The 211,095-nt window shown below is 46.4% G+C and overlaps 61 protein-coding genes across 66 annotated transcripts; 37 read left to right on the top strand and 24 right to left on the bottom strand.

The window, feature by feature from the left end:
* Nucleotides 1-1,066: 1,066 nt before the first annotated feature.
* Nucleotides 1,067-4,743, bottom strand: DFL_000785 (uncharacterized protein; the record flags this gene model as incomplete). Its single annotated transcript, XM_067637496.1, has 3 exons — nt 1,067-4,398; nt 4,547-4,636; nt 4,734-4,743. The coding sequence occupies 3 exons, from the start codon at nt 4,741-4,743 to the stop codon at nt 1,067-1,069; spliced, it is 3,432 nt and encodes a 1,143-aa protein (XP_067495336.1).
* A 555-nt stretch (nt 4,744-5,298) lies between these two features.
* DFL_000786 (uncharacterized protein) lies at nt 5,299-7,272 on the top strand (the record flags this gene model as incomplete). The annotated part of the gene is made up of 4 exons (XM_067637507.1): nt 5,299-5,492; nt 5,555-6,536; nt 6,588-6,682; nt 6,735-7,272. 4 exons carry the CDS (start codon nt 5,299-5,301, stop codon nt 7,270-7,272), a joined length of 1,809 nt encoding a protein of 602 aa, XP_067495337.1.
* Nucleotides 7,273-7,622: 350 nt separating this feature from the next.
* DFL_000787 (uncharacterized protein) lies at nt 7,623-8,933 on the top strand (the record flags this gene model as incomplete). Its single annotated transcript, XM_067637518.1, has 7 exons — nt 7,623-7,676; nt 7,774-7,819; nt 7,879-7,929; nt 8,004-8,510; nt 8,596-8,659; nt 8,726-8,833; nt 8,909-8,933. 7 exons carry the CDS (start codon nt 7,623-7,625, stop codon nt 8,931-8,933), a joined length of 855 nt encoding a protein of 284 aa, XP_067495338.1.
* A 316-nt stretch (nt 8,934-9,249) lies between these two features.
* On the bottom strand, nt 9,250-9,950 carry DFL_000788 (uncharacterized protein; the record flags this gene model as incomplete). The annotated part of the gene is made up of 3 exons (XM_067637528.1): nt 9,250-9,259; nt 9,330-9,446; nt 9,538-9,950. 3 exons carry the CDS (start codon nt 9,948-9,950, stop codon nt 9,250-9,252), a joined length of 540 nt encoding a protein of 179 aa, XP_067495339.1.
* A 1,902-nt stretch (nt 9,951-11,852) lies between these two features.
* DFL_000789 (uncharacterized protein) lies at nt 11,853-12,942 on the top strand (the record flags this gene model as incomplete). The annotated part of the gene is made up of 3 exons (XM_067637539.1): nt 11,853-11,930; nt 12,019-12,389; nt 12,459-12,942. 3 exons carry the CDS (start codon nt 11,853-11,855, stop codon nt 12,940-12,942), a joined length of 933 nt encoding a protein of 310 aa, XP_067495340.1.
* A 1,434-nt stretch (nt 12,943-14,376) lies between these two features.
* Nucleotides 14,377-15,573, top strand: DFL_000790 (uncharacterized protein; the record flags this gene model as incomplete). The annotated part of the gene is made up of 1 exon (XM_067637552.1): nt 14,377-15,573. One exon carries the CDS (start codon nt 14,377-14,379, stop codon nt 15,571-15,573), a length of 1,197 nt encoding a protein of 398 aa, XP_067495341.1.
* Nucleotides 15,574-16,006: 433 nt separating this feature from the next.
* On the bottom strand, nt 16,007-17,800 carry DFL_000791 (uncharacterized protein; the record flags this gene model as incomplete). Of its 2 annotated transcripts, XM_067637564.1 has the most annotated exons (2): nt 16,513-16,531; nt 16,581-17,800. In XM_067637564.1, 2 exons carry the CDS (start codon nt 17,798-17,800, stop codon nt 16,513-16,515), a joined length of 1,239 nt encoding a protein of 412 aa, XP_067495343.1. The 2 variants fall into 2 exon arrangements, with proteins under 2 accessions (XP_067495342.1, XP_067495343.1); XM_067637563.1 differs by having other exon boundaries at nt 16,007-17,800.
* A 1,607-nt stretch (nt 17,801-19,407) lies between these two features.
* DFL_000792 (uncharacterized protein) lies at nt 19,408-21,827 on the top strand (the record flags this gene model as incomplete). Its single annotated transcript, XM_067637575.1, has 8 exons — nt 19,408-20,322; nt 20,380-20,505; nt 20,564-20,694; nt 20,773-20,959; nt 21,032-21,112; nt 21,187-21,244; nt 21,313-21,404; nt 21,480-21,827. The coding sequence occupies 8 exons, from the start codon at nt 19,408-19,410 to the stop codon at nt 21,825-21,827; spliced, it is 1,938 nt and encodes a 645-aa protein (XP_067495344.1).
* A 1,762-nt stretch (nt 21,828-23,589) lies between these two features.
* DFL_000793 (uncharacterized protein) lies at nt 23,590-27,107 on the bottom strand (the record flags this gene model as incomplete). Its single annotated transcript, XM_067637586.1, has 7 exons — nt 23,590-24,609; nt 24,662-24,859; nt 24,916-25,386; nt 25,442-25,663; nt 25,742-26,200; nt 26,258-26,524; nt 26,595-27,107. The coding sequence occupies 7 exons, from the start codon at nt 27,105-27,107 to the stop codon at nt 23,590-23,592; spliced, it is 3,150 nt and encodes a 1,049-aa protein (XP_067495345.1).
* A 6,892-nt stretch (nt 27,108-33,999) lies between these two features.
* DFL_000794 (uncharacterized protein) lies at nt 34,000-36,841 on the bottom strand (the record flags this gene model as incomplete). The annotated part of the gene is made up of 2 exons (XM_067637599.1): nt 34,000-35,484; nt 35,555-36,841. 2 exons carry the CDS (start codon nt 36,839-36,841, stop codon nt 34,000-34,002), a joined length of 2,772 nt encoding a protein of 923 aa, XP_067495346.1.
* A 1,031-nt stretch (nt 36,842-37,872) lies between these two features.
* Nucleotides 37,873-39,830, bottom strand: DFL_000795 (uncharacterized protein; the record flags this gene model as incomplete). The annotated part of the gene is made up of 2 exons (XM_067637610.1): nt 37,873-39,159; nt 39,258-39,830. The coding sequence occupies 2 exons, from the start codon at nt 39,828-39,830 to the stop codon at nt 37,873-37,875; spliced, it is 1,860 nt and encodes a 619-aa protein (XP_067495347.1).
* A 2,645-nt stretch (nt 39,831-42,475) lies between these two features.
* Nucleotides 42,476-43,374, top strand: DFL_000796 (uncharacterized protein; the record flags this gene model as incomplete). Its single annotated transcript, XM_067637621.1, has 2 exons — nt 42,476-42,622; nt 42,697-43,374. The coding sequence occupies 2 exons, from the start codon at nt 42,476-42,478 to the stop codon at nt 43,372-43,374; spliced, it is 825 nt and encodes a 274-aa protein (XP_067495348.1).
* Nucleotides 43,375-44,080: 706 nt separating this feature from the next.
* Nucleotides 44,081-44,623, bottom strand: DFL_000797 (uncharacterized protein; the record flags this gene model as incomplete). Its single annotated transcript, XM_067637632.1, has 2 exons — nt 44,081-44,514; nt 44,590-44,623. The coding sequence occupies 2 exons, from the start codon at nt 44,621-44,623 to the stop codon at nt 44,081-44,083; spliced, it is 468 nt and encodes a 155-aa protein (XP_067495349.1).
* A 1,384-nt stretch (nt 44,624-46,007) lies between these two features.
* DFL_000798 (uncharacterized protein) lies at nt 46,008-46,337 on the bottom strand (the record flags this gene model as incomplete). Its single annotated transcript, XM_067637644.1, has 1 exon — nt 46,008-46,337. The coding sequence occupies one exon, from the start codon at nt 46,335-46,337 to the stop codon at nt 46,008-46,010; it is 330 nt and encodes a 109-aa protein (XP_067495350.1).
* A 240-nt stretch (nt 46,338-46,577) lies between these two features.
* On the top strand, nt 46,578-50,758 carry DFL_000799 (uncharacterized protein; the record flags this gene model as incomplete). Its single annotated transcript, XM_067637657.1, has 8 exons — nt 46,578-46,661; nt 46,794-48,744; nt 48,804-48,928; nt 48,995-49,131; nt 49,197-49,963; nt 50,033-50,341; nt 50,412-50,517; nt 50,572-50,758. The coding sequence occupies 8 exons, from the start codon at nt 46,578-46,580 to the stop codon at nt 50,756-50,758; spliced, it is 3,666 nt and encodes a 1,221-aa protein (XP_067495351.1).
* Nucleotides 50,759-52,137: 1,379 nt separating this feature from the next.
* Nucleotides 52,138-55,719, bottom strand: DFL_000800 (uncharacterized protein; the record flags this gene model as incomplete). Its single annotated transcript, XM_067637670.1, has 16 exons — nt 52,138-52,334; nt 52,393-52,547; nt 52,618-52,655; nt 52,723-52,740; nt 52,802-53,044; nt 53,146-53,400; nt 53,465-53,970; nt 54,033-54,256; nt 54,310-54,475; nt 54,537-54,908; nt 54,973-55,050; nt 55,109-55,212; nt 55,279-55,340; nt 55,404-55,439; nt 55,493-55,505; nt 55,559-55,719. 16 exons carry the CDS (start codon nt 55,717-55,719, stop codon nt 52,138-52,140), a joined length of 2,628 nt encoding a protein of 875 aa, XP_067495352.1.
* A 13,404-nt stretch (nt 55,720-69,123) lies between these two features.
* DFL_000801 (uncharacterized protein) lies at nt 69,124-70,598 on the top strand (the record flags this gene model as incomplete). The annotated part of the gene is made up of 7 exons (XM_067637680.1): nt 69,124-69,250; nt 69,349-69,533; nt 69,601-69,761; nt 69,832-69,960; nt 70,017-70,146; nt 70,207-70,445; nt 70,499-70,598. 7 exons carry the CDS (start codon nt 69,124-69,126, stop codon nt 70,596-70,598), a joined length of 1,071 nt encoding a protein of 356 aa, XP_067495353.1.
* Nucleotides 70,599-72,859: 2,261 nt separating this feature from the next.
* On the top strand, nt 72,860-73,407 carry DFL_000802 (uncharacterized protein; the record flags this gene model as incomplete). The annotated part of the gene is made up of 2 exons (XM_067637693.1): nt 72,860-72,899; nt 72,977-73,407. 2 exons carry the CDS (start codon nt 72,860-72,862, stop codon nt 73,405-73,407), a joined length of 471 nt encoding a protein of 156 aa, XP_067495354.1.
* Nucleotides 73,408-73,786: 379 nt separating this feature from the next.
* DFL_000803 (uncharacterized protein) lies at nt 73,787-75,078 on the bottom strand (the record flags this gene model as incomplete). Its single annotated transcript, XM_067637704.1, has 2 exons — nt 73,787-74,686; nt 74,764-75,078. The coding sequence occupies 2 exons, from the start codon at nt 75,076-75,078 to the stop codon at nt 73,787-73,789; spliced, it is 1,215 nt and encodes a 404-aa protein (XP_067495355.1).
* A 2,454-nt stretch (nt 75,079-77,532) lies between these two features.
* Nucleotides 77,533-79,692, top strand: DFL_000804 (uncharacterized protein; the record flags this gene model as incomplete). 2 transcript variants are annotated; one of them, XM_067637715.1, is made up of 4 exons in its annotated part: nt 77,533-77,570; nt 77,808-77,824; nt 77,880-77,940; nt 78,021-79,692. In XM_067637715.1, the coding sequence occupies 4 exons, from the start codon at nt 77,533-77,535 to the stop codon at nt 79,690-79,692; spliced, it is 1,788 nt and encodes a 595-aa protein (XP_067495356.1). The 2 variants fall into 2 exon arrangements, with proteins under 2 accessions (XP_067495356.1, XP_067495357.1); XM_067637716.1 differs by having other exon boundaries at nt 77,883-77,940.
* Nucleotides 79,693-81,146: 1,454 nt separating this feature from the next.
* On the top strand, nt 81,147-82,062 carry DFL_000805 (uncharacterized protein; the record flags this gene model as incomplete). Its single annotated transcript, XM_067637728.1, has 4 exons — nt 81,147-81,233; nt 81,322-81,379; nt 81,451-81,855; nt 81,926-82,062. 4 exons carry the CDS (start codon nt 81,147-81,149, stop codon nt 82,060-82,062), a joined length of 687 nt encoding a protein of 228 aa, XP_067495358.1.
* Nucleotides 82,063-85,904: 3,842 nt separating this feature from the next.
* DFL_000806 (uncharacterized protein) lies at nt 85,905-88,707 on the top strand (the record flags this gene model as incomplete). The annotated part of the gene is made up of 11 exons (XM_067637739.1): nt 85,905-85,935; nt 86,696-86,744; nt 86,881-87,063; nt 87,246-87,293; nt 87,370-87,499; nt 87,577-87,620; nt 87,688-87,787; nt 87,859-88,215; nt 88,271-88,349; nt 88,403-88,608; nt 88,675-88,707. 11 exons carry the CDS (start codon nt 85,905-85,907, stop codon nt 88,705-88,707), a joined length of 1,260 nt encoding a protein of 419 aa, XP_067495359.1.
* A 2,434-nt stretch (nt 88,708-91,141) lies between these two features.
* DFL_000807 (uncharacterized protein) lies at nt 91,142-94,249 on the top strand (the record flags this gene model as incomplete). Of its 2 annotated transcripts, none has more annotated exons than XM_067637751.1 (10): nt 91,142-91,206; nt 91,327-91,680; nt 91,765-91,792; nt 91,861-91,930; nt 91,993-92,288; nt 92,352-92,489; nt 92,548-92,911; nt 92,976-93,060; nt 93,146-93,429; nt 93,510-94,249. In XM_067637751.1, the coding sequence occupies 10 exons, from the start codon at nt 91,142-91,144 to the stop codon at nt 94,247-94,249; spliced, it is 2,424 nt and encodes an 807-aa protein (XP_067495361.1). The 2 variants fall into 2 exon arrangements, with proteins under 2 accessions (XP_067495361.1, XP_067495360.1); XM_067637750.1 differs by having other exon boundaries at nt 91,861-91,915; nt 91,981-92,288.
* A 1,598-nt stretch (nt 94,250-95,847) lies between these two features.
* DFL_000808 (uncharacterized protein) lies at nt 95,848-98,368 on the bottom strand (the record flags this gene model as incomplete). Its single annotated transcript, XM_067637763.1, has 5 exons — nt 95,848-95,910; nt 95,975-96,116; nt 96,178-97,013; nt 97,075-97,793; nt 97,846-98,368. The coding sequence occupies 5 exons, from the start codon at nt 98,366-98,368 to the stop codon at nt 95,848-95,850; spliced, it is 2,283 nt and encodes a 760-aa protein (XP_067495362.1).
* Nucleotides 98,369-102,270: 3,902 nt separating this feature from the next.
* On the top strand, nt 102,271-103,595 carry DFL_000809 (uncharacterized protein; the record flags this gene model as incomplete). Its single annotated transcript, XM_067637774.1, has 3 exons — nt 102,271-102,496; nt 102,629-103,261; nt 103,321-103,595. The coding sequence occupies 3 exons, from the start codon at nt 102,271-102,273 to the stop codon at nt 103,593-103,595; spliced, it is 1,134 nt and encodes a 377-aa protein (XP_067495363.1).
* Nucleotides 103,596-104,516: 921 nt separating this feature from the next.
* Nucleotides 104,517-105,260, top strand: DFL_000810 (uncharacterized protein; the record flags this gene model as incomplete). The annotated part of the gene is made up of 2 exons (XM_067637785.1): nt 104,517-104,961; nt 105,214-105,260. The coding sequence occupies 2 exons, from the start codon at nt 104,517-104,519 to the stop codon at nt 105,258-105,260; spliced, it is 492 nt and encodes a 163-aa protein (XP_067495364.1).
* A 168-nt stretch (nt 105,261-105,428) lies between these two features.
* On the top strand, nt 105,429-108,130 carry DFL_000811 (uncharacterized protein; the record flags this gene model as incomplete). The annotated part of the gene is made up of 7 exons (XM_067637796.1): nt 105,429-105,475; nt 105,546-105,615; nt 105,675-105,691; nt 105,764-106,091; nt 106,157-106,298; nt 106,354-107,873; nt 107,942-108,130. The coding sequence occupies 7 exons, from the start codon at nt 105,429-105,431 to the stop codon at nt 108,128-108,130; spliced, it is 2,313 nt and encodes a 770-aa protein (XP_067495365.1).
* Nucleotides 108,131-109,078: 948 nt separating this feature from the next.
* DFL_000812 (uncharacterized protein) lies at nt 109,079-110,753 on the top strand (the record flags this gene model as incomplete). The annotated part of the gene is made up of 7 exons (XM_067637807.1): nt 109,079-109,162; nt 109,308-109,376; nt 109,468-109,554; nt 109,621-110,161; nt 110,248-110,287; nt 110,351-110,674; nt 110,744-110,753. The coding sequence occupies 7 exons, from the start codon at nt 109,079-109,081 to the stop codon at nt 110,751-110,753; spliced, it is 1,155 nt and encodes a 384-aa protein (XP_067495366.1).
* A 756-nt stretch (nt 110,754-111,509) lies between these two features.
* DFL_000813 (uncharacterized protein) lies at nt 111,510-112,553 on the top strand (the record flags this gene model as incomplete). The annotated part of the gene is made up of 1 exon (XM_067637821.1): nt 111,510-112,553. One exon carries the CDS (start codon nt 111,510-111,512, stop codon nt 112,551-112,553), a length of 1,044 nt encoding a protein of 347 aa, XP_067495367.1.
* Nucleotides 112,554-113,055: 502 nt separating this feature from the next.
* On the bottom strand, nt 113,056-113,865 carry DFL_000814 (uncharacterized protein; the record flags this gene model as incomplete). The annotated part of the gene is made up of 1 exon (XM_067637833.1): nt 113,056-113,865. The coding sequence occupies one exon, from the start codon at nt 113,863-113,865 to the stop codon at nt 113,056-113,058; it is 810 nt and encodes a 269-aa protein (XP_067495368.1).
* Nucleotides 113,866-120,433: 6,568 nt separating this feature from the next.
* DFL_000815 (uncharacterized protein) lies at nt 120,434-122,461 on the top strand (the record flags this gene model as incomplete). Its single annotated transcript, XM_067637844.1, has 1 exon — nt 120,434-122,461. The coding sequence occupies one exon, from the start codon at nt 120,434-120,436 to the stop codon at nt 122,459-122,461; it is 2,028 nt and encodes a 675-aa protein (XP_067495369.1).
* Nucleotides 122,462-124,433: 1,972 nt separating this feature from the next.
* Nucleotides 124,434-126,806, top strand: DFL_000816 (uncharacterized protein; the record flags this gene model as incomplete). The annotated part of the gene is made up of 2 exons (XM_067637855.1): nt 124,434-125,581; nt 125,642-126,806. The coding sequence occupies 2 exons, from the start codon at nt 124,434-124,436 to the stop codon at nt 126,804-126,806; spliced, it is 2,313 nt and encodes a 770-aa protein (XP_067495370.1).
* A 443-nt stretch (nt 126,807-127,249) lies between these two features.
* On the top strand, nt 127,250-130,633 carry DFL_000817 (uncharacterized protein; the record flags this gene model as incomplete). The annotated part of the gene is made up of 6 exons (XM_067637866.1): nt 127,250-127,688; nt 127,750-128,446; nt 128,500-128,618; nt 128,675-129,804; nt 129,861-129,977; nt 130,034-130,633. 6 exons carry the CDS (start codon nt 127,250-127,252, stop codon nt 130,631-130,633), a joined length of 3,102 nt encoding a protein of 1,033 aa, XP_067495371.1.
* Nucleotides 130,634-130,669: 36 nt separating this feature from the next.
* Nucleotides 130,670-131,098, top strand: DFL_000818 (uncharacterized protein; the record flags this gene model as incomplete). Its single annotated transcript, XM_067637877.1, has 1 exon — nt 130,670-131,098. One exon carries the CDS (start codon nt 130,670-130,672, stop codon nt 131,096-131,098), a length of 429 nt encoding a protein of 142 aa, XP_067495372.1.
* A 773-nt stretch (nt 131,099-131,871) lies between these two features.
* DFL_000819 (uncharacterized protein) lies at nt 131,872-132,717 on the top strand (the record flags this gene model as incomplete). Its single annotated transcript, XM_067637888.1, has 3 exons — nt 131,872-131,940; nt 132,003-132,429; nt 132,506-132,717. The coding sequence occupies 3 exons, from the start codon at nt 131,872-131,874 to the stop codon at nt 132,715-132,717; spliced, it is 708 nt and encodes a 235-aa protein (XP_067495373.1).
* A 445-nt stretch (nt 132,718-133,162) lies between these two features.
* DFL_000820 (uncharacterized protein) lies at nt 133,163-134,695 on the bottom strand (the record flags this gene model as incomplete). Its single annotated transcript, XM_067637900.1, has 1 exon — nt 133,163-134,695. The coding sequence occupies one exon, from the start codon at nt 134,693-134,695 to the stop codon at nt 133,163-133,165; it is 1,533 nt and encodes a 510-aa protein (XP_067495374.1).
* Nucleotides 134,696-135,082: 387 nt separating this feature from the next.
* On the bottom strand, nt 135,083-136,472 carry DFL_000821 (uncharacterized protein; the record flags this gene model as incomplete). Its single annotated transcript, XM_067637910.1, has 2 exons — nt 135,083-136,205; nt 136,297-136,472. 2 exons carry the CDS (start codon nt 136,470-136,472, stop codon nt 135,083-135,085), a joined length of 1,299 nt encoding a protein of 432 aa, XP_067495375.1.
* A 2,621-nt stretch (nt 136,473-139,093) lies between these two features.
* DFL_000822 (uncharacterized protein) lies at nt 139,094-139,637 on the top strand (the record flags this gene model as incomplete). Its single annotated transcript, XM_067637921.1, has 2 exons — nt 139,094-139,154; nt 139,210-139,637. 2 exons carry the CDS (start codon nt 139,094-139,096, stop codon nt 139,635-139,637), a joined length of 489 nt encoding a protein of 162 aa, XP_067495376.1.
* A 1,861-nt stretch (nt 139,638-141,498) lies between these two features.
* Nucleotides 141,499-142,779, top strand: DFL_000823 (uncharacterized protein; the record flags this gene model as incomplete). The annotated part of the gene is made up of 3 exons (XM_067637935.1): nt 141,499-141,713; nt 141,777-142,022; nt 142,101-142,779. 3 exons carry the CDS (start codon nt 141,499-141,501, stop codon nt 142,777-142,779), a joined length of 1,140 nt encoding a protein of 379 aa, XP_067495377.1.
* A 648-nt stretch (nt 142,780-143,427) lies between these two features.
* On the top strand, nt 143,428-145,932 carry DFL_000824 (uncharacterized protein; the record flags this gene model as incomplete). Its single annotated transcript, XM_067637946.1, has 5 exons — nt 143,428-143,480; nt 144,161-144,440; nt 144,537-144,850; nt 144,915-145,431; nt 145,492-145,932. 5 exons carry the CDS (start codon nt 143,428-143,430, stop codon nt 145,930-145,932), a joined length of 1,605 nt encoding a protein of 534 aa, XP_067495378.1.
* Nucleotides 145,933-146,794: 862 nt separating this feature from the next.
* On the top strand, nt 146,795-147,376 carry DFL_000825 (uncharacterized protein; the record flags this gene model as incomplete). Its single annotated transcript, XM_067637959.1, has 2 exons — nt 146,795-147,125; nt 147,213-147,376. 2 exons carry the CDS (start codon nt 146,795-146,797, stop codon nt 147,374-147,376), a joined length of 495 nt encoding a protein of 164 aa, XP_067495379.1.
* Nucleotides 147,377-147,544: 168 nt separating this feature from the next.
* On the top strand, nt 147,545-148,380 carry DFL_000826 (uncharacterized protein; the record flags this gene model as incomplete). Its single annotated transcript, XM_067637970.1, has 2 exons — nt 147,545-147,591; nt 147,672-148,380. 2 exons carry the CDS (start codon nt 147,545-147,547, stop codon nt 148,378-148,380), a joined length of 756 nt encoding a protein of 251 aa, XP_067495380.1.
* Nucleotides 148,381-151,986: 3,606 nt separating this feature from the next.
* Nucleotides 151,987-153,272, bottom strand: DFL_000827 (mitochondrial 37S ribosomal protein uS4m; the record flags this gene model as incomplete). Its single annotated transcript, XM_067637981.1, has 3 exons — nt 151,987-152,589; nt 152,661-153,131; nt 153,237-153,272. 3 exons carry the CDS (start codon nt 153,270-153,272, stop codon nt 151,987-151,989), a joined length of 1,110 nt encoding a protein of 369 aa, XP_067495381.1.
* Nucleotides 153,273-154,496: 1,224 nt separating this feature from the next.
* DFL_000828 (uncharacterized protein) lies at nt 154,497-156,459 on the bottom strand (the record flags this gene model as incomplete). Its single annotated transcript, XM_067637992.1, has 5 exons — nt 154,497-154,661; nt 154,718-154,881; nt 154,946-155,910; nt 156,070-156,220; nt 156,297-156,459. The coding sequence occupies 5 exons, from the start codon at nt 156,457-156,459 to the stop codon at nt 154,497-154,499; spliced, it is 1,608 nt and encodes a 535-aa protein (XP_067495382.1).
* A 2,464-nt stretch (nt 156,460-158,923) lies between these two features.
* On the bottom strand, nt 158,924-161,863 carry DFL_000829 (uncharacterized protein; the record flags this gene model as incomplete). Its single annotated transcript, XM_067638003.1, has 5 exons — nt 158,924-158,960; nt 159,027-161,174; nt 161,246-161,385; nt 161,451-161,603; nt 161,705-161,863. 5 exons carry the CDS (start codon nt 161,861-161,863, stop codon nt 158,924-158,926), a joined length of 2,637 nt encoding a protein of 878 aa, XP_067495383.1.
* Nucleotides 161,864-163,703: 1,840 nt separating this feature from the next.
* DFL_000830 (uncharacterized protein) lies at nt 163,704-164,576 on the top strand (the record flags this gene model as incomplete). The annotated part of the gene is made up of 1 exon (XM_067638015.1): nt 163,704-164,576. The coding sequence occupies one exon, from the start codon at nt 163,704-163,706 to the stop codon at nt 164,574-164,576; it is 873 nt and encodes a 290-aa protein (XP_067495384.1).
* An 804-nt stretch (nt 164,577-165,380) lies between these two features.
* Nucleotides 165,381-166,133, top strand: DFL_000831 (uncharacterized protein; the record flags this gene model as incomplete). Its single annotated transcript, XM_067638026.1, has 1 exon — nt 165,381-166,133. One exon carries the CDS (start codon nt 165,381-165,383, stop codon nt 166,131-166,133), a length of 753 nt encoding a protein of 250 aa, XP_067495385.1.
* An 854-nt stretch (nt 166,134-166,987) lies between these two features.
* On the top strand, nt 166,988-168,334 carry DFL_000832 (uncharacterized protein; the record flags this gene model as incomplete). The annotated part of the gene is made up of 4 exons (XM_067638037.1): nt 166,988-167,288; nt 167,357-167,452; nt 167,519-167,922; nt 168,005-168,334. The coding sequence occupies 4 exons, from the start codon at nt 166,988-166,990 to the stop codon at nt 168,332-168,334; spliced, it is 1,131 nt and encodes a 376-aa protein (XP_067495386.1).
* An 886-nt stretch (nt 168,335-169,220) lies between these two features.
* On the bottom strand, nt 169,221-169,925 carry DFL_000833 (uncharacterized protein; the record flags this gene model as incomplete). Its single annotated transcript, XM_067638048.1, has 1 exon — nt 169,221-169,925. One exon carries the CDS (start codon nt 169,923-169,925, stop codon nt 169,221-169,223), a length of 705 nt encoding a protein of 234 aa, XP_067495387.1.
* Nucleotides 169,926-172,042: 2,117 nt separating this feature from the next.
* DFL_000834 (uncharacterized protein) lies at nt 172,043-172,553 on the bottom strand (the record flags this gene model as incomplete). Its single annotated transcript, XM_067638059.1, has 2 exons — nt 172,043-172,326; nt 172,406-172,553. 2 exons carry the CDS (start codon nt 172,551-172,553, stop codon nt 172,043-172,045), a joined length of 432 nt encoding a protein of 143 aa, XP_067495388.1.
* A 3,335-nt stretch (nt 172,554-175,888) lies between these two features.
* On the bottom strand, nt 175,889-179,170 carry DFL_000835 (uncharacterized protein; the record flags this gene model as incomplete). Its single annotated transcript, XM_067638070.1, has 8 exons — nt 175,889-177,452; nt 177,502-177,680; nt 177,734-178,175; nt 178,230-178,310; nt 178,363-178,487; nt 178,543-178,716; nt 178,772-178,992; nt 179,059-179,170. The coding sequence occupies 8 exons, from the start codon at nt 179,168-179,170 to the stop codon at nt 175,889-175,891; spliced, it is 2,898 nt and encodes a 965-aa protein (XP_067495389.1).
* A 403-nt stretch (nt 179,171-179,573) lies between these two features.
* DFL_000836 (uncharacterized protein) lies at nt 179,574-180,808 on the top strand (the record flags this gene model as incomplete). Its single annotated transcript, XM_067638081.1, has 4 exons — nt 179,574-179,751; nt 179,823-179,959; nt 180,020-180,302; nt 180,363-180,808. The coding sequence occupies 4 exons, from the start codon at nt 179,574-179,576 to the stop codon at nt 180,806-180,808; spliced, it is 1,044 nt and encodes a 347-aa protein (XP_067495390.1).
* An 883-nt stretch (nt 180,809-181,691) lies between these two features.
* DFL_000837 (uncharacterized protein) lies at nt 181,692-183,946 on the top strand (the record flags this gene model as incomplete). The annotated part of the gene is made up of 4 exons (XM_067638092.1): nt 181,692-181,808; nt 181,977-182,016; nt 182,095-183,760; nt 183,820-183,946. 4 exons carry the CDS (start codon nt 181,692-181,694, stop codon nt 183,944-183,946), a joined length of 1,950 nt encoding a protein of 649 aa, XP_067495391.1.
* Nucleotides 183,947-185,529: 1,583 nt separating this feature from the next.
* On the top strand, nt 185,530-187,291 carry DFL_000838 (uncharacterized protein; the record flags this gene model as incomplete). The annotated part of the gene is made up of 2 exons (XM_067638103.1): nt 185,530-185,665; nt 185,754-187,291. 2 exons carry the CDS (start codon nt 185,530-185,532, stop codon nt 187,289-187,291), a joined length of 1,674 nt encoding a protein of 557 aa, XP_067495392.1.
* A 670-nt stretch (nt 187,292-187,961) lies between these two features.
* DFL_000839 (uncharacterized protein) lies at nt 187,962-190,848 on the top strand (the record flags this gene model as incomplete). Its single annotated transcript, XM_067638114.1, has 4 exons — nt 187,962-188,785; nt 188,844-189,335; nt 189,389-190,355; nt 190,417-190,848. 4 exons carry the CDS (start codon nt 187,962-187,964, stop codon nt 190,846-190,848), a joined length of 2,715 nt encoding a protein of 904 aa, XP_067495393.1.
* A 303-nt stretch (nt 190,849-191,151) lies between these two features.
* On the bottom strand, nt 191,152-192,897 carry DFL_000840 (uncharacterized protein; the record flags this gene model as incomplete). Its single annotated transcript, XM_067638127.1, has 5 exons — nt 191,152-191,543; nt 191,603-192,205; nt 192,282-192,519; nt 192,594-192,719; nt 192,811-192,897. 5 exons carry the CDS (start codon nt 192,895-192,897, stop codon nt 191,152-191,154), a joined length of 1,446 nt encoding a protein of 481 aa, XP_067495394.1.
* Nucleotides 192,898-194,030: 1,133 nt separating this feature from the next.
* On the bottom strand, nt 194,031-195,484 carry DFL_000841 (uncharacterized protein; the record flags this gene model as incomplete). Its single annotated transcript, XM_067638138.1, has 2 exons — nt 194,031-194,359; nt 194,416-195,484. The coding sequence occupies 2 exons, from the start codon at nt 195,482-195,484 to the stop codon at nt 194,031-194,033; spliced, it is 1,398 nt and encodes a 465-aa protein (XP_067495395.1).
* Nucleotides 195,485-197,916: 2,432 nt separating this feature from the next.
* Nucleotides 197,917-201,651, top strand: DFL_000842 (uncharacterized protein; the record flags this gene model as incomplete). The annotated part of the gene is made up of 8 exons (XM_067638150.1): nt 197,917-197,931; nt 198,010-198,120; nt 198,202-198,255; nt 198,340-198,912; nt 199,280-199,423; nt 199,642-200,824; nt 200,890-200,952; nt 201,008-201,651. The coding sequence occupies 8 exons, from the start codon at nt 197,917-197,919 to the stop codon at nt 201,649-201,651; spliced, it is 2,787 nt and encodes a 928-aa protein (XP_067495396.1).
* A 1,690-nt stretch (nt 201,652-203,341) lies between these two features.
* On the top strand, nt 203,342-203,638 carry DFL_000843 (uncharacterized protein; the record flags this gene model as incomplete). The annotated part of the gene is made up of 1 exon (XM_067638162.1): nt 203,342-203,638. The coding sequence occupies one exon, from the start codon at nt 203,342-203,344 to the stop codon at nt 203,636-203,638; it is 297 nt and encodes a 98-aa protein (XP_067495397.1).
* Nucleotides 203,639-203,989: 351 nt separating this feature from the next.
* DFL_000844 (uncharacterized protein) lies at nt 203,990-205,096 on the bottom strand (the record flags this gene model as incomplete). Of its 3 annotated transcripts, none has more annotated exons than XM_067638174.1 (2): nt 204,573-204,589; nt 204,649-205,096. In XM_067638174.1, the coding sequence occupies 2 exons, from the start codon at nt 205,094-205,096 to the stop codon at nt 204,573-204,575; spliced, it is 465 nt and encodes a 154-aa protein (XP_067495399.1). The 3 variants fall into 3 exon arrangements, with proteins under 3 accessions (XP_067495398.1, XP_067495399.1, XP_067495400.1); XM_067638175.1 differs by lacking the exon at nt 204,573-204,589 and having other exon boundaries at nt 204,831-204,848; nt 204,908-205,096; XM_067638173.1 differs by having other exon boundaries at nt 203,990-205,096.
* Nucleotides 205,097-205,928: 832 nt separating this feature from the next.
* Nucleotides 205,929-206,332, bottom strand: DFL_000845 (uncharacterized protein; the record flags this gene model as incomplete). Its single annotated transcript, XM_067638187.1, has 2 exons — nt 205,929-206,176; nt 206,248-206,332. 2 exons carry the CDS (start codon nt 206,330-206,332, stop codon nt 205,929-205,931), a joined length of 333 nt encoding a protein of 110 aa, XP_067495401.1.
* Between the last annotated feature and the right edge of the window lie 4,763 nt (nt 206,333-211,095).

The following is a 211,095-nucleotide window of genomic DNA, read 5'->3' on the forward strand; positions in this document are numbered from 1 at the left end:
ACGCTTTAGACGAAAATAGCATTGCGGAGCAATTACTTAGAAGCCACTGACTAGGAAGATATCGGGGCGCGTTCTGTCGATTGAAAGTAGACTACGTACGATCACATATGAGTCTTCACAATCATAGAATACGATGGCTAGTAACCGTTAACCTGGATGATCGATGAGGATGGATTTGAAACTCGACGCGACGATGGGTAATACGTAATAATGTAGTGCTGGTACCTTCTGACTCAGGTACTCTTAAACGCGCTTGGAGGTGGTGTATCTCTGCAGGTCGACATCGATTAGTCGAGTGGTCTTAGTACGGGATGTATCGTATCTAAGCATCTTTTAATTTGTCCCCGTTTTGGTTTCCTGCTTTTCTTTCACTTTCCTCTCTCTCTGTTCTCTCCGTTTCTTCCTGTTCTTCTTCCTCCTCCTATTCTTCTTCCCATCCTTTTTCATATCCCTCCTCTTTGTCCGCCGATAATAATGAAACCCTGCTGCCCGTGCTTATAAATGTATCTAATCGTTTTCATAATCTAGTTCCAATGGTACGCGCGAATTTATGAATGCTGTTTTTTTAAAAAAAAAAGACAAGGAAATCTAGAATCCAGATACTGTGCATTCTATCGCATTCCGTGGGAAACTTTTATGCAATCATCCAATTGCCAATCTCATAAACAGATAACCTCTATAGCATTAACAGTACAGAATGCGCAGGTATCAAACGAACCATTCGTTCGTTCGTCTACATAAACTATTGATTCTTTCCTATCTCAAGATTAACGTACAGTTCCACCCGGCTAAATACTCAAACATGGACAGGCTACCAAACTGAACCTTAGTTCTAGATATCTAGATAATTACCTCGAAATATGCCATTTTATCAACTCTGGTCGAAGACCAATATATACAATTTAATGGCTAGCCGGACGCAAGGCGACTCTCAAGTCACCCTACTCTCCACACCCTCGTTCTGTTCATCCGAACCAGCCAGGAGGCCCCTAAGCAGCGCTCCGGGTTTGCAAAAGTATGTACAAGTAATAGTTAATAATATTTCACAAAAAGGAAGGCGAAAATCCTAGTCCTCAGGGTCAAACTCCATCTCCCCAAATGGAAACTCAAACGTCGACTTCGCCGAACCTCTAAGATACCGTTCCTTTTGCACCTTAAACGGCGCTAAGGCATAGTCACGCGTAATCTTGAGTTTATCAACCTTTGGCCGTCTAGCAATTTCTGCGAAGTCAAGGATCTTCGCGTGAACCTCATCGGTCTGTGCTTTGAGACCTCTCTTGTTTCGGGCGTTGCATATCTTCCACATGACTGGACATGTTGTTGCGATCTTTTTGGCCAAGGCTCTTGCCTTTTCGGCTTTTTCGGTACCGCTTCGGGTTAAATTGAATAGATTGTTTAGTTGGCCTCCTAGGATATCGATCGTATGAAGATGCGGATGTTGTGCATGTTTCGCCCAACCGATAAAACCGAATCGCTGCTGGGCTCTGATTCTGTAATGTATCCCAGTATCTTTGACCAGCTGGCTTTCACCCAGCCGAAACGCCTGTTCGAGATCCCCAGACCTTGCGGCCAAAACGATGAGAGAATTCCAATTGCCACCGTCGAGCTCGAACCCCCACGTAATGATCTCTTGCATCATTTTTCCAATTTCTTCGACGGTGATGGCATCGGTCTCTGGGCCGACTACTTCCAACGAATCGATCGCTGCCTTGAGCATGATATCAAATGCAGGACACATTTCCCTCTTTTTGACCGTCACAACATTGGATCCAGTGCTGATTTGAGTTAGTGGCCGTCCGCGGCGTTGTGCTTCTCTGTACATCAGTCGCCAGATCTCGCGAAGGCCTGTCCAATTCCTTTCTCTTTGGGATGCGTGTAGCAGCTTTAGATACATGTTCATGGTGGGCTTGGTGCCTTTGAGAGAGGAAATCTTGAGGAAATGTTGGTATGTTTTGCGGACAGAGTCATAGTCTTCTTTGTAAATGTAGGCTGAAAGGAGTGGAGTGAAAATATAAGTTGGAACGGCGCTCTTGACAGGACTGAAACTCGTGGGATCGAACCCCGAAAACCTTTCGATTGCCAGACGGGATATTTCCTCTGCAGAGCTGAGATCAACGTTGCCCGTGAACTTCGCTAGTTCTTGTGCTTCAAAGATAGACGCGAGGAGAAGCATGGACTGTGCGCTGAAATTCGGCTCGACCCCGTTTTCCATCATTGTCTTGTAAATGGCAAAAACCTCGGAATATTTTCGTCTGCGCAGGAAGCCTTGCATGAGGGTGGCGTAGGGTACAGGACCTGTTTGGATGTTCTGCGTCTGTAAGAGGTCCAACATTTGTCTGGCTTTTTGGAGGTTCTCCCGATGCTGCGTTTGAGTAAGTGCACGCATCATGATAGCATAACTATGAAAATTGAAGGGGACCCCCCTCTCCTGCATTTCCTTAAAGATCCTATTCACGTTGCGAAGCTCTTTCTTGTTGGCATGAGCACTCATCAACATGTTGTACATGTGGGTCATGGGAATTCCCATTTCCTGTCGGTAAATGAAATTGATTATCTTCCAAGCCAGAGAGCGAGCTCCGCCATTGACGTGCGACCAAACGACCATGTTCCACATAGTGACAGTCGGCGTCATCTTCTTGCAAGCCGCTCTGAAGAGAAGGTCCACATTTTCGAAATCGCCTCGAGCTGCACAGACGTACATCATCGAACCGTATGTACCCGAGTTTGGCTCGAATCCGAGCTCTAGGATCACATTGAGGTAATCCATCGCACTTTCCATATCCTCTGCCTGAGAAAATCCTCTCAAAAGAATATTGTAGCACTCGAGATTAGGCTTGAGATTTAGTAAAGGCATGGCCTCAAGCTTTTCAACTGCAGTGGCAACTTCACCTCGTTCAACATATCCTCTGAGTATATGGCCATAGTCGTCTGCGGTAGGGGCGAATCGGCTAGAGAATTGCTTATACAGCTCCTCAACGATATTTACTTCTCCCCGCTTGGCGAAAACGTCCATCATTTGTCGGTAGGCTTTAATGGTTGGGTGAGTGTGATGCTTAAACCAGTCATCGAAGACCATTTGCATTGCTTTAAAGTCCCCAGCCGCTATGGATGCTAGCAGGATCCGGTAGAGTAGTATGTTGGATGGACGAGCTTTGGGGGAAAGCCGGTACTCGGAATACTGTTTGATAACCTCTTCATGGTTCTCTAAGTATGGCGTACCGAGAATATTATATTCCAGGTCCTTCTCATCTGGAGTGTACCATGCCTTTGATCCCAACAACTTATTGATCCGTTCGATGTCCGCCTTGGTGAATACAGCACCCCCGCCTTGCGCAAAGTCCTTCTTCACACCGACGAACAGCCAGATTGCGAAATCGCGGTTCAACATATCGTTGTTAAGTAGGTTTTCTACCCAGGTGGCATATCTGTTCATAAAATCGGCGATCGAGGTGACAATAAGTTGCGGCCGAACTTGTTCAAACCGTGGAACAGCTCGAAGTTCAATTTCTGTATTTGATGGATTTTTGCGTTCAGGAAGTTCTTGTTGTAGAAGTTGCCAACAACGAATAGCTCGATCCCAGCTATCATGGTTGACACAGTAGGAAATAAACTCTTCAAATCCGACTTGGGTACTGCCAATTCTTTGTTCAACCAGTTTTGAAAGAGCAATGTAGGCAGGGTCGACTTGGTCCAGGAAAAGGTATGCGTGTATAAGAGTCTTCCAATCCATCTCCCGGCGGTTTTCGGGAGACAGGCCCTCAATAAATATAATAAGTCTTTCATGATCGACTTTCCGTTTGCTGTTAACTAGGTACCCAAACAAAAGTCGTCTTCTCTGCGAATTTGGCCCCAGTACAAGCGCTGGTTCTTCTGGGGCTCCCTCCTCCCTAGAATACCACGCCCACGCCCGGTCGAATGACTCCTCCGAGAGGTCGAAATCCTCAGGGTTTAGGGTCTGGAGCGATCTGACTTTCTTTTCGGAAGGCATAAATTTATCCCTCGAATTCCTCTTCCGCCTGTCTAAAAACCCTTCTGCCATCCCAGATTGACCATACTCCCACTCATCATCCTGCCTCGCAGCCAACTCGGCTCTAATCTTAGCCTCACGTTTCGCCTTTGAAGAATCGCCAACGAAGGAGCTATAGGACCGAGGAAGGTACGCATTTCGATTGCTGGGAGCCCTCGAGCTTCTCCTGACCGAGAGCCGCTGAAGAAGTGCTATAGCGTGCGGTGGATATAAGAAGTCGAGGCCGAAGGCAGATATGGTGAATTGGTCTGACGAGGGGGGTCTTGGAGGGACCGGTAGCAGCGAATTGAACTTCGAGATTCGATCCACATGTCCAGACAAAGCCAATGATATCGACCTGACTTTGCTAAACAATATGTCCTGGAAGCTTTCTGACCCTTCATAATTATCAGTGGGCCGTCCCAATAGCGATTCTCCTCCATGGATCCAAAAAGCGGAATGAAGCATCCGACTGGATGATATGCTCGCTGTCCGAACATTGGAGCGAGTACAGCCTCGATGGTTTAGGCGAACAGCTACCCGTTCGAGCATGCCCCGTCTCAGCGGCCCTACTTCTCGCCGTCGTGTTCTCGAGGACCTCTTCTATGAGCGTGGTTGGGACTGTGGGTGCTGGATTAAGAATTTTTTTCGGTTAGTAATTCCTTCAAAGAAACAAGAGATGTTCAAGTTCGATATAAATTCGGCCAGTCTGTCTGCACATACGCACCAGAAAACATATCCTTATCTCGACGAGAATGGTAAGTGATGGGGAAGCAATAGTGCCCGCAGTGTCGACATTGACATTCGATTCACCACCCGCCTATCGGCATGCCAATACAATACGGCTTCCTCCCGAAAGATATCACAATTCAGATAAGTATATGGTAGTAATATTGGTCGCCGATTCCACCCCTCTGATTCGCGGGCCGTAACCAATTGTCGGGAGAGGTATTCTTGGTATTATTGTTTTTTTTGCGCCAGCCAACGTCGAATTTGAAAGCGAGTGGGAGGTTCCAGGCCAAGACCTGTAAATTTTTGGAAGTTGAAGAAACACGCCACTTTTTGAGATTTTGTAGACTACATATGCAGCCACCGCCACACTTTCACCCCACGACACCACAACCTGCACGCACACCGGCACCAAGCTTCGAATTCGGCCACATCGCCAACATCCCACCTTCCATCGCGATCGCACACGACACCGTTGAAGCTCGTCAGGGGTATCACCTTACTAAGGGTGAAATTATTGATACCGTCACTGGATTCGAATTGATGCGTGTACGATCATCAAGATGGATATCACAACCACCGTTCTAAAGCTCCGCTCTGATCCCCTCCTCCTCGGCGACTACAATGCCTACCGAGCGCTTTGTTCTCGCAGGATCTCAAAGTTAAGACGAAATTTATACGGCAAATCGGCTAGTCGGTCCCGGAAATATGTCACGAAGGCTGCTATCACGCCCCAGAACATTGCTGAAAATACCAAGTCCGTAGTGCTATCCCGGTCGACCTCTTGTAGCTCCGAGATAGCTAACCTTGATAGCATAGATATGCACACCTTCTTGTCTACTCCACTGAAAGAGCATGGGCTTTTGCAATGTACATGAAATCCGATTCTGGAGCTTCAGCTCTATCAGGTCCGACACGCAGCCACATTATCACCCGTTTCAACAAGGCCTACAAATATGCTTCCCAACTTCTCGCACTACTCCAAGATCCGGAGAGTAACGCTAGCCAAAACGACATACTTGAGGCTAAAGCTTATGCGGACTCTATTGCTGGTGCAATTGCCTTCGAGAAGAGGCACTGGGAGAAAGCTCTTGCGTACCTGTCGACCGCGAGGATCATTTATCTCGCTCTCTCCGCTGCCGTTCGAGGGGATACTTTCAAGGAAATTTTGAATAGCAACATCGACGCTGGTGTTCGCTACAGCTCGTATCAGTTGCGTCTACCTAGAAATCAGGATATTGATACGATTAGCCGCCAACATTTCCCAAAAGACGACGAGAAACTACTCAGCGCCGTCACCGCACTAGACGTAGATATTTTAAAAGAGCCCGAGGAAGAGGAGCATGTTGCTGCCGGCTCTTCAGCAAAACCAACTGCGGTCAAATCGATAACGTGGAGAACTCGTACTGCGCCAGTTGAAGACGCAGATGTTGCACTTGCTCTAGGGAGTGTAGTTGCGGCCGAAAAGAATCTTGAATCATACCTTGATGAACACAAGGCAGATTCTGGAAAGTCCAGAGCGGACCAGTTTGACGAGATTTTGGCAGCATGGCAAGAGTCTGCGGATGTCATCAAGAAAACAATCGATGATGCCCTCAATGATGGAGCGAGCGCTGGCGACGAGAGAATCCAGGCCCTGCAGATTATTTATACCTACGTAAATTACAACCTCATTTCATGGAGAATTCGGAGAAACAGTGTCATGGCTACGGGTGTCTGGGATGACAAGAAAGAGAAAGATGGACCCGGCGCTGTTGCTGGTTTTAAAGAAGAAGTTGCGCTTTGGGATGCTATACTACAGGTGCGTTATCTTAATATTTTGTGGTTCATCTTAGCTGACTGTCTTCTCAAGGACTTGGAACAAGCCACAGAACTTCCTGGTGTCGCGGCAGACGAGGAATTCGGCAACGAACTCGAGATGAAACGCCACTACTATCTTGCCCTCAAGTATGTTATCAAGACCCTATGTTTTCTAGAGCATTACTAACCCCTTGGGCAGATGTTCAGCAATCGCCGCCTCGCACGCCAATATTGGCAACCGACTGAATGCTCTGGCTCTCTACCACCGTGCATCTGAAAGCATCAACACCGCAATCTCACTTTCACCACAAATAAAATCTACCTCCAGCGATCCATTCTCCATCCCATCTGAGAAGGTCAACATCCTCGCCACGGAATTGAAAGCCAATGTTCAACGCTACCATGCGCTTGCTGAAATGGATCGTCTAACCCAGCAATCCGCCACCCTCGCCCAAAAGCTAGCAGTCAAAAAACCACTTATTGAAAGTCTAGGTGTATACCCGGAGGCTGGTGTCGATTTCACGAATCTGATTGAATTCCCACCGAAGGTTAAGCCGGTACCCGTTAAGCCTATTTTCTTCGATATCGCATGGAATTACATTGAATATCCGGGCTTGGAGAAAGAAGTCGCCCCGGTTGTCAATGAGCCAGCTGCTACAACTCCGATGGAAGTCGACGATGCGAAGAAGGACGAAGCTGCTCCGCAGAACCGGGGTTGGTTTCGATGGGGGAGATAATGTGACCGGGTGGCCATTGATATCGTTTGCATGTACATGTACATAAATACATTTCTATTGCATCCTAAGGAATGATAATAAAGCCGACCTTTTGTCCAATCCAATTTATTTCCTTTAGACCCAAACCACGGCCAATTTTAATATAATTCGTAGGATTAGGGAGTCAATAACCGAGCTCGAAGTGATGCTTGGTGGCTTCGCGTTGCATGACGACGCCTGTCGATGTCTTGGCTCGACAGTATAAGCGCAACCTGTCCAACTTGGAACCTCACCAGCTTCAACATCTCGACATCCCAGCTTAGGCCCCCCCGCGAAACGATTGAACGACACCAAATACCCGATCGCTCAGCATGTCCAGGCCGTCCGGAGCCGGCTACGATGTAGTTGTTGAGGTGGATGATGAAGTTCGCTCTTCCTCCCCGCGCAAGAGCCTCGAATAGGTGGCATCCCCATAAGATCCAAGGAATCGGATAGCTAAGACCGCGGCGACGATTGAAACAGGGCGATTTAGGCCATACTGATCTCGAGACTGGTCTCGATTTTCAAGGTACGGTATGGATACTCTACTATCATGGTCATACAAGGCTAACAGGTATCTCGTGACAGACTTCGGCCACAACGACCCTCCCACCGGCAAGATCCCATCAGACCAATCACGTACTGCATCGTCTTCAATTTGATAAACCCCCGCCTATATGTACCCGATATAACTAACCTTAACTTCCTACCAGGAGGTTTCTTTTCCACCGGCGGCGGCGCATCCTCCTCATCCCGCACAGCCGGCGAGAATGCCACCAACCCCACGGGCAAACGCTACCTATGGAGCCTCTCCTTCTACGCCCAATTCTTCAATGTCGACACCTCCGAAGTCCTCCGCCGCTGCTTCGCCGCTTTATTTCCCAAATCCAACTTCTTGGACGTCTTGGAAGGCAATCCGGACCTTTACGGTCCCGTCTGGATCGCTTCCACGGTCGTGTTGATGCTTTTTCTTACCTCTACTCTCGCAAGTTATTTTGCAAAGGTCAAGGGTAGCGATGGGTTTAATTACAATTTTACGAATTTGACGGGAGCGGCTGGGCTGGTTTACGGGTATACGGCGTTGGTGCCTGTTGCGCTGTGGGGGGTGTTGAAGTGGTATGGAAGTGATTCGGCGAATTTGTTGGAGTGTCTGAGTCTGTATGGGTATGCGAATGTGATTTGGGTACCCGTGAGCATTGCTAGCGTTAGTCCGATTCAGAGTATGTATTACCCTTCGGTCTTCGTTTGTTCCAAGACATCGTTTGGTTGTGTGAGGGATGCGACAAGCTAATTTTGGGTGTGTAGTTCTTAACTGGGTCTTTTGCGCGGTTGGATTGGGAATCTCGGCAACCTTTTTGTTTAGGAATTTGTAAGCTTCTTTCCTACCAAAGGTTTTACGAAGAAATGATGGTGCTGACGGGGAGTTCTTGCTCAGGTACCCTGTGATCAGTGGGATTGATGCACAAACATCGAAGATAGTGCTCATTGTCATGTTGGTTTTACACGGCGGGTTCGCCTTAGCGATCAAAATATTGTTCTTCGCGTAAGTTGATACGATATCCCTCTAGCTCACAAGGGAAGAAATCTATATCGTTATGAGCTAACAGACGTGCTTTAGACACACATCATTGAAGCCGTTATAAGAAGGAGCCTGGATATTTTTTAAAAGTTACTATGGTACCGGTCGTGAGCAAGCAGGGAGATAAATGGGACCCTGCGCACGGGATTTATGGATCGTGCGATTGGACAATTGGCGCAGGTTGGCTGGTTCCCGAGAGTGGACTTTTGATGGAATGTTCAATGTACTTTTATCAAATTTTCTTGTCCTGTCAAGCTGGAACTATCAAAAAATCCTCCCATTTAACGTTCTTAAAATTGTAATGATCAATCACCACCATGATAGCTATGTATACACGCTTCGCTAGAGTTACTTTTTAAGATCACCTTTTTAATTTTATTTTATGAGATTCTAATCGCCGGGCCAATTTTGTTAGGTGTGAGACTTTTCAATAGGATATACTCGGGGATGTAGACCGTACCTTTCAATCAAATGCAAGCCAGAAGCTGTCTCAACGATACCGCTCATCTCGCCGGGTTTGAGTCCAAAGGCAGCATCCTCGAATTCCTTCTGCATATCACCTCTTCCAAAGTATCCCCTATATGTGACAACAGTGGTGCATCAGTATCCCACTCCCATACGCGTAGCGACTTTACTCAAACGTGACAAGAGGAGACGGAGGGACATACAAATCACCGCCCTTCCTAGCACTAGAACAATCACTTTCCGTCTTCGCCAGTTCCGCGAGCGTGACACCACCTCCTCTGATCCTCTGTTCGTGCCCTTGAAGGATAGCTCTAGCCTCCTCTTTGGATCTCGTAATTTCCGCGTCCTTCCAGCTGGATGGTCTTCGGCTTCCCTCGTGTTTGACGAGTAAATGCGCAGCTCTGATTTTTTCTCCCTGAGATTTGGAATTTTGGTCGCCACTGCCTCCGGAAGAAGAGGAGAACTTTGTGGCCATGTAGGTTTTAAGCTTGTCGGAGTCGGTTCCCGGGGGGGATTCCCAGCGCGATTCTTGGGTTTGAGGGTTGAAGTAGTAGGGGATTCCGCGGGATTTGGAGACGCGGATTTCCCAGTTTGGGGGGAGGCCGGTTTCTGACATTGTTTTTATTTTATCTTATTTTCCGTAGATTGGAGGGGTTTTAATGTTGAAGTTGATGTTAACGTTGAAGTTGAAGTGGGGGAAGGGACCGGATGAGGTTGAAGATGTTTCCATGGATGTTGGTCGGTTGGGCTCCCAGCCAATGACATTGCCCCGAGCCAACTGGTTACCCAGCGCGGGTCTAGCTCCACAGCTTCCACGGCGATGACTATACTTCGAAAAAATGGCATTTGTCTGAAAGAAACCGTCGGCCCTTTTTAATTTCGATACCATATTATATATCACTACGATGTACTAGTCATTACCAAAGCACGAAGCACGAAGCCGTGTCGACGTCTAAAATCAAACATCACCAACAAAACGCATGGCTCCGTCGCCCAATACTATATCGAAGGTATCTTTGCAGATGATCCTCTAGATGAAATAATAGCAAGCCGACCTCACCGGAAGCCCATGCACGGAGGATTTAGTTTGAGTTTGCAAATAAACCACCGAATGTCCATAATTAATCGATCGACCTAGCGCCTATCATAAACGAAGTTTAGACGTTGAGAATTATAACATAAAAATCACGATACTAGCCTAGATACCATAAATACTTGTTTAAAAGGATAGCCCCGAGTATGAGGCATCTATATGTATGTATAAGAAGTTATATAGGAATGAATTTATAGTCCGCCGTCGGAGAAGGACAAAACTCGACCACCGAAAGACTACAATTAATTGTCAATTTTAAATAATATTTTATAGCAAGTTAGACTGAGAGTACTGCACTTCAACAGTGGATATACGGTATATGCGCACGTGCATCCTCAAAAGCAAACAAGCAGAAACCCCTCGGTCAGCTCAGGCTAATTAATGCAATATCCAACCCGACAGCTTGTGATCAAATTCGACCATGACATTATAACATTGGTCGGTGAAATTTCGATCCAGGTGGGATAATATTGATAACTCACCCCGCATTGTGCATTATTGCATCCTAACATACGGAGTATATTTTTATTTAAGAGAATCGCCTCGCGCCTTGAAAATCAGACGCTCATACGAACATTACAGTTGTGAGCGCAAGGTGTGGACGAAAGTACTGCGGGCCCCAGCTTTTATCGATAAGCCTCCAAGCAAAGAGTGGGATATATGTAAGTTTGCAGGGATGCCGGTTGGAGACAAGCGCCGACAAGCGAAAAGAAAATTTTGTCATTCTGCGCCTCAACCACGACATGTGTACATGTACAGAGGCATCCATATACAAAGAAAAAAAGACCTAGGGAATGCTAACTAGAATCGTGCTCAAGATCGCAAGATTATAATTTTTTGCCCGCTCTGTCCCTGTTCGGAGCCCAGTGGATACGAGGCAGGTCCAAGCCGAGGTGAAATACCTCATAGATGCTGTGTATGGTGCGAAACTTCGTGATGTGGTATTTTGTGTGGTGACATTTTGCATTGTCGAATTTGTGTGTGATTCACCGCAGAAGCTTGTCTTCTTTATCTTCCAACGTACTTCAACCAAACCACCTTCTCTCCCTCTCCAACATCACCACCACCATCACCACAGCCACTGGCCACAGCTCTCACTCGGACCTCCGATACACCGAGCTCCTACCGTCTTGATACCCGTCTCTCTATTTTAAAAGGCTTCATCCTAGCTTCCCATTCCTTCTAAGCCAGTTGCTGTCTTCGAGAGTCGCCCATCTTTCTCTTCATCGACACCATCATCTCGTCCACTCATCTTTCCCCACCGCCATCCATCACTAAATCTAGACCAATTCTCCGACCGTCTTAGCTTAACCATTCGTATTCAAGTGACGAAGTGACCATCATCAGGAAAGCTTCCCCACCAGCTTCACGTCCGACCACCCCGCTTCTACGATCCTCCCCATATTCAACTCAAAAACCGCCAACATGTCGTTAACAAACTGTCGATACTACGAGGAAAAGTATCCTGAAGTGGATAGTTATGTCATGGTCAATGTTAAGCAGGTTCGTTCACACACGCTTACAAGCTCCCCGCTCCCGTCAAGCTCTATCAAACAGAATATCATTACCGACACACCACGAAAACCACCAGATTGCCGAGATGGGAGCCTACGTAAAACTTCTCGAGTACGATAATATCGACGGCATGATCTTACTCTCCGAGCTCTCTCGCCGTCGTATCCGTTCCATCCAGAAACTCATTCGCGTTGGACGTAATGAAGTCGTTGTGGTTCTCAGAGTCGACAAGGAGAAGGGATACATCGATCTCAGCAAGCGACGTGTCAGTGCCGAAGATGTCGTTAAATGTGAGGAACGTTTCAACAAATCCAAGATGGTACACTCCATCCTCAGACACGTTGCAGAGAAGACAAAGATTCCATTGGAGGACCTTTACAGCTCGATATCTTGGCCTTTGATGAAGAAGTTCGGCCATACCGTCGATGCTTTCAAGTACTCTATCACGTATGTTACCCGGAATCACTACTATAAAGAGTTGGCTTTGTCAATCTAACCTATATTGCGCTCTTCAAGAAACCCCGATATGTGGGACGAGATCACTTTCCCAAATGAAGCCGTCAAGGAGGAGCTTATGACCTACATTGGAAAGCGTCTGACCCCACAACCAACCAAGGTTCGTGCCGACGTCGAAGTCACATGCTTCGGATACGATGGCATCGATGCTATCAAGGACGCCCTCCGCGCCGCAGAGGCCAAGCAGACTGCCGAAACCCCAGTCAAAGTCAAGCTTGTTTCTCCACCACTCTACGTCCTCACTTCCCAGTGTTTGTCGAAAGAATCCGGAATCGCCGTCCTCGAATCTGCGATCCAAGCCATCGATGAGAGCATCAAGGCCGCCGGAGGCGTTTGCGCCATCAAGATGGCTCCGAAGGCAGTCACGGAGAGCGATGATGCTGAGCTCAAGAAACTCATGGAGGAGAAGGCGCTCGAGAACATGGAGGTTTCTGGTGACGAGTCGGAAGGTGAAGTTGGCGATGTTGCGGGAACTGATGAGTAGAACCCTTCAGAACCTGACGCTGAGCTAGCCACCAACGGCGAGCCCGATGCCCCAGGTGCCGACGCCCCTAATACTCCTCGTACTAGTTTTCTATCAACTCCCAAGAAACAGAGAAAGGAGGTTTCGGGAGAAAGGAAGGACAAGGCCGACGCCGAGGGTAATCCCGGGGTGTTTTGATCAATATTGCACTGGGCTTTTCCTATTGCTATTGAACTAGACCAGGCTCTATCTTGTTTCTTCTACTATTTTGGGGGGGTGTTATCTTTTTTTTTGCAACGTTCTTCCACCTTTCTATCCTTATCGTTGTTTTTTTACGACATAACGATTCCCGCACAAAAGTTCTTTACTGTTTTTCTGCTCCCGCACAGGTACAGGCACAAGAACGGTGTTGAATGTATTTAACCTCTTCTCTTTTGTTTCTCCTTGAGATTAAAAGAATGGGTGTATGCTTCCGCTTTTTCCTCCCACTTTTTTTTTCCTTTGGAAATATTCCAAAGTATTCGTCAATGGTTTCAGCTATTCCCTTGTGTTCTTTTTCTTCTATGTGTGTATAGGCATTTTCGGATACCGATGTCATGAGTTTCCTATGTATGATGAGGGCTATTCTCGTGAACGAGATGGTCCATGCATTTCTTATAAGACATCCCGAAAACTTTAGCTATTTTGTGTGATTTCTTCCTCACAAGATGACCTACGGTTGAGGAGGAAACAATCGGCATCCTATCCTCACGCAGGTGTCTAGTAGGTTGATGCCAGCTGCGCCTGCTATACATACACCGTCGCGAGCAGCTCAAACCGAACCCCAGCATCATCGGTATCGACATTACTCACGAAGCTTGGCCAGCTTAATAATCTTTAACGGCTTTTAACTGCTTGACATCAACTGTAGCTGCACTACATAAGCATCCCCCCCAAAAAATTAAAAATGGGTTTGCGAGGTGCTGCGCTTGGCATCAAGGTCACGACGATATTCTGATATCCCAAAACAGAAAAAAAGACCCGCCCTTCTAACGCCACCGTGCATCCAGCCAATCATAGCAATCCCTTTTCTAGACCCAAGAACTTCTCCAAAAAGCTTCCCTGCAGCCCTCGTAGGCAGATATGGATAAGGGACTGCGGCTGAGTCGGCCGAGGGTAACGCTCGAGCTCTTCACGGCGCACAATGCGCCCTACGGGCTTGCGCATGCATGATAATTGATCCAGTGCCAGCAGCTTCGCTCTTGCCCATTATTATTGCTCAAAGCTCTGATTTCTCTGACATTTCCTTCCCGTTTTCATACCTTTTCCATTTGCATTCTCCTTCTTTTCTAGAATCAAGTCGATTCCTCTTTCGTATCCAAAATCAAATCCCATGAAATGCAGCGTCTAAACCCCAGTCTCCAATCTATGCGCCTGTGATCCAATAAACCCCCACGCGCTAACGCCCGGTTCCACATGTACTACACACCTTACAACCCCGAATCCAACACCCCCAACACGGCAAGCTTAAACAGCAATAGCAGCCATTCAATGTCCAACTCCGGTTACATCACAGACCTCAAAACCGGAGCCGCCGCCGAAGTAATACTCCCCATCCTCGCCACCTTTGGTATCTTCCTTCGCTTCTACATCCGCATAAAAAACTCCATCTCCATAAAATGGGATGATTACTTTATCCTGCTATCTCTTCCATTAACATGGGCACTCTGGGCCATATGGGTCTATATCACCGTTACAATCGTCCCTGCCACAATATCAACGTTACCGTTAGACCAACTGTCTAAATTTCTACTGTGGCTATGGATTCATGATCTCTGCAACGTACTTGCGGTGATGTTGATCAAAATCTCAATCGTACTATTTTACTCACGCGCCTTCGCAACGACACAAAAGGCCAAATACTGGCTTTCCGGAATATTCCTACTCAGTATCCTCCAATTCATCATGCGAATAGTCAACATCTTCGTCAGCTGTTTTCCCTTAAAAGATACCTGGGAAAATCCCTGGAACTGCCCATCACCCGAAAACGGCGGGATAGATTATCTCCACAAATTAACAATAGTAACGGAGGTATTCGGATTATTCACGGAGTTTATGTTGTTGCTCTACCCATTCCCGTTCGTTTGGAAGTCACATCTGGCAACATCGAAAAAGTTGGCGTTGTGCATTGTTTTCTTCACGGGGTTTGTAACTTGTGCGACGCAAGCGGTGAGGATTTATGTGTTGGAGATGTATCTTTACCATCCCTCGGATTTGGGGACAGATGTTACGGCACCTAGTTTGGTGCTTTGTGCGCTGTTTGAGACGGGATTGGGGACTTTTGTGGTTTGTGTGGTGGCGATTTGGGGCCCTGTTAGGGAGTATTTTAGGGGGGTTGTGGGGAAAGTTAAGAAGGTTGGAGTACGAGATACTCTGCCGACGGAGGAAAAAAGGAGATCGGGGAGGCACAGTAAGACTATAGTGCCGATAATTTCTACGGGAGGGACTATGACTACGGGGACATCGACGTTGGTGGGTGTGGATAAGAGAGGGGAAGTGGGGAGCCCGATCGTGAGTGAGAGGTCGGGGTTGATGACGCCATTTTCTACGGAGGATGGAGAGGAAGTGGAACCTTGGGGGAGGAATATAGCTGGGATGTCGAGGATATCTTGAGATTCTTTGTTGTATATTTTTGAGTAGACATGTAATATGCAATGCATAGCGACTGGCGTTTAGTTTGGAGTTGGTTTAAAGGGGCGGATACAGGTACGTTATATTTGACATGGTTTAGTATATATATACCTAAGTACTTTTAGTATTAAAGAATAAGGCCGCCCTACATATGACCTAAATACCGTAATTATAATACTCTAGAGACATCCTCTGAAGTTATATGAGCTCTTTTGAAATATATGAACAATGCAGGTTGCCGTTGTATTTCACGCCCGCGCCCTTCGAGCCCCGTAAACTTGTTGGTGCGTGGTGTTTGCCCCGGAGACTAGGCTGGACGTAGTCTCGTGGGGTTTATAACTACGTAAGTAAATATCTACTCAGATAGTTGTTGAGTATCCCAATCCTCCCTCTTCCCAAAACTGAACACAAACTCCTAATCATCCATATACCCATTCATATCCCACAACCTCCTCCTCGCCCTCTCTACTTCCTCCCTCCCACCTTCCTTCTCCAACTTCTCAAACCCCTTGGTAATTAATTCCCACTGCCTATACCTCCTCTCCCCCCACTGTTCATCCTTCGACCTCTCCACATCCTCCTCTCTAGTCCTTAAATGCCATCCATTAACATCATCACAAAGTTGAATCTTAAAACCCGTCTCTTCATTATATTCCTCCCACGGATCTTTCCCATTCGCAAATGCAATCCACAACCTTGCTATCCCCTCCGACTGCCGTTGGTAAAAATTGTTTCGGTGGGTAGGATATCGTTCTCGGAATGTCATGAACTGATAAAACATTTCAACAAAGTGATGACCTGGAACGAAGGAGAACGGCGATCCGGGCCATAGATTCGGTAGGTTGAATTGATATCTAAACACCTTTCGTCTCTTCTCATCCTCACCAGCCTGGGTGCCATAATAAGCCTTTGATAGCCCATCTACCATCTGAGCCGTAGGCTGTTGAAAAAATAAATCTCCAACCAGGTACATCAACCTGACAAAAAACTTTACCTGGTCCGTCCATACCTCCTCATCAGGTTCGATATCATAACTTTCCAAGATCTTTGTCCCAATTTCCACTCCAAACACCGTTTTAAACATCTCCACAAATTTATTATGTTTTGCATGCACCAGCCCATCTTTAAATATGTATCCTTCCCAGAAGTCGTCGCCAACGATGACACCATCAATCCACTCCCTCTTCGCCGTCAACTCCACATGATTCGAATGAACCGGCACCACACCTTCCAGCTTTTTAAAGAACGTCCCTTCATTTCCATAATAAGCTTCCATAACCGCCCCTCCGATACTGATGAACTCCTTCCAAAGCCGTTCTTGCGGTATGTTCCTTAATACCTCCAACCTCTCCTCTTTACTCCCACCCGTTTCCCCCCCTACGCTCGTCAACAACTTGTCATATATCCCATTAACCTCCTCCCACTTCAACGTCCGGCCAAAAGTCGCAATATTCCCACTCTGCATCGCACACCTGGAAAACAATGGTTCATCCGCCAATAAATGTAACGCAATACTTATACTCCCCGCCGACTCCCCAAACACCGTAATCCTATCCTCATCACCACCGAACCCTCCGATGAACTTCTTGATCCACAGAAGAGCTTTTCTCTGGTCGAAAAGTCCTTGATTAAAAATATCTTCATCACCGTTTTCAATTGCTTCGTCCAATAAATCTTGACTTGCGAGACCGGCGAATGCGCCTAGACGGTATCCGATTGAGACTAATATCGTGGGAGTGGAGGAATCGGTGATGGAGAAGGATGCTAGCCGGATTGTTTCATGCATTGATGAAATGTGACCTGCGCCTTCGGTGAAGCTGCCGCCGTGGAGGTATACTAACACAGGAAGCTTTTGGAGATGATTAAGTTGTTCTAATGACCCGGATGAAACTATATCTAGTTGGGACTTTATAGCGGAGATAGTAAGGGTTAAACATTTGAATTCGTCATATTGGCGGGGAAGCTCTCCGGGGAGGTCGGAGGGGTCATGGGGACGACCGGGACAGGCGAAACCGTATTCTGTGAATTGGCGGTGAGGACGGTGGTCGAAAGTTTCGGGGATCGTAGAGAGGGACTGGGAGGGACAAAAACGGGCAGGGATGGTGGCGTAGGGGATTGAGCGGAAGTGGACGACCGAGTCGTTTTCGACGAGACGGCCGGTGAGGGGGCCTAGGACGGGGTGGGGGAGTGTATAGGTTTCGTATGACATTTTGGGTGACAATGAAGATATATCGATATATTATATGAGCGGACGTCTATACTTCTGTGAAGTAAAGGAAATAGTGAATTGAGACTTAATCAATTGAATGAATTTGCGAAGATATCACACAGTCCATGGTGCGCTGGGGTAATGTACGTTTCGGACCCATATTGGCCCGACAGGCGAACGTGGGGCGGTCGTCAGCGTGCATCTGTAGATAGTATATTTATCCGGGGATACCTTGCTAGGCCTGTCGGTTTATTATCAATCTACCTTCTTCATTTGACAGTTTATATAATCGATCATTGTCACAAAAGAAATACAATTAAAGCATCGAGTTTCGATCAATAACGACGGTGTAGATTCTAGTGAAATGTGCCTCCGGACCAAGTGAAATGTTAGTTACAACTTAACTTGGTAGATGCAAGGATCCAATCCAGACCCCTTGTCGAAATATTTATAAAAAAATCGGACATGCAGGTTTTGCCGTTTTTGTAATATAATACGATCCCTGGTATTCCTAAAGATCCTGTACAACGTATTTATGCATGTACCTCCCGGATGTCTCAGGCTTCAAAGATAACCTAGATAAGTAGTTGACCCAAGGCCATGTTACACAGATCTTCCACAAACAGATATCTCAGCGCCTATATTAACATTAAAGGAAATAGGCCCGAGGGTTACCTCTAACTAACCCAACCAGCCTCTAAATATACCTACCGAAACGCTGAGCTCGTGGGTCAAGGACGCCTAGGACAAGGGGGTTTAAATCTGTAAATTAAATAGATAGCCTTAGCCTAACCTTGTTACACAAATATTACCAACATGAAGCAAATCTCACTGGTCGACTACCGACCCTCCTTCACACCCAGCGGATTGGCTGTCCGATAGTCGAGATCTCTTTTTCTCCAATCCCTGCTGGTCCAATCGTGACATGGGGCTGGGCATACGTCAACACTTTTGGACGCGATGCCGTGCATGCATTTGCATTCCTCTCCCAAAAAAAAGTGACCGTGGTTTTTGATTTCGTAAACTCCGTGCGGGGGTAACCCATTGAAGCTTTCGGCTGAAAAGCTTGCTGCGGCCTTGGTCAGCTGTCAATGAGCTGAAAAGTGAGAATCTTGAGACGATGAAGGTTCTGTCTGTCTCGCTCTGGGGATTTCCGGATTTTAATCCCCCGTCCCAGCCACTTCTAGCTAAGCTCTGAATCTTATCTTCCCCTCCCTCCTCCTTTCAAACTCTCCGCGGGCTGATCGTGTCATCCCGTTCGTCTTCCTCTAGTCCGTATTTCTGAATTCCATTCCTCAACAGAGAAGACTTTGATGGTTAACATTGACAGTCGACGTCAAATCCAAGATTGTGGTTAACTTGCATTACTTCTTAAAGGGGAACACAGCTGTGCAACCATCAACCAACCTCAACCTAACTGTAACCTCCTCAGAGCAGAAAATACTATTAACCAATACCCGGTCTTGGAAATTTCGAAAAGAAGATATCAAACCGAACGAACCCAGTCTTTCAAATGCCAAAGTAACATAAAAACCTAACCATCCCGGAGCGCCCCCCTTCCAAAACCAAAAGAACAAAGAATTGAATCCAAATCCCCAAAAGCCAAAATGGTGGACATGCACAAACTGATCTATGGCGTACCCCGTCACTACCACCGCAGCTATACCCCCCGCCGCCATACCCTGCCCAATCGGCGTCGGACAACCCACCACAATGCACTAGAAGAACAACCCACGGGCATCGATGCCAAAACCGTAACCCTGGTTGCCATGCGCATCAAATACCTCGTCGAAGAAACCGTCCCCTGCGAACTGGCTGAAGACCAAATCACCAAACCCCATTCCTCAATCATCACCAACAATGTCATCGAATTAGCCCGGAACGCCGGAGGAGACGAGAATAAATCATGTGTTATATATTGTCTTCTCGTCTGCCTTGAATGGTTCCGCTGGCAATCTAAAAAAGAGCTTTACGACGCAGATCTAGGACAGTTGCGTGCTGTGGCTTGTCAGATACTTGCGAAGAGAATCATCGAATCGACTGATGACCAGGATTACCTCTTCCAAGAACTCCTCGTCAAACGATTCAGTCATCTACAGAACAGTGAGACAACGGATCCTATGAGCGCTGTCGAAAGGGCCGTGGATCTCCATGCCTTGGAGGTTATCGGTTCCTCGGGCTATCAGAAGTGTATAAAATACCTCTGGAACGGTTGGATGATCCAAGACGAATTCGACCCTACGCAGTTCGTATTCTATGATAAACTCACATCGGTGAATTACTGGAATCACGTACACCCGGACCGACTTAAAGCCCCGGCATACCAAAATGCATTCCAAATGCTTGTTTCGTTCATCTATTTGGGATTGTATACCATTGCTATCAACACCGTGAACCCAGATGGAGATATTGATATCGTTGAAGGGATTCTGTATATCTTCACTCTAGGGTTTATCTTCGACGAGGCTTCGAAGTTTTGGAAGGTCGGACGATGGTATCTCGGATTTTGGAACGTCTTCAATGTAAGATTCATTCAAAACATTTTTCATCATTTGGAATAATTCCTAACACGGAGTTAGTGTGTTCTTTACGCTCTTATGACCACATCCTTTGTCTTCCGCTGTATAGCTCTCTCGGAACCCGTTGATACACCGGAGAGGATAAAGTTCAACACCATGAGCTATAATTTTATTGCATTCTCCGCCGTAAGTACTCTATCATAAGAGTCCATTATCGATCTCAGCTGAACATTTCACTATCTAGCCCCTGTTCTGGTGCCGAGTCCTCCTCTACTTGGATTCATTCCGCATATTCGGTGCCATGCTCGTAATCCTAAAACAAATGTTCCAAGAAACCTTCATCTTCTTCTCTTTACTTATCATAATCATGGTCGGGTAAGTTCTACCCCTCAATTACAACCTCTCTTTTTAAAAAAGAATCAGATGTTAATATATCCAAAAACTATCATATAGATTCCTCCAAGCCTTCATAGGCCTCGACAACACCGACGCAGAGGAAGCACCCGCAATGACCGGCTTCATCTTCCGCTCAATGACAAATGCCATCCTACAATCTCCCGAATTCGAGAGCTTTGATAAATTTTCTCCGCCGTTTGGGATGATTCTATACTATATCTTCACATTCGTTATCATGGTCTTGGTATGTTGTAATATTTAACATCTTGGGCCTAAAGTGTATTTTCTAACGGTGTTCCCTATCCGGATATTCTAGCTGCTTAACATCCTTATTGCACTATTCAACAGTGCTTACGAAGATATTACCGGTAATGCAACTGATGAATTTATGGCTTTGGTATGAACGCCCTCCATCATTCCACTTCCCAGCAACTTTTAAATTCAGTACTAACCGCAATATTCATCTACTAGTTTGCCCAAAAGACCATGCAATTCGTCCGTGCCCCAGACGAAAATGTCTTTTTACCCCGTAAGTTCACAAATCTCTCTGAATAGCTGTAACAAAGAAATAGTAAATTAACACTTCCGGGCCCAAAGCATTCAATCTAATCGAAGTATTCTTCCTCATCCTCCCCTTCGAATGGTGGATGGATCGTAAGCTATATGCAAAACTCAATGACCGAGTTCTCGTAAGCCCCTCCTACCTATCCATATATACCACCTCCCCAAAATGTCACAAACCGTTCCTAACGAAACCAAAACAGAGCGTCTGCTACCTCCCTCTCCTCTTCATCTCCGCATTAGTTGACACCCGCAACGCCCGGCGAATTACCCACAACCGCGCCCATAACCAACCAGACGATGACGAATGCGAAGAATGGGAAGAACTCGACAACCACGCCGACTTTGAAAATTCAGATTGGAAGGAAAAGGTCAAGAATGCGGTTCCAAATGTAGAGGAAGATGTGAGTACGCAGGAGATTAAGAGGGTTAGAAAGGAGTTGCAGGATTTAGTGGATAAGATTGAGAAAGCCGGGTTGTTGAAGGTTGAGGTTGAGGATTTGCTGAAGGAGGATACGCCGGAGGCTATTAAGGCGCCTGATGCTGAGTAGGCGGGAATATTGATAGGTGAAAGAATGGGGGTGTGTGGAGTCATGAGGACCGGCGTGGGTACATACAGCAGAATGATATGGCTAGGAACAGTCTTTCTCTTTTTCATATCTTTTTATCTTAGCGTCTACGTACTTCCTTTTTCTTACAACTTGTCAATTTACCCTTCTGAACTTATAGTCATAGCGAAAGCACACCCTTATCCCTATTTACAAAGTACACAGAAAAACCAAGCAGTATTAGCTCAATAAAATCCAACGTCGATGCCACATTAAGCCAGCCAGCCAGAGCCTGGCATATAAACATCACCTCTAATCACAAGTTCTTCGTACGATATCACACACAACAGCCAAGTGTCACTACCTGACTAAATCCCTTCAATACGTGATTAAAATCTCCTCGTAATCATATTTATTTCTCACATAAAAAGTCTATATTCATAGCATGCATGTGCAAGCAAGCTACACACGAAAGATATCTGGATTCTCCCGATAGGAATAATTCATCGATTTAACCCCAACTTCGATATGATCAATCTATATATACTTAAGCAAGGAAATACCCCTCGTTCGAATTCTCTATCCTTCTGGATCCATGGCCATAAAACCCTAACTAACTACCCTCTAGCCCCTCCCCAACCACTCCCAAACTCCGTAGCCAGCGCAAACAAAGATACTAAATTTTTTATTTTTTATTTTTTCCGTTCTTTTTCATAGCAGGCGACTTCATTGCACACAATCCTTTACCGTTTCCATATATATAACCGTAAAAGAAAAAAAAGGAGGGTAAAAGAATGAGGGGGAGGGAAGGAGCAGCGAATAAGTTAGTATAAAAGTGAAAAGAAATGACCTGTTTATATCATTCACAAAGATCCCGTTGATATAATAGTATAACAAAGATAATGTGGGTACAGGTTATCAAGGAGTTTTTTTTATGTAATATAGTGGTAGGTTTCCATTTCTGTTCATCCAGTCTGTGCAAAAATTTTAGGAGAGTTTTGCTTCATGCCAGTCGCCATAACTAAATTTGGGGTATGGGTATAGAGCGTTTAAAAAAAAAAAAAAAAAAAAAAAAAAAAATTTGAAAACTTAAAAGAAGGAAAAGGTATATATATGAAACTGGAAAATAATAGTAGAAAAGCAAAGAGGGAATCAAATAAAGTATGACGAGTCTGACAAGATGGTATCCGCTAGTCTCGAAAGGGAAAAAAGGAAATATAAACGTGGAACCTTGTGGAGAAAGGGGCTACTCCAAGAACACTAATAATCGTGTTTATGGGTCGCGGGCGTCCTCTATTTGGTTAAAAGGGCCTGGAATATGTTAGAGCGTTTCGCTTCGTTTTCCTGTTATTGTACACCCAGTGGGAAAAGAGCCGTAAAAGCTAATTCCGACAAAGAAGGTGGGGTATATGTGAGAGGAGGATGTAATGCAACAGGCTCGAACAGTGTAGAGATAAGGCAGGACGCGACATGTATGATATTCATAACAAAAAAAAGAAATGATTTCAGGGTATCGTTGATGTTTGGAGTGAGCTCGAGACCGTTCGTTAAAAATAAAGAATATGACAAAAAAAAGCTAAATGAGATCCTAGAACTCCATTAGAAAGTCAAAAATGAATCGGACTTTTATGGTGGTTGTCTTTTCAATGCGTTATTGAATGAGGAATGCGACGTCAGGGTACCGGTTAATGAAAAAAAGGATATCGTCGTTGTCATCGCATCATTCGTTTGGTTATATCAAAAAAAAATTGGAAATTATTGGTGCTTAGGGAACCAAGTATTGGCCATTGTGGCGCTTCTCGAATATCGGGAAGTGTCCCCAAACTTTTCGGCTGTCTGCATCAGGATAGGCGACACCAGGGGGGACTGTGTTACTAATCATCGACCAAGAATCACTAATCCCACTGATGTTGCTCCCGGCGGTGCTCGGTCTCGATCTAGGGACGTCCCTCGGAGGCTGCATCGACCCAATTGGTCCGATGGGAGCTTGGAGGCCATTTTCTCCAGAATTGCGCTTGATCCCGTTCATGGAATATGGGTGGCCAATGGGCTCTGATCGTGGGTTGGTACCAACAGCTCGGCTGAACGGAACCGGAGACGGGTCGAGGTCGGCGGTTGAGTCACTGTACATTGAGGTCCGTTCGCCGGCGGTCCCCTTAAGAATACCGGGTTGTCGAAGGTAATCTGGCAACTCGTTCACAAGACGCTCTCGTTGTTCATCAGACAGGCTCGTGCGTGGTTTCGCCTTCATAGCATCCCAAGCATGGTGCAAGGATCCACCAATACCTTGCATACCGTTTTCGGGTGCTTTGGGGCCTGGGCTATCAGAGAGGGACATCCCACCGAACAGTTTCTCCATCGGAAGCGGGAGGGATGTTGTAGACGAGTTATTAGGTTCGTCCCCGCTTCCCTTGGGTGTGGGGGCAGTTGGGAAGAGCTTGTTGTTGAAGTATGGAAGCGAATCTTCAAATGAATCGGACTGCGGTCGGACAGGCAATCCTTGGAAGTCGGGCATAATGCCATTAGAAATAAGGAAGTCCTTGAACAAGTCGATGGCAACGTCACGTGAAGCTCTGTTGTCTCGAGTATAAGTAAATTGTATCTGGCAGATCCCTTTTGCCGAATTTTGAGAAAGGCGTTTCGGGCGGAGTATTGTTTCAACTAAGACACCGTACTGCATCTTGAAGCGGTCGACCACGTTATGTTTGAAATCGGTAGACGATAAGGCTTCTTGAAGCTTTTCAGAAGTCGTCATGTCGATTGTGTGGGTTTCGGGGACATGTGCCTAGCCGCTAATCAGTATGGTATCACGCTACGCCGGGAAATGATCTGCGTACCAAAAGTTCATGGATAGCATGTGGGACCTGCCATTCAGGTCCACTAACAGTGACGACGTCACTAGCTGTTTCCGTGCCCGGAAATCGGATCTTGCAAGACCACTTTTTCTCAATCCCTATCAGCAAGTCGGTTTGGGCGATCAGAGTACGGTGGTAGAGTCTTGGGATGACAACTGTCTCCTCGACGTATTCCGAATCCTAATTGTGCTGTCAGTAATTTCAGCCTACGATAAGGCCATTTATAGAACACTTACAACTTGCTGAACCATAGCGTTTATCTCCTGCTTCACAAGTTCCAAGCTCGCAGCGTTTCTAGCCGGGGTTCGGCAAATAACGTTGTCCACAGCAATTTCCTCGGTATCTCGTCCGCCCCCTGAATCCCTATCCATGGCATTTGAGAATTTGACAAATACCGAGTACTTTCGCATGATGCTTTGGATATGCTGTCCGCCAATGCCGATAATTCGCTTGTGATAACGGTCAGGGATGTAGAATGAAATATCGGCCGGCAACTCCTGCTCAACAAGCTCCAGTCCCAACATGCTGGCCTGAAAGTCCACTCCAATCACATCGATGTAAAAGTCGAATTCGTTGAAAGGCTCAAACAAGATCTGAACATCAGCTTGGCCCATAATCTTGTTGATTTTCCCATTCTTCTTCCCGCTAACGAATTCCTTATGCTCGTTGGCGACTTGAACTTTGACTCTGATCTGAGAGCGGTTTTCCTGTATTCGATTAGGTAAAGATAACCCACCGCGACAGCAATACTAGACCACATACCTTGACGAATCTGATATCTGAGATAATCTTTAATGCAAGTTTGACCGCATCATCAGAGCCATAGATCTCGAATGCAAATTTACTAAATGCTATATCGGCTCCGCTAAAAACGCAGATATCCGTAAGAAGCCTCTGGACCTCCTGTGGCAGGAGTGGTCGCATAGATGAGAGAGCAGTCTCGTTAAGAAGGACCCAGCAGGAGGCATTGTAGTATTGGTGTGACTATATCTTGTTAGCAACTTATGAAAAATCAAAAAAAAAATCAAAAAAAAAAAAAGGAATAGCGGATAAGAGCCTTACGATATTGAGAATGGCCTTGATAGTCCGATCCAAAGGTGGAATGTCTGGCGCCTGGATACGCATCATTGACCTTCCAGCTCCGAGAGAAGGGAATTGAACAAATGACCCATTTTCAGCCATCACCTTCTTTACCACATCCAAACGTTCAAGAATGATAAAGTCAATCTTGTTCATCGATAACGAAACATCCTTAACGTAGAGTTTGCAATTCGATACTAGCTCGCTGATCATCCTCGCCGCTTGTTTGATCATTTCGGGTTGCCCTGTGATGAATATGATGTCCGGATGCCGGGGTGTAGCTTTAGGAGGCTTATAGCCGTATACCCCCGGGAACGCAGTAGGGAGGTAGATGTTCGTTTTTGTGACGGCTTCGACATGCTGGATATCCTTACGGCCACGACCACACATCAAACTTTGCAAAGATAGTTCAAGGAATATCGAGTCCACATGAAGACCAAGCTAGAGAAAATCAGTTGGCAAACGCGTAAATCATATATTCCTTCACGAAGGACTCACCATATCATCAATCATCACCAGAACCCTAATCTTGGCGCATTCGACGCTCTCGACATCACCATATATCAAGATCTTCAGCCGTGTGTCTTGGCTGGTGTCACTACCACCAGTACGTACGGAAACACCTTTGGTTGGCTCCGGATGCACAACAAAGATATCCACGCCGCAGTAGTCAGATATCCTCTCCAGCTGCTGAGCAGCATCAGCTCTGAACCTTTCATCTTCACCGATTACTTGATCAACGTCAATATCAACGGTAGCACATTTCTTCGATGGAAAAGTTAGTAAAATTCGAAAAACAAATCAAACTATACGAGCGAGTCGGGGAAGAACATACGAGCTTCGGGGGGATACTTTCCAATAGAATCCCCCGTGTCCTCAAGACAACATCTGGATCACCGTATAACGAGATCGTAGTAACGGGTAGACGCCTAGGTTTCCCGATAACCTGCTTCGGTTCATTGATTTGAGCACTAGCGACAACGTGCTCGGGTCCATCACTCAACGACTTGCATAGCCTCTTAAGGTTGTCTAATGTCTGACGATGGTATGGTAGCATGTAAGGCGGAAGGTTCGCCGGATCGGAGCCAGTCGGATGCAGCCATTTCTCCTTGGAACCGGGAGTTGCGAAGGCTATCCTCGTGGGATCAGGGCCGGTGAGAGACGGAGTTTCGACGCAAAATGAGAAGCTCAAATTCTCGGTTATTCCTGAACCGCCTTTACCACCAACAGGGTCGAGGTTTCGGAGGGAAGATGATAGCGGGACTTGGATGGTGCCAGTATGCGCAACCGGCCGGGTTAGCGGGTAATCGTAACGTCCTTGCATGGAGACTTGGCCGTGTCTTTCCATGCTATGATGTAGGGTGTGTATATCGACCGCCTAAATCGAGCTTAAGCGGAGAAGTGGAGAAGGTAGCAGGATTGATACAACACGGAGGTGTCAAAGTGTAAGGAAGATGTTATCGAAGGGCATTGACGCTGAGAGGGACAAGATGGACGAGTTAGCAGAAGAGAAGCGGTGCAGAAAAAAACGAATTGGTTGAGGCGAGTGGTGGGAATTTGGTTGGTGGTTGTTTTAAAGCTTTGATCTCCAAAGGATGGTTTGTGAAAAGCAAGAAAATCTCGGTAGCTTAACCCAGCCCAGCCCAGCCCGTCAAAGCAGCAGCAGTAGCAGCGGTGCACCACAACAAATCGAAACGAAACCACGAAAGTCAACAGCTGAACGAAGGGACCGGGCGATGAAGTGTCGAGAAGACGAGCGAGCGAGTGTATGTACTGGAGTATATGCCGAAAGGGGAAAGTTAACTTTTCCTCGAAGCTCCCGTCTGTCGAGATTCTAAGTTCGGGGTATCAAAAATTAAAATAACAAAAAATTACAAAAAAAAAAAAAAAAGTAGTGGAAGGGTACTAGTAAAATCTCTGCGGTACGTTAGCCCAAGAGAAGAACCGCAGCGAAGCGTAGCACAACCGGCCGAAATAATCTAGTGGAGTAAAAGGTTTGGAACTATGCAAGAACGGGACACAGAATAGAAACAATGAACGTCCTGGCCGGTGATGCTTTTTCTTAATTATTATTTCCTTCAATCGATTTTTTTTTAAAAAAAAAAGCAGGGGAGGATTATTGGATATCCAGCTGCAACCGAGATGGAGGAACAAGAGGGAAAAGTGGATGACAGAGGTAGGTCCAACTCGGAAGTGGCAGAACGGGGAATAGTCCGAGATGGCAGCCCCGAATATGTATGCCAGTAGCTAATTATTACCAGCCCCAGCAGAGATACTCGTCAGGTTGGCTTGGTTTGGTTGGTGGAGGTTTCAACGAAGAAGAAGAAGAAAAAACAAATAAATCTGCTGGGTGGTAGAGAGGGAGAGAGCAAAAGGTCCGGCACTCTGCTGCTTTCCTTGCAGACACTGCCAAGATTTGAAACCAACCTTGGGATCCTGGTGAAGACAGGCACGGCTTCAAAGAGCAACAGTCGGGCCAGGTTCTCAATGGCGATATGAATATGGGGAAAGTGCGGGTGTAACTAAAACACGGAGGGTAAGATCCAGAGGGACGTCGGGGAAGCTTGTGAACGAGTTCTCTCTAGGTCGAAACGTTCAATGGAGATAGTATTAATCGAAAAAATGGGAATTCAAAAGGGAAAGCCTTCGGTCCGGACCAGGCAAAGTACAATATTATGAGTAGGAATCGTGTCAAGATTCCGTAGAAACAAGCCAGAGTAAAGGAACCTGAAAGCGGAGATGCTGCAATTGACTGGGATACGCAGCCTAAGCCTGCTACATGTACATGACCTCTTAAGCTTCTCTCAAGAGTGCCGATCAAAGGGAAGCAAGTGCGGACTGTAGAAATAGAAATGTAAATACCTGTAAGAGAGGAAACAAGCTAGACCCTGGACGTAGCTTTCGATCCACAAGACAAGGCCGTATCGTTTCGTTCTTGGTGGGCCTCTTATCAACGGGTAGGCTCTCGATGGTGTATCAAAAACAAAACAAAAAAAAAAACGTTGAAGGGCGGGATCTCGGGAAAACGTCGCTAGCTAGGACAAGCAAAGCGGAAGTTGGAAGCGAGTGGATAGAGTGTTAATATCGAAGGATGAAAGCCGGATAGACGAATATATACTATAGATCTATCCTCTTCTCTTTGTTTTTTATTATTATGCGTGTGTCTGCAGTCTGTGTGTGTGAATTGGCAGTTGTGTTTTAATCCGGCTGCGGTGATGCGATGCTGTCCGATGCTGGCGAGATAGGCCGGGCAAGCCTCTCCCTCTCAATTAATAATGGCGGACGCAGGTGTAAAAGGCCCCGTTTCCCTTGAGATTTTAGTCTAGGAGAAGAAAAGTCGCGAGTCCACGCTATTAGAGATCCATTTCGATTGTTTCTGCTTTGAAATAAGATGTAATGGTTTTCTTCTGGGCTTAATTGATTCGAACTGTGTGTGAGGTTAACGTTGCTTCTGAAATTTCAAACCGAATCCCTAAGATATTATATTAATATTGCCGTGCAATTCAAAGAGAAAGAAGGAAATATGTGGAGGAATAATATGGGCTTTTAATGGAGATTCAAACGGTCTGACAGGGAAAGTATGTCAAACCCAAGATACAATAAATAATGGATGAAGCAAAATGCACTTTTCCTTCTCGGTCGAACCGCTCTGCACCCAAGAAAATGCGTGGGCAAGAGCATGGCTCCGATTTAAAGTGTGCACACCTGAAAGATAGGGCAGAGAATGAGGACTAAGGTATGTAATGTAGCAATGTGGGACCTTGGGATCTGGTCATGGTAACTTGGACTTGCTTAGTCCGTCCCCGAGCAGTCAAAGTACCAGAGATACCTGCAAAGCGCCTGGAAAGGTGCATGAAGACAGGCAATTACCCCAGCAGCACAACAGCAGGCTAACCGACCAGAGGAGTGATGTGGAGGTGCATCTGCAGGAAGCGAAAACAGCGAGCAAGGGAGGTCGAGTTCAGCACATACGAGAGCGGGGGTGGACTGGATCCAATTCAATTGGACCTCAACATGCAGAGAAAGGAAGACAGACGAGGGAAGAAAGAATAAGGCTTTCGATGCGAGGGTACTACAGTATGCAGATGAAACCAGAAACCCCACATTTTGAAGCCAGGAATGGGGATTTCAGCAAAATGCCAGAAGTTAAGTTAACTCGGCACTCGCTCTGCAATCACAATCTGCACCGGAGGAACCGGTACTTTCTTACCTAAAACTTCGGGTTGCCGAACGGACGTTCGAACCGGAGGCGGCTGCGAAGTTACGGAACCGTCAAGAGAAGGTGGTTTTGTTGGATGTCAGGGTACTAGATCTAGATCTAGATTCTCTATTAGGTAGAGAGGTATGTATTCTTCACCAAAATTCGTATAGGAGTGACATGCATATACATCAAAATCACGATTAGAAACGAGAATATAAGAGGAACAGTTCACGGCTCTACAGAAATCACCGCCCAGGGCCAGGTGTATCATGACGACAAGCGAGCTACACGATGCTGACATTCGCCTCATCACCTCTGTAAGTAAATCCATCCCACAGATCACTCTCGCTCGAGCCTCCCCACACGTCAACACTAAGTGGCACTCCCAGCCAACCGCAATCACAGTTGGCGTCCGTCTAACTAGAAATCACAGGCCGGAGGTATTGATATTGCCCGTGTGAAATGCAAACGATCCATTGCAAAGGAAACGACGATATCCATAATGACGCCCCTGTCAACAAGACGGTCTATCACAGTCCATCTTCCGCACTCTCTCTAAAAGGGTACTGCCAAGACCGAATCGAACGGGGAATATGCATGCACGCAAGCAAACAAGCAATAAAAAAATAAAAAATAAAAAATAAAAAAGACTACATAGCACATCCAACTTCAAGGGCGAACCTAAACTGTCATCATCCAACGAAAGAAGTAGTTTTTCAGTTTAACTTACCGAGTGTCCCGAGACATCAAGAGCAGAAGCAAACTCTAATACGAGTACATACAACGCAGAGGGTGCAGTTCTTTGGGGGGCTTCTATCTTCGAGGATTCCTCCAGCATGAACACCCCCCTGCAAGGCCGAACATACGTACGACATGATGCTCTCTCTGCCTTGGACGGCTTCAGTATCGCTAAACCCGCGACATTGCAGATTGCAGTTCGCCTCCGGAAAGCGACATCCGCTTACATGCCTTTTGCATATGCACACCATGCAGGAACCCCCGTTTACGGCATACCGAAATCTAACGCCCATTTCCAACTAGCATTTTATTATACCTCAACTCTTAGGGAAAAAACGTAAAAATGGCTCCTCTACCTCTCTTAGCACGGCCGGTGCTACCACCAAGTTTTATTCAAGCCACCTATGCGTCTTTCGTAAGTAAGTAATGTACAAATCGGATCATCACCGCCTTACCAGGTTTTAAGACATCGTCTATCCCAGACATTGCAGATGCAAAAAAGAAACTCCTCGAGAGACCGTTTTCCATCAAGTTTATTTAGGAAGGCACGATATCCAACCCACTTGCTTGATTCGCAGGCCGCAAAAAAAAACTCTAAGTCCTGCAGCCGCCTCTGCCTTTTATGTCCTCGTACTAAAAAATTAGGAAAAAAACGAAAAATGAAAGACCAGGCAACTGAAATCCGGAGATACAAGACATATTTCCTCCTCTACACAGGACATTGACTATTCTTCACTCTAACTAATGACTCCATTCAAACCCAACTACAACGTTACCAACTATACCCCGCAAAGCAGGACCATCAATTCCATTTCCCCATTAACCGAAAGAGATAAAAAGAACCCTGAGTTCGCTTTCAAAAAAAAAAAAAGGTAAATCCCGTCTCCTCGATGGTCCGTCCGGGTAAAAGCTCCTTTAGCTCCTGCATTACACAAAAAGGCTAAAAAAGAAAATACAAAAAAAAAGAAAACTAAAAAAACTAAAATGCAACAATCAAATTCAGCGGGAAGCCTATCTCAACGTCCATTCATGCCTTCCCTTGTCAAACATGTCAACATCCCTTCTTAAGACCATGCCCTTGTCGTTCGCTCTTTGTCAACCCAAGGAAGTCGAGTCAGATCATGATCATGATCGTGACCTTTTCTTCTAGTATTTGCCACCCAAAAATTTTTTGTGTAATTGCGCGGGGATTCTAGCCGTTGCTGCCTTTCCGTTTTTTCCTTCCTACTTGTAATTCTTTCGAATTATAACTCTTTCCCTTTCCTCCCCTTGCGCCTTTTATCCTCATAAGCAAGTAGGTAGTGACCAACCGTACAATAGTAGACGCACTAGTATACTTTAACCAACACAGCCATCTATCGATACCTACATCCCCAATTCCCTCGCTCCAACAGAAATCAGGAACCCACTTATCTGCATAAGGCTGGTAGTCAGTTATATTCTCCCGTCCCTTTTCAAATTGCCATAAACTGGTTATGGTACTTCTTTCTAGATCTCCTTGTGTCTCCTTCCCAAACCCGCTATATCGCGCGAATGATAGACAGTTCCAATTAGATCCTAGCTCAGACGTCACAGCGGGAGGAATATCCCAGCAGTAGATACGTATATGCGCCTATTATGCATAAGATCTACCCACTCTTTCCCCCTTGCATTTAATACGTATACTGCGCATACTAACACGCACCGACTTACCCATTTTTCTTCTTTTCCTCTTTTTCTTTTAGGTACTTTAGCTGCCCGCTACTATATAGTTTAGCTTTAAGCTATCCACGCCATCGAATGTGTAAAGTCAATACAGTTTACCCTAGCGGTAAATGGGTCCGGGATCTTTTAGTCGTAGTTTCATTGGAAAAAATAAAGGTTTACAAGGAGTAGATATCAATGCATCTGGGAGCCATATTCTGCCAAATACAAAGCTCTTATTGGTTTTAAATTTTTTTTATTCACAACTGGCAAAATACCGGTCTCGTACCTAGCTTTTCACTAGATACGAGACCGAAAATATCTATAGAAAAGAAAATCTAGAATCCGAACCCTTTTGCAAAAAATTCTTCTCCGAACTCTTCGATCCCGCATTGGAAGGTCCTAACACCTCGAAAAAAAAAGCCACTAGGTATAGCACTAATCACCAAGATTTAAGCATACAGCCCTTGCTAAACAAAAAACAAAGAAGAAGAATAAACTGAGACTTTAAATCCGTCATACCAAACTATATGACATCAAGCCTCGGTAGAAACCAAGCCCGCGCTATATAAGCAAGTAGGTACAGTAGGTTGCATGTACGCAAAGCAGGTAGCAGAAAAACCAAAAACCCCAAACTTCAGAAATTTATACCACGTTTCCCACCCCTCCAGGCTATTGGCTCGCTTCCCATCGGAACATCGAATTCATCTGTATCGGGTTATCACAGGACTCCCCTAGTTCCCCTTTGTCTCAGACATTATTCTCGAGGCTACCCTATTTCTAGAAGCGCGACAACTATAGTACTAGCCAGACACCATCCGTGGCCGAAACCTCGTAATTTTGATTACTTGGTGTCACGAGCTCAAATTTTCATTCAATCCTTCGATCGAAAAATTTAAACACAGAGCTCCCTTCTGTAATAAACCCTAGGCAATGAACCAGATATAACCAATATACTACCGTAATATGCCTATCGATATCCTCGAGCGAATTCTACCCCATGCATTGGTCGGTTTGAAAGATATCCATATCGCTGCGCATGTGAGCGACTGCATGCGATATTTATCTCGGAATTTCATGGAACCTCTTATCTGGACTATTACTATCCTTTCGGGTATATATAGAGCCTACGAGGGAAGAAAGGGCGAAGGGAACCTCCCCTATCACAAAAAGTATGGTAAACGGACGAATATGGTTTCAAATTATTGATAGGAAGGAGAAACTTTTCTTGGTTATGATGAATGGTAAAATGAGTACAAAAACGTAGAAGGCTTCGCGCAAGTAACAATGGATTCGAGGCTAGTGACAACGCTAAAGAAACGAATTCCAAAAGCATGCATGAAACATCCGCTTTTTGTATGGAAGAGCATCGCTTCGAAGTTGTGAGAGCAAGGGGACCACATGCTACAGCGATTTGATCGCTGGGTGGTGCACTGGTGCTCTTTCCCCATCCCGCTCGGCTGAAGCTGAAATCTAGATGGGAGAAAAACACTATTTTATTACAAGTCAAAGGAAGAAAGGGGCAGACACGGGAAACATATTTCGCAAAATGAAGAAAGAAAGAACAATGGAAGGTAATATGCTTCCATACGAAGCCTCACGTTGATGGCCAAAAAGTTTAGGCATACCTAACCCCACCTGGCGCCGGGGGCGCCATTCCTCGCTCCCTTCCATATGGCAATCGTCCATCCTCTACATCTCTCGGTGCACTCATTAGCGGGTTCCCCGCACCGTACTCCCGTTCTCTATAAACTCGTTCTCTTTCTTCTTCCCTCACCGCGGGCGGGGCCATCGCATATTCCCTAGCATACCCATCCCTCATTGGCTGTGGAAGAGGGGCTGGTGGGTGATGATGGTGCCCGGATGATGCCATTGGAGGGGGGGGCGCGTACTCTCTTGCGTACTCCCTGCCATATCCGCGATCATAGGGGCCGTAGTCGTAGTCTCGTTCTCTATACACTCGGTCACTCATCATGACGTCAGGGTCATCAACGTACCTGCGCATTGGTGGGGGAGGATGAGATGGTGCCGGTGGCCCATGTGGGTGGGCTGGTGGAGGTGCATGTGGAGCAGAGTATCCGGGAGACCTGGGCCTGTATGGTCTTCCCTCGGGATCATTTGGGTCGACGTAGACAACCCTGGTTACGTAAACCGGGACACGTTCTCGAATGATCACTGGTCTGCTGTAAGGGTCACCGTAGGCATCATATTGGACCATAGGACGGGGGTATGGTGCATAGTCAGCATAATGAGGCGCGTCCGCGGCTCGAACAAGAGCTCTATCTGCTCGCGACTCTTCGACTGGTTCTGCAGGTGCAGCACTCGCCCTCGGAGTAGGGCGTTCTCTAGGTGGCGAGAGCGATCTACTAGAGCGTCTAGGACGCACGGTAGGCATTCTGCCGGCAGCTCTGGGCGAGGGCGAGCGGCCTCTAGGGGCCCTCTGGAGCTCTTCATCCTCATACCTGTATTGTGGTCGTGAGGCCCTTGGCGGCGGCGGTGGTGGTGGAGACCCAGGACGGCGAGCAGGGTACGGGTAATACGGATCATGGTATGCAGCCTGATAGACATATTCCTGAGCGTATCCACGTCCCTCCGGCAGATATACCCTTCGAGGAGACGCCGGACGAGGATCGCGAGGTGGTGGATATCCATATTCTGCTTCATACGGGCCACGGGGATACCCCATCATATGAGGTGGGGGAGGATAAGGTTCACGGTAGCGGAAATAGCCTGGTTGCTGTTTAGCATATCTGTCTTGTGGCGGAACACCGTAACGTGCTCCCTTCCCAGGGGACAATGGCTCAAGAGTTGGCGATCCTCGAGGAATTGTAACAGCAGGTGAAAGAGGTGGAGCTTCTCGTTTGGCAGGTTGTGGAGATGATTTCTTGTCCGTGGTTTGCTGTTGCTTTGGGGCGTCCTTAGGGTTAGCTCGTTTCTTTGGATCTGTGGCAGCTTCGTCCCCTTCGTCGAGATCTGCGGGCTTATAGTCATAGGTACGGTTGGGTCCCGTAGCCTCGGTGGGACGAGCAGGTGGTGGTGCAGCAAAGCCCGGCCCCTTGTTCGTGGGTGGTTCGTCATACGGTGGTGAACTAGACCTCCGTTTCTAAATATTCACAAGGATCAGCTTTACCCACCGTTCCGTATTAGTATATTGTGTGGGGAAATGGGAAGACCTTGAAATCGAGGCCTCGGTTATCACGACCCTGCCATCGATCGCCACCTCGTTCTCGCTCTCTCTCCCGCTCTCGTTCAAGCTGGCGATCTCTCTCACGTTCTCGTCGTTCTTCTTTGGTTGTGTTATGGTTATTGTTCATTGCAGTCTTGCGCAAGGGCTCTGCTCCGCGCTTGTCACCGTACTGCCGATGGTCTCGCTGGGGCCGCCCTTGAAACCCTGGCTTCTCATCGTCACGTCTGTCAGTGTTGGCAGGGAATGTCGGTGCTATTGGAGACAAAGCTGGGCCGCTATTGTTGCGATTCTTGTCCTGTTGCGGTTGTTTGCCTGCGTTCTGCTTTGCTCCGGGTACGGGTTTTGGTGGGAGTGTAGCGGCGTATTCCTGTGCCTTTTTCAAGCCTGCTTGTAGGTCAGTAGCAGCAGAGGAGACAGGCTTTGCCTGAGATGCCTGATTGTTTCCGTTTTGGTGAGCCTGTTGCTGTTTATTGTTTCCAACAGCCTCACGTTCTTTCTTTTCAGGATTTCGAGTATCTACTACTAGCGGTTTGTCTACGACCATGGGCTCAGGCTGCGGCTGGGTTTGATTAGTTGAAGGGATTGACTGAGGCAGTGGCTGCCCCGGCAAAGCTTGACCTGGCAGCAAGTGCGGAACAGGTAGCAACGGGAATCCGGGTGGCAATTCAAACGGATTCTGTGATGGCGGAACACCCAACATGGAGAGATGTTGCGCGAATGCATTCATATCCTCCGGGTTGCCCTGCATTCGGTTCTGCCCAGGAGGCATCATCCACTGTTGATTGGGATCCCATTGAGGTTGGTTCGGCGGCAGCTGTTGCTGCTGCTGCTGCTGCTGTTGCTGTGGTAGTCTCTGCCCCTGCTGTTGACGTCCGAGGTCTCTCTGGTCATTCCCGTTTTGATGAGGGGCGGCATCTTTCCCAGATACGGTGATCACAGCTCGTCCGCCGTTCGGTTCGCTTTTTGAGGAGCCGGTGAAAACAGGGATCGGTCGAGCCGCGGTATCGATCGTATTGTTCGGAGTAGGAAAGACGGATGAGACGGCTCCGTTCTGTTTCCCGTTCAATGCAGCCGGTTGGCTGCTCTTCGGGTTGTTTGAATTAGAACCGTCAACGCCCGCAGCTGCTATATTCTTGGGTCTGACGTTTGGATGTTGTCCGGAACGAACAGTGTCGCGTAACAGCACTAGTTTCTCAAGGGATGCTCTTTCTTCATCCTTTGATAGTTGGATGTTAGCAGACTGGGATGGTGGCATGCCTGTCATAGCAGCCATTGCTGTTGAGAAAGCAGAAAGAAATCCAGCGAATTTGAGGATACACGATGCGCGATGACGATGTTAGTAGTCAATGATGAGAGCGATGGCTAATGACAGCTTGTTAAATGCAGCTAGCCGAATTGTGTCGAGGGAAACTCCTGAGCCTGCACTTGCACTTGCACTCGCGCAGGGAAGGGGTTTGTTTGGTTAGAAGCAAAAATTATGGGGCTGATAGCCCCAAATCGGGTAGTGAAGATGGTCAGTACTACAAAACGCAGAGCAACAATCGATGCGTGCAATTACAAGCGTGCGAGAAACAAGTGAACATTTAAGGGGATTTTCTTCTACCTGGATTTCAGTTGATGGCGCCCAAGTATAAGATGAGGTAAGGGCTACCCTCGATTGAAGGGTAGCGAGGGTAAGTTGGTGATGATGATGGTGATGGTGGTGGTGATGAGTGAGGTAAATGAAGGAAGGTTGTGGCAGTAAAGTGCAGAACAGCGGAGAGATTTTTGAATGTCCGCCCCACTCCTCAACGCAATATATTGAATCACCATGGATGCCTGTCTACACCAGTCAACAGCCATATATAAGTACGTCCTAAGTAAACAAGTATATGATATGAAGCTTAGATTGAGATTAAGTATTATATAGTGTTACGGTGTATTGTCATTTGCGTGCTCAAGTATACATCATAGGTTATATTATATTCCTCATTCAATCGAATCGCCCCCTCTGAAGCAGCAGTCAAATGGCTGCACCGCTCTGGCTCAAATACACAAAAAAAAAAAGAAGACCTTGTCAAAGCAGCTGAATTATACTCCAGGATATTCCAAATAGCACTCAAATCAACCATATCGGTATCAATAACAGACGCAACCAAAGGAATTCATAACCTGGGTATAGAATAAAGAGGGGGAAAAAGGAACCCAAATAAAAATATAACGAAAAAAAAGGAGCATACTTACAAAATCGAAAGCGGGAGGGGTATTTCTAACTACTCGCATCTTGCTGGCTTACCAGAATGAGAATCAGATACTCCAATGCATTCAACCACTCAGCATGGGGCTGGGTGCAACCGGTGCTGCCGCTGGCTTATCAGTAGTACCAGAGGTATACTGCCAATGCGCCGCCGCATCCGCCCTCTCTGCCGCACTAAGCATCTCCTCCATCGTCTTGACCCTCTTGACCCGTGCGGTATGGTCGTTGGCCCTCCCCTGCTGCGGCGTCCTGCTCGACGGGTTTATGCCATTGACCTCCCTCCTAAGCTCATGATCCGTATCCGGCTCACCATACTCTTGGTTTTTCCGCTGTCTATCCAGCTCCTTATCCAGCTCGTCATCCTCTTCCACCAGCCGAACCTCTTCATCGTCAACAGTTGTGCTGGCTGCCGTTTCCATGAAAGAATCACCTTCCCGGTCGGTAGGGCCTCCATTCCAGACCTGCTGTATCAGCTGGCTTTGGAATTGTGGTTGATGCGTTGAAACCGCGGATCTAGACGCCGGCCTTGATCCCCTATGCTGGGAATGACCTGGCGAAGACAGGAACATCAGAGACTCTACAGCGTCTTGCTCCATCGTCAGAGTATTCGTCCTGACAGGGGTACAGGGACGAACAGCTGCCGAAGCATTCGGCTGAGAAGACAACGGTTCCTCGGCAAGGCTAAGGATATCCGTTGGAGCGGAGGATATATTTGACACGGAGCTCATATTACTGAACGTCTTTGGCAACGATGGCGGTGGGTGCCTCCCTCGGCGAACCGGTAAGGTGTGAGACCCGCTAGGCGACCGAGCATGGTGACGAATCGGAGCTGCTGGTGCCAAATGGCGACCCGGAGACATTTGGAACCTCGCAGCGAAGGAGTCCAATGCTTGGTTTGAATTCTGTCCACTTCCTCGTATGTTTGAGGGTAGTGGGGAAGGAGGTGGCTTCACCCAGTAATTGGGGTCTTGGTGTGAACTTATGTTCGCAGCAGGAGCCAGAAACATGGCAGACGGATCGCTAGTGGTCCGAGAATGGCGACCTACACGGCTGTGAGGGGCACGAGGGCTCGCCGGGACCGGGGAAGGCATCAACGATATCCCCAATCCACCGGAATAACTGTCAACTGAGGTTTGACGTTTCAGAGGTTGGCTTGTAGCACCGGTCTGAGCAGAGCCGATCGTAGCCGGTGGGATCAACGGCGTGTTCGAAGCGGTTATGGAGGGAGACTGTGAGAGTCTATTCTGCCGCTTCTCGACGATATAATTCTCCACCTGATCGAAGCTCTGCCCTTGAAGACCGTTCTGCATCTTGATCATCGCATATGACAACCTTGAGCGCAGCTGGGTCGATAGCTATGCGAATTAACACCTGATTAGCATGTACACCGGGCTGAATGTTATCAAAACGGTAACATCCGAGGTACAGTATGGCCTGCGAAATGGGATAATACCTCGCCTATCCGCTCTCGGCCGTTTCGAGGAGATGAAGTAGCAGGTTGGTACGGCGTGGCAGGGAGCGACGTGCTGGGTGCCTTGATAGCACCAGAAGCAGTTCGCTTGTTCCCAATGTTGGGATGCGGCGGCGTAGCAGCTACGACCGGTGAGATGACCATTTCATCAGACGGTGTCTTCCTCTCGTTCGGGGGGGTGGTGGTGTCCCTTTGGTTATTATTATCATCATGCTTGCCGACGGGTATGGCCAATGGCGGGGCCACCGCCTTCAGACCAGCACCGATACCAGTCTCAGTACCACTCGACGACCGCTTCTCAGCGTCAAATCCACCGACGTCTTTGGAAATTCCGACAACCTCATTTTCCCGGGCGGGCGGCACCGGGCTGGAGGAGTCCTGTACAGGGTCGTTGGGGTTTGACGCGTGAAGAGCCTGGGTTTTGGCGTGATGGGCCAATGCCTCGCGAGCGAGTTGAGTTGCCTCCGCCAACAGCTCGATGGGAGTTGAAGATGCCTCCACGACGGTGGGTTCCTCGTGTTTATCCGCAGCTGCCGGGGCGGACTTCGCCTCCATGGTTTTCTTACTCGGGCAGTACTATCGACACTATCAGTTTCTGGTGTTGCTTTTGCTCCGTCCGGGCAGACAAAAGGTGGTCGTTCGGAGGGTTTTGAATGCTCGAAAGGAAAGCGGAACGTTCGAAACACACCGCAGGCGGATACCAGTAGTGTTTTCTTGTGAACTCGATCGAGTCGACTGAAACAGATATAAACAAATAAACCAGAGATTATCAATCAAGCCTCTAGCCCGTAAGTTAAGTACCAACAATATAATGTATATCGATTTGAAGGGGAAGTTCGAATATTCTCGCTCGACCGTACTAATTAATTAATTCCTGGGACAGGACTGAAGAAAAAATTGAGTCAAGCAAGCCGTGTTATTTTTCGTCTAGCGGTTTCCACCCGCCGGCCGTGTGTGCGAAAAAAAAAAGTCTCGCTCGCTCGCTGGGTGGGACCAGGGAGTACTCCTCGTCCTCGTGTCCTGAGCAGACCCTGTCGGTGTGGATGATATTGCTGGCAGAGACGGGAGACCAGTGGAGAAGGACTTCAAAATGCATATGAACTTCAAAGCAATCGGCCGTTACAAAGTTTATAAAATGCCCGGATGATATTACGATACGATTCCGTTTTTTGTTTAAGCCCGAGGACGCGGTCCGACACGTTTTCCAGCCAGCCAGAGACATATGGTTAATTAACGGCTGGAGACTGCACCTACGAGCTACGAATCACGCTGGCAGAAAGCAACGGTGGTCGCCTCCCCTGTGACGCCAGTGCTAGCTTTATTCTCTGACTGGCAGTCAGAACTTCGATTCGCGAGCTCGTCGACGGCACCATTTTCCGACAAGGGCGGACGGCCCAGGTTTTAGCTCCAAGCCAGTTGGCGGCTTGAGGGACTTAATCGGAAACCGATAGGTATCGTCAATTGGATTAGGTTGCAAAACTCAATCGCGGTTTTACAGTTACGAAACTTTAGAATTTCTCGATTTCTTCGAGAGGAGGGTTCATTGCAGCCAGAGCTCTCTCCGTCAAGGTAGACAGCAAGCAACCGCATGTGCTTGCCCGTCCCTACATACGACCGCCAAGGAAACGAACCATGCATCAAGAAGAAACTCAGCACACCGCCTACTCACGTGCTGGCGTGCTGCAACCACCTCGCCAGCCAAGAGGTCAGGATGATAACGCACGAATGACGACTTTATTGCGCCGAAATACCCCAATCGAAACAACAATCGATGCGCAAATTTGCACAAAACGTTAGAAAACACTCGCGTACTCGCCAAGGAGACCTTCATTGCTGTAGCATCTTGCCTGATGTGTATTTTGAGCAGTTTCGAAGCGGAAAGACTCCACAAAGTAGACCAACTCAACCGTGCAGGAGTACAAAAGCGTATTTCTGTCGACATGTGGTCATGTGACCTCGAATTGCTGATTCGATCTGATCTTCAAAAGGTCATCCAACATACTGCGTACAACCGTGGGTCCAAACGCCTTTGGAATGTGGTTAACGTTATCACGATTTTGATCCATTAGATGACATAAGCTGGAGCCATCCTCTCGGGTCGGATACCGCACCCAAAACCTCACCTCTACATCGAAGTGGCGAATGAACATGCACCTGCATATTTCACGTTAGGACCGACCCTCCAAAATGCCCGTGCATGCGCATGTGGCCTCTATAGCCTCTAGAGAAATCCGTTTTCTCGAGATGTTGCTTATTTCGAAATATAAATCCCAATGACAAGTACCACTTGTGACCCAGAATGTCGGCGAGTATTTTACTCCTTACATTGCCTCCTCGGCTCCCTGAAATGACGATCTGCTGGTTTCGTACACTACTGCCAAGCAACCCACACTCGCCTTGCTGGCTAGACTACTGTCGAAATTAATCGAGTTGGTTCCTCGGGCCATGTTGTATAACACCAATCGAAATGTGGAGGTGTAGACCCAAATAAAGGCTCTGCTACATTTAAATCCAACGAATGGGTAGCTCCTAGCCCTTATACCATGATTCCCTATCGTTATGCTCCCTCGTCTCCGTCATCGACTTTAGTTATCTCGCCCACAATCTCACCCTAATCGCAACCTTCTATCAATATATTTCATAACAGATACTATCCTATTTCCAATAATTTAGTCCGGCCCCCATATCGGCGAATTATAATTCTCAAAATGCATTAGGTCTGGGGAGGACTATGTGGGATTAGCCTGAGAAATTCCATCCTACCTTCTGTCCAGGTGGCGGTCCATTCCACAAAATAGTTAGCCGTATACGTATATTGTATACCGTATTCATGCTGGCGGTGCCGGCTAGCCTCGAGTCTCCTTCTTGGTTTACCTCGTGTTGCAATGTTGTATTTTGCAACCCCAGCTCTTAAGCTATTAGGATATATTTCCGAAGGGCGACGGAGATTTAAATCGCGATCTCTCGTTTCGATATTTCCATGGGATTTTAGATTTGTAAGAAAGTACCATCAAGTTATATGTTATTTAATCAAAATCTGTTCAAGATATATGTACACCTCAAAAGTTCCGTAGAAATCTACCCTACCATTCGACATGCCGCCGCGGGCGTGTTGCTAGCTTCCGCTTTCGCAATCCTATAAACAGCTTGAGCTCCGAATCTCTAACGGACATCACCAGCGCCATCCTCCACATCCCACCATGACATCTGCCGCAGATCCACTCTCCCTCATCCCCACCTTCCCAGACGAAGACCCCTCAACATACCCACCAATCCAACCGGGCGGTTCTCTAATCCTCGCCTGGCAGGTCCGTAACAAACGAGTTCTCCTCGTCGGCGGCGGAAATGTATGTGCCCGTAAACATAAACCTCACCAACCCACTTCATACAACCGTTCTAATCATATTGACATAAATAATAGGTAGCAGCCACCCGCCTCGTCCACCTCCTTAACGCCGATGCATTAATAACCCTCATCTGCCCTCCCACGGGCCTCCACCCCGAAACCGCCTATCGTCTCAGAACCCACGCCTCCCAAATAACCTACATACCTCGCCACTTCGAACCCACCGACCTCACCACCATCTCATCCATCTCCCTCGTCCTGACCGCAATCGACGATCCAGTCGCCTCAACCGAGATCTATACGCTTTGTAAAACCCTAAAGTTACCAGTAAACGTAGCCGACGTCCCCCCGGAATGCGACTTCTACTTCGGAAGCGTCCATCGAGACGGTCCGTTACAAATCATGGTATCAACTGGCGGTAACGGACCTAAACTCGCCGCTATCATACGTAGAAAAGTGGCGGATTCGTTGCCGAAGGAGACGGCTGAGGCTATTGTGAAGGTTGGGGAGTTGAGGAAGATGTTGAGGGGGATTGCACCGGGGAAGGAGGAGGGGGTGAAGAGGATGGAGTGGATGAGTAGGGTTTGTGAAGCTTGGGGGTTTGAGGAGTTGGCGGGGATGACGGTGGGGGATATGAAAGTTTTGTTGGAGGGGTATAAAGATGAGGTTGTGAAGGGGTACAAGGAGGTGAAGTTGGTGGGGAGTGTGAGGAGCGGAGAGGAGGAAGATGATAAACGGGAAGAGAATTCTTAATTTGGTGGAGTATACGGGATGGGTGCTGTTCTGCGGAGCATAACTATATCGTATTGCGAGATTTGCCTATATGGGTTATACATGAAATGGTGGCGGTGGTGACGGCATATGGATGCATATCCGTCATATATTATATTACATCTCATCGGACTCCGCATTTTACCCTGCCGGATGATGCAGTGGATTTAAACGCCACGGGTTGCACTGGAGGCGGTGCAAGGTGTTATAGTATATGTGCGACTGATGTGGAACGGCAGAACCGAAAAATATTAAATGTGATATTAGAATGCTGCAATGCGAGCGATGCTGTACACATAACACATATATTGCATGGACATGTGCAATTTAGGCTGGCAGCACGATGCAGGGAGACTTCCATACCTGGGATTTTCTCTATACGTATTCTTGTAAATTCCTTTTTTAAAGGAAAGCACCGAACAAGTTTAAATCAGGGGTGAGAAAGGTCATTTGAGTCCGATTCATCGTCTACGAAATATTCACAAACGTTTAACCCGCGTGGTCAAGGTTAAGCCTGTGGCGCCGTCTGTCTACGGCGAAATACCAAGAATGCGCGTTGGATGGATCAAATCCACACTTTAACTTAAAAAAATTCATGAACTCAAAATCGAAGCTGTCAAAGAACAGAAACAAGACGCAGGCAAGAATCGCGTAATCACCGTAGCCGGGTAAAGGTTTTTTTCCTTTCTCAGCCAGCCTTTTTGTTCTTGAGATTTTCAGGGACGCGGGAAGAAGGAAAACTGGGGAAGGGGTTTGAGTCTCGGCGACTCTTAGCGTGATTGAGGTCCCTGAAAAAGATGAGACGGTCGATACGCCAGATAGATTGCCATTTTCTTTCTTCTTCTAAATACAATGGTACCTTCGAAGGGGCCGGGGGAGAACCTCGTGATAATGATTCGTCTGTATGCGAGCGGCGCCATGAGTGTATATCGTAGACGTGATATGATATAGCTATAGCCCAGGCAAGGTCGCAGAAAGTGCCGCACTTTGATCTTGGGTCTCTGAGCTTCCTAAAATATCCAAATCCTGTGATATGTGCTGTGACGACCAGAACGGCTGGGCCTGGCTGGTATTTAATTGGATTTGAGGTCTCAAGGGTTCGTTGACGACCTAGCTTTTCGTCTGAAGCAAGGGGTCCAAACGTTCGTTAGAATTATCTCGACATCTCTTTCATTGCTACCTCATAGTAATACATACCCATACCCATGTCCATGCCCATGCCCATGCTCATGTATGTATAGATGTATGTGAAAATGTATTTTATTTGTATCCGCGCGAGAGGAAGCTGGAGAGAATGGCTCTAGCTCCGGATTTCTCATGCGGGTAGAAGTCACAATTGAAATATTCGACGGTAGGTAATCCAGGAGACGAATGATATATCACAGGCACCAGCACCTGCAGCATGCATGTCGGTATGTTGTGGCAATATAGTTTAGCGATTCAAATCAATCTCGTGAAGCCAGGGACAGGGACCACAAGTACCAGCCTCTCGTCTTCTACTTCTCGTCGTGCATCAAATATTCTGGGTGCATTGGTTGGCCTCCCGAGGGCGCTATAGAGGAAAATAAGCCCCTGGACCAGTACTACTTGATGTTCGTGTGTCCGGCGGATACGAGAGGTATGTAGTTGGAGCTATAAAGCTGTGATTTGAAGTTTGGACAGAAGTCTAACGCCGAAAAAGCAAAGACTGTCTATATTCCATCTACAGACACAGACAGACTCGGAGTCGGATACACAGCTACACAAGGAAGCTTTGAGTTCTCTTCCTCTCGCTCTCACTCTCATCCTCACTCTCTACCTATATCATCTCTCTTTTATATTATATTATTTCTTTCTACATCTTCTGCAGCTGTCCCTTCTGCCGATATTCTGTTATACTGACTTACCCAAGTTACTTGCTGCTTGCTTGCTCTCCTGGACGGCTGCTCTGGTAGCTCCCCTGGCCCATGTCCTGGTCATATCATTCGGCTACATTATCCTGAAGTACCGAGCCACCCGCTGTCTGACTTTTTTTTTTTCTCGCTCGATCGATTGGGGTTAGCAGGGAACCCCACACGCCCTCCGAACAGAGAGGAAGGAAAGATTGAGAGAAAGAAGCTCTTGCCTCCACTTGCCGCGAAGTACCAACTGCGAATCCACAGATACACCTCTGGTTACCTCGATAGGTAGCTCTTGAGGTACATACTGAGGTACTTACATACACACACCTCTGGAGTGGTAGTGGTAGTGCAGTGTTGGCGGTATTGGTCTCGGTTCCTGGCCCTGTCAAGCGTGGTTTCGATTCGGCCATTCGATTCTATATATATACTACCTATATACTGGATCAAGTATAGAAGTAACTGCTTGAGAAGCATAGGTAGATACACCGTACTCCTGAGATTATCTTCGAGTTCCGGGTGCATCATTATATACCATCTCAAGATCCAAGATCCAAGATCAAGAAGAGGAATAGCAGGGTGCGTGCTCTGCGTGTGGTTGGTTTCATCCTGTCAGTACAAAGCACAGGACTGCATTCTCACGCTCTCACTCCTCCCTGCCCTGCCTGGCTGCCCTGCTCACCGCTAACGAACCCCTTCTTTTCAGCCAACCACCACCTTCCTCCATCTTTCCTCACGCTACCAACCAACCATCCTCTCCTCCTCTCTCGTCACCATCCGTCTCGACTTGACCATCGTAGACACCGTCCTACCCACTAAACCCGTGTCGTCGTCGTCTTCCGTCGTCATCAATCTAACCTGATCCGCTCGTTCCATCCGGTGCCATCCAACTTGCCACTTTCGGCCGTCGCACCGCTCACAACTGGCTTTCCATGCTGGTGTTGCTCGTTCCCCTTCCAATCCACCGTTTAAGGAGCCATAGCAGTCCAAATCTGGAGCTCTCAGCTGGTTCTTTCCCCCGTCTCTTTCAGCTTCGCCGGAACTGCTCTCCCTATCGGTAATTGGCATTCCAGGCCGAGTACCCCGTCGCAACACCTCTAATACCCACTCCTGGACCATATCTCTGGGTTTCACGACCGTTCCATCAATTATCAGCTACCATCGACGAGTACACCACCCCCTCTCTTTCTCGACCTCCTTCCACACGCCTCTTGGTTTTCGGATAGCATCCTTCGGCCAGCCTGCGACTGGCATTCGAAGTCCGGCCGGAATCCTTTCTAGTTTGGAACTACAGCCGACACCTCCAAGATGATGGAGTCACCGGGATACCCACCTGGTTCGCCTCTCGATGTCATTGATGATTCTGCATTCCCATGCAAAGGTTGTGGCGAGGTGTGTATCTATTCAATAGATCGATTTTGAGCTACCCTGGCTGTTTTTTTATATGCCACCGAGTCGTTAAAGCACTCGGGTTGGGGATGCTTGAGAGCTCCGTGCTGACGAACAATTTTTTATGATTTACAGGTCCTCGAAGAGGGAAAAGCCTTCGAACTCGCGGGGAATAGATGGCACATCGACTGCTTTCGCTGCAATACCTGTGGCACACTACTGGACTCCGATGCCAACCTCCTCTTGCTCGGCGACGGTTCGCTCATCTGCAACAATTGTACATACAGCTGCAATGCCTGCGGGAATAAGATCGAGGATCTGGCCATCCTCACCGGTGACCAGGCTTTTTGCGCCGGGTGCTTTAGATGTAGGAATTGCAAGCGCAAGATAGAAAATTTGCGATATGCAAGAACTTCTCAAGGCATCTTTTGCATGAGCTGTCACGAAAGTCTGATGGCCAGGCGGCGGAAAAAAACTAGGACCCAACCAAAAGTCAGCAGTAACCAGTCATTGGCTCTGGATAAGGCCCTGCCAATGCCTCCACCGGTTGACACAGATTCAGACTCTCCGACGCATAAACCTCCGCCGCCGCAGCAGAGGTTAGGGCCACCGCCACGGCCTCCTAGGCCCGAGGCTTCTCGAGCTGGATCTTCAGGAACCACGAGCCGGACCCGTGGCGATGCTTCACCGAACTCTGCTCATTCGCCCATGGCAACCACTCCACGACATTCACCTTACCCCGTCCATTCACCTCCACCCCATCAGAATGAATTCCAGTTTTCGAAATCTACAACCTCTAGTAATTCTAATAGTAATCCCAACAAGGCTAAATCGCGCCAGTCCATGTACTCCCTCGTCTCGGAAGACAATTCGGAGCTTCTTTCAAACAGCGATCATCGCGCATCATACTTCCCGCTTCTGCTAGATGAGGGTCCACCCCCGCCGATCCCGTCAAGTGTTACTAGAAACGACACTTACGCACCACGCACGATTCCGCCCACGCAATCAGTGGAGATTCCACCTCCTCAACACTCTCAATCCTCTCCTGATGATTCTACCCAAGAAAAAAGTGCAAAACGAGCTGCCGACAATGAAGCGAACAGATTACGTGAAGAACAGCAACGCAAAGAACGGGAGAGATGGGAGCTTGAGAAGGCAGAAGCTAGGAAGCGGGAAGCTGAAGCTGAACGACAGCGTGAGCTTGAAATCGAGAAGGAACGAGGACGGTTGGAGAACTTGGAGCGTGAGCGACAGAAACAGCGCGACCAGAGCCGACAAACCAGGGAAAGGGAGGACTCGAAGGCTGCAGATACGGAACGACCGAATGAGACCCGTAAGGAGGGAGTTATTTTGGACCAGATCATGCTATCCCCGCAGAACTTTACAACCGATGTGGTTTCTTCCTCTATTCCACCAGCTCCGACCAGGCCAGCTCCAAAGACCGACAATATTGTTCCATCTCACGCTCGTAAACCCACAAATCCTTCGGAAAGCTTCAAACTGCAAGAAGTCCCGAGAACTAAGAGAGCTACCCCTAAGCTGCCGAGTGACGGGGAAGAAGAGTCTCCAACTGGGGAAATCGAAATTCCAATCTCGTTTGCTCCAGAAACTCGAAAGGACTCTCTGGGCGCTCCTGTTCCCGCGCCTTCGACGATCAAGACTTCAACCTCTCACCATGAGTTCGTTCCATCCCACCAGTCCTCAGTATCTCGAAAGACCAACTCGGAAACCGAGATCGAGGCAACCAACAGTGGGCTCAGCAACTACGCCTCGTCTGTTACTAGTATTAACCAGACATCTCCAGGTGGCCACAAGAAAGCGCAACCTTCGTCTTCGTCGTCGATTGCACCAGTTCGCCCCATGCCGGCTCGTCCAGCCACAAGCCACGGAGCTGGCGGCTCGGGTTCGTTTGATTTGCTCAATGGATCATCGCCAGTTCTTCCACTACTCAAGAACGAACTCAACTTTGAGGAAGAAATAGGCAAGATTTTCAGCCCCGCAAGCGATTTGGGGTCACCGGCTATGCGAAGGACCTCTAGGTCTGTTGGGCATGGACGGAGCCGCAGTGATATGGCCGGGCGGAGCAGTACGTTTAACACATACATCCACCCCTTTATTGTTTGATTAAGCTAACAAAAAGTATAGGCATGCTTTCTCCAGATCTCCCTGATGTTCTTATTGACTCGAATGCCAAGGAAGAGAATTTGGTTTTGAAGAACGCTCTACGACGGTCGACCCAACAACTTGTGGAGCTTGAGTCCAAGTTGAACGTGAGTAACCAATTTTTAATAAAAAGAATTCAAAAATGAATGTTTTGGACTAATTTATCGGTTCAGACATCCGTCGAGATTAAGGAGAGCCTCGAGAACGACATCAAAGAGAAGCGAACGACCGTTGCTTCCTTGGAGGCTGACAAAGAAATGGCTATGATTGAGCTTTCAGTGTTGAGAGAGAGATTGGCTGATGTTGACGTGTAAGTTTCAAGGCACCCGATACTAACAAGGAACCCCATATCTAACGATTTTGTGATATATATAGAAAATCCATCAACTTTGATGAATTTGTTGCAACTACACTGCAAGAAATCGCTGGCCGCATAAACGCTCTGAAAGAATCCCACAAGGAGGAACTGGAAGGCTTAATAGGCAAGAAGAATGATGCGATGGAAGAGACAGCCACCGCTATCCGTCTTCGCGATCAAGCTATCCAGGAAACCGAACAGCTCAACCTCAAGAACGCACAGCTAGCCGATTTGAACAACGAGCTAACCAGACGTATTCAAGGCAACTTCATGAAGAATAAAGCTGCTTTCCCGAATGTATCTGCCCCGGTTGCTCTGCCTAACGGAACTGGCGTCTATGGCGCAGGTTCGGACAACCAAACTGCCCTTTCACAGACCGGATCGACTGCTACAATTACTACTAGTATTATTAGTGAAAGCACAACGCTCCACGAGGAGGGCGCCGCAGTTGTCGCAGCTCCACATGTTGTCAACATCAGGAAACCTGGTGCCCCTGCTAAAAAGTTCAATTGGAAGAAAGGCGGCGCGGCTGTCGGCAAGGGAATTGGAAAGACTTTCAACAGGGTTTTCGCATCCGACCAGAACGACCATCACGATGCCCCAATGACTCTGCAATCCCAACCATTCAGCAGCACTGCTTATGGACCACCTGTTCATACGGTTGACTCCCCCGGGCTTAAGGTGAACGGGGCAGATTACAACCAACAGTATGGAACACAGCGCGGTGGCCTTCTCAAGAAACTCAAGGGTGGCAACCAATCGAGCCACGAAAAAGAGATTGCAGGTATGTCGCCCAACAGTAACCTTTGCATGCATGAAATTATACATGATCCTAACGAAAGTTTCCGCATAGTGCCATTGTTGGGTTCAGAGTTGGAAGCCCGTGTTGCCTATGAAGGCAGACGGATCCCGCAGATCATCACCAAGTGTCTCGCTGAAGTTGAGAACCGAGGTCTCGACTATGAAGGTATTTACCGAAAGGGTGGTGGTGCTTCACAAGTTCGTATGATCCAAGAGTCATTTGAGCGTGGTGAGGAAATGGATTTAGAGAATCCAGATGTGGATATTACAGCCGTTACCAGCGTCTTGAAACAATACTTCCGTAAATTACCAACCCCATTGATTACATATACTATCTACGACCGTATGGTGGAATCAGTTAGTAAGTATTCCTACAATTGTGGTCTTATTTTGGTTCCGCTGGGACGAATGGGCTAATTTGTGACATTTAGAAATCGCCGATGTTGAGCAGCGCAAGGAAGCTGTCAAAGATCTTATCAACGAGTTGCCGTCGCTTAATCGAGACATCCTTTTCTTCATCATTAACCATCTTACTAAGTACGTCATTTATCTTAGGTGCGGGTTAAGACAAATATGCTAATGATTTTATAGGGTGGCTGGATTCCAACAAGAAAACTTGATGAACGCACGAAATCTCGCTGTGGTCTTCGCACCTTCGCTGATGCGCGACCAGACCGGAGAACTCGAGCTGCGTGACACACACGCCAAGAATGAGGCTATCCAATTTATAATTGAGAACGCGAAGCCGATCTTCGCAGGTGTCAACCTCGTCTCATAATCTAGACCTTCCTAATCCACGATATTGGGGATTTTGATTTGACGTCCTACACTTGGTTTTGTGCTATCATCATCATTACTTTTTCCGACTTTCGACTCTTGACAAAATTTGAATCTTTCCAGGCCCTGACATGACAAAATATCGCAGCCCTATGATTTCACAATTTCACATGCGATCGATTACACCTGGTCGCCCTTGGATGCGACTACAACAACTCTACTCTCGACTGCTTGGACTACTAACAACCATTCTACCCTCTCACATATCTCTTCTTGTTAATACTTCTTCCCTTTACAACCTCTACTTCACCCGCTACCGCTTGTTGTCCTACGTTTAGCTCATGTCCAGGTTTATTCCCCACACCTCTTCTCTGTTTCCTTTTAACTTACGACGACACGGGCGTTAACTCTTTTTTGTTTCTTTTTCTTTTTTGTTATCATGTAATTTTTGACTTTTGCACCTGTCCTTTTGGATCAACATTTGTATTGGCACTGTCCGGATGAATTCCCTGAAAATCAGTGATCTCAACTTTTTTCTTGGTAGCCCTTAATTTTTTTTATTTTTTTTTTATGCTACAGCAAAGAAACGAAATACGAATGCCCTCTCCCTCGCCAACCATTCCCGTTCCTAACAAATCTTCTCCCTCTCCCTCTCTTGCGTCTGCATTGTTACATTTCTTTGTACGGTGACCGAAACCCCCACCTTGAGCGTCGAAGATACCAAGAGAGTATAATGCAACCGAAATTTTTTTTATTTTCTATTTTCTCTTCTCGATTTCTTTGCTAATGCCCGTACGCCTCGTCTATCCTCCTTTTGCGTGTTAACGATTCGACAAAATCATCTTCACTTCACTTCATAATAGCTCCTCTCAAACATTGCATTCCCTGTTCACCTAAGCTTGTCAACGTCCAGCCCCCCTTTTTTTTTCGTTTCCTCTGTCCGTACGTTTTAGCTAGCATGAAAACTCCAAGAGAGTTTTTTTCCCTTCTCTCTGCTGTTCAAATCCCCTTCTGATGTATCTTCTTTCTTTCCTTTTCTCTCTTTTTTTTTTTTCGAATTCACAAATTAGCCCTTGAGCTTTTTTACTTTTTACTTTACTTAATTATCATCATCCAAATACCAAGAAGTACGCGTCACGATTTTTTACTAGTTATTAACCTTTCAGGATATAAATAGATTTGCTTAGTAGGCTTCAAAGATAAGAGGGAGAGAGGGCCACCGGTTTTTTTAAACAAAAACTCATTATTATTATTTTTCCGTTTAAAAGAGAGAACAAAAGGAAAGAGTGTCCAATTCAAAAAAAATAAGTCCAAAGCCGCCCATTCCAAAGTTAAAACCCACCCCGCCCGTTACAAAACAATTTGAAATTATCAACCAACCTAATTATCAACCTTGACGGGATCGATATTCCAAATTTCATCCGCATACTCATTAATCGCCCTATCGGACGTAAAGAATCCCATTCTAGATACCGCAACGATGGTATTATGTGCCCAGGCGGCGGTGTCCTTGAATGCCTCGTCAACGAGTTTGTGGGTTGAGAGGTAGGATGCGAAGTCGTCGGAGACGAGGTAGTCTAGATAAAGCGTGTAAGTTAAGATAATTCTTTCAAGAATAGGATGAGGGTTTCTTACAGTCACCACCTTCGGTCAAGGCGTGGATCAAACCGGCAAAGACACCGGGTTCACCGAATGTACCCTTTTGGATTTCTTCACAGACTTCCTTGAGGGCGGGGTCCATTGGGGTCTTGCCGTAGCGGTGGGCGTGGCGGAGGTCTTCGACATCCTCGCTATATGATTATACTGAGTTAACAAAAACTAGTTCGTACCCGTGAAATATGCATGATACCTGTTACTTACGCAAGATTGCCGAAGAGGAAGATACGTTCCTCACCGATCTATTACATATATTAGTACCTCGTTATCTTGTAATACCTCTTTAAATATTCAGAACAATCGTCATACCTCTCGTGTGATTTCAATCTACGGATAGAAAATTGTTAGCTGATGCTCCAAACTAACTTATCTAGGTAATGGTCCTTACGTTTGCACCGTCGCAAGTACCAATAATAAGCCCACCATTGAGCACAAACTTCATATTGCTGGTACCGGAAGCTTCAGTTCCAGCAGTAGAAATATGCTCGCTCAAATCGGAAGCAGGGCACAAGAACTCGGCTTTGCTAACATTGTAGTCTTCAATAAAGACAACCTTGAGCAAGTCGCCGATCTCGACATCGTTATTGACAACTTCGGAGACAGCGGTGATGAGACGGATGATGGTTTTGGCCTATAAATAGGCAGTATATGAGTTAGTCCGGTTCCAAGACAAGTGATGTCCCACCAAAACGAAATTTGTAACATTGAGTATGGATGATAGGACTTTCTTACCATCCAATAACCGGGGGCAGCCTTTCCACCAAAGATGGAAACACGCTGCACTTGTTTGGCCCTCTCTTCTTTAGTCATGGCCTTCAAGGACAGATATCTGCTGATGACACCAAAGATGTTCATCTGCTGTCTCTTGTATTCGTGGATACGCTTGACTTGGATATCGAACAAGGCGCTTGGGTTGACCGAGATACCAGTGGTATCCTTGATGTACTTGGCCAAGCGCTGCTTGTTGCGGAATTTGATATCCATCCACTGAATAGGTGCCATCATTAGCTGGTTCCTGGATACAAATTCGTGGGTGTCAATTAACACTTACCTCTTTCTGGAAATCCTTGTCATCCGCAAACTTCTCCAATCCACTGAGGAGGCTTAGGTCCTTCAAGAAATTATACGAACCAAGCTTCTCTTTAATGAGAGCAGACAATTGTGGATTAGCTTGGTGAAGCCATCTTCGTGGAGTAACTCCGTTGGTAACATTGGTAAACTTATCAAGTCCGAAGATCTTGACAAAGTCCTTGAAAATAGTGGTCTTGATAAGGTCAGAGTGCAACTCAGCCACACCGTTAACCTTCTTGGAACCAATGATAGCGAGGTAAGCCATTCTGATGACTTGAGGGTTGCTCTCTTCGATGATGGAGACTCTGCTGAGGAGTTCACGGTCCTTGGGGAACCGTCTTTCGACACTTTGGAGGAAGAACAAATTGATGTCGTAGATGATTTGGAGGTGACGTGGGAGGAGGTTCTGGAAGAGTGGGACGGACCATTTCTCCAAGGCTTCTGGGAGAACGGTGTGGTTTGTGTATCCGAAGGTTTCGGTGACAACTATGTACTTATTAGTCGTTTCTGGCCTCAATGTGATATGATTGGGAATGTTGTTCGCTCACTGTTCCATGCGGTATCCCAATCAAGGTGCTCCTTGTCGACAAGAATGCGCATCAATTCAACGATGGCCAAAGTTGGGTGAGTGTCGTTCAGTTGAATGGCAACTTGATGTGGGAACTCGGTCCATGCACGGTGGGACTTCTTGAAACGTCTGACGATATCATAGAGGGATGCTGCGACCCAGAAGTATTGCTGCTTCAAACGCAATTCCTTTCCGACATCGATACTGTAAACTTCGTTAGTAGTATTCACAATTTCTGGGCGAATTATATAACATACTTGTCGTTAGGATAGAGGACGGCCGAGATTGTCTCAGCTCGCTGTTGGTCTCTAACCGAGCTTTCATAGTCTCCGGAGTTGAACTTCTGGAAGTCGAATTCACCAGTCGAGGGCTTGCTGGACCAGAGACGCAAGTTATTGGTAGTTGAGGTTCCGTATCCGGGAACTGTCACACTTTGTGAGTATGGGCACGACTCCCAACATGGGAATCTGTGTTGATATCTTACTTGGGACATCATAAGCTAGAGCTTGAACAACTTCGCCACCTTCCCAAATATTGACCGTGCTACCGTCGTCTTCGGTGTAACGACGTACATAGCCGTAGAACATGATGTCAACAGTGATATCATGTCTTGGGAACTCCCATGGGTTGAAGTCAAGCCAGTAGTCTGGAACCTCGACTTGGTAACCGTCAATGATCTCTTGTTTGAAGATACCATATCGGTATCTTAGACCATAGCCCCAAGCTGGGTAGCTAAGAGAAGCCAAACTATCCAAGAAACAAGCGGCGAGACGACCAAGACCACCATTTCCCAAGGCGGCATCGTGTTCTTGATCAATGAGATCCTCCATGCGGAAGCCAAGTTCGGAGACACCCTCTAACCTCTAAAAGTAAGCATCTTTATCTTTAAATGCGACATTTCAAGTGGAGTAGTTACTAACCGACGGCATAATCCTTAATGTCTCGATTCAGTAGAGCATTGTCAAGAGTTCGGCCCATCAAGAATTCGAGGGAGAGGTCTAGCCAATTGTTAGTTCCAACTAGATTTTACATAATTCGGATTGGGTGATCTTGTACAGTAGACTCGCTTCTGGTCAGCCAAAGTGTGGGCTTGCTGGGTCTTGTTCCAGTCAATGATAAGCTTGTCCCTCATAGCAAGGGCAGCACCCGAGTATGCGGCACTAGAGGTCACACGTTTAGTCTCCCAAACTCAATACAATAGCGTAGGCGTGGGTCGAGGAGCTTACAGCTCGTCACAGTTGTATAGAGATCTAGCAAGGGTGGTTTCGACATGGCGAACGACTTCTCTCTATTCGATGGATATTCGTTAGAGTTCTTCCTCTCTAGAGACACAAACAGGAATCCGACTTACTTGGAATTCTTCCTTATTGCTGAACTCAGTGGCAGCCTGTCTGACACATTAGCTCGATCCCTGGCCTTAATTAATCTTATTTCACATACAAACTTCTTCCACCTATTTGTCAAATTAGCAACAGCCCCTCTATGTGTTTTCGAGATATGACATACTTATCACGGAGGGGAGCGGGAATGCTGGATTCAATTGATTTGATCTCCCGAGATCCAAAACCAGTAGCCGTTCGCTTGTGTCTAGGACGCTTCGCAAAAGTCTGGCTCAAGATATCCTGGCCGGTAATACTCGGTGACGGCGGGGTTAAAATGGCCGACATTTTGTTTCGGAGTTTAGTGAAGTGACGTTATACAACGAACGAGGTTTGTAATTGATCTCTTGACCAGAACGTCGAACACGCCGAATTTAAGTGCAGAAAAGGGTTTCCAACGATAGAAACCGAGGGAAAGGCCTTTTTAAAAGAGAAGGAAATGGAGGAGGTGGATGACAGAATGAAGCGGAGACAGCGAGCTGTCAGCTTCTAGGAATTTTACAGCCATTTGGAGCTACATCACCACCACCACCACCACTACCACGTAGCAACCCGGGCCTGGTATGTAGAGTAATACTCTGCGATAGCAAGCGGCATAGCTGGGCATTGGTAGCGGCGCTAGTGATCCCGGGAATGCACCGTATTCCAGTTTATCGATAGCGAAGGCACTGAAACGGTATTCTGTTCCTTCTTCCTGGCCGTTTTCTGCGCGCATTCAGAGATGCATAAGGCCCTCCAACGCCAGAGTGTACTCGAACATCATCAATTGCATTTCAAATTCCTCGCGACTTCAATACTTCAAACCTAATTACCATTGACCAATACGAAGTCCGAGGTGAGTGAATAAAACACATCCTCAAAACCAATGATAGCCTATTAACCATCCGATTACGTTCAATACTAACGATACGGAATTCTTGCAAGCAGAATGACGAAAGCTGCAGGCTGCAGGCGGGGCGTCTAAAGCGGGGCTGGTGCATACCACCCACAGCTCACGCCAACGGTTCAACAGATACCTATGCATGGGAACATACTAACTACGCATGTTTCTGGAGGGGCCTGTTGCTGGGACATAACAATCTAACGGGAAATAGTTTTTTTTTTTTGGGAATTTAAACATGCATCTTTGGATGCATCAATGCAGATACCTCGTCTACCCCTCCACCCCTCCCGCACATGCTTTTTTATATTCCTCACTACTCGAGTACACCATCAGCCTCAAAAGAAAAACATGGTCTTAATGTATCATATGACAATCAGACTGGACCACGATGGTCTGCAGTAACTGCGGACATAATTTTTATTGCATGGTGCAGCGCAGCTAAAATAATGGAGGAGTTCGGAACGGTTACAGTTACAGAGAGACGGCAGGTTTTTTCTTGTCAGAAGCTAACGTTAACAGGGCAGAGGTGCCGAGCCAACGAAGGTGGGGCCAAACGCCACTTTCTCGGCATATCTCGATTAGCTATAGCTTATCGATAGGGCATAATCGTCGGACGGTTCGGACGGTATCTCTATTGGTATAATATTCTGGCTAGCTCATGTTGAACGTATGAGCCGGGATTAAAGTATGGTCAGTGCCACCGAGACTAGTTTTCAATATCATGGCCTTGCAAATTGCCACTCAACAATTTTTGATTGTTACCTGTTGTCGGTTCGATTCAATTTTTGGTGGAATATTCAATGGAGCTCATGGGAGTTCTATTAGTCAAGAGAAGTGCTGTCTCCTTCCAACATCTTGCTTCGAGGACCTAACTATAGTACCATCGGCACGCTGTGCTGGCGTAAAGGCCAGCGTGCTTTACATGTACATACATGTGCAGACGCGCCAGGTTCTAGCCCCCCGAACGAGACTGATATCTGTAGAGTGTCGACTGTCGACCAGGATAAGTTAATTCGTGCAACCACATTTTCAACACATTTTTAACGAGTTATGAGGTTGTCATACACTGTGCTATTGTGCTTAAGAACTAGCCAACGATAAATACAGTCTTCACCCCGTCGAAAAAACATGCAAGCACAAGCATACGACTTTATGGGAATAGTTCAAACGAATATGCGTTTTCAATACCAAAACTTTTCTAAGGTCAAATACGAAACGACAAATGCGATATCACGTCCAATCAGTCGTTTATATACGAATATACTATCCCAGGAATATTCAACAAGAAATCCGATAGGACAAAGCTCCAACTTGTGCCGAATAGGCTTCCTTGCCGCCTAATTAATCCATGGCCGATCTGGGTCTTCGGATTGGGGTTTGTCTGTAGGATCGGGTCGGTCTGGGCCAGCAGGTGTCGGTGGTGGATCTAAAACCCATTTTGGGGGTCCCAAGGACGGGGTCGCTAGGCTTGTTACTTGACCTGTCGTTTCTAGGGTGTTGGATAGTGTACGAGTCGATGAAGTTACCGATAATGGTATTGAAGAAGTGCTCGATAAACCAGTCGATACAGTATCAGTTGGGTTTTGAGAAGGCCTAGGACCTGTTGTGGATATGGATATAGACGTAGAAGTGCTATTTTTAACCTTTCCATACCTCTTCCCACTATTATAGAGTACTTTAATACCGGAACTCGACGATCTCACCGGTTGGAACAAAGTCTGGTTCCAATCGTAACAACTATTAAAGCCATACAGTGAAAGATGCTCAACTTTGAATGCCGATGGTCCTACCATGCCATCTTCCGGTGAGAAGTCTTTTACTAACCCGCGAGTAAAAGAAAACGGTCTCCTTAGCTCGAGGGGTATTTTAGACCTTTCGGATTGGTAGTTTTTATTGTAATCACGGGGATCACAACTGTTTAGCCATTCTAGATTGTCGGTATCAACAGCGTTGCAAAAGTACGTGAGCCACCGAGTCTTGCTATGAGTCTACCAGCGTTAACATCGTAGGACGGCGGTAGAGATTCTGCATACGGAGCTGGAAGGCCATTCCGCCACTTCCCACACATAGAGATAAGCGCTTTGGAAGCGTCATCGCAGTAGTAATGAGTACAGTCTCCCTCGAATGCCTCCCGGTCCGCCGGTAGCTCCACGATAAAATCTGGGAAGTTTTTGATCGTTTTAAGCCTGCTGTCCGCCAAATTTTTATATAATCCCCTTTGCAGCTTGAGTGTGCTATTAGGGTCAAGCCCTCCGGTTTTGTCGGTTTCTTTGAATAGCCAGAGGGAATTGCCCCCTTTGCCAGTTTTTGCGAAATCTTCAAGAGAGTAAGGGACTTCTCTAAAATTGGGTGAAGAGTTGTTTGTTTTAGACGTCTGTGCAGCGTCGGACATCGAATGTGTATACGTTGAAAACGATGTATCGGTACTTGTTATTACATGCGTTTTTAGAGTCGTCGGTGGTTGCAACGATGTCGTATCATGAGCGGTGAGAGTAGGTATAATAGGGATGTTTAACGATGAATTCGATGGTATCACCGGCAAAGGAGGCTGGGTATCAGCTGAAGCCTAGAAATGAAGGCCTCGCATGACATACCCGCTTCGAGCTGACCGATCGTAACTTCAGGACCTAGAGTAATTCTAGGAGGCTCCCTGCGGACCCAATGTACGTGGGAAACCCTATAGAACTTTGGATCTGATGTGATCTTGCGTCTTTCATAACATGTATCTAAGGCTAATCCATCCAAAGCCTTTTCGATTAATTCAGGTAGGTATAAGTTTCCGCGATAACTTAAGGATGCTTCTCCACAGAATGAAGCTTTGATGTTTGAGGAGGGATCACAATAGTGTTGGTGGCAGTCGCCGGCGGGGTGTGCTCGGTAGTCAAAGATCGGTTTGAGCGATCCAGCTTTGATTTTTCTGTTATATTGGATATAGTTGAAATATTATTGTTTTGTTGGAAGGGCATGGAGTATGGTTCGGCGTAGCACCTCATGTACCAGCCACAATCCTCCAATGGAACACCATCATTACTTTCAACTAATTTCGTTGGCTTGAGTGATGCTGTGAGTGTCACCGATTTCGTCGGTCTTGCCGATGTTGTAAGTGCCACTGAACTTGTCGACGTGAGTTCAATTGCAGAACTGGATTCCATAGCTATAAGCTTCGAAGAAGTTTCAACTTCCATGGGTTTCGTATGCATAGGCTGGATGGAAGCTTTTGGAGGATAGACTAGCCATGGAGGTAAAGTAGTTGTAGAGGGATATCCTGGCGGGTTAGGTTTCAACTTTTCCCTTTTTATGTCCTTTGGGGTGCAACCACCGAACACCAGTTGTATTTCATATGGGATAAGTTTCGGGGGTGGAATTGGCCTCTTCTTTGGTTCAAAGTGGTAGTTCAACAGTGCCAGGATAGGGGTTCGCTATCCGATTTTCGAGGCAAAGGAGGTAACCATTCGCACTTATACTCCCTCGGCGGAAAAATCCTCTTTGTAAAATCGTGACTCGGAGCTGTTATTTCTGATCGATAGATAGTGACATTACTTAGATCCTCCATGTCCGACTTGATGCAGTACCGGTATTGCCAATGGTACCTTCCATGCAATACCTGACTGGGAAATTAGGGTTCGTGGTGTATAATACCGTAGGAGATCTATTACGCGCAATCTCTCCGAACTCCTCGCTAGTTATATCAATGAGATCGTGCTGGTCTTGTATGTTTCGTTCTATTCATTGGCCATTATAAATTTCACCAGCCATATTGTAACACCGGAAGTCTACTACCATTCGTAGGCTAGTATCATAAAATTCTGATTGGTAGGGTTCGTATACATTGTGCGGGCCGATTAATAATGGCTTCTATAGAATCGTCAGCAAATCGCCTGCTACCAAACAGTCTAAAATAATTAGTACTATGATACCATATCCCATTCACACTAGATTGCAGATTCCACGAAATCAAAATTTGAGAAACAAGTTTTGATAAATATATCACTCTCGTGGCAGGGTAGAGAAGCTACTATATCCACCTACCAGATTTTTATACTGAAATCCTTCGACCAAAACTCCAACACTCGTGGTGAGCATTAGGAGAGGCAACCCTCCTAAGCACCTCAACTTCATTGCTCCACTTTTTAGAAACGTACGATTTCTTGTCTCTTTTAGATTTTAAACATGCATAGATTTGATATGTATATGACAGTTGTCGAAATTGCTAATCATGTAAGCTTTGAACGATAAGAATTTCTTTGCCAGAATTTCCGTCTTTACACAATATCCTAGCTTTTATATAGCCCTTCATCTCCCCTCTTCGCCACTCCATACTTTTGTGATAAACAAAAAGCCATCCAAACCTCCAAGTCCCTCCGCCCCCAACGTTGTTGCATTTTCCAGAGTAATGCGTTGCACTTTGTCCCCGTTTCAAGGGCCTTAAAATGCCCTCAAAACCCAATAAGCCTCTTAAAAAAAAAAAAAAAAATCCCTATGGAGAACCAAAAAGAGTAATTGGTGGAACATAACCTGTTGTGTCCCCCAAAAAAAGGGGTGAGATATTCAATAATTTGTTTGGTAATTATATAGTTTTAGATCTACTGGCACTACCTTGGTTCTCACGGCGCACTGCCCATGTGTACCACCTAACTTCTAGTTTTTTATGTTGGAAGTCTCAGGTCTTGAGGGGCACGGTGAGATTATGAAACGGCATTTGTGAGGCCGAGTTATGGCTGTTCTTAGTAACTTATGTTAGCGGCGGGCGTTTAGGTCTGATGTAAAGGCTTACTTCTTTTTATATCAGGATATGTATTGAGGAGAGATATAAAATTCCACATTACTGGCTACTGTATTCCCCATAAAAGAGTGAATAAAAAAGGCTCCCTCAAAGAATCTAACAAACTACTATCGGTCTGATCAGCTGTAAAGGTTCTCTTAACCCAACATCCCTCACCCTTCTACCTTTCAATACCATGGACACTACCAAAAATGACGAGCATATTTATGTACTCCGTCTACGGTATATATTGTGTTAATACTTCAACAACCCCTTCATAGTAATATACTATAATACTATATACCCCGAAAAGATATTATATATCCCGGATATCCGGGCAGATAGGAAAATATCGTGTTTGCGTGTATGTCATAGGACTCCCCGGTACGCCGACAACTTTTTCGTTCCTTCTTGACATTGTTCAAGGGTAGGGCATACTATTTCTATATTACTACCGACATGCTGATAAAACGTGCAAATAAACGGGGAGAACGCAGGTTGATTCCTGACAAGAAGTTCGAATTAAGTTCGATACCTGGGTACTAGTTACTGTGTATACAACTGATTTCCTTGTTTGCGAAGAAGATGCCATGCCCATGTTGCCTTCTTTATTTTTACAAATTTTTTTTATGGTGACGGCGGTGGTGCTTGGTTACCATGCATGTCATCAATCTCGTATCCGCTTCCCGTTAACAACCGAATAATGCGCACGTAACTAAGTATTTGCTTAGTATACTTCAGGGGATTCGGAAACGAACGGTTTCATGAAATTCTTTTTTTTTATCGGGTGACATCCCGATAACGAGATGCTTTGCGTATCGCAAGCTATGGTACTTTTTCTCTTGAACCCCCCAGACCCATTTTTTGCCGCACAGATCCACGATTCATGAATCGACAGGAAAAATACTATAAATCTTATATCTCCAGCTCTATACACAGTAGACTCAGAACAACCGGATTTCCTCCACCCTACTTTATTTTCCGTGTGGGTTTTAAGTCCAAATTAGGAAAAATTAACGGCTTCTTACAATCGACTTTCCGGAAATCGAAGTATTCTGGAGGTGGTGTGGCTTGTCCCTTCATCTGAGATTTTGGGTCATAGCGTTTTTTGTGGGGATGGTGGTTAATTAGTAAGTACCACTGTATAGTAGAATTACTGTTTGCTTGTATATTATGAAAAATGGGATTGCTCGAGAGCGCCGGGTGTGGATGTTCTGGAAGGAGAAGTTGGATAGCAGTTAAGCTATACTATGTGGTGGTGGAGTCTTCCTCTGTAACGGTTTGATATTACACATTGACTCAATAGTCAAGTAAGACTTTTTTTCTTCGTCTAAACCAGAAGTTGCAAGAGATACAGCTTCATGATCAATCCACGAAAAAATTCAAAAGGATTCTTGTAAGGAAAAAAGAGAGAGCTCATGCGCTCACTTACATGCGCATGATCCTTTTCGCCGACTTTTTTTCTGTAAATGCGAAAAATCTAAATCCTGCATTTAGATTTTTTCTGCCTTTCGCATGAGCGAGCGAGGTCCAATATCAAAAGATGTGTGCCATCGACACACACCACACCATCGGTCTTTCAAAGCGGGGGAAATACATAGAAAAGGAAAATGGAAAAAGGCGAAGCAGAAGGGAGGCTACTAACAAAGACTAGGATGGGGTCTCGTCGACGAAAAGCATGGGGTAAATGGTGGGTGGGCAGGGTCTTGAACGACCAGGCTAGGATTATATCCCCCAGCATCATAACCATACCGCGAAAAAAAAAGAATCTACGAAATCCAAAAGAGAAGAGGCGAGCGAGAAAGACAAGGACCGGGGAGATTCAAGGGGTAAGAAGGAAAGTCTGGAGAGATAGAGGGAATCGTGAATCATGAGACAAGATGTAAGTTTTCGTTGGGTATGCACAGATTCGATATCGCCTGATCAAAAGGCTATACGAATCGATGTCCGTTGAGGATCTGGTTTTTGGGGGCAAAAAAAGTGGTTGGAACTCCACGCTTTTTTCGAGATCCTGGGGATTTAGGTTACCATGCGATCTTGAGCTCCGATGGTTACCTACTTTTGATATCTTCTTGACGGCTATGACCTAAGTATTCCTTTTTGGTGGCTTTTGGCCACAATTTAACCCAGTACCACTATCATAACAAAAAGGGGTTTTTTTTTTTTTTCATAAAATGCCCATTTATCCAGTCTATTCAACCTATTTCGCCTATTGTCATTCGCCTCTAGATAAGTCAGTGAGTATTGCTCACGGAGCAAGCGCTGCAAAGGCAAACAAGAAGCCTGAACCGCCTAAGATTGAAAAAAAGCCCTCGGACTTCCCTGAATCGTAGTGAGCGCTCGAGCTCAATGACCTATAAGATTCTCGTTGGATATCAGGCTGACATGGGGGTTGGAGGTTTGATGGGTATATTTTTAGACATTTTCTGGTGTTTAAGGGTTCAATGTAACAGGTTTTCTCTTCAGCTCTCTGACGCGGCCCTTTTTCGGGGTTGCGAGAGAGCGGTTGGATATAAACCATGATTTACGGGGTTCGTGGTAAAGGCCCGTGTATTCTTCATTTGTCTGCGCGCATATGTATGTATGTACAGTATGTACCGTGGATTCGATTCAGAACTGATATCTTTGCAGGATGTATATGACGGTATTTTGGATATCCAAGCGAATATCTCCGGTTGTTTCTGTCGATTGTCAAAAATTCTTCCCCCTGTTGTTTCAAGGTCTCGGGAACACCTGCACGCCACCGCGTAATATTGTCGAAAGACACGGGCAAGAAAAAACGTGAGGTTTATCAACTTGTCGATACCAAGGAACATTGATTCGTACGTAGTAACGTTCGACTATTCTATCTTTCCAAGAAATTTTGAAAGGTCTTGGATGTATTCGCGGAAATGCGGCAATATAAGGTTTTATCTCTTTTTCCCTGTCCCAATCAGACTGACGAAGCATTTGTTACGAGGCAAGGGCATAAGGCTTGCTTCAGAAAATTCCCGTGTTTGAGAGTCGTCGTACCAGGAAAACCTAAACTAATCACGAAACAATTGCGACAGCTGCAGCAGGCTCTTTTCTCTTGCTTGCTCTTTGAGAAAGGATGAGGCGTTCCCCACTAACACCGTTTTTGCTCTAGGGTGATACTGATGCGAATTGGCATTTTTTCTGACATCGTCACAAATTTCGATTTTTCTTGATTCTTGAAAGTAGAGAAAAAGTTCAGTGAAGAGGTGGCCGAGGTTGACAGCTTAAACCTAAAGAAAACGGACTTAAAAACGAGAAAAGAGGTGTAAAATACATAGTAGACGGAAGGTCTAGACGCGTCTTTACTTGCTATGATGGGGGAGGTCTAGATTTTCTTTTGCAAACCCGGCCGGAACGCTACCTGGGGAATCCTTTTATCCCGGGGGGGAAAGATATCGAATCGAGGACTAGTGTTCAATGACATGACAATTGGAATCGCATGATCCAAGATCGGTGGCTGGCGGGTTCGCTATTTTTTGGCGCCACGGTTGTACGCATGGCATCATGATCAAGAAAAACTTGGTATACTTAGCAACCATGCTAGAATTAACAGCAAGCACGGCTCGTAGCTCACAAAATGACCATTTCGCTCGTCCCGTGTTAACCCGTCCGGAGCTTCGATGGAAGATGTGATCAATCAGGAAGCTGGTGGGATACCCGTTTACTTTTCTGTCCCGCGAACATCACAAAAAACTTGATTTTTTTGTTTCTGACAATTAGCGCTGAGGTTGATGGTTTCGGAGACGGGAACTTTGGGTATCTGGTGATTACGTTGCCTCGTACCCAGATTGACCTGGTCGGTGATTATGATAAAGAGAGAACTTTTGGGATTTTATGAGATCGGTATGGTATTTTGATTCGATCGGACTTTTTGATAAATTCCGTTTCATCGCGATTAGAAAACGGTGTCAATACGTAGCAGGAGAGCTCTTAAGCGCATAAAACCCGAGATAAACTAGATCCTTACATTCCCAATGTTCAAAAAGAGACCTAAAAGGTCATATTTATTTCCCATCCGGGAAATATTTAATTATTTCATCTAACAGGCAGGATGAATGTTATACGCTGGATCAAGTCTACGTCTTATGCTATGAATGTAAGTATACTTATGTAAGTCAATGATTGGACAGTATTCATGTTCGAAGTCTACGTTGTGCTTCTGAAACGCTGCGATATGCAGGAATGGAAAACAGAGTGCACATCTTGCTAGTACATACATAAAAGGTTGGGCAAACGATACGTCTCTTTTTCATTCGCATCTGCCTGTTCGGCTTGCCCTTCAACAAACCCTTGTCTCGATCTCTGACATCGGTGGATATGCCGTACCTTGCAAGCCTTTTTCTTTTCTTTTCCTGGTCTTTTTCCTTTCAATGTGGAGAAAGAGAGGCTGGGAAAATATTTCGTGCCGCACGTGCAGGACGGATAACCCTCTCGAATCGAATTTCTATCAAAAGTTTTTACTAACTACCGACACGAGCCGTTGAGCTGTTCTCCTTCCTGAAACACTAAAAAAGATGGCAAAGAAGAAAGTGTGAGGATAGGATTAACCTATCATTGTAAAGGAACTAGCGTCCCTCGTCTCTCGCTCCGACGAAAGCGTGACAAGGCTTCTGCTGGGGATTTTCAACAGGCAGAACCCTTGGTTGTTGTCCTTGACCTGGTCTATCCTCCCTTTTCTTTTTGGTGGCTAGGCTAGTGCTCGCAAAGTAGCCAAGCTAGCCGATAGACACGTTTTATACGAAAGACCTGGGGACACATGGATGGGTTGATTGTTTCCTCAGATGATGGTGATCAGGAGAGACAGCTTATTCGCTTGAGATCCGAGAGATGAGCTGGCCGTGAGATCTAATTCGATCGAACACAAGGCTATATTCAGCTGATGTTGGTTAGCTACCAAGTAGCTTCGGTGATGGCAAGTTCGGTAACTTGGTTGCATGACCTTTTTTTTGTATGAGTCTGAGTAATGCGCATGGGGTAGCATAAGCTTGGGGTAATGGGCGTATGCGCTGGATTTCCGATGGATATTACAAAGTACATGTTGCTGACGACTCTCTCAGCCCAACCGGAATATTCGATTCGAGACAAAAACACCGAATTCGATATCCTTTCTAATCAATATCTATGTACAAAATCTCCCGGCCGAAGCAAAATGGAAAGACCCGAAACATCGAATATTTCGAATTAATTACCTTCCAGAAGCTTATAATCATAGTTAATCAATATATTTTAAAATACTTAATTGATTAAAATTACCTGGATTCTTGCGCAAGGTCGACACTTTTGAAAGTGAGAGCTTTAGATATAGTATTTGGCGAATTATTAAAAAAACCTGCTATATATAACTCCGACAAATGCGATTTGTTTCGTTTCATCTTAGGTCGGGAATGGAGAATTCAAAAAGAGGGATGGTAAGTTAAATGGTCCGTTGCGGCACGTCGGGGATGCAGATTATATTATATTGTTTGATAAATTTACATTTTATTTTTATATGATATTGGATATGGGCTGTTTTGATTTACTTTCTGGTATAAGCGGAGGTGTAACTAGTGTTTGAGGCTCTACAGAGCTCTTCTGCATTGTCGATGTACCGTGGTGCAGCGTAGGCGATAGGGCTTAGGCATGTCAGTAATGCGCACGGATGCTGGGAATATGAACATGTTCCTGAATTCAGGCACAGACCAGTCCTTAGCCGTGATGGTATGTGAGAACAACAAATAAATTAAAAATTAAAAAAAAGGACCAAGAAAGTGATATTTCTCAACAGCTGGAATTCATGATTCATGAGGTAATATTATTAGATCAACGTCGTCTCCGTCATCCGAATTTCCCCCCTCTCCGCGAAGACAGACAGGTACCGTCCCTCGGGAGTAGGCGAGCATGGATAACAGATGCACCCCTTTTTTCGGTCTCGAGGTACTTACTACATGTACCAGTTGGCAAAGAAGAAAAATATCGCTGAATCAATGACAGATTATCCTCGGCTCCACCAACTGAATGTGCGTAGATGTGTGGGCTGCGCTACCAAACAGCCTCTTCCCCCGTGCAGGTGTGGATCCGTCTCGCCAATTTCGCCGATTGTGAGGGTGAAAAAGCAAGGCAAAGCAAAGCATGAGGATATTGGGCTATAGCCGTGGGCCGGCCGGTATATCGATGGATAGGAATCAAATTTTATCATTGTCTGGGTACTTAAATTCTTATTTGGATTTGTTGATATAAGAGAGCAAGTAAGTACCTATTGGTAGTTAATATTCGAAGCGGGACTCGGCAAAAGAGATGGAACACACGTTCCGGGCTGAGCGGTAATTCTTTTTTCTTCTCTAGTCAGTCGGCCAGTCAGTCGGTCAGCATATGCGAGCAAAGCCGCAGCGATAGTCTGTTTGTCATGGCCTCATACATGTACTGTGTCTGTAAGGATACTCGAATCGACAGATTGAAGAAGAAGTCGGGTATCTGTGGGTGTTAGTGAATCGTCAGAGGGCGGTCTGATGTTTTCTTCTTCCTGCTTGTGTGGAGTTTTAAATTTCTTTTGGAGGGGTTGTTAAGGATGTTTGGTGCCATCACGTTTGCGGCATCAGCCTGGATCCTTTTTTTTTCCTTTCCTGCCTCGCTGACTGCACTCGCTTGCTTCACCCTTTGGCTTGTTTCTGAAGTGGAAAGAAAGTGTGAAGCTGCGGATTGGAGCCAGCAGATTTTCTGGTTCGACTGTGGGCCATTCATTCACTATCACTCGACTTTTCAATCAGCGATACCTAATACCTACAGAAGATGATGTCTGTTCGGTGACAATACTGGGATCCTAATATATATGAGGAAATGTATAGTGATTCAACTGGAGTGGCTTGTATTAGAACTGAAGTATCTCCAAATGACTAGTAGCCCAAATGAACTGGGGGAAACAGGAATTCGAAACTGGAGCATTCTTAACTGTCCAGCCTCCGAAACCCCGGTCGGTTTGTTAGGTCGGGTCTTGTCCTGTTCTGTCCTGTGCTGTCGGGTCCCGTCCTGTGCTGTATCTGCCCTGTGCCCTGTGTGTCCTCTGCTGTTCTTCTCCTGCAGCAATTGCTACGGCACCACTGCAGTAACCTCTATTACCAGGGCAAGGCAGGGTAGCAGGAACAGCAAGCAGTAACAGCCTTTTTACTCGGTCTCCGTCTTCCTCCCTTTCCTTTCTTTTTGCTCTTGCTCTTGTTCTTCATATCATATCCAGTAGACCTCTCTTAAACTAACCTCGCTCATCCTTCTTCTCTTTTACCTCTCCTCCTCCCTTCCTAACTTCTTACATACGACTAAATAACTTCCCAACTATTATTATCCTATTCCTGTTAGTAATAGTAGTAGTAATAATCTGGTAATAGTGGTGGTAGTGGAGTTATATATTACTACAGTTTCCCCCTTTGCGGTTGCATTTCTCGAAATAAACCTCCAACCAGACAAACAACCCAACACTCTTCTCTTATATCCATCCATCCATCCATCCCATCCAAATCCATCCATCCATCTCCCCAAAACCTTCCAACCTTCGAATAAACCTAAATCCCGAAACCGACTTGACTCGACTCCACTTGACCGGATTGCTTCTGATCCTCATCCTCCCTAAAATCAAATCGCCCTATGTACCATTAATCCAAAACTTCTCCCATCCATCCATCCATCCATCCATCCTGAGCTTCTCCGACTGCCGGGAAATCCGTCGACTTTTTTTTTTTTTTCCCTTTTCCTTTTCCGATCGGGAAATTCATCGCTCAACACCATCGTACATTACGTTAACAATCGACGCGCTGGCCCATCTCGCAACACTCTTCCGACATCACCAGAACTCTGGCAGTTTCCATCGCGTTCCGACTCTTCATCCGACAGATTTGATATCTTCGCCTTAATTTCCGACTTCCGACATATTTTTTATATATAAACTCTTGGTTATTCCTGTAGACTCTCGAAATCGCAGGATCCGATCGAGTGCAGCACTGCATTAACCTCTCGCTTCTCGTTTTTCCTTTCTTTCCTCTTTCGGTGAGATTGCAAGTCAGCCAAAATGGGTGGCTGCATGTCGAGAGAGGCATCGGAGGAGATGGAACAGAGGAAAAAGAGTCAGGCGATAGACAGAGAAATCATGGACGACTCGCGGCGGTTAAGACGCGAATGCAAAATTCTGTTATTAGGTAGGCCTTTTCTGTTCTTTCTACGGCTCCTGAGATGACGAGGCTGCTGGATTTTGTGCTTTTCTCTCCCTAACATCAACATCGGTTTGGCTGGACAGGATCCGGTGAGAGTGGGAAATCGACCATCGTGAAACAGATGAGGATTATACATCAGAACGGATACACAGTAGAAGAATTGCAACAATACCGATTAACGGTCTACAAGAACTTGGTCGACTGCGCGAAAGCCCTGATAGACGCTATGCGACAGTTCGATATTGTACCGGAGCACGAATCCAATAAGGTAGGAGAATACTACGACAACCCCAGAGCCGGAATATCACCGACAAAAACTAACATTCGGATTGCAGGAACATATGGACTTTCTATATACCTTCCAGGTGGACCCGGATCCGAACGTTCCTCTCGACCTTCGCGTTAGCAAGGCTGTGGCCGCGTTATGGGACGATCCGGCGGTTCCTTCTGTCCTCGAACATCAGAGCGAATTTTACATTATGGATTCGGCACCATAGTATGTTTTTTTCATCGATCGACATTTTCTTGTTCCAGTCCATATTGACACGCTGGTTTTTTTTCTCTAGTTTCTTTGCCGAAGCTGCACGGATAGGTGCCCCAGAGTACATTCCTTCGGAAGCGGACGTACTACGCGCTAGAACAAAAACCACTGGTATCTACGAGACGCGATTTACCATGGGACAGTTGAACATTCAGTATGGATCCCTCGGAATGAACGGAAATTGGATCATCATACTAATTAGATTTTTAGCATGTTTGACGTCGGTGGTCAGAGAAGCGAAAGGAAAAAGTGGATTCATTGCTTCGAATCAGTCACATCTATTATTTTCTGTGTCGCGTTGAGCGAATACGACCAAGTTCTGTTAGAAGAACAGAACCAGGTAAGGAAAACTGAGGCTCAAGCAATCCAATCTGCCGGCTGCTAACTTGCCTTCCTCCAGAACCGAATGCTGGAATCCCTGGTGCTCTTCGATTCGGTCGTCAACAGTCGATGGTTCGTCCGAACAAGTATCATCCTTTTCTTAAACAAGGTGGATCTGTTTAGGCAAAAGCTGCCGCGGACGCCATTATCGAATTACTTCCCCGACTACTCGGGTGGCCCGGATGTCAACAGAGCCGCGAAATACCTGCTCTGGAGATTCAACCAGGTCAATCGTGCACACCTGAATCTATATCCTCAGTAAGTGGTTGTTCAAGAAACCAATTGTGAATGCCTGCTAACGACCACAACAGCCTTACACAAGCCACCGATACCTCAAACATTAGACTGGTATTCGCTGCGGTCAAGGAGACAATTCTCCAGAACGCCCTCAAGGACTCTGGTATCTTATAACCGACTAAAAATACCAACATCCGACGGAACGCTTTAGTTTGGAAAAAGTGCGATTCTCTATTTACGACATTGCGAGCCATTTAGGCGACCTTACGAAGCTTGAACCGATCCGAAGATTGACCGAACGCCGAAGGGTTCCTTTCCATATCGACAACCACAGCGTTTGGACATCTATATATTTTCGAAGCTCTGATGTTTGGACCGATGCTATATATATATTTGAAGATCACAGCGGCCGACAACTCGGTTACGAATAAGACGAATGGTCCTCCTTTTCTGGGGCTTCGATTAACGACACTCATAATTTTACGACTTATCCGTTCTGTTTCATTTTGAACGCTTCGGTTTCTTCGGTGAACTGATGACGACACTCTGATTACTCCCTTCCACCTCTTTAGCCAACCTTTAGGTTCGCGAATGTATTGTACGTTACACGGAGGGCCGTACCTGCATGAATTGTATCCATTTCTTCATCCTCGTGCTCGAGTTGGAACCGAATGTTCTTGCTTCGATGTTTTCCCATTTTTCTTTTTCTTTACCGTTGACCCTCTGCTTACCCTTCTCTTCTCTTTCCCTTTTGCCTATGTTTGTCCTTATCAAAAAATATCGTCATTTTGCTTTACGGAGTTCCGGTCTTCATTTCTGTTACCTTTTGCTTTTGGCCGATATCTTCCTGTTCATTATGGTTTTTTCCCTTTCTCTCTTATTGGTTTCTTCTTCTGTTTGAATTATCACTCGGTGGTGTTTCCCTTATTTTTTATTTTTATTTTTTTATTGTGTGTTCTCGGATGGGAGCAATTATCTTTATATTTTTTTTTTTCCTTTTTTTTTTTCAAGCGAGAGAGAAAGAAAGAGGGCCTGAACACCGCTATCTCGGACCCGCTCTCCTACCAGAAACCCTTAACTACGGCTTTCGATAGCTTTACTTTTCCTCCAAATTACGAAATTACAATATCATAATAATGCTTTTGACCATTACTACTACTATTACCTCCCTACTTCTTTTCTTGCTGCGGAGTTTTACTCCGTAATGTCGAATGACCCCCCGGATATTGATCCCGTGTGCCAAAATGCAGCCCGTCTACGACAACTCGAGCCCGTCAAACCTATAACTCAACCTCAATCCTCTCACGACCATCCCGAGTTCCCTTTTGCTCCTTTTATTAATTCTATGGGATTCTTTTGTTCGTTTGGAATCGTGGATTGAATCGGGGAGGATTGGGAGCTTTTGAACACGTGCACATGGGACGGGGAGGAGAGATGTAGCCGAAGCAAGAGGGAGAATTACCATTGCCACTACTACTGTTTATTACTACTAGTACTGCTCTTGTTGCTATGAATAACTCATACACACTACACAGACTAGAGATGTGGAAGAAGATGAAGAGGGAGAAGAGAATATTAATTTTTTTTTATATACACACACCTAGATATATATACAAATACGATAGAGAGTTTTATGTATAAGTCCTTATCAAGTAACCTTTTCTTTTTTCCTCCTGATGAAGTATAAAAGAGATATTCTAGAAATCCTTCCGTTTTCTGGAATATACTTGGTGACGTAGAGCTAGCTAGCTAACCTGCCATGCGGATACTCAGTATGCATCTTATGCCAGAAAAAGGGGTACGAGCGAAGAAAGAAGACGGAAGAGATGACAGCTAAACCATATGCTAGATAGCAGCCTGCAGCCTTTGGGCCTATCAGGTTGAAGTACCTTTTTTTTCTTCTTTCCTTGTTGGATATGCAATCCAAGTACTTATTATGTAATACAGGTCGGTTTGCTTGTTTTCTTTGTAAGTATAAGTAGTAAATGTTCTTTTTTTTTGCCGTTCGCAATTCGCTTCTTTGATTATGAGTGTCGCATGAACCGATGAGGGTGAACCGGGACGGGTGGAAGGCAGGCAGCTCGGGGGAGGACATGAGCATATATTATGAACTCTGTTGGTGGCGGTTTGGGTGTTATACAGCTAGGCATCTCACTTTTTTATGAACGGCGATGGGTGGTCGTAGATAAATATAGATTCTAGCATGTATTCCTTTCGGGATCCTAAATTTATTTTATTCTTGATAGAAAAAAGATGGAGAGCCTGAAGCTAAGCTTATGCGGTTGTACCGACGCACGCCAAGTCAAAACGTGCCTGACTAACGGGTCAAGCGTGGATTCAATACGCGAAGAAACCTGTCGCCTTGGTTCGCCAATCTACCCTTTCCTTCAAACATCAAATCAAATCTTCAGATCCTCATCCCCATCCAATCCACAATGTCCGACGAAACACGAGTCAAGGCCACAATCTACGTCAGTACGTACCCCCTAACCATCCCCTCCTTCTCATTCGCTAACTTTATAATTTTTTTTTTTTTTTTAAAAAAAAACCAGCCGGCCTGGACCCCACAACAACCACCCCCTCCACCCTGCACACCTTCTTCCTCCCCTTCGGTCCGATAGCCGACATCCACCTCCCCCTCGAAAAGTCAACCTCCCTCGCAAAGGGTTTCGCATACATTGAATTCACGGATCCCCTCGATGCTACAGCTGCGATAGATAACTTTGATCAAGCGGAGTTGTTCGGAAGGGTGATTAGGGTCAGTCAGGCGAAGAACCTGGGTTTCAGGGAAGGTGGGAAGGTGGAAGGGGGACTTGGAAGTAAAGTTGCGGTTTGGGAACAGGAGGGGTGGTTGAAGAAGTATGAAGTTGATGAGGAGGATAGGAAGGTTGTGGAGGGGGCGAGGGGGAATGTCGGGGGAGGGGGGGATCCGATGGAGGGGTTGGAGGGGTTGGATGTTGCGGGGCCGAAGTTGAAGGGGTGAATCGGTGGGGTGGAGGGCGTGTTATTGCCCATGGCGTTTTGGCGATGGATGATGGGGTGTTTATTCGATATACACGCTATATAGGCTGGGTTGTTGGTCTTGAATTGAAGACTTAGTGGTCAGGCCGGGTGATAATGGGGAAGGTCGGAAGGCGGCTTGGTCGAACCCCGTATATATCGAGATAAAGGGGAGCCCGCACCATACTCGACGAAACGGCAAGGTCGTGTATCCGTCGATAACAGCATACCACGACGAGTACCCAAGTAGGTATTTATATCACCATCAAGATTCAATATCACGGATCAAGCGAATATTACTTCCACATCAATCCCCCATCTTCGAATTATAATCCCCCTACCATCCACTAAGAAGTATAAATCTAACCCGGCTCCCCCACGAGAACTCTATACCCCCTCCTAACCCGTCTCCTAACCCTCCTCCCCACCCTCATAACAACCGGAACCTCCTCCCAAGGCCTCGCCACCGCCAACATCACCATTAACACCAAAATCCACAACCCAAACCCCGCAGGATCCGCCGCTCTCGCCGCCGAAAACCTTCGTACCCCGCCCATCCACCCATCTGGATATCCATTATCACACATGTACACCCTCTCCCCTCTCCCATTACTAACCTCCGTATCAAACCCCAATTCAACGCCCCACGCGACTCCAAACTTTACAAATTCCGTTATGAGCGATAGGTCCAATCTATCCACCGTATCGTAAGCAGTATGTGAATAATCATCATTGTTTATATCTTCCAATTTTCCGGATGTTAGGAGACCCCCAGGGTAGCCGTATCTTATGGCGGAAGCATGGTCGCTGCAGGCGTAGCCGCAGTATGTATCTACCGTATTAATATCAGTATACTCTTTCGCTATTAGTTCGATGAACCTTTTAAACTTCTCATCGAGGAAGTCATTAACAATCCCTATTTCTCCCTTTCCTTTGATACCATTTTTATCTTTGTTTGGTGATATCCGCCCGATCATATCGAACTGTAAAACAGAATGTATATCCCTATACAATCCATTATAATCCTCAAAAACATCGGTTGATCCCCAAAACCCCGCTTCCTCGGCGGAGTAAAAGTGGAATTCCAGTGTGTTTTTGTAGTGTAGATGGGTGGTGAAGGTGGTGGTTGGTACTGATGATAGCAGTTGGAAGATTGAGAGTAACGCTGCTACGCCTGATGCATTATCGTTCGCACCGGGTGCCGGGAGGAAGAAGGGGAGGTGGAGGTTTAGAGAGTCGAGGTGGGAGGAGAGGATTATTGTCTTTTTTTATTAATATAATAGGTTTTTTCGTTAGAATGGTGGGTACGGAGGGTTATAGGTGGGAGGTATTTATTTACGGTATCAGAGACTCCTTGTATACGAGCAATAACGGACGGCTGAACCCACGAGTGGTTAAAATAGCTGACGGAGGCGTTTGGATGCCCGCTATCGTTTATTATCGATTCTAATCGATTGTGAACCCATATCGCGGCATCTCGACCGGAATTTGACCGGAAGTAACGGGTTTTGAAGGATTTTGTGAGATGGGTTAGGTCGGAGGTTAGATTTGAGATTATACTTGTTGTTGAGGAAGGAGGTAGTAGGGTGGGTATGAGGGCTTTGGAGTTGAAGGATGGGAAGGTTGGGGGTGGCGGGTGGCAGGGCAGTGGCATTTGGGTTCCGATGGTTGACTTGATGGATGTAAGTTTCGAGATCGAGATCCGCCGCGATCAGATCGATCGCGATCCTTTGACAACGTTGATAAAGAAGGTCTCTCTTAGCCATTCGCACCAGCGGAAGCGCTTGCGATGTATACCTGGGTAAGTAGGCTTAGCTAGTTGTTGGTAAGTAATTTTAAACTTCGCATGTAAAAGTCAATGCATATGTCGTATTTCCCCTGGATCTAAGGCTGGCTGGCATTATATTCCCTCTTGTTAACTAGCACTTAGCGGCTTCGAGATCTGGATCCCAGGAATTCGGGAAAGCCAATTATATAACGCCCTCGAGTCCACGCTCGAGCTTTGATTGGTCCAAACGTCTCCAACTTTACATAGCACTGTCCGGATTTGACGAAGGCGGAGATGCCTATATATTGATGTTCGATTTAAATTTACGTAAATTTAAGCTCAAGCTAGTGCATGTGCATAGATCTATAGATCTCAGTACTGCGGCACCTCGAGTCGAGCTCGTAGAAACGATCTTAAGATCCTTGAACAAGGTTGATTGTAAAGTTAGGCGCACAGGCGCCACACAGCAAAATCTCCCCGCGAAAGCGCTCGCGATGTATGTATGAGTAGACTAAAAAATTGTTTTTTTTAAGCAGAAAGCTTAAATTTTAAAAGGCTCGCGAATACGAAAATAGGCAGTTGGGAGGTACTGTGCCATGCGCGCATATAGAGAATATCACAAAGCTTCCTCGATTGATCGATCTTACGGGCTCACCCAACGTGGCCAACCTTCAGCCGGTGGGCTGCGCAAGAGCTCTAGGAGACATGGACAACGGCTTCACGGTAATCTCGATCTCGTATTCTTTACTCTTGTGCAATTGGCTACACGCAAACATGATATCGGTCTAAAATGAGAAGGCATCATGATCTTGGTTATGAACTATCAAGACCACAAAATAAGTATATGAGACCGTTGAATCTTCCTCGGATTAAAAACTATCGTCAGCATCAAAACCTCAGATTCACATCTCCAAACATCCATTGCATCTTCATAAAAGCCTATCAGTATTCTCAATACTAGTTTCATACATTCTCATCAAAAGCATATCAGTATTCTCAATACTAGTTTCATACATTCTCCTCAAAAGCTCAAAAGCTTATATAAACAAAACCAATCATATATATAAACAAAACCAATCATATCAAAATGAAGTTCACCACCCTTCTCACCGTCGCTTCCGCCCTCGCTTCTCAAACCGTCACCGCCGCCCAGTCGACGTCGTCGACCCTATCAAGGCCGATCTCCAAGAACGAGCCAGCAACGGCGCCAACTGCACCTACAAAAACCCACTAGCCCCATGGTTCGAATACAAAGTCATCACCTGGGGTCCCTGGGCTCAAGAACCGCGTACCTGGGGCCGAGGTCTCTTGGATAACCTCCGTGGTCAATGCGGAATCATCACTGATTAGGAATTCTATTATCGCAGTGATGGTGCTAGTATTGCTACGTTCAAAATCAGTCCTTCAAGCCGCCCAAGTGTGTTCAGGATGCTATTTGGTTGGCTAGCGGGCCTACTAATGTTGGGATTAAGTGCAACAAGGTTTGAAGGATATTATAAGGGTCGGTTTAGTTATATGTTGAAGTAGATTAAGGTGCTGTAATTGGGGGGGGGTCGGATTTTGGATTTGGATTCTGTTTTGTTTGATTTGGGAACACGTATAACGATGAATTTTGTCTTATAAACTAGTTAGTGTTTCTGGAAAGGGTGCGAGATAAAATGTATTTGGCAGCTTTGTAGACTAGCTAGAATAAAACTGCCCGCAATACATTTGCTGGTCTTAAAGACTTTTCGGATTCTATAAAATCTGGGAGATTTTCTCTCTCCAAATAAACCTTAAAAGATACTATTATAAACGGACATCGACAATTGTAGACTTTACTATTGTTACACCCTGTACAGCTGCCTAGGTATATACTACAGCTGATGCTATATAGCTTTTACAACACATGGGTGACGCTTCTAGGTTATAAACAAAAAACATAGTACAACATTATCCGCAGAGTTTTGTCTACAGCTACCAATTAAAACCCCTCAAATAAGCTCCAAAATAAGCTTTTGTCTAACCCCCTTGTAACAAGTAGCGATCACGCTTGTCATGAGTTACTACAAATCAGGATCGATTAACCTAATTTCATACACTTAAAACTTTGAGGGAAAGGGTCCGGTTGTCGAACTCGGGGTGTTAGGTTACTTGTCGGCTGGACATGACAGAACCTCACGATGCAGGCCAGATTAAATATATGCCGCATGAGAATTGTGTTGGTCTATATACTACAATGGTATGTGGAATTGTAGATCGAGGAAACATATTTCCAGAATTCCTTTGTTGGGAAAATTGAAGCCTTTGGGGGATTATATTTGTTGATGATGGGTAATATTATGACCGGCTGTACTAGCTATGGAATTAAAATCGCTGCGAACTGAGCTATATACTGAGTATGCAGCAGATTCGTTGTGTAAAGGTCGTATGTGCATATAAGAAGGGCCAGAACCCCGGAGGGATGTGTCGATGCCCTTCTTGTAAGCTTCACTCGCCAGTCTCTCCTTCAGATTTCGAGCGCCCACTCGCTATCTTAAGTACATTCGTTCGTTCTTCCGTTCTACCAACTATTGTTCGTTCCCTAGATATCACCCAAGTCGGTCCCGGTCCTTTGGCCAAATTCGATCATTAAGATTCTTTGGAAACCCCGGTAAGCCATTGTAATCTGATTAAATGTCTAGGCATATTATACTAAGATATGATAGCAGTATACGACAAAGTTACAATGAAGTTTAATACAGTTGCTCTTCCTTTTATACTTGCGACGTAAGTTCAATTTTGAATATCTTATACAGCCCAATTACCTACGTAGCTACAGTGGTAACCCTTGAGCGTCGAGTATACAGTGTCTCTGCCAATTCCCTCTATGGCCTCGAACCCCGCAAGCTCCGTAGCGGGTGCGCATTGTCAACTTTGACAAAAACCAGCGTTTATACCGTGGTCGCAACTGTCTGTGGCGGTAGCAGCAACGTTCCAGAACCTCCACCAAAGCCAACAAAGCCAACTCCTTCTCTTCCTCCTCCTGGTTCTTGTAGAACAACCACAATTACGACAGTTTCTAACAAGAAAACAATCACCACATCTGTCAAACTCTGTCCTTATCCACCTTTCACTATTCCAATAACCGGAGAACCTTCAACTCCAACTCCCACTCCCGAAGAGCCTTCGGATACTCCTTCTAAAAAATCGACAAAGCCAACTCCCTCTCTTCCTCCTCCTGGTTCTTGTAGAACAACCACAATTACGACAGTTTCTAACAAGAAAACAATCACCACATCTGTCAAACTCTGTCCTTACCCACCTTTCACTATTCCAATAACCGGAGAACCTCCAACTCCAACTCCTACTCCCAAAGAGCCTTCGGATACTCCTTCTCTTCCTCCTCCTGGTTCTTGTAGAACAACCACAATTACGACAGTTTCTAACAAGAAAACAATCACCACACCTGTCAAAATTTGTCCTTACCCACCTTTCACTATTCCAATAACCGGAGAACCTCCAACTCCAACTCCCACTCCTAAAGAGCCTTCGGATACTCCTTCTCTTCCTCCCCCTGGTTCTTGTAGAACAACCACAATTACGACAGTTTCTAATAAGAAAACAATCACCACATCTGTCAAACTCTGTCCTTACCCACCTTTCACTATTCCAATAACCGGAGAACCTCCAACTCCAACTCCTACTCCCGAAGAGCCTTCGGATACTCCTTCTCTTCCTCCTCCTGGTTCTTGTAGAACAACCACAATTACGACAGTTTCTAACAAGAAAACAATCACCACACCTGTCAAAATTTGTCCTTACCCACCTTTCACTATTCCAATAACCGGAGAACCTCCAACTCCAACTCCCACTCTCAAAGAGCCTTCGGATACTCCTTCTCTTCCTCCTCCTGGTTCTTGTAGAACAACCACAATTACGACAGTTTCTAATAAGAAAACAATCACCACATCTGTCAAAATTTGTCCTTACCCACCTTTCACTATTCCAATAACCGGAGAACCTCCAACTCCAACTCCCACTCCCAAAGAGCCTTCGGATACTCCTTCTCTTCCTCCTCCTGGTTCTTGTAGAACAACCACAATTACGACAGTTTCTAATAAGAAAACAATCACCACACCTGTCAAAATTTGTCCTTACCCCCCGACCACCATCCCACTAACCGAGGAGCCTCCTATCATAACCCCAAAGCCCAAACGTCCAACTCCAATCGGAAAAGGTTCAGCCTGCCCACCCTCCAAAATCCAGCAAGTTTCCCTTAGCTGTCTAAAAGAACAGCAAGTACCATGTAAAACTCCCTGCAAGGAACTTGTTACAGTCACATCTACGGGTGCGTGTTCGTGTATTGGAGCGAAACAGCAGGTTACGGGTACGATTCTAGGACCGACGATGTGTCCTAGTTATTGTGGATGTACGACTTCGACGGTGTGGACTTTGCCGGCGGGATGCAAGACGATTAAGTCGGAGCCGCCGAAGCCGACTGTGGATGAGGAAGAAGAGGGAGGTGGATATGGATATTAATAACGGATTATCTGGGAATGGTGGGATTTGTTATCCGAGGTGGGGAATGAGGAAGCAATTGCGCAATAAAGGTTGATATGTATCGACGATGTTATCTATGTTCCTAAGTCATGTAGCTATCAATTGTCTAACTTGTATAAGTACTCGACTTTACATACTAGACTCCTATGAATCCTCTTACTTTTAATATGCTGTGACTGTAAGCCATATCCGGGGAGGGTTATGTGCACGTATGTGTTGACTACAATTTCCAACAAGAGGTTTGGATTTGGTGATTCGAAAGCCAGAAAAAATAGGTTCCATAGAGGCAAAGAACAGAAAAAACGTATAAGAGCCAGAATAATTTCAAAACAAAAATAATCAAGTAGCTATACATCGAGAAAACCTTCAGCCTTCGAGCTTCTAGACGTGTGGGCTAAACAGGCTGCCCGATAACTTGCTAGTCGAGTTCCAAGACGAGGTGCTGTGCTGCAGCCCGCTGCGTTGCCTCTGGCAAATTCCAACAAAAGACTTCACCAGCCGAAAAATAATCAACCTGTTGTACTTGACAAAGTAGTTAACGTTGATTGACCCCAACCATAACAAATTTGATCAAAGGAAGCCTTTGTGTACATTCCACATCTGCGATATCGATATGCATATGCATATGCTAATCCTACTATATCGTCAGCATGGTTGAAACCTCGAAGGTAACATAAGGAAATTGCATTGGCCGATCCTATGATCATGATATCGACTTGACGTGCCCAATTAGCTATAGCTATAACTACAGATGTATCTAGATGAGGGAAATACGTAATACAATATATAAAATCAATACAAAAGGTACATTAATATCCTGCCATTACGCTGAAGATTCCCGGTTGCGATAACCCACTCCTACCTTCAATAACAAGTTCCATGGTTGACGGTTAAATTATCATAATGTAGATTCAGGAATTTCCCTTTTCACAAACCTCATTAAAATTCTAATGTCGATATATATATCCAAATATCGGTCCCGCGTAATGCAGGAGGAAGGCTCGCATATGAATTCTTTTTCTTTTTTAGTTCCACTGGCCTAATACGTACGTAGGTAAAGTACGAGGTATCGATAGTTAGAGGTAGTTTTAGTCGCTCAGCTCAGGCCGCTTATTGACCCCGTCTATGCAACCCCCCCTCTGTTTAGCTTTTGGCACAGGCGGTTAGCCTCGCTTCTGATCGTGGGCCTAGCTAGCATCATACTTCGATTCCCTAGGTATATGTATGTTCGTTAGGATGGGATTTCGAAACTACCATGTGATGCATTGGCTGGAGGCTTTCTGATCTGTCGTCTACAAAAGGCCTGGACTTCCCGACCTCAAATGTCACTTTTGAATTCATCAAGCAGCTTCTTTTGCATAACTTAACCCCAAGAACAAAAAAAAAAAAAACCTTTAACGAATAAATCTTCTATTCTTTCTTCAATTGCAAATATGGCTTCCACCGACGCATCTTCTGCTCAACGTGAACGGTTCACCTACTCGCACTCTCCAGAGGAAATTTCTGAAGCTGAAGCATCCGTGGGAGTAAAAGAAAGACCTGCTATAGACTGATCAACCATCAAAGTCTCCCAAAAAGATTTGTTTAAAATTAGACAACCTCCTCTAGGGCCTGCGGGTGGTGTTGAAAAAACTCGATACGGATCCCAGGGGAAGAGAGGATGGCGGTAAGTTCCCCAAACATCAAACCCCCCAAAGTTCTCCATGGATAGCTCCGTAAACTAAGAAATTGATTCAGAACTCGGCGCCGCAATCGGCAAAATCTTTTACGAGCTCTTCGAAAGCTACCAAGACTGGGCCAACAACCAAGGAGAATTCGTCTCCGCCCTTCTCGACCGAACCATGGACGAAGATGAAGTCTGGTCCAACCGCCTCAGCGTCATGATTTTTGCAAACCCTCGTGCCGAATACTTCTTCATCAACCACACTTACATCGATATAGATAATACTGCTTGGTTCGGTATTCTTGATCGATGTTATACAATGGTTGTCTTCGAAGCCGGCTGGTTGGTCAGGTACGGAAGTGGTGGATGTATCAACTGGGGGTTTTCATGGAATGGGAATGAAGTGGGTAATGTACAGAGGGTTGCTATTACTTATACTGGACATAATTATAAATCTGGGGCTTGTGGGCTTCAGGCGAGTAAGTTTTATACAACAAATGGTTGATACGACGTGTATGCATTGGCTAATTTTGAATTTTTAACTCGTAGTCCTCGACAAAGACGGAGCTATTAATCATGACTTTGGACAGCTCAGGTCGATGGTTATGGAGTTTAGCAGCACCTCGTGGGACAATACTCGATGGATTGCGAGTCGGTGGGATGAGAAGACTGAACATTGGGGCTAGGGTACCCCACGGTAGTTGCTAAATCTTGGAACCATTGATATTGCATGCATGTCCATGTGTGTAAAATGGCTTTCTAAGACGGAAACTGTTTCGAAATGGCTTTGCAATTTGTAGCTAGCTAAGTGCGATCGCGATGGATTCGAGGCTATGATCACGAGAAGCTCGAAGAAAAAAGAAATATTACTTTACGAAAGACTTCACGTTTCCGATGGGCAATTTATAACCGCATATACTAGTTGGCCTCTTTGGAAATCCTTTAACATCGTGAAATTACCCCGTAAGTATCTAGTTAAGAGGCATATAACATAGTAGAAGTAATACTAGAAGTGGTAGGAATAATAGTAGAGGTAGCAGTAGAGACAACAGCAGAGCCAGCAGAGCCAGCAGAAGGAGCAGTGGTAGAAGTGCTCTTTCATATCGCTCTTGTCAAATTCTCCCCCGCCGTTCGCATGTATGACCTTGAAGCCTACCTCAAACTGGCGTTTCATCTTCCCCATCCACGTTTTGATATCTTTAATTAGTATAAGTATTCGACGTAGAGGACTCGCTTTAGAGCTATTACGGATGGCTCACAAGGCTGGACTCGAGGTTGTCATGGAGCTGTCCTTGCTACGCCAAAGATTTATGTACCGACGTCAAATTTCCATCCCGGTACCCCTTCGTGATGTCTGGGTACGAGACCGATCCCGGTCAGAATTAAGTTCTGACAAAGCCCCGACGTTAGACTCCCTAAAAAATTTCAACTGGTAATGTGACTAATTTACGAACAAATCCATCTGCCAGCTGCAGAGCTTTAAGCCGTAAGTATCCAATAACATTCCTCTTCCCTGCCCATGAAGCTGCAACTGCTTTACACCAACCGCACTACCAAGCATTTTCTGTTTTTCGTATAGATTTGGAAAAGGTCCATAAACTAAAGTACAATTGGGACCTTCATTCTTACCATATTCTGGACCAAAAATGGACGCCTTCGACTCCACTCTAGCGTGCGAAAACCATAGCAAGAAATATGACTTTTCAACGGGCGATAAAAACCTTTACAGCCTCCTTCGGCGGAAATTCAATGAGAAGGATATGACAGTCTACCGCATCAAACAAGACGATTTCACGGACACCAGAGCACAGTCCCGTGCTTCTGGCCCCGCGTCTTGGATTAGATTATGCTTTTAGCTATATCTTCGTCGCTGTCTCCGTCATCATCGTCGTCAAGTTCAACGTCGACGCAGATGTGGTCTTCTTCCTCTGCAGCTCCTTCTTCTACGGGTATTCTACCGTCACAAAGTGCCGAGACTGTCTCCCCCTTTCTCTCTTCGATTCAGAGCCGGTTACCACCGTGAATGCACTTCAGTACCATCGTGTCCCCAAAACAATCGAAGAAAAAAACAACTGGCAAGAACCGAAACAATAATCAAAATTCAAAGTCAAATAGCCAAAAAAAAAAAAAAAAAAAAAAAAAAAAGGAAAGCCCAAGGAAACTGAAGAAGATAATAACGAAGACAACGTGCTGAATATTACCAAGCAAGCACTCCAATACAGCAGTCAATAGACTCGTCTTGAATTCCACGCTTTCTTAATATCCTCCCCTTTGTTTGGTGGATAAGAGGTAGTACTTATCTACTTGTCTTTATGTGGTTGAGGCCAAATCATAGATCTCAAGATGTACTTGATATATCTTGAGCTCCACAGTACTTTTGTTATCGAATCAGCGAAATCGTTGCCTCATTCCTGTAAATATAACATTTCTTCCGCCGAACCCTCGATGTTTAGTAACAGATTGAGCTGGAAGATCTAGGTGCTGGAAAGAAAACCTTTAAGATCAACTAGGAGACTGTGCAACGATCTGGAGACCAATATATATTGTAAATAAAATGCTATGCTTGCGGGCAGGGAATCAGAATATGTACACAAGACTAGATGCAATTTAAGCAACGGCATAAAAATCAAGACAAAATTTGCTCCGAAACAATTCAAGTGACCGCCTGTACCTCGGAAGCCCCTGAAGACTGTGCTTAGAAGTGATCACATGCATAACCACGTTTTAAGTAATTCAACTAGCTCGACCAACCCAAGCTCAATCCCAACTAGTTTAGATGAAAGCTTGGTTGTTAAACATACTAAATCGGTTTGTACCGGTACTCGTTTAGAGGGATCGATCAACTGGATGAAGGGGTTTTATTGGCCACCAGACTTTAAGGAGCGAGCTCTTAATAGCGGCTAGAAAAGTGCAAAACAGATGGGTCCGTGGAACATGGCATGGAATAACGCTAACTACCTAGGTAGGTAGCTATGGAGCTACGGGTTGGTTATGGAATTTTAAACGGTCTCGGAATTACGAGCTTATCGATAGCTACGTAGCTCTGCCCTGCCGATACTGGGCTTGTAGTTTCGACGAACCATATACCATGCACAGATCTGCATTACCTCGGTTGACAGGTAGCTTGATATTCATGCATATTGCCCTTATTGATTGTGAGACTATCTCTTCACAGGAAGGATGCGCGAACGAATATGTAACTTAGCATAGATCGCTTTTCTACTTGCAGAATTCTTTGATTCCTAATTAAGGCTGTTACACAAAAGTTTATCTGCCTTGGGGGCTGCTGCGGAAATCAAGAAATCTCACCATGGATGGTGATATAGATTTAGATTTGGATCGAAGCACCCCAACGTCAGAACTAGGGGGGTTAAACAAGGTACCGGTATCAAACCCGGGCCTCATGCTACTCGACGAAATGTCAGAACTCATTCCCGGCACTTACGACCCCAAAACCGATCCTTTACTCTCCTGTATCGGCGGCCTCTTCAAAGACTGTAAAACCTTAGACGAAGGATTGGAATCTTCATATTCTCAAAAGATCTCTAATGCTGACATATCTCTATTTGGCATCTCCGAGATTTAAAAGTATTTTGTTACAGATGGAGATGTAGAAGGGATTATGTTGGATAGTTTTGAAGTTGAAGTTTAAGATTCTTGGTACGAGACTCGATGGTAGACTTCCGATTTATCAGTGCGATACGGAAAAGGTCGCGGGGTATGTGTTTAAAAATGGGCTTGTTGAGTTTATGGCTCCGAGGAATATGTGGCCGAAACCGCTGAATGAGTCGAAACTTGGACATCAAGCGATTTACGGTAGTAGCGTGATGCGGGTAAGGTATTCGATTTTTGCTTCTCTTGAGTTTTCGGAGGGTAGGTTAGGATGCTGCATCGATCGGTTGGGGGTGAGGTCGAGGTGACTGTAGAGGATGGAGCTGGAGTGGGAGAAGTTGGGGGACCTGGCGATGAACCAGCTGTGGAGGATTAAGATTAACATAGTATTGCGATGTAGACATTTATTAAGGCTGGTAGTTGAATTGTAAATTAATGCATATATGTTTTTCGAATCCCCGGTTGGTCAGCGTGATATCCAGTGTTTAGTCTGGGTCCAGTAGATATTGTTATTCAAAAAAAAAAAAAGAAAAGAAAGAAAAGAAAAGAAAAGAAAAAAAAAGAAAGATAAGATATGTACAAGGTATCCTAGAAATTATGAAGCGCGAAAGAGGAAAACCAATATAAATAAAAGTTTATTTGAATCGAGAAGCTTAAGAGGAAGAAGCAGAATATATACGACAGCAAAGAAAGGGAAGGAGAGGGAAAAAAGAGTTGCACTGTTGTGTTATTTTGCAGGAGGCACCTGGGAAGAGCATCAGCATCAGCTTCCAGTTCCAAGTCCAGGACTGGGAACAAATCATGCGGAGAATCCTGGGGGTCTTGTCCAATCCAATTCTCTCCGCATATATACTCCTAGGCCTGGCTATAAGCTCATGCCTGCCTGCTGGCTGTTGCATGTTGGATGCCCCATGCCATGCCCAGCCCAGCCGTGCAGTGGGGACAAGGTTAAAAACGCCACGACGTCATCGATGGAGGGAAGGTTAAAAAAAAAAAAGTACCAGTACAAGGACACTAGACGCATTGGGCTTCACGTGTATCGTGATTAGTATTTATCCATCAGGCCTTGCGGTGGAGATCGAGAGAAGATTGGTTGTTGCGAAATTTGGGCGGACAGGGCTCTTTCTTGTTCGGAAGGGAAAAAACCTTGGATATGTAGGCTGTAGACCCGGCATGAAGAGATCTCCTTGGATGGCTCCCTTCCGGGTGGCCAAATAGCTAGCTGAGGTTGACGTTTAAAGAATCGTCGTCTCCCTCGTTGGACAGAAAGATATATGATCAAGGCCAAGGCCATCTTTCACACATCCACTCCAGACCTCAAACCTTTTTCCCAGTAATATAGATCTCGAGCAGTACTTCCGTTCCTCATATTAAATTTCGATCGATTCAGAACAGAACCACCGGCCACCAAATTTCTTCTTTTCTTTCAGACCCTTTTAGATTTGATTGTAGTCCCGAGACCCGGCTGTTGGTTCCAATTCCCAAAAGTGAATTCGATTCTCCATTTCCAGTTGAATTCGACCGGCCGATTATATTAGTACTTCCTCTCGCCCTCTTTCCAGGCTGTGTCTGTAATCTCTTCTAATCATCGACACCTTTCGAGAAAGAACCACCCGCTGCCCTTGACCGGCCTGACCTGAAGTTAACCCAACTCAGCTCAAACTTCTGCCTGGTCTTCGACTTGAGATTGACGGAAACAGCGAGAAGGCACCGACCATTTGATCCGTTTTACGAGCCTCCGCCGGCTGATTGGAGAGTAAGCAACCTTCCGTTCATTTTACCATTTCCTCTGGCTGCAGACGAGGTTGCAGCTGCAGTTGCAGTTTGAGTCGACCTTGTTGATCTACAGTGCAAACACCACTAACCCAAAACCCCTCCTTCCTGTGTTCCAGGCAGCGTGAAAATCACAACCGACCGACCAACTTCCCCACAGCACAGCTCAGCACCCCTCTCTTCCTGCTACTCTTCCTCCTCCGTAACCTTCCCATCAGTCATCTCTACCATACAAATACCATCAAAATGGCAGAATTCATCCGCGCCCAGATTTTCGGCACCACCTTCGAGATCACAAGCCGGTTCGTAGCCCGTGGTTGTTGTTGTACCTGTTTGACCCCCTTGCCGAATTTTTCCTCCACCCACCTTTTCCGTTTGGCGAGATGTCGTCATAGCCGTCACCGAAGGCGCCCTGTCAGAACCTCAGCACATCCCAGCATCTACAAAATCGCGAGACTCGACTGACTCCTGATGAAAATGATAGATATACGGACTTGCAGCCGGTCGGTATGGGAGCCTTTGGACTCGTTTGGTAAGAAAAAACACGCCCTAGTTTCTTAAACCACCGGAAACCTCCAATTCTTAATCTCGAACCCCCTGCAAAATAGCTCTGCAAAGGACCAACTTACCGGCCAACCTGTCGCCATCAAGAAGATTATGAAACCGTTCAGCACACCGGTCCTCTCGAAACGAACATACAGAGAATTGAAGCTACTCAAGCATTTGAAGCATGAAAATGTATGGCAATCCGGTTACTTCCGGCGACAAGGCTTAGCTATCGCTTTTTCCCGCTGACAATTTCATTTGCAATACAGGTTATCAGTCTTAGCGATATCTTCATTTCGCCACTCGAAGATATGTAAGTTTCCGATAGAGTTTCGAAGCTTAAAAAACCTTACCGGGGCGTTAACGGGCCGAACCCATAGCTACTTTGTCACAGAGCTTCTCGGTACAGATCTTCACAGGCTATTGACATCCAGGCCGCTCGAGAAGCAATTCATCCAGTATTTCCTCTATCAGATCCTGGTAAGACGCTCCAACCGTGCAAAAAGGCCTTTTAGACCCATTCAAACTGACCGATGTTTCAAAAATCACAGAGAGGTTTGAAATACGTGCACTCAGCCGGTGTCATCCACCGTGACTTGAAGCCAAGCAACATCTTGGTGAACGAGAACTGCGACTTGAAGATTTGCGACTTCGGACTTGCCCGAATTCAGGATCCACAGATGACCGGATATGTCTCCACAAGATACTACCGTGCTCCGGAAATCATGCTTACCTGGCAAAAGTACGACGTCGAGGTAGATATCTGGAGTGCAGGGTGTATCTTTGCGGAGATGTTGGAGGGAAAGCCACTCTTCCCCGGAAAGGACCATGTCAACCAGTTTTCGATCATCACAGAGCTTCTAGGAAGCCCGCCAGAGGACGTCATCCACACTATTTGTAGCGAGAATGTGAGTACTAGCTTGATGCCTCGGACTGGCCATTTCTCGCTAACCTTTGGCACAGACACTGCGATTCGTCCAGTCGTTACCCAGGCGCGAGCGTATCCCACTTTCTCAGAAGTTTAAGAACGCTGATCCAGCTGGTGAGACAAGCCCATTCGATGCACCAAGGGGCAGAGCTAACAATTAGCGATAGCGGTCGATCTGCTCGAACGAATGCTTGTTTTCGACCCGAAGAAGAGAATCTCAGCCGCAGAAGCTCTGGCACATGAGTACCTTGCCCCATATCACGATCCCTCGGACGAGCCCGTCGCAGCCGACAAGTTCGATTGGTCCTTTAATGATGCCGACCTTCCAGTTGACACATGGAAGATTATGATGTACAGCGAGATTCTTGATTATGTGAGTATCGTCGATCTTCTCCATATATACCAAGTAGAAGAAATACTAACGCGATACCTACCACAGCACAACGTCGACCAAAACGATCCCCCAATGTAGACAAGCCAAATAAGGCGAATAAAAACCAACTCATGACGACAAGAAAAGAAGAAACAGGCATTGACAGAAAGAAACGAGACATAAAAGGCGTTTTTTTTATTACTACGCAAAAGATCCAATGAACATCTTTTTTCTACCTGTTTTTTTTTTTTTTTTGGAAATGAAATAATGCACACACACACAAGAGCTAAAAAATGAGATTTTACATTTTTGATTTTACAAACCACTCCACTTCACTTCACTTTCTCTTGGTTCCGCTAACTTTCAGCGATACTGGCGGAGTCTTGGGAGTCTTTTCGGATTTTGACGATTCATATTCTTAAAACTTTTTTTTTTTCTTCCTGACGTTTCCTTTGTTGCCGTGTATACCGAGTCTTCATTATTCACTTTTGTTTTCACCTCCTTTGTGGAATTTTTGGTTTCCAATGATATCCATTCGATCAGATCAGAAAGAAAAAAAAAATACCTTCACTTGACAAGAATCCTGATGTGGGGAATGTGCTCTCCCCTTTGGTCGGTTGTTTTTATAGCGGTCCGCATACCTATTTAGGTAGGTACGAGATGTCGACCGGTCTTTGGTTGCAAATAAAACCCGGTGGTTTTTTTTAGGTAGACAGTGTGTATTGACTTGGCTTATAATATTGGTTTGGTCTTGATATTATCAATACCTCTTGATGGTTTCCTCTAGCCCAATGCTGTAATTGATAATTTTAATAGCGGATTTCCGGAATATATGGGTGATATCCGTTATAAAGAATGCCCACGATGTAAGCTGGTACGGTCGCTACGAACACCATATCCTGGTCCATTATATTACTTGGGTCGGAGAAACAAGAGTTTCAAGGACAGGATTTTTGAAATGTCCGCCTGAAAGACAGCCTTTAATCGAAGGAATCAAGATGTCTTCGAACGCTTTGATGATAAGACGTCTTGTCTACCTATTAAGAAATGATCCGAAAAGCCCCTCCAAAACTTCGTACGGGGAATGGCGTAAAGGCATGTCTAATACTTGAGATCTGGTAAATGAGAATCAAGATCCCGAGTGGTGAAATCAAGGTTATGGTTAGACTTCGACCCTGAGTTCAACTGAAACAAATTGTACGAAGACGTGTCGATATGATATCATCGTATTGCTCCCAAAATAGGTACCATCGGTGAAAAAGAAAACCCGACATCAGCAGAAGTGAGTGATGGAAAGAAAACCGTGTAGATATCATACACCAGGGCCGGGAAACCTATCAAATATAGTAATATAAATCAACACAATATGGAGGATGTTGGAATTTGTTTCTAAACATCTTTAGGTCCACGATCCCTGCATCGTAACTCCAGATTCGAGTCTGGTACCTCCGGATGTACCTGTAGACTAAGTTATATTATAGACGGCGAGGGAGGGGAAAGATACCGGCTAGTATGCCTTAGACCGGTCGTTGGTGGCGTTCCCGCAATGACCTATGGGGTCGATGAATTAATTAGCATTATTAGCATAGGTTCTCGATCGCATCGGGAGTTATGCAGCTGCAAGTGCGCAAAGGCCAAGAAATCAGAAGGAAAGTTCGCCAGCCCTTGTCGGAGTAGTTCCCTTCTTCCAGACCAACCTGCAAGTACCTCCTTTCTGGCATTGGCCGACGCTCGACACGTCTCTTTCTCTCTCTCTCTCGATTCCTGGCCATCGACCTGCAGCTTTTAGAGCCTTGGTCTGTTTCGTTAACCTCCCCGAATTCCGAATCCTGCTTTTCTCACCTTCGATATTTTAATATTAAACAGCATTCCCCATAAATCAGCTTCCTTTCCCAGCTTTTTAGAAACGGGGCCTGTTTGTGCAGGGTCCAAGTACAAGTCGAAGGTCGATCCCCAAGCTCGAATCAAACCGACAACCAACACCCAAGCTGTCGCCAGCTGGCTAAACGGCTCCCTCATTTAAACCCTCCGAACAAACACGGTGGATAGACCGATCCTACCAAAAATCGACATCACATTGTCACCGTTTCGAACCGTGCAGTCATCTCGGCTGAAAGAAAACAGGAAGGAGAACCGCAGCCAGGGTGGTGGTGGTAGCAGTAGCGTAGCGTAGCGGTGGTGTCAACGGCACTCAACCTTTTTTCAATATCCTTCTGAGACCTCCAATATCACCACTCCACCGCTTCAAAAAAAAAAAAAAAAAAAAAAAAAAAAAAAAAAAAACAATCATCGAGACCACCCACACCGCCAGTCAGCCAGTCAGCCCTCTATTCCAGCCTTTTGCTTTTAAACTCTTCTGGGCTGCCGAGAAACCATATTAACCTTCCTCGCTTCTCGCTTCGATAGACTCCTCAACCTTTTTAACTCCCACCCACCCCGGCCGTTTCTTCATCCAACTTCGTCATAGATTCCTCCGGACCCTGGCAAAGTGTATCTATCTCGAGTCTGACAGGAGTGATACCAACCATCAACAATGACCAAACCCAGGCAAAAATCCTTTCCGCCAATTGTATCAATCGTCGGCTTCCATCACGCCAAGTACGTCGAGTTCCTTCAACACACAAAGAAACCCTTTCCCCGCATATACATACCCTTTCGATAGAAATCCAAATTGGTGGAGACTTTCTCCGGCTAACAACCTATCAACCTTCCTTGTAGGGGACCCGATGTAGAACACTGGTTCGGCGGCGATGAGGATCTGGATGATGTTTGCACCGATGCAGAATGGCCATTCTTTCCGTTCATGGCTCTTTGCGATGGGTCCCACAGTTTCGAACAGGACTTTAGCTACTTTACGCTTAAGCGCGAAGCGAGAGGGGATCGGCCGGCGAGTTCTTTGTTCGGGATATCGTGTACGATGCAGCTGGATTCGAGGTTGTTGAAAGAGAGGAGTGCAGAGGTGACACGATCGACGGTTCAGAAGGCAGTGGTGGTCATTACCGACAGTCCGGTCTATTTCGGACATTTGAGGGAGCAGTTGGTGATGGTTACCAGTGCCTGGTTCGCACAGAGGTAGGTTGGGTGGACCTGGAGAGGTGGATGGAGGTGATTTTGTTTTCGGTTGGACAAACTCGGCTGATATCTGATGGTTTGAAGGAATTTTGATGATTTGGAAATCATAAAGGTGCTTGTTTCCCTTTCGTCTTCGACTTTGTTTCAGAAGAGGATGCTGACGGTTGTTTGTGCTGGTAGAAATTCCGAGAAAGCCTCGTCAGATCGATATGTGGACGAGAAGACGGATTTGATCGTGAGACCTATCTCGGTACGCCACTACTTCGAAACCAAGAATCCATTGTTAACACTCTAATACAGACATGATTCTAGGACTCTCACTCCGCGAATTCATCTATAGATTCCGTCATAATGCCCTCGTTCTCTTCAAATGCGCCCTCCTCCAACCAAAGATGCTGTTCTTCAGCTCGAAATCGTGCGAAAAGCTTTGTATGACGCAGTTCGCATTGGTATCGCTGATACCGGGCCTTTTGGAAAAGCTACAGGATGCTAGCGATCCAGAGTTGAATGATTATGAAGAGACGAGAGAGAAAGCGGTAGATTTGAAAACTAGCGATCGTCATTCGCTGCTGGCGTATATGGGATGTCCTTTGCAGATATTTGGAAAGGTATGGGATTCTATATGGAAATTTATGCATGGTCTACGGGGCGCTAATTTTGGGAGGACCTAGGGCAGCTTATTCGGGCCTTATACACCGTTACAGCAACTGGATATGCTGGCTGACCAACATACAAAGTCATATATCGTTGGGTCTACAAATTCGCTATTATTACAGCAAAAGGACCGGTATTCTGATATCATTGTCAATGTAAGGGCCTTTTTTATGATATTACATCTATTCGGAAACACGCTAATGAGAACCACAGCTTGACGACCTATCATTAAACATCACCTCATCGTCCCTAAGAGCCGCACTTACTCTCACTGCCGCAGACAAAAGATGGATAAACAGTCTGACTCAGACAGTAGTGGACTCCTGGGACGAGAACGATCCGTCTCGACCGAAAACCATGGCTTTTACCGGAAGTGAAGACTTCATCCGTATGCAATTCGAGGAGTACATTTTGGCTTTGTTGTCTTCGGTCAAGTATTCGACATATGTTGAACGACATGCCGATGATGCCATCCTTCTAGCCGAGGTGGATGGGGATCCGTCAGCTGATTTTGGAGTCGATTGGGTACATCACTGGAAGACGACGGAGAATTATCGGATCTTTGAAAAGTTCACCGGTAGGAGCCACTCTTCTCCCTCTTTCCGGGGCCGGACACGGTGACTAACAATGTTGTAATATAGAGGACAATATCTTCGATGTCATCCCTCCGCGCCACGTCTACGCCGGCGCACGTGCGTATGAGGATCTCACGAGAAGAATTAACCAGTTAGTCACCCTCCCATCAACCCTCCTCCAGTCACTCCTCCCCTGACCAGCTCGCTCACACTTCCCTCTTCAACCCCCTTTTCAGACAAATGGCAGAACTCAAAATCAACGAAAAGATGGCAGCTGGACGTGCGGCAGTTACCCAAACCTTTGCTACCGGTTCACGGAAGGTTTCTACCGCCATAAATACTCTCTGGGCGGATATCGAAAAGGCCAGGAAGGAAAGAGATGCGGCGGCGAAACAACTCGAAGAGATGGAGCGGTTGAACGCCGAACTTGCGGCGCATGAAGAACAGCGGTTGAGGGCTAGCCGTCCTGGTTCTATTAGAACGGATGTTAGCAGTCTCAACGATCCCAGTCCCACGCCGAGTACGTATTCGATATCACCACAGTCATGGGGGTTAAAGAGGTGGCGGAACTAATTACGAGTGTTTTTGGAATACTTTTAGGCCCTCTTCCGCCAGATACTACCGCCGCTAAGGACAAGGAACCGCAAAGTCAAAACCAAAACCAAACCACCATTCCATCCCGCGCAAGCGCATACTTTTCGTCATGGGCTTCCTGGGCTGGAGAAAAGCGTCGCAAGGCGTTCACATCTGCACCGCAGCAAGATACACAGAGCGTAAAGTCACCCACTTCATCTGTTTTGTCGTCTCAAACACAGCCGGACGAGGAATACATTCAACTTTCGAACGGTAGCGCAAGCCATAAGAGCAACTCGTCGTTCGATGGGCTGGAAATGGTTGATGTTAGAAACCTGGATTCCTCTCGACGCTCTATCGATACTGTCGGTAGTGCGGGTACAGGGAAGACGAAGGGGACCAGTAACGAGGATGAGACTGGGAGTCAAGCCGGAGTCAGTGGAAGCATTAGTGCTACTACTACGGTGGTGGAGATGGAGAGTATTCCCGATACTGCTGAAGGGGATACGGTCGATAAGAAGGCCGAAGGGAGTGAAGTCAGTTTTGTGGAAGTTGTGATTGAGAAGAAGGAAGTGGATTTCCCGGGCACACCAGTCACCGAGGTCCCGAACACTCCAGTCACAGCGGTCCCGAACACACCGGTCACAACAGTCCCGGACACGCCGGTGACCACAGCTCCAAAAACGCCAATTGCTACAATTCCAGACACCCCGATTACTACTAGCCCCGTTGCAACTACAGCTGCGGCCACTACCACCGTCCAATAAACCCGTACCTGCAGCTTCCGTGGCGTGCGTCCAACCAGGAACGAGCAATATGAAGAGAGGGGGAAAGATGACGAAAACGGCCGGCGCATTTTTTTTTTTTTAGTTTGAAAGAGGCGGTAAAAGTGGATATGGTAAGAGTGGGTATGTAACGCCGCTTGCATACAGACATATTCTTCTTAATTGAATGCAACTTGAAAAAGCAATGTTTTTTGAACAATTAGCGCTGGATTACCAAACAAACAAAAAATAAAAATAAAAAAAATCGAATGGGAATTTCAACTGTGTAAAAGAAAAATATTTTGTTTGCGGGGCAGGTGGTTTTTGATCTCAATTGGTTCCTTTCTTCCTTTCCATGAATCTTCCGATATTTCCTCCGACCCTCGAACCCCTTTTCTTTTCCGTTCTTACTGCGAGCTTTTGTTTTTTTTTTGCCATTATATTGCTTTACGACGTCATGAAGACCTTATATAAGGGGGTCTGTGTAATATATTAATGATACGAAAGGTGCGGGCGTGGGAATCATGGGTGATTGTTTTGGATGTCTGCTGTTATGAATAGCCAGCTTTTATACAAAAAAAAAACACACGTGCGAGTTTAGCCAGTTGGCCTTTAGGGATATAAATTTTCATGGAAGGTTTTAACATGAATCATCTTTATGATGTTTATTCCTCGCTGTGAAGCCAACTCCCCGTCCTCCAGCTGGTGTTATATACATTTCCCCAGACAGCCGCAGTTAGATGCCACTTTATCCACGCACCGGCAGCAAAGAAAAAAATATACATCAACGTCATAACAAAAGTCGATATCAAATGGAAAAAGAAAGAAAAAAGCCCTCGCAGGATTCGCAATAGTTTTTCTCTAAACGCTATTACCCAAAACCAAGATGGATTTTTTGATTTCCCCTTTCCTTTCACCTTGCATATATATATAAATCGAAAGCGGGCAAGACCGAAATGCTCAATGAAACATACCACCCAAAGTATGTACCCGCCTATCCAAAATTTGCGCTTTCAACCCCAATAAATAAATAATAATAAAGGGGACTAACTCACCTTTGTCCCCATGTCGTCGGAATCTATATGTACATGCCATGGTAATGCATAAAAAAAAAAAAAGGGTATGGCTTCATAACGACATTAGAGAATAGACAATAAAACAGGGTACGTAAAGTAAAAACCAGGAACAACCGCTGTATGTGGCTATGCTTCCAAAAAAAACAGTAGATTGAAGAGAAAAGACATAGGCTATACCTTAGGAAAGACAGGAGGTAGGTCGATGAACCGAGGTAAGGTTAATCGACGAAATTTGACAAAAAGAAAGGAAACAACCAGAACTCCGGTTTTTCTTCCCCGTCTGTGAGAGAACAGCGGAGCGAATTCGAGGTGAATGCGAGGAAGAAAAATGCAATCGCGAAAAAGAGGTATGGTGGTAAGGGTGATGTATATATCGTCTCGCAGGTTTTGTTGTAATTGGAGGGATGATTATTATACCTGTATTATGAATTATCATTCGTAGCTGGTAAATTTTTGTAGGTTGCGGTTTCGATATCGCTCGCCGAGGGTACTTTGAAAAGGGGTATCGTATCGTAACGTGAAATTTTATTTCGAACAACCGTTCATTAGGGTATTTTTCGGGAATGAATATCCGGCTTTTGACCAGCTCTAGTTTTAAAGTTAGATTTAACTTCGGATGTATGTATTGTAAGAATTCAGAAAAAAAACTTACGGTAATATTAGGATTGGTATATGCGTTCATGTGCTTCTTGATATAGTCGGTAGTGGGATAGCCCGGAGGATCACAAGTAACCATTTCTGACCCTTCAGGCTGGTATATTCGGACGTAGTCAATATACATGGTTGTAGGGAATCTGGTCAACAATTTGTCAGTAAACTCTTCGGATCTCAAGACCCAAGAAATCTCCAACTTACTCAAGACCCGGCCAATCAATATAAGCCCAACTGTTACTCACACCCAAATTGAGAATAATACTCATGGGCTCTTGGCTAATATGTCGAGCTCCGATATTCCCATTGGGCCCTGTAGACTCGCCTTTCATTGTGAAAGTCGGCTCATCCCCCACAAACCACGTTATATGCCCAGTGCCCTTTCCAGGTACATACTCGAACGCATATTTTTGGAAGTTTTTCCCATCATACCATTCGTTATTTAGGGCCGTAATACCAGAAATAGCCTGTTGGAAAGGCCCACCGCACCAACTGTTCATTTCCGTAACACTGTGGTTGTGGATTTCAAGAAATTCGTAGTCGGGGATGTACCAGACGTCGTAAGGTGCGATCTGGGAGGATTGGGAGGCGACACCGATGTTGATGCCACCGGCTACACTTCCTTCCAGTGCATCGATTTCAGGGGCACCGCGTCCAACGCCAGGGTTGGGATGATCCTCGCCTTTGCAGGTGCAGCTGTTGAGTCTTTGGCCTGGAAGAAAGGAGATACCGTCGGGACTCGACTGGTTCGGTGTAATTCCAATATCGCACTCATCGTAGGTATACGGCCACGTGCCCTCGCTAGTTGCAAGGTAACCGGGTCGCGCGAGATTCCCGAGTGTCCAGATACCGGGCCACAAACCCATCTTACCGCCAGGACCAGGCAATGATGCCGATACTTCAAGAATACCGCCTTTAAAGCAGAGTTTGTTCCAGCTTTGGAGCATCCCGGATCGATAGTTCAGGTCGTGGTTCTTCCATGCGTCGAGTTTGAGCCGTAGCGTGCCAGCAGCGGTCGTCACCGCATCGGGGTCATACCACTACACCAAAATCATTAGTATCTTCCACAGAAAGTATTTTAGAAATGAACTCGAAATTTACCTCCAAATCATTCGTAGCTGCATAATGAAGGTCTGGTGCGGTCCAAAACTGATCATCTCCCTCATAAAACGACCTCCCGTCGGTATTGAACTCATCACTGAAAACCAATTTGTAGGTCGTTCCGTCGGTCGCCTTCCTCGTCTTCGCAAACTCCGGAGTCTCAGGATCGACCATGCTGGTTCTTATTCCGCCTAATATCGGAAATGAGTATTTGGTCTCCACATATTCCCAAGGTTGCATCTGCCACTCCGTTTCATGCGGGTTCTCGGTTTCACCGGGCGTATTCACGTATCCTGTGAATGTAAGAACCGGCAAAACGATAAACAATGCAAGAAGCCCGCAAACAAAGATCCAGAAACAGCAAAAACTCAAAAATCCTCGTAGCCCTATATCTTTGAGGGAGTGGTTGGGTAGTTCTTTGTCTCCCTCGCTTGGATTGTGCATGTAATCGTCTGGCTCCTTTTCGTCCATATATAACGGGAAGCCGGCATTGAGAAATGTGGGTTTTGTGATTGATTCGCTATAAGGATTGAAAAACTTTTCATTGTCGATCTCGGTACTTTCGGATTTATGTTCCGCACTCGATGTTTCGCCTAATAAAGGGTTGGAATGTCGCTGAGAGGGTGTGTCGGATGGTGTTTTCTGAAGTAACATGATGCTATTTCTCGGTGTTCTGGCGGGATATCGATCATATTCACGGCCCAGGTCCATCAAAGACGCTACATTGAACAATTAACCAAAATTTCCATAAAATAGGTAAACGATGCATACCAGTTGGCATTATCGGTTCAGGAGACAGCAAAAGGCGGCTGCTTTTCGGCCCCGTTTCTGTCGACACGGAATTCGAGAGGGATACGGACGGCGCTACGAGTGCATCCTGGTGTACACTACTACTCGAATGACTTGGCCTTCCACTACCGCTATCTTCGCTTCCACTAGAAGCCGGATTGAGAGGAGACGGGACAACCGGTGTATAGGAGTGTCGGTGTGCTTGCGGTGGTGCCGGTGGAAGCGGTAAACCCGACTCGCTCCTGAACGAACCTCCTCGTTTCTTTAATCTTGTGGCCTTTTTCGCCCATATGCTCTGTTGGGGAGGTTGAACTGGGGCTGGTGCAGGCCGTATGGGCGCAGGTGCTGCTATGGTGTCGCCGAGGAGTGTTTCCTTCTGCTCTGGACGTTCCTGACCGGCTTCCACCTCATCCACCACTTTCCCAAGTGCCCTTTCGACCCCATTGTCGATTCCCCATGCTGGTTGAGATCCTGATCCATCGGCTGGAGGTGTCCTTTCGTCCATTGTGGCCATTTAGGCCAATAAAAGCCCAGAAATATGGGCCGGATCCCTCGGATTCCTTTTCTTTGTATCCTCCTCTTGGGATATTATATATCCTTGACAATTTATATCCGGAAAACGAAAATGATATAAAATGAAATATAGTATAAAAAGGTGCGGGAAAAACTGTGTCCGTGATCGACGGGATCACCCAAGCATGCGATCAAGAAAGTGCAGCGAGGAAATTCCGTTCATGCGTGCACCGATGTTGGAGCTCGAAACCTCGCATCTACGTCGATAAAAATCCAACACGTCAATCGCACATTATTCACTCTGTTTAGTTTGTTTCCCTGTCGGTAAGTTCGTCTCGAAATGTTGACCAAAGGTTTAAGGTAATGCAGAAATCCTCCCGTTGTCGAGGGCTCGGAACCGGGATACTTTTGTGGTCGTACAGTAGAAAAGCTTGTAGGATTATGTCCGAGAGGCGGGGTGCAAGGAGGACAAAAAGTTGGAGAGGTCGTTTGTGGAATTGGCAAGCCCTTAGAACGATAAAATGTCGAGTTTCAATGTTAGCTTATCTCGAAGTTTTCATTCATTCATTCATTCATTCATTCATTCATATATGTCGTCGATAGAGTATTTTTATAACTGCAATACGAGATAGTAGAAAAACAACGCGGAAATGTGCGGGCTTCCTCAATAGGCGAACTCGAACTCAAGGTCGGGATGGCTATGGCAAGTATTGCAAGGGGGATCTGTGACACTAAATTTTCTTCCCCGAAGCCCAGTCCTTTCATTGCATCGAGGAGACAATAGTCCACGATGCTATCGTTCGGAACTGTTTTATTCGCAGGGGAGTGGAATGAATTGTAAGATATGTAGGAACGAGCGAATGCGAATGTTTTAGCATGCCGACCTTGTTGCATGCAGGTTGTGGTTTGAGCTCTTGTGCCCAGAGAAAAATACAGGCACTGGGCAGGAGCAAACGCCGGAAGGAGTGCAACCAAAACTGCAGACGTACCTTTGTGAAAAAACGAATAAACGAGTGAATCCGTCTGAAGGCGAGAAAGAAGGCGGGGTGATATCCAAAGTACGAAAGGTCGATAGAAAACAATCGAGCAGAGGGAAAATGGAGGATCAAGAGGAGAACTAGGAGGAGGAGGAGAGAAATGCATCCGTGGTGGGTTTTCTCACAAGTTGCTATATCAGTACCGAAGTAACCCAAGAATATGATTACTTCATTGGGCCCGCGCAGTTGGCTTGCGATATGATCCGACTTCTCGAGGACTGCCCAACCAACTAGCAACTAGCCTGCTGTAAGGTGCCGATAGCCTTGGACGGGGCTGGGTTTCTCAGTTGTGGATCTCCGGTGCAGACCCAGGCCTCTTCGACTGGATCAACGTCTATCTAGTCAGGAACGGATACTGCGCTTTCGAGGAAGAGGCATGGGTGGAAGAGAGTTTTACTTCATCATCGACAGGACCATTTCTAGAATGCATCCTAAGAAACTTTTTCTCCCAATGTTTCTCTCACCTGTCTTGGGACACGGAAATTGTGCAAGACGATGCAACCTCAAAAGAGGAGCCTTTGGTTCCTGCCTGCCCGAAAAAATCCTCTTTATAGCGAAATAACGGGTGACATAGTATCAGTCATCAACCGCCGGAGAAGCACGACACTTTTCTATTTCAACATCTGCGCTCAATAACGTTACTTTTTTCCCTTCATCCATGCACTGAGGCCTTCTCTAAAAATGGCACCGGCCCAAGACGTGCATACCGGGGCCCAGACCGAATGGTTACATCGTAATCTTTGGACGAGGGAGTTCCATGAAAAGTGGTGTGTCGTTGATAAGCTTTGGCGGAACATATGCCAGCCGTGCGAAGGCCACGCTAGTAAGCAGCAAACAGCAAGGATGGCCGTATTCGAGGCACAGTTGGCCCCCAAACTTGCGCTGGCTGCTGCATCGACTCTTTGCAGCAGCAGGCAAGGAAACATGGATCCTTTCTGGACCCTTTTCTCACCAGCAGGGCCAAGCTTTTCCCTTGATGAAAGAACATTCAAATAATCCGTAAGGCGAGCAAGATCTTCCCTAGTGTTCGCGAAGTCTTTAAGCTTAAATACTTGCCGGTGAGAATCAAGCAGTAGCTATGCTTATTATTGTCCCCGATATCAGATTTCCATCCCGGAATAGATCCTGTGGCTGCGAGTCGAAATTTAGGGCTGGCGGGAGAAGCTGTCTGCTTTTCGACTAGGGCGTGGAATCGTGCACACCAGAAAAAAGGCGGCAAACTGTCACCTCGCAAGATGTTTCCCCAGCGGGGAGAATGCGTGTGCCGTCACAATATATTGTCGCTGCGGGCATTTCCCATGCGATCTGACGGCAAAAGGAAAGATAGGAACTTTGACCATCCAGCATCCGGCTGTCAGTTGTGCACGTTCAGCAACCCCAAAAAAAGACCGACGACCCTTAGCCGCGGTGACTTGGTCCCCACGCTAGCGAGTGAATTTCGTCATCGGTTACCAGCCATTCGAGCTGCCATGCTTCTGCAAGGGGTGTTCAACTCTGGCAGGCTTTATCTGCAGTTCGAACGCCTCCTTCGCTGATAGCACCATCGAAACTGTCTATCGAAAATACGCCAATGGACGTCACCAGGTCGTCACCTCGAATACAAATGTACATACAAAATGTACAGTATAGGGCATCCCGTCAGATCAAGGAAGAGTAGTCCGTGTAAACGAGGTCGGAACAGGCTCGGTTGCTTATGAACACATCTGTTACCAAGCTTTTGTGGCTGGTCGATACCTTGCGGGAACGGAGTAAGGACCTCCTATCGGTTGTAGCCTGTGGGACCGTCCATCGGTTTGTGCAGGTATGATTCAAAAAAAATATATGCATATATATGAGTTTCGCCGCATGTATCATCTTAGACTCGATCGGATAGGTGCATCCGGGACGAAGCAGGAAGTTGATGGTGCCTGCAGGAAGTAAGGGTTTGGCGGCCGTAAAGCAGCGGATAGCCCGATCGAAAGCTAGGAGCAACGGCTTTCCTCAACGTTGGGAGATCTTTCTGTGGTTTGCTTGAATTGATGTCTGCGGTGATGGTGCTTCACGAGGCCTGTCTGGGTTCTGGGGAGATGTCGGTTAGCATCCTGGAAAAGCCAAGGCTAATACTGGCGAAGGCTTTTTTTGATCAAACGAAGTCTAACTCCGCATGGGGATTAGACAGACAGGAGGGCAGGCCCGACCGTCGACACAGGTTATATTTTATAATCCATGATCATATGAGGTCCCAACAAGGCTTCCGATTCATGAATCTGGTGATACCCTTTGGACCTGGAATTCAAGCTCATCAAGATAACCATAAACCCTCTCTTCCTCCCCCTACATACCGATCCCTTAACCTAACTGACATAGGTATGGAATGCATCCCCGCTAGATCGTCTGCTTATTCTTGCTCAATGCTAAGGAAGTCAAGTAAGTTAAAGGTGAAGCACTTGGGTTATTGCATTAACTCCAAGTCAACCTCGGATCGACCAACGTCGACGCCTCCGCTCTCGCATCTCATTTAACCACTTCTCCGCAATAGACTGCATCGCCAAGCAAAATTGAGCTTTCTGGTGAGGAGGTTTTTCCTGTTTTGACGAAGAAGCCAGCCAACCAGCCAGTGGCCAGCCAAGGAGGCCGGTACCCCTTCTCAATTTCGCTCCCATTCCCATCCGGCTGCGTCCTTGGAATTCCCAAAACACCAAGTCCTCATTTCCCAGACATCTCCTCTTTCCCTCTTGTCAACTGTCTTCCTTCGACTTCTTCCCGACATTGAAAGGAGCATTTTGATATTAAAGAGCGACGAGAAAGAGGAGGGTCCGGCGACGACGGGTATCCTTTCGAAAATTAAAAAAATAATTAAAAAAATTACATCGAATCTATGGCGCAAGATGCTCCTCGGGCACCACCGCCGTCCAGTTTCCCAGTCCCGGTACCACCAGCCACTTCAACAAACGTGACGGGTAGAGCATGCACGACCGCAAAGCGTACTTCGAAAGGTTCCGCTGTCTCCGAATCTACAAAGGCATCTACAGCCGCGACTTCAGAACGTGCCCGATTTTCTGGTGATTCTCAGCTTCAATGGCGGGCCGTTAGGACCGTGCCCAGTACGTTTGCCCTTTCTTGCTACTGATTTACGCGGTGCATGCATTCGATTTTCGATTCGCTACTGCTGCTAAACCGATTACGTATACTGCGACGTCAGACCATTAACACTAATACTGCCTACCCAACAATAGCATGGGTTCAACGCTACGAAGACGAGGGTGAGTTGGTAGACCAGGGCCCCGTGCTTCCGCCTCCAACGCACAAGTCGCCACAGAAGTCGATATGGGATAACCGAAGGGAAAACACACCTGTTACTCCTCGTCCGACTGCCAGCGCCGGCGAAGGAAGCAGGTGGAAGAACTTTGCCGAGCATTCTTCGGGCCGACCGTTTACTTCGGCATCGGAGAGGAAGGATTTGGAAAGCGGAGCTGTTTGGGGGGATGATGGGTTGTCAGCTCCCTGGTTAGCAAAGAAGGGCGAGGGTGAAGGGGAGGACCGGGAAGAGAGCACGAAGAGGGAGATATTTGGCATCAGTGCCAAACAGAGGGAGATTTGGTACAAGAGGTTCCATCTGATACTTCTGAACAACCCAATGGTCCCGTTGACGTTCAGAGCAATCATTTGGGTCCTGTCTCTTTGCGCATTGGCATTTTCGGCGAGCATCTACGTCCTCAGCAAGAACAACGGGACACCGCAGCTTCCATCGACCGTGCTTGCGATAGTCGTCGATACTGTCGCCTTGGTATATTTGATATATATCACTTATGACGAGTATTCGGGGAAACCGTTGGGTCTACGTTCGGCCAAGGCCAAGATACGATTGAGTACGTCGCCACATCCCTCTGCTTCTAGAAGTCCAAGGTAGATATACTAACCCGATCAGTCATGTTCGATCTTGTATTTATCATCTTCGACTCCGCAAATCTCTCCCTTGCATTCGACACCCTATACGATGTTCAACAGAGTTGCTCCGCGCTTCCTGGGGCCCCGGAAGAAGGAGCATCCGACTACGCCAGCCGATTTCTCACCAACGAACCTATATGCTCCCGCCAACGTGCTTTAGCATCTTTCCTCTTCCTCGCCCTGTGCGCCTGGGTTGCCACCTTCACCGTCAGCATATTCAGATTGGTCGAAAGAGTATCACGGACAAACTCCTAAAGGGCTCTCGCCTTCGGAGATTACATTCATCACACTCGTTAATCCCTAATCTTTTGTTTTCCTTTTCCAGTTCGGATATCTTGTTGGGAATACATCCTTGGAGACGGCGTTATTTTTTTTATTTGCCTCATTGAGTTCGAGTACCTTTTCCCTTTCCGAAAACCGTTTGTTTGCATTGCACCGGCGTTTGGTGGCGGTCTCTTTTCTTTGTACTTCCCCCTCGGCTTGCGGATATAATCAGTCAGTTACCAGCGAGGGCGTTCTTGTTCTATCCTTTCCTTTAAATCCCATCTCAGAGTACTATTTGCAAATATTTGTTAATGGTGCTGAGATGTTTTCATTTGTGATAATTATAATCATTTCCCAGTCCAGGATACCATTTCCTTGAAATTGGCCTCCATCTCCGACCCCTTCACCCCTCACTTTTATTCCCAAATACAATCGATCAAGAATCCCATCTTCATATTGAAGATTCGTCTTGACGAGCATACTTATATACCACCCTATTGAACCATCTGTCAGATATAATCAAGTAAATACCAAAAAGCATGGCATTTTGGAATCTTGCCCAGTAGAATCAACAGTTTATAAAAAGGCCCTTCGGACCACGGAAAGTGACAACAAAGGCAGCAGAGAGCTTAAAGGAAAGCATGGTTTGACGGCTGTCACTCAAGGAAAAGCCGTCTTTGCAGACTCCAAAGCCTTCGAATGTTCCGTGCAATGAGTCGAAATTCCTAGATTTGGGGTGTTACTCATAAACGCGTGCGCTTGCTCACGACGGGAGGCTGATTTCTGCCATTATGGCCTCGGGCCCTTGGTTTTTGACCCCACCCGCATTTAGAGAGTGTAGCAACAAGCGGACTTTCCAGGTTGGAGAACCCTGCTCACAAAGACGTGTCTCAGCTAAGAGAATGGCACTTTATGCCCTCGGTGGTTGGAGTCGAGTCGAGTCAAATCGAGCATAGAAGAGCAAGGCTGTGTGCGAATGTGCGTGCGTTGAGCGAATCCTTCTCTGTGCTCGCTCCAGGCCAGCGGTCAGTACTTAGCCTGCCAATCGACAGACCGACTGCCGGTTCCTTTGCTACACCACTTCAACCCGCTCCGAATCTCTCTTCCCATCGCTTCCCACCCACCATCGACACTTTCCCAAAGCCTCCTGCAGCTTCACAAGTTGTCTGCTTGACGAACCGTCAGGTTTTGGATCCTCGCAGCCTTGCTACCAAATCTGTTACCTGTCGAGTCAACAGACGAGGGGAGCAACACTATCCAAGAGGGCGTACACCTCACGTTCTCTCGCGGGACTTGAGCTCAGCTTACCACGCCCAGCTTCATCAGGATTCCAAGTCATCCCAACTGGGAAAAACAGGTAGGTAACTTGCATCTCCACAAGATCGTCATACCATCTCGAGGACGCATTCAAGGGGTTGAAGCTTCATCTGTCTTGTTGGATATCAACTCCCGAATCCTCTACCTCAAGTACCTACTTGACATCTATCTCCGGGCGATCCTAAACCCCACGTCTAACCCACTTCGTCCCCGTCATAGCTCCCACGCATGGCATCTACACCTACACCTTTTCTTTCAAGATTCTAACACGTCGAACCTTTTCTCGACCTAGATATTCGGCTCCTGCCGACCTTGTCCTACCATCCCTTCACGCAGTAGCTCCAGCTCTCGACTGCTATCTCTTCCAAGAACGTGGTTGGATTGCTCGGGTCCGTAGCTGGCTACAAAGCTGCTTATTCTCCAACATTTCAGCCTTCCACGACGCGTTCGTAAAAATTCATCTTCAAACCCGGCAACTTGGGCTCGTTCAGACGATACGAAGACAAAATGCCACTTCATCTGCAGACTCCCAACCGGGAGGATCTCGAGCAAACGTGAGTTTCATGAATATGCTGCTGGGAACAGCCGTGGCTGGAAGCTCCGTGCTAACTTTCCGGGTTTTAGATGGCAATATCTGGAGTCTGGGATCTCCAAGATCATGAATGACTTACAGCAGGGGATGGACATGAAAGTTGTGCGTATCTTCTGCTTATTCCTAGTTCGAGAACATCGGCTGACGAGTTGTGCCTACAGTATATGGGGATATACACGTAAGGCTCCACAACCAAACCCTCTCGCTTCACGCCTACCTGATAAAAGCATTCCCGCTAACATTCGTGCAGTGCGGTCCACAACTTCTGTACGTCCCAGAAGGCGGTGAATTCGAGTAGTACCTCTCTCCACCACCAGGGGGGGGTCCATAGAGGGGCCCACTTGCTAGGTGAAGACTTGTATAACAACCTGATTCGCTATCTTTCTACCCATCTTGCAGGATTGAAGGAGCAGTCTAGGCAGTTCGCGGATGAAGCTCTGCTTGGATTCTACATCCGGGAATGGGACCGATATACGACGGCGGCCAAGTTTATCAACCATCTGTTCAGGTACTTGAACCGACATTGGGTCAAGAGAGAGATGGATGAGGGGAAGAAGGACATTTATGACGTCTACACTGTACGGTGCCCCTGGAGTTTCGTTAAAATTCGAGGAAGTTGAAGATTAACGCGATCACCCGTTAGCTGCACCTTGTTCGCTGGAAATTCGACCTTTTCAATAGCGTTCAAAAGAACGTGATGGATGGTGTCCTCAAACTCGTAGAGAAGCAGAGAAACGGCGAGACTATCGAAACAGCCATGGTCAAGAGCATCGTTGACTCCTTTGGTACGTTTTCAAACCAGGCAGCATCGGAGTCCTCGTTACTGATATTTCGTTGTAGTGTCGTTGGGTCTCGATGAGAACGACTCATCCAAGTCTACCTTGGATGTCTACAGAGAGTTCTTCGAGAAGCCATTCTTAGAAGTAACAAACGTTTACTACCAGCTGGAGTCCAAACAGTTCGTCGCCGAAAACAGCGTTGTCGAATATATGAAGAAGGCTGAGACTCGTCTGAGCGAGGAGGAAGGACGCGTTCACGTCTATCTCCATCCCGATATAATGATCCCGTTGATGAAAACTTGCCAACGTGTGCTCATCCAAGAGCACAAGACCCTTCTCCACGACGAGTTTCAAGTTCTGTTGAATAACGACAGACAAGACGATCTAAAACGCATGTACAATCTCCTATCTCGGATAACAGAAGGTCTCGAACCTTTGAGGACGAAGTTTGAAGCACACGTCCGAAAGGCCGGTCTCGAAGCGATCGAGAAGGTCGCCAATGAGAACGCGGACGACAACTTGGAGCCAAAGGTCTACGTCGATGCCCTCCTCGAGGTTCACGAGAAATATTCCAGCCTTGTCAAGATTGCCTTCAAGGAAGATACCGAATTCGTTCGATCTCTCGACAATGCTTGCAGGGAGTTCGTCAACAGGAACAAGGTCTGCAAGGCCGCGTCCTCGAAATCACCGGAGTTGTTGGCCAAGTACGCCGACTCCCTGTTGAAGAAGAGCGCAAAGGCCGCGGAGGAAGCAGACCTGGAGAGCAAGCTGGACAGCATAATGACGGTCTTCAAATACGTCGAGGACAAGGATGTGTTCCAGAAATTCTACTCGAGAATGTTGGCCAAGAGGTTGGTTCACGCCACATCCGCATCCGACGATGCCGAGACCAGCATGATCGGAAAGCTCAAGGATGCCTGCGGTTTCGAGTACACGAACAAGCTCCAGCGTATGTTCCAGGATATGCAGATCTCCAAAGACCTGAACGACAGCTACAAGGAATGGATGAACAATACCTTGGACGAGGAGTCCCTCAAGACGGCAGTCGATTTCTCGATCCAGGTCCTGGGTACTTCGTTCTGGCCTCTCACCCCGCCTAACACACCATTCAACATCCCACAGGTCATCACCAAGACGTACGACCGATTCCAGACATTTTATTTCCAGAAGCACAGCGGTCGCAAGTTGAACTGGCTATGGCACCTTTGCAAGGGAGACGTCAAAGCAACGTTCGCCAAAAGCTCGAAGGTCCCGTTCACATTCCACGTTTCGACCTATCAGATGGCCATTCTCCTGATGTTCAACGACGCTACCTCGTATACCTACGAGGATATCGAGTCAACGACTAGCCTTTCCCGCGACTATCTCGACCCTTCCCTCGGTGTGTTCATCAAAGCCAAGGTTCTTAACATCGAGCCCGCGTCGAGCAAGGTCGGACCCGGAACCACCCTGACCTTGAACACCGATTTCAAGAGCAAGAAGATTCGTGTCAATTTGAACATGGCCGTCAGGGCAGAACAGAAGCAGGAGACCGAAGACACTCACAAGACTATCGAGGAGGATCGTAAGCTACTTATGCAGGTTGGTTACCATTCGGCCCACCCCCAATTTTCATCCGTGTCTCAACAACTGACCGTAACATTTTACAGTCCGCTATCGTCCGTATCATGAAGTCTCGTAAGAAGCTCAAGCACGCTGTTCTTGTCCTGGAGACCATTGCCCAGATCAAGTCACGATTTACTCCCAAGGTTCCAGATATCAAGAAGTGCATCGATATCTTGCTAGAGAAGGAATACCTGGAGAGATTGGATGGAGACCGTCTTGGATATTTGGCTTGAAGAAAATAAGGGTTGACCGCTCAATCAAACCTGCGTGTCTTTTCTTAGGTGGAAATCGTATCTTTTGTCCTTTTATCATTTTCGCATTCGCAGCCACCTTTTTTGATAAACGTGGATTGTGTGAACGGATTGCATTATAGCCCTTTTTGTTCCTATCCCTTTATTCCCCTGTCTCGTTTTTTTCCTCTTTCTTTCTGTGTCCCTTTACGTTCATGGATATAATATGTTTTTTTTTATGGAATTCAGAGGGAGCGGGCGGGTCATGTTGAATGGACATACGATAATGCTTCTTCTTCTTCTTCCTTTATAAATACTTCAACCCCCCTTCTGATCCCTCCATACACACCGTTAAGTAGATAATACAAAAAGACTTAACCCTTAGAGCTCCCGGGCGCTTACTTGTAGTACTAACAAGCTGCATACGTTGTTCCTGTGGGTGAGCTCACGAGACTAGCCTCGAGACCAAGCATGTAAAATCCACCCCACTGCGTCATTAAGTTCGGGCTTGGCCATCTTATCTGGTCGGATCAGATTACGTTGTTGGAGGATTCGGAAGCCGACGTGGGGAGCCATCTGAACGGAAGGTGGGAAGTCCTCAGCGTGGAAATTTTCATGCAGCAAACGCCGACCAGCCGTAAAGTTAACCCCTCCCCGGCAAGTTCAGTACTTTGGCATCCAAAGAAAGTCAATCCCGTCAAAATTTATCGCTCCCGGTCGACCGCCCCAAGATTTTCTCCCTCTCTCTCTTTCTCTCCCTCTCTCCCATCGCCGGATACCAACCTAGACTTCCCGTCAGATCCATCCATCTATCCATCCTTTCCCTTTTTTCTTTTCCTTCTTGCCTGTCACGACTTACGTCTATCTCCATCTCTCTCCATCTCTTCCACTCGACCGGACGTCCAACCTATCCGTCCCCATCTCTCTCTACCCACCCTTGATATATACACCATGTCGTATCTAAGAGTAGCCAGCCGCCAATTGGCTTCGTCGCGGCAACACTTTGTCCGGGCCGGTGCCGGTGCCATCGCTCAGGTATGCAGTTTTACACTCACCCGTTCGGCATGATGATATCATGCCGAGTTTCCCTCTTCACTTTTTTCATTCTTCGATATAAAATTAGAAGCTCAAATAAAGGGAAATAAAACAAAAAACTAATCCGTCCATCGTAATTTCGCAGAGATCGTGGAACAGAGGATACGCTTCCGAAGTCAAGATCGGTGGCTTCGATGGCCAAAAACAGCCCAACGTTCGTTGCACTGCCTTTGACGTATCCCGATACCGTTCGGATGTATTTTACAATAAGGATATCCATTAATGAACTCATCGTCGGTATACAGGGGAAATACTTGGTCTCTTTGATCGAGGGTGACGGTATCGGACCCGAGATCTCCCAGAGTGTGAAGGATATCTACAGTGCCGCTAACGTAGGCTACCCTTCCCCCACCCCTCTATTATTACTATGTTCTTACACGATGATACTCTCCCTGCAGGTTCCAATCGACTGGGAACCCGTCGACGTCACACCCGTTCTCGTCGACGGCAAGACCGCCATCCCCCAACCTGCCATCGATTCGATAAAACGGAATCTCGTCGCCCTCAAGGGACCCCTCGCCACCCCCATCGGCAAGGGTCACGTTTCCCTCAACCTTACTCTCCGTCGTACATTCAACCTCTTCGCCAACGTCCGTCCCTGCAAGTCCATCGTCGGCTACAAGACTCCCTACGACGGTGTAGATACCGTTCTCATCCGTGAAAACACCGAGGGCGAGTACTCCGGCATCGAACATCATGTCGTTGACGGTGTCGTCCAGAGTATCAAGTTGATTACTCGGGATGCTAGCGAGAGGGTTTTGAAGTATGCTTTCCAGTATGCGAATGCTGTTGGCAAGCAAAAGGTTAGGGTTGTGCACAAGGCTACTATCATGAAGCAGAGTGACGGTTTGTTCTTGGAGATCGGAAAGGAGCTTGCGAAGCAGTACCCTGAGATCCAGTTCGATTATGAGCTTTTGGACAATACTTGCTTGAACATGGGTAAGTTTTTTTTTTTTAAATCGCTGCGGATGGAGCGGTAACGGTGGAAGCGAGGATAGACGGCTAATGAAGCAATTCGATACCAGTTACCGACCCTACACCATACAACGATAAGGTTCTGGTCATGTAAGCCGTCGCTTTTCCATCCGATCTCGCCGAGCATGTATTCTAACAACGGGTTCACCACAGGCCAAACCTCTACGGTGACATTCTCTCCGACATGTGCGCCGGTCTCATCGGTGGTCTCGGCCTTACCCCCTCTGGCAACATCGGTGACAAGTGCTCCATCTTCGAAGCCGTCCACGGATCCGCCCCGGATATCGCCGGCAAGGCTCTCGCCAACCCAACGGCTCTGCTGTTCTCTTCCATCATGATGTTGCAACATATGGGACTCAACGAGCACGCTACCAAAATCCAGAAGGCCATCTTCGATACCCTCGCTGAGGGTAAGTACTTGACTGGAGATCTTGGTGGATCGGCGAAGACACACGAGTATGCTCAGGCTATCATCGAGTAAGTTTACCATCCTATTACGATTCCTTTGATATGGGAAGTGGGAGCTAACGGGGGTGCGTTTTATAGCAAGCTGTAAATATCTCGAGAAGGGTTAGTAGAGCGGTGGTGTTATAGACGGACGGGATGTGTTATGTATGGGGAGTGCGTATGTCAATTTGAATATAGAATTGGGAAAATAAAAGAAACCGGGAGGTACTTTCGCTTGGATTGTATGGGCCACTTCCTCCTTCTTTTTTCTCTACTTTTCCGTCGTTTCCCCTCGTTCATAGCAGAATAATCGATTCCCAACTTTTTTTTTTTTTTTTTTTCAGTGTGAATATATTTTATTTATTTATTATTTTTTTTGAAATTTGCTTCATAACTATGGATGTCACGATTGATATATACTCAAGCAAGTATTCGCATTTATTAGGCATGAAGTTCATATCGATTGGAGAGGTTATAACGTTACTGTGGTAGTCGACCGAACGGGGACTATTCGGCTAGCTGGACCGGCGATGCGCCGACTGATTCCAATGCACAATCGACAAGACCGCAATGTGAAGGATTCGATTTCTACATTCAGGATGCGTAAGTTTAGGTTTCACGAACTTCGTCATGGTGGCGGAACAGTGTATAGATCGGCCGGACCGACGGTGGTTTGGGGGGAATTAGGGTATTCCATGAATATTGTGAGCTCTTGTAGCTTGGCTTATAACTAGCTTAAGAGGGATTCGTTTCCCCGACCGTCTCCGAAACTTTCATCGATAGTGACGTCTGCAACGCATTCACTCCAAAAATCCAACAAGTCCTTCGGTTGCGAATCAATTGCATTCTGCGAATACCCTCAACAATGCCCCGACTTCCCTACGTAACCCTCAACGTCTTCACCACCCACCCGCTCACATCCGGCAACCCCCTCGCCGTCGTCAGCATCCCCCCCACGGCAACCCTTTCGAAAGCCCAAGAACACCTCATCGCCCGCGAATTCGGATACTCCGAGACCGTATTCGTCTACCCCTCCTCCTCCCTCCCCCCGGAACAACAACAAGAGGGATATACAAAAATATCGATATGGACCGTCCTCCAAGAATTACCGTTTGCCGGACATCCCACCGTGGGCGCGGGTTGGTATCTCGGTGGTGATGTCAGCGGTGGGAAGGAAGAAGGGGAATTGTTGATACCGGCTGGCAGGTTGAGGTATGAGAAGGATGCGGGTGGAAAGGTGAGGGTTGATACGCCGCACAATGTTACATTGTGGGGGAGGATGGTGAGCAGGAGACGGATCGGGGAGGTCATCGGGTTGCCATGTGAGTATTTTGGGAACGACGAGGAGGGGGTTTTTGATAATTCTACCGTTTCGTTGGCGAATGCGAACGGTGTCGGTACCGGCGGGGACGAAAGGTGGGACGTAAACGGAATACCCGTGGTATCCATCGTCGACGGTATGGCATTTGCATTGGTACAGGTCAGGAGCGTAAGCGTTTTGCAAGCGTTGAAGGTCGGAAGGAAAGGAGTGGTGTTGGATACGGTGTCCGACCTAGGTGCTACGGCTGCCCCCGGTGCGAGGACGTTTATCGGGGTTTATTGTTACACGATACTCGATGAAAGCATCGATGGCAACAAGGGCGATATAAAAATCAGGAGTCGAATGTTTTTCGATGGTGATGGGGAGGATCCGGCGACTGGGAGCGCGGCTTGCGCGCTCGGTAGTTATTTGGGGATTGTGAAGGGTGGTGGGGAAGACGGTAAGGGGGTCGGGGAGTGGGAGTTCGAGGTTACGCAGGGGGTGGAGATGGGGAGGAGGAGCGATATCGGGGTTAGGGTTTTGCTTGAGGATGGGGTTGGACGGGGGGGAGGGGAGTCAGGAAGGTTTATTTGGAGGGGGAGGCGGTGAAGGTTATGGAGGGGGTTTTGACGATATGATTTTGTGTTCTTTCTTTTCTCGAGAAGCCAGGATAGGATGGGTATTTACCAGCCTGGTTCCAAGACGGGTGCCGTCCCTAGGTCGTGGTAGTATCTAAAGGACTCGTAGGTTATAATATATGAGAAGGATTTTTTGCATTCGCACGAATGATAATGGTCTAATAACAAGGATAGTAACAATGCATCTTAAGAATCCCCCCTACTCCACGCCTATAGCCAATCCGAGAAGGAGAAAAAAACGGGATGACAAAATGACAAAAAGCAGAGTGTGTAAAAAAAGGCGTAGAAGGGTATATTACGCACACGCATCGAAGGAACAGCTTTTCCGGTAGAAATAATAAACAAAAACAGGTAACGGAGATACCACAGCCAGCACGGGATTTTTGTGAGCCCTTTTCTATCAAAATTTTGTTTTCATAAAGAGGTTATAGCAGAAGGCAAGAAGAAGTAATGGGGTAAAGAGCGAGCGAGTTTTAAGCAGTTCCAGCAGGAGTATTTTCCGTAGAAGAAGTCGCAGGAACACTCGCAGAGGAAGTAGACCCCTCGGCCTTCTCCTCCAACTCTTTAATCCTCCGCTTTAACATTTCATTCTCGCGAAGCAACATATCCGTCTCAGCCTTATAGAACGCAACTTCATCACGTCCGCCCATCAAGAACGGATCATTCGCCGTGGCAGGCCAAACCGACGATTCCATCCCAACAGGCAATAACAACGGCGACGAAGTACGACTGCTGGTTCTCGAACGAGTCGACAACGAGTTATGTCGCGAATGTGAGGTGTTATGGTGATACCCACCCCCGCTGTATCCGTGGTGACCGCTCGGAGCAGGCGATCGAGAGCGTCCGATCGCTGGCGAGAAAGAAGACGGCATATCGGTCACACTTGGAGGATGATGGTGATGACCCGGTGGCCCCGAGTGTATTGGCGCCGCTGGCTGCGGTGAAGCGGAGAGGGGTACTGCGGCTGCGGCAATGTCATCGGGATTCGTGCCGGGATGCGTGGCGGCGACATTTTGTGCGACCCGAGTGATTTGGCCGAGGAGACGGTTGACGACGCCTTCTTGTTCGCGTTCGAGTTCCTGGTGGAGTTCTGCGACGTTGGCGGGGCGGTGGCGGGTTGGCACGCCGCCGCTTACGGAGCTGGAGGCGGAGGAGGTGCGGGCTAGTGGGACGGAGCGGGGGTGTGGGGTTGAGGTCGGGATGGGGACCGCGGCGGAGGTGGTCGAGGTTGAGGTTGGATGAGAAGTTGGAGCTGCTGGTGGAGCAGTGGTGTCGGCCGTCATTGTGAAGCTTGATTTGAACCTTGGGGAAAGGCGTTTCGGATGGTACTGTGATGTTCGAGGGGTCCTCGCTGAAGCGGTAGGAGGAAGTTGGGGTTACGATGGGAGGTTGATGTCGGTAGAAGCTATGCCGATGGGGTTGCGATGTTGGATCTTGGAAGTTGCTATCGATAGCCGATGGATGACGTTGGCTGCTAACCGCCCACCCGCCGGTGCAACACTATCAATATAAAATCAAATCCCTCTTTCTTTTTACGATCTAGTTGATACATCTCGTAAACTATTATAATCGAGTTTCGAGGTTGTACATAAAATCTTTAGGTTCGTGAATTCAATGAAGCTGTCGGTGCGGTGAGAAATTCATATTCTGTTGGACCAATATCGTGCACAAGTCGTCCGTTGATCATGATCATTAGACTTCGAGGGCGCCTGGATTCAAGGCTAATGGTTTTATCAAGTCTGATAGAGCTACAAAAAACATCTTGTTCAAGAAATTCATCTACACATTACAACCTTGTATATCGGAAGGAATCCATGTTAGCAATCGTTTCTACATACATGTCGTCAGATAGACCATCCTTTGAATCCAGCTTTAGTACTATAAATCTATAGATTGGATATGCGTATAAACATGCAACCACGATATTAATCGTATCTGGTAGCTAGAGTCGGGCCCGGGCACCGGGAAGCTTGTATCATAAGTTATTCTCAGTTTATAGCTGGCCTGTGATCTGTTTCCAAGCTCACGGGTGGGATCCCGATGCACTGGATACATTTCATCTCGTCCCTGTATTCGGGTCGAGTAAACTGAGATATCGACAGTGCAGGTACCACTACCTCGGAAATAACAACATATGGCATGATGGAATGGTGATGTAAATCCGTAGAATTCGAATATTCTACGCAGGAGCCTAGACCCTCGATGGCGGGTTCGGTTAATTCCATTCGAAGGAGGTATGATACTACCCGATCGATTTATTACGATACGAGCTGACATTCGATCAGCTGCAGAAATGATGGAAATTCGACAGTCATAAAATTTAATACAATTCTATCGTACATCGTGAAATTGTTCTAAACGACCAAAACATGATTCAGAACCCTCGATCTCAGGAATGTCCGAGCGGGCGGGTGTATGCAGCTTAGGATCATTCCTTAATCCCGAGATCGCTTTTTTTTCAAATTGCAAAGTCTTAAATGTTAAAATGTTGGAAAATATTTTTTGAATCTTGAAATTTGAAAGAGAATTCCAGACCCCCTCGATTCATGAGCCCAGGCCTTCATTTCCTCTTCCTCGTCTGATTCATCACGTAACCGGTTCGCGGAAGCTTTGCGCGATGCAATAATCAATGTATGATGTCGGTGGCGTCTTCCACACACTCTCTGCTTCGGTCCTTCGAACTCTTTGTGGATTGCATATGCAATAAGGTTTTGCGGCCGAACACACTCAAATCTTAAGCAAGATATATCTGCTATATTTGTGGTAGTAATCAACTGATCAGGTGGTTCCTCCCAAAGGAATGAATTTCTACAACCCACCGACTTTAATCGAAGCTATGTCGATGTATTGGTATTGTGGTGACACGGATCTAGACCACATCCTTAACCCAAAAATTTGCAAACCACAAAAAGCAATGCCACGGCCGCGGAAATACAGCTTTAGTTTTTCCAGCTCTCCCCGACATTTCAGAAGGTATCCTCGATTGTGCATAACAAGTCACTAAATTCTTGATCTTAAACAGCACCTCACCAAGCTCTGTAGCTCTTAACTCCTGCAAGCCAAAAGAAACCAAGCCAAAAGGTTAAAACATGGGACGATCGACACCAAGGCTAGAACCATCGGTTCCCCTTTCAGCCTAATCAGACGATGCTTCTTTATCAATTTATCCGTCAAGGTGCGGCGTAAGCCACGGAATTGCTGTCACGGGAAAAGTGTTAAATGGCAGATCTGCTCGAGATGCCTATTGGAGATTTTTTCCTTCTCGAACGCCTACCAGTTCCCAGTTTTTTCTTGTTAGAAGAAAGGTCCGTCGGGAGACTATTTGCCGCTCTAGCCTGCATCAAACCTGCCAGATACGCGAAGTTTATTTCAACTTGAGTGTAAATTGTCAGCTCGTGAAATCTCGTAGGCCTTGGCACTCAAGCCAGAATTTATGGGTAGGGCGGTGGAAGAATACACCGATGGTACTCAGTATATCCGTAGTTACGAAGAATTATGCATACGCGAGTTATTTTTCGCAAGTCTCAAGACCGGGGTCAGCTGGGAATCCGGAGAAATGGTAGCTTTTTACCATATATCTTTTTCCCCAGCCGCCGACGTAAACGAGACCGTTTCGCTAAGAAATGTTGGTCGTGCTTTTCGAGCCGAAAACCTTCGCTACCCGACCCGAGGAGCTATATCCGGTTCATGAATCGAGATGCCGGCTTCTGATGATTCCGAGCATCGAAAACGAAAACTGACTTTCTGATCAGACCAGACATGTTTTATGCAATGCGAGATCGCTAAGTTTAAACCTCGGACCATCCTAGCTTAGCTCTCCGCCCAGCTTCAAGAAACCTCAAGCATCCGAAAAAAAAAGTTAAACTCTCCATCACAAAGAGTCGCGCGTCCATGCAAAGCAAAACGGTCGGTGATGAAGCTGGTTCCCACCGGACAGGCCCCAGTTCTCGCTTCGAAACGCTTGTCAATTTGATGTTTGTTAAGCAAAGCCCGTTTCTGGCGTGATCATCAGGAGCCCCCTTGTTCGCAAAAAGGACTCTGGTGTTTCGTGCTAAGGATCAAGGTCCCCATGGGCTGATGATGAGCTTTCCCCTTCATTTCGATTAATACCCAAAGAATTGGATCGACGTTTAACGGGTGAGGCAAACGTTAGGCTCATAGTGTCTTGCTACGGGCGGCTCCATGGCGCCGGGACTCGGTTGATATGATATGATAGTGAGACTGATATACATACTTACGAGTGTTTAATGCTACCGGCGGCATCAATCAAGTGAGATTGGAGGCAGAGGCACGGTTGCATCTGTGGGGTTTAGCTAAACCTCGATCGCACCGGCGGGCTCCCCGACACGGTGCTCGATTGGCTAGCTCAAAAAGACCGAAATAGAATACCATCGAAACTTCAGTCCCCACAGTTTTGTATGAGAAAGGCAAATCAAAAAGTACGAGTTTTGATTTTCACGAAACGCGATGTCCAAAGTGACAGACGCACTTTCACATGACAGAAGCAAAACGTTGGGAATTGTCGTCAAAGCGTTGCCAGGAAAAGGAAAGAAAAACGGTACGCCGTGGGCCGAAACGGTCTTTTCCTTTTACTCGGACGAAAGCACCCTCGGGCAGGTCGCTGCCTATGGCAGAAAGTGGACCGCGAGCGGGCGAACTAGCGCACGGGCAAAGTCTCCGAAATGAGAAATTGAACAAATGTCGTCAAAGAAGGACCCGGTGCCCCGGGCGTTGGATAAAAGGAGGCGTTGTATTTGTATTTGACCAAGGTTGACGAGGAGGCCTTGCTTGCTTGATCTCCTGCTTCAAGGGAGACGAGCAATTGAAACGCTCGATCGTTTCTTTCCTGGTTGTGGTTGGAAAATAATTTTTCCAGGGCGAAACAAAGGCAAGGAGTCAAGTGTTAAGTTGGACTGCAGCGAGGACACCAAGTTTGTTTACCATGTTATCTGATGGTTTGTTTGGTGAATAACGTGTCTCCTTGCTAAAGCGTCACGTCTGTGTGTATAGCTTGGAGGTTAATCTAATCCAATCTAATATCGCGTATGTCCTTGCGTGGCCTGATAACGAGTCAAGCGGGGCTGTTCGCTGCCAACATTTGGGATGCGTTGGCTGTGAGGTTGCCGTTTGGCAGAGTGCAGAGGCGAAATTAGTTGGGACCTCCGCTGAAACATTATCGACATTAACTCCTCCTCAGTGCTGCATCTGAGAGAGAAACGTCTGCGATGTATCTCCTCACTTCGCAATTCATTCAAACATATCGACGATATGTGGAGATAAATTTATGCACCGTTCGTCATAGCCATCACACGACCGCCAATTAGGACGGTCTGGAATCATCTGACTTCACTATCCTCGACGAGCTCGATCGAATTGGACATCAATCCAAAGAACTCCGCAGCAAGTCTGGCCGCCGTCAACTGGTCCTCGGTTCCAAGTCATGCAGCCTGGTAGAGGAGCGATCTAAGACAGGCAGAGCCAGCCAAAAAGTGGATCTGTCCAAAATTCCCACCAAGCTCGAATTTCACCGCACTTCCTGCTGCAATCTGGTTGGTTCGGCTGGTGAGACCATGCATGAGAGTAGGCGGCGACCCATCGCGCTGGGAATGTGCCCCCCCGGTCGGCCTCCGCCCTAGCCAAAACCGCTCAGGTGCGTGGGGCTCCTCCCCATGCAGCCTTTTTTTTTTGAAAAGTTCATCGGTTGTCTTGCTCCCCCGTGCTTTCCCACAAACAGGAAAATCACTGGTCGAGCGGGCGGTTTTAAGCGAAATTTGCAAAAAGAGGGCTGAGTGTTTCTGGATGAGAGGGAAAGCTCAGATGGTTGCCAAACCGATGCGCAGGAAATTTTTTGCTCGTCGAGACTGCTCGGTCAAAGTGTCTGCAAGTTCGACGAGTTTTGAAGTGTGGGAAGTGTCATTATGTATGTATGCATTTTATGCTGCGGAAGTTTGCGTTCCCATGCAATGCATGATTGATTATCTTTTTCTCGGTGAGGGATGTCAAGGAGGAAATCCCTTTGGTCAGAGATACAAAGGAATCTAGCGAATCTCAGACGTGGGATGATTCAGCCCCGTGATCCCGGACCTCGCGGGTACGTCAACGGGTTTTGATGTTGTCGAGATGTATGGTACTTACAAATCGACAGCTCATGGGCGGAACTACCCCCAAAAATCAAAAGATGACGTTGGCAGAACCATCTGCCCCACGATTGTGATCTATGACTATAATGAACCGAAGATATTGCGAGCGAGGATTAATCGATTTAGGAGTGCAGGACATCGTATATTCGGCTGACACATGATTGAATCCTTGGGCTGGGCTTCGTATACAATATCCTTGGAGGCTCCGCACGAGAGCAGGGTATACGAAAACTCCAACAGGCGGAAACCAACCGCTGGCCCGTTTTGTTCGCAAAATGCTTACAGTTACGTCGAGTCTCTCCGTGATAATCCGATCTCGACCGCGGGCAGCAAGGGCGAATATACCGGTGCGAGAGAAAATTTTTTGCTCGCCGTTTGGAGCTCGAGCTTTGTTGATTCCCTCGAACCGATTGATACCAAACGTCTATTTCCCTAACCATTCCCCTTACCCGAGGAAGAAAAGTCCTTAAATCACTCTAGCCAACCTGCTGGTTCATCACGGGAAGTAAACGAGAAGCGAATCTTGTGGAGGAAGGAGCAGGCGAACAGTTTTTGTGACCGCGAGAAAGCTATTTCCAACGTATGGGTACAACAAAGGACGGGGAGGCGAGCCCACGACAATTCAACTGGTGGACAAAATCAATAATCTGTTGTCACACACCGACTCGTTGAAGCTCGTTCCGAGAATTGCATTTCGGGCCTCGTTTCTTTTTCGTTCTCGATATCCGCGGCTGATGATATCCTGAGTTCGTCCGCTGGGAGATGAAGGCAGAACATGTGCAGCCCTTCAGTTTGAGCTGCCATTCAACAACGTCAACGAGGCCTGTACCAGTACGAGGCTTGGGGAAGCAAGGTGTGGGAAAAGAAATAAAAATTTAAAAATCAAACCAGCGCAATAAGCAAAGAGAGAGAAGGGAAAAGGCTTGACACCCTCGTTTTCCGTTGGGCCCCCCAAATCCCCTGTCTGCGATACAACCTCCTTTGAACCTTCAGTTAGGACTGATATACACCCACACCACCCAAAACACTAGTGGTCAAAAAAACGAGCAAAGGGAGAAGGGATCCCTTTTCGCTGTATCACAGGCCTTCGGGTATAATATATCATTCCACCCCGAAGCCGCATTGCATATTTTTCTCCATTTCTCTTTCTTTTATCCGCTTTTTACGATATACTCGACTGAATTCTCCAACGTCTCGACGAAAACCAGGTTGGATATCAAGATTGAAAAGCGACAACGGTCAAGCCGGTTAAGCTTCGGTTTTAGGACGGATTTTCCGACTAATCCACAAGGCGAACTCTCACGACAGAACCCTGCCCTTTGCCTGCTCTGCACTGCTCAGCTGAGCAAACCGAACAGCATTAACTGGATCGGTTTCTCTGTCCACTTTAGGACTGGCCCTTCGGTAAAAACACCAGCGCGTCCCGGCTCCTCCAAAAATATTAGGCGAAAGGGTGCTAGCAAAAGGGCTTTTGGGGAAGCGATAAAAGCCTTAGGACTTCTCCAGTTTTCCTTTTCCAAGTTACTCAAAACGGGCTTACGAAGGGAAGAAAGAATATAACATATAATCACTGGCTTGCATTACGATGGCTTTTCCGACTTGGACTTACGACATTCGATCTTAGTAATTAGAAAGGAAGCACTTGAAGGGAAGGACGACTGCCTTTCCGGGACAACGACATAGCCAACGCATTATGACAGTGTCTGTCAAGATGAGTACGACGGCCACAGTTGCATTTGCAGGATCCGAGATGGATACAACCACCAACATCACACATTCCAGCCCAGCAAAGTCGAGAAAGTCTTTTGGCATAAGTAGGAAGGCTTCAGCTATCAAGCTTTCCGGTTCCAGCCATGACAAACATTCGACGCACCATTTATCACAATTGCCAGATACCATGCCCATGGCTGCTCCGAAAGAAAAGAAGAGTGGCTCGGGTTTCCTAAGCTACTTCTTCAGACCGTTCCGATCACAAAAGTCTTCACCGACTAAAAAGGTTCCTCATACCACTGCATTGGAACAGAATGAATTTGCACCCGTAATTAAGAGGGAGAGCAAGTTCGAATCCGAAGTGCCTGTATCCAAAGCCCCATCGCTCCCATCTACCCCCCATGCCTCACGATTCTCCCAAGCACTTTTCGTCCCACCTGTAGAATCAAGCACACCCTTGCCACTACCTACATCACGAAATTCGATAGAAAGCCCTTGCCTCTTTGTCGCCTTCGAACAAGCTATCAAATCATGCGTTCTGACAGCTCCGCTGATACCACCGGAGCTGATCGTCAAGTATTCGCAAGAGAACGATGCTCGTTCGGAACGAAGGAGTCGGTTTGTACGAAAAGGATCGCTATCAAGATCTCTTGAGGTTGCTTGGGCACAGAAGCTTTTCGTACTTACACCTGGGCTTCTGATCCAATACCCTAGTGAGGGATCTTACGATAGGGAGCCGGAGAGAGTTTTGAAACTTCGGGCCGACAGCCTTACATTTGCCACCGACATTTTTGAGGGAAAACATTTTGTCCTTCAGATCACATCCGGAGGCATGGAAGTCCCCCCGCTCACACCTGATGAGCGACGACCGAGTCTCATTTCTAGAGCCGTCCCGAAGGCTCGATTCGATGCTCATGTTGTTCTACTAGTCTTCGACGGCGCAGAGGAGATGCAGGACTGGTTGGTCAAAATTCGAAAGGAGATCTCAAGGTTGGGGGGACCCAGCATTGAAGAACACCCCCAACCAGCTTCGAAGGCAGGGACCATCGTGGAAGAGGAGGGTTTCCCTTCAAAGACGCCCGCGAGCTCGAGAAAGAATTCGACCAGCGGGCGCAAATCCGACGAAATTGCTACATCGGCATCAACCGCCATTTCCCAAGACGGTTTGGTGTTGGACAGCCTTCGAACCAACTCCAACAACTCGGTGTCATCCGAAAGAAGAGGATCGCAAATTTCCCTGAACACTAGCCCGGAGAGGTGCTCCGTGCCAGACGTCTTTGACAAGCGATTCTCGATCATTAGCACTTCGCATTCATACTCATCAACGGATTTACGGATTAAATCGAGACCTGTTTCGACGACGCTTGGGACTGAGCACACCGCTTCGGAGCGCCCGCCATCTCCCACGCTTACACAGGTTTCGTCATCGTCTTTCGCAAGACGTCGCAGCCGTGGGAACCTGCCGCCGCCAATTCCAATCCCTGTTCCCTCTATTCCTAAACGGTACTCTTCAGCTGGGTCGTCTGTCGGGGATCTTCCGTCCCCCGTGGACCTTGCTCACCGACGGGCTAGACGGAATCGTAAATCATCTGCACCACCTTCGCCAGATCACGTTGTTCAGCTTCTATCGACTTCATTGCCTAACCCCAAATCCCCCCCTCCGGTTCCAATCAAAAAGAGTCGTCCGCGACCGGTTTCGCTCGCCGCGGCGCCAGTTACACCACGAAAGGAAAAATCGCAAAATCAGAACCGAAGATCCGTTGGAAGCCTTTCGTCTGCCGCATCGGTTCACGGACCTCCTCTTCACCCACCGCCATCCGTTCCGCTTCCAAAGTTACCGGATGGATCAAAAGGCAACCTTCCAAAAATGCCGTTTACCCTGCTATCGCCGTATCAACAAGGCGTGCCACCAGTCCCTCAAATTCCAATTCCGATCCCACACTCACCATTAGCACTTCATTCCCAATCTGCGACAGAGGTTTGTCCGGTCGCCAGAAAACACTCAATAACTTCTTTGTCACGAGCCTGAATACTCCTTTTCTTTTTCGACCTCGTTCTTCCGATTTTTCTTTTGATTTGCGATTTTAGCGTGTCTTCTCCAATTTTTTCATTGGATTCTTCGACAAAGCCTGCCTGGAATATTGAAGGCAGAACGGACAGTCTATTTTACGACAAAAAAAATCCCATGACGGTGACCACGAACCAAAAGGTAGCGTGGTTCTTTGATTTTATTTCCTTCTGCTGCTATTCGATTCGACATTCGGTTTTCATTTTATCTCGTCTCATTTGTACACCACCATTCAGGCATTTCATGACGGAGTTCTATATAGGGGGATCAAAAATTGGGTTTTTGATTTTTTTTTTTTTTTTTGCGCAGTCTGCTTGATTTCTACTTTGATAGTTGAAACAACCAGCCCCACACACTCCTTACGCTATTCCTTCGACTTTTTTATTTCTTGGTATTTTGCTATTTTCGATTGGGAGCTGGCGTTGATGTCTCTTTCCTCGCTTTTGATTTATCCCACCCATACCGTATCATATATACACTGTACAACAGCGTCTTACAGAAGGAGCATACTTACGACGATGCTCTTTTCCTACACTTATTTTGTAACGCTAAAGGTTGTTTTTCCTTTTACACACTCACTCACACTCGTTAACATATCTCTTTGACTGGCTCGAGGATTTGGTTAGAGGAGGGTTTATCGATTCTCTTTTCATTTGTCCTTGCTGGTTGGGATTCATTCCATTGGAGGTATGGCGGTCAATCTTTTTTTAGGGGGGTTTACATTTGGAATGCTTCTCTCTCTTTTGGGAAACAAAGGACCTCTACATTACTTCGTATAGCGTCTTCCATTACTACTATATTTACAATACATCTATAAAAATAAATGGAAGCTGCTAGACTAGAATCTAGCGGTTTTTTTTAGATTGTTGGGTACTCTGCTTCTCCTACTGTAGATTTGCCATTGTGCATGTGAAGAATTCGCAGACCATAATCATGATCGTTCGAGCGGGTAAGCTAAAAATATTACCGGGCCGGCCATGGGGTTCAATGGCTGTGCTACCTAGGTATAGATTAAATTCAAGACATCGATACCGGGAGGAAGTCACGGGGGAGCAGCCTCTCAACGAAACCATGCTATCGCCGTAGTGCTACCGAACCGCGCGGCTTCTCCTCGTTCGTGTCCCGTTGGCCGGTGCTGTGTTTTGTCTCTCACAATACGATTTGATTTGTGTTGACGGTGAGGTTGGGACTCGGTAACCGTGCCACCCGTTGGTCGCTGATCCGCTTTTAAGCTTAACCCGAACCGTCGAACCCGGGCGCGCGGAACAAAAACTGCACACGACCTTTTGGATATCAATTGTCTGTTCGACTCTCCTCTGAGTGGTGGGCATCGTCGGATGCCTAGAGTTTACACTCAGACATTTTCATTTACACCTCGTTCGTCCGGATCTTTTCGATCCGTCGAAACGGAAGGGCTCGAGTTGAAGAAACTATGGCTAGAGAGGTCTCACGTCGCGGAAATCGGAAATCCAAGAGGTCGCGATTTTAATCAAACGGGTATCAAAGAGCTATCTATCAATCAAATCGCGCTTTCCGCTCTGTCCTGCCGTGCTAGGCCACCACTTTAGCCATCACCACCATCGTCATCATCTCACAGCGCACCCACACACACCAACCGGCAAAAAAGGACCCTGGATCAACGGTAACGTTGCCGACCTGGGGTCGAAGGAAAACATACCCCACACTCCACTGCATGCATCGCTACGACCCGTTATCGTCGGAGCTACTTGTAGGAAGAAAGATACGCGACCCGCCGCCTTGAAGTTTATTTTGCTCTGCAGCCTTTTTTTTTGGTTTTAGGCTGTCTTGGAAACAAATATATTACGACACGGAAACACAACGAAAGAGGGGGAATAGGGGCTTGGATTTCTTCTTGATACGATTCTGTACCCCACTTTTAAACCCTTTGAGTGGGATTTTGGCCTTGCGGGGTATGGTTGGATCTTCTTCTTCTCGTATTGCTGCTACTGGCGGGTATAGTGATGGGTTTAGTGATCGACGAGTGGTAGATGAGGTTAACGATGATGATGATGATGATGATGAGCAGTTTTATGCTGCTTTGGGGTTTCCCACCGCTCCCGCTCCTGATACTGGGAAGGGTGGGGCTGTTTCTAATGGGCCCAAAGTTGTCCTGGCGGGGAAGCGGGTGATTGAAGTTGATGAGGTGGGAGAAGCGGAGCGATTGGGTATACGGAAGAGAGTCAGGATGGCTTCGGAGCAGGTTGGAATAAGCGATGATAGTGATGATGATGGAGCGGGAGTGGAAGAGATGGACGTCGATTCTGCGAGTGAAGTTGAAGCGATGCTTGAGGTTCCTACAGCTTTAGGGAAAGGGAATCCGAGACGAAGGTTTTACTTTGAGGATACATACTCTTCCGGGGAATCTGGTGGAGAAGAGTCTGAGGAAGAGCCTACAGCATTACTTACGCTGCGTCGGCACAAAGAAGCCGCGAATACCATTCGACGGTTGAAAAGTGCGGCAGCAAAGGATACTACAATCGTTGCCCCGGAGAAGAAGTCACGCGGAAAGGCATTGGCCCCTGTTAATGAACCATACCGTGAGCTGTTCAATGAAGCTATTGGGGACGCTAGAACACAAACGGTGTATCCCGATGAACATTTCTTTGCATCGGAGATTTGTGGGGTGCCGTGGAGTTCTGGAGAGAAACAAAGGTTCTTCAGGGCGCTGCCGAGGGTGGGGAGACATAATGCTGTTGGATTGGCAGAGGAGGTTAGGAGTAAGAGTGTTATTGAAGTACAGGGGTATTTGGATGTTCTGAAGAAGCAGATGGAGAGGCGGTTGGCGACGAATCAGAGGTCCAGGTTTCAGCTTTTACTCGGGGAGGACATTCCGGCCGCGGTGGAGGTTAGCGAGGAGTGCGAGAGGGCATTGGATGAGGAGGCAGAGAGGATGAGGGGGTATCTGGAAAAATTGGAGGAGAAGGAGAATAGGGGGAAGTGGGATGGTGGGGATGCAGTGAATTTGGAGATGGTGCTGGAGGCTGAGAGGAAGGAAGGGGGTGATGAGGCTGCCAGGGAAGAGCTTTTCGACCTAGCAACCTGGTTGAAGCTATCGGAGAGGTATGCGTGGCTACTCTTTCCGAAGATTTTGCAGAGCTATGGCTAATATGTGCGATTTAGGATATTCATGGCGTCAGCGCATGACGAAAGGCTAGGCTGTTCTGCAATTCACAAACAGACGCTTGAAGATCTGAAAACCCTTGTGACATCGGTTACCCGGAGGGTGGTACAGGTCGTTATATTCCAAGCCAACTCAAGGTTACAAAATGCACCGAATCACCACAGGCGGTCCCGAGAGGTATTGAGTAAGGATGTCCTCGCGGCGTTAAAGATGCTGGGCATGCCGATTACTTCGGAAGAGTATTGGAGACGGCTGCCACGAAAACTTGGACTGAGGGTTCTTGGATTCGACTCGGCGGTAGAAAGGAAGGGGAAGGGAGAGAAGCCTACGTTTTTGAACTACGATACGGTGGAAGAAAAGTTGAAAGTTTTCGAGGACATGGGGTTCTATACGGAGTCGGTTAAGAAAGGGAAGAATCGACGACCGAATGATGGGGCTGAGGGTGAAGGCTGGGAGACAGACGAGGAGGACGAGGTCAACTATGACAAAGCTGCTCCGGAAGAAGAAGAATTGAGCGATAGCCAAAATGATGACGGCAGCGACAGCGACGATGAAGAGCAGGAGGAAACGACGGAGGGGGCAGAGCCAAGGAATGGGGATGGGAGAATGACAGCGAGTGAGATGGCGGGCTATCTCGATACGCCGATTCCCCTCGAAAGTTTCCTACATGCACCCCCGGCCAAAGCTTTGAAACCGAGGCAAAGGAAGAACATACTCGACGAGCTACACTACATCGACAAGGACGAAAATTATCTGAATGCGGTTGATAAACTTCATTCGAAGCTTGAAGAAAAAAGGCTCTGGCGTATCCTCGGTGGTTGGAAGGGTCGTAAAGAAAAGATCGAGGAGGAGATCAAAGACGCCGAAAAGAAATTACCCGAAGAACCGAATTTGAGGATATTCAGAAGATTAGAGAAGTGGAAGAGGGACGAGTGGAGGCAGGAAGCTGGGACGGTGATTCCGATCTGGCAGCAGGAGTATTACAGGAAGCTGTTGGACCAGGAAAAGGTGGTTCGGATTAAGAAGAAAAATACAACAGAGGATGAAAGAGAGAATGCCTCGGATGAGGGTAATACGGAATCTGAAGACGGTTCTGAGGAGGATAGTCTTGACGACAGCATGTCTTCGAGCGAAGGAGACTATTCTGAACCAGAGTCAGATTGAGCTCTAGATTTTTTGTTTTAGCGGATACCCATTGTATTACTATTGTATTATTCAGCGATGCATACGAAGTACTTAGATATGGCTAGATTGTAGATAGAATACGAATTAAGACCTAGAGAGAATCTCAAGATCCATTTCATTGAATTTTCCAAGTGCATAATATTGGACCGATCAAAATGCAACAGGCTAAATATGGATGTGGCGCGTTGTGGACCTAGATGCTTCCGCTTTGGGATAACCCAAGCTCTCCACGGCCACCTCCCTCAGCTCCATGCGCCATCTACGCCGACGCATCTCCATCAGCAAACGATCAATTGATCCGACCATCTTAAAACCTCCGAGAGCTCACCTAACCTCCCTGCCATTACACACATCGTCAAAACCAGCATCACCCCCGACCTGACCACAATCGCGTCCGAGCTCCAAGCTCACCGACCGCAACGATGCAGGCCATCAAACTACCCCAGATGACCAATCAGGCCATCTTAAAACACTACCATATGAACGAGATGTTCCCGAGAGAATGGGACGAACAAGACACCGCCGACCAACCGCGAGCTCCATCCTCTGACCGAGAACGAACACGATCCGGCTCCCCCGCTGGCCGCCTCCAGCGCAGTCCCGCTCGAAGTCCAGCTAGACAAGCCGTCGGAGGCCATGGCAGGAATAACTCTGGAAACATGCACGGCAGGACCGGGTCGGGTCGTTATTCGATTTTGCAGGATGGCGGTATCAGAAAGATCGCTGGAGCCGGGCTTAGCGTTCCCGGCGGGGAGAACAATACCCTCTTGGATGAACCTGACCCGCTGGGGAAGAGCAACTCGGTCGTTGCGATGTTGAGAGAGAACGAGATAGGGAACGTTGAGAATAATATGAGACTTCGTAAGGCTTGGCCTCTGCGGTTGATACCCTGGTCGGAAGCTAACGAATAATGGGAATTTAGGTAACAAGTATCTGATCTCCTCGAAAACATTTTCTCCGGGTGATTTCCTACGGGACGTTCACATGTACAGCGACATCGACGACTTACAGAATGGGTTGGAATACTTGACCAACAGTATCAATCAGAAGTCATCGGCGCTTAAGTTGCTTGTATCGAATAACTTTGAGAGATTTGTGCTGGCCAAGAGTACTATCGACTCCGTCTACAAGGAGATGAGGGCAGGGAGTACGACGATAAACCATGAAGGAGAAGAGGAGGCAACATTCAGACTGATCAAAGAGGAAGAATGGGGCTTAAAGACCGTCCGAACACCGCTTAATGCGGCTCAAGCGCAAGCCGAGACGCTTTTTGGCCCCGTCATGGAAAACCAAGAAAGAGAAGACAAACTCAGGTTTTTGCTCAAGAGTATTGACAAATACCGCGAGGTCTTTGACATGAGTAGTATTATCGTGGACGCTATCAAACGGAAGGACTATGATACGCTGAAGGAAGAGTACTTTAAAGCAAAATCTACGGTCGAGTCTGCGAGGGCCATCCTGGTTCCCGGAAGGCCGCCAACAGAGCTCGATATCCACCGCATTATCATTGCTGAGAGGATGTGGGCCGAGGTCGAGGAGGTAATCAAAGATTACAAGCGGGAAACATACCGGCGTCTTATGGAGACCAGCCAGGATGATAATTTCCTTGATCTGATCGCGTACGTTGAACCCGACTATCGAAGGTCTGGAGCATTGGCTAACTGGGATATAGCATCCTTCTTGAGCTTGGAGTGGAAGAGAATCCAATTTGGGTTTGGTTGATTTCGCGTTATGATGCTTTGAAAGCCAAGATCACCACTAGTTTCGAGCGTTCACGGATGGAGATCGAAGGTACGGAGTTTTCCATTTACCTAGGCCTGGGGAAATACTAACATTAATGGTCATAGCATTACGGCGACGGGTCGCTGTCGCGCCCGAGCCGGCTGCTGACGTTTACGCTCATTATCTGAGATCTCCGATGCGTCGTAATGCGGATGGCTACGACACACCCTTGGTAATGGCGTTCTGGGAACTACTCAAGTCTATCATGACGGCTACGCTGTCCCCAAGCGAAGGGCTTCTGGGAGAACTCGTGAGCTTCTGGACCATTGCTCAGAACTTCATCGACGGCAAGACACAGAAGAATTTACCTATTGGACACGACGAAGCGGGCTTCAAACACCACCACCTGGCTGAGGATAAGGTCGCTCAGTTGAGGAAGGGCGGTGAAGACTTGCTCTCTTCTTTGGTATCATCGATCACAGAGTTCTTTAACAGCCCGCCGATTGAAGATATCAGTGCACTAATGTCGCCGACCACTCCGATGTCACCCGATTCCTTACCTCCTACCCCTTCGACTGGAGTTCCACAAACCCCAATGTCTGCCACTCTGAATTCGGGGCAAACCCCGGATTCGTGGTTGCAACTCCAAAAGCGAACTTCGAACCTACCGACTGACGGTTACGCGTTCTTGCCCCCGAATGGCAATTCAGTCGCTGGAACCTTTTATCTTGCCCAGATTCTCGGTATGGTCGGAACCGCAGCTGCGGAGTTGGCCAAACTCCCGATAGGAAGAAGGGCTACGGATCAACTCCGCATGATGGTTGCGACCGCTAGAGAAAGGGCAGTACATGGCGTTTGCTTCGCATGGCAGAAAGACTCTTCGAATTTCAAGGTGCTCGAAGATTGGACCCGATCGTCGCAGAATAAAGCTATCACCAAGCTGCCCAGCCAATTCCTAGCAGTGGAGAGAGCCATTGTTCTGGGGTTGCAGGAGATACTTCACGTTAATAGAGCGAAGGCTGGGCCCGATAATCCAGCGATCACACCGCCTGCCGCTTCGTTGGTCGCGTTTGTTAGAGCACAGTTTAGGAGATCTTTGTATGCTGCTCTGAGCGGGTGCTATCAGAACTCGGTCAAGCCGCCGAAAGATCCCAATAAGGAGGAAGATGAAGTCGCCGAAACCGTTAACAACAATGCAACGTCGACGACAGCCGGGCAGTCTGGTTTGGCATTCTCTGTTGATAAGAATGATCCGGTGAGCAAACCCATGTACTATTTCAGAGGGCAGAATACTAACGGTTGTGGCGATAGAACGTGAGGGTGCTGTTGACACTGAGCAATCTCCAAGAAATTAAAGCTCATGCTGTTCCACAACTGCTGGAGCAATTTGAAAATTCCTTCGGTATTCCGTTGACCGAAGATTCGAACGTAAGGTTCACTCTACCAAATATTACGAATGGGAAACTAATAGAATTCTTCGATAGCTCGTCAAGGAGACCCTTGCGCAGATCGATAACCAGCTATTCGAAGCCTACACAAAGCCACGCGTTGGAGCACTGGAGGAGACCATCAGAACAGGTTTGATATCACCGGACTGGATCCCTGAAAACAAGGCAGCGGCTGTCACCCCGTACATCCACGAGGCTCTCCTTCAAATCGTTCTTGTTCACTCACAAGTTGTCACTACGGCCCCGACTCTGCTCCAGCGTATAATATCGTACATGCTCGAGTCATTTTCCCTCGCCATGCTCAATACATTCAAAGCACACCCGACTAGCAAGTTCGGCCTTAGCGCCCTCTTGCAAGCTACACTTGACGTTGAGTTTGTGAACCAGACATTAGGGCAATTCGTTACGCAAAGAGCACAAGAGCTACAAAGTGAGATTTACGTCGAGTTGGACAGACGAAGCGATGGGCCAAGTCGCGCGGCACTGCATAAGGAGCTGGCGGATCTGAGGAATGTTTTGATGGGGTTGAGGAGGAATACTCGCGCCGAGTTCTTATGCTTTAGACAGAAGAAGACACCACCGGCAAATGGAGCGAATGGAGGGAATGTGAAGCCAGGACCTGCCACGGGGAATTAGACAAAACCTCGCGGTGAGAGCGTTAGGCGTCAGCATATGGAACAACAACGCCGACGGGAACTTGGAAATGCGGAGGATATCGGGCCGATTAACGGGAGCAGGATTATCCCATGGAGCATGCAAGTCAAGAAGCATGTTAGCAAGGAAACCAGGAGAGTAGATGCGCTTATGGATATGAGGAGGACGATTACTATCTGGGAGATGAGGAGAGCAGAGATGGCCCGGAGAGAAGTTCAGAGGGTGACCAATCAGCTAGTTAGAATTAGAGGGGAGGTGAAGAAAGCGGATGAAGCAGAGAGAAAAGTTAGGGAGATGGAGATGACTAGGCCCGAGGCCAAAAGGCCGGAAGAACCCAGGAAAGAAGTCAGGGTGGCACAAGAAGTCAAGAAGGATGTCAAGAAGTCTGAGGAGGTAAGGGGAGGAATCAAGCAGGAGGTCAGAAAACGTCGAGGCGAAGGGGTGTAGAGATTAAGATCCAGACGATGCGTACTCAAGAGGCTGAGAACCCAGATATGGAAAGATTTGGGTATGGAGGGTGGGCGGGGGAGGTTTTAAACGAATTACGTCGTTCGAAAAATTAGCTCTGGTGTACTTTTACCTGGCAGGCGTGCATGTTTTTCATTACCTTTTTTTCTTTTCGTCCATGCTAGCCTGTCCGTTGATTACAATTACAATAACGACTGATGAATTGACATGTACATTTAACTGCTTCAACTAGATGTATCAAGACGGGGGGTGAAAGTACGATGAACGAAGCTAAAAAATCCCAAACCTCTCCTGTGCCCATCCCAAAATAATGTTAACGACAAGCTAACCTGGTTGACCAATCGAAGTGACCATGAACCTCGATTGGGTAGTATGATCCCGGCCATCTCAATCCATGCATATGCAAGGTGCCAATCCACCTTCTTAAAGCAGATGCCTTCGCAATGTCGATTATTAAGCTGTCGTCGTCCGTGGCTCAAACTATCGACATTCCGCGACAGAGCGAGGTCGCCGTTCGCGGAATATCCAACACCACAAACACAACGGCACAACATCTTCACCAGACACAAAACATTTCCTAGCTTTGCAACAGTCGTTCTTTGTAAAGTCCTTTCTTTTTCGGAATACAAGAGCTCCGTATCATCGTTACTTCGTTACTTTATAATAGAATCTGTCTTGTCTTCATCGGTTGTTCAAAACAGCTAGATCGTTCCCGTTTCACACGCTTTAACCGATATCGACATATCACAGCCATGGCATCGCTACCCTCCTCCTCTGCGCCGGACGAGCGCCTCGTCCTCTTCTTCGACATTGATAACTGCGTATGCATCCACAATTCGCTCCTCGTACTCCGCCTAACGACGACTAACCGCTGATCCTCCAGCTCTACTCCCGCAACTTCAAAATCCACGACCGAATGCAAATCCTCATCCACGACTACTTCGAACACCACCTCTCCCTCGATCGCGCTGACGCCATAACCCTGCACAAACGGTACTACAAAGACTACGGACTCGCGTTGGACGGCCTAATCCGTCACCACAAGATCGATGCGTTAGAATACAACACCGAAGTAGATGACGCCCTCCCGCTAGAAGATATCCTAAAACCCGACCCGGAACTTAGGAAATTATTGGAAAAGGTGGATAAGAGTAAAGTTAAGATGTGGTTGTTTACGAATGCGTATGTTAATCATGGGAAGAGGGTTGTGAGGTTACTCGGGGTGGATGATTTGTTCGAAGGGATTACGTATTGCGATTATGCGGAGGAGAAGTTGGTTTGTAAACCTAAGGAGGAGGCGTTTGTGAAGGGTATGTATGTTATGTGTGTGGTTTTTTTTGTTTCCAAAGTATGGGGTTTGCTAATTCGGTGATATAAATCCTACAGCGATGAATGAGGCGGGCGTGACGGATAAGTCGAAATGCTTCTTCGTTGACGACAGCCCGTCGAACTGCAAGGGTGCGACGGAGTTTGGGTGGAGAACGGCTCATTTCGTGGAAGAAGGGCTACCGGAACCAGCGGTCAAGGCGTCGAAGTTTCAAATCAGGAATTTGAAAGAACTGACGACCATCTTCCCGGAGCTGTTTAAAGCGGGGTAAAGGGTTTTTCTCGCGTTACCTTTTTTCCACAGACTTCTGAGGGCTTGTGTTTTTTAACTTGGGGGTATACCCGGAGGTTTCACTGGTGTGGTTTTTTATAGGCGTTTGAAATTATAAATTCATGAAGTTCGATAGAATTTTCAAAATATAGCTGTATCTTGGGTATTATAGACATTCAATGCTAGATAATTTACTAATTCCTTCGGGGCTTGCGGAACTCGCGCCCGCTTTCCGGTGAGATACGATGCACCTGCTTGAGGATGAACTTCTCGTAATCTTATCGTTGTTCGAGCGACCACCTGATGACTATAGAAACCGGCAATAAAAGCTTTCGTCCTACGAGGGTCCTACCAAGCCGCGGTCTCGAATCCAGGCACTCGAGGCATGCTAAACCATGAAACGCAACCGTTCGTACTGAGTGGTCGAATGGTATGTATCGTCATGTTCAATCATCGAAATCAAAATCCGGACTTTTCCCTCGAAACATGCTAGGACTATCCCCCAGTGAATTATCCGTGGTAGTCTGTGTATCATCGCCTCCCGCAAACCCAGCCCTAAACCCAGCGGATCGCATAATATCATTCACTAGCATCTTTGATGCCTGCTTTGCAGGTGTCTGCATCAGTTTCGAGGGTGGTAGAGTAAATTGCATTGTAACCGGTGGGCTGAAACCCAACTTTTTGAAATCGTCATCATCATCGTCGAAATCGAATTCGTCGTCCATTAATAGGTCCTGGGCAGTCATTGTCTTGGGGTCTAATGTTTCCCAACGTTTCTTCGCAGTGATTGGGGTCTTGGGGTCTCTGTATGCTTGGTAGGTCGGTTGGGTGCCTGGTTTTTGACGTGGTTGGATGTTGAAACGTTTTATTGTGTTAACAGGTGAGAAGACGGTAGTGATCTGTGGTGGAGGTGGAGATGACATGGGAGAAGAATCTTGGAATGAAGGAATGGCCCGGTGCTTTGGGGTCACGGTTGTTGTGGCGAACTTGCGGGGTGTTTTATGCGGAGTAGCTTGGATGCGCCAGTTTGTGTCTGCTGTTTGATGAAGAATTGGATCTGCTCTTATTGTTGGCAATTTGGAAGTTGTGATCTGACGGGCGGTTTGTGGAGCGAATGGAGAGTCGTCATCTTCGAAGGAGTCGAGAACACGTGAAGTGGTTACCGGTCGACGGGAAGTCTTCTGGCGGAATACTTCTGGGGTAGTTGGTGGATCGAGGGCCGATGATGATTTTGTATCGAAGCTTATACCTTCCATGCCCGCTGGAAGCCTTGGTGGGGTCATGGACTCGTCCTCATCCATTGAATCATCCATCGAATATTTGCGCCTCGTCGCCTGCTGCTGCTGCTGGCCTCTGACTTCCTGTTTAAGTTTGTCGAAGGGCGATTGCATAGCTGCCCACTTCGTGGCTTGCTTTGGACGGGGCTCCGAGCGTCGTGCTTTACCCAGACTCATCGAAGCTAGTATAGATTCTTCTTCTTCGAACTCATGGTCCGTGGAATCTGATTCGTCTAATGTGATGGTCCCCTCTTGATGCTGTTCCGTCTCATCTCCTTGATGATCAACAGTCATATCCATGCCCCGTGTAACCGTAACTTCCGTCTGTCCTTCCTCTCCTTGAGTTTGACTTTCTTCATAAGTAGTCTCGTTTTGCGGCGACATACCCCCCGCTGGAACAGCCTCTTGTTGCCCATAACCCCCCAACGCGATCTCTGCAGAATCCTCAAAGAAAGATTTCCAAAAAGAGATATTGTTGCATACATCGCGAGAGTGTTCAGCGTACTTATCGACGATGGGCATTATAGAGTGGGTAATTATTCGATGACATTGTGAGAAGTTCCGGTCGATTTCTTGCATTGTTAGGGTGATGGACTGTTCGAGGCGTTCGAGCTCCTCAGTGAGGGAGAGCTGCCTTGGGGCGGCTGCGTTGGCGCCCATTGAACCCCCCGGTTGGAGGATTCCGGAGAAGGGACGGGACATTATGACAAAGTGTTTTTGGTGGAGGTGAGGTATATAGGTTGGCACGGGTAGATGACGGCAAGTTGGAGATAGATAATGGAGGGGTGAAGTTGAAGTTGGAGCTTCAAGATGTTTATTTTGGTGAGCTCCAGAATACCACGTTGTCAACACCTGTTGCGTGATGCAAACACCCACCACGAGGTTGCGACGCGGTGATGTTCGTCATGATTGTGAGCTCAATTCTTCATTGAAAGATCAATCGAACGGAGAGATTGTGTTCTAAGAATAATCATATTTAAAGATAGCTATCTAGGTTTGGATAAGAAGTATCTAAAGGTTTTGAATTAATATTATTTAAATACAGCTGCAGTGTATGCACATTTGCAAGAAACCAACCCCTCACGATGGTCAGATACAAGTGGCCTTCAAAGAGCCGTCATTGGCACAAATCTTTCCCGCCAACTGACTAACATCAGTATAAACCATAAGTTCCCAGTCGGGATAAACAGGGTTCCGACAAAACGTAACGAAGTAGTCCGTGTCCGCAGATTTGCAAGTGAGTGAAAAGTCCGGCGCATCTGTAAGGCCGCATGTTATAGATGTGGATGGCCATGGGTATGAGGTGACACCCGACTGAGCGGATTTAACCCACACTTTGGCTGGAAGGGTTCCACTTGGAATAACATATTCATAGTCAGGATGCCACCAGCTTTGAAGGTTACCGGTGGCGTCGATGGCCATATAGGAAGCCCCTGCGCCGAGCAACCGGGCGTAAATTCCTACCCCGATAGAATTTAGAAAACCCACACCCCAGTTATTGGCGCTCGTGCTACTGTCCCTGAGGTAAAATGAGAAACCTCTCCCGACGCATGTGGGCGGCACGGGTGCTGCGGTTTCAGTGGCTACAACAACTGTAGTTTCCGTGACAGTGGTAGACTCTGTGAGGGTTAAAGTTTCGGTGGCGGTAATGGCGGTACCGGAGATAATAGTCGTGTAAGTGGTCAGAGAGACTATGTGAGTCTGCGTTTTGGCAGGGGCTTTGCTGGTATGTGTGGCGGTATTAGTCTTATAGGCGGTGAAGGTTTTATAAGCCGTGAAAGTTTTGTAGGCGGTTCTAGTCTTGTAGACGGTTTTGACAACGGCTGCCCTAGTAGTCGTCTTGGGTTTTATGCCAATGCAGGAGCAAGCACGAGTGTAAGCGCCATTATCACAAGCAGAGGCGTAGGCTGGCTTAGTAGGCTTTGCATTGCGCTTATTCAAGATGCCAGTAATAGTTGTGACCAGGTAGGGGACAGTGGTAGTTTCAGTATTAGTTTCGACTGCGGTGGAGGTATCTGTCACAGTTTCTGTCTCTTCAACTGTTGCGAGGGAAGTGCTGGTGCTATAATCGGTCTTTGAGGTGATAGTAGTGACCGTAAGATCCGTAGTATCAGTCACCTTCTTGGTAACAGTTGAGCCTCTCGTCAAAGTTGCCGTTTTAGACAAGGTTGTCGTTCGGGCGAGAGTCGTCGTCTTAAAAAGGGTGGTGGTTCTACATGGCAGATGTTAGCAATCAATGTTTGAAATCTGCAATAACTTGAAGATACCGGTATTAATAGATTATAATATATTACCGATCATACCTTGTGGGAGTAACAGTCTTAATCAGGAACGCAGAGCAATCCTTCTTGCCGTTCTTTGCCAACTGGACCGGCTTGCCGCACTTATTTGCGCAGCATGCTGGTGCGGCTGCGGCTGCAATGGTATCTTGGACCAATCCCAAGGCCAAAGCGGCCACCAGACTCTTCAAGATGAGCATTTTGAACAATTAAGGAGAGGGATAGTAATGTATTAATGAGTGAGGTTTCAGAGGTATATAAACGAGTGTCGATATTATATGAAAGAGTGACTGGGAACCTGTCGATCGATTGGGCGCGGGCCCTCTAACCAATTAATCGCAATTGATCAAAGAAACTCGGAAAAGTTCACTGAGAAAGACGGTGCTTCTACAAAATATTTACCCGCGAGAATTTTCTAGATCTTATATACATTCGGCGTCCACATCGCACACAGGAATAACCCCTTTCGAGCTCATTTCATCCGCTAACCGACACGATTAAAAACAGACTTTGGAGGCGCCAGGCTGTGGTGGTGGTGATTGGTATATTTCTGTGCTGGTATTGTCGGCAAGTCCTAAAAGCGTTTAGACCAAGCCACGAGGCTGGTTTAGACCCAGCGATGCGACTAGGTTAGGGGTTACGAGACTTTTTAGGTCTGATCCGGTCTTTAATACCACGACGCGATATTATGCGGATTTTTTTTTTTTTGAAGCTGCGGCTGAGATTAGCGGCAAACGACCTTTCACAGCGTCGACGCCGCGACTCAAATTACCGGGTTCGACTCTTCGCATGGCACTGTCGGATCGAATATGGAATGTTAGTTCCATAGTCGACCCTCATAGAATGCTCAAAGATTTCCCATGAACATGAAATTAGCGAGGTGTACGCTCGAGTTTTAATACCTGTAGCTATGTGGGGTATGAGCAACCTGGTAAGCCTACCTTCGCATTGACGAGAAACAGATAGGATCCAATCAAGGCCGTAGCCCTTATCTCAATTGATACCTAGAGGTTTGTTCCAGTAGAAACTGTAATTCGATATCAGTCTTAGCTTTCCCTTACATTCGACGAGTATTCGCTATGAAATTGTACTTACCTCCCGGTTCGTTGCTGATGTTGCAGTTAGAGCGCAAAGTAATATCCCGGAGAGATAATTCTTTGACTATCTCCCAGTCAGTTGATAAAGGCAATGCCAACTTGGTAGATACTTGATAGGGAAGCTTTGTCCCAGCGCTTCCTGAGGTTGTAGAAAGTATTGCAAGAGACTTCTGGGTTTGTACTACCAGACTATTGATACCAGAAACAAACTGGTCGAAACTAAAGGCTGCTGTATTCTGCGATGGCGGCGTGTTCACGCCTTCAAGAGAATATATTTGGAAATATGAGGGTATTTTTTCTCTTATGATTTATGACTTGAAGTTCCTCCGCGAGCTCGGAATCGAATCTCAAGTTTGAGAATAGATTGGGGACCGGACAGAACAATAGATTTATGATTTCAACGACCTTGTATTGACTTCACCACACGATTGATGGCAAACGCAGCCTCTGCACCTGTATACCAGCTGGACTTAGCTCCAGGGTAATAAAACAAAACTATCAATACACTAAATACTCAAATATGCATGCATGCGCATGCATATCAAAGCTCTATTCTAGATTCTATCTGGTCTCATACGCGCACCCAGACGCACAAAGGAGGGTCTAGACTATCCAGCCGTCCGAGAGACGCACAACTTATTGCATGGCTGAACGCCGCATACCTTTTGCCGCTCAAAATAATCATTATAAGTTCCTACATACCTCAGCGTTTATCAATCATATCCTCACAACCAAAGAGGTTGACTGGTTCATCGCACTGGTATGTGCAACGCGAACCATATTTGGCTAGTATCGCATATAGTAATAGCTGGTAATTTAATATTTAGGTAAAATAATTACAATATCCATACAGCTTTAAGCCTGTGGCGTAGCTGAATACTCGCGATAATGCAATGGCGAGCTCGGACATCTTAGAATTAAGCTGGAAAGGGGGAATTCATGCTGGAAATGATTAAAACTATTCTGTACATCGTATACCTCAGTGTTTATCAATCATATCCTCACGACAAAAAAAAAATCGATTGGTCCAACACACTATCGGCTTGCAAAGGTGGATATGGGACATAAGAAGATACTTATAAAAGCCCCCAATATTGGGGTCGGTTCGTTATCGACATTGGAGCCAAGGTTGGAGGACCCGCAGAACGAAAGGACATAGTTACAGCTGCCATTTATCGACAACCGGAATCTCCTCTGAATCCGCGGTCGAGTCCTGATGGTAAACCAGGTGTTCAGGGGCTTGGACCTAGCATCCCACCCTTATGCGGTATGATGGTTACTCATTATCAAACCGTTGTACAGGGATATCCTGGACTTTGATTTTTCGAAAACCTTTTACCATATTGGAATGATGGCTCAGCAGGTTGGGGTAAAATACAATACAGGTGCGATATTCTTCCCAAAAACTTAAATTGGGGTACGTATCGGTATGATTGCTAGAACCGAGCGATTCCTACCGAACATTTACCAAAAAAATACCGGGGGATGGGTAGACCTCCAACAAATTTGACGGCTACTGACTTTAATGGTGCGGCATTTCTAAGAGTTCCTGTTCTATAGAAGCCAAGCTTGTGCCTCTCGATAACAGGGGAGAACGACAAAAGGACTGGGGAGCAAATTGGTGGGACAATATTGAAGGAGATTGGTTGCTGGACTAGGCGGAAATAGATACTCCGAATCCTTTCCTGAACCAACTACCTCAGACAGCTCAAGTACTCCCTGTCATGATCATACCCCAAGCTCCTACTGCTCCGAGGGACCCCTCTGAATCCCTCAACTTTCAAGGTTCTTCAAGATTTCAACAAGGATATTTTAAACATTACCGAGTTAACGGCTGCAGCAAGGGCCCAAGATCCCTTCGCAGAGGAAATACTGCAAGAACTTTACGTTGGGAAAGCAGATTCAGCTTCACGAATTATCTCACCCTTAGCGCTCAAACTCCAGCCGATAGCCGTCGGATGGGACGATAGGTCCTACTATATGCGCATCTACGATCGCGAGGGTAAACTCGCACGGAAAATGTTCTGGAGCGGGTCATTTTATGAATGTGCGAATAAAGAAGACTTTGCTCACCTAGTGTTGCAACAATACCTTAGCCAAAAGGCGGACACCCATTTTCTGAACGACGAGCAAGCGGAGCGATCAGAGCGAACCAAACCTTCATCTTGGGCAGAATATACCAACAGAGCTTCTATCATGAGCTACTTTACATACGACGAGGAGTCATATCTCAATGAAGACCCTGCGTCTTCTGAAATAGTGGTTTAGGGCACGCAGCTAGCTTCGCGAAAACCCGGCCAGTTTGATAGGTTCTTCACAGGAGACGCTTTTGAACTGGACAGGGCGTAAGTGGAAGCATACAAACTTCAAAATTCCAATTTAGAAAAAAATGTTAACAGGACCGCCGCGTATCCAACTCTTCCAATGGTATCCCCGGACGGGGATATCTTAAATTAACTTTGGAGACAGAATCGCCTCCAAGCTACTCGAGTAGCGGTTTTGAAAGTGCTGCACCTCGGTTCGTCTAACACCGCAGGTGCAACTTCCTTCAGGATGGTGACGGCGTCGGTGTATCTGATAAGCTCTGGGACGAAGTATGGGCATCCACGAGCTGAAACTATTGAGACAATCCTCAAGGCTATTGTTCAAGAAGATGGAATGGCAGAACCTCCAATGAAGTTCGTATCGATGTTCACCCATTCAGACAAGAATCCGGCTGGGACAAGGTCAATCCAACAGGTACGTTTTACATTTTCAGAGCCACTTTCATCTATTTATCTCAGTTGACATTCAGCAAACTCATGGACTAACATTATAACCTAATATTACCAACCTGATAGCGGCTACGGCCTCGTTTGATATTCCTCACACATCAAAGTGTAAACAAAGAAGTGGGCAATCTAGGCAAGGATGGCAAGCTCAAAGATGCCTCTTACATGCCATGGTTGTAATATCTGCGCCATTCCTGTCCATTTGTAGGGAATCCGAGCGTTCCGTCGGAAACAGCGTATCGAGCGAATGTCAAATTCTTTTGGTAGAAAGACTTAAATGGACGTGCATACCTACGCTTTGGTGCCGACAGAACCAGGCCGGGCGAATTGAGAGTGAAATGGGATGAGGAGCAGTGGAATGAATTGCAGTTTGATGGGTTTACAGGGAACCAGGAGGATGACCCTGTGGCTTATCCTAGCCCAGGTTCCCGACCATATTGGGAGATGCCGGCGGGCACCGTAAGATATAAAGCACATTAAGCTGCAAAATATATTAGTATAGTAGTGTGATTATTTGACCAAAGTACATCAGGGCCGTCGATGTAGGATATCATTACTGATTGAATTTATAATTTATAGACCTAGCCAGTTTCTCCCTCTTATCTTGTAAACCAAACTGCCTCTGGCTTGCTCTCCCTCGCCCACTTCAAATATAAGCAAAAAACATCATATTTGTAGGTTTATCTAAAAGACCAACTAATTATTTGACTATTCGATCAAAAATGCGATGGACTGGGGCTGGGGCTGGGCTTTACAAAACTTTTGTTTGTGTTGTTGCTGTACTCTGTACCTTGTTGGATAATAAAAAGCAGATAAACAAGGATCCTGGTTCTTGCAGATACGAGCCACATACAAGAGTGTGGCTCGAAAACAGTGGCATCGCCCGAATCAGCTTCCGGCATCTTTACCCTACATCCGCATGTCGGTACCATGATATCTTCATCATCTTTCAACTTCAAATGATGTCAAAAAGGCTGATCTCCCATTCACCGGCGGGTGATTTCCAAAAACCTTGGATTTCTCCAACCTCATGATCTCATAAAGTTCCATCAATATCTAAACCTTTTTGAGAAACCAGTGGCGCACCAAACCCAAATAAAGCTCATTCCAGCCACGTTCACTAGCCACACCACCGGCTCAGGCTACCAAATCCGTTATAAATCATCCCCCAAACCCCAAATCGGACATCCTCTTTATCCACGAACCAAGGTAAAAAGGGAGAGAGACCTGCAAGTCGTCACCTCCCACTTCCCTCCAAGATATATATGTCACAGCCACCCCATCCCCGCACTTCCTCCGCAATCCCTTCTATACTCCAGCAAATATCACGACTCGACTCCCCAGAAAATCCGGAAATAATGACTCCTGAAGAAGAAGTCGAGGTTCAACATGGAAAGGGCGTGATCTGGAGAGACGGATATCGTGTTCCGCTGATTAGATTACGGTTTAATGATGTTTGTGATGAGGGATCTACTGTTATATTTGATAGTGGATTAAATCTCCACGATGTACTCGTCGAAGCAGTAGTAGGCGTTTTGGATGCACTATATACCCCCAAAACCGCGCCGAAGAAGTAAACTCCCTCCGTTATTCCGAACTTACTGTTCTAAAGCTTGATGACTGACGTGTTGCACAGCGTTCGGTCAGTCACTTTTATCATCCGTAGCATGGATGGTGTTGCCTATACCACAGGCATGGACATCGATGACGACCACAAAGAAATACATTTCTCTACAGATTATATTGCGGGAGTTAATGAGCGGTCGAAGGGGAAACAGAATAAACAGGAGATTTTGGGGGTTATCAGACATGAGATGGTGCATTGTTTCCAGTGTAATGCTTTTGGGGGGGCGAATGGGGGTCTGATTGAGGGTATTGCTGAGTGAGTTTTATTCCCCTTTCTTTTCCTTAATGCTTTAGTTACGGGGAATTCTGATTATGTATTTTTTGGGGGGAATAGTTGGGTTCGGTATAAAGCTGGTTTTAGGCCGCCTCACTGGCACCGTGGGGAGGGTAATGAGTGGGACGACGGCTACGAGAGGACTGCATATTTCCTTCTCTGGCTAGAAGAGCAGTATGGCCCCGAGACTGTACCCCGTATCAACGGGTGGATGAAAAATCGTCGCTACTCAGACAAGCTCTTTATCGATTTGTTCAACGAGAAGCCAGACGAACTCTTCAAGAAATACAAGAAATGGTGCGAGGAACACAAGGAAGAGAATTCATCTGAGGCCTGCGCAACCGGTGCAGAGGAACCGATTCCTTCTAGCGGCGAGGAAGCTCCTGCCGGACTATCGCCCCAAAATGCAAATGATGGAGACGACCATTCTTACGTCGAGGTTTTGGAGCCTCATGAGGACTCCAGTGTTTCCGAAGTGAAGCTTGTAGCTCGAGACAGGCTGTGCAAGCTCACTTATGATGGCACTGGAAGCTTTAAACGGTTCCTTAACTCCTTTGACGGCCTGATTGAAATCCTTGACCCGAAGATGTCGGAGAAGGAGCGCAAGTTACTTCTTGTGACGGCGTTGAGGGGTAATGCACTTACCTTTTTAGATGATATTGATCCCGAGGATGAGCTAGAGTACTCAGAGATCAAGGTTCTCTTAGAGGCAAACACTTCGGTGACATATAAGTCCTAGAGGAGAGGCTGCTTTGTTAGGAGATGAAGTTTGAGGATATGATGCTGACGTTTTATTGATGAAGCGACATGAAAGTCTAATACCAATTACAATATTATCATACACAATATCATCATCTTATATCTTTAGGTTGTTTGCATTCCCTGATCGCATCTAGCTCATTGCAATTTTCAGATTGATTGTTGCTATCTTCCATTGTACTCGATCAAATTTCATGTTTATATATCAACTTAGCTTACAGTCTTTCTAAATCGTAGTAGCATCTTGAACCCAGTGCAATTCCTACGGAAAAGCATACGGTTAGCTCTAGAATATAGATACTTGAGTATCCATGCAGATTGCCCCTGAATTAGCGCCAATGTGATCCCGCATCGATATCCCATTTCCAAGCCTCCGTTCTCACAATCCCATGCCCTGGCGGAGGGCTGTCTGTTGCAAGTTAGCCCCGTGTTGCGTTGGCCCAATATTGATTGCATGGCCGGTAAGCTAAAGCCCCGCCAGCATCATCCCACCCGGCCAACCTCTCAGCTAGGTCAGGTCAGTCCTTAATTACTGCAACCTCTCTCGCTCTCTCTTCATTACCTTCTCTTCTTTTCCAACTTCAAAAACCGACAACCTCCTGCGATTACTTATATCGGGGTATCGACCATGGCGACTAATAATCCCCCCCAGCTTCATAATCTGACAACGCTGATCAAGAGGTAAGCTCTCCCTTATAAGCTTTCAAATGTCTAAATCCGGGTATGGGGATATCAATGTACCGAATTACGCGGCGAGGCACGGCCAGAAACGAGTTCCAGCCCATTAAGGTTGAAATTACCCACAAATCCTCTCTCACTCCATTCCTCCTTCCGGTAGTCGTGTATGAAGATGGTACCAGTACAACAAGCCATCAGCTTCCATGCTTCGTCGAGCCTCCGTGTGTTTCGTCGAAGCTATAATAACCGCCAACTGCACCTACAATGTCCTCCGTACTCCCCGAAGATGACAGCGCCACTGTCACGGACGGCAAGCGTCCCGAACTCACCGCCACAGCTGGAGACGGCGAGGAAGAAGCGGTTAAAGATCAGGAAGATTTATAACACCGGGATTGGAGGTCTTCGAGTGCCGTTTCAACCATTGGCGCAAACGCCATTGGTCGGGGCCGTGAGAACTCGGAAACGAATGCCTCTCAATCTACCCGGCGGGATTCAGAGGTTGGGGCTGAGTCTGGAAGATCTGATACCGGGGTAGACGGCAGTGGTAGCGGGGCCGGTGACGGTACAACAAGGGATGGAAACACAGGACGGATACTAGAAGGAGAAGGAGGAGAAGGAGAAACGTCGTCGACGGGTGAAGGGAAACCGTTCAATTGGGAAACGCTAACACGTCTCGCGTGTAGACTCGAAGCTGCGACGTCTCGATTGGAGGACATTGTAACCTTTGAATCACAGAGTCTCGGACAAGCTCCGGCAGCTATCGCTGCTGCCGTCGCCTCAAATACAGCCGAAACCTCAGCCGGAGCCAATAAAGCCGCAGGAGCAGCAGCTGGAGTTCCTCCACCACCTCCACCGCAGGAACCGTTGCCGTCGAGTATCGTTGATTACGATGACGACGTTTTGACTTTGTTGGATAAGTTTGAGGAGTTGAGTAGGGATATTGATCCCTTGCTTGCCGAGCAAGTGCGTATACGCCCGCTTTTAATTTTTCATCTACGCCCATCCCGTAGCGTCCAAATTACAAAGATCACCAATGCTAACCACACAGCTTTCATCCAGGCAAAATTTGTCCGTCAGGGCTTCCAAGCTCAGCGACTATTTCTGCTTGTGTCGACAAAGGCGAGGAAGCCCGACATAGCATCGAAGGAGTACCTCGACCTTATCAAAGACATGCAGTCATACATGAACAGCGTGAATGAACACAGAGAAGCCCACAGGGCAGGGACCCTACAGAACCATTTGTCCATGGTCAGTGAGGCCGTGCCGGCTTTGGCTTGGGTGACTTTGGATACCAAACCTGCGGAATTTGTGACCGAGATGGCGAACGCTGGTCAGTTCTATGGAAACAGGGTGATAAAGGAATATAAGGAGAAGTATGTGGATATGGTACGGTATGGATAGATAAACGTAGTAAGATGGCTAACAACTAGATTACAGGGACAAGAAGCACGTCGAATGGGTTCGCTCCTGGTACAACATTTGTAAAACCCTTGAGGAGTATGTCCGAAAATACCACGTCCGTGGTATCTCGTGGAACCGTGATGGCGGCGATGCCCCAGAAATCATGGCGACCCTCAAGAAATCAGCCGCTGCGGCTCCGGCACCAGCTCCAACGGGTGCTGCTCCACCACCACCACCTCCACCCCCACCCCCACCCCCTCCAGGTCCGGCACCGATCCTCAAATTACCAAAGGATTCAGGTAGCAGCAGCGGTGGAGGCGATATGGGGGCTGTTTTCGCACAACTTAATCAAGGCACCGGTGTTACTGCTGGACTTCGTAAAGTAGACAAGAGCGAGATGACACACAAGAACCCATCTCTACGTGCATCGTCTGTCGTAACTGGAGATACCGCACGACCGAAGTCTCCAGGTCCACAAGCAAAGCCCAAGCCAGCCCATATGAAGCAGAAGAAGCCACCAAAGATGGAGCTAGATGGGAATAAGTGGATAATTGTACGTCTATCTCCCATATATATTTATACGGAAGATAGAATGCTAATAATGAAATAATAGGAAAACTACGAAAACGAACAATCGCTGGCCCTCCCCGCCGTCGAACTCAATCACAGCGTCTCCCTCTACCACTGCAAAAACACCACCCTCCAGATCAAGGGTAAATTCAACGCCATCTTCATGAACGAATGCGAAAAGACAAACGTCGTAATCGACTCCCTCGTCTCCTCGATTGATGTCATCAAATCCAAAAAGTTTGCATTCCAAATCATGGGGAGTGTACCAGCTATCACTGTTGACGGATGCGATAGCGGAACACTTTATGTTTCGAGGGAAAGTGTTGGTATTGATATTTATACCAGTAAGACTACAGCATTTAATGTTTATGTTCCCGGGGAAACCGAGGAAGATGACTTTGTGGAGTGTCCGATACCGGAACAGATTAAGAGTACTATTAAAGGAAAGGGGTTGGTGTCGGAGATTGTGGAACATGCTGGATAAAGGAGTGTGGTTTTTCTTTTCCTTTTTGTGTGTATGCAACTTTTTGCTACTACCACCGTGTAGCTCTTTCTTTTCTCTGCATGCGTTCTCTTTCTTTTTATAATCGAATTAATAGCTTTTAGCTATGAGGCCATTTATATATATATATATATATATATTATATAAGCAGAGCTAGGGGATGGAGGTTAAAAGATCAATAGAGCGGTCATCTAAGATGAAGTATTACCTAGGTAGTAGCTATATATATGTACTCTGGCTATGGCTCTACATGTCAAGGTCACATGATGATTTTGGAGTGTAAAATATTGTGATTGTGACAGTCTTGAAAATCCAAGACCGCCTTGGAGTCCTCGATACTGTCTTGACTTTTCAAGGCGTCTTGGGGCGAGGTTAAGGCGTCTTAAGTTCTAAAATGTGTCTTCATTTTCAAGGCGACTTAATTGAGTCGGCTTGACATCTCAGGTCACCTCTCGAGTCACCTCTTAGTCCACCTCATTCTTGGGTCCAAAATGGTCATGTGACTCGCCAGCCACAGAAGGTGCTGGGGCTGGCCCCATGTCGCCAGCCAAGACTAACCCCTACCCTTGGCTAGTGAAGCCAACCCAAGTTTAAGTGAAATACAACATGCAACACCGGGTATCATGGTTGCGGCACAGCACGTTAAATTCAACCAGCACCGGAACTCCGTAATTACATATATATGACCCCGCTAATACATGTGTGTTATGAGACCAAGTTCTCTACCAGAAATTTGGATTGTGCTGCGTTTCAAAAAATACCATTGCCCACCACACAAAGCCCGGTTTTTGTTTCCGCCAAAAATTTGAGCCTTTCTTCCAAAGCCAACACAGAAAACTCCACAATGATTTTCATTCCGGAAGAAATAAAGGATAAAATAATATCTTGTCTCTCGGAACAGGACTTAAAGACCCTCCGTGTCGCTTCGAGGGAGTTTCGGAACTCGGCTTCCCGAGAACTATTCGGGAAACGGAATAGATTAATCCTCGGGAGTGGACGGGACAAAGATGACAGGTTCGAAGGTATACCTGCCTTTGCGGGAAGTTTCCCGATCTCTATATACTTAAAACGCAAGCCCGTCGAAATGGCCCGGTTAAAGACGTACCTCCCCTCTCTTCTCCCGATCACAAGGTATTTTAAGGTTCTTGAGTATGCACCGGTTATCTGGGATGCCGGTATGTATCGTCTCCAGTGATCTCCGTTCTACATTGTAGTCAGTATGTGTGTTCTATTTGGGATGACGATTGACGGCAAACATTTAGATCTTCTAAGCGTCCGGATTGGCACGCACTCAGGCGAAGAGGAAGGGTTTTCGTACTCTTTTCCGTACACGGCTGAGGACTGGCGGGAAGAGCAAGGCTATCGTTCGCCGGGGGAAGATGAAGAAGAGGAAGAGCTAGGAGAGATTGACGATACGGACATCTAGGTGGACAAGCCATACGTTATACCGGAGAGGTACACTACAGATAAGGGAAGGATCGATGCCGCCGGTGCTCTAGCAAAGCTTGTCAAAGAGCAAGAAGAAAAATTTGAAGCGTCGACGGAGGCCTTAAGAGAAATAATACTCGCTTTACCACCACTACGAAGAATCATTATGGGCGCCTGGACCTGTAGCTCTTTAAATGGTTTTTATATGAGGAGGTAAGTTGGAAGAACTCAATGGCTTCCACGAGTGAACAACTCTCCCAGTTCCCGGAATTTATTAACGAGATTATTCATAGAGGCAAAGTTGTAGAAACTCGTGCTACCGCTATCAGACGGATAGAGCGCGGAGCATGGCGGAACTACCAGAAGTTGATCCCAATACTCTATAACGCGAAACAACAACCCGAAGAGTTTCATTTACAAATTATTCCTGCATATCCATTCATCGGGACGAATATATCTTCGAACCTATTAAACAGCAGCATTTACGTGATGAGCAATCTCCAGCGCCTACGAGTCACCTTCACCCGGAGAACAAAGTTATTGAGCCCTTTGGGTACTGATCCAGTCCCAGGAGCCCTCTATAAGCTCCTAGGTAGCTGTAAAAACTCTCTCAAAGCCCTCTGGCTTGACTTATTAGCTAGCTACAGTGCTCCCGATCCTGGCCTCACGGATTTAAACTGCATTTTGGGAGGAGATAAGGTCACACCAATCGTATTTCCAAAGCTCGAGGAACTATTAATCCGCAACCTGATAGCCCCAGCTGCAGATTTAGAACGATTGATCAAGTCACACAAAGGTCTCCGGTGCTTACGTTTATCCCAGGTCAGCATTTACGCTCACGCTTACGACTGGCAGAAATTCTTCACAGACATCATAAACCCTTCAAATATCGACAAGTTATGGTTATACAGAGTCGGAAGTAGTCTCAAGAACATTACAAACCCAGAGACATCTAGTGCCAACGAATTCAATAACGGCGGTTTCTCACCTTCGGCAACTTGAATTCCAGATGGCTGGAAAAGGGTTCGCGAGAACATATACGAGCAGGTAGCGGATGGTCCCGAGTGGGTTAGAGAAAATTCCAGTTTTGAAGTATTCAACTCTAAAGAATACCCTCTGTTTGTTATGAGGCGGGACTATGATTCTTCCGTGGATCGAAAAATATATGACGACTGAATTTTTCGCAAAAACTACACGATATGTTAGTTTCTAGATAGTTTGGAGGATATTAATCATGCTCGTTTTTATTCTACAATCGACTTGAATTTCGCAATCGGAAGGGACAACAAAAGAGAATGATATAGATATTCTTTTGCAAAAAGACTTTCAAAATGGCGATAGAATCAAGGCACATATTCACCAGCGCTCCGCAGTCGGACAGCCCGCGGGTACGACTTTTGGGCATCTGCATTGGGCCCAAAATAGGCCGTATCCCTACAATATCGAAGTTATATGTGGCTATAGGCTCCTCATTAATGTACAAACGAAGGCTTGGCACTAAAAAGAACCTCCCAATGTTTCTAGGCCGGTTAGACAGCACTCACTATTCAATATTGTGCGATCAATTAGGGTGCCAGCTTAGCTTACGGCTTATTGAAGCCTAATCGGGCGGCGCACAAAATAGGACAACGGACGGGTTGAAATATACTGGTTTAAGAGGTCTTTTTGGCTGTATTCCAAGAGCGTGTTGGACACTCTCCAGAATAGTCTCGGCAAAACCTTCTTGCTTCCATATTCCAACAGAGAAACTCAAACAAAAGCTTGCCCACCAACGATTTAGAAAAAGAGCGCATGGTATTTTCAAGAAAGCTGAGGAGCTACGTCAGATTTACGGTGCAAAAATATCAGTAATCATACAACGGTCTAACGGCCAACCATATGCTTACCACTCGTTATCGTCGCCATCATGGTCGCCCACAAGAAAAACAAATAGTAGGTGAATCCATGAACCGATTCCACAAGCGAACTAGTATTAACGTAGGTAGGAAAACGCATGCCCACTGGCTCTCAGAGCCGGTGTAACTCGCAGGCCAGCGGACCACATTATACGAAACATGAATTTTGGCGAGATGGTTTTTGAACAGAACAGGTCCGGAAAATAGCATTGAGGCATTGGACAACATCCAGCCGTCTCAAGCTCGGAAGCGTTATATTGGTCCATATGTCGCTTCAAGTTGGCGCGCTTCGAAAATTTGCATTGGAGACGATCACCTATCGAGAGGTTTCTGTCTGTCAAACAAAAAAATACAACTTAAGGAGCGGTCCACCTGCTTGAGTAGATGATCTTTGGGAGACGAAAAACTTTCCCAGCCGCACAAAGAACATGTACTAAGGCGTCCCGGAGATTTTGCTAGCTGTATAAGGGTTTTAACGGTCTCTTCGTAAGACGGTTTGCCGTCTGAGTAGAGGCTAGAAGCAACGGCAGCGCGCTCGGGACCCAAATTGCTCGGCTATACCTGGGACCGGCCCTTATGAAGAATCTTAAACAAGGGGCCGGTATAATTTTGTTTGTCATTGACTATCAGGAGGTCCGCTGCGCTCCCCTCCCCCTTCCTGCGGAGGATGTCAAGATAAGTTTGATGCGCACAGGCCGGACGAAGCTGAAGTCAGGAATAGGTGCTGTCCCAAGTTGCTGCTTGATGTCGTAACTCTTGATATTTTCGAAAAGCGACTACGGACTTCTCGAAGAAGCTGGTCCCGCTTTTGTCCGCGCAATGTTGCTAGCTTTTTGTCGCAATTCGAGTATTCCACCAGAAGCAGGCCATCCGACTCTTTTGCATTTCATAGGTTCCCGTCCGTTTTAACAATATTTTTCAAAATTAATTCCCGTCTGTCTTTAAGCTCTACTATATCTTTTTATTGCTTTAACGCTTGAATATGCGCAGGGTCCGGCTTCTAAAGTACGCATGGATCACAATCTAAAATTATTAACTTAATTTGCAGGATTAATTTATCGTTTTAGCTGAGGCCAAGATGGCCAAATTATATATCCACTTAGACTGTACTCGAAAGATAGTGTCGCATCGTTTTAGGGTTGAGGTGTCCTATTATCTGTATTAATTAAGTTGAAGTAGATTTGTCTTTATAATATTAGCATTAAGAAGGGTAATCATAAATAGGTAGGACTTACTAATTACAGTATTAGCATAGCCTTTCTAAAGGGCATATGGTATTAAGTCTTTCTTAAATCTAGCCTTTATCCTATAGTTTGAAAGAATGCTTTAGTAATCATTATCTGACTAAGGCTTTTCTATAAAGGATGATCCGTCTCTTAAAGCCTTTTAAATATGGGTCGGTTAAGAATCAACTTTTTAAATTGATAAATTTGGCTATTCTGGAACTCAGATATCTTAAGAGAGAACAGATCTTCTAGAGTAAAAAAGTCTTTAAAAGTACTATTGGCGAAAGCGAGAACCAGGAAATTTAGAACTGGGTAAAAAGGCAATATTACAATTTTGTCTAATTGATATAGTATAAACGTGACCCTACGGATACGTTATAGCATCTACGTAGTCTACCGTTGGCATTAGAGATCTAGGGCGAGCAGCAGTGTAGCTAATTAACTACGTAAGAAGAGCCGTTTGGATGCGGTATCGTTCGTGGACAAAGCTTTCTGGGTCGTGGCGCCAGAGATGCTCCAAGAGGGCGCCTAAGTCTTGGTTGCAGAATGTAGGCTTTGGCCATGTGTTCAAGTGAATATCCCCAGCGGTGACGAAGGGCCCAGCCTCGTTAAGCCGCTAAAAAGTCAGTTGCAGAACGTTCTTACGGCGGACTGTAACTCTTTAATGACTGTTGCACCCACGACCGTGCCTATATTTTTGCTAGTAACATTGTAACGGTAAATCCGAAGGCACTTCCATCGTCGATAATTGAACAGTATAATTTTCTATTCCTCGATATATGAACTATCTAAATAAGGAACGTAATCTAAATTTCCAGATCTACTCGATTGAGTTCTTGGCGCGGATCTACATTAAACTTGTTGATATACTTAAGGGGCGATCAGTAAGAGGCCCCCTATGGATTGGCCTACTCATGCCTTGCTTACTTTGTCCATAGACGCTCGATGGTTTTTAAAGACCTTCCACGTGTATTTTCCGATGCGTGAAGCTCGATTTTCCCAACGATTGTCGCATAGCATTCTGATACGTTGTGTGCATTTCCGCACGTCCCTGAATGAGAGCCATAATGGCGGGGTGGTCAGCGAGATGGTGAGCGGTGTGGGTTGCTTGAGAGAAGGCAGTACTTACGAGACGTTCGACAACATTATATAGGCGGGTATCGTCGCGGGCAGTCGGAAGTCCTATTATGGTACGGCGGGTCAGTGATGTCTCTGGTGAACAGTTTAACGCCGATGTGTTATGGTTTTCGAGTGCTTCCTAATTTTGAGGTACATCCATAAACAACCCCTTCTGCTCCGGAATAACTTCCCAACCTGTGTTTAAAAGTATGGTATGGAAGCTTATTGGGATGTATACTCGAATCTAAATCATATAATGTACATCTTCGTCCCATTTCGAGATCTCTATATCATTCGAAAACCAAATATATACAATCCTTCCTCATGTCCTCTCCCCAGAGCCCCCCCAAAAAGATCATCCACACCAACTACCTCCTCCTCAAATACCAATTATAAGCCAATTGCATAATCTCAGTGTTGAACGGATTCGGCACCTCAGCACTTCCACTTCTAGCCACAGGATGTCGCAAATAAACCGCATGACAGATATGATGGTTCACCTCCAAATACCTCGGTATGAATGCAAACAAGTTCATAAACCTCTTTGGTTTCCATTCGTCATAGATTTTCCAGCGGGGGTGTTTAGGAAGGTAAGTTCGCCAATCGGATGGTAAGTGGAATTTCCTCTTCCCTCCGGTTGATTCCTCTTCCGCGGTGGCTCCAACTGCTTTTTCCTCTGATGTCTCACCTTCACCTTCACCGGTGGCTTTTACACCAGCAGCGGTGAAAGTCTCGGTGTCGACTTCTGCATCTGCGTTTCCTGCTAGTACCTTTTTATTCGAGGCTTTTAGGAATGTAGAGGATTTTGTCTTGGATTGGGCTTCTTCTATTGCCTTTTGGAGATCGGATTTTGCTTGCGTGGAGAGTTGTTTGAATGCTACACGCTGTGGTCCGCCGACGGCTCTCATTACTAGAAGGGGGTCGATTGAGAACATGTCGCCTGGGTTGAGCATGTATCCTGCGTGTGGCATCTATGATATTCCATCAATTCAAGGTGTTCTTCTTCACGAATCTGATAACGAGGAAAAGTGGGAGGAAATACCTTCACACCATTCACCATAACCTTCCCATGTAAACACATCATCCTAGCCTGCCTCACCGAACTCGCAAACAAAGCCCTATAGACCGCGGTATCCAACCTCCTCTCCAACGGCGCAAAAGTCATCTGCGCAAAAGGAATAGGTTGAGTTTTCATCTCCTTGGTCGGAAAACCCTCATAGCCTTCAACATCTTTCAACCTCATCGGCAAAAGATCAGTCCCACTGCCCCTCCCACTAACAACAGAACTTCCATCGCCCCTTGCCATTGCCGCGGGATTCATTCTTAGTACACCCCGTAAAGTGTGACGGAACATGGAGTTCCATTTTCGTTCGGTTAGGTATTCGCCGTGGAACCGACGGGTTTCTTGCTTTGCGCGGAACTTTTGTTGGTAGAAGGTTCGGCGGGAGGTCCCGGGCGTGCGGTAGCGGAAGAGGTTGTAGACTGCTTGTTTGTTCCAGGATTGGCGGGGGTACTATATAGATTATAATACGGTTAGGAAACTGGTTTTGATTGAGGGGGTTATTGGAGATATTGATGAGGTGGGGTGGTGATAACGGTGGGGGATAGGAAGTCGTACAGGCCGCTTGAGGGCGAATATCTTTGTTCGTGCCATTGCTTAATGTGTATACTAGTAGTGGTCGAACCCGACGATGAAGGAGTGTTACGAAGGAAGGTATGTATGTATATTCGGTCGGCCTGGTCAGCCTCAGCTCATCTTGCAGCTTCCTAGGCGGGGATTATGTGGTGGAGGAGGTGTCGTGGCTGGGAACAATGGGGACCGCCGTGGAGTTTGGATTCGAAGGATGTCGTTTGTCGTCTCGAGGTTTGATGTTTTTGCGCCGCAATTGAAATTTTGATGTGGGTTGTGAGACTCCCTCAACACATTGGCTTGTTGGATTTTTGTACTGACAGAAAAAAAAAGTGGTGACCACTGAAAGCTCTCCAGTTCGAGCTCGTAACTCGTACGTTACATTAAGGGATGGTGGCATTAGCTATTAAATGATTGGGTGGAGGAAATATCATCCCTTTCATAAGAGCCTCGAAGCTATATACGGTCTTCACGAAATATACTTGATTATAGATTCATTTCAAGAATCTCTTTTATTCTCTTCCTCGCACCTCTTTCTCTTCGTAGGGCAGCATCCCCTATTCCATTAAGATTATTATACAGATGAACCCTCTTTCGTCCGTAGCGCAGCGCAAAATAAACAGAAAAAAAGCACAGTACCAACGTCCATCCTCTCATCCCAAAATCCCTAAAGGTAGCAGATGGTCTAAAAAAAAAAAGTCAAATAGTCTTCACCGGCACGGTATTGCAGTATAATAATAACTACCACAAAGCAGCCGGTAAAGATGGAGGGGGGAACAGAAGGTATTTTATACAAAAAAAAAAGAACCCTGGACGAATTTGAAGACCATTGCAAAGGAAGAAAGCTGAGAAATAAAACGTTAACAGGTAAGAGAAGAGGAAAGAAGGAGGTGATTAAAAAAAAAAAAAAAAGGGGTCGCTGAATTGCAAAAAGGTATTGATTGAGTATCAAAAGAAAAAGCAAGTTTGCTTTTTCGTGTTCCTTCATTCTATCGGACTTGTCTATTTTTCGATAGTGTGGGTTAAAAACCAAATTGCTACTTGTTCGTAAATTAAAAAAGAAATAGCCGTCCACATCTTCAAAACTGATGGTAGACGGTGAGCCGTAGCGTGCTTCTTGAGAAGGTGGGTAAGTAAAAAAAGTTGGAGTAAATGTTTCAAAGGCGGTATCGCAAAAAGGCAACGGAGGGGAATCAAAACATTAGGAGAACGAAAAAAAAGACACGCTCATTCATTCATTCATCAAACTTAAGCGTAAAGCTCGGTGCGGGGTGTGAAGACCAAACGGCAATCATCTTCAGGGAAGATAGTAGCAAAAATCTTGATCTTTTCCGAGTCTGCGGTTGGGTAGTGGTCCCAGTCGAGATGAAGAGCGGCCTTGGCAGCCATAAACATCAAATTACAGATAGCGTACTATAAAGGTTCGTTAGCAATCTTGAACATTTTAATTCTCCAAGAAATTGTCTTACATGTTGGCCAAGGCAGTAATGAGGACCAGTTCCGAAAACAAGCCAGTTCTTGGTCTGCTTCTCAGCATCACCGTCAATCCAGCGTTCCGGCTTCCAGGTACCAGGTTCTGGGTAAACTTCGGGGTCGTGGAGAGCAGGGTACAAAGTTGGGACAACCATAGAACCTGTAAAAAGAAGTCAGAATCTTTTACTTAATATTGGAGGTGGGATATGGTAGTAAAAACATACCTTTTGGAACGGTGTAGGAATCGGTGACTGGGAAATCCTTCTTAACCTCATAAGGAACCATCAAAACTGGCGGTCGGTATCTCAAAGTCTCTTTAACCATAGCCCGGGTATACGGCATATTGTCCAAAAGATCCATGGTAGTCGGCTTGAAAACGTCACCCTCACGAACTCTCACCTGTTCTTCCCTAACCTTGGCCAAAACCTCAGGGCGATCGGCGAGAAGTTGGAACATCCAAGTGGTGGCGCTGGAGGTGGCATCCTGGGAAGCGAACAAGAAAGCAAAGAGAGCCTCGCTGATTTCCTTGTTGGTAAAGTCACGGATGATAGCTGGGGCACCTGGGGACTTCATTTCAACTTCACCGGCCTCAACGCGACGTTCCCATTCCCTAGCATCCATCATGGATTTAACCCAGTGGTCGAGAATACACATTGGGACGGCTCCTCCCTCCGCCATGGCATCCTTGGCTTTCTGGGCACAGTCTTCGAAGGTAGCGAGGACGAAATCAGCCGACTTCTTGCCATACCAGGTACGGGTGAACGGGATGATGATTGGGAAATTGACAAGATCCAAGGCAGCGGTGATGTTGACGTAGTTCTCAGTGATGGTAGCGACTTGCTGGGCAGAAATGTAGTTTCCGCAGAAAGTCATGCAGGAAAGGGCAACATTGATATCACGGAATTCAGGCATGAATGGCTGTGGCTTGCCAGTCTTGCTAAGCTCGACCCAACGCTTGAAGTATCTGTCATAGATGGCTTCTTGGCCTGGGAGATAAGACTCCATAGCACGACGGGTGAAGAGGCCATTGAGACCCTTTCGGAAATCGGCATGGCGTTTGCCGTCGAGGAAGACAAAGTTAGTGGGGCGGAGAAGTTTGATGGCGATATCAACGACACATGGACGGGCGAAGCTAGGCGAGTTGAGGCACTTTCGGGCAAGGTCTCGGGTAGATGCGAGAACGACGAATCTAGACGTGGTTCAGTTAGCCAACATCTTCCGAACATGCGCCCCTATAATCCAACAAAGAAGCTAGGATTTATAGTCTTGTGATTTAGACATCCTTTCGCAGGAATTGGAGGGTTTCTTGGCTTCTTTAGACTTCACGTCTCGAGTATATTATACGTACTTGTGGAAAACCGACACACAGCTAAGAGGCCCAGAGTACCACTTGGCATGATACGCCTCAAATTTCGGGTAAACAGACTCCAAGAAAGGACCCATGAATGGAATCTTGAACATAGAACCAGCAATATTTCCCTTGCGCCAGATATACATAACTATTGATTTGTCTATTGTCAGTACTAATAATTCCTTTGAATATAGTCTCATTCAACAATGTGAGAATTGTGTTACCTTGATCATAGACGATACAAGCAGCCAACATGGTCAAAGCAATAGACCAAACAGAAGCTCCCTGAAGGAGGTTGTTAATCGCGGTTGCGGCAAGAGGCGCATTGTTAATGGTTGTCTGCGAAGGCGCAGCGATAAACTCCGCTGAGGAAGCTGGTGCCTCCATTGTGAAATATGTTTCTGTTGCAGCTAGGTTGCTGTCTGTTATGAGAAAGATATTTGTTAGCTAATGTGATCGATATAAGAGTAATTATCGGGCTCGGTTGATAAGTGGATTTCAAGAGAGGGAGTGTGTGTGTTTTCGTGTAAAGTGAACCAGGGCCCTAGATACCTGCAAGTCGCGAAAGCAAAGAAAAGGGTAACAAGCAAAGAAATGGTAGGAATATTGGTGATATCAACGACCAGAAAGACCCTGGGAGGTTCCACAGAGCAATCGAACGGACGAAGGCAGAAAAGATGAGGTGATGAAGATGAGAAGATTGGGAAGAAAGGGGCGGGAAGAGTTCCCAATTGATGGCGTTTTATTTTATTTTAATAATGCAGTGGAAATAACAGCGCAGAACCAGAACTAAGGGAACGAAAGAGGAAGATAACGAGCACCAACATCCGGAAAAGAGTGCCCGTAATTTTGTCTCTTTGCTTCAATTTTCGTGAATTTTTTGGTTCTTTCCTTTTTTTTTATTTACCTTTTGACGGCGAAAAAAAAAGGGCTTAAACTGGATCGCCAAAGAAAAAGTGCGAGTCGTTGGAGTTAAAAGGCTTACCTTCAACCGGGGTGTGTTATTGATACTATACTACCACTGGGATAATATAAAAAGGATTACTCGACGGTCGCAAGACTAACGAGCGTGGTTGACAATGGCAATGACAAGGCCCAGGGAGATGTCGAAGAAGGAAAAAAAAAAAGAGGTTAAAAGGAAGAAGAGGGAGAGGTTAAAAGGAAGAAGAGGAGGAGGAGAAAGGGAAGGTGGTTGAGAGGAATGGGGGAGGACGAGCCAGCTTTTAGGCTGCATCCATCCGCGAAATAACATATTTAACTACCAAACTACAATTACAAGGGTATGAGCTCTATTTTACGTATAAAGGCATCTTGGTAATGCATGATCGGAAATCAGAATCAGGTCATTCAAAGATCATTCAGGAATTGTGTATACGAGCTACGCTACGGCAAAGTACACCGTACCGGCATGGTGGAGAGGTTGGTAAATTGCAACCTACCATGTCTACACCACCACAACCACAACCACAGCCAGTCATTGGGAGTCCTTATTCGATTTTGTCATCAATTGGCTAGGAACAGAAGCTGCGATCGCGCCCGGCCCGGAGACGGGCATTAGTTCGGGCTTATGCGGCGGGCGGTCCAAATCTCATGATCATATCAATTGATCAAACCAATTGACCTCGAGATGATACTTTATATCACATATCCGTACAGGTAAGTTTACGTACATCGACACATATACCCTCTCTTCCCCTCTTTCCTCCTCTTCGACATGCCCTATAAGCCTGTCTGCGGATCTCCTCGGCTCCAAGCTGCCGTATGAGCTTTTTTCTTCAATAGTTAATAATCAATTGGCTATATTGCCTCTGTCCCTTGTACCCCCTGGTCAACAATAACGGTACTTCGCAGCGCGGACGCCCGAACAGAAAAAAAAGAATTTGTGAAATTAAAATTACGGTTATTTCCAAAAAGAGACGGCCGTCGCAAAAAAAAAAAACCAAAGCAATGGGACACAGGGGCCAAGCTTTTTTGATATTCTTAGTCGCACTAAACCTGGTTGGCTGTAGCTTTGACTTTTCGGCTGGTGGTCCAATCGGCTACCGTGGGGCCTGCCCAGCTGCCCGACAGATCGAAGACATTTGAGCTTTGTCCCAGCTATCAACTGTGAGAGAGCGAACGAGCGAGATGACTTTCTTTATTTTCTTGGTAAATTCGATTGCCAGCCTTTAAACGGATATTAAATGGGATCTCTTCTAGAACAAAAGATGGAGGTGGGCGGCGGCTATAAATCACGGCCCAGTGTGCTACTTGATTTCGTGCCAGCGAAGAAGCGACACATATCATGCAAGGTACCAAATGACATTCGCGCCCTGCGATGGGAAATCAAAAAGCGGATATTAAAAGAAGATCGCCTCACAATAACCAGCTCTCCTTTTACTTCATGTATCGTTTCCTTTAACCGACTTTTCTAGAACGTTTAATTTTTTTTAGCGATTCCAATAACCAGGTCCCTGCTGACCACCCCGTCGGCATTTGCGAATGATTTTATTTAAGCTTATTTCAACACCTGTGGCGGTACTTTGTCACAGGTACCGGGGCGGATTGTATAAGGATGTATGGTTTGCCGATCATCGTACAAGTCTATGTATATATCGTGCGTAGGGCCTTTTCTGTCTATAGCGTTTACGACATACGGATTTGTAGTGCTCTCTTTCAGTAACACTCATTTTAATGATATATAATCCTTTCTATTCGAATTATATGCAATAACATCGTCTATTATCAGTAGAAGAATAGGTTCACCAATTCGTGTTACCAAGCCCCCTCTGTATCTAAATCGGAAAGGCTCGAGAATTCTATATGAAGTATTCAATAGAGAATGGATCCCATAATATCTACGCCTCCCTCACTATGGGATGTAGTAGACCTTGTCATCGTCACCAAACCTAAACAAAACAACCATTAGCCAAAACCCACCCAATCAAACAATCCAGAAGAAGAAGAAAACTCACATGACTTGATTATCCGTCTCCATCCTCGTCAACGAGGCCATAGCCTCCTCCTGACTAAACGCCGGATTCCCACGAGGCAGGTTTGCATTAACCCTATCAATCAATAATCCAACTTGTGCTGCTTCTTCGACAAACAAGTCTGTATTGATCAACCCTCCAAGCGTCGCTCTGAAAATCGCAAGTCGTGCTGCAGAAAGCTCTACCGGGGCCGAGCTCTCCGCCGCCGCCGAACTTGCATCTTGGGTGTCTCGTAACAGCTGACTTCCAGGTTGCGACGACGCCCACGATTCCTGCGATTCTTCAGTTTGTTGAGTATCCTTCTTTGGTCTACCCCTTCCTCTCTTAGTAGATGCAGTCGTAACTGTCGGTTGTGTATCTTCATCATCGTCATCTCCCATCTCCTCATCTTCGTCATCTGCCACCAACTCAGTCCTCTGACTAGTCTTCGTAGTCCGTCTCCTAGGTCCTGGCGGCGCAGCGGCATTGATCTCCCCGTCGTCATCATCTGAATCTTCTTCCGAATCATCTTCCCCATGATCATCCATCTTACGTCTTTTATTCTTCCTCTCATTCTGCACGATCTCCTTGAACAGTGCGTATCTCAGAATCTCCTCTGCAGCCCTCGCATCCTGCTCCTCCACCCTCTTCGAAAGCCTGGCCTTCGCATGAGCAGTAGACAAACGAATCAACGTCTCAAGCGTACGCGCAGTCATAGGCGATGTCTTCCGTTGATTACTCTCCACCTCATCGTTTCTCAACGCCGAGTAAGTCGCAGTAATATAATTCGACGCACCAACTGTAAGAACGGGTTGGATACGATTCTTGGCGTATTGAATAAACTTTTTAACGAACGGGATCGTTAAAATCTGGGTATCCCTCGATTTCCCTCGTTTAGTCGTAACCTTCGCACCACCGTGAAGCATTACATTAAACTTTTCGTACATTGGTGTCGGTCCGTCTTCCTGTGTTTCTTCCGTCCCGACACCTAAATGCTGCGTTTGACCTTCTCTAACCGGCGCACCTTCTTCCGTACCAGGTTTTCGATATCTATGCATGCGAAGCACGTGTTCGGATATGAACACGTCTCGTTGATCTTCTATGTCATCTGTAACTACGAACAACAGATCGAAACGTGAAAGCAGCGAATCTGGCAACGCGATGTTTCGATGTGGGTCTTTATGTGGATCGTATTGTCCGTATATCGGATTGGCAGCCGCGACAACACTACACCTTGCATTCAAGCTAGTATGAATTCCAGCTTTTGCAATAGTCACAGTTTGCTGTTCCATAACTTCGTGAATAGCAACTCGATCGATATCACTCATTTTGTCGAATTCGTCGATACACACGACACCACGGTCAGCGAGAACCATGGCACCGGCTTCAAGTCTTCGTTCACCGGTTTCCTTGTCTGAAGTAACTGCGGCTGTTAAACCGACACCTGAAGATCCTCGTCCCGTAGTGGCGATGGCTAACGGTGCAGTATTCAGGACGAATCGAAGGATTTGCGATTTCGCTGTAGATGGATCACCAACCATCAGGATGTTGATATCACCTCTCAAATGTGTTCCGTTCTCCAAGTTCTTTTCCATGCCACCGAGTAACATCAATAGCACTGCCTTTTTGATGTAATCGTGGCCATAAATACTAGGAGCAAGACTCTGGCTCAATAGCTCAAAGACGTTCTTCTTCTTGGCTAGAGCATTGAAGTTCCTGATATCTGCTGTCGTAATAGTTGCCTGAGCAATCCCACCACCAGCTTTCGAAGAAAGTAGAACGACATTGTTAGCGATAATCAAGGTACGGAACGTAGAGCTACCAGAGCCCTGGTTACGATTTCCGAGAGATCTATAAACTCCAACGAGTTGTATACGATCACCGGGCTTGACACGATCAACGAGGTCGTCGTCCATGATCACATCGACGCTACGAGGAAGTTGACCGGCAGGAGCACGCTCTGGCATTTCCTGTATCGAAATTGTTTGATGATCTTGGTAGACACAGTAGCCATATTCGGTGACGAGGGGGTTTCCTTCTTCATCTTCGGTGGGGTAGACGTTTGAGGCGGTTGGTGCTTGGGTTGTCATCGTTTGGTCGCGATATTCCCTTGCGTGGAAAAGTTCCTTCCTTTCATTGTAGTGGACGGATCTGAGAGGATGCGTTAGCTACTAAATTATAGGCATATAGATGCTCATATAGTTGACTGGAACCTCTCTTACTTTTTAACCTTAGGTCGCACTAGCGAGCATTTGGTGACGATACCCTCAAGACATATCATCCGATTGAGATGGGCAGAACCCAAGCTACGTGGGCTGACAGCATGGTCGCCAAAGTTACCATTGAGTCCAACATGGAAATCCTAATATTTTTCCTTATTAGACCTGATCCCGTGTAGAATTATAGATTGGATGTGTGTAACCGTACGGTATCCTTATCGACATTATGCTTCCCAGCTTCAGCCAGGGATAACGAAACTTCACTAACGGCCCTAGTCAACGGCTCGATATGGCTAAATGGTGCTTCAAGAATTCCCTTCGCAAGCTTGGCATTGTGGTTTCGAATATCGTCGAGTGATATCTATAGAAGCTTAAAAGTTAGCTTGAAACACAAAATACCCAATTCCTGAGCTTATAAAAGCTCACAACGGAGCTAAAGGAGACCTAGCTATGAAATCTTACAATCAACCTTCGTTGCCCTTTATTCAGCATCTCACGAACAGCCTGCGCGTAACGTCTGTCGGCATTGGGAACGCTAGCGGGGGGGTCAAGGAAGTCACTGAAGACTCGCACTCGGTCCTCGATCTGTTGATCTAGTATTGTGGTGGTTTGGGTCGCCATGATTGGTAGGTGATAGGATTGGAGCTGGAGGTGGTGGTAGGGATGAAGGGAGATGCTGGAAGGCGAGGTTGAGAGCTGCCCACAATTCTTGCAGGCTTGAAGAGAGCACACACACGCGTTGGCGCCGTTGTGTGAGGGACGTGGGGCAGCAAGGGTCCTTGCACGTGATACTTCGTGGTAATTATCGTGGGAAACACATTTTTCTCAACACTTAGAGAATCAGGATTATAGAAGTCTGAACGAGACGGCCCAAGACTAAACGAAGCTACTTTTTTTGACCACGTTGCGCAGACATCTCGACGTCACATCTATACCGATCACATGACCGGTTTGATGGCCAAAACAGGGGTCTTTTGAATCGATGAAATCTTTTCTTTTGTCATCACATTGTGCAAGATCGAACGAATCATATGAAACTCACACATTCTGAATCGTCTAATTTCAACGATTCTAACAAATTCGAATCACAAAATTTGGCGGGGTATTTAAAAAGTCAGTTTTTTGGTAAGGGTTTAGTCCGGGTGTTCAGCCCTGAAAGCGTGATGTCATGATAATGACAGTCCTCGCTTCTTGATGGTGTGGATACCTAGGTAGTATCAGGAGAGTTTAAGATTTCGAGGGTTATTATTTATCATTTGCCAGTGCTAGTGGTACCTTAGCTAACCTTAACACTTTATTCAATTCTATCTGCAGCTAGCTAGCTAGTGCTGGTCTCGTTGGAACCAGGCTCCATCGCATTTTGTGTAACATGTATATATGCCAAGATCGCAAGCCACGTTGCGGGCTCGATCGCACCGTACGATTTGTAGGCGCCAGGCTTATGGGTTTCATGCATGATAAGTTGCAAAGCTCTCGGTCGTGAACTGAAAGACCGGAGCAAGTGACGCATAAGATGGCACCGTTCCGCCGACTAATTCTTCCTCTGGCATTTTTTTTCTATATATCGATATATTTACTAATTCACAAACCAAAGATTTTGATCCTCAGAATTTATATATAGGTTACATACTGACCTAGGTGCTACTGCATACTCAAGCACTCACTTATATACCTAGTTACTTACCTGGGTACTATAACTGATCCAGCAGCTAATCAGGTTACAACAACATCAACGCAAGACTTAGATGGGGCTTTGGGATCTAAATTTTGAAATCTAAAATATTGGACAAGATTACCTAGACGCCTGGGTTCGCAAAATATGGTGGGAGTTGATAGTCCAGCGCTGCAGAAGTTGCCACAAGTAAACCATGGACAATCTTACTAAAGCTAAAGCCCTAATCCATGAGGAGGCAGCCCGGGGGCCATTACGACCGTCGGATTTTAACCACAGTACCCCTCGCCGCAAACGACTCTCACACCGAGATTCCTTTCAGGATAAATTAAAAAGTCAGGCTTCGAAAAAGATAGAATTACCAGACGCATGGGCAAAGCTGAGAAAGTAAGGGATAGTTTGCCTCGTACCCGGAAAAATGTTTTGGATTTAGAAAATATCGTGGAGCAAAACACTAAGCAACTCCGAGGGGTACAACATTCCTTGTTTCAACATGCATGAGTGAGTGCGATATTTTAATATGCGAGCCCTCACTATATTTTTCTCTCAAGTCTGATACTGAAAAACTGGAGATAGAGCAAGGAAGAATAGAGGTGCCAGAAATGTTCCTCTCGGCCTTGTCTCATCCTCAGACGGCCTGGTCACCCCTACCCATACACATAGATACCCCTCGAAAAATTCCCCCCAGACTCAAAAGTCTTATCTAGCGGTCACAATTTGGCAAAGGATTCCCCGGGGGTGACTGCAAGAAGCCCTGATGGCTCGGATTTCCCAGTTCTAGACTCTGATATGTTTTCACCGCGCAATGTTGAGTTTATTCAATCTTATACCCCAGATCCATCAGACCTAGCAGAAGGGGCTTTCGTTGTCCCCAGTGACCTTAGGGCTCTATCCGGGCTTATTTGGAGTAAGCTGGGCTTTAGAGATGCCATTTGGTGGTACCCTTCGGCGGCGGCATCTTTAATCAATAGGGAAAGGGTCCGAGCAGCTGTGGTGGCTTTTCGTGAAATGAAGGAAAGCAAATTGATAAAGCTTCAGCAGTTCATAAGCGTCATCGAGGCGAACAGTCTTCCAGTCAAATTTCAACTTGTTCAGCCTCCCCTATTACAACATTTTAATGAAGTATCCGGTACCGAAGATGACCAGGACCCAACATTTTGGTCCGAACGAACTTCAAAGCGGAATATAATACTTCTTCTACTACAATTACTTGCCTGGCGTGAAGCCGCATGCCGCCTGGGGCGGGAATCTTCTATAACAAGTACAATCATTGAAATTGAAGATTCTTGGAAGTCCACTGCCTTTGACGATAATGAAGCCCCCCTTAATCTTGCCAATAAGGGAAACAATGCGTCGAGCAACAGCAAGCATGCTGCGGAAACCAGTCTACAAAGCGAAAAGAGTCCAGCACCGAAGAAAACCTCGAAAGATAAAGGCCGGAAAAGAATCCAGAGCGCCGAGAAGCGCCGAGGAATAGAACGAAACGATGGTGATGGTGGTGATGATGATGACGACGGTGCCCGGCCACTTAAAAAACGGCGGAGGAAGGGCCCAGTAAAGGCTCTAGGCGGGCAACTAGCCTGTCCGTTCGCAAAAGCTGAACCGGCCCTTTACCTTCGGTGTGTAACTATTGGGAGAAAAGATTTGTCTGGCGTCAAGTGAGTAGATTATGTTTTCGCCATATATGAGAAATACTAAAGAGTCGAAAATGGCCACATTGTGTGAGCTGTAAGGCAATATTTAGTTATAGATATTGCCGTGGCGCCCGTGGCTCGGAACTGTTTATAGGGAAATGCCTTCTAGAAAGGAGCAGAATACTGACCGTTATCTCGTCTCTATTCCCACAGAGAACACTTGAGGCGAAACCACTTCAATAGGATCACTCCTCCGGGTCTTTTAACAGCGAGAAGCTGGAATGAAATGTTTGACTTTTGTTACCCTCTATGGAAACCTCGACCGTACCCTAGTCCAAGTATGTTTTACGTCTCCCCCAAAGGAAATTCCAAGGATCTAACCAAGTTCCCTACAGATGTTGATGTAGCGGAAATATTATTTAATTGTCTTAGATGGAATAATTCCCCATCTAAGGTACAACAAGAAGATATATTACTTGATTATCAAAGGGCTGACAGTCTGGCGAGCCCAAGTGTTAACGTCGCGGGGCTCATAACAATCATTCCAGAGGCTGAGCGAGTTGGAAACCTCGAAGGCCTAGGCTTCGATTTGGCAGGAGCAGATGCTCCTGAGGCTTCACGAATATAACGAGGAGATGCTGCTACCGGCAGCGATCATGCCCCAAGATCGCCTTCCTACCTAGGCTCTGCGACCCAGCTACAAGAATTTTCGTTCGATATCTTGGAGTCAAGTACCCATTCCGCCTTTGGACGAGGCAGTGCGAGTTAAAATCTAGATCAATGGCATGAAAACACAGGAGTATCCGCCACGCTAAGTGCAGCGATTACCAGAATGGCGGAGCCTCATATTACCTGGCCGCTTCCAGACGGCGAGCAGGCCCAGCTCACAGATCTAGGTCTAGAATTCTCAAACTTTCTAGACACAGAATTTGGCATCAACATGTCCTTGCCACCAGAAGAGCGGTACAAGCTAGCATTATTGTCGACCAATTCGGGTGATATTTTCGATCCCCTGACAGAATTTACCATGCCATTAATACCCCCTATGCCACTCAGCCTCTCATCAACAACATTCCCGCATCCGCAGCTACAGGTTTACGAAACTCAAACCCGAATACCTTTCCAACCCGTATCAATAACATTCCCTGAAGCACCACCTACCTGCAGCAGTGGGCCTGAATCAGAAGATTCAAGCTTCAACACCACAGTTTGCGATGTTTCACCACCTCCAAGAGTACAACCACCGCAACAGAGTACTGAAGGTACAGGCTCAGTGAACTATCCCCTTCTAGTATCCCGACGCCCTGTAAACTCAGCTTCGACTGAGGGCCGGGGGTATAAAAGATACAAATTCGGAGGATTCGAAGAATTCCGGGAAAACTTTGAAGCGTGGCTAGCGTCTGAATTCGTCGATCCCATTTTTGATTGGACGACGATGGAATTTTACAACGACCATCGAGGAGCCAGGTTAACAGATGTTGAAGAGGTAATTGATGATTTAGAAGGCTCGTTTACACATTACCGGTCAACAAAGGCATCCTTGTATCTTGTAATGAAAGATAAAGGAAAGCAGAGGGCAGCTTAGAGTTGGTACCCATCAATCGCATGAGGCCCGAATTTGAGGCTGGCTCTTGAAATACTGTGACAATTCATGTATGGTATGAGTTTTACGCACGGCACTGATGGCGTTTTCCTTTGGAGGAAACATTCTTGTATATACAAATCGTCCCTTAGTATATGTATGTACATGGGATTTTACAAACAATAGGCGGGGATCGCTACAAGACTAGGGGGGATAGCAGTATTTTTCAGAGTCGCGGACGGCTGCATTTTTCAACCTTTTTAAAGGTGTATTCAAATAGCGAGCTCATTAATTAAGCCTAGATAACCTTTTGCTAGCATTTATACTTTTCATAAATTCAATACAGGAAAAACATTTTAATCTTCTATTTAAATTTACGAGGCAATCCCTCTAAACTTTCCGGTCCAACATGCTATATATTCCGGCACCGCGGTGCTTCCGTCCAATAATGTTGTCCGCTTCATATTTTAGATATACCGCCCCGGCTCGGGATCGTACAATCGTCAATGTATATGTAGTTTAGAATGATTTCCAGAAATGAGGGCTACATAGCAGCACCATTTCTCAGCAGAAGTACCGATACCACTACCGGGCATGCAGTAGCTAGTACCAGAACGGTATAGAGTATGCCCCTTGTCAATAGCTACTGCATTGTACGGCCATAGTACAGGCCCTGTCAACGCCGGGGAGACCCACAATCTAGCCGAAAATCCTCCCAGCCGGTATTCCGCGATGACTAATGAAATCCCCCAACAGATAACCTCTGCTTAAGTAGCTAATTCAACTTTCTATTAGGAAAGGTCATCCAAACCCATCTACAAACGAAGTATTGTAAGAAAATAATTCTTGTTGCAAATATGGCACCACTAAATGTCGGCTTTGTTGGCTACGGCTTCGCGACGAGATGCTTTCATCTTCCGTATATCCTTCCAAATCCAGATTTGAAGGTCTATGCATTTTTACAGCGTGCCGAAGCTCCTCGAGCTGGTTCCTCTGTGGAAAAAGGAAAACACTGCACCGTTGATTACCCTCAAGCAAAGCATTATAGGACAGCCGAGGAATTCTTCGCAGATCCCAATATCGACCTAGTGATTGTTTGCACCCATCATGATTCGCATTTCGAGTTTGCGGAGAAGTCTCTTCTAGCTGGAAAGCATGGTAGGAATTCAAAAGCTCTAGACTCATTGCTGGTGGTAGTCGGCTAATATTATTTATAAAATTTGTAGTGGTCGTCGAGAAACCTTTCACCCCAACCGCTGCGGAAGCCGATAAACTCATAGCTTTATCGAAAGAGAAGGGCAAAGTTCTTACCGTTTTCCAAAGTATTAGTCCCAATGATGGTTGAAAACTCGAAATCGAGATACTAAAAATCTTCACTTTACGAATAGATCGAAGATACGACTCCGACTTCCGGACTCTTCATAGCCTTGCTGAAAAGGGTGTCTTTGGACAACTCACCGATGTCACCATCCACTACGACGTCGATCTTCCACCCTGGGTAGCTAATTGGAAAGGGGGGGAATACAAGCCTGGCGATGGTATTATGTATGGCCTCGGGTCTCATAGCGTGGACCAGGCTTTGCTCTTAATCGGGCAAACTCCAACTTCCGTCACCGGCTTTTACAGAACTCTTCGGCCTTCGGATAGCGATATTGATGATACTTTCATCATTATTCTTCAATTCGGTGGAGAGTTGAAGAAGTTGATCGCTACAGTTACCACCAGTGTTGTAACTCCAATGGAGCAACCCTTGAAATACTTAATTCGAGGGTACGATGGAAGCTTCATCAAGGTACGCAGTTTGAAGATTGAATTATTTAAGATTGAAAATGGTTGTGAATTTCACGATATGCTAACGTCGGTTATTATGACAGTACGGTGAAGACTCACAAGAAACTCAGCTACTGGGAGGGATGGAAAGCACGGATCCAAAATTCGGAGTCGAGGATCCTTCGATTTACGGAAAACTTTGCACGAAAACGCAAGTCCATGAAGGTCAGATTTTGGACAACCGGACTAAGAGATATATTGGAACAGTTCCAAGTATGACTGGTAGTTATATAAAGTACTACTCAGATCTTGCAGAGGCAATTAAGACTGGGAAAGAACCATTCGTGAAGGCTCAGCAGAGCAGAGACGGGATCCGGGTGATTGAGTTAGCACGACAGTCTGCGCAGGAAGGCAGAAGTATCCCTTGGAGCTAAACTATCACATTTTTAACTCGATGGCTTCAATTTAAAGCGATAAGAACTATCAATATAACCCACTTAGTGCAAAGAGCGCTCGAGATTTTTCTCCAAATTTGAGTATATTCAGATATACACGAGTAAATTTAAACCGGACTTAGGCTAAACGTTGTCTCCGCCCACCGGGATAAATTTTATAGATGCAGCAGCGCTGTCGTAGATATTTGAAACCTCGTCAAGAAATGTCTACATAACCACAGCTAGCTTTCCGTTAACGAACCTAGGCGGTATACTTTTTTGACTCAGAAAAATCTGACGGCAAGATGGCCGAGTGGTTATGGCGTGTGGTGGGTTTAATATTTCCTTCCTCATCGAGGATCGTCACAGTCCAGGACATGGCTCCTCGAGACTAGCTAAACTCGAAAAATAAGCTAACTTTCCTCTTAGACTCAAGCGCAAGCTTCACTCAACCAAGTTGGTGTGTTCTCATGGGCGTTCGCCCGCGGGGGTTCGAATCCCCCTCTTGTCAACAATTTTTTTTTTGTCTCGAGTCTCTCGCACATGCCAGACGGCCAAAAAATATACAACACCAAACTTGTTGCATTTTGGGAAAACTTTTGGGGCTTCTGTTTGAGTCGGGACAGCTTACATTTTCACCTCCTATATTATAGATATTTTAGAGATGTAATTTATCATGAAAATGGCTTATATTTGAAGAGGGAAATAATATGAAATTCGAATAGCTAATCTGCTTCTGCTTGAAAACAATACCTCTCCAAAATCAAAGGACCAAGCTCGTATTATAACGTTTTAAAACATAAAAAAACCTTTGCGCCAGTGCTCATGCTCCGTCGAATGCAGAAATATCGAAAAAAAAAAAAGAAAGAAAGAACAAATTAAGGAACTACAAAGCGAAGAAAGCCAAAACCAAACCAACGATAGCAGATCCACCAATTGTCATAGCCGAGGCTCCAGATGTGTAAATTGGTGGTGGAGCATAACTGGTATCATTTGCGTGGTGAGTCGAAACAGTGACGGTGCCATTTTCGTGGCTGTGAGTAGAAACAGTGGCATCATATACGGGTGGTGATGGTGGAGTCACAGAAGTCGCATTAAAACCACTGGAAGCAGCACCATCGCAAGGAGTGCAAGCCATTTCATCTTTGTTGGTAATATCACTAGCCCAACAGAATGGTGTTTCGGCCTCTCCCTCACTCGTAGCAGCGCCTTGAGCCTTGCAAATAAAGGCGCAAGATGGCTCGGGGACTGAGGGGCATTTATCTGGAATACCAGGGCAAGGTGTGCAGCTTGATTCCTTGCTGAAAAACCATTCGGTTTCACAAGATGGGGTAAATTTTGGACCACCGCAAAGGAATGCGCAGCCCTTTTCGAATGTGATAGGACAGACTGCTGCTGCTGCGGTCGCTTGGGGTGGCTCGGGAGATGCTCCCGACGAGGCAGTAGATGTCACTGCAGTTGTAACGGATGTTGATACGCTAGCGGCGCCATAGGAATCGGCTGGTGGAGCAGCGACGTATCCGTAGTCGTTTTGAGCAGAGGCACCGAGGGCCAAAACGCTGCAGATGAAAAGGCTAGTGTAGGAAGGCATTTTAAAGAAGTTGAAATGTAAAATAAAGTAAAATATAGTAAATTTAGAAAGTAAAGTTGTCTCGTGAACCAGACGAGAAGAGAGCAAAGTAAAATAAAAGAAAGTGAGTGAGTGAATGAATGAACCGAAGTTGATTCTGAAGTAAAAGTTGAGAAGTGAAGGAATTACCCAGCAACTATAGATTGAAGTGAATGTGTAATGTTGATTTGGTTTAGATAAAGGAAATCTGAAATCTGGAACTAGAAGGCGGCCATTAGAAGGTATATATACACGAATGTTCAAGCGAAATGTTTCTAGACGAACGCCTTTTTGATCCAACATGCATTGGTGTCAAACCGCAGCGCGAAAAAATGATTTTAATCCCCGATAAAACATGGATATCACTAGCCACTTTACACTCGAAGCCAAGCCTATTCGCTTCTGGAAGCAAAGCACGCCATGGCCAATTTGCATTTGCGCTAGACTGCCTTCGCAAAAGTCTGTCAGTTGATTGGTTATTCATTGTCACACCAGCGTCGCCATCCTGCATAAGGCTATGGTTCTTCACTATTAACGCCACAGGTGTCTCAACATCACTGCCACTAATTCTGAGACGAACGGAGGAAATCAGGATCAATCGAAACCCCATCTATCATACATTGGTATGTTGCAGGTATTTTTATATGTCTTTCTCTTATTTTTATGGTCAATGCGGACGGCAAAGGCTTCCATTCTCAGTTACCCGAGTCTTCATTAGCGGAGCCGAAAAATCATATTGTATATCGATACTCTAGGCTTTAGCTGGGCCTTTCTGATAGGAAAATAATCAAGCTGTAACTAAATTTTGTGGTAATGTAACTCTTTCCGGTGTTTATATGCAAATTTCAAAATTCGAATTAAAATATATCTGCTGAATGTTGAGTCTCAGAGCATAAGATGCGATTTCTCGTCTGAATTCAAACAGTAACAGGACAAGTTAATACTAGTAGGTATTAGATCCATAGAGACCAAACCCAAAGCTTTTTTCATCAAAATTCATCATTCCAACACTTGAATGGTTTGCAGTTCCAGAAATTAAACATCTTGTAGCGGGCAGTTTATATACTTAGAAAATACTACCAGGGGGCTACATAGCTACATTGAGGTAACTAGTTATAGAACCTAGGGAGAATTTCATAGAAGTAATCTAACATACATTTGTATGTGGCTAGACCTCGAAAATAATTTCAGATATTTTCTTACTAAGACATATAGTACCATACGGAGATAATATAATAAATTAAGATGGCTGTAGAAAATCAACCGAAACCAGCATGTATTTGAGTAAGCGGGGACCAATTCTCGGGCCCTAAATGAAAGGAGTTAGTAAAGCAGATAAGACCCATGGCCATTTATATTCACTATACCCGGGATCCTAATTGCGCGATATCTTGTCGACAACATTAAAAAAAAATACCTTTTGGATCAACTTCAGTTATCACTAATGTCGGCTTGCGAGTATTAACATACCACTACATGACGAGTGCCACTATAATTGTTTGGATTCGCTCTGGTGTTTACCCCCTAGCTCGAAAAGAATTTATAACCGGAAACAGCTATGATTACACCCGAACTAGAGGGCGAGTTGCCTTTGGTGTTAGGGAAAAGTAATAGGTAGCGGGTTATCAATTTCGGGAACCGTAGATATTACTGTCCGGAGCATGGATTTATAATCTTAACTAGGTTGGATCTGTGGCTGTATCGATATCGTGAGAATCAGGCTAGGGCTATTGAATGTGGTTGCACTGACCGCAATGCAATGGAAATTGTTGAAATATATATAAACCATACCGTAGGGATTTACTGAGAAATCATTACCAACTAATATCCTTTTGCCAGACTCCATGAGCGAATGTGGTGCTAAAATTTTATATATCCCGTCGGAAAGTGAGAATATATCAAATAGACATATTGATGTTTTCAATATCGATTTGTATTCGACTCGCAGAATATTACTAGTAATTAAGGAGTATATGTAACAAGTAGTGAATCAGACAAACTCCTCCTAATGCTATGCTGCCTGGCTATGTATGTGTGTAGTAATCATGAATCGTGACGTTCATCGTCGTTGAACTGTATCCCCGGAGCCCATCCTCTTTTTACGGCTTGCTGGTAACGTAGTTTGTCGAGGTCTTATCACCAATGGTGACTGTGACATTATAAGTCACCAAAGTCTGTGTATCTGCGGCACCATAGAGAGAGAAAATAGCGGCGGTGTAAGTGGCCTTGCCCTTTGGAGTAGTACTTGGGATTGAAGTCCAGTGAGGGATTCGGGTGACAATGTTGGATTTTTCGGGGCCGAGATACCACGAGTCGGTGACTTGTCCTAGGGCTCCTGGGAAACCCTTTCCACCAGCGATACCGACTGCAATAGCAATGTCGTCTACAATTTGATAGCATAGTTAGCGATCCATAAAATTAAATTGACGTTGTGTTCAAGTAAAAGTGTGTGGGATACCTACCAACTGATTGGATATAGTTTGCGGTGTTGATATAAAAGTTGAAGCCATCACCAGGCTTGATGGTGGCTGGTGCCGAGATGCCAGTGATAATGGCGGAGGAGAGACCGAAAGTGGCAGCAGCGGAGATGAGAAGGCTTGAGAAATGCATTGTGTTTGAATGTATTAAAAATGTGAAGTAGCTTTAAGGTGTTTGAATTAAAGAGATTTGGATGCTAATTCCAACCTACTAGTAGTCTGTAGATGCAATCGAATGATGATGATAGTAAAATTTGAATACAATTCTGGATAATCCTTCCACTATATATACAAAAGAGCCGTCAAAAAGAGTAACAAAGATTCTAGATGACGAATGCTCGGGTCCGTTGACAGTTTTCTCCTACGAGATACCATATAAACTACGGCTGAACGCCATAAAAAGCAAAAACACAGCCAAACACTATGAACCCCATAATCATATGAAGTCATGATTAGGAGATGCGGGGAGATACTATCCCGAAGAAACCGAACAGACAAGAGATGGTGGAAATTTTGGATCGGCGGCCATGAGGCTCGAGGGACGATCCGATACTACCCTGTGGGTAACATGCCGTCGGTAGTGACTGAATGCTAAGAATAGCCAAGAATGGTGCCATGTGCAACTGAGTCCGTGGAAGAATTTCCGAAAACCAGTAGCCAATGGTAAATATGAATACCTTTGGCAGCCGGAGTGTAATACTGATATGGCATCCTTTGAGTCGCCACCGCACCCTGGCTAGTGAGAAGCTGGGGGTTGGATGCAACGTTGTTGCTATTCTAAGCATTGATATAACTAACCCGTGATGGATATTGAACTTCATAACATCATTCAATATTTATTTAGACACATACTAATCTGGACTAAAAGAGACGATCGAGAAATATTAGTCGTTATAGTATCAAAGTCTCCACAGAGTGGAGCTCGGAAGTATCAAGGCCCAGCCAGACTTACCGAGACAGAACCTTGCACCTTCGGTTAAGATTTTCGACGCCGCAAATTCAACAAAGACTCTGAACTTCACATTTAATTCTTGAACTGGGAATTGGTTCTAATCTAGTCATGAGCTGGAGATATCAAATTCTCTCAGCCACGAAACTATCATGGCACCATTACATCCGGTTGTTCCGTTATTGATGTTGGTAGACACAGGCTCAGATCTATCTCTGTACCCCTTCCTTTATCCAAAGACGTAGACACGAATTCCAAGGATGTGTTAAAGGGTCACGCAAATCGTGCCGAAAAATTCACTCAAGGAATTTTCAGTTGCAGTGAAACTAAATATCCTCAACACTAATTTTCGTCACAAAACCGGATGGATTAAAATCATGACAGCTCCATCGAATCTAAGCCTTTTGCAGTTATTTTAGGGTTATTGGATAGTTGGGCTAGCGGGTTGCAAAATGTCGAGCTATCAGCGGTTGGAGCATAAAACAACATCACTGCAAACCAAAAAAAGGGCAAAAAAAGGGAAAAAATAAATTTAAAAAAATAGAAATCTTTTGCGGATGCATCTACTGCTTCACAAGAGGTTGTGAAGCCCGATGCGGGGGTCGAACCCGCAGCCTTAAGATTGCCATAGCAACGGGGTTGGAACCCCATTGTTAAGAGTCTTACGCTCTACCGATTGAGCTAACCGGGCAGTTGTTGGTGGCAAGCCCAAATAAGCTATATATCCTTAATCGGATAAATTTCCGACAGGATAATTTCCGGATAGGTACAACTCCCTTCTAGAATTGGCACTTCATAGCTAGCAAGATATCTTCGACCATCATGGTCTCACAGGGCCAAATGCAATGATGGTGACAATTTTTTACCATATCCCATTTTTAGATCCTATGCAAAATACAGCCTCTTGGAATCGATGATACACCGTGACTCTGCAAAGCTCTGTCAAGAAGCCCCTGTCGCAGTTTCTCGAAACATGGTGCGACAACTCCCAACCCCATATCAACACATTCAACGCCACGTTCTCGACTTCGCGTTCACATCTAGCCAGAGGAAAAAATACCGCCAGAGGGGAGAAGTTTTAAAGTCGTTTTAGCCAACAGCTGATCTGAATCGAACCGGCTAGGCTTTCTTTATTTTCCGGAAATTTCTGGGCAGACCCGTTTGTTGCGTAATTGGACTTACGTAGCGGGCGTTCATGAACCACGGGGACGGGAAAACTTTACGGAACAGAAAAAAGAAGGAAAATGTTCCATACCCATTTCAAGGCTTCTTGAGTCGGAACATAATTAATCCCCTCGCCTTTAAGTGATTTCAGATATCATTCCACTTTACACCTGGGTTATCTGAAATATAGTTTCCATGACCAATGCAGCCTTATTCTCCGGCAGCTGGGCACATGTTGACACACTGTGTGGCGCCTGGGTTCTATATAACTACTGCATGACCCCCAAATTACTTGGTTTACGATTTCTAAGGCCTGGAAGCTCTAACCTAAATCCATTTACGTCTGCTAAGCAGCGTAACATAGGCTGTTGATCGGCCCAAGTTTTCAACAATCCTCGACATTCGTTTCATTTAACTCTTCCAACCACCACCACATTAAGATCTTATAATACATCGATCTACGACACTCATTAAAAAACAATTCAAATGGTTTCTTTCAAGACATTATCGATTTTCCTTTCCGCTGGAATCTTTGGACTCCAAGCCCTGGCTGGCCCCATCCCAAACCAAGATCACAACCAGATCACGACATTCAAAGAGAATTACCATGATGAACAAAACTCTTTTCTCAACTCTCTAAATGGTATTCTTCGAAAACGACTTTCAGCATTCATAACAGATCCGAGATCTCCTGCGTCTGATGGCTCGCATCATTGGGGCCACAGCGACCATGGCGTCAGGTCACCAGATAGTCGGCTGGCAGCAAGATCACTCGCTCTAAGAGCAGTCTCAGAAAATATCGAGACTGTAACTTTCAGCCCCGAGGAGAAAGCACTTATCCGCGAAAGGCTCAGGTCTCGTTTCCCAGGATTCGATGCACCGGGGTTGAATACCATCTCACCACCAGGATTTCTCGTTGTGCTATTGGTAATCGCTACCATTGGAGGAGCTCTGTTTATGATTTCCCCCGTTGGTTGGCTTTTCTAAGAAGTTCTAGTTTCTACCTGAGGACCGTGGGATGGAGTCTTTGGACAACAATTTCTATATATCTATTAATTTTACTCGCTGTTGAACAGCATCACGATGTTATGAATTTTGTGGGACTGTATAAACTTCCAACCTTCGTTCTAATTACCGGCGCGACTTGGCTTGTTTTGTCACTCTTTGTAGAAGATTTTTTTCAAGATTAACATTGGCGGTTAACTTGTAACGTTTCATGAGTTGAAGTTTTGTTATGGCAGCGATATGATACTGGGCATAAACTCTCTAATTCACCATCTTTTAGCCCGTATATACATTACGAATAATTTAATCTACCCAAGACCCCTCTACTGAATACCATCGCTAAAAATTGCTTACAGTTTCTTGGCCGCGTCAACATAGTACGTAGACATCTCCAGCTTGACCAAAAGTTGTCCTAGTGCCCCACCCTCGGCTGCATCCCCCGGTCCCCTAAAAGTATCCTTGCTCCGATCCGACTCCCTCTTCGCCAACCCACCATAGCCCCTCCTCTCACTCAACGCTCGGGCCACATTAATAAAGATCCCGACGCGCTTCCTAAACTTCCCATACAGCTTCCCAAACGCCGAGTCATCTGTTGGCGTTAACGAATCCACAACTCCCATATGCTGCAACCGAACCATCTTTGCAAACCTCAGAACCATGCTAAATATCTCTTCGATCAGATTTAACACCGGTTGCTGCCTTAAACGTAGCATTGTCGCAAAGAGCATCTGATCTAGGCAACTATTGTGGTAGGCCGCTAGTTGTCCTAAACTCTCCATCTCGCCGTATCGATCTGAAATATCATACTTTTCGAGTCTACGTTCGATTTCGTCGAGCTTCTTTGCGAATTCCTTCCAGACTGTTTCTACCCCTGTTTCAAACATGTACTTCGCGAGAGTCGAGACGAAGAAGTGGGCCTCGATTCGAAAGCGTAGGATGATAGGATTCGTCATTGGCCGCTCTTTCCCCCGTTCGATATTCGTATACCCGAATAGCCTGTTCACTACATAGACCATGCGGATGATCCGGAGTAAATGTTTGAAAAGTCGGTCATATTTCACCAAACTCACTGAATCAATGACAGAATCATATGGGCTTTTCGGTCGGTAGCTAACCTGGAGAAAATCCAATGCTTCAAGTGAATCCGGGTTCTTGCACTTATCTTCTTCTTCTTCAGTCATCTCACGAACGGAGAAACTAAGCCCACCTGGGAGATCATCGTTTTCTTTATGCCCCGTCCCTCTCCCAATTCCAGCGGCATAGCATTCGGCCATAATCCCCATTAACGCTAATCTTAATTCAGACGATGCGGGTGGCCAGTCGTTCCGTACACCAAGTTGCAAACCCCATCCGCCGGCTGCAATCCCTGATCTAATACCGGAGTTTGTTGTTCCGCTTGCGAGTTCGTCACTAAACAGCGAAGCTGATAGTCGAGAGACATAAACACCGTCCCCGAAAAGTAAGAAACTATGAAGTAGTTCGTACTGGTTTTGTACCCGCTTTTCTTTGAAAAGCAGCCGCATACATGCCATGTTGGTTAGCCGAGCCTGGGCCTGCAGGGCCGGGTTAATAGATAGTGAAAACGTGACTGATAATGGAGGTGGGTATCTAGCCGTCGTAGGTTGATTTGATGTTATTGGTTCGACGGTAAGTGCTTCATTTCCTAACTTGTCATCGGCCGCCCCTTCAAATCCAAACTGCCGTTGCGGCTCGAAATTCATATTCTCTATGGATGCTACAAGACCTGCTTTGATTTCCTCCTCGGATTTTCCGATAAAATCAAACGAAAATCCATCATTGCTTCCGAGCTGCGGATGGTCAGCTAGCCTCGAGAAGCGGGACCTCTTTGTGAGGTTGAACGCTTGCATGGCGAGCTGGAGGCGTTTCTCGTGGGCAGCAGCTTCAAGGTCGATCCTACAATACGGTTAATGTTAAGTCGTTCCGTTAATACTGGTCTTCTTACGCTTGTAATTCGTCCCACGAAAAGCTCCACCGCATCTTAACTCTTTCGACCCCATGATCACTTAAAAGAGGATGGTTAGGGTGGAAGTGTCGTAACAATCTCAGCCCTCTTGATGTCTCGTGAATTCGCTCTGCTTCTTCGTGCATGAGGAATGACGGAATGTTAGAGGGGGCAAATATCTAACACTCTAGTCAGAGGACGAAGTAGAGGACAACAGAGGTGCACTACCCACCAAATCAACATGCGGTTCATCTTCTCCGTCCTGTGGGACAGGGTCACCAAGTTCGATGAAAAAACTTTCGTCTTCGAAAATATCGTCCACGAATGGTGTTTTTTCAACAGTAATTCCGATGGCCTTTGATACCATCGTAAGCCAGGGGCGGGTTATTCGCTGAAGCATTAACAAAAGCAGATGTCGCAGCCAGTCACTCTTATATTCTGATCGCTGTATCTGCTCAAAAGTGGCGGACAAGAGTTGAAAATCTAGTCTCGCGTCCTTTACCTTTTCTACAATCTTGAGCAAGGTCTCCAAGATCAATGTCGGGACTCTGATAATATCATCGAGTTGGAGAATGCTTTGGATGCTTGTGAAAAGGGCCGTCAATCGATGCTGGACTGCAACAGTAATAATCTGAATGCAATGTGCCAACCCGACTCGGGTTTTACAACAGGAACTAAATAAATGAGTTAGAGGAGCTAGATGGCGGCTATAGACATTTCCTACTAACCCTATGTCCGCGTAGACAGATTTGGCGAACGTCTGAAGGGCTCTTAGACGATTGCCACATTTTAAGTATTGTGAAATTAGGCTATATATTCATTAGCTAAGTCCCTTGAAGGTTTGATTAGGGACCCCTTTACTCTTTCGTTAGGCCAACTGAAGTTCCGGATAATCGTATATCTTCCTTAGTCATCTCGAACTCCTTATTTGGTTCATTGAATTTGAAAAGCATTGAATCCCATCCTTGAACGAGATGGAGGAGACACTAACGATGTCAGCATCATGTTACAAAGACGGGTTTTGTAGTGACTCTCTCTTACATATATCAAAACGTCGGTTTGAATGATGTTCTTGGGGGGCCCCTCTGATGTGCCGTCGTCATCATACCGCTGAATCATAGCATCTATTACATGATATCTAGCTTCTGTAACGAATGGATTCGCCCGGCTATGTGGTCTTTGGGACAGAAAAGTCTCCCATGATATCAATTGACCCTAATAATCGATGTTAACATTGATTCACGTGATGTGCGCCGAGCTTTGCAACAACCTTTTCGCCGGAGCTTGTAGATGATATATCAAGCCATGGGTCGTCACCAGCACCGAGACCGCTATCAGTCTCAGAGGCATCTATAGCTTCAGGATCTTGGTGAGGCGTATCTGGTTGTGGGAAGCTCAAAGGTGGGAATAGTTCACCCCATGGTGAGGAAGGAAAGAGGGTCTCGGTTTTCGGGTTTAAGGCAGTTTCAAATGGTGGATCCAACTGAAGAACTGTTTCGACAGTTAGCATCTACCCGTAATTTATGAAGTTACGATTTATAAAAATAGGTATCTCACGTTTTTCTAAATCCCTTTGGAACAAAGACTCCTCAGGAATCTGAGCCACCAAATCACTCTTCGGTAACGCCCAGATATCATCCGGCAGCGCGAAAGGATCGAACGTTCCCATTGCAGCAGCGGACGCGTATGGGGCCGACAAACATGACCTGGCGGAGAATCTGCGATGTAGGGAAGGTATATGGGGCCGCTACTGTGCCGCTGCAATTCGAGGGTAAGGTTGGGTTGGTTGTTTGGGCGAGGCATCTTGAAGCCTTTGCTAAGGCTGGTGCCACACGGCTTGGTTGGGGATTTGTGGCGCTGGCCTGGCGCATGGAACGCGTTGACCCAAATGACGACGATGCGCATCTGTTTGCTATTGCCGGCTTCAACCTCTCTTTCCACCTCATAATCATAACCTCTCGTCACGACACCATTCCCTTCAACCCAGCTGTATCGCCAATCTCAGACCAGGACATCATTAGATACGGGATCGCATCGCTAGGAACTAACGGGCACGAGATTTGGACTTCACAATGGGGCCGAAGAAGAAGACAGGCCCCGCCGCAGAAACGCTCAAGAAAACCATCCGACCGACCTCTGAACCACAGCCCTCAGATGACTTCCTACGGTCATTGCCACCACCGCCGGACAACTGGACAGACGAACAAGAAATTACGCTGTTCAAGGCAATAATAAAATGGAAACCTGCAGGTACGACAATCCGTAGGACTACTGCTATGTGAAAGCCAGATTCTTACAAGAGGCAATTGCCATTTAAATAGGAATGCACAAACACTTTCGGATGCTGTCTATCGCGAACTTAATGAAGAATCACGGTGTCGCCGATACTCATACGAACATACCTGGGATATGGAAGAAGCTGGAGAGCCTGTACTATCTGGATGCAGTGGATGACCAGGTAGGCCAATCAAGCCCCGATGAACGAGACAATCAAGACGTGAGCTAAGGCTCTGGACAGGAAGAAACAGATGATGGATACGAGTCTCCACCTACGACCGACTTCGATCTCCCAGATATTGATTACTACGAACTGAAAATGAGCCGCCGTTTCGCGACGGAACCTTCACCAGAACCTTCAAACGAGAAACCGACAGCTAAATCTGGGTCTCGGAAATCCGCTACGAAACATAAGAAGGAAACCAAAGCAGAGACAAGGCGTGGGAAGCGGAGGGAGGTTGAAGAAGAGAAGGAAGAGGAAGAGGAAGAGGAGGGAAATAGCGAGGGAGACGACACAGAAGAGGGTAAGCTAGTTCCTGATGATCCCGACCAATCGATGAATACTTTCGCTGACCCAAGTTCAGAACCTGCTCCTACTCAAGCAAAACGCAAAGGGAGGGCTACTAGAGCGAAATCAGCGGGTACAGGAACAGCGAGGTCTACACCAGCCCCGGATGACAAGAAGGAGGACACAAAAAAAAAGGGGAAAGGAAGAGCGGCAGCCAAACCAAAGCCGCAGCAAGCCAAACGCGGGCGTCCCACTGCGAAGAAAAAGGAAGAGGAGCCTGAACCTAAACCCGAGGAAGAGGAGGAGGAGATGGATGAGGAAGGAGAGGATAGTGAAGAGGAGGAAGATAGCGAGGAAGACAGTGAGGAGGAAGAAGAGGCAGAGAGTGAGGAAGAATCGGAGCCGCCATCCCCAGCTTCCACGAAGCGATCAAGATCGGTCGCTTCTACCCGTGCGCCTCCCAAGGGGAAGAAGGCGAAGGTCCAAAAGGAAACCGTGCGAAGAAGCTCGCGGAAAAGATAACAGGACCTTAACCTTACCTAGGTATAAAGTCGCACCGTTTTATATTACATGTGGCTGATTTGATTATTTATATTACTCCTCTCTATCTTCAGCGTCATGCCCAGCCTTTGAAGCTTTTTTTTTTTTTTTTTTTTTCATTTCAGGATACCCCGCATATTGTTTCACGATCATGGTCTGTATGGCGTTGTCTGTTTATTTTATTTTACTTCATCCTCTCTATTTAACTATTATCCGATCTCGTATATCATTTACTATACTTATTTATTCATCCACATTTTTTCTTTTTTGACATTTCCCGAATAACGTGGCATCAAAATCAGATCACAATGCCCACCGACATATCGACTTCTGAAAGCTATTACGTTAATCGCGGCCTGCTGTTCTATGCAAGCTGCAACAGCTGACCTTCTCGATGGCATCGCCAAGCGGCTGGCCGACCCTGGATTCGAGCAGAGGAACCCGGTCAGCTGCTGGATAGATGCAAGTCCTCCGTCCACCCCGCAGCCCAACCGCACTGCCCGGTCCCCCACACCGCTTTGGATTCCATTTTTCCACTCCGTTGCTCCGATCACAAGCTTAAGCGCTTGTTCCGGGCGGGCAGAATTAGCTTGGGTTTCGGGCCCTTTCTTCAAACTCCAACTTGCCGAATTTAACCCATCCGCCTTTCCTGTCGTCCCAACTTCCGCGAAACCACTGGTATTTAAGATCAACCATCCGGTCCGCATCTTTCGACGCCTTCCTCCTAGTCGCTCACAGCCGCTGACCCATTCACGCTCCGATCACAATTTCCTTCCCACCTATCTGTTGTAGGGTAATCCGACCGAACGGCTAACTAAAAGCCCCTCACTGTTGTGCCCAAACACACCCGCGGAACACAACCAACATGTGGAGTGTGATCAGCCGAGGCTCCAGAACTCCGACAGCTTCACGGATTTTCGCCCAGAGAGCGCCTGCACTTGCCTCGGTCCCAAGGCCGGCACCATCACCAACTCTGTTAGCTGTAAGTCTCCTTCATAAATATTATTTCCCTCTCCACATTTCTTTATCCTCTTTCACATTTTATATTTTCCCTTTCAACTTTTCCCCTTTATTATCATTTTAAGCCGCTCGGTTGTATGCCGCATCATTGCTTTGAATATAGCTTACTAAAACTTCACCGATTATACAGAGCAGGATGGCGACAAGGAAGATGAGCTCCGTGCCCGCGGGTAAGAATTTCTTGATCTCGTAGACCTATTCTATCGGTTCGCCGCTCTGTCAAATCATGTGCGCTAACTTTCTTCAAGGCTACAAGGAAGACAGCACCAAGGGCGCCATGCTGCGCTTCGAGGAATCCCTTCCACGCCTCCCTGTCCCGACGCTCGAGGAAACCGCTGCCAAATACCTAAAATCCGTCCACGCGATCGCTTCCCCGGAAGAGTATAACAAAACTTCTCAGGCGGTTAAGGAGTTCATCGCACCAGGTGGCAAGGGTGAGGCTCTGCAGAAGCAGCTCATCGCAAAGCAAGCAGATCCTAATGTCAAGAATTGGATGCTGGATTGGTGGAACTTCTATGCTTATCTCGGGTATAGAGATCCTGTTGTGCCATATGTTTCGTACTTCTATTCTTATCGTGATGATAAGAAGAGAAGAGACCCCGCCAAGAGAGCTGCTGCCGTCGTAACTGCCGCCTTGGAATTCAAAAAGATGACCGACAATGGCAGCTTGGAACCAGAGTATATGCGCATGGCCCCAATCAGCATGGACAGCTACCAATACATGTGGAACTGTTCCAGAATACCCGCCAAGCCAGCAGACTATCCCCAAAAGTACAATCACGAGGAACACAAATACTTCATTGCCATCAGGAAGAACCAGTTCTTCAAGATCGAGCACGAGGTCAATGGCCAGCAGTTAAGCACTGCTGAGCTCGAACAACAATTCAAGAGAGTGTATGAACTTGCTAGCGCCCAGAAGGTGCCAGCTGTTGGTGCATTGACATCCGAGAACAGAGACATCTGGACAGATGTTCGTCCAAAGCTCATTGCTGCTGGCCCAGGAAACAAGGAAGCTTTGGAGGCTCTCGAGGCATCGGGTTTCGTCGTCTGCCTTGATGACACTGCTCCAGTCACCCTCGAGGAGCGTGCCAGACAATACTGGCACGGTGATGGACAGAACAGATGGTACGACAAGCCATTGCAGTTCATTATCAACGACAACGGCACCGCTGGATTCATGGGAGAACACTCGATGATGGACGGTACACCAACCCACAGACTGAACGACTATATCAACGACCAGATCTTCAACAACAAGCTTGACTTCGGTGGCTCCGTCCGATCGCACCTCCCAGAACCCAAGGCGGTTAAGTTCACCCTGAACAAGGAGGTCGAGCAAGCCATCGATGCCGCTGAGGCCCACTTTGCCGATCTCATTGGCCTCCACGAACTCCGTGTCCAACAATACCAAGGTTACGGAAAGGGCTTGATTAAGAAGTTCAAGTGCTCCCCAGATGCCTACGTCCAAATGATCATCCAGCTCGCCTACAAGAAGATGTACGGAAAGAACAGACCAACCTACGAGTCCGCCGCCACCAGAAAATTCCAACAGGGTAGAACCGAGACATGCCGAAGTGTCTCCGACGAGTCGGTCGCCTTCTGCAATGCCATCACCGACCCTGAAGTTGACGACAAGACTGTCCGCGAGTTGTTCCGAAAGGCTATCAACGCTCATGTTAAGTACATCGCCGAAGCTTCGGATGGAAAGGGTGTTGACAGACATCTGTGGGGATTGAAGCAATTGTTGAAGCCGGGTGAAGAAGTTCCAGCTATCTACCAAGATCCCACCTACAGCTATAGCTCTAGCTGGTACTTGTCGACATCGCAGCTATCTAGCGAATACTTCAACGGATACGGATGGTCTCAGGTCATCGATGGTGGCTGGGGTATTGCTTATATGATTAACGAGAACAGGTAAGCCAATCAAAAAAATTTTCTAGGGTTAATAAACCGAGGCTAACTTTTTTTAATAGCATCCAATTCAATGTCGTCTCCAAGAAACTCGGAGCCGAGAGGATGTCTTTCTACCTCCGCGATGCCGCTGACGACATTCGCACGTTAATGGAGGCCGAATTGGAGGCTCCTGCCGCTAAGTTGTAGTGTAATTGTATATATTTATATTCCCAAATGTTTGTGAGAGGCGGGATTTCCTATTATTTTCCTCGGTTACCCTGGGCATTTGCGAAGGCGAATTGCTTTTTTTATCTGTGCTGGATAGATAAACAGTTGATATCTAGATTTTTTTTTTTTTTGTTGGGCACGTTCGCCATAATTCTTGCGCTTTATGGGAGGGGTTTTTATACCAAGGCCAGGATCTTGTAGATAGTTAGATGGATATATCTTTTTTACACTTTGTCTACTGTCTACAATAGCGGTGCTTACACTAGATACGACCAATATATCGAGATGGGGTTTTGGTTGATTTGATGACCTCCAAACCTCGAAGCTGTAGACCCGGTTAGATGAACTATAAACAAGCTTAATGCCGACCATGCAGCAAGCCCTTCAGAATTATAATGTGCAACTGGCCATGGTCTCGCCGAAAAGTTTTCCAAGGACAAAAATCTATAAGCCGATTCCATGCCACCAACGTTTAAGTTGAACCCACGAATTTATCCAGCAGCATGACGTCGGTTCCTTAACTTCCTCGGTGCGGCCGACTCTTCACTGGCATAGCGGCTGAAGACCCTGAACCACAGTTAGTGCCGAGGCCAACAGTCCGGAACCAACCGACGGAAATAGCGAGTTGAAGCTAAGCTTGCCTGCTTTTGTGGCTAGTGGCCTGCAGCGCATTCTGCACCGTTCGTCGCAAAGAAACCAACCCTGCCTCCACCATCCTCGCTGTGGACGTAGATTGGTTGCCCTGTAAGAACCACTTTTAGGGGTCCTAACACAAAGATACTAGTTGATTTGAGCTCTGAGAATTCAAGGTCCGCGATCTTAGAAGCTGAGTGCTAGTCTCGGGACACATGCCATTTGAATCGAAACCTGCGGGATTACAATATATGATGTTAGTAGTCCTGTGGACTCCCACATGGCAACACCGAGAAGATTTACTGGATAGGGAAACTTTCTGCGAACCCCGCCATCATCTTCAAATGTTTCTACATTCTACCACCAGAGCAGCAGCTGGTAACTCACCTGCTGCACCCGCATGTCGCTAAGTGAACGGGTAACGAATTGAAGGCTGATATCTAAGTAGTTTAAGAGACTGGGGTTACGTAGGCTACGAGCTAACATCGATATAACCGACGTTGCATGCCCTGTATCGAGATGTCAAGCTGCAGAGCCATGCAGCTTCAGCGCATCCAGATCTCGCCAAAACACATCCAAGCTCCAATGAACTGCAATTAACTCCGACTCTTCGAAGATTCGAGTTACAGCTGTATCGGGTCAGCCCCGCGTGCGAGCGGCGCATAGAGAATTTCTTAAACGATGACACGTAGCGATGATATGCACCATATGCATCGGGTGCCTAGCTCGAGGAGGGGACATGGGGGGGAAGTATTAGATAAGAGGAAGACATTCCTTCTAAGACGTAGACGTATGATTTAAACCCTTAACTTCCCTTTTCGATTTCAATTTGTTATTTACGATAGCGCATAGCTTCCATTTATATCCTTTTCTTCAAATATTTGAATTATATCCAATTGAAGAACTGCCCGCAATCTAACTTATTGAAAATGGGTGAAGGTGGTTTCTTGAACGTTGTCAATGGCACTCCCCACGACTGGGTTGTCACCAGTACAACACAACACAAGATGAAGAGCTGGGACTCGCAATGGCAACCCAACGGAAAGTACCTCCGGATTCCAAAGAGTAAGTTAGTCCACAATTCAAAAAAAAACAAAAATCCAAGCGGGTCACATACTTGTTAATATTAATACTAACCCATTGGGCCCTTTAGAGGGAGGGAGCTCTCGTATTTACATTGAATGGGGTTCCGGTTCGCATCCAGGCGGTGATGTTGGCATCCAAATGGAGGGCACCAACTACAGATTCATGCTGCATGCCTGGTCCAATCATGGATTTTATATTTGGGCCGAGTTCCAAACTTTCAGTGTCCAGGGCTACGCCCAAGGAGCCAACGACTACGGAACAGCTCTTAACGTCAACTGGATCCATGATGGGGACGTTGCCTTCATACTCTCTGGCGACAACCCGAGCAACTTCTTCCCAAGCAATGGCCCCGTTGCTTGGATGCAAGCATCCCTCGACTCGATTGGCAACCGTCCTCTCAGAAAACTTTGCATGCCTGGTAGCCACGATAGTGGTATGGCTATTAAGAATGGCCCAGGTACCATTGGTGCAACTTCAGACAACAGTTTAACCCAGTGGCAGACCGTCCACGGTCAGCTGGTCGCCGGTGCCAGATATTTCGATGTCCGCCCTTGTATCGGGAAAGGCAGCAATGGAAACCCTAATGAGATGATGTGTGGCCACTACTCTAACACTAACAACAATGCCATTAAGTGGCAGGGTATGAGCGGTGAATACATCCAAGATGTTATCAACTCGGTCAACCGTTTCTTGGTAGATGAAGGAAACAGGGAACTTGTTATCATCAATCTTTCGCATGCTTATAATACCAATCATGAATGGTATCGAGATTTTACCCCTGAAGAATGGGAGCGGGTTTTTGACATGTTTACAAACCCTGCAACCGGCTTGAAGAACCTTTGGAAGATACCAAAGGGAGTTCCAGGACGTGATCCCGTTACTACAAGTATATGGGACATCCCTCTCAAGGATTTCATCGGGAACGGTGCTGCGGTCGTTGTCATCTCTGAAGATTTCACATTAACATCTGATAGCCGTTTCTCGGGCCAGGGTATCTTCAATAGATCTCAATACGACGTCAGAAACGAGTATAGTAACTCCGACAAGAACGATCATATCATGAAGGACCAGTTTACGAAGATGTTGAAGCATGGCTTTACGACCCACCGGCTGTTCTTGCTTTCTTGGACGTACAGTCTACAAGGCGCCGGTAACCTTATCCAGAACCTGAGAAAAAAGGCCGATGAGGTGAATCGGTCTATTTACGTCACTCTTCCGCCGAAATGCAATCCTCAGACCTTCCCCAACATTCTGTATGTCGACTCCATTGGCGGGTGGAAAAAGGGCGAACGTGATAATGGGACGAATTCGGATCAGGGCCATTACTCTTGGCAGGGTAGGAATCTGGCTTCTCTTGCCATGGCTATCAACTGGATTACCACCTGGAATGATGGACCTGGAGCGGATAGCACCGGTAATTCTCTCCAGGCAGAATGGGATTCTCTACACGGTGAGCTCAAGAACGTTCAAAATTCAATTGACACATTCGGAGGATCTACCAACCAACCCGAGTATGTGCAATTGGTGCGGTCGAGGCAAAACCTTGAGGACCGGGTTAATAATATCCGTGTCCAAGAAAGATCTCACTACGGGATGGATTCTTAAGATGGTTTAACTGTTTGGGATGGTCTTCTGTAGCTGCGACACCATACGCCTGTAGATTACCCTGCATATGAATATACACGAAATACCATATACACTATTCTGCATACACAAGTTAGCTACATATATAGAAGTTAGGCCAATATATAATGTATAATATCATCAAGTTAGTACCTAAGTTCAAACCGAACACAGAGCTCTATCGACGTGGTCATTTAAGCCTTCGGTAATTGAGTTGACCCTGTTGGAACCCACACCGGACCTTTTGATTGGCCCGATTGGCGGCTCCGATGCAGATGCCCAATGACTCCGTGCCCTGACCGGGGTTCGATATTGATCTTAACGCGTCTTCCTGTTTGATCAATCCAGCGCGTCACCATATTTTTTTTCCTTGGTGGCTACCCGCGAGATCCCGTCGATACCCAAGCTAGCTTAAAGGGATGCTTTCCGCTTCCTTTCCAAAAATCCAACAACCTTTGCTTGTGCTCCTACAAGCTCCCCTGCTTCCAACATATATCACGCTCTACTCATCCTAGCTGGCAAAGAGCATTGATTGTCCTTTTCATTGTCTCCCTCCAACGCGCAAACTGCGACACCCATTCCTCCCTTATAGACTCCCCAACCAACAACATCCTTCCTTCCAAAGCAAAAAGGGTCACCACAGTCAGTCACAATGCCGACTCCCAAATCGCGGGCTGTCAGTAATTCGGCATCTCCAAATGCACAGAAAGAGAAAGATGTTTCCACAAGTCCAATCCAAGCTACATCTCCCACCACTCCGGCCGAAGACTACACCTCCTTCCAGGATGCCGGCGATGCAGACGATATCAACATCGAAATCGAAAATGACCTCGTAACCTCTACTATGAAAGAAGAGGAAGCGAAATATGAAGAGGAATCTAAACGTCTGCAGGAAGAAGAAGATCAGCAGCTATCCAAACAGTTGCAGAAGGATGGGTTTGATATGAAAGGGTTAGAGTTTTTGTTGAAGAAGAGTACGATTTATTCAACGATTTTAACATCAAGGTTGGAGGAGAGCAGGAAGGCAAAGGCCGAGAGGGCGACGAAAGTTGCTGCAAAGCCTGTTGAGCAGAAGAAGCCGGCTGAGGAAGAGAAAGGCAAGGAAAATAAACGAGCGACGAGGTCTGGTGCTGCTGAGAAAGCTGTCGAGCCTGAAGTAAAGCCTGCCTCTAAGAGAGGGAGGGGGAAGAAGGCGGCAGCTCCAGCGCCAGTTAAGAAACAAAATAGCATTTTGACTTTCTTCTCGAAGGAGAAACCTGAGGCCAAGGCTGCCGTTAAGGAGGCATTGGGAGCAGCTGTCGAAGAAGATAGTACAGAGACTTTTGGAGCTACAGCTACTGAGCAGTTGCATACTAGGCAGCCGAAGCTTGTAACCGGCTGTGTTATGAAGGAGTATCAACTCGAAGGTCTAGAGTGGATGGCAAGTCTATTTGAAAACGGTTTGAACGGTATATTGGCAGATGAGATGGGTTTAGGGTTAGTTGAAGATCTCTTGAACATAGTCGGTAAAGCTTGGAAGCTAATAAATCTCCAGAAAAACACTTCAGACGATTTCCCTATTTGCATTTCTTCGTGAAATGCATGTATACGGACCTTTTCTAGTCGCTGCCCCTCTATCTACACTAGCAAACTGGGTCGATGAGTTTGCGAAGTTCACCCCAGATATCCCCGTAGTCCTCTACCATGGAAATCCCCAGCAAAGAGAAGATCTCCGGAATACCAAGCTAAGGACGAAGAACCATAGAAATGTCGGACCGGGCTTTCCAGTTGTCTGCACAAGCTACGAGATCATCATGAATGATCGCAAGTACCTTGCTGCTTACGATTGGAAGTATATCGTTGTCGACGAGGGTCATCGTTTGAAGAACTTCAATTGCAGGCTAGTTAAGGAGCTTGAAAAATATCCGTCGGCGAATAGGTTACTGTTAACGGGAACACCGTTGCAGAATAACCTCGTTGAATTATGGTCCCTGCTTCACTTTCTCCTGCCTCAGGTCTTCAATGATGTCGAAAGCTTTCAAAGCTGGTAAGCTACCCTAGCACCCGATATCTAATTCAGAACACTAACTTTGGGCCCAGGTTCGATTTCTCCGATCTCCAGCAGGAAGGGAAGAGTAGTGAAGAGATCAAAAAAAGCATGGCAGCTAATTTAGTCTCAAGTCTACATCAAATCCTGAAGCCATTCTTGCTCCGTCGGCTGAAAACTGACGTTGAGCTGTCTCTGCCAAAGAAAAGGGAGTACGTTCTGTACGCGCCACTATCACAGACTCAGAAGGAACTCTATCGACGAATATTAGACAAGGACACCGAACAATTCCTCATTGGCAAGCTGCTAGAAGCTTCGGGTGCCAATGCTGCGGCAAAAGCAGCGCCAAAGAAGAAGGGTGCCAAGGGAACGGACACACCCAAGCGTAAAGCAGCAGAGATGGAAGATAGTGATCAAGGCAATCTCGCCGTACCATCCCAGGCCTTAAAAAACAGCAGATCTAACAAAAAGTTGCGGGTTGACTACAAGGAAAAGAGCGATAGACAATACTTCAAGGAACTTGAAGCGACTCCTATCCAGTCCAAGGAAACCACGCCAGACCTCAGCGCAGAACAAGTTGCTTACCAGGTAGCTGTTAAGGAGATCAAAGCTAAGAAGATGCAAAACCCAGTTATGCAATTGCGGTTGGCCTGCAATAGCCCACATCTATTCTACTGGCCATGGGGTGATAAAGACCCAGACGAGACACTAGTAACAGAGAGCGGCAAAATGATGCTACTTGACCGTCTTGTCCCTGAACTCTTCAACCGAGGTCACAAAGTCTTGATCTTTAGTCAGTTCAAGGTTCAGCTAGATATTGTCCAGGAATGGGCCACGACGTTGAGGGGGTGGAATTGCTGCCGTATCGACGGTTCTGTTAAACAGGAGGAAAGAAGGAACTTGATCAAATCTTTCAATTCTGATTCTGATTACAAGTTGTTCTTGTTGAGTACAAGGGCTGGAGGATTAGGTATCAACCTAACATCAGCGGATACTGTGATCCTCTATGATTCCGACTGGGTAAGTTCTCTTGTATAGTCTGACAACTGACGACTTCAGAATACTAATAATTCGGCCATAGAATCCGCAACAAGATCTCCAAGCCCAAGATCGTGCCCACAGAATTGGGCAAACTCGCCCGGTCATTGTCTATCGCCTAGCCACCGCTGCCACAGTAGAGCAAACCCTGCTCGAGAAAGCAGATGCTAAGCGTCGCCTCGAGAAGCTAGTCATTCAAAAAGGGAAGTTCAAGTCCATGACTGCCACAAATACTAAAACGGAGGAGCAGGAGTTCGCAGATCTCAGGAAGATTCTCATGAGCGACGACTTTGAGAAGTTTGATGTTGCGAAGGAGGGTGACGAGATCTTGAGCGATGAAGATTTGGAGGTTCTTCTGGACCGAAGCGATGAAGCCTACGAGAAGGCGGCTAAGGGTGAAACCAAAGCATCCGGTGTTTTCAAAGCGGTGGAGATGAAGAAGGTTTCGGAGCAGGACATTCTAGCTCAGATGTAATAACAGACTTACGGAGATACCTATCATCGTGTCGCATATGCCCCGTATCGCCTTTTTTTTTTTTTTTTTTCTGAGAGCATAGAGCGGATGCATTTAGACAGCATAGCGTCTCATACTTCTACTTTCTTATGAATGTCCTTGCGTTTTGGCGTCCTTAAAAACTTTGTTTTTGCCATTCATGTGTAAATGTTTGCCTTTTTTCATGCTTCGTGGACTATACGAAGTCCTTAGGATACTAATACAAGATATAATACTCAATCATCCCACCGTGCCGTTTGAACGACGACCGCGACTTATACCACCTTACCGACTCACATCCTTATGTGCCACGAGAGCCTTATTCAAGCTCTCTCTCTGCAAGCAATTCTCAAACTTAAAGCTAGAGGCTAACTCGTCTAGTTCTTCGAAACTCTTGCCCTTGAAGTAATCCGCCCACTCCTGAACCAAAAATTCCGCCGTAAGTATGTTTATCGCGATCTTGCTAACCCGTGAATCGTACGGAATAACCGGGTAGGGGTATAGGTTCCTATACTCGGGGGCGATATTCTTCGTAAGATGTTCCCGAATTGGCTCGACAATGTGTGCGATGTGCACTTCATTCGTACCCCACGAATCAACCGCCATACGCTGTTTCTTTTCCAACAGTGGCTGTAGGAGCTTCATGTATGGTGTGTCCTGCGAGACATATACCATACCTATTTCCTCTTATTAGTATCGATATTGGATTCCGCCGACGACAGCTATAACCCCTCACCTTGAAATCCGACATCCTTGTAGGTCCAGATACTCCATGGAATCCTCGCCTCATCATACACCGTCAATTGGTCGTCCAACAACTTCAAGCGACTTTCATTTATCCTATCACTATCATCGCCGTCGAACCACGGTCTCGCATAAACAGGTCCCCATTCTCCATTCCAGATCGGTAGATTATTCTGCAACATCCACTCAACTTTCTTGTTATAGTTTTTTTTAACTTGTTTCTTCTGCTCTTCAGAGCCTGTGTACCACTCCTTCGACGCCGGGAATCCATAGCGCGAGTAGTCGTGGACGCTGTAAACTACATTTTCCCACTTTTGACAAGTTTCGGAGGGTACAAAGTGTGAGAAATCTGAGCCGAAGGTGTTTCCGTCAAGGAAAAGGATGTGGTCGGGATCGATGGCACGAATAGCGTTGTAAACGCGATCATACCAGAGCTGAAGACGAAAGTGAGTTGGATCTGTGGGCTCGTTAAGAACATTGTATCCTGCTATCCATGGGTTGGATTTATAATGTGTAGAAAGTTGTTCCCATAACCAGATGCCACGGTCTTGGAAGTCCTTGTGGGTCCAAAACTCAGGAATGTGGTGACCGATATCTGGAGAGTACAATGCCATAGTTAGTTGCTGGAATGTAAGACCCGATAAATAAGAGTTGTCTATTTCTTTGCTTACCGGCATGCCAATCGCCGTTTTGTCCACCCGGCGCAGTGTGAAGATCCAGTATTGTGTAGATTCCATGCTCTGCACATATATTAATAAGTCTGTCGAGATGCTTGAAGCCTTCCGGCTTGAGAACTCTTGGGTTCATGTCATCTTCAAAATGACGGTAATTGAATGGTACTCTGATACAATTAAGTCCAAGGCTTTTGTAGAACTTGGCGTCGGATTCTGTAAAGAAATATTCAAGGAACTAGTAAATATTAATAAGAGGTACGGATACATTAAATATGCACTGATGAGATCAATCCCTCGAGAGTATGTTACCTTGTCGAAAAAGAATTCGGATTTCTCCCGGCCTAGTACTTTGGAAAGGGCTGCCCTGATTTGGTATTCTCGACCGGGATACCCTGAGATGAAGTTTTCCATATTCATCCATCCGCCAATGCCTGCCTGCGAAATTCATGCACGAACGTTAATACCCATAAAAGAAATGTGTTTCTTAGCAAATTCCAACATGGTGGGGGAATGGATAACCACTTACACCTCGGAGTAGGACGGTTTTTCCATCCTTGTCTACGATATCCGTTCCTTTGACTTTAAGGATGCCGGTGGTAGAAGTCGCTGCCATACTGTTCAATTCGTAGATATGAAATAACTTGATTTCTCTGAATTTATAAAATTGAAAGATATCAAAGTGTTGATGCCTCTGCAAAGCTCGAGCCTCGAAGTTAACTTGTTACACCTGCAAAGACTTCAGACCCCAGAATAACTCGGTTTATATACGAATACCCTCGCTGGGGCTCTCCGCATTTCCATGCCGGATGGTTTGCAGATTTGCATAATTCGTCTACCGTCCGATGGTACCCTTCGGGTCAATTCTGCCTAATTTACTATACTCTTGAGGGTTGCGGGTCAACCCATGACCGTTCGGGCCCCGCAAGAGTTCGAACCGTCTCCAGAGTTTTAACTTTGGGAATTTGTAAGAAAACTCTTGGTTTGGGTGCCATTGCATTATAATTGGGTGTTTAATTCCGGTATTGTTCCGAACTAGGGTAGCTCTTTGGAAGCTGCTGGATAAAATCCGGATGAATTGAGCTCTGGTGGTCGAATCCTCGAGACGAAGACTAACATCCTGGAAAGGGTTTGTGAAACCATCTACACCCTAGCAAACTCGGACTCATTCAAGTTGGGAGAGGTGAAATTAAAAGCAAAATAATTCTATATTCATTCGAGCTCCATTCTGTGTTGAATCTGTCGAACAGTTATAAAAGTGGTGGTTAAAGAAAGTGAAGAAGAGAAAAAGGGTTATATGTACAAAAAGGTTCCAGAACAGGAGCAAATAGAACGACCAACGGCGAGAAAAAGCTGTTAGAAAAACCAAAGTATCTTTTGCAAAGCGGTATAATAAATCAATCGAACTCCGGCAAATGCCCCGTATTCCCACATATCGTACAGTCGGGTATATCATCGGTCGTTTGCAATTATAAATTAAAATCAAAAAGGGGAAGAAAGGGCATCGCAATAGTCTTTTCAATATTCGGGCCTTGGGTATGCGCGAGAATAAGAAGAGAAAAAGAGGAAGAAAAAAAAGAAAAAGAAAAAAAAAAAAGGGCGTTTTATCGTTCCTGGATATCGTACTTTTGTGTCGTTCCGCTCACTCCTTATATACTCCGAGATGGTAAGCGTCCCAATAAAATTCGTATATACTCCAAAAGGGATTTGATTGTTGACTTTTTTGTGGTAGGAAAAAGGTGAGATATTTTAGGCGGTGTGGCCTCGAGTCCGGCTTCGGGAATCCCTTGGTGGCTTCCATGTGTAGCTACACATAGGCGGGGTGTTTGCCTTGCTAGAGGAGACAGTTTCTTCAACGCGAGTGGTATATTTGTATCTACTCTTCAGCCTTTCAGCCGCTTCGGCGGTCACTTGAACGAATCCTCCATCGATAGTCTGGACCCAGTGTCTCTCCGCCTCGTAATGCCTATCGAGAACTGGTTGGACATGTTGGCGGATTTCGTGGGTGTGGTGGTGACGGGTTACTTCAGCGGTGATGGCATTGTGAACTTTTGGAACAATTGTTTCGTGGATCACAGCTAACGGGGAGCGTATTAGTGAGATTGCCCCCAAAAGCACGAGAATTAAAACTTACGAGTCGAGTATTTAGTCCCGACGTATTCGACGTCTTCGGACTGGGTCTTGTATCTCTCATGAAGATCTCCATTCGGCTTGAAGATTTCTAGGAGAGGGAAATCAGTCGCTGGCAAGGCGTAGCTACCAGCGCTCTCAACGCTTGTGCTGGTGCTCTTCCTGCTATGTGACCTAATCGAAGGTGGAGGCGACTTCATCGAAGCAGACCTCGACCGGATAGAGCCACATGGGGATTTGATGGACCCCGGGGGAGTCTTTGCTGGCAAAGGAAATAACGAAGCTAGCTCTGCAATTGACTCGATGTCGTCATTGTCATCATATGGGATTGGTGGTGGAGAAAGAGCCTTATAACTGGTGGGAGGGCCACGAGATGACTTCGACGAACTGCCATTGCTGATGTTCGAACCGGAGGTCGATGGTCGCTGTCCGTTGTCGTATTGGATATAAGGTTTCGGGTATTCCACAGACTGAGAACGACGCCTGAGAGTCTTAATGTTGGATCTGCTCGATGAAGGTCGGGAGAAGTTTAAAACTTCTGTCGTTTCAACTGGAGAACCCGCACGTGGTGACCCGCCACGTGCCTGCGCACATAAATTCGAAAAGGAAGGACTATAACTTGGCGTCGGAGAACTGAAGTTGGTGTACCGGGGTGTTTGAGGATTGTCTGTACCGATCGCTACGGCTACGGGCTCGATTGGTTCTGTATGTTGGGGCAAAGGTTGTTCTCCTCTTGACTTCCTAGCAAAGTTTGCAGCTTCCATCAGATCTACAGCCGGTTTAGTAGGCCGTAGGGTGTCGATTGACCGCATTTTGCTCAGACCCCTCCATATGCTCTGTCTGGCCGCCTGGGCCGCCTGGACCAGGTCTATAGACGGCTTATGCCTAAGTGTCTGGGGTGGTGCCACTGCCATGTCTATCAATCTGAGATCTGAGAGTCTAGCTGGAGCTTCAATTGCTACGGGGTACTGTTGAAGGAAGTGGTGTTCGTCAAATAGATCCTGACGGACGGAGCTCCGAAGCTTTTCTATGCCAGTGGCATCCTCCAAGCGCTCTTTAAGTCGACTTCGCATTGTTTTGAGGTAGTATCCAGATTTTTATATGCAGCCAAATTCGAAAACAGAACCGGTTCCTGGGGTCCCCTGAATATCGATGTAAAGTTTCTAACTTTTTCCAGGTTGCTTTTTGGCCTTCAAACCCGTGAAAGCCAGGAAATGAAGATATAGGGTTGGTGATTCCGGACCAACGTGTGCAAAAAAAGCTGCCGACCTGGGTCGGTAGGCGTTTAATTAGGACGGGAAGAATTTCGCGAGCTGCGATCTGCTCGTGAAAGGTAAACCGACGCGGTTTTAGTCGATTCCAGATAGGTGCTTCCCAACCTGAGACTGAATCCGAAAGGAGGCGCAGTGACTAGGAGGAAGGCCCTGCAGGAACGGGTTTAGTCACCGACATGCGCCGGGCGCTGGAGCTAAGGCTAGGTTCGACGAATGATTTTGCTGGAGTGAGAAGTCGAAATATACCTCCGAAGACACTCGCAGACGCTATGGATTCAAGTCTGGGCAGCGGTTAGGTTATGTACATGAAGAATGGTAAGAAACAAACCTATTTTCAGATATGGTTATATGGGCTTTTCAGCCATGCAGTGTTCAGGAGAGATGACAGCCACACCATACGCCGCATTTAGGTGGGCTTGTTGGAGTGTTTTCGGGTACTATCTTAAGAAGCGGAATTTCCGCGACACATTAAGTACACACACCCCCGAGCTTGTTAACATGATTACTACAGTGTTATCTTAGAGAGTTATAGCCTTTTATAGCTCTTCAAACACGAAAGGCGGCGTGAAGAAGGAATCTCGCGTATTATGATAATAAGCTTCACAGGATTATCTTGCGCCAAGACAGACAGACCAGGTAGCTGCCCCTATTGTGCGAGAATGCACACAACCTAGCCAATTGCAACTGTGTGAAGCGGCGAGCTTCGGATACCCCGCGCGATAGACATATGACCTGGCAGAGGATTTTTCCTATAAATGGGTCTATAGGACGATTATTGTCCCAAAAAGTCTCGTTCTAGTTTCTTGATGTTCTCCCTTTTTCTTGAGGTATCAAACTCGATCGATGCCAACAGATAGTAGAGTTGCGCTACGACCTCGGTTTATGGCAGTGATCAGTGTGATGTAAGCTGCAGAGTCAACCAGGACCCTTCTCGGGTTGTTTACTTGAGAATTGCAGGGTCTAATTTTAATAGTTCATGCTCTTACATATGTACTCAGATATTTACGTCAAATAAGCTGCGGAATCCGGAAATTAATATCGACATTAAACTATGGAATGCACAATGTCAACCGAATTCGGTTATGGGCCAGGGCACCGGATTCGGCGAGTGAACAACGTCGGACCGTCCAATCCAGAATGCTCGATCCTTGTAGCTTGGGGACAGGCGAGGATATGTCTCGAGACCTCAAGATCCCAGGTGACGATTGCCACTGAAATCTACCACATACGGTCGACGAAGAGAACAAGCACTCACCGACATACAAATTTGTAGACTGAAGATAGATTTAACTAAACCAAAAATCAAAAATATGTCGATGTTTGCAATTCGCCATTGGAGCACTAACTATGTATATCCAGCTAACGTTTAAATTTTATAAAGTAGTCAGCACATGATGCAATCTATCAACAACATCAAGACGAAAACCCTACGATTCCAGGCGGCTATCTTATGTGTGCCCAGACATACTAACCCGAAAATTTATTACTATGCAGATTTTATTCAATGCCAAAGCTCTAGAACATGCAAGCGATCATTAAACTCAATGCTACTAATATTGAACTCCCACGATCCACCAAAATAATGTGGCAATACCCGCTACTTAAAACTTTTCTGGAGGCGGTGGAAGGCACGCTTTGGGCGGTTCTCACGCATTTTGACTGATTTTCACCCATCTAGCCAAATGCATGTTGGTTTGAGTGTAGATTTTCAAAAACAATGGCATTTTGGGAATCAACTTCTGGAATGTTGGCGATAACTATGACCCGACCGTTATTCGTGGCCGCGATAATACAGGAATAACGGCATAAGTGCATCACGTAGGATTTCTAGAATCCAGAGTGACCCTATCTTGGATTTTGGATTACCGAACAGGCACATGTAAATTTATCATAGAAAAGTTGAAGGGTGTTTTCGTATGTCTATGAGAAAGTTACATATATCTCGAGCCTGATCTTGGGGTTTCTTTCTCAAATAATAACTAAAACTTCACGGAAATAATTAAACCTTAATCGAACCTACCGGCATCCGTTGGTGACTCCACAATTCGATTCGCAATCATCTACCTTTTTGGTTTTGTATGGTAACAAGTTCCCGACGTCCACCGAGATCAAGATGTAGGTAGCAAAGCAAGCGGTCACGGAGTTCCTGCACCACGGGAATAAACACTCCGTTGACATCTAGCAGGAAACAAAGCCTGCCGTCCTGCATGAGCGGGTGCTGGAAAAGCAGCATGAGAGTGACCCACGTGTGTATACACATCTTACTTTCTCATACTGACGAAGCCACCGGGCCATGGGCGCTAAGTATATTGAAATGACTTTAGGCAGTCGACCGAGAAATCCACCAACATCATCACCAGGTCCACTTTCAGCCTATTCAAGAAAATATTGTAGAAACGGAGCAACATCATCATACTGTCGTTCCTGTTGAGCACGTAAGTTCGACATATGGATCCGGTCGAGACCCTGCAACTCTAGGTCGGAGAGATCGACTAATGAATATGCCAATATTATAGCGGACCCCCCACCATGGGAAAGACAGAGAAATCGCGGCGGCGCTTGCTACTCAGGTTAGTATAACCGGGCCTTTCCACGGCGCCTTTTAGGCATCCAGATCTGGTTACCCGCTAACACCTCATCCAGCATGGTAAAAGGATGAGCGCGAAATTCTTCCCGTCGAGGCTACCAATTCTACCAACTTGGTTGTTGGAGAACATGTTCACCATCATATTCACGGCTATATCCAGTCAGTCATCGAACGAGAACGGGTGGTCCCCCACGTAGTTCACACTATGGTTCCCATCCATGAACACATTGAACATGAGCCGTATATCCACAAAGGGAATGTGCTTCCCGTGATGACAATGGAAGAATTTACGAAGAAGGGATATACGATGGAAGGAACTAGAAAACCATTGGAGCATATCGATTACGAGGGTGACCCGCTCGAGATCGATGGGAACTCCCACATTGGATTTACTAGGAGTGGCGAACATTCCGGGGCGGCGGCGGGAATTGCTGCGGCTGGGGCCGGAGTGGCTGCTGAGAAGGCGTACACTCTATCTTCGAAAAAGAAGAGCCATCGTCGTGCCAGTACAAGAAAAGGAAAAGAGAATCCCAAGATCAATGTCAACGTCCAGCAAGAAGAAAAATTGAAGGAGAGCCCTAGCGGGCGCAAGCATAGCTGGCTGGACCGATTGAATCCTCGAGTCGAAACCACCAATAGGGTTTAATGTGGCGCTGAATTAAGAGCGCTCAAGCCCGTGGAATTGTATAACCATGAGGTTATTGGTCACAAGTGGTTATGAATATCAGCTAAGAACACATTATCTGTTTTTTGTGTTAAGCAATTGTAGTTAGCTTTTATGGGGGCGTATCCAATATTTAGTTCGATCAGTATTGTTGCTAATATCCTGGTGGTTATTACCTGGCTGGCTGACCATCTGAAAATTAGGGGTCGAAATCAAAATGTTGTAGTTTTTGCGTTGTTTTCGCCAATACTTGTTCTCTAATTACGCTCAGGACTGTCCCGGTTGATCACTTGAGATTGATAGAAAGACACCTCACCATTTCGTAACCGTATTCGTCATCCAGAAGTTTCAAAGCTCCTTCGCCTTCGATCTAGAGGTCAACATCGGTCTAGAATCTCTTTATCCAACCTGCAACTCTGTCTTCTTTGACCACGGGGCTGAAGTGCAGCCGGGGCTAGCGCGAGCCAAAGCTGCAAAGTCGAACGAGGTATGCAAGGAACACGATAGCAACTCTTTAAAAATAGTCATAGTGACTGCTACATTGTCCCGCGCTGTCCCTTATTTGGGATCTATTCACGTCATTCATCTCGCATTGTCGGTTCGATGATATAAAGAACGCGGACGCATCCGTAACTTCAAACTTCAAAGGCATAACTCTCGTATTACATTATCCTAGCCCCAGCTCATCCCTGAACCTCAAACTAGAGCTTCCTCAACACAACCACAATGGATACCCTACCGCCAGAGATTTGGCTTCAAATCATCAACTTCGCAGCTGCGGCTGACACAGACCAACTAAATGCCCTTATCAACATAGCATTGGTTTCTAGGCGATTTCACCATACGATCTTCTGCAGCGAAAACGACAGTGCGATATGGAAGCCCGCGGCTGTCAGGTACGGGATGCATCCCAGTATCCAACTTGACGATGTCCTCTTCACGGGAACAAGCTTCCTCGAAAGCCGGTCCTGGAGAACGGTCTTTAAGTTCATGAAAGAATTGCAAAAACCATTTCCACATGAGTCAGATGTTACCATCCCGAAGGCGAAAAAGGTAGCATGGCAGTTACCTTCTCTCAAGGATACGAAGGAAGGATTCGTCAGACGGACTTTCGAGATGGCATGCTGTGGGAATGGTAGGGGCTTATCGTACAGCGTCAAGCAGCCAGTTCCCGCAGATAAAGGCAATATCCTCTTCGAGGCGCGCAATATCGACAATGACAAGACCGCTGTCGCTGCTGGGCTCCTCGAAGCCGGAGAAGAAAGAGCGAGACAAGCTAGCGGGAGGCCAAGAAGGGTAGAAAGGCATAGATTATTCCCCTACCCGCTTCCCGCTGGTTACATGGTAACGGAAGAACCGGAGAGAGGTGGCTTCGTGGTTTCGAAGATTGACCCTACCACCGGAAATCCAGCAATGTTCTGGTTATTTGGGGACCGGCAGCCCGACCGGTTTACTTCTCACAAGGATATCATGGTCGCTATCGCCTACCATGGACCAGATGACAAGATATCTGAGCTCTCAAACGCTGAAAATTGCCGGTCTATGTTTGTGTGTTTGAAAGCCAATGACAGTAGAAAGACGGGAAACGAAGTTACAAAGCCTATCTGGGCATTCGATGTATCTTTTGATTGGTATCGCCCAGATGACGACTACAGGGGATTTGCGCATGTTAAGAACTTCCATATAACATCGACTTACGTAGTTGCCCTCATTACACGACATCCCAGCGCTATCATGAGGAAGATCACGGGCACATACTTCGTCGTCATGGACCTCATGACTGGCAACATTGTGCGAGAAATCAAGATACATAAGAAAGCTGTGTCACCAGCCGAGCCTGCCCAGCTTCCGAACATCAACGGCCCGTTGCCATTGAATCGAGGATCATGTAAGACTTCACTCCAACGCTTTCCAAAAACTAAATAGTTTTCTAACTTGGTTTGTGGGAAATAGATACCACCGCCTTTAGTCATGATTTTATTCTCACTGATAGTTTAATTGTTTCTGGTGGTCCAGGTATTACTCAGAATCCCATTCCTGGCCCAGTTTGATGCTAAAATTCATTTCATAGCTGGCGAAATCCTCGTTTGGTGTATATCTGGCGATAACGCCTCCGATACTCCAATTGCCGTCATTCCTACAGACAAATACAATGGCCACCAGCTCCGCTTCACCGACCTCCAATTCTCCGCCTGTGGAACCTATCTTGCCCTTACCTCCAGCAAACATATCTACATCTACGACATGATCTCCAAGAAGCCAATTGAAGTCTATGACAACGGCCGTGTCGTCAGCGAGGCAAATATCTACTCTAGCAACCCGCTCGACGACTTCCCTTCTGGTGTTTGGGTTCGCTGGACAGATTGGACATTGGCCAGTGTAGAAAGCTCGCACCCTATGGCGGCATCATCGCTTGTGGCGGACGAGCAAAAGTATTGGAAGCGGATTGGAGCCGGGGTTGCATATTTGCCTGAAGCAGGGATTGAGTTGTCATACGATAACCCGTTGAGAGCGTTGACAGTGCCAAAAAGGCGCCCGCGATGGGTGAATAACTTGAGAAGAGCGATGCATGATAATTCTTCTTGGATTTTCTTCGCATTTACTGGGCTGCTTTTCGCAGCTCTATATTCGATTTTAGGGGTCGGCAAAGGGTATATTGCCGGGTATATTGCTGAGGCATTAGAGATGGTTGTAGGAACTCCCTCAAACCTTTAGGTACGGGGCCATCTCAATTGCTTACAATAAGCTAGTAATTGTAATGTTTAATAATCTGGAGAGAAAATTAATCCTTTATGAGTTTCAGTATTTCGAAACTGGCATTATAAGGTATCTCGCAAGCCTCGTGATTATATAGATTACTCTTGTAAACCGCATCTATAACCATACGCCAGTTGTCAGCCATTCTTTTAATCGGTCTCATTCTCGCAACTTGAAAACATGATATCATACACACGAACAATACAACTTTATATCTATTTTGACGTTCCACGACTTACAAAATATTTTGTCGCGCGTCGTGCTCGGTTTTACAAAAATTGTGAAGCCCCTCGAACGAAAAGACGAGATGCATCTACTATCACATACCCATCGATGCCATCCATCGACCCCACGCTCTTCTCAGCAGGAAAAAAAAGGGCTAGATGTTGACTCTGAGGCGTGACCATCCGTCGACGTGGACCAATCCCCTGTCAAGGACCAACCTCCCCGGTCCTCGGATGCACAGCTCGGCTTCGGTCTAACCTTAATTGATACCCCGGAACCTTTTTGGGGTTCAATTGTGGATACACTCATCCCAAGAATGTGGGCAGTATTCAGGTACTCAAGGTTGATCACAGAAACCTCTCAAAGTGATCCCGGATCGATAGGCTAGTTTAGCTACTTCGGTCGTAGACACATGCATGGACCGAAGGCAAAAGAGTCTGATTGTGGGTCCGTTTTTTCCAGTCTGCGAGTTCGCGATTGCGCATTATCTAAAGGAAATGGACCATAAACGGCTGCCAGTTCACCTTCGCGTTTTGGATGCAAGGGAGTCAGACTTTTCTTTCTTTGAGCTCTTTCCTTTTCGTGTCGTCTTTTCTATCAATTGACAATTTGTCAAGGTATCTTAACCGAGTACTTTCGGCTTGTATACCGCACGTGTGTCTAGCTTCAACGAATGAAACTCCTTCGATTGCGTGCATTTGCCTATTCCCAATCATTGGCATTCCCACGTTTGAAGACGAGGATGAGTTCCGGCATACGTGCGTGCACATACAAATGGCACATCACAAAGGCTTGAAAAAGCCAAGGATTGCAACCAGAGAGGGTTCGTCTGTTATGCATGACGATGCCCACAGTGGCACGCACAGCAAGCCCCAGCTCTGCACACCTTGCGGGAATGAGCTGAGAATTTTCTTTTCCCCAATCGTTGGATCCAGGCCTCCTCCCTCCGTGGCCTGATAACTTTAAAAGGGCCGTTCGATCGCTTCCGAGTTCTTGCGCAGCGGTCTTTTCTTTGTTTTCTCCGTTCGAAATCCTTTTTTCTTTGGTCAGTTTCGTTTAGTATCCGAGAACGAAAATAAGGTTTATAAATGTTGATTGGCGGAATTGGGCCTTGAAAAATTGGGGAGATTAAATTAAAGATTTGGATCCGTGAGTAAAGTCAATGATACATAGACGTGCAGATGAGCCGAAAGATCTTATTTCAAAATCTAATATTAGACAGTTTCTATAGACCATCGAGATCGGGAAATAAAAACATTCACAAGAAACGGAATAATAGAATACACTTTTTCCGGCTACCGGCTGTCGTGTCTTATTCCCTAGACAGTCGTCGTCGTACGATATCACGAATACAAGCGAGACATCGGACCTTCTCCAGATTCAACGACACGTTTACACCGTACAACAACGGAAATCACGTACAATGGCGCCGCTACCAGCCACATCAATCTCTCATAAGCCACGAGATGCAAGATTCGCTGTCGATGCATCGTTTCCCAGATTACTCCATGCAACTGAAAGGATCTTCAAGCGAGACCTTGGTCCTTCGACGGGTCAATCAGTAGGCATGGCTGTCGGGTTATCGATAGCCGGTATTGTGGTTGCAATCTTTGTGTTCGGTTGGGTTAGATATCTTGCCGCACGGGAGCACCATCATGATGCGAGTAAGGCGGAGGCTGAAAAGGAATTGGAAGCGGCAGCTGAGGGACCGGCGGCTTAAGAAAGTTAGATCTATAGTATCCGCTTGCTAATAATATCGGAGGAAATACCGAGATGTCGGTAGTCGGAGTGTAATATCTGGGGTACTTATTGCTTCTGCGAAAAAAGCGGCTTAAAAGCATTCGTCGGAGTTATGGAATTCAAAGCTGGAGGAAAGCATGATTTATGCTTCTTTCTAATGGCTTTTGCTTTTTGGTTTATCAGACCGAAGGGGGTATAATGACGGCGTTCCGGATGCATTTTTTTTTTTGTACGCTAGACTGTACTTTTTATCAGAAAGAAACATGATACCTAGTTCGTTATCATAATGTCGTAAATTCGCAGATGCCTAAACCTATTCCGTACCAGGTGACTACAGCCCTAGCGCCTTCGATGCCGTCTCTCCGTAGACGAAATTAATCCAGTTTTTCCCAATTGTCTCGACCGTTTTTGGAGGGTCCCAAAGGCGCTCACGGGAAATCCTGTGAATGATTCCTGCAAGATGGCGTTCCATATCGATTGATGCGATATGCAGGTCGCTTTCGACAAGAAGCCTATCTTCTGGTACTAACCCCAACATCTCTGCAAATCTTTCGTAACCATATCCCACATTTATGACTTGTGAAAAGCTGAAGTAGATTTTTGCAGGAATCTTGGGATTTAGCCAAGTTTTAATGAAGTCGGGTGGCGCGGAGAACGAATGTAGACATATCCTCGGAGGGAACGGCTTGGGTCCTGTATCTTCATCTGAATCCTCGTCGCCTTCAAAGTCATGAGGTCCCCGCTTTTGGGTCCTTTTCGATCGTACGACTTTTTCATGACCCTTGAATAGGTATGAAAAACTATCAAAAAGAACGCCGTGAGCGCTAACACCGTGGACGCTGGCCGGTCGATCCATTTCTCCGGCGAGCCGCAGCTGCTCTTCCAGAACACGCCTCTGGTGGTCCATCTGGACTTTATGCGGACTCAGTTTCTTATCGTCAGGGCCGATGAGCGAAGCGGGGTTAGGAAGTCGAAATGTTCGATCCAGACCAACTTCTCCAACGAGTGCTGATGGAAACTCTTCCAGGTAGTTCCTCGTTTCGGTGATAAATTGCGACAACGGCTTCGGCTCTGGCAAAGTCTCGATAAACGCCTCGGTCGGTTCATTTGTCAAAACGGATCGGTAGTGCTCCGTCTTCGAGATGGTGACACCAGAGGCGCCCGCCTTCATGTCATCCAGTAGACGATGACTAAACCATGGATGCCAACCAAACGATGGGACTACGCGGTCAGGATAATTCCGTGCTACCTGCGCAACAAGTTCTTGGTCCTCAGCCTTCGTCGCCATGATGGTCAACGTCCGAATCTTGCGCTTTGGGATCTCAGGGACAACGTCCATAGTATCCGTCGGATGACAGTGAGCATCATAAACACCAAGACTCCATAGCGAGTCATCAAGAGTCTCATTGAGCGTGTCGTCTACTTCCGGATCTGCCATCGTGCGGTACGGTTCCGACCCGCGACTTTCGCGTACGTCCCGTCTATAGAAAAATTTAAAAATGTGAAACGTTGGATGGCGTGGGAAATATTACCCAGGTGGAGTTCGTTTGCAATCCTGGAATACGCGCATGTGGGGTTCGTGACCATGGCATGGAATATGACGTCAAACCGACGGCATGGACTTGCAAAAGACGATATCTGGGCGGTTGATTTCACGAAAGTGTGTGTTGTCATCTCATGCCAGCGCCAGCTCATCAATAAGACCATCACTAAGGGTTCAGGGACGATGAGTTTATGGGCTAAAGAGTTTACAGAAGGAACTACGTCAGGTATGATATTAAAGGACGAATGTCATGACGAAAGAGACGAGCTGTGTAAAAAAAATTATAGTTCTTTTAGAATAATATGTTATGATACAAGAATAGAACCAAAGTAATACTACAACTGCAGGCTGTCTTCATCGTGCAGCCTGGCCGCCTTGTAACCGAAAACGCCAATGCCTTTGACCCCCTGTTTTGTAGATATCTTCAACATAGGAAAGCTCGAATGAGGACAAAAAAAAAGTACAGACAGTTAACACCCAATGCTAATGACAAAAGGAAACGCTCGTTAATCCGTTTCTCGTATAATTGTAAAATTATGAAATAAAGATGTAGAGGCAATTTTGGTATCAAAAAAAATTTCCAGAGAATTAGAGTGAAAGAAGGAGAATAAGAATAACTCGAAAGCTGCAACCAGGCAAGCAATTGAAGTAATCGACGAATAGGGTATTGTAAAATCGTTTCAGTAAAATATCGTTTGGAGATGTGCTGTAAATGGTGTGGGCAAATCTAGTCGTCGTACTCGGATTCATCTGGAATGACACCGAGAACTCTTAAGACTTCGCCGGCAACTGCCTCTCGGGCATCGTTGTAGGAGCCCCAGCCAGGGTGCCAACCTGTGCTGGCTAGCGGCGACGAGTATTCAACTTCGTTGACTAGAACTGTTGCGTGGAGGCCGGTAATATAGCCGTAGCCAACGCTTGCTCTTTTGCTATATCTGTATTTTGGAGATGGGATGTTCCATTCCAAGCAGAGATCTATGATGAATATGTTAGCTACGATGAATGAATGAAATTGAATATATTTAAATAGTGGTTTTCATTATTACCTTCCAGAGCTCTTTGCATGGTATGAACCACTCGAGCGTCTCGCTCGTATCCGGGTGGCTCGTGTGTTGTCTCTGAATGAAGCATCTTGTGGAGCGTTTTAGGAGGAATGATTGCTGGTTTGGGCACTAAGCGAGCTCTCCAAGTTCGATAGTAGCTGCGGAGTCTACAGAATGTATGGTTTCTGAAAATAGAAGGTTTCTGTGCTTCAATTCAAAAATTTCTTTGCGAAGAATAAACTCTTCGCCGCGATCCAGGTTGTGTTTTCGAGTTATGAATGAACGAGAAATAGGATGCCACGATGGTATAATATAATAGTGTAAAATGCTTTTTTTTTTTTTCCTTGGAAGTATGTTGGCTGCAGAATTTGAGGGAAAGCCGTGTGTATTTAAAAAAAAAAAAAAAAACTTGGTAGCCAGGTATATTTTTTGACCGACGTCAGAGAGGCCTTGGTATTTGAGGGATAATCTGAAATCTCGGCCAAGGGGCATTAACAATTCGGTGTTTCTGAAGATGGGAAATCTCTCTGAAATGCCATTTGGTGGGCTTATCCTTACCTCCTTGCCGCTATTTCCTCAGAGGGGATACGGTGGGCCCGGGAACCGTAAAATCTGGGTGTGTCTGAATTATACGCAGATATAACAGGACTAGCGTCAACTAGTTCGCTATGATTCCCTGTTTCTATGCCTGGTCCGGCGTATAAAATAGAAGCCGAGGGGGGCAAATATATATGGTCCTTGGCTGTTTGACAATAGAGAGAACAATCAAGGGCAAGGACGGCAGGAATCGCTGATCAATGACACAGGGTCTGTTGTGACTGTTGAGATTTTGGAGATTTGGGTGCAAAAGCTTCGAAGATTAGGAAAACTCTAGAGTTCTGTGATGGGCTTTATAGGTTTCTTCGTGGGTGTAACGTATGTAAATCGGATTATTGATTACTGTTAGAGCTCCTTGGGAGGGAATTTATAACTTGGTGTCTTGTATCAGGATCGAGCTCTTTGAATTTGAAACTGGGCATCTAGGATACACTTAGGGCAGTTATAAGATATATCAGCATGACTATCATAAGCCTCAAATTCGGACGTAAGGCGAATTGATACACTCATGCTGCCAATCTCCAGAGTCATATTCCTTGCCCGACCCGTTCCTGCGATTTGATAAGCTACGGCCCGAGAACAGCCACGAACGACTGAACAACCACATTACACAGTACATACAAGGGAGCTTCCCTTGTCGTTTGGGCTCAGAGTGGTCTGTTCGCTTGGCCGGCCGGGTGGTGAAATCGGTGCTAGGAGATTAGGAATGGCAGCCTACCAGGTCTGGCCCACGGCATTTAGCGGGAAATAGCTGAGTAAAGCTAATTTCGACCAAAGCCTTGCCGATACGATCTACAAAAGTATAGCATTATCGGACAGTACGCACCGACCGCACCCTTGTCTGTGGCCTTGTCGAGACAGCTTCGTCAGCTCTGCAATCGGGGCGGAGACGTGCGGCCGTCTACAGAACGTTGAGCCCGAAGAGTCAGCATTGTTGGATCACCAGCAATTCCGGATTGGAAAGCAGGGCAGAAGAGATCCTTGACACCGCAGACAGAGTAGACGAATACCGCGAACGGCAATGCTAGAAAAACCCAAAGGCGGTCCTATTCCGAACTCAGGTGTGAAAACGCAGGCAGCAATCAAGAAGCCTTGGCCACACAAGCCTTGGCCACACAGATGCAAGGTTGCATTATTATTTTTCGAGTGTTCCGAACTGGATGTATTGCATCGAGAGATATCTTGGTGTTTTCGATCGAGCTCGCCGAATCGATGGCCGCGATAATATTGGAACCGAGCATGGCCGAGATTGGTTTTATGAACATCGGGAAGGGGATTCTAGGCACGGGAATCGTAAAATTCGATCAGACTCGGCCAAATTTCGGATTTTATTCTCTAGATTGCATGATTGAGGTCCCGACCGAGTGCCAAGATTGTGACGGTTTTGTGTGTGCAACATGAACAACACATCTTTTGCCAGAGTTTCGTGATGTTAGATTAAAGATTTGGAGACTACAATGCAATGCATGCTGCACTACATGCTGCACTACATGTAGGAGATCTCGACTAGGAGATGCAGCAAATCCTCTATTTTCGATGAAATCGTATATTTTGATCCAGCATATCGGCTGCGAGGAGCTGTTGAATCCTCCCTTTGCTGCACGAAAACATAGCCTTTACTTTGCCCCCAGCCTTGAGCCTCGACTTCAGACCGCCGCAGGCCAACATTCTAGTGCAATGGTGCTAACTGCATCTATAAAAACCTGCCCATGTGAATCAAACCTTCCGGCGACGTCGCATGATCCTCCATCGGAAAGCATCGATCTCGTGATTTACCCGGATCCACCTCGTCGCCGTCTTCAGCAAGGGACTTCAGTCATCCTCGTGAATTATCGATCGATTAGGACGGGTACTATCGCTCTTAAGATGTCAGTCAGCTGATGTTCGGACAAAATCAATCCGTTTTCGTTCCCGTCCGTGAAGTTATATGGAAAACGGGCCCAGCAGCAACATCTATATCGGACGATGTAGTTGTTTTCGAGGCAAGGCAGCTGTTACACCGCATTTAAGGCAGGGAGAAGTTTCGCCCGAGCGCTCTATTTTGATTAAATGTGATACCGAGCTAAAATGGTTCTGTAAAAGAGTTCCAGAACAAAAAAAAATGACTTGAGGTGATAGTTGAAACGAAAATCCAAGCTGCATGGATGTAAGGGCGGGTAGAGGTTGTGTAATCCGGTCATCGGACATGAATTCGAAAGGAAAATATCGCAGTGAATCGTGATGCTAAGATATGGCGTTAGAATTGTGAGAAACAGATTGGAGATACACTGCGGAAGGCGATGCATGGGGTCTAGGGCAAAAGATGTTAGAAAGTGGAATTGGAAAGGGTCCGAATCGAAAGTTTTCCCTCCCCCTTAATGATATCACGAAGTTGGGGATTCCAAGGAGACCTTTCAGCTGCCGTTGCGAAAACCTTCGATATGTCCCCCGATCTTTCCTACTGGCGAGTCGGAGGCCGAGGCTAAAGGTTCAGGTCCTAAGGGCGGTATGCTCAAGGCATCCTATTCGATCTTGAATCTATTTCCGACCCGTAGACGAGCTCTAGGACCTTCTTTCAGGAACAGGAAGGTAAATAGGAATCCAGCATCGCTGGCTGTGGGTCAACTATTCTTCGAGAACGACCCCTCATATCATCGTGGTAGCATTGCGTTGTTTCGCATCTGCAATATCGGACCTCAACCATGGAAAATAGCGTGGCGTAGTCATTACTCTATCGAAATACTGCATAACTGTTCTCGAATAATCATCGTCAACACCGCTCTGGCCTTTTCCGTGGGGTTATACGGAATTCGAATTCGCACTGTGATGAATTGAAGAATCCCGAAACCAAGGGAGGCGAGACGCATATGCCCAGTGTCAATCCACTTTCACTAGCCACCAATAGATGCTCGGGAACCAGAAATTCAACAAGATACTAAAATTCACAGCACGATAGAGGCGTCATTCAGTCGAAAATATTGGTTATAAAGTACTCGAATATCCCACTAAGTTGCACCAAGATGGTGTAATGTCTCAGATGAATTAGAACAATCACGGCAATTTTATGTTCACAGATTTTGTCATCATTTCACTATCACGACTCAGCGTCATGGAAATAAGACTGATCTTGGCCCTCCGACTTTGGCAAGGAACGTAAAGCTGGCCAGAGAACCAACACGGGAACTAAATTAGGAGCCGAACTCCAACAGCTAACAAGTGGGATCTTTCGTTATCTTCGCGCAATGGAAGCGCCAACGCTAGTGGTCGGTGCCTGGATCACCCTCGTTCAGCCGAAAACCCTCCCAACTCTTGATGTTGCGAATTGAGATCACAGATGCTTCCCCCTTCTTTGAAAAAGGAAGCATGATAATGGTCTGTGTCATCCATACTCGAGGTTTTTGATGATCCCAAATTCCAGCTTCATAGATCTGACATGTTCCGTGTTAGATCGCCCTGAGGGCTTCCGTGCTGGTTCTATGAGGCTTTAAGGTTCCCGTGTTACCATCCAGCCAGTAAACGAAAAGCATGGCACACGGGAAGGTCATGCCACTCAGGTTCGCCTCAGACAACGCAGGAATCCAGGATACAAGAGGTTTCCTAAAACCCTTCTATCCAAGGTTTCGGTTTAAACATCTACCGTCGTCGTACGAGTGTATTCCTAACACTATTCCTGGTCCCAATATATGCCTAACAGAACAATATTCATAATATCTGTTCTAATAGCCCCCAGTTTGTGTTCGTAAGATTTCGCCAAAGCCGAATTTGAAGGAGTGTTTCCCCGCTTTTCGTTTTCTTGTGGCATCTTGGTTGACAAATGCATTTGAACGTTTCTTCATGCCATGCGAGTCGAATCACAAACCACTCTTGGAAGGCGTGACTTCGGTCTAGTGTTGCAGAAAAAGAGGCCGTTGCATGCCATCCAGTAGAAATCTTAGACCACCCTCCAAGAGGTTCCCAACAAGAGATTCTTCACGATCGATCGGGACGTCACGTTCCGGCATGTTGGATGTTGGACACCATCTTGTTCAAATCTTTCCAATGACAAATTCTTGATACCTTAATATCAGGCACAGGAAAAGCAAACCTGAAGGAAAATAACAGCATATTCAAGATTAGGCAAACTTGATCTCTCGCAACGAATTCGCGAAGCACATGGGCATATTACATCTCGCGAGAATACGACTCCACTTCTGAAGAATGCAGTGCGAGAGTTCTAAAAAATGGTGTAATCATCTGGTGATCGTAGAGACCTTTAATCCCCACGATAAGTCTTTA

The sequence above is a fragment of the Arthrobotrys flagrans genome, assembly GCF_004000055.1.
Source record: "Arthrobotrys flagrans strain CBS H-5679 chromosome Unknown unitig_15, whole genome shotgun sequence".
Taxonomy (NCBI): Eukaryota; Fungi; Ascomycota; class Orbiliomycetes; order Orbiliales; family Orbiliaceae; genus Arthrobotrys; species Arthrobotrys flagrans.